Consider the following 241,689-nt stretch of genomic DNA (forward strand, 5'->3'; position numbering starts at 1 on the left):
AGTTTTAATAGTTACATCACATTTGGAAGAGGGTAAAGGTAATTTTTTTATTTTGTCTTGAGAGAGAAAGAAAGCAAAAGGAAGTATTTTTTTTAACTTAAACTTCTTGGGTGCCTTTGCTGAGCTTATTTAAGGCTCCATTTAAGTTGTTCAGTCAATTGATTTGAATGAACCTGCCTCAGTCAACGAATATCACTCTGTAAGTTTTGGAAAGGGTGTCAGCAGAAGCAGGAAGCAATTTCACTAAGCAAGGTTGTGTGTGACAAGGTCAATCTAAAGTACCTCAAGGCCGGATGGACTCTCTTATTGGCTGCTCTCCATATTATATGATGATTTTATCCCATCCTCTTGTGTCTGTGTGTTCAACCAGAATGGGATTTGCTGACTTTTATGGGCAAGTTGGGTCTGTTACATATTTACAGTAAGTGTAATGATTAATTTTTTACTCCCCCCTACATAGTCTTAAGAAGCCCCTGTTCACAAGTCCGCCATTACTCAGGGACAGACTTCTGTCTCTGCACGATCACTTCTCTCAGACTTCTCTCCACTGTCTGTTTTTTCTTTCCTATTTATCATTTATCTGTTTGCCTTTGTCTTCCTTAATCTTTAATTTTGTCTTTTCCAATTTTATTTAATTTTTCTCACAGAATTGATGACTGAAACAAGCCTCATTTGCTGTATTTGCCTGGTGAGTATGAATTTTTTACATTCCAATGTGACTAATTAACTGAAAGTAGTCAAAGAATCTGATTTATTTCATCATTTATCTCTTTATATTAATTCATATGCTATAAAAAAACATATGCAGGATAGTTATAGTCTGCATTTCCACCAATATGTTTTATATTCTGTTTGGATTAAATGTTAACTACACACACTTTGCGATCATCTTGAGCAGAAAGTCATTGAAGGTGCACTCGTTTTCTTTGACAAAAGTCAATCATAGATCGTCCTCTGAGCAATTTTGCCATCTCATTAAGTGCACTAAGGGGCTGCAAGGAAAGACCCAAATAGCTATTCAGGAAATCCATGAAATAAATTAAAATTAAATTAAGCTCTTGATGGAATTATTGTTAATGGGCCGGGAATTTGCTTTCAATATTTCATTTCAGTTTGTTCATTTTAAAACTGTCCATAAAGTATAATATCTGTTTCAATGTTAATCTTAAATTTGGCTGAAAAATAAAAAGTAGCTTTTGTAGATTTGACTCAAAAATGTATATAACTCCTGTCAATAGGGCAGGAGTGAAGCTGAGGACTTACAGTATCAATTCTGTATCAAAAAGTCTTGTTTACAATAAGATATTATTTTTTTAAATTGTATAGTTACAATGGAGACCATCTTTTCTTTCCAGATTTGATGTTCATGCTGAGATTCACAGATTCTCTGATAAACCCTTTCACAGTTGAATTACCGATTATAAAAAATATTGCTCTGTGGGGCAAAGTCAAAGAAGACAATAGGGGTGAAGGTCTCTTTAATCTACCCTTAAATTGCTTTATGGCTTTGTTTTTTTACAGAATGACAGGGTTAAGGGTCAAAGCTCAGAAGGGATAAGTTAAGAGAGGTTCTGGGAAACTAAGGTGAGGAGGTGTACACGAGGAAATGATGCATGTTCAAAGCCATATCAATGCCTTCATGTAAAAGATTAATTTTAATAGACTAAAAGCTCAAATTCATTTCCTTGGATGGCACTCCCTGCTGACCTCTAGCACGCTTAGATTGAGTGAATGACCCTGATTTTATTAGTGTCATAATTGTAAAATGGCAGTTTAAAAGATCAAAGGGTATGGGTGGATGACATCTTACTATCTTTTTATTAGGTGAATGTGGTATAGTCACATGACAGCTAAATAAAAAGAGATGAAGTAAATGATTTGTTTTCATGTAGTTGGTGAGGCAAACCAGAAGAGGGCAGCATTATTTCATGTTCAACTTTTGTCACACTGTCGTCATGAAGTTCCAATATAAAACATTATGAAATTCTTATCTTTGAACCATTGTTGTGTTTTGAGTTTAAGGGTAATGTAACAATAATCCTGTGATTGTGACCTCTGTACCACTTGCAGTATCCTCCATGTATTTGTCTCCCTGACTGGTAGGTGTCAGCAGAAAACTGTACAACCAATAATTTGGTTAAGTGAATCCCAAAAACACCACTTTCTCATGAACTGCACCGACTGTCAGCTGTGCTATTTCTACGGGTCTCACCAGCTGTAACAGCATCTCCATATGGAAAATCTCTGGCTTCCAGTGGAGCTGCTGTTATCTGTGGAGGGACACCTCTTGTCAACGAAAGGCTTCTTGGTTACTCTGTGACTTACAGTTCACACTTAATGTTCACAGTTCACACTTTACTCACAGTTAATGGGCTGTGTACGGTAACAACTTGTATTTTTGTGTTTCTCCATTCTGTGATATTTTTATCCGTATTTCTGTGCAGGCTGCTTTTTTCAATAAACCGAAATAAATCCCTTAAGTCTGATTCTCTTTCTAATTCTTCATTTTGTTGTGCTGTTAGTACAGAAAAAACAAATATAATATTTCTCACTTTAGTGTGTGTTTGTGTCTGTGTGTGAAAAGGAGAAAGAGCCATGTCATTGTCATTTCATTGTCAAATACAGAATAATCAGAAATTTGGCAAACACACAGTATTTTATATTCATGTGAGACAACTCTTACAGTAACTGATCAACATTTACAGGAAGGTTGATGTAATGTGAAACTGAAAATAAGAGTAAGTATCACTGTGTGTGTGTGTGTGTGTGTGTGTGTGTGTGTGTGTGTGTGTGTGTGGATACAGCAAGTTAAAATTCGAACCACATAATTTTGTATTAATGATAAGTCTTGTATTAAAGTTAAGTCTTTCTGCTGTAAATTAAATTAAAGTTATAATTTGATTATCCAATAGTTTTTCAGAAATGAACTTAAAAAGCAACTTGATACGATAGCGGTCCCATAACATACAGGTTTCAATTCCTGTGTACACAGACCTATATGTGAGAGGATGTGGGTAAGAATACATGAAGATAAATACATGATCATTTTGCTCCTATAGTAAGAGGTCAATGCATGTGTGCTATTCTTTTGATACGCAGAAAACAAAAACAAAAAAGTAAAGGCAGTCAGAATATATAGTTTACTGAAGCTCAATCGTAAAATAAAAAATACACATCTCCAATTGATTACAACATAAAATAAAACAAAAAACTAGTTACTGTTTAACATTAAAACAAAGCTAAAAATAAATGTAACATTGAGGCTCCTTTCGTGTGAGGAATGACATTACATACATTACATTAAAGACATTACTGAACAATTGTAAATTTAGATTTTAAAAATATACGGCATATAAAAAGTTTATTCTTCTATAAACTGTATAGCAGCAACTGACAGACTTTTAATTTGAAAGATGTGTGTAACTTTTCCGGTATCCGCGTGTCAGCCTTCTTTGGTGGGGTTCCCCAACTGACAGCCGGTTGCTAAGCTAGTTAGCCAACCAACCAACCGCAAATAGGAGTTTTACATTTGCAGTTGTTCGATATTAAAGCTAGAAGATATTACGCTCTCGAAAGCGAAATATTTGTGGTGGATTGCAGCTGTAGCTGATTTTCGTTAGCCGACGTCAGCTGAAGAGGGAGTCCTCCCTGAATGACTGACTCGCCGTGTGTGGCTAGCTAGCGAAGAGGAGGGTGGGGACAAAAACTTCCAAGACCTCGCCCAGCCGTTGCTTCATTCCAGCCGGCAGCTACTCTCTTGACGGTGTGAGAGATCCACACCTCTAAACTAGATCATTATTCAAAGGGAGACTGACACACCTGTGTCCCCAAATCAGTCACCATGTTCAGAAAAAACTTGAAGAAGGACCCCGAGCTGTTTCAGAACGTGTCGGAGGGGCTGCGGCGACTTTACCGGACCAAACTGTTTCCGCTGGAGGACACGTATCGATTCCACGACTTCCACTCCCCTGCTCTCGAAGATGCCGACTTCGACAACAAGCCCATGGTCCTCTTGGTGGGTCAGTACTCCACCGGGAAGACCACTTTCATCAGGCATCTCATGGAGCAGGACTTTCCCGGAATGCGGATTGGCCCTGAGCCGACCACGGACTCTTTCATCGCGGTGATGCACGGCGAACAGGACGGTGTGATACCGGGTAATGCGCTGGTCGTCGACCCCAAGAAGCCCTTCCGCAAACTGAACGCCTTTGGCAACGCGTTCCTCAACAGGTAAAGCCAGTGCCAAGTCCTCGGACCTCATTAGAAGAGCTTACCCTGAGCAATGTGAAAAATGTATTACCTAGGATTATATTAAGTTAGCCATAAGTGCCCTACAGTTATTCATTAATGTGTGAATGAAATGTATGCCAAATGGATGTCATGCTTGTCTCGAAATATCATTAGGATATACAGCTGAGTGATAAGAAACGTGTTATAACAACACATCACCCTCTGATTTAAATGCCCTCTCTACATGTCCTTGCACGTACCCAACTCTAGGTAAACTCACAGTATGCTTGCACAATACTCCCAGCTGTCTCAGAGCCAAGTGTGTGTGAGAGTTTCTCCCCTTTCATCATGCTGAGAGAATGCGGGTGTTTAGTGTCAATAGGTAGGTGGGAGAGCCACTCTGTATTCTGTAAAGCAAGGTGCTTTCCAATACCTTATCCCATTGAAGTTCCCTTACTCTGGATCAAGTCCTGCCAGTTGACACTGTGCCTTGCCCTTTTTCTGGCACTTTTACCTCAAAGCACCTGGCAGAGTCACTGGCGACTGATCGCTTTGTTCCAACATTAAAACGAGGCCTCTTGACTGTAGAACAGTTGTATGTGATGTAGCTAGGCAACAAGCTGACCTTGTCCTGTCCTCAGATGTCGGTGCCATAATTTTTGTACCCCCTGGTCATATAAGTGTTACTTCATCAGTAGAAGCCGACAGGGCCCACTCCCTGTCTTCACTACCTTTGAGTAGGCCCGGTGAAGTCTTATCACAAAGGGTTAAAGGTTTTGGTGTCTCTTGTAGGTTTGTTTTAATGAGTCAGCAGGTTAAAGTCAAGACGTTCAACTCACAGCTCACTCACAGGAAACTTTCAAAGCACTTCCTAAAGTTTTATGAATCATTCAGAGTCTCTTAGGTGTCATGGAAAAACTCAAGTGAGTCAGGAGTATTGCTCAGGTGGGGCAAACACCTGACAAAAGCAGCAACAGCAAAGACAAGCAGAAGAGAAAGTGAAACAGAGAAGCTGAACTGAGTGAAAACGTGGTTGGTGATGGGGTGCTTGCTTTTAAACTAGGAGAGAGTTAATGAGGACTTTCGTAAGGTTCATATTCACTGAGCATATGAAACGACTTTCTCTGTAACTAAGTCAGCCTGGGAAGTGATTCTGCCCTAGCAAGGTGCTGTTAGTCAGAGCCAGCATGATGACGCCTGGTGAAAGCTAGAACATCTTAATCCAATCTATTGTGTGTGGATTTGTGATGACATCAGATGGCTAACATCCAATTGTTGATGGTGTAACTTCCTGTAGAGGATGTGGGTATATCCCCTCTCTCCCCAGGAGCCAGTGTGGTGTCACCCTGCAGCAATACTAGCCAAGCAGACAGACAAATAACACACAAATTACTTACTTATCCTGGACTTAATCTGATATTAGCTTCAGATTATTAGGTAAACAGTGTGGCCTTATAATAATAACACTCAAGTAGACATTTCCTCGGTTAGGCCTTATTTCCTATCATGCGCTGATATCCCCCTCCCTCAATTACGCTGAGTGTTTGCCTTATCTTTCATGAGTGTAAGTTTTGGCCAAACAGCACAAGTGAAGTCATTAATTTCTTCTTCTTCACTTTAAAAAGGTTGGGGGTATCACACTTCATAGACCACCAGTCACCTCTCTGGAGTTTCTTACAGACTTGAGGGGAAACCAGATAAGATTGTGTAAAAACAAAGGCTATTGTCCATCGTAGCATCATTTGTCAAACTGTTGGACACAAGCTTGCTGCATCATGTGAGTTGTGGTTCTCAAGCTTTTGGAAAGCTCTCATGATTATACATAACAAAATGTGTTTATGACAAAAGCAGGTGCATGACCTGTTTGAACAGCTCAGTGTATGTGTACGCCAGATACGTATTTAATCATTTCTTATGGCACATAGCCCGCAGCAGGCCCACAGTTGATAAAATGTCTGTCTAGAACCAGATCCAGACAAACATTTCGAGCTGGACTGTTTTTGGCTCAAACTGGGCCAGTTTTCAACTTTCCTCTCAGGAGGCCAAAAGTATTTGGAGCGGCTTTTGGTTGGTTGAATGTGTTTTTGCTTATCGGCGGGAGATATCAAGAATCAGATTATTCACTGACAGATTTATAGATGGAGTAGACAACACCATGTCAGAAAAGTGCACAAGGTCCTGTTATGTAGCTCTTTAACCATAGTCATTCAACCTGTGGATTAGCCTTTAACTACCACCCATAGAAATTCACTCTCAGTGTAATCAGTTATTTATGAAGGGAGTAAACAGAAATCAGTCATGGGATCCTCACAACTATAGTTGGCATCGAAAAGTGATGGTCGGTCTCTTCTAGTAGCGTGACACATTTTCCATTACTAAAAGTAACTTAATACTTTCTTTCTCTTCCAGACAAACCTGCATATCTTTGAGCTCTTTTTCTCTGTTAGTTAACAGCCTCAGCAGTCAGAGGGCCACAGTGTGTTTGTGCTCTCTTAAAGCCATTAGTCAGTAAAACCAGAGTCAGCAAAGTGTAAGTTCCGCACTGGCCCACTCTGGCCTGCACTGTCCTGCTCCTGGCCTGTTATTCCAGGACACTGACACTGACACTGCACTTTACTGAGATAGGGACTGACACATCTACAGCCCTACAGGCAGCCCACACAGAACAAACAAATACAGGGGAGCATGGGACAGGTGTGTAGATATATTTAATACATTAATAATTTATTCACACACCCACTCACATACAAGGCAAGAATTTACAGGAAGCAACCACAGAAAAGTGACACATTTGTGACCTCCCAGTCCACATCCCCAGCGCTAGCCCTGTTTCCTCTTCTCTTCGGGAAGTTGAGGTTACGATGGGAAAGAAGGTTATAGGTCAAGAGGTGGGGCAAGAGAGGAAGACCTTCTTCCATGAGCTTGAGTCAGACTTCCAATCACATGAGAGGTCGGATGTGGGATACTAACCCAGGCCTTCGTGCCAGAGCTGCAGCTACACAGAGCGGATGGGTTTCTCACTGTCTCGAGACATAGTCAAACAGCGGAGGATCTCAGATAGCTCTAGGCTCCTGGGGCCCCCTGTGCCTGGTAGGGTCTTCTGTTTCTAAGAATTCAGAAGTCAATGGCGCATTTTTTCCTATGAGCTATGTGTGGAAAATGTAGGGATGGATAGTTAAATGGAAACCTGTGCCAAAATTCCAACTGGATATCCTACACCATCAGAGGGAATGGAAAAATCTGCATGTTTGTTATCGTTGACTGTCACTATTATTGTAATGTAATAGCGTGCATAGGGTCTGTGCAAGGGGCCGCTCTCTCATATTCCTTTGACTTGTTCATTGTCCTTAAATTTTTCCTTTTTCCTCCCTGCGTGTGGTATGGGATCTCTGTTAGGGTTTGTGGTGTGCGTGTGTGTGTGTGTGTGTGTGTGTGTGTGTGTGTGTGTCTGCCCTCAGTGTGGTTACAGCAGGAATGTGAAAGCGTGGTTCTCCCTGTCTTATGACCCGGTGCCTCTGAGCTCATGTTGTGAGTATCGGTTCAGATTGAGTGAAAAGGCAGCAGAGTGAGGAGCAGTACTCTGAGCTTTGGGGTTACTTAACAATCCCCTTCTTTGTCCTGAGTGGGACACCGTGGGTTTATGCAAAACCACTCATCCTCTCACTCTGTATACATCTGTCTGTGTTTGTGTGAGTGTCTGAGCTTTGAGGCGATCATTGTGCAGTGAATTATGTTTCACTGGGAGTGATTCAGGCCTACTATTCATAACTTAAAAAGTATTTCCCTAACATTCCTTCATCAGTGGGGCCCTCCCACAAGTACCCTCATCCCGCACTCACACACATTGTTGGGAAAATCTGACTCATGTAGTCTCACTAAACACTTAACTAATGTTGAAACCATCAGAGAATAGCAGCTATTTAGATGGATCAGTTATTCACATCAGTTTTTCTTATGTGATAGTAAAGTAAATATCTTTTTTCTTCTGTGCAGACAAAAAAAACTTCTGATATAGGGAAGTGGAAGCACCCTGAAGCTAAATGTCTCTTTCCCACCAGTTGCGGCCTTGTGCTTAAGCTGTGTAGGGTATTTCACTAATGTTTGTGCATGATACCCTGAAGGTTGTAACTAAAAGCTCAAGAATAATGTCTGTTTAATGCCAAGCTTATGTATAAACACTGTTGACCGACTGTTTTTTGCGTCACTCCCACCCCCCCCTTGCCCCTATTCCTCATGCTCTTGATCCTCTTTCTCTTTCTTTCTCTTTCTTTCTCTTTTACCCCCCTCTGTTCTCTGTACTTTCCCATCTCTTATCCCCGTATTTTCTTGGCAGGTTCATGTGTGCCCAGATGCCGAACCCCGTCCTGGAGAGCATCAGTATCATCGATACTCCTGGAATCCTGTCCGGGGAGAAGCAGAGGATAAGCAGAGGTCTGTCTGACGTAAACAGTCACACTTTACCCACTCTCACACTCATATACTCACTTGTGCTACTTATGTTTAACAGAGCAACACACTTTATGCTCAGAAACTAAACCGCGATCCCCTTGCACATGCAAAATGAGTCACAAGTTCAAATATGACAGGAAGCATGCTTAACCTACATACACTTCCCTCAGTCTCTCTCTGGTATTTATGTTTGGCATGTGTCTCACTAAGTCAACTCCAGCAGCCCGGCTTGCAGTCAAACCTGTATTTAACTCTTAACGCCCTCAGGCCAGAACCTAGATTAACAGGTCATGTGAATCTGATAGAGGCCTTCTCAGCTTGACAGTAACATGATGGAGGCTCAAAACACTTTCAAGTTCATTTCCTGTTTCTTTACCTGTAGTTTTCTGAAGCACCCCTCTCTTTCACATCCTTCTGCTTTTCTCTCTCTCTCTCTCTCTCGCGCTTATTTCAGTTTAGCCGCTAGCTAGCTTAAGACTAAATTAACATCAGCAAGTGAAAACATTTCCTCTATGTAGCATTTATCACTTTATATCTGAGTCATTTCCCTGTGCTCTGTGGAAATAAATCAATTACATTTTTATCCAGTCAATGTGTTTTTTGCGACCTACAGGGTCACTTCAGATTTGCCTCATATGCAGCTTTGCTTATATTTTTTGATGATCCTACAAAACAGAGCCAGATGATAACAGTGCAGCTGAACATAGCTTCTGTTTTTTCTACCTGATTTGAGCCTCTTTAAGAGGAAGTGCACATACACGCAGAAGAGTTTTTGTGTACTCTAGGGAAAGGATGTGGAGTAAAATGGCAAACATAGCAAGAGTGTTTCCCAAGACCTCCTCCCACCACCACCACCACCACCACCACCACCACCACTGCTTGTGTTGCACAAAGAGTTGATACACATTTAGTAAATTTGCCCACAAGACCGCAGGAAGGAAGAGAGGAAAAAATATTAAAAAATACTACTTATGTTACAGCCAGTCAACAGAAAATGAATCAGCTACTATTTAAGTAATTGACTTATCATTTAAGGCATTTTTCGAGTTGCAAACCTTCATTGGTTGAGCTATTCTTTGGCTCAAGTATTTGCTGCTCTTCCATCTGTTTTAAGTAAGCTTTGATTGTGGGACTGTTGGAAGCACACAAAAGTTTTGACATTTAAAAGATCAGCCGAACAACCAATTAAATCATCAGATTTCCTGATAATGACACTTAGAGTCAGTGGCAGCCGTGATAAGAAAAAGCTGAAGAAATACTTAAAAGGCAAACAAGTAACTGTAAACATTCAAGCATAAAGAGTGCAATATAATAGGGCCCGCACGATTACAGATTAAATACATTTCGAATCGTGTCCCATTTTGCTTCTTTACCTGAATTTGGTGCACAGATACAGTATATTGGTGCATTATTGGTAATTTCAGTCTGTCTTTGGGAGTTGCGTGCTGTCGGGCTGTACAGCGTCACTGTTATGGATGTCTGACATGACGCTGGACAAGGACAAGGAGAAGCGACATTATTCCTCTTGGCCTTCATACGCTCATCATCCTGCACTTTGTGGGGTTTTTTCAGGTGCTTGAACAAGTTAGTTGTGTTGCTTTGAGGCGCAGACACAGGTTTCATGCACTCTTTGCATATTATTTTTTCTTGCCCTAAATCTGAAATACGTTCAAACAACCGATGACGAGTCGTTTCTGGAGACCAGTGTTTCGTCTTCTGTTCCAGACATTTGACTTTTTTGTCCCGACCGGTCTCTGTTGTTTCACTCTAAACTGCCGCTGCACGGCGACACGGTGATCGGGATTAATATTCGATTAATTGTGCAGCTCTACAATATAATAAGAAGCAAATTAAGCGTGTGCGTGAATGGAAAGACCCACTTAATCAACGCATGTCGAGGTGACCCTGTGCAAAAGAGAAGCAGATGAAATCTGATGCCTCATACTTCAGACAGTTTGGTGTCTATGCATACATACTTCTACGTTCTTACTCTCGAAGACACACACACACACACACATTATCCTCTTAACTGTTTCTATATAAACACAGATACAATACTGTACTGCCCAGACAACTCTGTGTCATATATAAACAGGAATTGGATTGTACAGCTGAGGTGTGACGGGCATGTGTGTGTGTGTATGTGTCAGTACTCAGCGCTCTGGCTCCATCCACTACTACACGTCTAAAAGAGCATTTCATTCAGAAGCAATGATATTATGTTGTCCTTTCATGGAGGCCAAGCTTTTTCGTTGCATAATAGTTTGATTGGGAATTAATTTCTGATGTAGTCAGCAAGTATGGCTCAGTACTTCTCCATTTGTGAACTATGAATTGACAAAAACTATGAATTTTGCAGAACTGGTTGCTGTCTCTCCCATCGTCACTGTTGATGATTTGACATGAATACTTGCATGTCCAATTTGGTCGTTCCACCATTCAGCAAATTACAATGACAAAGATAAAATAGAATAGTTTTGTGTTTATGCTGACCGATGAGAAAACTGATACAAGAGACATGTCTGAAGGCTTAAAATGACGCTGCAGCCAGAGATGGTTATTTAGCTTTAGCTGCAAACCACTGACACAGCTTGCCCGACTCTGTCCAAAAGAAAACAAGATTGACTGTTGATAGAAAACGAACAGGTACAATCTCGCCTCTGGTTCTTTGCAGTAAGAAAACAAAAGCAGAAGGCTTAACACAACTGGATAACTTTAGCAAAGCATTATCACAGCAGATTTTAGTCAGTCGTTTTAACATCTGCTTCCTGAGATCACGTGGGAGCATATATGATCACGTGAGATCTAAGTTCCTCCCTATGGCACACGCAGTAGTTTAATATCCCCTAATGAGTGATTCGCCACCGTTCACTAGCTGTTCTCTCTATTGCAAGTCTTATTGCTAGGCTAGGCTAACCAGCGCCTAGCTGTAGCTTCATTTTTGCTACAGCTAAGCTTTCATATTGTCAATCAATTCCTTTAATTATCCCAAATATTAATGTATTATAACCTAATTTTAGATTTCCAAACTCCAAAATAACTCTCGAGCCTGGTCTTCCCACTTCTCTGCTCTCTGTCAATGACTGACACCCAATACTGAGGCCTGTCCAATTTTGTCATGAGTGAGTGGGTTTATCCCTGCATGCCTGCGCATATGGTAGAGACATAGCAGTTGTTTATTCTATGTGCTAAAAGTATGTCTAAGCTTGAGCAGCTGTCTCTCCCTCTGATTCTCCGACATGTGTTTTAAAAACAGACCTAAGAGGGAATGAGCAAATGTCCTCTACTTGCTCCCACGGGGATCTTGGAGTTTAAATATCCCCTTTTTATTCTCTTCTACTTTCACTTGTCGTCATGCACACAAACAGACACAGAATCTTTTGAGCTGTAGGTGATTTCCTGCATTCGTCCTCTAGTACATCTCTTATTACATATCTGTTTTACTTTCACTTTTACTCACCCTCTATCTCTCTCCCCCGTTTGCTTTCTCTTTTTTTTTTTATTACAATTTTCTCCGTCTCCCATTTCATCTTTCTAACTCGCCATCTATAGACTGTATCTCTCTGTCTCTCTTTTGTATACATGTGCTCAGACGCAGACAAAAGCCAGCAATGTTGGAATGCATGTGCAGCAGATCTGGCGCTGATTGTGCGACAGCCGAGATGAGCTTTTAGAGCAACTGCATTCTTCTCTGATCAGATGACACACAGACACTAATCAAAACCATAATTCTCTCTTCCTCACTCCCGTCTTAGCTCCTCGAGGCAAAGGAAAGTTCAGGAAAAAGGCCTGCTTTATGTAATTTGAGTGAGTCCCCTGTTTGTCTAATAACCAAAGGAAGTGAAAAGTACAGCAAGTTTCTGTGGTCCAGCAGTCACAGATATGTGTCTGCAGTTCAAGCTGAAACTGGTTGGCGTTATCGTCGTCACTGACACAACATAGCATTTTATCTGAACATTGTATTTCCTTTCAAGGCATTTTAATGTTTGCTCTCTTAGTTCCTTTTTTATCTTTCACTACCCACAAGCTTGTTGTTTGTCTGGCATTTAACTGATATATTACAGACAACATTTACATTCCCTAGATTGAAAGTTTTTTTCCAAAGGGTTCAAACTGTCTTTACCTTCATATGCCCCTCTGCTGTCTCAGTGAAGCTAGTTAATAGGTAACCAGGGGAGAAAGCCCTGCCTCTTGAAAGCCCTTATCTAAACATTATTGGATCAACATGACTTGGAATATGAACGCGAAACCAACAATTAAACCTGCTCCAACACAACAATTTATTGACCGATTGGAGCCAATGATCACTTTGTCAGGTCGGACTCTTGTGTTTCTCCACACCACTAAGCCGTGTGTACTGTCTGTGAGCACTGTACTTCTGCAAAATGTCACATAAGCTTTCAAGCCAACAGAAGTGGAAAAAAACAACACTTACAGTTAGATATTCGACATCTCAATGGTACTTCATGGCAGAAATTGATCAGACCCTGAACGCAAACAATTCACCATAAGAGCTCAGAAGAAGAAGTGATACTTTATTTATTCCAGAGGGGAAATTCAATGTATTTTTTCACTCTGTTTTTACAAACATGCTACACAACATAGGCCCAAAATACACACATGCACAAACAGGACTTCATGGACTTGCACTAATGGAGAGATGTCAGAGTGAGGGGGATGCAGGGGGGATTCGGTGCCTTGCTCAAGGACACCTAGATAGATCTAGAACTGGCACCTCTCCAGCTACCAGCCCAATTCCACGCTTGGTCCATACCGGGACTTGAACCGTCCCAAGCAAAGTCCCTACAGACTGAGCTACTATCTAGCCCAAGTTAACTCCTTCGAGCCGGATGAGCTTCTTATAAGGATTGACCTTTATCATGACTCTATCAGTAACAGTTTGAAAAAACTAAATCAGCTCTGAATTGTAATCTCATTTAGCTGATTACCAAACCATCAAGGCTGAATATGAGGACTCCATCAAACTCCACAATAAGGGATCTTACATAATACTTATAAGTTCAAAACTGCTGAGTATTGGCCCAAGATATCGGCAAACACCGTGCAATAGTAATAGTTATAGTTAACTGATTAGGAAAGCCATTATTGAAACATTTACTGGCAGAATATTTTGTGAAGAGAACTGCTGAATATATAATTTCAGTATTGGCTTCAAAACGCCACTGGGACTTGAATTACTGGAAAATATTAACATCAAAAGTTTTTTTTGTCCCCAGGTTACGACTTTGCCGCGGTGCTGGAGTGGTTTGCAGAACGAGTGGACCGTATCATCCTCCTGTTCGATGCCCACAAGCTGGACATCTCAGATGAGTTTTCCGAGGTGATCCGAGCTCTGAAGAACCACGAGGACAAAATGCGCGTGGTTCTGAACAAAGCGGACCAGATCAGCACTCAGCAGCTCATGAGGGTTTACGGAGCTCTGATGTGGTCTTTGGGAAAGATCATAAACACGCCCGAGGTAAAATGCACATTTGTTCTTTTGCAATTTAAATGGATGCAATGTTTCTATCTTATTATTCCAGCTATTATTCTCGGTTTGTCATTGTTACAAAAAGAATACGTCTAAATGTAATGAATGTAAAACGCACCCATCACAAACCTCATGTGTAACTTGATATCATGTGACCCAGTTTGTTTTATGATATTTCTCTGGTTAATGTTTGATCCGGGGCTATATTCATAAACCGATCCCAAAGACACCTTTGGATCTTGTGGGGGATTACTCATTGACTTAGAGAGTGCATTTTATTGTGACGCCTCTACAGGATGTGAAACCCAGAAGAGATCTACACTAAAATTTTTATTGTTGCTTCACTGTAAACTTCGGTCCTGCTACACATCCTGCATTTCTATTTTGAGAATTTAAATGTACAAATGTGTTGAAACCTGGCTTGAGTGTGAGCCAGGTTTCAGTGTCGTGTTTGTGACCTGGTAATTTCCCTTTCGTGTGGGTGTGGGCAGTAAAGTGGAACCTGATGGATGGTGGAGATTAGTGGAGGTTAACTTGTGCAAACTTTTTATTCCAGGTGGTGCGCGTGTACATCGGGTCATTCTGGGCCCAGCCCCTGTTAGTCCCCGACAACAGGAAGTTGTTTGAGGCAGAGGAACAGGACCTGTTTTTGGACATCCAATCGTTGCCGCGTAATGCAGCACTACGCAAACTTAATGACCTCATCAAACGAGCACGCCTTGCAAAGGTTAGTATTAACAAGATTATGAGACCATAGCCGTCCTGGCAGCTCCATGAGCTGCTACGAGCAAAATGTAATTCATTTTACACATATTTGGTCAAAAAACTAAGTCAATGACAAATGTACATTTTGGTGTGACATGACTGTCTTAACCACATCTCGTGACATTACATTCAATATTTGTAAGACAGTTCACTCAAACATTCATGGTGAATATTATGGTTGCACTAAAAGAAAAAGTCAAAGGATCACCAAAGTCAGTAAGTCTTTCTCTAGTGACCATGAATGACTGTACAAATGTTCAAGGCAATCCAGCTAATAGTTTTTAGATGTATGTGTCAGACTCACTGACAGACTGTATCTGCCATCGCTTGAGCCACACTGCTAGAGAGGCTAACATAACACCTCATTAGAAGCTGCATAAACAGCTTTTTTTTTGCTCTTACTTCCTCATTCTTACCACTATCTGCTCCTCCAGCCTCACAAGATGGCGATTACACAAACAAGTTATTTTTTAAATGTAACTGTTTCTTAATTAACCCAAAGGCAGAAGTGAGAACAATAGTATGTCATAAGATAATCGCCGTGTTACAAACCTGTTAACTTGTAAATTGCAACAATCATTCTTTGTTCTGCTACCAGAAAATTCCCAACTAAAAAAAATCTCCTCCAGACACCATACACACTTTGATAAGCTCAATGAAATTGAAATCCAACTCCAAAAGTGCAGTTCAGTCATATTCCATTTGTTTTTTTGTGTCCAGGTGCAAGCCTACATCATCAGCTCTCTGAAAAAGGACATGCCGAGTGTGTTTGGAAAAGATTCCAAGAAGAAGGAGCTGATAGCCAACCTTGGAGAGACCTACCACAGGATCGAGAAGGAGCACCAGATCTCACCTGGAGACTTTCCCAACCTCGCCAAGATGCAGGTGAGATAAAACAAAAGATAAATCTAAAGCAACATAATTAATGAAATGAGGTCCCTGGCTCTATTTCTGGCCTGTTATATAAATTGATAAAAACAAACTGGGTTCAAAGTAGAATGACCTTCCAACCTTTACTCTCTTCACATCTTTACCCTTCTTTCCTGCCCTTGCCCTCCAGGATGGGACAGGACGGGGATGAGATTTATTTTTCCTGGTTTGTCAGGAAATCCTGCTTCTTGTATGCTGCTCCCATTGGTAGCCACTGAAGACTGATCTATTTCTATCTCCAATTCCTGTTTTCTCTTAACCTTCCATCCCTTCAGGAGCTGCTGAACGGCCAGGACTTCTCTAAGTTTGCGGCGCTGAAGCCCAAGCTGCTGGAGACGGTGGAGGACATGCTCGCCAACGACATCGCCCGTCTCATGGCCTTGGTGCGGCAGGAAGAGGCCTCCATGCCCAGCCAGACCGTAAAGGGTGGAGCCTTTGAGGGAACCATGAACGGACCCTTCGGTCACGGCTATGGAGAGGGCGCCAGCGAAGGCATCGACGAGCTGGAGTGGGTGGTGGGTCGCGACAAGCCTACATATGATGAGATCTTCTACACCCTCTCACCCATCAATGGCAAAGTGTCGGGAGCAGCAGCCAAGAAGGAGATGCTGAAGTCCAAACTGCCCAACACGGTCCTGGGGAAAATCTGGAAGCTAGCAGACGTGGATAAAGATGGCCTCCTTGACGATGAGGAGTTCGCCCTGGCCAACCACCTGATCAAGGTGAAGCTGGAGGGCCACGAGCTGCCGCCTTCACTGCCCGAACACCTGGTGCCTCCGTCCAAACGCGATATAGTCCTGGAGGCCTAGAGGAGGAGGGGGAGGAACAGCCATGTCAACGCTTTGCACCATGTTTAGGACTCTCCAGACAAAAGTCCAACCACAAGCATGAGCAGCATCATCCTCCATCAAGCTGCGAGTCTTCAGGCGTCCTGGAATGGCGAGGAGTTTTTGCTGTGATCTTTTCACCAGAGAGAGACTGGGGGGTTTCAGAGGGAGGTGAGAGAGAGGGGATAGTGTTTAGATATCTATTAGGAATAAATGGAGGGAAGGGGGGAGGGGGCTGATTTGCAAACAGAAGAAAGGACATTACTGGATCATGAACTGATGGCAGTCGGAGGTCGCATGAGGAGGCTGAAGATGGATTTGTGAATCCTGTGTAAAAGATATCTTATAAGTACACAATCCATATTATTATTATTATTATATGTTGATCCAAAGAAATATAGTTTTTTCCATTTGGAGAGAAAAAGAGGAAATAAATCAAAACAGCTGTTAGAATTGTTTTATCTCTATTTTTGTATTTCCTGACTGTTAACTTTGACTCTTTCCAAATGCTTCCCTTTTTATTATTTTGCCAGATAAATAAAAAGGAAAAGTGTACCATCAGACTCGTGGTTATGTGGACTTTTGTTTTGAGTTCATCACATGCTTGATTTGGAAAAGAAAGCCCCACTGGAAGAGCCAACAATGAAACTTGAATCATAGTGTTGTGTTTTCGATTTGCAGCCTTTAGTAATTGAGGGTCAAGTCAAGGACTGTGAGGTCATCCAGGATGTGTTTTATTTTGAAATGCCCTTATTTGATCGTTTCAATGCAGTGCACTGCCCCCTGTAGGACAGAGAAATGCATTGCCTGCACTGCCAGAGGACATATAAGGCCATTTGACCATGAAACAAGTCGCATATTTTTGAGGGCAAATAAAAAACAGTGGTGAAGGCAAACACTGGTGACATTCTTACGAGTTCTTCAAGAACACATGGAGACAATCTGCAAGGCTAGGAACTGAGCCCTACCAGGCGAGCACAAATCATTAACAGAAAGACTGGAAGCTTTGACTTTATTAAAATCACATTGAGGTCTGACAAAAGTCGGCTGCTCATTACTTGACTTTACATTCACACCCTAAAATGTTGTATAACCTGAAGAAGTCTAACCTGCTCTGAGGTCTGTTTGCATCATTCAAATAGGATATAGTCGTTAGAAACTGAAATGTAAATCAAATGTACCTTGATGTTCGGCAGTGTATTTGAACACAAACAACTCCCACTAGAGCCATGGAGCTAAATAGAGCAGCAACCAGGTGACTGAATTACGTAAACACATTCCCATACTTTATCTTTCCCTGCACGTATGATCATGTATGTTTACATTTTTCCAAACTGTTGCGTTGTTTCACATCCATCAAACACCTCCTGTTTTTTGTAGTTTTTGTGACCCCTCAAATCAAGTCGAGACTACAAATCCTCATCCTCAAAAACACAATGTTACCCTTCTTTTTCATGCTGCACTCAGAGTCTTGTGTCTCTCACGCAGAGACTCACTAGATTATCAGTCATCATCAGGTACACATGATGTTCACGGCTGTTTTTCACCACAGTGGCAGGAGATTCCAGCTCTGATAAAGTCCAGAGGCGCTCTCTTGTGTCTGCACAAGTCATTACAGGTATCATATTCAGGCGTATTTTAACACTTTGTGTGGTTGTTTGTCCTTTGTATTTGTTCTCTAGCTGTTCTCTGCTGCAGCTACAGGACAGGGCTACTGCTCACTCTGAACATTGTGACTCATGTTGCAATGATAAGAAAGTGTTCTTTATATTGAGTATGAACGAGCTGAGCCTTTCATATGTGCAGCTCAAAACGCATAGTGCTGCAAATATAAATAATTAATCATATGTAAACGTTCTTAGCTGGGATAGAATAACAGTGGCTTCGAACCTTTTTCAGTTGTGGCCCCCTGATAAGAAAGCCTTTCTGATCCGTCATTAGAGATTATGTTCTAAGTGTTAAATAACAGTTGAATTATATGCAAGTCAATCAAATCAGATTTTCTTCTTGGATTGTTTCACTTGCAGGATTTTTTAGGGCTCATAAAGTGAGATTATAAAGATCGTTCGCAAAAGAAAAAAAGGGCAGATCAGAGAAAATGATGCGATGTTTGATACAGACCTTTAGTGTTTCACTTGTGCTTTGACCTCCTCTGCGGTTGAAACAGATCATGTACACTCTGCGGTTGCAGCAGGTTCCTCTTGTTCTGGTTTGACAATATAACGACAGAGAGCTGCTAAAATGCTCACACTGGTGTGAAGTAAGGGAGGAGGCACGGCTGGTTGCCCTGTGTTTCTATACACTGTGTTTGGATAGCTGACCTGCTCCCCCACTGTATATCTCTCCTATACACTGTTTCCTTTTTCCTGTCTTCCTCTGTCGGAGCGTCACTATCTTCCCCCTGTTTCTTTTTCCCTTTTCCCTCCGTTTCTTCCACTGTTTACAGAGAGCAGCTCTTTGTTTTTCATGTATTTCCCCCGTCACTCCCTTTCCCTCTGTCGCTCAGCCCCCTTCTCTCAGGGTTTTGGGTCACATTTGTTCTTCTAAAAATAATCCAGCCGCCCCTCTGACACACTGACCCCTGCAGGTAGTTGACTGGGTCGGGCCTATATAACGCAGTCATGTGGTGGGGAGTGCCACTTTGCGGGCAGGTGAGGAATGCGGCACCTCACTGTGTGTGTATGTGTGTACTACACGTATGAGTACACAGAGAAATAACTGGTATATAAGTGTAACACACCCATTGATTTAATGCTAATAATGAGATGATCTTTAACCACGGTGAAAAGCACTGACATGTTGTGAAACACTTTTTGGTGTTTTAACTCAACATGGAGGATTAAACTCTTTTTTTGTCTGCCCAAATTATTTGTTCAAGCTGCGTTCAATGACCTGAAAACATCTGGAGTTCAAACAGACAAACACTGCAGTGAAAAGCACAAACACTTTGACAGGACTATTTTTGTTTTATTTAGGAACAAAACTGACAATGATAATAATAATAATAATAATAATAATAATACATAATATCTACAATAAATCCCAAATATCACACGAAGACAACCAATTAAAAGGACAGGAGTTTATTGTTTGGTAAACTGACATCTCGTTACAGAACAAGAAATCAGAGCAGCATCAAACTGACATCCATGTTTTCAGCGAGTACCTCAAGAGTCAGGAGCACAATTTCACATTTTCACGGGAAGACGAGGATGAAGAGGCAACCAAGGAGAGGAGAGGAGGAAGGGGGGATAAGTGCTAAGAAGGAGTCTGATTACCGGTAAATGACATTTACCCTGTTGGCCTGTATAAGGTGGTGGTGGTTTTACACTGGTGAAAACAGGCCTGTTTGCATTGAGACGAGACATTTCTGAAGGTAACTGACGGGCAAATGTGGAAATGTATGACCTGTGAAGAAATACAACAGGCAAACAACATCACAATTTTAAGGTTTTCTTTAAGATTTAGGAGCAACAGTGATAGATCATAACATGAAGATTAAAAAAGACCTTCAGTTCCTGCTCTCTAACTGGATGAGTCTTGTCCAGCACGGCCCAGATCTGACTAACTGAGGTGGCAGAAGATGTAAAAACGTGGGATGGAGATTTACTGAATCCAAAAGCTTCGTGAGGTAGGCTGCAGTTTTGGGCTTAAATAAACAGGACAAAAACAGTCTGGGCTCGGCTCAGTTTGTCCAGTTTGGTGGTGTGGTGTCACCACCACTGGCCCAGTGGGTTCAGTTCATTTTATCTGCTTCTGGCTCAGCAGGGCGGCCTGGCTGCTGGCTGAGGTGCTCCGAACATCTCTTGCGAGGCGTAGGTGATGTAGAGGAAGCCGTCTGTGTCGCTGTGGCGTGAATAAACCTCCCCCATGCTGGAGGACATGCAGGACATGCTCTTCTCTGCCACCAGCAGGAACAGAGCCTGGGTGGAGTCCAAGGCAATCTTATTCCTGAAAGAAGAGACAGACAGAGAGGTGGGTTAAGGATAGAACACAACAGATCTTACAGCTTGGGGGAGAAAGTGGAACACATGAAGGAGTATTATTTAAAAGGCTTAAAAGCTGGTTGAGAAATTAGTCACAAACTTACCTCAGCAGGCACAGGAACTGACCCAAGGTGAGCTCGAAGGGAACCAGGAACTTTGATTTGTCCAACAGGGGGAGAGTCTTTTCACGCAAGTAACGTTCCACAATAACCTGGACACAGAAACACATGTGGGATCAGCTGCTTGAGCCACCACACAAAGTATAACAACTGTAACACTGGTGATCAAATGCATCAGGCACTTGTGAAAATACCAAACTCACAGGCAATTTGTTGGGGAATTTGGACCGAATGCTGCACACTTCATCTTTTCTTGTTTCTAAAGAGAGATTTTACACACATTTTAACACTTCTAAAACCAGCATACATGCTTTGTTAATGCAAGCAGACGTAGCAATTACAGCTTTTTCAGACTTACCGAGGCATTTCCTTTGCTTGAAGGGCATCATCTCCATGGATTTCTCAAAAGGAGCCATGATTTTCTTGCTCGGGGCGGTTTGCAGAGACCAGCGGTGATGGAGGCGGTGCGGCGGTCTTGCCCGGGCTGACGGAGATGTCCCCTCGGGTGGAAGTAAGCAAACCCCACTGAGCTGCTCTCACCACTGCTGTTTTATAGGGGACGGAGCCGGGAGGAGTCCACATGTGTCACCGACAAACAAAGACACACTCCTCGTCCTGGTGGGCTGTGTGTGTCTGTGTGCTCTTGTCCTCTTTACTGGTTCAAACCAGATTCACATGTACTGGTTATCTCACAGTGTATTGTCACATCTACTTGTGATATTGGTGTTGCTGTCACGTACACATTCACGCAGAGGAGTACAAACATGAGGAGAGGAGTGTAAGGAGGGCAGCTCGATAATGGGTAGAGCATAAACAACACATGATTCAGACCAACAGGAACCAGGAGAAGCCTCCTGTCTTTAAAAACGACAGGAGAACCCAAAACCTCTCAGTGAGACGCCCTGGTGCTGACTTTATCATGAGATTGCTCTGAAATCAACGAAGACACACGTTTTGTTAACTCCTGACCTTTGACCTCACCTGTTGATCGCCGTGCTGATCATGATCAATAGTAACTGTCACTTCAGTGTGTTTCAATACTGGGTTTATTTTAGGCCAAACTGCAGCAGAGGGGATGTTTATATTTTTCTTTTATATGCACACTACACATTTGTTTCTCATTTATTTACTGACTTTGTTGACACATTTGCCGAGTCTAGAAAGGAAAAAGATTTTGAGCCTGAGCCTTAGAAAACACCACCCAGTAAGTATTATTAGTCCCTGATTTCACTGAGGACGTTTGACATGACGCAGGAGTGGGAGCACAGGTGCAAATATTCACTATAATGATGATAGTCATATTAATGTCGGGTGAATTCTATTTAGCTGTTTCAGTGCTTGCTGCTTACTTTACATGATTTACTTACACACTTTAAAAAACAAAGCCATCATTAATGATAGTAGTATTAGTAATATCTATCATAGTAATATAGTTATATAATATAATGTAGTAATTTGATATAATGTAGCAATATATATATATTAGTAATGATATTACTTTTTGTGTTTCAGTCAGTTTAAAGTTGTAGACTTACAAATTCCCTTGTTTTTTTGTTTTTGTTTTTAGCACTTAGTACTTTAAGTCTAATTCAAATTGCAGTTATGGACAGTTTTACTCACGTACACTGCACTTCAGTACAATTTCAAGTACTTCTACTTTTTTAGAAATTTTGTTACTAAATACTTTACTGATTTAGAAAAACAAATGCTTCACTTTGAGCAGCTGCAACAATTAAGAGATGTAAAATGAATGCATCATAATATAACTATGTAAATATAATCCTCTGATCTAATAGGCTATATATCATTCATAATCCTTCATAACGTATGCTTTTACTTTCAGTACCTCGAATATATTTTGATGGCGATAATTTTGTAAATTTACTTCAGCAAAATAATGACAGACTTTTTTCCAGAAAGAGAGTGTTTCTACACTGTAGGATTGCTACTTTTACTTAACTTAACTAACATCAAAAGTACTTCTTCCAGCCCTGGTGGGCAAACTTTATCTGCTGGTAAAGATCATGTGATAAAATCTTTTGATAAAAGCCACTGAATTGACCTTAAGTTGACATTGTCCTGTCAGTCGGGCTCAAATTGGTTGAAAAGTTAAAGTAAAAAAAAACAAACATATTTCCATCTTTCTTTCATGACAACAGTTTTTAGATGGTTGGATTAAAAGTCAGTTGGAGGCTTTTGAACTACATGTTTCAGAGCAGTTTCTATTATACATTATGTTCTGGAGTTTCCATGTTTCCATGGCAAGAAACCCCAGTTTCTTCCTTCTAAAGATATCATGTAATGGTACATACGATCAGTTGCCAGTTTATTAAGTTCACCCATAAGCAGCGTGATACATCAACTCTGCAATAAATCCTGCCTTTAGGAAAGACACCATGTTCACTTTTACTGTTAATCAGAGGTGAAGATAGAGGCCTTAGTCTGCTGTGCTTATAATATGTTGTCATCTCAACAGTCAGTAAACCCAAACTCAGATATGGTAAATGTCCTTTTATTTAAGGAGGCCCTAATGTCAGGCTGTAGCTGTAGCCTGCACAAGCAGAGGCAGCTGCTCTGTTAAGGGTGAAGATCCCCCTCTGCTGGTTGAGAGGTGGCAAGAGGAGCAAAGTGCACTGCACCTGTCACATGCAAAGGAACACAGATAGACAGTATAATTGGCATAACAACATTATAGGTTTTCCAGCTTAATTACAAATAGGACTAGTTGGAAAAACAGAAAAATCCTCCTTTTATTCAGGCATGAATGATATGATTTGAATTTGTTTTTATAACAACATCAAGTTTGTACCTGTCAGAATAGCAGCCAGCTCTCAGCTTCATTTATTTTAAAAAGAATGTGAATCTACATTTCAGAAGGATGGATTCTCTAGGCAAACATTTGCTGTTGGGCCACTATTGACCCACTTCCCCTTCAACCTGCTGTCCCTCTTACACTCTGTAGGCTATGTCCCCCTTTTTCTTTATTTGCCTCGAAACCCAGAGAGACCAAATAATAGGATTCTCCTTTCCTACTTCCTTAACACTTGATGCAAGATTATGCACAATTTGAACACAAAATAAACTACAACAGTATGTGGAAACAATTGACAGTAGCCCCTTGCAAAACATAGACAGGGCAACATAATGATCATATTCCATTTATGAAACAAATAGACCTTTTTTAACAGCAGTGTTAAAAAGTGTTTCTAGTAACATAAATTATTATTTTGGATCAAAGTTTAACATATTTAATTTCACAGTGTACACCTGTGACAAAATGTCATGAAAACTTCTCTAACATAAAGTTTGTTAGGTTCCCCTGGGTGACACTTGAGCCTATGCTGATGCCAACAGGGGTTATAATATACTACAGAGCACGATGAGGCACGATGAGGTCACTTTAAACCCTCACCCCCTCTGTGGGAACGCTGTGGGAATCTATTTGTCCTCTGGCATCCTGTACGGTGAAGTTGGACACATATTTTTTTCCACGCGTCCATTCGAAAAACTTCCCCGACCAATCAGCGTGCAGCTCTGGCGCAGTGGCTCCTCCTCTCTCCAATGCCTGCTCCCACATGTAACGTTATCAGCTTCTCCTCCGTCTGTTGCATTGTCTCATTGGGGACGCAGCGTACGGAGCGCAGCACCATGGTAACTCCGCTGGACCGGGGAGCGTATGAGTGATATAAAACAGGACGGTGTCAACAGGAAATTAAGCCTGGGTTCATATGAGACATGGCTCGTTGATGTCCCTTCAGAGTAGCGGTGGACTCATTAATTCCAGTCTTGTGCCAGTCAGCAGGGCTGCCTGAAGCTTAAGCTGCATGGCACGTTAGAGATGGTGAGGATTATATTTTCATTATAATTAAAGGGGCTACTATAATGGGATCGCTCGCCAGGACCCGTATTGCTCTACGTGGAGCTGGACCTTAGCCCGTTCATTCCTCTTATACATTGTACTGAATCAGAGCGGTGGTCAGCGGTGCGCCCCGGTTCCGCCTGCCGGGCACCCCGACGAGGATGGCCGGCCGCCGCAGCTGCGTGAACTCGCTCTGGTCGGGCACCGAGCGCGTCCGCATCGGAGAGCGCCTCAAAGCCACGCTTGCCGGGGTGCTCGAGCTGGAGGTGCTCAGGTGCAAACACTTGGAGATGGTGGACCGCGCTCTGGAGGACCGAGCCCCCGCTGCCGCCAACGCAGAAGAGGATCCACGGGCGGAGGAGGAGGAGGAGGAGGAAGAGGAGGGGAGCGGAACCCCAGAGAGCGCCGCCTCGGATGCCGAGCATGGCACTGCGACATCCCGCAGGCAACAGGTCAGTCAGTGCGTCTGTCAGCCCGGATCCCTACATGACGAGATTATTAAATATGAATGCGGGGATGATGGTGATCCGCCAACAAGCCAGTCCCTCTGCGGCTCAGTAGACAGATTTTATCGCTGCCTGGCGGCGCATGGCTGTGCCCACAGCTCAACACCCAACTGATTGAGGTGGTGCCAGAGACCATCCATGCATGCAGCCCAGATCAATTTACACAGCAGCAGTGTGTGTGACCGTCACATGGAGCAAAAGTCATTGAGGTCAGGGCACCAGGACCAGCTCCTGTGCGGCTGGCTCGGTGCCCTGCCTCAAGGTTATGGAGCAGGATGTGGTGGGAAACTGGCGCTGAAATCAGGTGGAGGTACTAGCACACAAGGCAGAAACCAGACACTGCTGCGTTTGTTGGCTCTGGTCGGTATAAGGCCATCAGCTGTAAAGGTCACTTTGGCACCCAGTTTGCATTCAAATCACTCTGATAACAGTATGAAGGTAGACTCCATCACGGTCCGTCATCTCCTCCTGAGCTTAAAGTGTAGTTGATCTTTTATTGTAAAATCCAGAGAGCTCTAGTAGAGTCACAGAGGTTGGGATGTGTGATCTCAGGCTACCTCCAAACACACCCACGTATAAAGTAACCCATTTCCCAGCCTTGTCCTGAAATCCATACTGGGGTCCCTTTTGTGTTAGGAATGAGGGGAATGTGGGTTGACATGTAATACAGGAGGACAGGATGTGTACAGGTCCCATCATGAGGCCTGGACATGGAGACTGTAGGCGGCCTGGTCCATTATTACTGAACATGAACTATATTTGAACCTGTGATGTCATAAAGGGTTGGACAAGACAAGCTGTTTGTCTTCTTGGAAGCAGAGAAAATGTTTTTATTTGAACAATTTTAAAAATTGTATTGAATTATAGTAGGAGTCATCAGATTACCTGAAATTAAAAAAAAAAAAAACCTCCTTCCAGCGCTGATGTTTCTTTAAGGCAAAAAACATTGAAATAAATATAACTGACTTTTTCTGTAGACATTTGCTTTAAGAAGATTTACTCTGCTTTGAAAAGAGACACTTTATACTGTGCGTATCACTCTTCGAGCCTGTCTGTACATCTCCAGATTTACAAACAGTGACATGACAGGTTCACGATGTGTTCAGGGTCTGTTGTTGTTGGGAGTTTTTTAACCTCGGAGATGAAATTGGCTTCATTAATAGCATTTTACAGTTATTCTGAGAGAGTAACAGACACCTCATGCAGGCCTCTCTGTACGGAGAGTCATGATACAGATGAGTCTTGCTAGTCAGCCGCCTGCAGCACATTTATCCATGTTCTGAACAGCCAGACCACAGCTGACGTCAACTTTTACACAACGCTGAAGCTATTCGACAAAACTATATAGGCTGCACTGAAGGGAGCCAAACAGCTCTAAATAATAAAGCATTCTGTTTGCATCAGTGCAGGGACAGAAATCACAGCCCCATCTGAGCGAGGGTATCTGCATGAAAGTGCGGCTCATAATTTGCTGCCTTCCTCACCACCGCCCACCTACCAACCTCTCTCTCTGTGTCTCCTCCCCGTGGTGCTGAGACATCCTGTCGAGAGGCCGAGCAGCATTGCTCATTCTCACCTCTGAAGGGAGCTGACAGTGTAGCAGGGCAGGCTGGCACTCTGCCCTCTGCCCGGGCTGGCCTCCGCCTACACTAACAAACAAACATTTGCATTAATGGAGACAAATTGCAGTTGCTGTTGTTTGAAAAAAGTAACCACAGTGCTGCAGCAGCTGGAGGGAGAACGAGGTGGGCAGAGCTGTTGTTTTTCTAACTACTGTAAAGGTTGAGAAGTTGTGCTTACTAGGTTTCATCCCCAAACATGTTATACCTGTTGTAACTGTAGTACATTAGCTATTGCTTTAAACAACACAGGTTCCTCTGCTTTTAAAAATACAACTATTTTGTAAGCCTAGGATTAGATGACTAACAACGTAATGCGCTCTACTTTAACAGCAGCTTTGTGTTTTTTTTAGGATTTAAACTCTTGAAATGTGATTCACCTTTTCTCTCTCTAAAAGCAGAGAGAGGGCAGACGCTCTCTTTGTGCAAATCCATATTTGGCTGGTTGGGATTACATCGTATAGTATAGTGTAATCCTTCATGGAATAATGGACTTTAAGAGTAGTCCTTTTTTTAAATCGTTTTCAGCTGTGTGAACATGTAAGCTTCTGAAAAACAGCTGAAAACAAAGCTTCTTCTGTGTTGTTTGTGGAAAAACAACATTATATTTGCATAAATACGTTTCAATATCATAAATAATTCAGTTCAGGAAATCTTTTTTTCATAAATAGAACCTGCTTTGATTTCTAAATTAAGTTTTCTGCATGTGTTACATAAAGTAGGAGAACGTTCACAGTGTGGCGTTTTCACACTTTGCAGAAACTGTTCTTGCCTTTGGAACAGGTATCAAGGCCAAGAGGGAGAAGTGGGTGAATCACTGATTGTCGCCACTGTTGCCATTCGGTATTCGGCGTCCAAAAATAAAACTCTCTCCTCGCTGAAGAAAGAGCGAGGACACAGAGGACAGGAGTGGGAGAAGACAGGAATCTGTTTCAAAGCTTCCCTTTCTCCAAATATAGGCGATCAGCAACTGTACTCATACTGTATACTACTATATTTCAAGCAAAAGCTGCCCAAATACTCGATGGGTTCAGCTTTTCAAATGTGAAAATGAGCCGCCTTTATTGTGTTAATTGTAAAGTAGGGTTTGGGTTTGCAGCTGTTGGATGGACTTGATGTTTTCAGGACACTGTGATCTGCATTTTCAGTTTTTTGACATCTTATAGACGAGGTTACTAGAGAATAATGAGAGAATAACTGAGAAAATAATCAGCAGCTTAATAAATATTAAAAATAACAGTTAGTTGCAGGCATAGTACACACTTTCTATGTGTCTCTACACCATACCTTTCTAACTGAAGGCAGTCTCACTGTTGGAAAGCATCATCTTACACGGAGAGTCATTACCCTGACTCGTGGAGTGAGACAGCTTTTGTCTCTAGTTTTTACCCTCTGGATCCTTCTGAGTACACCCAGAAAAGAAGTGTGTAAGGCTGATACTTTCGTGTGCTGCTGGGAAATTCACCTGAATGTTTCATATAAGAGAAAAAAAACAGAGCGCATCACTCCCCTCGGTGGTGCAGATGAAGATGCACAGCGTGGGCTCTCTTTAAATTTCAATAGCACATTAGTAATGCATGAAACAATAAACACTGACAGCGGCGTGTTGAACAAGCAAGTACGTCTCACCAAGCGCTCCCTCCGTCCTACACTGTTTGACCAAATTATTCAGCCCCTACATGGCAACCGCTGCAATTTGTCTCGCTGTAATGACATAATGCACTTATTAAGAGGAGGTGTGTTGCTTGTGCAGCTGCGATCACTGTAGCATTTTCATCCAATCGACCCATACATTTCCTCCATGTTGTTCCAGAGGGGCTGAGCTGCGCCCTCACATTAAGGGATATCATATTTCAGAGCTCAGAGCAGACCCCCACCCACTTGTCTGTCAGCCTCCTATGATTTGATCATGCACTGGTCTCTGTGTAACATTATATCCTGTTATGTGAAATGCATTATGTTGGTGGGGGATGATATGGAGCACTAGAGGTTTCGTCTTAGAGAACAGATGAAGGTATATATTAATACCTTTAAATAGATAGCATGAGAGAAGGGAAAACTGAGGTTGAGGCACATAGAAGTGTTGGAGAGTATTGGCAGTGAGTTGGATTTGAAGCAGACAACAGAGCACGCACAGTCACAACCAGACTGGATTGTGTGCGTTCAGGCTGAGGATGAGTTAAATATTTCGCCAGGCCTGTTGTGCTGTTGTGGTTCTGTGTGGGAGGAGAGGCGAGCAAGAGTTAGACAGTGAGCAGCTGTAGCTATGGTGAGTACGGGGCTTGAAGGATATTATAGAAGTAGGAGGGTGGGGGGGGGATTATTTGTCAGGGTGTGGGGGAGGTGGGGGTCCTTTAAGATGCCCTTCTCTCTCACCCGGCAACCGCTCGCCCCCCTCCCTACCTCACTCAGTGACTCACTCCTATTTCCCAGTCTCTATCTATTTTCCCGTCCCTTACACTCGTTTTTTAGTCACCCACTCAGCCACGACTCACTTTAAATTCACTGGAGAGAAAAAAAACAGAGGACAGGAGTGAGTAGAAGCTGCTAATCTCACAGAGCTGAGAGGAGGAGAGGAGATAAGCCTAAAACAGGTCAAAGTCTGTAACTCTTTCTCCCTCTTCTTCTCCTTCCTCCCGTTTTCTCCTCTGTACAGCCCCCCTCCCTTCTTCCCTCCTTCCCTTCTGCCACTCTGGCTGCTCTTTGTTACGTCATCTGTCTTCTCCCATTATCTTCTAAACCCCCTCCTCTGCTGTCGCCCCGGCAGTGAGTCACCTGCATTGTTCCCTCAGTAACAAGAGGATTGATCAGTGCCACTCACAGTGTTTCTGTTGTCTGGGCTCGATCGGTCTAATGCAGGGGCTCCTCTCGGCTGCTGTCCTGGAGGGGTGGGTATAAGGGATTTGGAGCGTAATTGGAGGAGGGGGGTTTCTCTACCAAGCTTTTACTAATCTCGGAAATGGAGGCACTTTGCTAACCTGAGTGCGATTGTTGTTCTTGCTGTTGTGCGTGGGGCCTCATTCCTGACTGTTACAGTAAGCACTGTAACTGTAACATAAAGTAACAACGTGCATCCACCAAAGCACTATGCTTCAGTATGATATCGAGGCACCTTTACTTTACAAGTATAACCACTTTCTTCTTCTACTTCATCATATTTCAGGGGGAAATATATAAATATAACTCCACTACATTTATCGGACACTTTAGTCACAAGCTCCTTCTTAGATTCTGATTTAAAATAATAAAAAACATGATGAAATAAAGACTAAATCATTGGTTTATTAAATAAAATGAGCTATAAATGTCTAAACATGGTTTGTCTTTTTTATCCACATAACAGATGATCTAGAACGATATGTTGTATACGCATAGTCACAGTATTTGTTTCACTCAAAGATATTATACTTTTTTTAATGTTGTTATACTTAACCTGTCATGTTTGTTTTTCCAGGCTCTGTCTCCCTCCGATAACGTGGTTTTGCCCTGTCAGAGCAGCCCTGAGGACTGTGGCAGCAATTCAAGTGATGGGATGGTCCACACCTCTTCTGGCAGGGGGAGTAACTCACGCTGGTCTACTCTGTCCTGGGACACTCCTTCCGACTTACTCTCTCCCCCGACTCCAGAACCCAGTGGTACGGTCCATCTGGACTGTGACTCCCGACCTAGTTCAGGTAACAGCGTGCACACAAACACACCTGAACATCTTTTGTTAAGTAGTGTTGCCCGAAGCAACAACGACCAACACAGCCTGTTCTCCTTCTGATATAACTAGAGCTCAGTTTGTGTAAGAGAAGTCCCACTAAACATTAACCATTCCCTTTTTTTACTTTTGTTTACTTGCACTCTGTGACTTGGCTCTGACTCGTTCATTTCTTCATTTCTCACTCTCACCTTTTCAGCGTGTTGCCAAACTCTTATCTACTCTCATTGAAACTGTGGTCTCTATGTCCCAACACCCAACTCAGACATTCTTCTCCCTGATACGCACTCATGCTTACCCTCTTTAATAGAATTATTTAATTTTGTAGAGGCTATCTGAAGACTTGGCAAGTAATTCAACTAAAAACCTTAAAACAAACCTTAAAAAAAGTTTATCTTATAGCTTAATGTTTTAACCCAGTGACACCTTTCAGTTGGTATTTATGTTAATGAAGTTTGCGTATCTGTAGGTTAAAAACTTAGTCGTTAAAACTAGTTTTTTACTGACCTTACTGATGACCATTTCTCATAAATCCAATCTACACTAACTTCGTTGTTAAGCAAAACATAATATCCTTACTCTGGTGACACCCATGAGTATAGGCATCTCTGTTTACTTGCACGCTCGTGACTTTTATGAAAAAAACTGGTAAACACTGAATTTAATTCCCTCTCTCTTGTCAAGGTTTCTATTCAGTGAGTGGAAGCTCTCTCTCGGACTCCTGCTACTCTGTATCCAGTGAAGCTGCTCAGGGAGGATCAGCACCACCGGTCAGACCCCTGAAGCTTTGGGAGCAGCTTCCTCTGACTTCTGACAACACTGACATCATGTGGTCAGAAGGTGCAGTGCAGCAGCAGCAGCAGCAGCAGCAGCAGCAGCAGCAGCAGCAGCCGGCACTGCAGAACAGCCCGGAAGACATTATAACAGAAGGGACTCCAGTTTCAGGTGGGCTTGTGCACTCGGTAGATCTATGACTATAATTTGCAGCAGTTTGCAGAAGCTGGTTCAAAAAGTCAACAGTTGTGCTTCTTCTCTCTTACAGTCCAAAGTGACCTTGATGCAACTGGCCTGAGCTTTCTGTCCGACCTCTGCTCAGAGATCGGTGACTCCTTGATTTCTTCTCTCCTCCCGCTTCTTGACCCCGCCTCCTCTTCGTCCACCACGTCCTTCAGTCCAAAACCTCAGCTGGATTCTCGGTACTGCACAGACCTGGTATCCCGTCGGACCAAAGAGGTGTACCCTTATCCCAGCCCACTGCATGCTGTTGCGCTCCAGAGTCCCCTCTTTACCTCCCAGAGCCAGGAGCAATCACCGTCTCAAAGCCCTGAAGGGCCCCAACCAGATGACCCACAAGAATCTAACACTAATCCAGCTCTGATTTTCCAGCATCAAAAGCCCCCTGCTTCACCTTCCTTTACACACCTGGAGCAGTACATCTCTCGACTCGCCCGCCAGTACCACAATCGGGTAACCTCCTCCATCTCTGATCTCAATTTAGCTGCAACGCCTGGAACAGTCACTCACAGAGGCCTTTTTACCCCAGGTAAAAGTCATGGTTCCACCCAGTCCCTTTCTGCCTTTGAGAGCCGCAGTACACTTACCGTCACTCCCTGCAAGTCACTGCTTGGAAACTCAGCCAGAGTCAGCCTCAGCACTACTGGTAAAAAAGCCACAAGGAATTCAATCAACCTGGGTAATCTACCTTCAGCAACTGGAGAAGACTTGAACATAAATCTGCACCTTAATCTCAACTTGAATCTGACCCCAGGTTTGAATTCTGCCCAGGGACTGGTGGATAATTCAAAAAATGGCAGTTGTGGAGCTTTGAGGAGTGACTTTACTGCAGCTTCTACATCTTCTGCATCACTCTCCTCTGCTACACCCACACCAGCACTTCGAGCTCGCCCTCGCATTTCGACATGTCCCAGCAGCCTGAGCCACCGCAGTTCCCTGGAGGTCCCTTCAGGGCCTGGACCCAATGCTGCATTTGGGTCATCTGCCTTTTGTCGATCTTTAGACTGGAGCAGCGGTGCTCCCCCTGAGACTGGACCGCCGTTGTTTGGTACAAATTCTGGATCAGCTCCTGGGTCTCAGCGCAGCAGCTTGATCCAAGAGTATGGTTCCAGTCCAAAGCTTAGTGAAGAATCGTCCATGGTGGAGGAGATCTCACGCCTCTCTGGACTGTCTAGGGCTGTTGTGGTCGGACTGATGGAACAAGGTGTGGAGCTGGATATTGACTGCTTCCAAACAGATACTGCAGGCGAGGTGAGGGGTCACAGTAAAACTCACCTGACAGCCCAGACAGATCAGTCACATGACTATGCTAGACTAAACGAGCTAAGTCCCCAGAGACCAATACAGCTCTCTCTTAGTGTCACCCATTCTCCACAGTCCCAGTCCAGCCTCACCCCTCCGCTCTCGCACTCCAGCAGCCCCATACACCCATATCAGTCCATCCATGTTCCCTCTCCCCACTACTCTTCACATTACCATTACCAACAGACCCCTTCCCCATCCGACCTTCCCTCTTCTACAGCCTCCTCCCCTGCTTCCCGCCCCACCCCCAGGGGCCGCTCCCCTCCCCGGCCTCTCCAGCCATCCCCTCTCGGTGCCACCCCGCTCTCCGTTTTCCGTCGGGATGCACCCTTCCAGTGCTCTCTGCCTCGCACCAATACGAGGAGCTCTCCTTTGGAGCATGGTGGTATCCAACATAGAGGTGGATCACTTCGGCAGAGTGGGGGTGGAAGTAGTGGTAGCGGCGGGTGGAGGAGGGCGGAGGGGGATGGACTTTATAGAGGAAAGCATGCCTCTCACAAGTTGGTCAGGGCAGCTACGGTAAGCAGCTATGCCAAGAGAGATGACTACAGCTGTGTTTGGGGTGAGGAGCAGGAGATGGAGCAATCAGCATCCCAGACACCAAGGAGGACCTCCAACAAACTCTGGAGGGGCTTTGAGGAACGCCTCTGGGGAAAAGAGTCTGAAAGCGAAAGGGAGGAAATGGACAGAGCTGAGTATGGCTATGGATGGAGGAACAACAGTGTTGGAAGCTGGAGGAGGGAGCATCGAAAGATGAAGGCTTCATCCAGCAGTAATGACAAGAGGCCAAAAGTAGAAAACTCCCCCATCTTCTCAAAGAAGAGGGGGAAGGAAGATGGGGAAAGACGCAGCACCAGCCTCAGGCTTTCGAGGAGGGCTTTGTTCAGGAGTGAGTCGCAGGGATTGTTGGTGCCTGGTAACAACAGCGAGGAGCCCACAAAGCGGGCACACTGGGTCTCCTCATTAGACTTGGGGCAAGGTGGCATGTACATCAGCAAAGGCGAAGGGGTCCGACTGCGGAGAGCAAAGGAGGAAGACAAACGCCTGTCGTCTACTGCCAGCCTCTTTAACCTCTCGCGTTCTCAAAGCCTGGAAGGCAGTTGCCATTCCATCTCCCCTCTCTCCTCTCCTTCCTTTTCTCCATCCCCTCCTCCACGGATGCCCCTCCAGCGCTCTCGATCACTTAGGGACTTGGGAAGGAGAGTGTTTGGTTCCATGAGATCCCTTAGTCTCAAACGGAAGCCATCCAAGAAGTGACACTTATACAATAAATAGACATGACAGTAAAGGCATTTTCATTGTGTTACATTCAGAACAGTGATGGTGGGTATTATATTTTATGTAAAAAGAAGTGCCATCATTTTTCATTTTCAAGCTTCCACGCTATATGACTTATACAACACAGATGTGTTGGTTATATAATATCAGCCACAAGATATCTGCCAGTCTTTCATTCAACATCAATACAATGGAAGTTCTTCTCAGGCACAAAGCCTGTTGAAACTGTTAATTTGGTTTTGGACCCAAGTCATTTATTCTTGTCATTTTTTTTGTAAATGTTAAAAGATAGCCACTTTCTTTAGCCCCAGAAAATAACATTTTTTTTGTCAAATTTCTCCAAAGTCAGCATCGTCTGAGTGCTTTGTAGCGAAAACAATTGCACTGCATCTCAAAGTCTTGACAGGCAATGCATCATTGTACATAGCACTGTAGGATGCAGCATTGTCCAACAAGAAATAAATGTGAAAAAGAACGTGTGACAGCTTCTATAGGGGTGCAGAATTTCCTTTGGGAGTTGCAAAGTAGGAGCCTTTTAATAACTTTATGGGGATCAGTGGAGTTTTTCATAGTGTGGATGTTGTTTCAAAGGATCTGAATTGTCATTGGAAACAGTATACTGGGATTCTTTATAAAGATATAAAGATATTGAATATGAAGTAATAATACTGGCTATAATTAGCATCATTACATATTGGTTGAATTCTCCTGTAACCATGAGTATGGATGTGTGTGTGTACACTCCCCTTTTGCATGCTGCTCTGTGACTTGTTCAGTGATTATAGCTATTGTGAGAATGTGATGTTCCTCTTCGTTTATTGGCAATATTGCCTCCGAAGTACAATCATATTGGCCAGATAATGACCAAAACAAAGCAAATACTCTTTAACTTGATATAGTGCTCAGGATTTTCAAATAAATATTGAATGATTAAGAAACTGATGAGTTATTTGAGACAAAATGTGGCTTTTCATGGCTAATAATTAATAAAACATATGTATGACTAAACCTGTACTGTGCCTGCAATACCTACATTATATAGTATTTTACAACTAAATGAGTCTGCTAAAAAGACATCCAAGCTGGGAAATTATTTATAAAAAATATTTTACTTGAAAAAAAAAAGAAAAATCACAAAATCAACATTCATAGCACTGACCAGACACCTGCAGTCAAGACGGCTTTATCAAACATTTGAGTAGTTAACGAAGAGTCTCAATTTAGCTTTAAGAAGCATTTCTGTGAAATATCCAAACTCTCGCTCTTTTGGGCTTAAAAACAGCTTTGTTTCCCTGTTGCTAGGAAACTGACTCTCCTGTCCTCTCCTTTCTATTTTCAGCAGCATCATCTTTACTTTCCATTGACCACTCTCCAGTATTCTGTATAATCCACATTTCTCCCTCATAAACATCTATAGAAGACATCATAACATCTGTGATTCAAGATGTGTTAACATTCTTCAGTTGGGGATGAACAGTCTGTCTCAGGATGAGGCATTATTTGGCACGTTGAGTTGGCAGGCTAGTCTCCCTCATCAGTTCTGTGGGTTTGGTTAATCTCTTCTATGGAGCTGCTCTTCAGGCCGGAGGAAAACATGCCTCGATACATGGCCCTCTCTTTTTGTAGTTCTCTATTCAGCTTCTCCTCAGCCCTCTGCAGATGCTTCTTCACATTGGCATCTGTAAAAGAAAAGATATGCTTCCTTTTAACCGACAGGTGGTGAAATATTTGATAGAAGGCAACAATACATTCTGCAGTTATGCTGGCGATAGTTCATGCATGGATATAAATTATCCAGCGGTTCTGTGACTGATTGAAATGTCCTTAAGTGAAAAGCAGCAAAAATTAACAGAAAATAATAAACTGACTGGTGAGTTTGTGCATGAAATGAAAATACAGATTGCAGTTTGGTTTGAATTTGCAGAGCTGTGATCACATACAACACCTTTAATAATGAGCTTTTGAGATGCTGATCTTTTAACCCTTGGGCTAGCTGTTTCATGTGTCCTTATGCTAAGACATGTGAGAGGGGTAGTGGTCTCGTCATCCAAATCATTGAAATAAAGCACAAGAGCAGAGTAATCAATTAATCACGCAGCATTGTAATCTCAGTGACTCATGTAACTACAATTAACCCTTTCCCACCGAAATTAATGCGTTGACGCTGGTCTTTCAGACCCGGGAAGACCTGCTTATAGATGCCAATTGTTTCTTTTCCCATGGCCAGTTGAGTATACCGTCTCTTTTGTGCTGCGTCACCATCTGACCTCACAAATGCGCCCTAAACAGGGTTAGTTAACAGTGAAGATGTTACGGGGGCTAAGTCTTTATTGTATCTATTACTCATTCACTCTGTTTATCAAACTCAGCGCTGACAAATTTGGAATGATGTCCGAGCGCTGCTCGGACGGAGACGGGCTGAATTTGAAGCCGAGATGACAAGGAGTCACAGAAGTTACCAACGGAGCATAGCATCGCGCTGGAAAGGAGTAGGAGATTAGCGTGTCAACATGGGTTTTCTGTTCCCATCAATGACGATCGGAGCCGAGGCGATAATTACCCGGGTCTACTGAAGAGTCATTTGACCCGGGTTCTGAATGCTGATTGTAACCTTTCCCACTAAGCAAAAAAAACAGGTGTTGGCGGGTTTTTTAACCAGTTGAAAAGTGGCTAATGACTACACATTGAGCTTTAAGTGCCACCAAAACACATCTGCAACTTTACTGTTCTTACCACATCCTGTGTGGACACTGACAGAGGACAGATGTTGCTGTTGTGCTGTGTATCTAATAATCTTGTTGTTGAGGATTCTGATGTGCTTGTTCTCTTCTTACCATTAGGCTGCTCTCTGTGGGCCTGGGTGAGGTACTGTTTGGCAGTCTGTGCATCTCCCATCTCCAGAGTGGCTACTCCTGCCCTGTAAAGTGCTTTTACATCACCTGGTCGCCACTGAAGGACCCGTAGGCTGTACTCGTGCACACGAGCATAGTCAACACTCTGTCTCTGCAGCAAACAGGCTGAAAGAGATATATATGTGCATATATAATAAACAACACTTACTCCAGCTGTCAATTTCCTTCATGATACAATCCTTAAACAAGCTCTTATAAAGGAAGTCACCGCTTTTGAGCATCACTGAATTTCAGCAATTTCGGCATGTTTAAATAAAATGATCTCCAAAGGTCGCCACGTGGAACATGATTAATCGGAAGCTACTTTTAAATTAACATTTCAACAGAACCTGAGATATTAGCAAATCAAATTCAGTGATCCCCCCGGGACTTGTTATCTACCAGCTAAGTTGTTGTAGCAGTCCACTTGTGTGTTTCTCAGTACAGCCTCCTGTTCAGGTGTGAGAGCAGGCATCCCAGGTCCAAACCCTTTCACTGATGCCATCACATCAGAGTCGAGGCCTCTGAGGACCAGCAGCGCACGGTGATAACGCCCGATGGCTGAGCGAATGTTCTTCTCCCTATAAAAAGCATTTCCCTCTGTTTTCATCTGGGCTGCTTCCTCTAGTGAAGTCCAAACTGGCTTGGCAGAAGTCCGCCCATGTCCAGAAAAGTTTGGTTCCTCTGCTGCTGCCCTCTGCACATCCATACTCTCCTCTCCTCTTGCAGCCTCCATTTCTGGAGTGGAGCTAGGAAGATGGTGAGATTGAGAAGTGAAGATACATTTATTGTGATTGGCAGCTGCTGGAGAGACGTATATGTCAACTCAATTCCCTAGTAACAAAGAGAACTATGCAGAACTAATCCTTGTGCAATACTGCGCCTTATTATTATGAAACCTATCCAGAGCTATTAAATCATTTTTGCTCAAGCTTAAAAATAATCTACACATAGAAAGGAGGTAGCATTTATTTCTACACTGTAAGGTACACACATTTCAAATGGAGAAAGAAATCAAGTTTATGGGAGATAACTGGGGTTGCTGCATCCCACTCTACTAACGTGTAAATGTTGCTAAGTAGATCATTAATCTCTGTGTCCACCTGCCACACCACTGATTAAGCCTTCGTTAGGAATAAAGTGCTGTTATAATCTGAATACTTGGACTGACCACAGTGAAATACATAAAGCGTCACACCAATGTTTTATTTTCGTTTTGTATATCAGCAACTGCCTCCACTACATGTGAATGCGTTGTTTCATTTCCACTACTGCCACTTTTCCTAGCATTAAGTTGTTTCTGCGTTGCTATTGCTAATAGAAGTTTAGCTTCTGTCCAGAAATTAGAAATTAGAAAATGTCATTAATTTGTAACGGAACATAATCGGACGTTCTGAACTGTTGCCACAGTAACAAACGTTGACTGGTTATTGCGACAGCTAAACGAGCTAGCAAAGTTACCATGCTAACTTCATCTAACGCAACACACACCCGCTAGCTAATTATCATTCACCCAAAACTGATGCTGCTAGACATTTTAAATGTTTAGCACCTTTAAATGTTAAGTAAATATCTAAGCATCATCTCACCTTACACGGCACTTAAAATACAAATCAGCGCAGAACTATTTCTTGCTGTTGACAATCATTCAGCTGCTGTATAGACACTTCTTCGTTTCTTTAGTACGTGGTCGAAACTTCAACTTCATACAGCGTTACTGCCGCAACAAGGCCGAACAGGGAATTACAAGTACATAGCTACTACTAGAGCTAAATTCGCATTTATTATGTAATAATTATAAATACATTCAAATGTATTAGTATTATTATTATTACGACTGATTAGTGGCAATGAGGGGACTGAGTTTTGCCTTCATGTGAGAGGGGCTGTCAAAGAGACTAAAATGAAGAGGGTGGATGTGAGCAAATTTACTGGATTAAGAATTTTGTGCTATCTCCCTGTATCTACAAATTTCAACTTACATAAATGCTTTTACCTCCACTTCAATACAGTTTTTACTATTTATGCGACTACCACTACTACTAGTAAAGAAGAAGTCTTTCGGATGAGAGGCGAAATGTCTTCAAGAACTTTAACCAAGTCCAATTGTCCTTCGGATTAAACTTAAACCTACAATGTCCTTTCAGAGCTTACCATTCAATTGTCCTAAAGATAAGGTTACAAACAACCAAACATTTTAAGCCTGCAGTGCTTGAACGTAAACCTATTCATTGTTCTCTTCTTCATTTATCATCCATCTATTATCTATACCACTTATCCTGTTCATGATTGCTGGGGGATCGTGGGATACACCCTGGACTGAGAGCCAGTCAATAACAGGGCTGCTACAGAGACAGACAACCTTTCACGCTCACACCCACACGACAGGCAATTCAGTCACCAATTAACCTAACTGGACTGTAGGAGGAAGCTAGAGTACTCGGTGGGAACCCACGCATGCACAGGGGAACATGCAAACTCCACACAGAAAGGCTCACTTAGTCTGAATCAGGGTTTGAACCAGGAATCTTCAGCACTAACCACTGCACACCGTGCAGCCCTCTTCATTTATCATGTTCAATGTGTGAACATACTCTCAATAGATGCATTTGCTGTTGGGAGGAGGGTGGCCATTTCAAGTCCAGGTACTGACCAAGCATGGAATTGGGGCTGGTAGCTGGCGAGGTGCCAGTTCCTTTTCCTGGGCACCGTGGAGTATCCTTGAGCAAGTCGCTGAATCACCCGGGGCGCATACATACAAGAAGTAATTTTCTCACAAAAATGTTCTTTCCTCTGCTTCCGGGTTTTTGAGCAGTGTAATTCATTTAAACTGTCAAGTTTTTAAAGTAAATTTATTTCAAATTCCACATTTTCACCAATAACTTTTTCTTATTTCTGTCCGTCTTTCTGTTTACATTCTGTTTAACCCCCTCCCCTTTTTAGGGTGTATTATTTCCACACGCTTTAATCCACAGAAAATACAATTTTAATAACATTTCAATATTATCTCTTTTGAAGTCATTTATGCTCTGCTCCTTTCTTTAAGAATACAATATTTACAACAAGCTTTTGTGGCTAGTGCATTTCAGCTTCCAGGTTGCTAAAACACTTTCAGAAATGTTTATCCCATTGCAAAGATTCCCAGTCTGTGGTATAAAATAGAGACATGTTCATATAGTTCCATAAACACTAATTCAACACTCCTGCTGATTTCTGGCCAATAACACCAATTCAGTCTTATTCTTGTCATCAGATGTCTCCGCATCAGTTTTGATGCCACTATTTCTCATAAATGTGGGTTTCTGTGCTGTCACTTCAAATACGTCCCACCTCTCAGGAATCACTCCTTTATTGAAGAGCAGCGAGGCCAGGTACGAGAACAGTAAAGTGGCAAAGGTGGTGGACAACATGCAGATAGTGCTTACAGGAGCGCGCTGGACATATTTGCCGTCCTCAAGTGTGCAACCTGGGAGACAGAGAACAACGGGCAACCCTATGGACGGCTCGCCGCTCAGCACTCTCAACAACACTCCAAATAGCAAGCCCATGATGGAGCCATAGCCATTACAGATGTTAAAGTAGAGGACGCAGATGAGTTGAGGGATCATGATGATGTAGGCAATGCCTGAGCCCAGGATCCAGAAAACCATGATGCTGTTATTTAAGATGGTAAGTGATGTGCCAGCCAAGCCCGCCAACACCACAGTGATGCGTATCACCCACTGGAGCTCCCTATCAGATGCCTGCAGAGAGAAAACAGACTGGAAGCTGAAACAGGAAACAAAGAACAAGTCTATTCTTCCCCTTTAGTCCCCTCCTACCTTGGTCCTCAGAATGTTCCTATAGATGTTGGATGTGAAGATGGAGGAGACTGCCAGTAAACCTGAGTCAGTAGATGACATCACAGCAGCAGCTATGGCCCCGATACCAATGATGGAGATGTAGGGTGGGGTGAGGTGCTGCAGAGCAATGGGCAGAGCCTGACCAGCCTCTCCACGCTCGTAGGGGGACGGGGAGCCGTACGTGGTCGTGTTCCAGTCTGACACAAAAAATGTGACATTAATCATGATTGTCTCATCACTCTTATGTAATTCAATGGCTGTACCTGTTGATGCTGCGACTGCTCCGATTAACACAGATGGGATTCCAAGTATAAACATGAGTGGAGCTGCAATAAAGCAGATGATCCTGGCTGTGGTGGATGAGGAGGCTGACAGGGTCCTCTGGTGAAAGTCCTGATATCCAATGTTACCAAGAGTCTTAGAAACAATAAAAAACACAACCACTTATTCACTTGCTACACTCAGAACTTCTTGAGTGTCATTTCTCAAAGAATATTTTTTCACATTTCATTTATTTGCTTTTTGATATGAGACAGCTGAAGATAGACAAGAACGGCAGGTGTAAGAGAGAGGGGATGACATGCAACAAATAGTCGGGTTGGGAAATTGAACCTGGGCCACTCTGCTCCCAAGACAGTCTCAAGGACTCAGCCTGTTAATAGCTATAGGTCCCTCTTCTGACCATATGTAGTTGTGTCACTTTACTTCCCTTTTAATGACCACCATTCAAGTAGAACTTGTGGGATTCAACACAATAAACAGCAACGTTTGACTTGATTAAATCTGAATTAATGTCCTTCTTCTTATTACTGTGCACAAAACTGCAATACAATTGAAACAACAGAAAATTACACCTTACCAATATTAAAACCTGATCAATCCATATCCATGCTCTGTCTTTATCCACTGAACCAACCCAGGGGGCCTGGTAGGTAAAGTTGAAAGCAGTCGTAGTTATGTCAGCAGAATGGGGGTTCATCAGGATGAAGGGGACACATAACCACTGCAGAAAAGACCATGAAACACTGACTGTAACATTTCAGAACAAGCATAGTTACCAGATAATTTCAGGTAGTGTGACAGTTGCTATGTTTCCATCTATCGACTTTTGTATGCTGGTGTGATATGCAGTTGTTTAAAGGCCTGGCAGGATAGAAGAATGAACCCCCTTGATGAAACCCCACATGATAATATGAAAGGTGAGATGTTTTGGCTTCGAGAGGTTTCTTTTGAATCGTCTCATTATAAGCTTATGGACAAAAATATTTTGTTATGTAAATGAGGAACTCACCATACAAAAGAACATGAGGGTTAGCTGTATGATGTCTGTATAGGCCACAGAGTACAGGCCCCCCATTAGCGTGTAGATGATGGCTACCGCTGCAGAGATCCAAATGCAGAGAGTGTAGGACAAATCCAGGATTACACTCATTGTTGCACCTATAAAAGTAGCAGAGTCATATTTATGCAAACTGATGAAGAATGGCAACATGTGACTTCATAAAAAAGCTGACATGATTGTCACTTACCTAAACCAATGAGAGTCGACGTAACCCAGAATGTGTCCCCTATCACCAGTATCATGGAAAGAACTCCACTTATTAATTTTCCGTACTTGATCTGGAAGGGGTCCATCATCGTCACATATTTTTTCTCTCTCATTTTCTTGGCAAAGAGGATTCCACCTTAATGATTTCATCACATAAATAAATATGTTAAGTCAATATCTATCACTGAATGAGGTAACACAATGGTGATTGAGCCTATGGCCCACTGATGAAAGCTTTTGCATTTGCAGTATTATTATTATTATTATTATTATTATAGTATTATTATGGACTGGGTGTCTGTGGCGACATTCATGGAAAAAGTCACAAGCGGCACCCAGTTAGTGACGCGTTTCCATCACCTAGCAGTGGTTGGTCTGCCAGAGAGGGTAGGCGGAGCTAAGCGGCTGCTTTTCCGGTCTCTGCAAGTGTTGCGAGTAAACAGTAATCTACTATGGCTGAACAAACAAATAAAAGATCGATGACTACAGATACAACTTCAACAATAAGTGAAAATCCAACGAAAAAGAAACAAATTTGACGCTTAGATGAAGAAAAACAGTCTAAAAAGGAAAGCGACCGTCAGCCAGGAAAAGGAGCCAACAGTGGCTGTCTGGTTAAATTGGACGTATGCCCCCACAATTGCCTTTTATCGCCACTAGGTGCTGCCAAATAGAACGAAACTGAGAACTTCGAGATTATATCTTTAAAACTCAAATCTAAATGTATGGAAATGAATGCATTTGTCACGCCCACTGCTGCCTCCTAGCAGGTCTCTCTCCCTCCCTGTTTCTGTGTGTCTGTCTCTGCTTAATTACAGGAGTGGGTTCAGGTGTGTGGGAGCCAGTGGGCAGCTGCTAATCATCTAATCAACTCTGCTACAAATACCCGGCTTCTTCACCACCACACTGCCAGATCGTAGACTCAGTTTGACAGTCAGTACGCTTCGGCCTTTTGCATTCCTGTGTCACTTACCTTCGCTTCTTCTGCCTACAGTGCCTTGGACCTGCTCCCACCACCAGCCTAATCCTGGAATCCTTTTTGACCCACTCCCTCAGGAAAAGAACCTTGGCTCCCCTTACCTCAGCCCTGCCTTCACATTCGTACCTTTTTTGAGTTTGTAATACACTCTTTTGCTTTGAAACCAGCCTCAGTGTCTGTGTTCTGCTTCTTGGGTTCAAGTTCCTTTTTCCCGCGTATCAGTACGATCTGGCCAGAAAAGGGAACCCAGCTGACACAGGTTTAGAAAATCCATCAGATGTGTTTCTCCTATCAAGCCTTCACAGCGGAGATGAGAAAGGTATTTGATCACCCTGTTCGGGGCAAAGACGCTGCTAAACGCCCGCTCATTCTCCGGCAGGATTCCCAAAGTGTGGCAGAGATGGCAGTGTATTTTCGCACCCTAGCAGCGGAGAGTGGATGGAATGATGAAGCATTGCAGGGGGCTTTTCAAAATGCCTTAAGTGATGTTATCAAGGATGAACTTGTGTCCAGAGATGAACCTGAGTCCCTAGATCAACTTGTTGCCTTGGCCATTAAAATTGATAACCGTCTCCAGGAGTGCCGCAGGGAGAGAGGTTCCAAACTATCTGCTTCCTTACCAGCCCCCCGTCGCCACACTCCTAAGGTAACTCCTGAACATACCTGAGCATTCACGGGAAGCACTGAGGCTGAGCCCGAGCCGATGCAGCTAGGCAGAGCTCGGCTAACACCTGAGGAGAGGACCCGCCGCATCAACAGTAAGTCCTGTCTCTATTGTGGGTTAACTGGCCATTTCATCTCCACATGCCCATCACGCCCAGTAAAAGACCAGGCTCACCAGTAATGGGGGAAATCATGGTGAGCCAAGCAGCTCGTCTTTCTTCCCCTCGTCAGTGGCAGTCCCTATCATTACCACTTTTTGCCCTTGTTGATTGTGGGGCTGATGAAAGTTTCATTGATGCACATGTTGTCCACCAAATGGAGATCCACACTGAACGCTTAAACACACCCCTTAATGCCAAAGCCTTAAATGGACAGCTGGGCTAACAGCTCAGTAGGTATGTGGTATGGACGGACCACAAGAATCTCTCATATATCCAGTCGGCTAAGAGGCTGAACTCCAGACAAGCCAGGTGGGCCCTTTATTTTGGCAGGTTTAACTTCACCTTAACTTATCGCCCTGGTTCTCGTAACACTAAGCTTGATGCTTTATCACACCAGTTCTCAGCAGAAGAAACCAGTTTGCACCCTGAACCCATCTTACCACCTACCTGTTTCATTTCTTCTGTTTCCTGGGAGATTGAATCACTGGTTAAACAGGCCCAGAACCAGCAGGCTGACCCAGGAGGTGGCCTGGATAACTGTCTTTTTGTTCCAGATTCTGTTTAGTTCGAAAGTCCTCCAGTGGTCCCACTCCTCTCGGTTCACCTGTCATCGTGGAATCAACCAGACTTTGGCCTTCATACATCGCCGATTCTGGTGGCCCACCATGGATGTTGACGTACGCTCTTTTATCTCTGCCTGCTCTGTGTGTGCTCAGAATAAGACCTCCTCTAAGCCCAGCTCTGGTCTCCTCCGCCCTTTGCCAGTCCCAGCTCGCCCCTGGTCACACATCTCGGTGGACTTCGTCACTGGTCTTCCCCCCTCTAATGGTAACAGTCATATTCACCATCATTGGCCGTTTTTCTAAGGCTGCTCATTTCCTTGCTCTGCCCAAACTTCCCTCTGCCAAGGAAACTGCTGACCTCCTTGTAGAACATGTCTTCCGTCTCCATGGTTTGCCTTCTGACATTGTTTCTGACAGAGGACCACAATTTACATCTCAAGTTTGGAGAGCCTTCTGTTCTTCCCTGGGAGCCACCACCAGCCTTTCCTCCGGGTACCATCCTCAAACTAACGGTCAGATGGAGAGAGCCAATCAGGAGATGGAGGCTGCCCTCCGTTGCATCACCTCCTCTAATCCATCCTCCTGGAGCCCTCTCCTTCCCTGGGTCGAATATGCTCATAACACCCTGCCAACGCCTCCTCTGGTATGTCACCTTTTTTGTGTTCACTTGGATATCAACCTCCCTTGTTCCCTGCACAGGAAGAGGAACTGGCTGTCCCTTCAGTCCAAGCCCAAATGCGCCGCTGCTTCAGGATGTGGAAGCAGGCCAGGGCTGCTCTCCTCCGTTCCTCTGCCAGGATGCAGAAACGGGCTAATCACCGCCGCACTCCAGCTCCCAGTTACATTCCGGGACAGAAGGTATGGCTCAGTACAAAGAATCTTCCTCTTAGAGTGGAGTCCAAGAAATTGTCTCCTCGTGTCATTGGACCTTTTGAGATTGAATCCTTGATTAACCCTTGTGCTGTTTGCCTGAAGCTCCCTGCCTCTTTTCGCATCCATCCAACTTTTCATGTCTCCCAAGTCAGGCCTGTCTCCTCCAGCCCTTTGTGTCCACCCACACCTCCCCCTCCTCCTCCCCGGGTGTTGGACGGTGGGCCAGTGTACACAGTATCTTATGCACATGAAGCTATCATCACGAGTGAAACCATCACAGCTGAAACCTGTCTACCCAGTTTATACATACATTACATATGTCATATCTAACGTACAGTTAGAGTAACAGGACAACCCCTGACTTAGGAAAGTTTGCAATTTTGATAATTTCAAAACTCACATAAAAAATGTTTTATACGATTTCATGGTCTTACCAATGATGAGAGACAGGGGGGATGTTATTGGCATGACAGCCCAGGCCAGTCCCATGGTTGGATTGTACACAGCTTCGGTCAGACCGACAATGTAGCCCCCGCCAACAAATGTAGCTGTGGGAAGCATAAATATACAGACACACCTATTGTAAACACACAGATATGTTTAACTCCTGTATCCTGTATGCGCAGCAGTTAGCACCGGATATAGTATATATCCGGTGCTAACCCGGAGTATATCATTATATCATTACTGATTGCACACTGCAATGATCTGTTTGGCCTAAAGTCCCATGGAAATAATACAAAATATTTTCTTTATCGACATAATACAAACAATCATTATCTTGTTGTACATTGGAAACAACATGTAAAACTATGTGAAGAAGTATGTACCATGTTTATGCAAGGAGAAATAAAACAATACATACACAATACAACACTGGATGAACTATGGATTTAAAATAAACATATTTTGGTATCAGGTGAAGGATGTTTTTTTCATATTTAGATTTTATTTTATCCTTCTGATTGCAAAATTGCCAGTATATACATTGATTAATGTCAGTAAAAAAATGCAGATACAGTATGTATTGATATAGAGAGATTATGTACTCATGTGTCGAAAGGCAAGCTTTAAAAATGACCAGAAGAAAGATGCCCTGGCCCAATGATCTCTGGGATGGTACAACAAAAAGGTAGTAATGGCTACCAGGCAGTTGTCATGGTTTAGGCGGTGCTTGTCTCTTTTTCTGTTCTCCCCCTCCTTTTTGTCTCCTGTGATTCCCTGTCTGTCTCTCTCTGTGCTGTGTGTGTCTGTGGGCGTGGCTACTCTCCCCTCCTGCTCCACCTGGCTGGCACACCTGTTTATCATCATCTCATCAACACTGCAGTATATGAACTCCAGCTCTCCTTCCACTCATCGCCAGATCGTTCCGTCACCTACGTGGTACCAGCGCTACGGCATACTTATCCTGTAAAGTAAAGTATTTTTGGTCTTGTATTTGTTGCTTGTTCCTGTTTTTTTGACCTTGCTTTTAACCTGTGCTTCAGGTGCAACATCCCGTGTGCTCAGTCTGATCGGTGCTTTTCCAGCCTCCCTGCCTGCCTGCCTGCCCTCAGCCCTCTGTTCTGCTTTTGGGTTCAATTTTAACACAACCCTAACAGCAGTGGGTTTAAAAATGTAGGTGTTGTGCATATTATCTTAATATACTTTATAATATCGTTATGGAACTACTAATCTCTATTTACAGATTCTACATAGTAGAATAGTCTGCATAGGAGAATCTGTGGGCAGGGGCGTGGATTTATCGGGAAGGCAAGTTTTCTGGTTTGAACTACGCTTGTAGTCCGAGTAATATTGACCAATCACGTGTCAGCAGGCTGCGGCGTATGCAGGAAAAACAGTCCGTGAGGAGAACAAAAGCAGGCGGAACGTAATCCGCCATAACGCCAACCCTGCTCCCATCAGTGTGATCTGACCATGAGTTAGCTTCTTATTAATCTCTATAAACAGACATCTACATGTAAATTCAGCTAACAATCCGTTAAAGAGCTAAAATTTAACCTGAGATTAATTCCCTTGACGCTGTGTCACGAAAGCCATTCAGCTTTCTGATTTTCCTCGAATGCATCAGATCGATCCGACCTCCGTTAAACAAATGAGCATTTTAAAAGTTTTTATTTTTACTTCTTACAAATCTGCATAATGATGTTGAAATTTAGGCAAAGGTAAAACCCATAGAACCTAATAAGTAAATCACCAGAAAACGGGTTCTCTTTCTGCAGCACGCGGAAAAGGAAGTCTTGACGGTAAGTCGTTTATCGCTTACCGCCCGGCACGTTTCGTCTCAGATACAGCTTTATTCTACATAATCAAATGTTTTGTAGCCTGCGTCCTGCACTAACCTGTCATGGTGAAGACTCCCACCACCAGGCTGATCCCTCTGTTGCCCAGCAGAGTGATTTCTGTCCGGTCAGCCTGGCTGCTCTCCTGCAACCGTCTCGACTTCATGGAGGCCCAGATTCCAGTGCCCAACACCAGCAGGTAGAAGAGCAACATCACCACCAGTCCTGGGACGTTGAGGCTCATCGTGCCAACAGACTTACAGACTGAATGAGTGTTTAGGCGGTGCCTGTCTCTTTTTCTGTTCTCCCCCTCCTTTTTGTCTCCTGTGATTCCCTGTCTGTCTCTCTCTGTGCTGTGTGTGTCTGTGGGCGTGGCTACTCTCCCCTCCTGCTCCACCTGGCTGGCACACCCGTTTATCATCATCTCATCAACACTGCAGTATATGAACTCCGGCTCTCCTTCCACTCATCACCAGATCGTTCCGTCACCTACGTGGTACCAGCGCTACGGCATACTAATCCTGTTACAAGTATTTTTGGTCTTGTATTTGTTGCTTGTTCCTGTTTTTTTGACCTTGCTTTTAACCTGTGCTTCAGGTGCAACATCCCGTGTGCTCAGTCTGATCGGTGCTTTTCCAGCCTCCCTGCCTGCCTGCCTGCCTGCCCTCAGCCCTGCTCTCACCACAACTCCAGACCTGCCCATCAGCTCTCAACATCTCCTTTAACACCTCCTTCTAACTGGCTTCTGGTCTGTTCTGCTTTTGGGTTCAATTTTAACACAACCCTAACAGCAGTGGGTTTAAAAATGTAGGTGTTGTGCATATTATCTTAATATACTGTATAGTAGCGTTATGAAACTACTAATCTCTATTTACAGATTCTACATAGTAGAATAGTCTGCATAGGAGAATCTGTGGGCAGGGGCGTGGATTTTCGGGAAGGCAAGTTTTCTGGTTTCCGTTTGAACTACGCTTGTAGTTCGAGTAATATTGACTAATCACGTGTCAGCAGGCTGCGGCGTATGCAGGAAAAACAGTCCATGAGGAGAACAAAAGCAGGCGGAACGTAATCCGCCGTTATGCCAACCCTGCTCCCATCAGTGTGATCTGACCATGAGTTAGCTTCTTATTAATCTCTATAAACAGACATCTGCATGTAAGTTCAGCTAACAATCCCTTATAGATGTAAAATTTAACCTGAGATTAATTCCCTTGACGCTGTGTCACCAAAGCCATTCAGTGTTCATATTTCCCAACTTCCTCGAATGCATCAGATCGATCCGACCTCCGTTCAACAAATGAGCATTTTAAAAGCTTGAATTTGTACTTCTTACAAATCTGCATAATGATGTTGAAATTTAGGCAAAGGTAAGACCCATTAATAACAAGTAAATCACAAGAAAACGGGTTCTCTTTCTGCAGCACGCGGAAAAGGAAGTCTTGACTGTAAGTCGTTTATCGCTTACCGCCCGGCACGTTTCGTCTCAGATACAGCTTTATTCCACATAATCAAATGTTTTGTAGCCTGCGTCCTGTACTAACCTGTCATGGTGAAGACTCCCACCACCAGGCTGATCTCTCTGTTGCCCAGCAGAGTGATTTCTTTCCGGTCAGCCTGGCTGCTATCCTGCAACCATCTCGACTTCATGGAGGCCCAGATTCCAGTGCCCAACACCAGCAGGTAGAAGAGCAACATCACCACCAGTCCTGGGACATTGAGGCTCATCGTGCCAACAGACTTACAGACTGAATGGTGCTCTGGGTCTCGTCCCGCCTGTCTTAACGCTCAGACTGCTGTTGAAACAAGAAGGATCAGATTCCAAAGAATTTAGAGGTTGCTTAACACCAGTTAAATTATGGATATTCAACTTGCTTTGCCTGGGGGTGTAACGGTTTCAGTAGAAACAAGAACAAGACTAAACTAGTGGAGCCTCTCCGGAGGACGGGCAGGGAGCCGACCAGGCCGGGCCGCTGATGGGGAACCAGAAGCTAGGGTCGGCCGGACCACTGACAGGGAACCAGGAGCAGGTGCAGGTGTCGGCCGGACCACTGACAGGGAACCAGGAGCAGGTGTCGGCCGGACCACCAACGGGGAACCAGGAGAAGGTGTCGGTCGGACCGCCGACAGGGAACTCGAACCAGGTGCAGGTGTTGGCCGGACCGCCAACGGATAACCAGGGGCAGGTGTCGGCCGGACCGCCGACGAGGAACCAGGGGCAGGTGTCGGCTGAGACTAGTTTCACAATGAACCTGTATTTCTTCTTTCCCCTTACATGCTTCAAGCAGTGACTTCAGCAGTTATTCTGAATTGTAGTAAAACAGGTGCGAGTACTCCCTTTATTCAAATGATGGTGTGTATCAGTGTGGTGTCGGCCGAGACGCTGACGGAGAGCCAGGAGGGGAATCCTCCTGCTGAACCAGAGGAGCCGACTGGCCCCGGGGAGCAGGAGTCGGCAGAGCCTCTGACCAGAACACAGGGACAGGAGTAGGCAGGACCTCCGACTGAAAGGCAGGAGTCGGCAGGGCCTCCAACCGGAAGGCAGGAGCAGGAGTCGGCAGGGCCTCTGACCGGAACACAGGAGCAGGAGTAGGCAGGACCTCCGACTGAAACGCAGGAGTCAGCAGGGCCTCCGACCGGAACACAGGAGCAGGAGTCGGCAGGGCCTCTGACCAGAACAGTGGAGGCTCTGGGGCTCTGGGCTGGGGAGAGGGGTGAGGAAGACGAGAGCCACGATGGCCACATCTTTTCCTGGTGCCTCCACAGGAGCCAGGGAAAATGGCCAAGCGAGTCCCAGTCCAGGGAGACTGCTCAAGATCAAAATCTCCTCTCACCGCTCTAAAACTGTTCTGAAAATACGTAATTTTTAAAAGTAAATCAAAATGTTCAAAGTCCGCTGGATCCATCTTGGGCCAGTTCATTCTGTCACGGTTTCAGTAGAAACAAGAAGGTTGAGGACCCAGATGCAGACTTATATATATATTTATATATAAAACAAGATACAAAACAAAGCAAAAACAAAAGGCTTACTTCCAGGCAACAAAAACGAGGGAGAAACACAAAAAGCCAAGATGAAAATCCACACAGGAAACATGAGGCACAAGGATACTGGATGGTCACGGACATAGACGCAAATGAACTGGCCCAGAAGGGTAGAAACACCGAGACTAAATACACACAGGGTAATCAGGGACAGGTGAGACTAATTAACACAGGTTAACTCAATGAGGGCAGGGCACACAATCTGAAAAGCGGGAAACAGAACAAAGGCGGGAAGTAAAACAAGACATGACATACAAGGGGCGAGAACTACAAAATAAAACAGGAAACACTAGGAACCAAACTCAGGACTGAGAGGACTACAAAGTAAAACAGGAAATTCTCTAAATGAAATCAACTAAACCAAACTAAACCGAGACAGGAACATAATATTTAAATTAAACGACAAGAACTCATGACAACAAGAGACAAAGAGACCAAAGAAAACCGGAAATAATATCAAAACACCAACATGCAAAACAACAACATAACTAAACTAGATTGACTCATGACAGGGGGCCACTTTTGCAAAATGACATAAGGCCAGGGACCAGTTAATAAACAAACAAAAATAATATTCATCAGATAAAATGAATAAACACAAAAAAAATCATAACTCGTTTGGCATTGTCCTGTGTGTCTTCATTTATTTGTGTTATATCAATCTGTTCTTTCTTTTGTTGGTTTGTCTGTTCCACGAACTGTCTACTGTTTATTTACTTTCCATGTACAAGCCCTGATCTTATTACTGCTGCTTGTCCAATCACTACAGTTGTCACGTGTCTGTTTGTAATGTTTGTCATTTCAATACTGCAAAGTTACAAACACATCAGCAATCTGAAAATGTGATCCAATGACTGAACTGTGCAGCTTTACTGCAGGCCTGTTCATGGACAGAGTTTGAAGCAGTCAGGCTGCTCTGCCTTAGGTTCATCAGGGTTAAATCCTGGTTCACTATAGGTTAATCTGCAGTGTCTCATATTAAATACTGGCAACAATAACAAGCAGGTGCACATTCCAGGTGTTGACGTTAGAACAAAAACATCACAATCTGACACATCCTTATGCAAGACTTCTGCTTATGAAAGCAAATTAAAACATTTAAACCATGAGGATGAAATCTAGAAAGTCAAACTGCAAAAGAATCAAGAGTGTCCTATTCTTAATGTGCATGATGCTCTAAATATACTTTCAACAGGTGTGCTCAAACAAATGGGCCTCTTCCATGTTTTACACTGTAAACAAACCATATGCTTACATCAAAATGTAAATATATTTTTAACATCACCTGAGACTAGTTTCACAATTAACCTGTATTTCTTCTTTCCTCTTACATGCTTCAAGCAGTGACTTCAGCAGTAATTCTGAGGTGTAGTAAAACAGGTGCAACTCCCTTTATTCAAATGATGGTGTGTATCAGCCAGTATGCAAATCATTAAATGTTGTAAATGTTTACAGCTACTTGAATAGCTGCCTCCCTGACTTGTGTCAGGGAGGCAGAGGGACAGAGAGGTCTGGAGGAGACGGTCGTTAAAGCGATAATGAGTGTTAACGAGCTAACATTAGCATGGCAAAGCAATAAGTAACCTATTGATACGGAATCTTAATATTCGTATAATAAAAGTGTGCAAGTGGTGGAAAATGTAAATACTTAAACATACTTAGGTAAAGTAGAAGTAATAGTCATGAGTTATTCTTGTTTAGCTTTGTTTTTGACTTGTATTTTGGGGTTCAGATATTATTTCTTGTTTTACCGTGTCACTTTGTCTCCCTGTCATGAGCTCTCATTGTTTAGTTTTGTGTTTAGTGTATTCCATGTTCGGGTCACAATTTAGTCTTGTTAAGTATTTCACTTGTGTCTTTTGGATTAGATCATTTCCTGTTTTACTTTGTCACCTTGTCTCTCGTGTTGGTCCACTTCCTGCCTTTGTGTTTCCCGCTTGTTTGATTATGTGCCCTGCCCTGTGTCTGATTAGCCTCACCTCTTAAGTTTATTTAGTCTTTGTGCTCCCCTGTCTCGTTGCCAGTTCATTGTCGTCCATCCTGTGTGAGTCTATGTCTTTGACCTTCCTGGTGTGATTTTGTTCCTCGTGTCTTCTCTGGATATTCTTCGTGCCTCCCCTGATTTCCTCGTAGCTCCTCGTTCCCTTGGATTACCTGTTCCTGGTTTTGTTTGTAAGTTTTCTTTTGATTTTCCTTTTTGTCTTTTGTTGGAGTTTAGATTTTGTTTGTGCATTTTTGCCTTTTATTTAATTAAATCTGTATATCTATGTCTGCTTCTGGATCCTCACCTTTTTGTTTAATCGGAAACTGTGACAGTAATAATGTAATACTTTACCGTACTCTTATTTGAGGGGGCCGCAAGGACGTTGAACTGTTGGATCATGTGACTGATTGTAGGGGTCCACTCTGGGCCAAAAAATGCAGTGTTGACAGTTTTGCTCTCAAATTCATTTTTTGATTGCAGTGTGGAAACCTATTCTGTTTGATTGTATGATAAAGACACAAAACTAACTCCAAAAGAAAAGAAGGGAAAAGGCGTCTGGTGGAGAGGAAGAGAATGATAGAATGAACAGGAGGAGGAAGTGAGCAATGGCTGGAGAAAGGACCGGAGGGCTGGTGATTCGAAAGTGACACAAAATCAGAACCAAGGAGCATCTTCCATTTTATTTGGGTTTTCATTTGTAGTTTGAATGTTAAACACAGTAGAAATACTGAATAGCATCAAAATATACCAAAAGCACCAAAAGGAAAAGTATTTTCTTGTTGGTTGTTTTTTACATTATTAATCATAATATCCCGAGTGGCTTGCAACTCAAATAACTAAATACATTTAAGATTTCCTTCTGCATTACAGTGAAAAAGAAGTATTTTGGATAAAGGAAATACTTAAAGTCAAGATCTGGCACATTAAAATTGCACAATCATAAACTCTAACATCCACACCTTCCAATGGCCTATAATCATTATACAAAGATTAAATATTCACTCCAAAAAATGGAGACATGATAATATAAGCATGAAGCATTTCTCTTTTAGTCCTGCTGATTTCTCTCCATTAACGTGAATTCAGTCTCATTGTGATCTTCAGTTCTCTCCTCCCCGTCTGTTTTTGTGATGACATTGCTCATTAATTTACATTTCTTTTGTTGTTTCTGTGCTATCACTTCAAATACGTCGCACCTCTCAGGAATCACTCCTTTATTGAAGAGCAGCGAGGCCAGGTACGAGAACAGTAAAGTGGCAATGGTGGTGGACAACATGCAGATAGTGCTTACAGGAGCGCGCTGGACATATTTGCCGTCCTCAAGTGTGCAACCTGGGAGACAGAGAACAACGGGCAACCCTATGGACGGCTCGCCGCTCAGCACTCTCAACAACACTCCAAGTAACAAGCCCATGATGGAGCCATAGCCATTACAGATGTTAAAGTAGAGGACGCAGACAAGTTGAGGGAACATGATGGCGTAGGTTATACCAGACCCCAGGATCCAGAAAACCATGATGCTGTTATTTAAGAAGGTAAGTGATGTGCCAGCCAAGCCCACCAACACCACAGTGATGCGTATCACCCACTGGAGCTCCCTATCAGATGCCTGCAGAGAGAAAACAGACTGGAAGCTGAAACGGGAAACAAAGAACAAGTCTATTCTTCCCCTTTAGTCCCCTCCTACCTTGGTCCTCAGAATGTTCCTATAGATGTTGGATGTGAAGATGGAAGCGGCTGACAACAGAGCTGAGTCCACTGATGACATCACAGCAGCAGCTATGGCCCCGATACCAATGATGGAGATGTAGGGTGGGGTGAGGTGCTGCAGAGCAATGGGTAGAGCCTGACCAGCCACTCCGCGCTCGTAGGGGGACGGGGAGCCGTACATGGTCTTGTTCCAGTCTGACACAAAAAATGTGACATTAATCATGATTGTCTCATCACTCTAATGTAATTCAATGGCTGTACCTGTTGATGCTGCAACTGCTCCGATTAACACAGATGGGACTCCAAGTATAAACACGAGTGGAGCTGCAATAAAGCAGGTGATCCTGGCTGTGGCGGATGAGGAGGCTGACAGGGTCCTCTGGTGAAATTCCTGATATCCCAGGTTACCAAGAGCCTTACAAACAATAAACAAAACAATCAATTATATATTTATTTTCTCAACTCTGTACATCAAAAAAAGAGTTTGTGTGAGTCATCTTGACCAACTTAGAAAGTTTGTTTCACTTTTTTTGCTGTATCGATGATGGGACAGCTGAGCAGAGACAGGAAAGGCAGGAGTGAGAGGAAAAGATGAAAATGGATATCCAAACTATTTATCACAATATAAAAGTTAGGAACCAGGTGGGCGAGAAAGATCTGCCAGCTACTGTTCATGTTCATGTTCATAAAAAGAAAGCAACAGTACAAAATGACTAAATATAGTCCTTACCAATATTAAAAAGTTATCAGTCCACCTCCATGCTCTGTCTTTATCCACTGAACCAACCCAGGGGGCCTGGTAGGTAAAGTTGAAAGCAGTCGTAGTTATGTCAGCAGAATGGGGGTTCGTCAGGATGAAGGGGACACATAACCACTGCAGAAAAGACCATGAAACACTGACTGTAACATTTCAAAACAAGCATAGTTACCAGATAATTTCAGGTAGTGCGACGGTTGTTATGTTTCCAACTATCCACACTGGCATGCTGGTGTGATGAGCAGCCTCTCACACGATAATATAAAGCAGAGATGTTTTGATCTCAGAAACCAAACAGGCTTAAACAAGCTTTCAAATGTTTCATTTGAATTGTCTCATTATCAGGTTTCAGAGGAAGTCACTTTTCATGTTCGTGAGGAACTCACCAAACTACAGAATATGAGGGTTAGCTGTATGATGTCTGTGTAGGCCACAGAGTACAGGCCCCCCAGCAGTGTGTAGACGATGGCTACTGCGGCAGAGATCCAAATGCAAAGAGTGTAGGACAAATCCAGGATCACACTCATTGTTGCACCTAAGAAACAAACACAAACATAAACAAGCATACGACAGGCATGACATCCATCCATCCATTCAGGATTGTGTTGATCATTTTAGCCTCTTTTCATTATTTATTACTAAAACTACTTAACCTTCCTCAGCTGTGTTACAGTATTTCATGATTGAGTTGTCCTTCAAAGCATTTTTTGGGACTCACATTGGGAATGCCTACAGCGTGACCTAGTCAGAGTCAAGGGAGTCTGGTTGGGATCATCTTACCCACCCAGAGAGGCTGGCTGTATGGTCCTGGCCCTTAAGTGGTTCAATCTGAGAAACTTGGGCCTTCCTTAGGGTTCATTTGAGACTGTCCTGAATGGGATAAGGTCCCTTTATCGGATAGCAAATGGTCATTTTTTAAGAAATGGTGCTTAGACTTACAGGAAGCTCCCTGTTACTGATTTGTGGCTATCATCTTGGCTTTCTAGTCTGCTGTTTTTAAACCATTGGACCCATCATTGGACTGTCCCACTGTGTTGGATGCTCTTTGATCCTCACCTTTAGAACCGCTGAAACTGATGGACTTGAAAATTGATGACCTGGTGTTTTCTCTTTTCATGCTTGTCGCCAAGCATGTAGAAATGTACAGGTTACAAGTGACTTTACAACCTAACCTGGACTTTTATTCAGGTATTACTAAATTGTAAGGGTTATGTTCCCCTTTTGACCCTGTGTCCTTCTATCTCCCACCTTTCATTTCAGGTGAGTATCAATGGTTAAATATGTTGTGCCTATATGTTGTAGAAAATGTACAGGTTTTATCTCTAAGCATTTGCAGTCACCGGAGTGGCTGTGTGCACATTGTACCAGGATCCAAACCACCTCAAAGGCCCTTTTAGATGGATCTCCTTTCTGGTCACTTGTGCAGCAGCAAGATGGGCCTCACCACGCACCTCTGCCAGGTTCTGTAGTCATTATTTTCTTTTATCATTTAGTGCTAATGCGTGGGACAAACTGCTTCGCCAAACTACTGTGGCTCGCACAAGTGTGCAACAGGTGAGCTGCAGCACTGCTGGAGAGCTGCTGATGTTACCCCTCTCTCTTTACATTTAGTTTGCAGCTAATTATTTATAGTTTGGACTGAAATCTCGAACAGATACAGAAAGTTTTTAATTGAAACAACATTTATTTTCTTTTATTTAATGTGATATATTCTACCGATATAGAGATTGAAACTGTGATGATTGCTGGTATTATATATATATATGGTAGAATATGGTAGAAAGGATGTATTGCATTATGCAAAATCTGAAATTATGAGACAATTGACATAAGTGTGTCACCTACCCAGGCCAATGAGAGTTCCTCCAACCCAGATTATGTCCGATGTCAGCAGTGCGATAGACAGAACTCCACTTATTACATTTCCATACTTGATCTGGAACGGGTCCATCATTGTCACATATTTTCTGCTTCTCATTTTCTTCGCAAAGAGCAGTCCACCTTAATCATGACATCACACAAAGGGAGACAGATTTGTTTAAATGATTACTCTTTATCTTTGCCCTCCTTTTACATTGTCGGACGTATGATGGATTCACAAAGTCTCAGCCCCGACCAGCACTGACTCAAATGTCACCATTAAAGGCAATTTATCAGATTTTTGCAGAGATCCCTCGAGAGTCACTAAATGCATTAGTTTTTGTCTTACAAGTAACACCTGTACACTCATACTTATGCCACTTATAAAGTGCATATACAGTAGAAGTACAAATTGATTAGAAAGCAAAATATTTTCTACATTTGGATAACTGTAATTTCTTACTAATGGGGTGAAATTAAATATACAATATCATTGTCTTACCAACAATGAAAGCCAGCGCTGATGTTGCTGGCACGACAGCCCAGGTCAGTCAAATGGTTGGATTATACACCGCCTCTGTCAGACCAACGATGAAGCTCCCGCCAACAAATGTAGCTGTGGGAATCATGCATATGTGTACAGCTCACACCCAAACTTACACACACAACTACTCTATATATTAATATCTACTGTATTTTAAAGGGGACATATTTTAGCTATGCAATCAACATTCTCTTATTCTAATATGTTTTTGAATCACGTTGATAAAGTTTGTTTCGTTTTAAACAGTGTATACATATTTTAATTGAATTATTTTTTCAGAGCCTCTCCTTCCTCCTGAAACGAACGAGCCGTTTTGCCATTGAAAGGTTGGACCTTAGCTGACAGTATTTGGAGAGCCACTTCCCCACGTGTGCGATCCCACGTTGGGGAGCGGCTGCACTGCACTGTCACTCCAAAGTTGTAGAAAACATGGCTGCTCTAGGATCGGTTATTCGGCCTTATATGTACAAGCTAGAATGAGTGGGAGGACGATACGCTGGAGCAAGCGCAGCAACCCAGGAGTTCCCAGGAGGTACTGAAATGCTAACTTGGCAGGCTGAGGTGAACGACGATTGGTCGATTTCAGCGAAAGCAAGGTTCTATGTAGAAACCTGCAGCTGTTCTGAACGGCCCATTTCAGAGGCTTTTTAAAAATGTGATTCTGGAAAAACACTTTCACTTTTTCACTGTGAGCAATAATATATGAGAATATCCATTTAAAAGGTATGGCCCCTTTAAGCATCTGTACGATGTGTATCTTTGACCCCAACGCTGCACTAACCCGTCATGGTGAAGACTCCCACCACCGGGCCGATCCCTCTGTTGCCCAGCAAAGTGATTTCTGTCCGGTCGGCCCGGCTGCTCTTCTGCAACCGTCTCGACTTCATGGAGGCCCAGATGCCCGTGCCCAACACCAGTAGGTAGAAGAGGGACATCACCACCAGTCCAGGGACATTGAGGCTCATCGTGCCAACAGACTGACAGACTGAAGGATGTTCCGGGTTTTAACACGAGGATCGCACCGAGAACAAGCAGGACTGGATTACAGTTAAAGAAGTGTTACTGGTGTTCTTTAGTGTGTAAGCAACCACCTTACAGCTGCTACACGGATGAATGGATGAATGAATTTTGTATTAAATGTCCTGTAGCTTTGGAAGATGTCCACTTTTATAGACTGGTGAACAAAATGATGACAGGGGACTTTATAACATGAAATGATATTCACAAGAAGAAAAGGTCATTTTGGAGGTCATTTGTGGTCCTGTTTGACTGTTTTGCATCATACTGTGAGGAATTTCTAATTTTGAGTCAACCTTCATTCATATATATTTGGCATATTTTGACCTATTGTACGTCCAGACATTCTGTTTAATATTTTATATTGTTGGGAAAAGTGCATAGATCCCAACATAGTTTATGTGTAATCTGTGGTTAAGTCCCAATCCCCCTGTATCATGTCTCCTCACGGGCCCTGAACATCGAGTGATAAGGACTGTGGACTCTGTAACACTAAAATGGTAATGATTACAAGAAAGAAATTCTGTTAATTCATCTTTTGTTTGCCCCTTTGGAGGTCATTTGTGGCCCTGTAGGACAGTTTTGCATTATACTGCTGTGAGGCATTTATTAATAATGTTATTGATAATGTAAAGTTTTTTTTCAGTTTGGATACTGCAGCTGCTTTATTATGCTTTGGAAGTACGTTATCATGCATTGATGTTTGTAATCATTTAATTTTACTTTTGGGGAAGAAATCTGGAAACAAAATGAATCTATTGAAATTAAGATACATGGATTTTAAAGCAGTTTTAGGCTCATTTTATCCTGACCTTGAATTCCTCTCTTTTTCTCTCTCCTACACACACTTCAAAATCATTGCTAGGGTCATATGTACTACTACTGGCAGGGAGAAATAAGTACTCACATTATTGACTTAAGTAAAATTATCAATACCCAACCATGAGAAAACACTTAAATACTATTAAAGCATCATAAGTACTCATTGTTACAGTATTATCACTGAAGTATTACCATGTAATTTGCCTTTGGATGTTGTAGCTGGTCAAGCTGAAATTATACTGTTGGATCTTTTAATGTAGCCTATGAATCAATTCACTACATTTGATAGTAAACCTAAAAATCATTTTTGATTTTTTTTTCTCATAATTTGCTTTTTAACTATGGTTGTTAAAAATAGTAAGAGAAAAAAGTACAATTTTCACCTCTGAAGTTTTGTTCAGAAAGTTTAATTAATTAGCGGAATTTGGAAATACTCACAAATACTCACAAGTACTTCACAGGTGTACAACACAACACTGTATGAACTTAGTTTGAAAAAGCCCACCAATCTTACTGAGTTATACACTCAAGTAACCTAACAACTAGTATGTTCCCTTTACATAAATGTTTGCTGTATCACAGCCACATTTATGTTAGCTAATACTAGCTAGCAAGCTAATGTAAATTCTGGGTTGACGGCTAACCTCAGCTGCAAGTATAAAAGTAACTGTGTTAAGTATAACAGAAGACTTATTGAATATCAATCTCTGTTACTTACCAGCCTATGTCTTCTGGACTGTCTTCCCCTTCTTTCCTTCTGCGTCTCTCAGTTTGTGTCATGGTCAATCATAGTCTAATCTTTAACAGAAAGGGTTGAGCTACTGGTATATTATAACAGTTTTGGAATATATAATATGCATATGTCTTGGTTAGGTATAAGTACAAGACAAAAAAAAAGTGTCTTTTCCCCAGTTGAACCCAATTTGTTCTGGCACATCTGTGAATCTTGGAAAACAGAAAACAGAGGTTCTTTGTTCAAGACTTACTGTACTGGAAAAATAAATTATTTAATGTGATTATTGAAACAGACAGTAGCTCAGTCTGTAGGGACTTTGCTTGGGAACTGGAGGGTGGCTGGTTCAAGTTCCAGTATGGACCAAGTATGGAATTGGGGCTGGTAGCTGGAGAGGTGCCAGTTCCTTTCATTTCATTTCGTTCATTTTTCTGATTCTTTCTCCACAAATATTCAAATATGTCATACCAAAGACTCTGACTCTGAAGTGCCCTTCTGCCCAGTGTAAGGTGACTGATGATTACATCTGCAAGGCCTACAACACAGCGGCACGTGCTGGTCGCCTGGGGAACACCCTCTCCCACTTACTTCTTTCCCTCTTGGCCTCACTGCAGGATGCACAGGTGGACGACTCCGTCCGCAACATCTGTGATGCGTCACTACAGGCTTTCACCTACCAGACGAGGGAGCCGGGGGCCCCGGTGCTAGGGACTCGGGGCCGGTCGTCGGCTGCTTTTCCCAGCAGCAGCTCAGTCACTGGGCTGCCTGCTCACCAGACCCCTGGCTAGTTGCCACCTTGATCCGAGGTTATAACAGAATTGCAGTTTCGACGCCGGCCCCCAGCCTTCGGCCGGGTCAACATGACGGTCATCAACGACTCGGCCAAAGCCCAAGCCTTGGCCCAGGCGCCATCACAACGGTGGACCCCCTCCTGCAACCCAGGGGTTTCTACTCGACAAACTTCCTCGTCGGCAAGAAGGACGGCGGGCTCCGTCCCATCCTGGATCTACGCAGACTAAACAGGTATTTGAAGGTTCTACCATTCCATATGTTGACCACAGCAGAAGTGATGCGCGTGATCCGGCAAGGCGAATGGTTCACGTCTATCGACCTGAAAGACGCCTACTTCCATGTGCCCATTGCGGCTCATCATCAGTCCTTCCTGCGGTTTGCCTTTCAGGGCCATCATTATCAGTTCAGGGTGCTCCCTTTTGGGCTGTCCCTGTCTCCCAGGGTCTTTACCAGGTGCACAGCAGTGGCTCTGGCGCCGTTGCAGGCTGGGGGCATGAAAGTGCTGCCCTACCTGGACGACTGGCTGGTGTGCGCGCATTCCCGGGCTCAGGTGGTCCAGGATACAGCCCGCCTCCTGGCGCATGTGGCCGGGCTGGGCCTCACTGTCAACATGGCAAAGAGCTGGCTGGTCCCCGCTCAGCGAGCTCCCTACCTTGGTCTGGTCCTGGACTCTGTGGCCATGAGGGCCTACCTGTCAGAGCGTCGTGTGAACGACATCCTCCAAGTCCTTCCCCTCTTCAGGAGAGGCAAGCGGCTGCCGTTCGTTTTATTTCTTCAGTTGCTGGGCAAGCTGACAGCTGCATCAACTGCCATTCCTTCTGGCCTGTTGTCGTTGCGCCCCCTTCAGATGTGGCTGAACGGCTTTTGCCTAGACCCCAAGCTCCACAAGCACAGAATGATCACAGTGTCGCAGACGTGCATTCGCGCCCTTGCGCCTTGGAGAGACTGGGCGTTCCTGCTGGGGGGCGCGCCTCTGGGTGCTATTCCGACCCCCCATCGGCCGATCATAGGGCACGGTTGTTATGTCCTGTGCGTGCCCTGGCTGCTTACATCGACGCCACTGTGTCTGTAAGGCGGACGGATCAATTGTTTGTGTGTTATGGGGGTCGTAACAGGGGTTCTGCCCTCTCTAGACAACGTCTGTCGCATTGGATTGTGGACAACATGTCCTATGTTTACAGTCCGTTGCCTGCCGGCAATGTAGTTGCTCCCCACCCGTTGAGCGTGGTTCTTCACCCCGGGACTTCTGTTCAGTGAGGTAGGTCTGGGACTCATCTGGGACTCATAGAACCGTAGTTACAACTGTAACTTTTCGTTTAACACACAATATATCCAAACTGTTGCTAGCCAGCTGCCTGCAGATGTAGGAGAGAGTTAATTTTCCTTTAACCTGTCAGCTTGGCGGGTGCTTTGTTGTGACGAGAGGCTCGCTCATAATCAACCTTTTGTTCTGATATCCCTCCATCGATACTGTTAGCGTCAGGCTTTGTTCTGGAGTAAGATCTGGTTATGGTAGTCCTGTTATTAAATGCAGATATCGTACAGCCAGAGCAACAGTCTGAGTGCAGTCTGCTAAAACAATGCGACAAAAATGGTTCAACAGTGAAGCCGGGAAGAAAAAGTAGTATCTTTGAGGAAGGACACTTACTTTTGTTAAAACAAAATATCATGACGTTATTTAGTCTTGAGTCTGTTGAGAGCTCCAGAAAAACAAAGCAAGTTGCTAGAAATTTGGCATAGAGCTATTTACAAGGTCAAGAATTAATTTTGGCAATTATATTTAAGGTATGTTTATCTATGTAATGATTTCTTCTTACAATTACATCTAATTGTAAAGTTTAGAGCATGGTAATAGAAAATAGATTACAATAGTGTCAGGGTGCATTTTACAGAAACTACTTCAATATATAAAATCTACGAATTAAAGTTATTTATCTCTTGCACTATGTTTCCAGCTACACTTATTAACAGTCTCTTGATCTGTGCTATTTGCTTTCACATTTCAGGCTGGGAGAGCAGTATTACAGAGATGCCATGGAGCAGTGTCACAGTTACAATGCTCGTTTGTGTGCTGAGCGCAGCATCCTGATGCCCTTTCTGGACTCTCAGACGGGTGTAGCCCAGTCCAACTGTTACATCTGGATGGAGAAGAGACACCGGAGTGCAGGTATATAAAATCAGTGCTGAATGATTGTTTACTGTTTTCATTGATTGACAATGTCTTTTTCAAATGCTCTGCGAAACTGTAATTAAAAGCTAAGACCATCAACCTCACACATTTTTTGGACCATTGCTCACACCAACACTTGATTCACCTGCTGGTTCATGTGTTTGTAACGTTCTGTGTCTCGTAAGGTGTAGCTCCAGGGCAGCTGTACACCTGCCCCGCACGCCGCTGGAGGAAGAAACTCTTATTTGAGGGGGCCGCAAGGACGTTGAACTGTTGGATCATGTTCATTGGTGTTGACAGTTTTGCTCTCAAATTCATTTTTTGATTGCAGTGTGGAAACCTATTCTGTTTGATTGTATAATAAAGACACAAAACTAACTCCATAAGAAAAGAAGGGAAAAGGCGTCTGATGGAAAGAAAGAGAATGATAGAATGAACAGGAGGACCGAACATGGGGAGCCTGGGAGAAGTTAGCAATGGCTGGAGAAAGGACCGGAGGGCTGGTGATTCAAAAGTGACACAAATACAGAACCAAGGAGCATCTTCCATTTTATTTGGGTTTTCATTTATAGTTTGAATGTTAAACACAGTAGAAATACTGTATAGCATCAAAATATACCTAAAGCACCAAAAGGAAAAGTATTTTCTTGTTGGTTGTTTTTTTACATTATTAATCATAATATCCCGAGTGGCTTGCAACTCAAATAACTAAATACATTTAGGAGTAAAAACAAGATGATCTTCTGCATTACAGTGAAAAAGAAGTATTTTGGATAAAGGAAATACTTAAAGTCAAGATCTGGCACATTAAAATTGCACAATCATAAACTCTAACATCCACACCTTCCAATGGCCTATAATCATTATACAAAGATTAAATATTCACTCAAAAAAATGGAGACATGATAATTTAAGCATGAAGCATTTCTCTTTTAGTCCTGCTGATTTCTCTCCATTAACGTGAATTCAGTCTCATTGTGATCTTCAGTTCTCTCCTCCCCGTCTGTTTTTGTGATGACATTGCTCATTAATTTACATTTCTTTTGTTGTTTCTGTGCTATCACTTCAAATACGTCCCACCTCTCAGGAATCACTCCTTTATTGAAGAGCAGCGAGGCCAGGTACGAGAACAGTAAAGTGGCAAAGGTGGTGGACAACATGCAGATAGTGCTTACAGGAGCGCGCTGGACATATATGCCGTCCTCAAGTGTGCAACCTGGGAGACAGAGAACAACGGGCAACCCTATGGACGGCTCGCCGCTCAGCACTCTCAACAACACTCCAAGTAGCAAGCCCATGATGGAGCCATAGCCGTTACAGATGTTAAAGTAGAGGACGCAGACAAGTTGAGGGAACATGATGGCGTAGGTTATACCTGACCCCAGGATCCAGAAAACCATGATGCTGTTATTTAAGATGGTAAGTGATGTGCCAGCCAAGCCCACCAACACCACAGTGATGCGTATCACCCACTGGAGCTCCCTATCAGATGCCTGCAGAGAGAAAACAGACTGGAAGCTGAAACAGGAAACAAAGAACAAGTCTATTGTTTCCCCTTTAGTCCCCTCCTACCTTGGTCCTCAGAATGTTCCTATAGATGTTGGATGTGAAGATGGAAGCGGCCGACAACAGAGCTGAGTCCACTGATGACATCACAGCAGCAGCTATGGCCCCGATACCAATGATGGAGATGTAGGGTGGGGTGAGGTGCTGCAGAGCAATGGGTAGAGCCTGACCAGCCACTCCGCGCTCGTAGGGGGACGGGGAGCCGTACATGGTCGTGTTCCAGTCTGACACAAAAAATGTGACATTAATCATGATTGTCTCATCACTCTAATGTAATTCAGTGGCTGTACCTGTTGATGCTGCAACTGCTCCGATTAACACAGATGGGACTCCAAGTATAAACACGAGTGGAGCTGCAATAAAGCAGGTGATCCTGGCTGTGGCAGATGAGGAGGCTGACAGGGTCCTCTGGTGAAATTCCTGATATCCCAGGTTACCAAGAGCCTTACAAACAATAAACAAAACAATCAATTATATATTTATTTTCTCAACTCTGTACATCAAAAAAAGAGTTTGTGTGAGTCATCTTGACCAACTTAGAAAGTTTGTTTCACTTTTTTTGCTGTATCGATGATGGGACAGCTGAGCAGAGACAGGAAAGGCAGGAGTGAGAGGAAAAGATGAAAATGGATATCCAAACTATTTATCACAATATAAAAGTTAGGAACCAGGTGGGCGAGAAAGATCTGCCAGCTACTGTTCATGTTCATGTTCATAAAAAGAAAGCAACAGTACAAAATGACTAAATATAGTCCTCACCAATATTAAAAAGTTATCAGTCCACCTCCATGCTCTGTCTTTATCCACTGAACCAACCCAGGGGGCCTGGTAGGTAAAGTTGAAAGCAGTCGTAGTTATGTCAGCAGAATGGGGGTTCGTCAGGATGAAGGGGACACATAACCACTGCAGAAAAGACCATGAAACACTGACTGTAACATTTCAAAACAAGCATAGTTACCAGATCATTTCAGGTAGTGCGACGGTTGTTATGTTTCCAACTATCCACACCGGCATGCTGGTGTGATGAGCAGCCTCTCACATGATAATATAAAGCAGAGATGTTTTGATCTCAGAAACCAAACAGGCTTAAACAAGCTTTCAAATGTTTCATTTGAATTGTCTCATTATCAGGTTTCAGAGGAAGTCACTTTTCATGTTCGTGAGGAACTCACCAAACTACAGAATATGAGGGTTAGCTGTATGATGTCGGTGTAGGCCACAGAGTACAGGCCCCCCAGCAGTGTGTAGACGATGGCTACTGCGGCAGAGATCCAAATGCAAAGAGTGTAGGACAAATCCAGGATCACACTCATTGTTGCACCTAAGAAACAAACACAAACATAAACAAGCATACGACAGGCATGACATCCATCCATCCATTCAGGATTGTGTTGATCATTTTAGCCTCTTTTCATTATTTATTACTAAAACTACTTAACCTTCCTCAGCTGTGTTACAGTATTTCATGATTGAGTTGTCCTTCAAAGCATTTTTTGGGACTCACATTGGGAATGCCTACAGCGTGACCTAGTCAGAGTCAAGGGAGTCTGGTTGGGATCATCTTACCCACCCAGAGAGGCTGGCTGTATGGTCCTGGCCCTTAAGTGGTTCAATCTGAGAAACTTGGGCCTTCCTTAGGGTTCATTTGAGACTGTCCTGAATGGGATAAGGTCCCTTTATCGGATAGCAAATGGTCATTTTTTAAGAAATGGTGCTTAGACTTACAGGAAGCTCCCTGTTACTGATTTGTGGCTATCATCTTGGCTTTCTAGTCTGCTGTTTTTAAACCATTGGACCCATCATTGGACTGTCCCACTGTGTTGGATGCTCTTTGATCCCCACCTTTAGAACCGCTGAAACTGATGGACTTGAAAATGGATGACCTGGTGTTTTCTCTTTTCATGCTTGTCGCCAAGCATGTAGAAATGTACAGGTTACAAGTGACCTTACAACCTAACCTGGACTTTTATTCAGGTATTACTAAATTGTAAGGGTTATGTTCCCCTTTTGACCCTGTGTCCTTCTATCTCCCACCTTTCATTTCAGGTGAGTATCAATGGTTAAATATGTTGTGCCTATATGTTGTAGAAAATGTACAGGTTTTTATCTCTAAGCATTTGCAGTCACCGGAGGGGCTGTGTGCACATTGTACCAGGATCCAAACCACCTCAAAGGCCCTTTTAGAGGGATCTCCTTTCTGGTCACTTGTGCAGCAGCAAGATGGGCCTCACCACGCACCTCTGTCAGGTTCTGTAGTCATTATGTTTCATTTCCTCCCTGAGCTCATTTAGTGCTAATGCCTGGGACAAGTGTGCAACAGGTGAGCTGCAGCACTGCTGGGGAGCTGCTGATGTTACCCCTCTCTCTTTACATTTAGGTTGCAGGTAATTATGGCCATAAATAATAAAATGTTTCATCTTGTTTCAATTAGTTTGGACTGAAATCTCGAACAGATACAGAAAGTTTTTAATCGAAACAACATTTATTTCCTTTTAATGTTTCAGCATTTCACCTGGTTATTTTCTTGGAATAATTATACGGTTCCAAAGCTTGTCATGACTAACATAAAAGGTGTCTTGGTAATGGTAGAAAGGATTTATTGCATTATGCAAAATCTGAAATTATGAGACAATTGACATAAGTGTGTCACCTACCCAGGCCAATGAGAGTTCCTCCAACCCAGATTATGTCCGATGTCAGCAGTGCGATAGACAGAAATCCACTTATTACATTTCCATACTTGATCTGGAACGGGTCCATCATTGTCACATATTTTCTGCTTCTCATTTTCTTCGCAAAGAGCAGTCCACCTTAATCATGACATCACACAAAAGGAGACAGATTTGTTTAAATGATCACTCTTTATCTTTGCCCTCCTTTTACATTGTCGGACGTATGATGGATTCACAAAGTCTCAGCCCCGACCAGCACTGACTCAAATGTCACCATTAAAGGCAATTTATCAGATTTTGCAGAGATCCCTCGAGAGCCACTAAATGCATTAGTTTTTGTCTTACAAGTAACACCTGTACACTCATACTTATGCCACTTATAAAGTGCATGTACAGTAGAAAATATTTTCTACATTTGGATAACTGTAATTTCTTACTAATGGGGTGAAATGAAATATACAATATCATTGTCTTACCAACGATGAAAGACAGCGCTGCTGTTGCTGGCATGACAGCCCAGGTCAGTCCCATGGTTGGATTATACACCGCCTCTGTCAGACCAACGATGAAGCCCCCACCAACAAATGTAGCTGTGGGAATCATGCATATGTGTACAGCTCACACCCAAACTTACACACACAACAACTGTATATATTAATATCTACTGTATTGTAAAGGGGACATATTTTAGCTATGCAATCAATTTTCTCTTATTCTAATATGTTTTTGAATCACGTTGATAAAGTTTGTTTCGTTTTAAACAGTGTATACATATTTTAATTGAATTATTTTTTCGGAGCCTCTCCTTCCTCCTGAAACGAACGAGCCGTTTTGCCATTGAAAGGTTGGACCTTAGCTGACAGTATTTGGAGAGCCACTTCCCCACGTGTGCGATCCCACGTTGGGGAGCGGCTGCACTGCACTGTCACTCCAGAGTTGTAGAAAACATGGCTGCTCTAGGATCAGTTATTCGGCCTTATATGTACAAGCTAGAATCGGACCCTGAAAGGGAGGACGATACACTGGAGCAAGCGCAGCAACCCAGGAGTTCCCAGGAGGGACCGAAATGCTAACTTGGCAGGCTGAGGTTAACGACGATTGGTCGATTTCAGCGAAAGCAAGGTTCTACGTAGAAACCTGCAGCTGTTCTGAACGGCTCATTTCAGAGGCTTTTTAAAAATGTGATTCTGGAAAAACACGGAATTATGCAGTTTTCACTTTTTCACTGTGAGCAATAATATATGAGAATATCCATTTAAAAGGTATAGCCCCTTTAAGCATCTGTATTTATATTCCTTTTAAGGATCTACTGACACATGCATTCCAAGACGCTACAACCTGCCAATCAATCACTTTGTCAAATAGCACAGATTTTACAATGTACATGAACTAGCTAACATTACAGTGGAGTTGAAGGGTGCCAAAATGGCTCTTAATTTCAAAAACAGTTGTCTTTAAAGTTATGTAATTTAATGTGTATCTTTGACCCTAACCCTGCACTAACCCGTCATGGTGAAGACTCCCACCACCAGGCCGATCCCTCTGTTGCCCAGCAAAGTGATTTCTGTCCGGTCGGCCTGGCTGCTCTTCTGCAACCGTCTCGACTTCATGGAGGCCCAGATCCCCGTGCCCAACACCAGCAGGTAGAAGAGGGACATCACCACCAGTCCAGGGACGTTGAGGCTCATCGTGCCAACAGACTGACAGACTGAATGATGTTGCGGGTTTTTTTCTGCCTGTCTTAACACGAGGATCACACCGTGAACAAGGGGGACTGGATTACAGTTAAAGAAGTGTTACTGGCGTTCTTTCTTTGCTGCTACACGGATGAATGATTGAATGGATTTTGTATTAAATGTCCTGTAGCTTTGGAAGATGGCCCTGTAGGACAGTTTTGCATTATACTGCTGTGAGGCATTTATTAATAAAGTCATTGAAAATGTGAAGTTTTTGTTTTGTTCTTTTCAGTTTGGATACTGCAGCTGCTTTATTATGCTTTGAAAGTACGTCATCATCCATTGATGTTTGTAATCATTTAATTTTACTTTTGGGGAAGAAATCTGGAAACAAAATGAATCTATTGAAATGAATATACATGCATTTAATACTATTAAAGCATCATAAGTACTCATTGTTACAGTATTATCACTGAAGTATTACCATGTAATTTGCCTTTGGATGTTGTAGCTGGTCAAGCTGAAGCTATACTGTTGGATCTTTTAATGTAGCCTATGAATCAATTCACTACATTTGATAGTAAACCTAAAAATCATTTTTGATTTGATTGATTTTTTATCTCATAATTTGCTTTTTAACTATGGTTGTTAAATATAGTAAGAGAAAAAAGTACAATTTTCACCTCTGAAATTTTGTTCAGAAAGTTTAATTAATTAGCGGAATTTGGAAATACTCACAAGTACTTCACAGCTGTACAACACAACACTGTATGAACTTAGTTTGAAAAAGCCCACCATTCTTACTGAGTTATACACTCAAGTAAGCTAACAACTAGTATGTTCCCTTTACATAAATGTTTGCTGTATCACAGCCACATTTATGTTAGCTAATACTAGCTAGCAAGCTAATGTAAATTCTGGGTTGACGGCTAACCTCAGCTGCAAGTATAAAAGTAACTGTGTTAAGTATAACAGAAGACTTATTGAATATCAATCTCTGTTACTTACCAGTCTATGTCTTCTGGACTGTCTTCCCCTTCTTTCCTTCTGTCTCTCTCAGTTTGTGTCATGGTCAATCATAGTCTAATCTTTAACAGAAAGGGTTGAGCAACTGGTATTTTATAACAGCTCTGGAATATATAATATGCATATGTCTTGGTTAGGTATAAGTACAAGACAAAAAAAAAAGTGTCTTTTCCCCAGTTGAACCCAATTTGTTCTGGCACATCTGTGAATCTTGGAAAACAGAAAACAGAGGTTCTTTGTTCAAGACTTACTATACTGGAAAAAATACATTATTTAATTTGATTATTGAAACAGACAGCAGCTCAGTCTGTAGGGACTTTGCTTGGGAACTGGAGGGTGGCTGGTTCAAGTTCCAGTATGGACCAAGTATGGAATTGGGGCTGGTAGCTGGAGAGGTTTCAGTTCCTTTCCTAGGCACTGTTGAGGTGTCTTTGAGCAAGGCGCAGAATACCCTACTGCTTGGAGCGCATATCCATGTGCAGCCCCCTCACTATGTCTATAGAATCCTGTTTGTGCATGTGTGTATTTCAGGCCTATGTTTGTGTACCATGTTTCTAATAACAGGGTGAAAACATTGAATTTCCCCTTGGGCTTAATAAAATATACCTTCTTCTTCTGCTATTATTCTGATTTTTTCTCCACAAATATTCAAATATGTCATACCAAAGACTCTGACACGTCTGCCCCTGGGCACAACCATGCCTCTCTGAACCTTTTGGCCCCTGTGCCAGAGAGGCCCTTTCAGTAATCCGGATGTGGTGTAAAAGTTGAGTTTGTTAAAGTAATTTTATCCCATCACGATAGTAATCTTGAACCCTCTTAAACGGCAATTTAGTGTCTGCTGCATTGATCCAACAGGATTGTGTAGCAGCTGTTTGATGTGTACTTCATGTTTTTCACCCTTGGAGGCAGTGACGGGCACTAACGTGTGTGCGCAAGCGCAGTGGCACTTCACACAACCGCAATAAGCAAACATGGCGGCGGCCGTCGACAGTGTTGTGAAAGTGTAAGTTTACCTTTATTAATTGTAAGAGTACATCGAGCAGTAATGCAGAGGTAAATGTATAGTTTATAAATTAAAATATTCTTACTGTGGATCGTATAAAACTGTAAACATAGCCTCCTCAACCTTGAATACAATATTTGTCCCTAGAGAAAAACGTTATCCACTGAGCTATGGTTAGCCTGTTAGCCTGTTAGCTGTGGCAAATACAAATGAGGCGAACCCATTGTGGAGCTCTCTTTTAGCCACTACTTATACTCAACTTAGCTGCACGTGGTTGTGTTCAATGTGGTTTTACACACAATATATCCAAACTGTTGCTAGCCAGCTGCATGCAGATGTAGGAGAGAGTTAATTTTCCTTTAACCTGTCAGCTTGGCGGGTGCTTTGTTGTGACGAGAGGCTCGCTCATAATCAACCTTTTGTTCTGATATCCCTCCATCGATACTGTTAGCGTCAGGCTTTGTTCTGGAGTAAGATCTGGTTATGGTAGTCCTGTTATTAAATGCAGATATCGTACAGCCAGAGCAACAGTCTGAGTGCAGTCTGCTAAAACAATGCGACAAAAATGGTTCAACAGTGAAGCCGGGAAGAAAAAGTAGTATCTTTGAGGAAGGACACTTACTTTTGTTACACAAAAGATGGCTGCCGCATCATAATTGTGATTATATAAAGAAACCCAACGAGAATAACGAATTAAAGTGTTTCAGAGTGGTGTTATATTCAAGCAAAGGGAAATAGCGGTTTGTCCTGTGAAGTCATTTGCAATGATTGCAGCGCACACAATCAACGTGGTTTTGACCACGCGGATATATATTGATTTAGATAAGCTTGTTGCAAATATAATGGCATCTGCATATATAATCAAAGATAAGTTACAAGAAATTTGTTAAAGTAAAACAAAAATATTGAGTTTAAAACTGTTTTGAGGTTGAAGGTAGTTTCACTGTTGCATAGTCTGTTCACTATAAACCACTTATAAGTTTAATTCCAAACTCAAAGATTTCATATATAGTACATATTTACATCAAAATTCTTTTCACATTAACAAGAGCTATTTACAAGGTCAAGAATTAATTTTGGCAATCATATTTAAGGTATCTTTATTTATATATATTTAATGATTTCTTCTTACAATTACATCTAATTGTAAAGTTTAGAGCATGGTAATAGAAAATAGATTACAATAGTGTCAGGGTGCATTTTACAGAAACTACTTCAGTATATAAAATCTACGAATTATAGTTATTTATCTCTTGCACTATGTTTCCGGCTACACTTATTAACAGTCTCTTGATCTGTGCTATTTGCTTTCACATTTCAGGCTGGGAGAGCAGTATTACAGAGATGCCATGGAGCAGTGTCACAGTTACAATGCTCGTTTGTGTGCTGAGCGCAGCATCCTGATGCCCTTTCTGGACTCTCAGACGGGTGTAGCCCAGTCCAACTGTTACATCTGGATGGAGAAGAGACACCGGAGTGCAGGTATATAAAATCAGTGCTGAATGATTGTTCACTGTTTTCATTGATTGACATCGCTACATACATTTTCATGTCTTTATCAAATACTCTGCAAAACTGTAATTAAAAGCTAAGACCATCAACCTCACACATTTTGCTCACACCAACACTTGATTCACCTGCTGGTTCATGTGTTTGTAACGTTCTGTGTCTCATAAGGTGTAGCTCCAGGGCAGCTGTACACCTACCCCGCACGCCGCTGGAGGAAGAAACGGCGTTCTCATCCCCCTGAGGACCCCCGGTTGGCCTTCCCCCCTCTCAAAGCAGGTATATCTTTTAATGGAACAACCTTCTCCCAATTCAAATACAGTCACAAGGTTGTTTCATGTCAATGCTTGCATTACCGTTTTCCTCCCTGTGTGTAGCAGATTTGGATCTGGGGCTGAAGCGTGATACATTGGGAGCGGCGGATGGCAGCAGTCTGGAGGCCCTGCTAAAGGGTGAGCCCCTCGAACGGAGGAGCGGAGTGTCGGACATACGTGGTCCTGAGGATGACGCAGCAACCGTGGAGCCTCCTGCCACCTCAACTACCACCACTTCCTCTGGGCGTGTCCGCAAGGTCCGGCTGAACACTCTTGTTCTCTGCAAGTGCAACTGCAATCTAGAGGATCCCTGTACAACTAAGACATACTTAATGTGAAAAAGCATTAAAAGGCAAATCCTACCGAGCTTAAAACCTGACCTTTTAGAAGATTTATCTATTCGCTTTATACTGATGATGAAAGATTATGTAACTTTCAAACCAATGTCTCTCACTGCCCCCCCTACAACTCTGTTCAAATATCTGTTTCGTCAACACAGTTACACAGCTAAACCTGTAATCTAATGACAGACTGGCTCGATGATTTTTAACCCAAGTGATTAGACTGAGAAAAATAACAGGAACAAGTTACCACAGCAACAATTTGTCAACACATGATATCATTTACATAAAATTTAGCACAGTGAGAAAGCAGAAGTTCATAAATTCAATACAGCACATCTTTGTCAAAACCCCCTCTCTGCAGAGAGTGCTGGACCACGACGACTACTTGGACGACCTGGATGATGAGGACTTTGAGGACGAGACCCCCAAGAGACGAGGCAAGAGCAAATCCAAGGTGAGTGATGCTTCTTTATCTGCAGGCAGTGCCTTTTGTTATACCAGAGGATCAGTCTGAGGGGATGAAAATACTGCTACTCATTAATGTCTTTCTTTGTTTCAAGAATGCACCATTCTGTTCTTGTTTTGAATGTTGTTCTTTATTCAATTTAAAGTGTTTTAACAAATTTAAGAAGAGCTAAATGGTTTCTGTAGGGTCGCAGTGACAAGAATGGCAAGAAAAAACAAGAGGCTGCAGCCGCTGCGCTGGAGGAGAGGGACAAACCGTACGCCTGCGACAGTGAGTAGAAGCTTCCTTTGCATTGTTTGTGTGTCATGCATGTCAGCAAGAGAGGCTTTTGCTTTTTTCCTCTGAAAGACAAAAACAACCCTTCTGCCATGCATGGTGTGATCTGAAAGACCCCATCTGGAACTTAAGTTTGACAGCATAGAAATTGGAAAAGTTGCCAGTCTGAATGCGTTTTTTCGTTTAGTTTTTTTTTTGTTTGTTTTTTCCTGAGATGCGGCTCCGTGTGTGCTCTCTAACTTCTTGCTGGCCATAAAGCTCATTGTGCAAATGCTCACCTCCACTGAATGAGTTTGCTGCTAGCGCGTCAGCCAAATACTATCAATGTGACAATAAATGAATAAAGCCGGTTGTGGAGCGATGTGATGCGTTCTTTTGTGGTTCCACCTTGGGCCTTTTTGGACGGTAGTTAGAAATTGGCCGCCTTCACTATAACACTTTTTTTGACCGTGTGTGTGTGTGTCAGTCTGTGGGAAGCGCTACAAGAATCGTCCTGGCCTGAGCTACCACTATACACACTCTCACCTGGCCGAGGAGGAGGGCGAGGACCGAGAGGAGATCGAGGCACCACCCACTCCTCGCCAGCCTGAGGAGCAGAAGAGTGAGTCACTCTCTAGTGCTGAGAGAGAGACAGAGAGAGAGAGAGGGGAAGGAGGTTTGGTTGCATGCTATGTAGCATGTGTGTGTCTGTAAAAGGGATGTCTCTCTCTCATTCTTTTTTTTTTTTTTTTCTGCTCTTTTCATTTTTTGATTTTCATGATGACTGAATCCCAAATGTGGGATTAGACTCAGTGTTCCTGACATTATTGCACAGTTGGGAATCCTGGCATTTTTTTCAGCATATCATCCATCTTTTTTTTTTTTTCCCACATATCCATCGCATTACTTTTTTTTTTCCTTTATGCACGCGACACCGTGTTAGCAGACGTGTTCAACAAGTGCGTGTTGTCAGTTGTCACTCATTCATTAGTTTGGATCATATTTCAACACATCAGCCAGTTAGTGACATAAAGGGGCGTTGTTGGCTGATGAGACACCAGGTTTGTAAAACTGCTTCAAAGTCTGAATTATCTGATTTATACCTGTTTCATACTACAGTGAGTACTACATTTTACATCTGGAACACTATAGTGGTATTTGACTCATCTTCCTTTGTTTCTAATGTGAACCGAATGGTTTCTTGTTCGTTCGTTCTCCTGCTCAGCAACAAAGAAGGGTCCCAATGGGCTGGCACTGCCCAACGATTACTGTGACTTCTGTCTTGGAGACTCCACCTTAAACCAGAAGACGGGCCAATCAGAAGAGCTGGTGTCCTGCTCAGACTGTGGTCGCTCAGGTATGAAATTTTCACATGTCTTTTATTATTAATTTCACTGATCACTAATCACCCGCTGAGCTTACTTACTGTTGCCATGTCGAGCTAAATGTACTCATACGCAGTTTAGAATAATAACAGGGCGGGATTTTACAACTCAAATTCATTGGAATTTCTGAAAGCCTGAAAAGGTCTTGCCGGCTGAAATTTCAGCTGTCGCTAGGAGATCAACTGTAGGTAGCTTACAAGAAGAAGAATAATTCCTCCAGAGGTGTGCTTAGGTTGACCAACTTTTATAAGGGATCTAACATGTGCACTTGCTACATACATTTCATGCTCAAAGCTGCATTTTCAAAGCAAAGAAAATCTGCTATGCCAGTCGATAAGTAGGACAAAATATGCTAGTAACATAACTTAATGTAAATGTTACATGAGAAAAGGATTTTGCAGTGTGTTATGAAAATGTATGGTTAATTGAGTGACACTGGCTGACGTTAATAGAGTGTAAATGATCTTAAAAACGATTAATTATAGGGCAAAGAAAATCTGCAGGGGATGTGCTAGTTGTGACTTTTATTCAACATAATCTCTGACCCCGCAAAGTAATGTTTGTTGATCACGTGGACTACGATCTTGGAAGTAATGTTTGGTTACTACTGTAGATAGTAAGCTAATAAGTTGTTCTAAATCTTACAGATTATGTGAAAGCAAGCAAATAAGCTATTAAGCCCCTTCCTTACAATTACAGTCCTGGGTTTATAGGTTTGCACCGCATCCAAAGCCTCTCTGATAAAAAGTTATTTGAGTCTAATCGTCATTTATTTAGTAACAAGGTGGTTTTATTTGACAACATTTCTCCATGTCCTCTCCATCCTGCAGGTCACCCAACATGCCTGCAGTTCACACCAGTGATGATGGCTGCAGTGAAGACCTACCGCTGGCAGTGTATTGAGTGCAAGTGCTGCAACGTTTGCGGCACCTCCGAAAATGACGTAAGCCCCTTCACTTCAAAATATGTGTCACCGGTTGTCAAAATAAAGTCGTATCTAGGTCTGTTGTTTCCTGATGAGAAGGAAAGTGTTTTTGTTTTCACAGCAGCTCATGAAACACGGTGATGCTAACGGTCGTTGAAGCATTCGGGTGGTTTTCTTTTTCTGTTCATTCCTGAGTGAGAGTCCTTGGCTTATGATGGCTTTCGTCGGAGTTTAAGCTGACAAAAATGTCTTTTTGTTTGCCGTTTTCCCACTAAAATCAGCCCCCATTGTGTCACACAAATGCACATACAGTCAAAGAATGTCAAACTTGAGGTAAAGCTGGCAACAGGTTGACAACAACTTTGTCACAAGTGATTGAAATCTCAAGGACAACTTTTATTATCTAGAAGTTGTGAGTCATTTGGGCAATTAGCAAAATATCAACATAAAGGACAGAAAACAACAGCTGAACAAATGAAATGGGGAAAAAAGAACACATGAAGCGGGTTTTCTTTGTTTGTTTTTTACACGTTTGATGTGTATTTTTAAAAGAGAAAATTGATTTAGTTATATATTGCAGTAATTCTTCACTGTCAGTATAAGACTGCATTCTCCCATCGGCCTTTAGTCTGACAATGATATAGCCTCTGGGGACAACGGTGAACATGCCGGGCGTATCTGGTTTAGCCAGCGGTTCCAGTCAGGACTTCCTTTTCCGCGTGCTGCATTGTTTACAGAAAAAGAAACCGTTCTTCTTGTGATTTACTTTAATTAACGGGTCTTACCTTTGCTGAAATGTATCTTTTAGCTTAATTTAGCTTCGTCAGGTCTGTCCTCAAGAGGAGAAGAAAACTACTTTTAAAATGCTCGTTTGTTGAACAGAGGTTGGATCGCTCATTTCTGATGCATTTGAGGAAGACAGGAAATCTCAACGCTGAACGACTTTCGTGAAACAGCGTCAAGGGAATTTATCTCCAGTTAAATTTTAGATGGATTGTTAGCTGAACTTACATGCAGATGTCTGTTTATAGAGATTAATAAGAAGCTAAATCGTTGTCAGATAGCTGCTGATTGGAGCCGGGATGTCATTACGGTTTGTCTCCACACAGACTGTTTTTCCTGCATACGCTGCAGCCTGCTGATACGTGATTGGTCAATATTACACGGACTACAAGCATACGACATAAAGAAACCAGAACACTCACCATCCCAAAAAATCCACACCCCTGCCCACAGATTCTACATTTCTTTGTAGAATCTATAAATAGAGATTAAAGAAAATTAAACACAAGTTGGTTGTAATGTCCTGAGTATTTAGGGATTTCACAGTGTTCATAAAATGAGTCAAGCTTTAGCCGGATGTTTCAGGAGGAACTGTGTTTTTTTCTCTTCTTGTCTAATCAGCAGACTGAACATGATGTTTTGTTTTTGTAGGACCAGCTGCTCTTCTGTGATGACTGCGACCGAGGCTACCACATGTACTGTCTAAGTCCCCCCATGACTGAACCACCAGAGGGTAAGCTGATGCTGAATACTTTACTGCAGAGGACAACAGACTTCCTCTGCTTACTTTCTCTGCTATCTTAAGATCCGGGTGTCTGGTGAAATGATAAAGTTGTGCCTTGAAACAATAACTGATGAGTTGGATACAGCCCTAATAATGTTACTTTTCTGTATTAATTTATTATCCCAGATGTTTCCACCACTTTCTACGTGTGGCTATTTCAGTTTAATGAAATGACATTGGGTGATGCTTAGCTGTAGAAATAACAATCTGTGGGTTTGAAGGTCCTCTAAGTTTAAGCATGATGATTACTGATTAGACAGTCCAGTTATATTCCCCGAATAACAGAGGACACAATATAATGCACATACTTATTGAAGTATTTCCTCACAGTGATGCTTGACCAGCTGATTCTGTATTTCGACAACATGCCTCACTGTATTTGTGTGTTCACAGGGAGCTGGAGCTGCCACCTGTGCCTGGCCCTGCTGAAGGATAAAGCATCTATATACCAGCAGAACCAGAACTCTGCCCCCGAGTGACATCATAGCAGCTAGTCCCGCCCCCTCCTTACAAGACACCCCACCCCACCCCCCCTCCTCTCGATGGGAAAGTCAGACCTCCTCTCAGTCCGGAGCTCAAGGCTCTGTGCAGATGTAGCTGAGCCGGACCTCAGATCAGCTTTACAAGTCTTAATATGTTCAGCGTCAGTGGGGGGGATCAAACTATCACTACCAACCTGCCTGTAAAGCCCCTGAGGCTAAACCTCAAACACAAACATTATTGTGCGTATATATACAGTATAGACACACTCTCTCCTGGACTGTTACACACACTAGAAACAGAGACAGAGAGCATGCAGTAACCATAGTAACTGCTGTCTCCATGGGAGCTCCCAAGAGCAAACGGATTAGCATCGCAGCTAATTATCTGCACCCTTTTACACTCAAAGACACCGAGCAGACTGTCGAGACAACACAGATTCTCTTCTGCCAAATTATCTATTTTTACTCCCTGAATGTGGGAGAAAGAAAAAAAATCACCACGTATACGGTTGAAGAATATTATTATTACTATTGTTATTGTTCTGGTTACTAGTGGACTTTTGTAGTGGCATTCGTCTGTGTACTTTTGTCTGATTGGAGCGTTTTATCTTTTAAAGAATTTCCCTGAGGGGAGCTAGTCAGTGCCAAGGTCCACCATCAGATGAAACCCATGGAGCTTATCATAATGTGGCCATCTTTGTTTCATTTCATATCAGTGGGACAAAGACGAGAAAACAAAGTCTTAATTTTTGCCAACAAAAATCTTTAGCTTTCACTTGTTGAGCTGTTAGCACAAAATCTTGCGACATACTTAACGGTTGTACCAAAACCAACATTTTATTTCTGATGCTGTTACTTAAACCAAACACTATACAGCCAAGCATATACTGAAAGTTGCACTCATGAAATTGACATGAGTACAAGTATAAATTCTCCATCACCTATAACGCTCTTAATTTGAAAAGCCTGACTTTAATAAGTCAGATGATGCCTTTCTAATAGAGAAGACTCACTGCTGCAAGTCCAACACGAGAAACTAGTCATCATAAAGGTGCATCCTTTTCTCAAAGAGGTTTCATGCGAGCTTTTATTTTGGCAGTGACATCATCCTTAACAAGTCACTGCTGCTGTCCGACAGATGACACACACAATCATTAACAAACTGTAGCTGCTTTTATCATTTGTCACACTGCAGGTGGAGTTGCATGCAGATTGCACCAGTATGAATGCACACACACTCATATCACAAGTGTTGTTTTTTTTGTTGTTGTTTTATTGTTTGTATTTTTTTTTTTACATTTTATATTACCTGATATTCCATTGGTACTGGGAGTTTTTCTAGTAGAATTTTGTAAAGTCTATGGTATAGCAACACTTCAAGTATATAGCTCCTAATGCATTCTATGTACTGTTTTGACTTTTTCTATTTTTGTTATGACTGTGACATGTTTGAATTTATTTGATTATTCTGATATGTCAGACCTCCATTATGAGTATTTGTAAAATGATGTACTTTGTTGTACTATTTTTATTTTTTCATTTCTTTGGTATCAAAGCCGATTTAGCCTGACTTAAATAAAAATCACTTTGAATTACGTGTCCTGTGTAACTGCTTTAAACATAGTTTCCAGAATGTTTGACAGAAATATACAAAGGAACCGTAAAGTAACTCAAAGCAAAAGTTAAAGGTTGAATCAAACTTTGGATGTTTTTCTATCTCAGCAAAATCACATTTACATGTTGCATTGTAATGACACTTTGGCTAACACCAGCAGGTCACATGTTGTACAACTTGTGCAGTATGTAGATTCTTTGTAAACTAAGTAATATTGTGTACTGTGACAAGAATTGGAATTTGTTTCAAAATGCTGTGGTGGAAAGAAACTGCAGAGTACACTTGATAAAGTACTATACTTAAGTACTTTTTAAAAAAATAATAATTTCAACAGTGGATAGAGTCGGAAATAAAGGAAAAGAGAGTGAGGATAAAATGCTGCAGTTGGACCCGGGGCCGCTGTGCCTCTAAACATGGGACGCACATGAACCGCTGAGCTAAACCGCTGCCACACTGAAGTAAAGTTTTGATGTACTTGAGTATTTCTATTTGATGCTACTTTATACTTCTACTCCGACACATTTCAGATTTTAATAAATAATACTTTTTCTTTATTACATTTAATTGGTAACTCAAGTTTGTCACTTTGCAAATTTTCATTATTAACAATATTCACAGGCAATCCAGCTGTATGAAATAATCTATGTAGCTCTAACCTAACCAGCTGCATCATTAAAATGAGGTGAAGACATTAAAGCATAACTAATCATAATGTAATTATTATGATTCATTCTGAAATGGACCATTCTGCTCAATTACTTTTGGTCATGTTTGTATTTTACGGCTAATACTAAGGCTCTTTAATGTAACTACAATCTAAATGCACTTCCTCTACCTTTAACAGTGTATTTATTCTCTGTGGTATTAGCTACTTTAACTTAAGAAGTCTTGAATATTACACGATTGGTATCATGTCATTGAGTATGTAATGTAGCTTTGGGATTCAATTCAAAACACTTTTACAGCTCCCTTCACCTGACTGGTTCAGGGCTGTGGAGCTGTCCCTGGTGCTGAAGGCTGCAGGTACTGTAACAAACGATGAACTAAAAGGCATTGGAATCTATCTCACTTTGAAGTTACTCTTTCTCTGATTTATTCTTATGTTTGTAACTCTATTGTCTTCTACTATTTATCTTTTGTTCATATGAAAGGTTTCGTGTACAGTATTAAACATGAATGCTGTTTGTTGTCTAGTAAAAGCTTGATGCTGATTTATGTCAGTTGTCTTCCACTGCTGCTTCCCAGGGACAATGGCTCATTTGATGGTAACGTCGTTTTATCTATATGTCTAATTATTCGCAGAGACAAAGGTAAATTGCAATCAGTTCTGACAACCTTCGTCCTGTCTCTGTGTGAGGCTCTACTTACCAACAGCTCAGCTCAGATGAGGGTCAAAAGGTTTTCATGTCAAACAATAACCACAGCGATGTCCCTCAGTGAAGTTGCTGCTTTGCATGCTGGGTTGCGTGAAATCTTTCATCCTCTGAGGACTCAAAAGTAGAGTGTAGAGGAAATAAATCACATTGTCATACAAAAATGTCTTAGAAACAAGTGTTAAATATATTGTAAATGCAACACGTTTTTTTGGCAACGTTTGAATGCATCCTTCTCCAATAGCATGACTCAAGCAAGCGCTGTTAGGACAATCTCAAAATTGAGATTGCACTTGTTTTATTCATTATTTGTTCATATATAACTCTTGTCCCATGTACTAATAAGTGCAAGTGTAAGACATTTCAAAAAGAGCAAAATTAGGGTTTGGATGAGCATTACAGAGATTGTCAGAGGTGAAAAGCACAATAGAAACCTCACAGAACAAAACATTTTATTGCACTCGACAACACACACACTCAAGGACTCTCTCCAAACACATTCGGAAACACCCTGAAGCATACAGTCGCATTTGTTCCATCACAAAAACACCACCTCTGTGCTGCAAAGCTTTAAGGAAAGGGGAGGGTGCTATGTTATGTACAAGGCCAAGACAACAGTGGCTTAGTGCAATTATCTGAAGCGTGATGATCAGCCATGCAATGCTGCTTACAACTGCATGATGAGACATTATACTCGACATAAAAGAGGTGCACACACTGAGAAGCAACTATATAAACTCACACATATTATCATCCGGTCATTGAGGTTACTTTTGGCAGTCATAAAGTATTTATAAGTAAACTAACACACTCTGGGGTTCCTTATACAATATTCTTAGTTTCAGAATACAAATTCAACACTTTATAAACTTTTTGGAGACACAGTGCATCATCAGCTGGGTTTGATTTCACAAAATCTGGGCCGGAGGTGCTTGGTACAAAACTATGTAAAATACTCATTTATCAAAGGTAAACAATGCAGCTTTCAGGATGTGAAATGAAATGAAAAGTCATCTGTCCATACATCTGATCAATAATGGCAGCAGTGAAGGTGGAAGTCAGATGGCTCGTTTGTGCGACTCCGTACGTGGAGATCGTGCGTCCTCTAAAGCCTTTCGAAGCCGATAGAGCAGAGGAGGAAGATGGCGTAGAGCAGAATGAGACAGAATCCCAGCCTGCGGTCCAACTTCCAGCAGTTCAGATGGACGCACAGGACCTGAGGAGGAGTAGGGATGGACAGAGAGAGAGAAAGAGAGCTTCATTTCCTGTTGCTCTGTGATAAATACAATCTCATATTTCCCCGAGTCTGAAAACACAATCAAGCCCTCTCAGGCCTCGACATTAAAAAGATAGCATGGTTGAAAATAACAGGCAGCTTTTGTTGGGGCAGACTTTTCCCATGTCTTAAGAAATAATTAGATTAATCAACTTTATTTGAAAAAAAAAAAAGGTCAGACACGGTTGAGAATAGATATCTACTCACAGTAAGTACGACGGAGGCTAACAGCAGAATCACTGAGTACACCAGGCCTTTGCTGTTGATTGTCACCTGGAGCAGAGATGACAACGTGTTAACCAGGATTCTGTCTTACAAAGTTAGTTAGATAAGAGTTTGATAAGTTAATTCTTCTGTGTTTGGTCAACAACACGACGATATCTCAATGTTTTAACAGTCAGGCATCAAGTAAAATACAGAAGATATCAGACAGAGGAAACAGTTGGTGTTACCACTGATCCATAGCTGACTATAAGAGTCCTCAGAGCCCAGGGGAAGCCCAGACCCAGCAGCACATCGAAGATATTACTGCCGATAGAGTTGGACACGGCCATGTCTCCCATCCCTGCAACACCCAAAACATGCACAAACACAAAGTATAATTCATGGCCGATTATGTCGTGCACGTGATATGAGACATTCTGGTAGCTTGAGTTCACGTCATTATTACACAAACAAGTTTCTTTTGAAAGACTTCTGAACGTTTGCAGAGATATTTTAAATTTGAGCTATTATGGTGTTGTGATGTGGGAACAGCTTGCATACTAACTTTTCTAGCAACATCATATTTGAACAACAACAATGTAACATTCAGTTGTAAATACTGTTTGTTGTATGTTGTGACAATACTGCCTGTTAGCGATGAGGGGTAAACACGTTTGCAAGAAAAATTTGCATTCTATGAATAATCTCATACATATTTTGATATCTCAGTTCTCCCTTTGCCAGAGAAGGTCAGCTGCAGCAGATGAAGGATCTCGATGTTTTTAAAGTAATAATCTCAAAGATTTTCATTTAAATAAACGTCTGTTGAGTCACTATCTATCGCCAAATGAGGTTACACAATAGTGACTGAGCCTATGGCCCGCTGATGAAAGCCTTTGCATTTGCAGTATATAGCATTATTACAGACTGGATGTCTGTGGCGACTGTCGCGGGAAAAAACACAAGCGGCGCCCAGTTAATGACGCGTTTTCCATCACCCAGCAGTGGTTGGTCTGCCAGAGAGGGTAGGCGGAGCTAAGCGGCTGCTTTTCCAGTCTCTGCAAGAGTTGCGAGTAAACAGTAATCTACTAAGGCTGAACAAACGAAGAAAAGATCAATGACTACAGATACAACTTCAAAAAGAAAGAAACAAATTCGACGCTCAGATGAAGGCAAAAAGGAAAGCGACCGTCAGCGAGGAAAATCAAGAGTTACAACCGTAACAAAGCGAATCAACCATGGACGTCTGGTTATATTGAAAAGTTTACTCCTGCAATTACCGTTTATCGCCATTAGGTGGTGCACAAGAGAACAAAACTGAAATCTTCCAGATTATAACTTTAACTACCTACTACTCTACCCTCTGAAGGGAACCGTGAGACTTGGTTATAAGCTTCAGGAAAAGCTTGTATGTAGAACTTTAGTTATGAATAATTCGTCAGACCAGTAACAAGAATCAAATAAGGTAAAAAAAATAGTGCAAATATGGGTTGAGAGAGGTTTAAACACGTGTGCCCACACATATACACACACACACACACACACACACACACACACACACACACACACACACCTTGTCGGGCGACGATGAGGCTGGCCATACAGTCAGGGACACTGGTGCCAGCTGCCAGAAAAGTGATGCCCATGAGGACTTCTGGGATTCCAAGTGTGTAGCTGATTATGGTCACCTGGACAGAAAAAACAGTGGAAGAGCCTGTGTATATACGTGTGCGACTGCGTTTGTGTAGTTAAAAGTGTGCTCTTGCATTAGTGCGTTTCCTACCATCCAGACCATGAGGTAGGAGAAGAGGGCTATCCAGAGCGTGGAGGACAGGAAGGTGAGCAGGTACCAGCGCTCCCACCGCGGCAGGTTACAGTCGGGGATGGTGCAGTGAAGCAGCACACTCAGGGGCCAAGAGAGCAGCCACTTCACACGCACACACCAACCACCTGGGGAAATGCACACAGACACATATACACCCGAGTTTCCCCACAGGGATCATTACAGATTAATCTGAGCTTCTCAATGATTCATGTGGCTCGGCCGGGGTATGTTATCCCTTTTTAATTAGCTGCTCTCGCAATAAATCACTGAAGTTCTCTACATGTAAGTGAAAAGAGCCAGAGAGGAACCAGTTATTATTATAACACGATATTATTATGTTATTACAGTAACATGAATGTTGCTCTGTCTAAATCTTTCTTCTTTACCAGGTTTTAAAACTATATTAAATAATATAAAAACGAATTAGTTTGTAGTGACTCACTTTAGTCTGAATTAAAATTTGATAAGAACCTACGTGTTGCTACGTAAACAGTTTAAAGAGTCAATTATCTTTTAAATGGGACTTTTCCTGGAATACAAAAACCCATAGGGGAAATCAGAAACCTCTTCCATCATTTTGTCATTAAGCTCCAGGTGCCAAAAATGTAACTGAAGGGTCTATGAGCTATCATTGTGGAATCATTGTTTACATCAACTCAAAATCTGCCCAATGTCAGGTTTTGACCAAAATAAGATTTTGACTTCATCTCAATCCAAACATCAGGTGTTTATGTCAATGTTGGGTTTTGACATCAACCTATGTTGTAATATGACTTCATCCCAAAGTTGGAATTTAACATTGACCCAACGTCAAGTTTTGACGTCAGCCCAACGCCGGGTTTTGACATAAACCCAATGTCTGGTTTTTGCATCAGCCCAACATCAGGTTTTGTTGTCAACCCATTTTGATTTGACGTCAGCCCATGTCAGGAAGTGACGTTATTCCAGCGTCAGGATTTGATGTCATCCCAAAGTTTGAATCTGATGTGTACCCATCAGGATTTAACGTCAATGCAACATCAGGTTTTGACGTCAGCCCGTCGTCAGGAATTGACAACAAGCCAACATCAACATTTGAAGTCATCCCAACATTGGAATTTGACTTTTACCCAACTTCAGGTTTTTGCATAAACCCAACGTCAGAGTGATGTCATCCCAATCTTCTTCTTTTTTATCATCTTTGTTGTTTTAAAGGTGCAAACAGGAGTTCCACTTTTAGTTCTGTGGTTGCTGTATGAGTGTCTGCTGGCATTCCCCACTCACCTGGCAGGATGAAGGGTTTGAAAGCAGCCTTCTCATCATCTCCTTCCTCCTGCTCTTCCTCCTCCTCCTCCTCATCTTTAGGCTCTGCTCCCCCATCTGTTTCTCCCACTGTCTCTTTACCCCTCTCCCTCTCTCCCTCCGGCAGCTGCCCGTCTCCCTCTGCCACCGTCCCATTAGCACCCACACCTTCATCCCCCGAAGCTCCCCCCTCCTCTGAGCCACCTCGAGCTCGAATCAGCCTCTGCCTCTGAAGGAGGGGAGGGAGGGAGCGGTGAAGTGAGAGAAAAGAAAGAAGGAAGCAAAATGAGTTTGGAAACACTGCAGCAATTTTATGGAAATGACTTCATCTGACAGGAGAAACGATATGAGGAGTAGCAGGCAGAGTGATCAGGCAGGTGGGCAAATTCTGCAGAGGGGAGTTGGAAAGCATTGATCTGGGGCAGGGAACAGAGCAGGGGCAGCATTGGCAGTCACACTTTGATTTGTAACAGGAAATGGCAGGCACACATGCAGGAGAGCAGAGAGAGCGAGAAAGCAGATTTGGAGATTGAGTCCTTTGTTGCTTTTGTGTCTGGGATAATGTTATGCATGAAGCAGCGGTCTGTTTGTGTGAATGTCTTTGTGGGCTTATCTTTCTGTTCACCTGAGGATGTATCTTACCATTGATAAATCTTTACCAGACTTACCATATCAATACGGCAACTAACATATCATTTACATAAACAGATAACAGGATCAACGCATAGAAGTGAAAGTTTTTTTGTAGCATAAATTGAGCAACTCTACGGAATAGATTCAACTCTTCCCTTTCCAACTATTGCAATAAATGTAAGGTTTCTGAGGGGTCATACTTCCACTGTATTTTCAATTCTCCCTTTATCAAAAAATTCTGGAAAAATTACTTGATGTCCTTTTGTTTGGAGTCAGAAGGTGCATCCTTCTTCAGTGGATCTCTGACAAGCCTCCACAGCTCTCAGTGTGGATAAAAAGTATGATAGACCTCATACCTTTAGGGCCATGACCTACAGGCTCAAGGACAGACCTTAAATGTTCTATAAAACATGGGACCCCTTCTTAAATTATATGAAGTCACAGACTTTGCAAAGAGGCCTCTATGGACTTATATGGAAAGATATCCTTGAAGAGGACCTTAACGAGGTGACAAACTGAAGCACTTCAGTGCCTGAACATCTTGTCATGCACCTATTTTAATTCTTCCCTTTTCTTTTTTTCCTCTCCCTGTATTTTTTTTGTAATCTTTAATTTGTTTTCTCCTCATTTCATGCCGTGTATTTATTTAGTTTCACATCGTGTGGGAGCTTTGGCTATGGGTCCATTAATGTAATAATTTCTTGTTTCCATTTAAAATAAATGGAGCTACGGCTAAGAAGTCTTGTTGGAGGGTTGAAAGAAAATAGCTTCTATCCTTCTGTAGAAGTTCCTGGAAAGTAAAATTAGCAGAAATAATACCATCGATGTGACACATGAGTTACCATTCATTTCCATCATGGTCTGTTTACAGAAAGTTGAACTAAAGGTAAACTGGTTCAGTTGGACAGTAAAAGTCTTCTTAAATTTCAGCTGATGCAGGCTCTGTGATTGGACTGGTTTTAAACAGATCAGTTCTATCAGTTGTATATAATCAATATGATATTGTCTGTTAACAAAAACACTGTGAAACACTTCCTGGAGGGCCAAGCAGAATACGACTTGCAAACCAAAAGGCAGGTAATGCAGTCAGACTGAAGCTGTGTTTCGGGTGCAAATCACATTTCTCTGCATTACATATTTAAAGATATAATCTCGAAGATTTTCATTTAAATAAATGTGTTAAGTCACTATCTATCGCTGAATGAGGTAACACAATGGTGATTGAGCCTATGGCCCCTGATGAAGCCTTTGCATTTGCAGAATATAGTATTATTATGGACTGGGTGTCTGTGGTGACATTCGCAAGAAAAATCACAAGCGGCTTGATTGTTGGACAATACTAGCCTTGCACAGCTAAACCAGAGCAGAAGTAATGTAAACTACTACCAAAAAATGAATGTAAGAGAGATTTGTTCTTCTGTACCTTAGTGTTCAGTTTATATGAATATACAGTATAAGTGGTTACTTATTTAAAGGTAAAGATGAGCGTGTTGATTCTCACTAATAACCAAATACCCACCGACCCAGCCGATAAAACCAGGGGAACTTGACGTTATGTGAAGGTTGGGAGCTGCGTGCAGTGTACCTCGTTGATGACCATGCGTCCTGCCATGCGCAGGCGGGTGAAGGGGGGGAAATGCGGGGTGATGAGAAGGCGGAGGCTTGCCTCTGAGAAGGAGAGTTGGTGGGGGTGCCTGTTCAGCATCTCATCCACCATCACCACCCCTGAATCCTGGCCGGCCACCACACTGGAATCTGTGAAACGTACGGGGAGAGGGGTTGGAGTTTAGCAGGCATCAAAAGTGGAGGAGATGATGATTTAAGATGACAATGAGGACGGCGTGATGAAGAGAGAATAAGGAGGAAAAATCTTGTACATCAAAGTGCTGTGGTTTAATTTTAGCCTGTTTGAAATTCACAGGGGAAGAGAAATGGGTTTGAGATGCAGCCTTAACTGTGTCACTAGGTCTGCCGAAAGCTGCCGAAAGACTGAGGGAACTTTGAGATGAATGTACACATGCACACGTACAAACACGAGCTCCTGCACCTGGCTTCAGCGGCACCATGTCGTTGTCACAGTCTCCGATGTTTCCGACAGCAGTCGTCCGTCGCAGGCTGCTCAGACACGGCTGACCTGCTCTGCTGCAGTGTCTCTCTACCAGGCTGTACAGAGAACTGTTGAACCTACACAGAAAACACACACACATGAAGATCATATGTCTTAAGTGTGGAGAGAGCATGTGGTGGCTTGATACCAACAGGATGAGAATGCAAGAGAAAGAGACTCACTTCATGATGATTATGTAGATTCCATACATAGAGATCAGGATGATGGTCTCCCACCTGAAACATGCACACACAAACACAGACTCATTAATACTGAATAAACTGATCTGACATACAAACAATGTAAGAAAAAGATTCATTTCAGTCTTACCACACGACCTTTTCATCAAAGATCACCTGCAAATAGATGAAAACTTACTTCAATTACAGTCAAATGAACCTAAAACAGATTCATGATAAGCATCGGCTCGTAAAGAAATGCAGTAAAGAAAAGCAATCGCTGCTTGCTCACCAGACAGGACAAACAAATTCATTTTTAAAGTGTAAAATGCTCTTAACACTGAATCTTCTGTTCAAAAAATATTAAGGATAAGCACATTTAATGGATCCCTAATAAAAAAAATCATGTTTATGCAGAAAAAACATATTTAACTGAATCTACATTTAGCCGTACAGTATACAATATACTATACAATATAATATTACTCGAGATTTCTCACCAGGATCAGCACCACTATTGACAGGATGTAGAAAACTGCATCACGAAACAAAGGCCACCAGCTGAGAGAGATGGGCTGAAGAGAGAAAACAAACAGAACATTTTCATTAGCTAAATCAAGCAGTAGTTGTAAGATGTACTCATAAAAAAAAGTTGTGATTTTTCATCCTTTCACGGTCAGGTCTGACCGTGAAAGGATGTGTGTGTGTGTGTGTGTGTACCTGTCCGGAGAAGATGCCACAGATGCCTATGATGACCAGGATGTTAAAGACAGCTGATCCCACGATAGTTCCCACACCTACGTCTCCCTTTGTGATAAACACCCCTAAAAACACCAGACAGGAAATAGTGAGTAAATAAATATAACAAATGAGAAATATCACTCAAGTCTGAACAGAAATATTGCATCTTTGGTTCATTATCACAGGGCTTGACAGACATCTTGTATCTTATGCAACCGCTTGCAAAATATTTACTGCATGTTGCCTTAAGTCACGATGGTAACTTTTCAAAGCCAGCCTTTTTTCCTTCATGTAAAAGATATTTCAGAGGCAATACATGCATAAATGTCTTTAAGCCATATGGATGTAGAAGCAAGTTGTTATTCTCAGAAACAGGACAAGCCTGTTATTATAAGTGCAGAGGCAAATGCAATTAAAAGGAATATATAAATAGTTGTATCCTTATTGATTGTATCCTAGAAAAATCCCCAATAGCCCCAATGGTACCTGTCTTCACTTTAAATCTGGGCCGCAGTTTCCAAATACTGTGAACATCCTGTGAACAATACGTATTATTCTACTCAAATGTGTTTTTTCAACTATACCCACATTTTCTGAAACAGCTTTGTGGAAAAAAGAGCAACATCTAAGAACATCTGTGCTATGACAGGAATTCTTCTGTGAGCTGGCAAAACAATACACACTAAAAAACAAGCCCTAAAACAGTCAGCGCTTCTGCCTACACACTCTTGACTTTCTCTGCCCTAATAAGGTGAAGATGCATATGATTGCAGGTAATCGAAGCCATGATGTAGAAATCATCAGGCTGATTTATTAGAGGAGCACCATACTGACCAATCAGAGAGGTAAAGAGCTCGGGGGCGGAGCTTCCAGCTGCCATGAAGGTTGCCCCGGCAACATCCTGACTGAGTTGAAGGTTCTAAGAACAGAAGAGTTCAAACAGATTGAAAGAAAAGGCTGGAGATGATCTGCATTTTTGTTATTGTAAACAAATCTCAAATCCATGGACTTATTAAACTACTGTATATAGTCTGTGTGTCCAAAGCCTGATACAACGGCGGTTTCTATTATTGCCCAAAAACTAGAATAACAAACTACATAATATGAGTCAATCCAACATGCTGTTACTAACCAGCGGTGTGCAAAAAGTGTTTTCATCCTCCAAATAAGCAGTATTTACTCTTGTTTGAGTGATGTTTGCTAAAAACTTCAGTCCAGCTGTAATGAGATTTTTTTCTTAAAGCTACAGTAACATTATTTCATAAGAATTTGGTTAAAATAACTAATTTTGATCATTGCATTTCACTAACAATATTGCATTGAAATTATGTTGATTGCTTATCTGAGAGCGCCCGCCCCTTTGTATTTGTTATTTGTTCGCTTCCCACATGACTGGCCAATCACAGCAACTCTGTACTAGCGTCATCCAGCTTCTACGTGACTTGTGTCAGTAGCATGCACGCAGAAGTTGTGTCTGTCAGGAGCTATGGCAACTTGCTGTATATTTCCTGTACCTCCTTTGCCATTAACGTCATATACTGCTAAAGAAGCAAAAAGAAGGAAGAGCTTAAAGGATAAAAAAGCTCTAAATAAAAAGAGGGATCAGACGAGTGGGAGTGTAAGGGGCTGAAGAGCGATGCAGAGGTTGCCCTGTTCCTTCTTGACAGGTAACGGTAGCTCTTACGGTAACAGCTAACGGTAGCACCAAGCTCCAACACCTAGGGGTAAAAAGGTGATCAACACAAAGAAGCATAACTATAATGACAATTTTAGTAGTATTTTTTGTCAGCAATTAAGTTTACTTTATGGAATGAACAGCATCTCTCCTTAGAGAGACACACCACACAACGGCTGCGCAGCACATACCAGTTGCGAAATGCACGTGCATGTTTGGTGTAGTGGAGTAATCAACTGGAGGGCAAGAGCTACAGACAGAAAGTTGTGAGATGGACTTATGTATTGTCCATTCCACTTTTTGTAATGAATACAGACAGTAAGAAATATACCTCATAACCTCATTCAAGTTAAAGCTTTAGAGTTAAAGAAAATAAAGATGTCAGCAACTTGTAGAGTCTAAAAAACAAGCTCTTTTATAGCTAAATAACTATACTTTATGTCTCACACTATCTTATTTTTTACCACAATAGATATGTCTTTGGTTCATACCTCTGATACTTTTTCCAGTGAGGGCACAAAGTAAACATCACACACGATGGCCAGTGCATGAAACATGTAGATAGCCTGTGAGAAACAGGAGTACGCGTGTTGACTTGTGAGTTAAATGCAACAATAGGAAGATTTCTTTCATATTCTGGTGTTCAGGCAGAGCGCATACTCACACAGAGAAAGTGAAGGAGCACTGCTCCGTGTCTCCTTTGCTCCAGAGTAAAGACGTCTTCAGGAAAATCCCCGACAGCTGGAGAAGAGATGGGCAGAGAGTAATGAACCTGATGTGTAAAGTGAGGGAATCCCTAAACTAGACTTTATCAACTTAATAGAAAAGTATTCTCATAATCAATTCATGTTTTTAAGTCTTTCTTTTAAACATTCTCTAGTTCCTGCTTCCTAGATTTCAAGATGTGTTGCTTTTCTTTCTCTGTATTTAGAGGAATTGTTGTGACCTTTGACCTCAGAGCGCAGCCTCAGACTGTTCTTAGTCAAAGTTGAAAACTAAATGTGATTTTCCTGATGTTGCTCCTTGACTTTCAAACCTCCATTCACACTATGTGTGTCTGTTTTTGTTGGATGTGTGTCTGTTTCTATCTTCTAGCAACAAGGGCTGAGATTCCTGAGGTTCAAGCAGTGCAACAGTCATGAGACTAAACCCGTTCAGTTGCATAATAATTGAGTTTTTCGCTCATTTCCTTTGAAAATCACTCCTCTTGTGACTTTATGCCAGCTACACACAGGTGTTTATTACTGACATTCTTTTTAGCTCTTATCCTGTGAAGTCAACCTTTAAAGGCATCTAATTTGGCCGAGTTAGACAATGCGTCACAATCACTGTCTTTCTGACTGTAAGGGAGTGTTTTGCTAGACTGCACTGTCTTGCACGTAAGCTCAAACAAATGCCACGACTCACTGCGTCATAAAACAGAAGCTGTTAAGAGGCAGCACACAACAGTAATCTGGAGCGCTGCCTCTCGAGTGACTTCTCCAACAAGGTTTTAAGATTTATTTGTGAGTCAGAATTTATGAAACGTCCACTGTAGATCAAGGTCACAAACAGTGCGAGAGAAAAAAGTGTGACAAAAGTGGATAAGATGCTGCACAGAGGCATGGCTGTGCAGTCAGAGACATCACGTGTAGGTATGGTGTGATATTATGACAACCTGTCACATGATTTGTTTGCACATGGATCCAACTGTGTATTTAACATCAAGAGGAAGATGGTGCTCTTGAAAACAGCAGCGTTGTAATGGTGAGTAAATATCTTTGAGGCCTTGGAGTTAATCAGTGCTGTATTTCCCCAAAGCAACGAGGGTTTAGCTCAATATGCAGCTTAAAATATTATCTGAATTGGCTTCAAAAATCTCTTCATCTCACATCAGACCATCTCTCTTAATCAGCCAAAGAAATCCAAGCACACGCAAGTGATGAGAGGCCGCTAATCAGGAGGTCATTACGACAGGGCAGGCACTTTGAACAGCTTCACGTGCAGACGAAAATCCAGCCACGAATTCAGCATTCAGTTTCCTAGCAACCGGGTCCCCTCAAAGGCCCAGCTGTGTCTAAACATCTTGATGTGCAGAGTTTGAAGAAATGAAGGATGATGTGAAGACGAGAGGCAGATCGATTTGGATTAAACAGGTTAATAGGGAGGTGGGAGCCAAAATCTCCCACTGATTTGGCACACACAAACACACATAAATTAGTGCTATTTTGATCACCCTAATGACGATATTTAAGTCAGTATGCTCTTAAATAACTTAATTGTTTTCATTAAGAGAAGCTGGTTATGCTGTTTACACCCTGTTCATCATAATCCTCTTCCACATCCTACAGCATGGGTGGTGGTCGGGAACTCATGTCACACAAACACATGGTGGTAAAATGTCTCACCAGATGTAGAAATCGTGTCAGTGTGGTTGGCCTCTTTTTCCTGCACAAGCTCTCTCTTAAACAAGGAGATGTCTTCCTCCAATTTGAGCCCGTGTGCACCTAGAAGAGAGGGATTGGCATGTGAATACATACACATATGACAAAATATACGAGTTAGCTGTTGGCTGTATGTGTGTTTGGCATTATCTTGAACAACTTTATGGTATCTCTTTTAACAACTATAGAGATAAAAAATAAAAAATAAAAAACCTAACATTTTCATAATGTAATTTGCATGTTTAAGTAAGACGTAGGCGGATGAGTTTTAATAAATGTATGACGTTTCTTCTTGAGAAGCACCTGTATCGTCATTAAAGTGGAGGATCCAGGCGGCTGCGAGCAGAGCGACTCCGCAGACGCAGAACCGCGGGAGGAGGCGCGTCTGCCTCGGTCTCCTCGGCGCCTTCATCCCGCCAGACGCCGCCGCTCTCCGCTCAGAACATGTCGCCGCTCCGCCTTCACTCCTCCACACCACAGCCGGTCCGGTTCCTGCTCTCAGACTGGATCCAGCTGCCTTACTGCTCCCTTTCTCCGATTTAGCGTCTTTAAGGTATTTTAGTTCTGTGCTATGTCCACAATACAGGAGAATATTAGATAGATCCGGCCTGTCTTAAGCATCCCCATCCAGCAGGCACGTAAACACAATGAATCATAAGACAGAACCTTAATAAAAAAAAAGAATATCCCCGATTCAGACCGTCCTCACATCCCACTAGCCCTAAATGATCCCCTCTTTATTATCTTCCGTCTGGGAGGAGGTGTTTTCCTTGATTCACAGATAAGACCAGCAGGGAGCGCCTTCAGCTGGGTGGGGCGACGGGAGAGACATGGCAACACGGGGAGGCAGATTTACTGCTGAATGTGATTCTGTAATTCAGAAAAATGATCAGCACCATTTATGATGGCAGACTAACTTACTGATGACGACGATAAAAATAGACTATTTTGTTTGCGTGTGTTGTGTACAAGGTAAAAGGGAATGGGCTGCCATTCTAAACTATTTGTTTTTATTGAAGTGCTTCTTAACACAAGACTCACATGGGCATTTGTTAATAACTGTGTTATTGGTTGGGGTAACTGTTCCCTTTTTTATTACTGTTAAAATAAATAATGTAAATTATTGGGGGGGGAATCCAATCTGTTTGTTCTAAACATATACAGTTCTAAAGTTTAGCTAAAGTGATTAAGCTTCAGCTGTCAAGTGAGTTTCTTTCAGACGTTGTAATTTTTGAACAAATTCTCTCTTTGAGCTTCCAACAGGAGGAACAATTTCATTTAAGAAAACCAAAATCCACATACGGGAATGTGAGTATTTTCCTTAAAGTAAGTCCCTTAAATACCTGATAAATATAATAATTTTCATAGATTGACATTGGTGTAATTTACGTTAGATTAGTAGTGCCCCGGAGGGTGAAAGTGCAGCTTGATGTAGGGTAAACAAGTAAAGGTAAATCTTAAATTATGCATGTATCTGTTCTTCCAATTCACACATGACAAGTACTATTACAGATATAATTTTAAGCATTAGAACACAAGAAATGGACCAAATTGACTTGTTATAGCAAGGAAAAGCACAGCTCTCCAAATTCCGAATAAGTGGATAAATGCTAAATTAGTCATATATTAGCCAGAAAATCTAATGTAGTATTTTTGTAAAAACAAAAAATATCCAACACCAAACCCTCAACCTTACCATCTGCTGACTTAAAAATAGATTCAGTAAGAAAACCCCACAATCAACCTGATAAATAGAGTAAACATGTTCATAAGAGGGATGGTTGAGATCAAATAGGAGGTATGGCTAAATAATGCACACTCCAGTAGGGCTGCAACATCAGACATGTACAAGTCCACAAGGTGCTGATGGAAAAACCGTTTCCTGCAAAGCTTCCTGAAGCCAAAAAGGCCAAAACAATGAGAATGAAGACGAAGAGCAGAAACAGTGCCGCTCCCTTGACGGCTGTCTTCAAGATACCTTCACACCTTAGACAAACAGGCAAACAGAGGGTGAACAAGAGTGATACATTAGTAATGTAGGATACATATTTGTTATAGTTAGACCTTTCACACACCCTATAATAAAGTCAGAAACGTTTTATGATGTCAAACTGAACTACCTTTTGGTCAGAATGTCTACAGGGAGACTTTGAAGTTTCAGCAGCTCCTCAGCCTCAGTTTCCTCCTGCAGACAAAGTACCAGACATCACTAAAGCAGCTGCTGTCCGTTAGAGAGGGTTTAAATCTGGGGTGTGAAGTGGCACCCTCTAGTGGTCACTTACGGAAATACAGAAAAATGCCAGCTAAACATACATGTCTAAGATGTGTGAAGTCTGAAATGCTGGTTTGATCTTCAGCTGAAGACACCAGCAGCTTTATTTCCTCTGCAAAGGACAGAGGGGCACTAAGCTGTCCTTCCTTTTCTCTCACCGCATCCTTCAGAGTAGCACTGGTAAGCAACAGCAGACACACAGTACAGTATTAGTGCAAACACACGAGTCAGTGTAGGTCGTGAGATTCTTTAAAAGAAACAGGATTTTGTGTGTCGGGGGTTTACAAGGAGGCCTCTTCCAGTCTGTCCTCCAACTGCATCCTCAGCTCCTGATTTGTCAGCCTGAGATCCTGGAGCAGAGAACCGTGAGCACACAACAAAACACACTTTGACAGCTCTTAATATAAAGTCCTTATCTGACAGTGGTCAAGAGCTGAGAGAATACTGTGCATGTTACCTCACATGTTCAAATTACATTCAACCGTTTCAAATCAACATCTCATGTCATATAAACATTCTTTTTCTTTCTTAGCTGAATAGCAAAAGATGATCTTTACATTCATGATGTTGGAATACTCTTCTTCCGTTTCTTCAGAGTGTTTTAACTGCAAGTTGTTCTATCACAAACAAACACACACATGAAGAGATGTGAGGTTCACATATGAAGGTCAAGGACTGTAAAAAATAAAAACATTTAATAATAACTCCAAAGAGAAACATCAAGATTTGCGACTGCTTGGTCACTCATTGCCTGGTACTGATGCGTCTGTTCCTACCTGTTGGATAAGCTCATCCCTGTGCTGCAGGCCTAACTGAGCCTCTTCTAATCTAAACTGAAGAAACACACAACACAACAAATGTTGTAAAATTACTAACACAAAAGGGGATAAATAATCTAACATCTGAGCTGAATCTATGGCGTTACCTCGAGGCTTTGTAGTTCATCCCTGAACTTACTCAAGCTGATCTTGTCCCTGTCTCTCTCTTGTTTTAGGCTCTTAAGCTGAAAAAGTCAGTTACACATGCAAAGTTTTTTGAAGTGTCTTGACCAATTCTAACTAAAGTGTATGATGACAGACTTAAGCAGTTATGTGAAAAGTGACGGACAGACCAAACAGACCTCTGTAGTTACTTTCTTATTTTGTTCCCTCAGGGCGGTCAATTCCTTCTCCTGCAAACAAACACAACATGAAGGGTCACCTGGAGATATTCAAAGAGGACAACAATTTGCTAATTTAATTGTTTATCTACCAATAATCTAACATGACTTATATCTTGTGACATTACTGTTAAGACAGATGTGAACTGAATGTTTCACTAACTGTTAACTCACTGCTGTCTGGATTGAACTAAACATTCAATCACCCTAACGGGAAATAGGGGTAGTGTACGTTAATTTGAATGTTATTAAGTAAAATAAAAACCGTCAAATTGTAAATAACACAGTAGCATTAGGGAGAAAAAGAATACAAAAGTATGCATACCAGTTTGGTGTTACAATGCTGTATTGTCAATGATTTTGTCTGTTATCATCATGTAGCTAAAACTTTATTCATTGTTTTAGCTGGTAAAATATACAACAGATGCAACATCATATCCAAATGGGCTTAATCTTTTAAGGTTAAACATATTTTTAAAAATACTGAGATACATTGCAATGCAATACCACCTCTGGTTACCCACCAATGCCTGAATCTTTTTTTCACTGCGCCTCATTGCATCAAGGTCGTCATCCAGGAGGGACCTGCAAGGCTCTGCATCAACCTGCTGTGCTTCACTTATGATCTTTTCCAGGCTGCATGCACACAAACACATCTACACTATCCTGACAAGTTACAAACTTAGCACTTATCATAACAGCGATGGTGATGATACATAACAAAAAAACATGCAAAGGAAGAAAGTTGAAGAATTATAAGTTTTTAAATATTCTTTGCTGGAGGTAAGGAAACAACATACTGACTGTGTCAAAGTTAGAAAGGAGATCAAACACAAATATGGATGATTCATATCCTGAAAGGGTGAACAAATGTTAGGTTTGATAAACATGCATGACCGTTACATTTTCACTTGTTGCCTGAGAGCAGCGTTTTCTGAGCGCAGCACTGCCATCTCCTCATCTGCAACATCCAGCCAGAGCCTCATCTTAGTATTCAGGTCCCTCAAGTGGCTCTGACTGTAATCCAGTTCAGCTATTTTCTCAAGCATCTCCTTCTGTGTCCTACATGAACACAAACACATAAGAAAAAGGGTCATATATTGTTAAACACAGTCAGTTTATGTATGTGTGGGTTTGTGGAGCCAACATCACTCACATGTTTTCTTCTGTGACATCCATCCTGCTGGCTTGCTTTCCCCTGGTGATTGTGATAAACAAATAGTCCAACAAAATAACCACAAGTAGCCAAACACAGCATATTTCAATTTTTTTCTTCTAAATTAATATATTTTTAAAAAAGGGGCATTACAATTGTGACCCTGTGAACTGTTGATGGTTTGAGTCACACAATGTACATACTTACTCATTACACTAGACTTACTTATCCAGTTAACTTATAAACTGATACATTTATTCACTTGGTATTACGTTAAACATGTATGATTAATGTGCAAATAGTTGTTTTTTTAAGCCATTTACTTAAAACTTTTTTCACCTCGCATTTAAAAAGACTGAGATGTTCCCAGTTCCCATTATAATTCACAGTTTAATACAGGGTGGAAAAACAGGGAGTGTAATGGTTAACATTAACTCATTTTTTGGGGAAAATCAACATGTTTGAACGTCAGCTTCCTATTTCCATTGCTAAGGATTTGTAACTTATAACTGCCTGGGTACAGGCAGATTTGATGATAACAATTAAACTTTAACTAGCAAACCTTAACATTAGCTAGCTAGCTAAAATGCTTACATTACCAAAAATATGTTTGACACACTACCTACCTATTTAAGTGGAGTTTTTCTCAAAACTAGTTGACACCTTTTAATCTTTTCACTGACTTTAGTTACAGGTGGTGTTTTAGTTTGCTAGCTAGTAGCTAGTAAGCTACCTGGCAAACCAAACGTTCCAATCAGTCCAAGTTGCCAGAAGTTAACAAACTGCAGAAAATGCGAGCGTTTTACACTGATATTTTCATTAAAATTTACCAAAAAAACATTACTTACCAGTCATGTAATCTACACTATGAAGGTTATGGCAACTAAATTGTAGTTTTAGCTGCTAAACCAACCGAAGGAAGCCGGACCGGTTACCATGGAGAAACAGTCACGGTTAGGACATAGCGGCTAAAAAGACAAGAGGACGTGCCGTCGGTTCATGTGGCGCTACTATGACGTCACACACAGAGCAGAAACAAATGTCCCTCGTAAAACTTACAACTATCCATCTTCATCATACTCCAACGTCTATCAGAATTTCTATTTCACTTTTAAATGGACTGTGTACATAGCACATTTCTCTGACTTTGGGTGAAATAATCAGATGTGTGAAAGAGCAGATTTTTTTGTTTTTACTGTCTTTACACTTAGGAAATGCGGGAAACACACAACTTTCAACAATAATTCTATTAACAATATTGAAAGTACAAAAAATACAATTATTACAGTTCATTGTATAAAAGCTCCCATGACACAATTTATTTAAAGACTTTAAAACAACAAAACACTTTAACAAAGCACAAACAAAAAGAAATTAAGCAGAAATATATATATATATATGTGGTGCAAACAATTAACAATGCTTCAAACTATATTTTTGGCTGTCGTGTAAATATATTTGCCACATTTTAAGGCCAGAATCAAAATTGCAAAAGAGAAAAAGAGAGAAAAGGGACTGAGATGAGGTAACTGATGGACTTCAGATTCAGGTGCTGTAAAATATAATTTCAGAGCAGGTTTTGAGTACAAAGTGTGTTCATATCAGAAATTTGACACAAAAAGTATTTGCCACACAGGTAGGACTCAAGGAACATCTCAGATCCCCAAGAGAGGTTGTAAAGCAAGTTTGATAAATGTATTTCTCCAAATGTATTGTACACAAGGTATTGTATAAAACCGTACATTTTCTGTATTCTCACTGCAAAAACAGGATGCTATAAAGATATGTATACAGTATTTACAGCAGTTGATTGAGTCAGAACACATCATGTTGTTACACAGTAGGTTTGGTTTGATTTGTAGTAGTCCCTGACTGAAAGATGGACAACTTAACGTGACCTACTGGAAAGACTGCTGATGTGGTGTCCAGGTAGATTCTAAATTGTGTTTTCACTACATGACTTTACATCAGTCTATAAACTGCAACTCTAAAAGTCAAACCATGTATGATATCTGTTGTGTGTTTTCGCATACACGTTGTCCTGCAGATTTTAAGACATCACTTTGAACCCCCTCGAGACGCAGAGAATGGATAGCACAAGCACATAATGACACTTGTAGATTAGGCACAACTGCAGATATGAGGCTAATGATGGTGTTTTTTATATTCAGGAACAGTGCAAGCCAAATTTGTATCATCTTCACATTTAGCCAAAATAAACAGCATGGGAAATTCCCATTTAAGTAGTCCCTATCACCAATCCCAGTTGGATAAATACCCAGGAGTCATTGTCAATAAATGTGGGTGCTTGTTGACAAGAATTTAAAATGACAAACGTTTCATAATCAATAAAATACATTCACTTTTCAGTGCTGTTTACCTACTATTTCAGTGCTAAATATTCCAGAGGAACACTTTAAACTTCTGTTTGTATATTCCAGGGCCAACCTCAATGACTTTCAATGTATCTTCGACAGTAGACCCATAATTTCCGTGTTACAACACAGGTAAAAGGCTTTGGAGTAGATACTGGTAGACATTTATACCCAATAACATCTTAAATAACCATACACTATTCTTGCATCCCAAGCTACTTCTTCTTGAACTGAGGTGATCTTCCCTGCTGCTACTGCTCCCCATAACATGAACCATCACCACGAATGTAAAGACACATGGCCTTTAAATAAAACAGGTTGTCAGCTGTTACCGGGTGGGGTCCAGGGATCCAGTTACCTGGAAGTTTATTCCATCTCCAGGTAGAGGTGATGGGATGAGTGGGCAGAGCCAGCAGATGTACCAGCGAAGGCCAAAGCAGTGGCGCAGGTTGCCACGAAGTCCCAGGTTGTAGGGTCGGCGGTTCGAGTACCACTCCCTTGTGGTCTGTCCTCGAAACATGAGGAAGAGATGGAAGAAGAAGAAGGCGGACACCAGCAGGAAGCCCACCACGCACGTGTCAGCGATAAAGGCGAAGGCAAAGGCGCGTGCCGAGACCTGGCCTGCAGACAGAAACAACAGCAGTAGATTGAGCCAGTGATACATGTATAAGTGTAACAATAAATAAGGCACAAACCAGATCATACCTGAAACTAGCATGATCCAGGGTATGAGCAGCAGAAGGACGCTGTGCAAAGTCACACCCTCCTTCAATATGACGATAAAGACCTCTGCGTTCATCAAAGTGGCGTACAGGAGTCCAGACCACATGAATAACAAGCAGCTGATGAAGTAGCGGTAGTTACGGAAGCCCACACAGCGGCCAAAAAAGACGCAGTGGTGATCCCGCCTCAGCACACACACATTGCAGTCATAGCAGTGGGAGCAGCGGGGAGGAGTGTGCGTCTCGCAAGTATAACAGTACCTGTGTGAGGAAACAGAAAAAACATTATTTATAGTTGAAGATGCACCTGAACAATCTAAAAAGCACTTTTTGTAAACCTCACTGAAAAAAACACATTGAGAAAAAAGATCTTAGTAACATGCTTCACACAGACTAGAAAATTGTTATATGGATTAGCTGTCAAAGTTGTTAGTTAGAGTTAGAGCCTGACCGACACGACTGAAAATAGACCCTTTCTATCTGGTTTGTGCACCGATTTTTGTCCGGATATGACAAAGTAATGGTACTCAGAGGGTTATTTTCCTTCAAACACATAACTTTGTCAAAGAGCATTTAACATTATAATACATGTTTAACCAATTCTGGTGCAGAGTCTGAGCGTACTCTGCTGGACAACCTATATAATAACACTATATCTGAATCAACAAGAATTTCTTTCTGCGTTATATTTTCTGTTAAAAGTTTTAATATATGCATTGGACAACTTTCAACTTTCTAAAAGCACTCAAATGTTTGTGGACCTCAATAAACAGAGGACGTATGCTATATTTTAGTTACAATCAATTAATTTCCTTGTCTATAACAATCCCCACAGCTGCTCCTTCCTTACCTCCATCCCTGTCCCATGCCTTCTCCTCCCAGAAACACCCCCTTAATGCTGGGGCTGGTTCTGAGGAAGAGCAGGGCGTTCCAGCAGATGTTGATCAGCATGAAGTACTGGGCCAGCAGATGGACGGCTTTCCACCAGGCGGACCACACCGTCTTCTTCTGGTCCGCCTCAAGCGGAGCCTCGACCAGCACCAAGTAGCTCACCTCTCCGGTGATAGAGAAGACCAGGAAAGTGTTGAGGACCACGGGAAGGTGGTGACACAGCCTCTCGACCCTGCAAAACGCTTTACTGGCGAAGCTTGTCATGTTTCCTGCCCGCCGGTCCAGCCCTCTGTAATGACTGAACACTCAAAGGGCGATGAGCTCACTGGAAGGACTGGTTTGACAGATGCACGTTGGTAACCGTTGGTGAGCTTTTTTTAGCCAAAAAACACAAACGTTAGCATACTATTCTTTGTAAAAAAAAAAAGGCATGATGTAACTTATACCTGATGTATCTTCGGGGCACATGTATGTAATGTAAAAGCTGAACTGAATCGTTGTTACTTTCTCTAAACAACTCTCCCTACTGTCGCTACCAGACGAAATCGCGCTACTGCTAATGGGTGTTACATGAAAATACATCCGTAGTTCAACAACACACTTTGGTTCCTAATGTAACCCAGTCCTTTTAAAGATACACCGGCCACTTCTAAAAGCAGCGTAGATTTTATGATTTGTGTTTCTTATTAGTTGGATATTGATAGGTTGGTTATAATTATTTTTATTTTCACATATTTGTGCTTGTGTTGCTCCTTTAAACCACAGCTTTATTCCCCGTTTAATCATTTTACGGCCCCTTGCCTTGATGCCGAAAAAGATATATTGTCCTATATCTTAATTAACTGACCTGTTGTAATTTAATATGCAGGTTGTCTGTCTAAATTATTGCCATTTGTCATTTGAATGTGAATATATACACTTCCTATCCTTAAGAGCCCCAGGATTGTTTACCAGTATGTGTTGTTGGACTTTTTTCTGGATATTGTAAAACACATTCTCAATCCGTTGTACACTGAAAAAAGATGACCTAATTGTATTTTATTTTATAAAGTGAGGATCCTTAGAAGACAGGGGTCTGATGTTTGCTGTATACTAACTTATATCAGAAGTAAAGTAGAAATTTGTTTTGAAAATGTTGCAATAAAGTGCTATGTGTAAAGATACAAGTGCTATATATAAAAATCTGTCACTACTGTTTAACCACATTATCACACCCAAGTGTGGATGGCAGCATGGCTCTGGTCCCTCCCCCTCAAAGCACAGACCTTAATCCCTGATAATCTCTGCGTCCACTGAAAGCCGACAGTCATGGCTGCACAGAGGGAGAATTTACTGTCTCTTGGGAATCTGACCGGCACAAAAAGAAACACTTTCACAAAACAGAGAGAACACACCCTGAAAAAGAGGTAAGATATTTAAATGGTCGCCAGAGTCAGGAAGTGGTGATCATTGTTCTTGGACTTTTTTCTGTAATACAACTTGTTTTGACAGTGATTTTTAAAAGGTGGTATTAAAAGATGAGCCCATAATACATTCTTGGGAATTTTTTCGATTTTTTTTCTATGTAAACAACAGTGAAAGTAAGTTTTTTTACTGTCAACTCTGGAGGTTGTGTGTGAATAAGTGTGTGTGGCATGTGTAACTAACTATAATGCGCTGTATCTCAACAGGCCAGTGCTGTTGCAGGCTGACTTTTCTACTACTCAGAGTCATCATCAGTAAGTACACAAATGAAAGATAGCAAGATGCTTGCACTGTGCGCCTGTAGGTCTAAATGTTTTTAAACTCTGACTTTGTGTGTGTGTATGTTCCCTGCAGCAGGGCGATGCAGCTGCAGCAGCGCTGGCAGGAGCTGAAGGAGAGAGAGCGAAAAGCCAAACAACGCAACAGGCAGCTGCTGCAGCAGTTTGAAGAAGCCCAGGACACACTGAGAGAGATGTTAACCCTCACTGCTACCATGAAAACTATTCGGGTGCACAGACACAAAGAAACACACACACACACACACACACACACACACACACAGTGGGAAATGAAATGGAAGAATTTAGGAAGTAGCTTCGGAAAGGATGCTAACTTCTATGTTGTAACAACGCTTCTCATCTATACTTCCCTCCTATCTCCGTAAAGCTGAACCTTCTTCTTGACCTTTGACCCCCTCCAGACGGAGTATGAACGGTACCTGAAGGAAAACTCCCCTCGCTGGAGGCAGCAACTCAAGGAGCAAACAGAGGCTGCTCAGAAGACGGTACAAGCAATTCAAAGTGTACATTAATAGTGATCGCTGTAACTGCTTCACACTGTTTCTGAACACAGACGTCACATGGTTTCAGTGTGCAAAAAGGGGTCTGAAAAGAAGTTATTCTACATGTACAAGACATTTCTGTTGACCTTTGACCTCATACCATGCAGCTCTGTCAGTATAAAATAAACTACTTTTCTTTAACAGAGGATGGAGGAGTATTTGAGGTCATGTCTAAAGAACACAGCAGGAGTGACAAAGTCCTCATCAGATCGACCTCTGCATTCACAAGGTTTGTCAGTTTCTGATTTGTCCTGTTGTTTTTCTCATATTTTATATTATAAGAATATAAGAAGTCTTTTTATGATCAAGAACGCACACAAACACCTACTTAACAAGTATTTTTGTCCGCAGGCCCTATCACAGAGACACCAAACATTGCTGCACCTCAAAATCACCACAACAAAAACAACCACTTAGACCCCAACCAAGATGGCTCCCCTCACCTCCCCTACATGCTGCCTTCCTGGCAGCCCTACCCTCAATCCATGACTGCTAGGTTCCCCATAAGAGCACCTTATCAGCCTCAGCCTTCCTCATATGCCCCCCAATCTTACCTCCCACATCCTCACCCTTTCCAAATCCCCCACCTCGCTGCCTCCTCACCCGGTCATTATCCCCCAGGCTGGGGTTTCCCGCGGCCGGACTACCCCTGGTCCTGGACTGCTGGTGCAGCTGGACTCCCCTCAGACTCTGAAGCTCTGTGGGGTCACCTCTACATAAAACAGCCTCGTCCTGAGAGGGAGACGCAGGTTGTCGGGGAGGAGGCTGAGACAAGCAGATCATCCAGCTCTCAGAGAGGAGGAGGTGGCGGGAGCAGGAGGAGTCATTTATCTCAGGAGCTGGATGTCAAACCAGGTAGGGAAAGAAGATATAAGTAGTTGGACTTCAGTGTGTTTGTAGGCTTATTTTTGAATGAATGTGTACTTTAAATAACTGTGCCTACAGTTCGTCTGTCGAGCGGCCATGCAGAGAGCAGCGAGAGCGGCAAGGGGTCCAGTCAGGGGAGGAAAAAGAAGAGGGAGAAGAGAGGAAGTTCACAGCGTTCCTCCGCAGACAGAGAAAGACGCAGCTCTCAGGAGTAAGAAATATTTCGGACAGATAACTTTGGATCAGTGACAAAACATTTACAGACCCATCCTACTCCCTTAACCTACATACTGCTCCAACCCGTCAAACTTGCTCTCTCCATACCTGCTTGTTTACTTCATTACATATTCTGCAAACCAGAGAAAACCATTTACCAATTAATACCTATCTCTCTTAGATGTTGAGCTATGATGTCAGTGCTTCCTCATTTTAGAGTGTCTATCTATACAGCACCCTGAGTTTGGAAACCATGCACTCATCTATGATCTGCCTCCAGTTTAAATCCACTGATATGCTACCTCATCTTATTCTGTATATTTTTTCCTTTCAGGTCATCTGGGTCTTCCACTGCCGTCATCTTAGCTGCACCCACAGTGGCCCAAAGCTCAGAGAGCGACACCTCATCAGAGAAAGGCAGTAGTAGAAGCACGAGGAGAAGTGGGGGACTTGCTGTTGGATCGCCGAGCGGTGAGGAGGTGGTGAAAGAGAGCAGCAGGAGAAAGGGAGACGACTCAGGGAGTCACGAAGAAGAGAGTCAGTCTGCTGGTGAGGAGTTGGAGAGTCCTATTGAGGAGTCCAGGAGTGAAAAAGCCGGAAATCCAGAGTCAGGATCCCAACGGGTGGAGGAGGAATCAGGAAGTGTTAGTATAAAGTATGAAAAAGGAAATGTGAATAAAATAGAGAAGGAGGAGAGGGGCAGCTCTGAACAAAGCAGTGTAGGAGAGAAGGATGAGGAGGAGGAAGAGGAGCAGGAGAAAGATCTGGAAGATGGAGATGTTGAAGAAAAAGAGAGAAGTCAGACAGATGAAGAGCAAGAGGAGATTGATAAGGAGGATGTCGAGGCTTCCGATAGAAAGAATACAACTGAGGAGGAAGATGAGACAGGAGCAGAGGAGGAAATGGAGGAGCAGGATTCAGAGGACGACAAAAACAGGGGCGAGGAGCGCAGGAAGCAGGGTTCTGCATCTTCTCAGGAGGAAGAGGTGGGTGAGGATGAAAGCGAAGGAGGTGAGGGAGAAATTGAGGAGGATCTGGGATCGGATGAAGAAGAGAAAGAAGAGAGTGGGGAAGGAGAGGAGCCGAGAAGTGATGAAGCAGGAGAACCAGAGGAGGAAGGAGATTCAGACAGCATCATCGCACCTCAAGAGAACAGGCAAGTTAAAAAGGAGAACATAAAATCTCACTTCCAAACGAGAGCACCTGAGTTTCATACAATCTTGTTTTTCAGAGCTAAAAAGATCTACGTTATCCCTGAGGCAACTGAAGATGATGAAGAGGAGGAGCAGGAGGAGGAGGATGGGAGTAAAAGCGGACCCTCTAATGATGACTCAAATGAGTCCAGTGATGAGGATATTGAGCATCTACTCGCACCTAAAGAACCACAGAAAAAAGAGTGAGTGCTGTTTTTACACGTCTGATGGAAAAGAATGTTCCTGAAATAAGTCTCTCAACTTTTTTTTTCAGAGAAAAGGAGGAGAGCACTGCTGAGAAACCCAAAGGTACAGTATCATCACTTGTAAAATCACTAGATTTGTTTGGACAAAAAAAATTCTTGTCTTTGAAGAAGTTGATTCTGATCTGTTTGATTTTGTTCCAGCAATTTGTGACGAGGTGGAGATTTTTCAAGTGGAGCAGTGCAGATCGACAAAGACGGATCACCAAAGTGACTCTGATGAGTTTGACCACTTCTATGACTAAATGTGTTGTGAACTTATGAAACAGTGGGTGAAACAGTCTGTTAAAGGAAATTCTCCCCTGGAAAGAGCCGCTGTCAGTCAAAGCTGGTGTTCTCTGTAATCAATAGAATCAATAATATTTGAAATTGGCGCCATAGCTGTGGAGACAGTTGCACAAACAGCTCGTGGTTTCGCCCATTCTACATTCCTACAAAACCCAGCGTGCATTGCGCCCCTCCCTCTGAAATGCCCAGGAGTGAAGTACTACTGTTTTCCAGTCAAGGACATCGATCGCTGAAGGTGATGGCTCAGAGCGGTACAGAATCCAAAATATGACAATAATGAAAATATTCAGGTCTGCAGTCTACATTTCAAACCTGATGATTTTGAACGAAACGTGACATCGGAGGCGGGCGTCCTAGATTGAGGAAGTGTAGTTTAGCCAGCTCCCTGGCCTCCGCCAGGTGAGCTGATTTACGTAGTCTGGTGGAGGTTTTCCAGGGCCCATTGGAGAAGCAGATGGCACCCTTTCAAAGGCACAGAGCCTTAATGGCATTAGCTCCCCATAATAGCATGATAAGACTGAGGTTGAAAATCGGCAAATTGGCAGATGATACCGTTAATTGTTTTTTGTAATGAGAGATAGAGTATTGCATATTAGGATCTAAAATTCTAAAAATAAATTTAAAAAAGACGAAAGGAGATTGTACAAGGTCAGACGATAATGTATTGAAAATAGTTCTTTATTGCTGTTGAGTATGAGTGACTGATGTTCATCAGCCATGCGAACACCTGTCACAGTACAGTACACACTCAACATAAAAATAAACAATTGAGAACAACGGTTTTAACAGTACACTGAATTATGTTTCTTTTTTTACATGTTTTACATCGATGCACAGCGTTCAAAGCTGTCTGCAAACTGGTCCGGGTTCCGTCAGCTAATTTCTGTTGTTGAGAATTCAAAGTCTTAATGTTCTTTTAGATTTTTACCACCTGAGCAGCCAAACAGGGGCTCGCTCTTTTCTCGTCGCCTGCTGTCGCGCTGCGCTGTATGAGCAGCCTGCCGTAGGTGCCGCCCACCTGGCCTTTGGTCAGCCGTCCAGGATTGACACACACGCAGCCGACCACATCCTAACCACAGGGGGGGCAAAATATTGTTACATTTCTTTAACACTGTTTCTTATACTCATTGCTAAATTAACCTTTTAAATTCATTTTTTTAAATTATGAAAGTGAACTGATATTGACCGTGCTTCAAATGACCATTTATCCTGTACTGTACATATAAACAGAAAGAGGTGGTGCTGTACCTTCACAAAGTAGCGCAGCTCAGAGGGAATGATCAGCACGTCAGGAGTGAGAGGCATCTGACCGAAGCTCTGGAACTTCTCATAATCCATGTTCACCTCCTCCACAGGCGGGTACAGCGGGTAGTAACTGTAAGGTGAAAACAAACCAGGGGTCATAAATGTTGTGTGATGCTCAAATATAAAGAACAAATCAACTCTTTCAGGACTCCTACCTCCTCTGGGTCAGCATGTGTTTCAGTATGCGTGAAAATCTGTCTGTTCCAGTGCCACTGCAACACAACACATCCTTTATTTAATCTTACATTAAAACATGAATTGATACTATGCACCAGCTGCTTCTGGTATAAACAACAATAAGCTCCAAAGAAGAAGTTTCTGCACACAGTCTTCCTCACCAGCTGATCTCTTCTGCGCCCATGTGGAACAGGATGTCAGTGGACGTCAAGCCAAAGGTCACGCCGTCGATCAGCAGGGTGCAGGGGTCAGGGACCAGAGTGACACGCTGCAGAGGGTAAAGACAAACGTTTTGTAAGATGACTTGATAAAGTCACACAACAGATTTGATCAGAGTTGTGACTGTAACCTGACATTTTTGGATTTGGATAAACAAAGAGACTTTACACTTGAGCTACTCTAAGACTACTGACAGCCCAGATCCAAGTTTAAAACAAGGCCATTATAATGAGGCTTGACATTTATTTGATATATATCCTCAAGTACAGTCTTTGTGTGTCTGACCTGGGCCTGGTCCTTGTTGAGGTTTGGCAGGGTGAAGGGGGGCTGTGGGTAGATGAAATGATGGTGGATGTCTCTCTGGGACGGTACAAACACCAGGTGGCAGCCGACACTAGATTAAAAACAAAAACAAACATTAGGCTTCATACAGGTGAAGGTCTCTGATTAGGGCAGGTTGGTTTTAGGAGGAAAATGCTCTTTGAAGGTGCCCAGTAGCACTAATTGTGGAAAGGCCGTGAGGGCAGATATGAGACATACCTCTTGGTGCCATCCACAATGCTTTCCATACATCTCGAGAAAATGGCCTCAAATGTCTCGGTTACTTTGGCTTTCTATTTTAGGAACAGATTGAGAGAGATGTTCAAATATATAAGGATCAACCAACTCCATTTTGAAGGGCATTAAACAATCAATTAGTATGTTGAACAAAAGAAATTGCCATGCATCCACTGTCGATTTGAATGTTTAAAAACTATTTTAACATGCAAACACAGTAGATCTAGAAACAGAGTGGATTCTAAGATACAAAAAACCAAAACATTCTGATCATGAGGCTGTTAAACTGACCTCAATTTGTTCATGTTTGGAGTCCACAAAAGGCCCGAGCTGCAGAGGGGAAAGGAGGATTAGAAAACATGTATGCAATCCCAGCTGTGACAGAAGATGTGAGCAGTTGAGAAAGACATGTATTTGTCTGAACACTGACTGCAATACACCAAAATGAATTACTAAAAAAAAAAGCTTTACCAGCAGGCAGACATCAGGACGATCCCGGACAATGACATTTATTAGATCCAGCAGAGGGTCAAAGGTCAGACTGTCAGAGGGGGTGTATGGTCCACAGGCTACAAGAACATTTATCGACTCTGTACCAAAATAAGACGACAGTTAGTGAGTTAAAAAAACGTCTCTGCTGATATTGTGTTTGAACGTGTTAAAGATTTACACTTAATTACACTAAATTAATCTCTAGTCAGTAACAACACAGACACAAAAATCATTCCTCACCTTCATCCATCTCCATTTTCACCTCAGAAGTGTAGAAAGGAAGAGGAACTCCCTTAAAAAAGACAATTAACAGAAGAAGCATTTATTAACATTTAGGTACACTGAAACACAAATGTTATGCATCTTTACGTGTCAGCACTTTGAAACACTTGTTCACTCGTAGCTTACCTCATACAGTTTGGAAGCCATCAGTTTTCTTCCTGTTGTGTTCATTCCCTCCATCACCACCACCTGAGGAAATAAGAACAGACGAGGACACGAAACAGATAAAAACAAAAGCTTCCTGAAACAGTTTTAGGCATCGGAAATGTTCAAAAGTTGTCAGAGTTCTCGGTCAGACGCTGGGTGAGACTCCAGCCCAGGTCCTTGGCATGCTCTGTTACTCTTGGTGGCCGTCGTAACCTGCTGCACACACCTCAGTGCACAGGCAAAGAAGAAACCACCTCAATAATACCACTGAGACAACCCACTCTAGTTTAGTGACAACAGCAGAAACAAAGTTCTAGAGAGCTGCCCAGTTTGATTTAAGTCTTAGCAGAGCATTAGAGACATTCGACTCTCTGCTTTCCTTCTGCTCACCTGACCAGGAAACAGGGAGTACTCTTTAAGCTCCGAGAGGTCCACAGGTACTTGCTGACCACCTTGCTCCGGCCCCGCCTCCAACAGAACCGACTGTGCGTTCAGTTTGCCGTTACTGTCACAGCAAACCTGACCCAACACGGTTATACTGTCCTGCAGGTGAAGAGATATAAACACACCAAACTGAGCAACCGTGCAAGTATGTTTGATGGATTGTTGTTTGCTAAACTAGCAGATGTACAGTCACAATTCTTCCCAGAAGTATATGGGCAAGATAAGTATAATAAAGTTATTGTTTAACCTTCAAGGACCAACATACCATGACTGTTATGCTGAGTGTAATCCTGATAGTAACATCAAACTATCACTTAGACTAACTATATAAACCCATGATGTTTCCAAAAACCTGTGTACCTGGGCGGGCAGAGAGATGGGGGAAAACTCTTCGATGCTGAAGTGAGACCGGAGGCCCTCCCCAAGTTCCTCTATCTTCTCGGTCAATACTGGGGGAAACAGAAGCAAAGATTTACAACTGTAAAAATTATTATATATTATCAGGGTTGTGCCATGTGACAGGCGGTCTGAGATGTATGACCATGTGTGCGTTGCTCCACAAAGAGAGGTCCAGGTAAAGACGTCCACAACATAAACAAAACAACTGCAACATGGTAGTTTTAGGAATTCACAGGTAGGCTCATTTACCATTCCTGACATCGCGCAGCCTCTGGAACATGTACTTGTAGCTGCAGCGGAGAGAGTCTTCCGGCCCTTCCAGCAGCTCGACCTGGACATCCGCACCTGGAGTCTTCCTGCCGGCCCAGCGAGTTCCCTGCACAGCCCCGAATGTGGCCACTACCTCCCCTTTGGCTCCTCGCTGGCTGTACTTCTGTGAGGGTGTTGCACTTCCAAAAAAAAGGCAGAGTCAGGTCACAGTGAAACAAATATCTGCTTGGACAAGTTCAGTCGAGTGTTTCAAAAAGTGGTTTGATTTCTCAAAGAGGATGCAATGCCTTCAACTCAAATTGGTATCTGTCACTTGTTTTGAAAAGTATTTCGTAAAACTCACTATAAAAGTAAATGAATGTTTCATTGTGATTAAGAGTAAAGCAGACAACCAGATTAATGAGAAACCGGCACATGGAAATACAAGATATCACCAAATAAGCAGATGTTGTCCACTTAGGCCAATAGCCAGAAAGCACTCTGTGATTCGTCTGAACCAGCTGACTGTCTGTCAGTCTGTGTTGTTTCTCACTACCTGGGAGAGAAGCTGGCAGGAGACAGCAGCAGGCTCGGGCTGGCCAGAAGAGCTGCTGTTCTTTTTGATTGTGGGTGTTCAGGAGTGGTCAGTGCTCGCTTCTGAGAGCCCTAAAAACACACACAGTCCGACCAGAGCACACATATTGATCGTTTAACATCAAAAAGTGTACGTCATTTAAAACACTGAAGAGAGTGACAGCTTACTTTAGCAGGAGTAGAGTAGGCATCCAGTAAATTATCCTCCTCTTCTTCAGCTTTGATTCTGAACAAGTGTCAAGGACTGTAACACGATGGAATAACTGAACACATAGATACATGCAGAACGAGATGTGACTGAGTGGGGTAGTGTAAAGAGATCACTGTAAAGAATACAAGTCCTGTAGTGAGTGGATGTCTCTGGTTCGGTTGTGACTTTCTTCTTTTCTGAAGCTTTGTTTGGATTTGTGCTTTTTGTTCAACACCTGCAAAGAAAAGTAACACACTGTAAATACAAAACTGCTGTCCTGCCTGACAATGAGTTTGGTCTTACTTACATCTAAGACATAAAAAAACATATTTTTGGAAGCTCGGTTTACCTCGTGTTCGAATTGCTCCAGGGTGTCCATGGTTAGTTTTAGTCCATTTTTTGTGCTGCTGTAGGCCACCCACTCTAGCACCATATCATCGGCCTGTATCCTATTACAGATACACTGCTCCACCACTGAAGGACAGAGGAGATATGAGATGTAGGAAGAAGTTTGGGTAAAAACGGAGATGTCACAATAACGTGACTGCAGATACACCGAGGCATCATGATGTGATATTGCAGCAATGACGCAAAATACTGATTATTATGTTTCCTAAAGTGTGTTTTATCACTCTGAATTGAGCATATTTGAAACCAACATTAAATATGATTACAGATACTTTTATGCACCACTGAGACATGATGCAACACATTTTCTTAACATTATTATTTTCTGTATCTTTTCAACACACACAAATTAACATCAATGCCTTGTTGATGTGGCAGATTCGGTCACATGGAGTTACTGAGAAGGCTAATGTTAAGCAGAAAAAGCAGATTAAAGCCCATGTAATAGGTTAGAGGTCATAACCAAAGAAGCTTGTGAAACACAGATACTGTACACACGTTATATGACAATCAAAACTTCTTTGATTAAACTTAACACCACGAAGGACTATAAACTGATATCAATATAGTCGAATTACGTTTACAGCCGGCTAACTGGTTTGGGTGCTTGAAGCTAACACAAATGCCTGAAAAGCATTACTATGTAGCAGATAATAACATTAGCAAGAGTTAGCAACTTACTCTTGTCGAGGACGGAGTCATCTTGGCAGGCTATGTCGAACACCTCCAGCTCTGATAGTAGGGTTTCTCCTGTTACTAGTGCCATTGTTTTAAGCCTGAAGTTCCAATGTATTCAGCTTTTCAATGTTTTGATGAGACGTTGGTTGCTAACGTTAGCTTTGCTCTCACTTCATAGCATCGGCGAAGATCTAAATGTCTTAGAAATGCGACTTCCTAGTACCAGCTGTTACAGGTAAACTGCAATTTAAACGGTAGATATAAGAACTCGGAATAAATCTCATCAACTACAGATGCCCGTTTCATTTTACCGCGAAAAAGTGCTGTCAGTGTTGGCGGCCGGAACTTACATCACATCTGAAAACAATAATAAGCGGAAGTTAGCGGCGCTGCAAAATAAAAGCCTCTATTGCCACCTAGTGGTGATCATGAGTTATGTAGTTTTAGCCCACACACTCCAATAGTATGATACTTTCATTTTTAATAACCTGTCTGGTTGTCCCAGCTTGACTTGTTTCACAACTATAATCAACAGTGAGAGCTACAGAACTATATAATGCAAACTCACTGTGCCATTAAAATGTATATCCGGTCAGAAGAATCTCAGTGTTATTATAACATATTGTTTATTTAGGGGCATATACTGGCAAGAAAATGAAAAATGGACTTTGTCAGTTCAAAAAAACAGTTAACTACAGACTCTTTTGGAACTTTTTCTGTGTTAGATTTCATCATATCTGCTGTAACACAAAAAAACAATAAATACAAACAATGTGTTTTTAAATTAAAAAAATAAATAGATGGGGCGCTGGTTTGGATCGGTTGGTAGAGCGGGCGCCCCATGTATAGAGGCTACAGTCCTCGTCGCACCGATCGCAGGTTCGACTCCCGGTCTGCCGATCCATTTGGTGCATGTCATCCCCTACTCTCTGCTCCCCACATTTCCTGTCTGTCTTCAGCTATCCTATGAATAAAGGCAAAAAGCCAAAAAAATAATCTTTAAAAATAAATAAATAAATAGATGTTTCTATTGCCAGCACATTTGCAACACGCACTACCACCACTCTTTCAATTAAGAAAGAGTGGTGAAAGAACAAAACTCTTTCAAGATGAACAAAGACATTCTCAGATTTCTGTTCTTGTTGGCTCATCACTCTCCAGATGTTCTCCCCTCTGTCAAAATAAATGAGGTGTTATTTAGATCACAGATTAAAGTGAGATGTGTAAAAGCGCTGAAGGGCTGCTATAGTAACAGATTGGTTTCTGAGAAAAACAAACATCCCACTCACCTGATCTGAGTAGCACCCACCCCTGGGGATGAATTTCCATGATGTCACCCTCCTCAGTGATTCACGGAGGGAGGCTGACAAGTCACGAGTGTCACGAACCTGACAAACACATACATAATGGATGCATGTGACCTTAGTCACACCATCAGTGGGTATAGATGTGTATTCCTGGATGCATGTAACAGATGAATTTACGGAACATAATTTGATAATTTTGCCAGTGATGTCTCAGTAATTATAAATTGTAAAATCAAATAACTCTTTCACTTTAGATTAGACCCCTTTTCCACAACCAAAACCTCTTTTTACATCTTTAAAATGTTTTCACTCACCTTCATGAAGTTCAGACAGGCATTTCTAAAGTCCATGTTACTGCTGCAGCTCACAACACTGATGGACGAACTGAGGATCACCTCAGTAGCTAAGCGCAGCTTCTCTCGTTCCTTACATGTCACACAAAACACACAACCACACACTTTACGACTAAAATCAATTACTTATTTTCATTCGTTTTTGTCCTTCCAGTCAAAGGTAAAATTCATTTGACAAAAATAAAAATTGAACATGACATCTACCAGAGCAAAGGTGTTATCAAATGTTGTGTTATGTGAAACCAACTGTACAAAACCCAAAAATGTTACATTCATGAACAAAAGCAGCAAATCCTCAGCTTTGAGAAGCTGCAGCCTATAAATGCTTGACATCTTTGCTTGATAAATTGACATTTGCAATAAACTGATATTTAAAATATTTGTTGACACACCATTATAAAGAAATGTTGAAATTATAAAAAACAAAGAAAACCACATGATCAAAGAGAGATTTCTTTGGAGTTCAGTGTGTATCTAAGACTTGCTTTATTCCTGCGATTTTGAGCTTTCAGCGAGTTCTTCAGCTCAGTCTGCAAGGCTGCTGTGACCGCATGCCTGTTGTTGTTCAGAATATCCTCCAGGTGGTGCTCTATCAGAGCCTCTGTGGCTGTGGGAGAATCAAGGACACGGACAAAAAGTAAGAAACATCATCGTCAGTGGAGTGTTTTTGATTATACATGCAGGCCTTCAATTACCCATAATATCAGAGAGCTGGCAGGTGAAAGGGTCACTGTGCTGCAGGAAGAGGAAAAACAGAAGACTCTGCTGCACTAGGGGAAGATTTGATTCCTGCTCTGGATCTTCAGAGTTTTCTTGTTTTACTGTGTACACAAAGCCACCGCTGTGTACAAGATCTGCTGAGGATGTTAAAGCATTTATTTGGAAAGTAAAAAAATGAGAGGGGAAATGAAAAGAAAGAATGATTATTGGTGATGATATCCACTTTGAACGGTAAACACACTGCAAGTCTGCGCTGGTTGAAAGCACACTTGGGTTGCAACAGTTACAACATGTACGTCACATCGTGTAATGGAGGACGCGCCTTTGGGTGAGGCAAGTGATTGTTTGGTTTTATAAATCTAGCAATAAAGCTTTAGTCAACTTCAAAGATTTAACTGATGTTTACAAAGATTTATCCTGGGCTTACAGTGACATCACTAGCACCTCAGACTAATGCAATCCTCTCTCCTCACTAAGGTGGTGTTTGTGACAGAGGATCTAGCAGCCAAAGCCAAAGACAGGCTGTATTACTGTATTATGGGACATTTAGCCTACATTGTGTATTTCTGTGAATAAGCTGACTGTGATTAACTGTATGTTGACATGCGGTTTTGCTTCTGGTTGTGATTCACTGTGTAGTCTACAAACGCTTATAATGCAAGAGCAGTTTCTGAGAAATCAGCCAATTCTTTGTTTAATCATGAAATGACCGTACGCCACTATGTTGTGTTACAGTGTCCGTGACAGGAAATGGTTACTAGTAGATGATTAAGCTGAGTTTCCCATAAAATATTCTTAAACCTGTTTAAAATAATCCTACTATAGTTATATAAACATTCATGAATGCAAAATCAAATTCAGGGAGACCGATTGTCTGGACATAAGAAGAACATTTGGATTGTTTTATACGAAGACAAACCTCCTGCTTGTCAACAACTTAAACATGAGAAAACACTTACATGCAATTACATCATTGTCATGCATCAGTATTTTCCTGTTGAATTTGGAAATATTTCATGGCCACCCAGATCGTCTTTTTTAAACATTTCAAACCAAACACTTGTGTTGATCCCACCAGCAAGATGTTACCAAGCTAAGGCCAGATTTAAGGCATGATTATATTGTATGGTGGCAACTCAAGTATTTATGCTTGAAGTTAAATATGAATAATTAAAAACACATAATTGTAGTATATAACTTGATGGAAACCAGAGTGTGCGGTGTCAAATTCTAACACAATACAAAATGTTCCCACACCCCGGCTCTCTGCTGTGAGAACAGTTCTGCTCTGTGAATGCAACCCTGCTGTTTGCATCAGGGCTAAATGTTTGCCATCAGCATAAACCACTGGTGCAGATTAGTTGCATATGGATATAATTCACAGGAGATGTCATTTTACTGCTGGAGCCCAGATTTGCCGTGTTGGGAGTCCCATTTCTCTGAATGCTGTCCCTCTAATGTTTGTTACTGTATTCTCTTTGTGTTCCGTTGTTTTTTTTAAAGTTTTAATCGTCTGATTCAAATTACGGGCTTTTTGTGATCCATTAAAGTTTTTTATGGGCAGCTTCAGGACAGGGCTGTGTGTGCATTCACCAATAAATAAACACAGGTGGTTAGAATTAGTGTTTTTCCATTCAGGCCTCATAGTTAGGAAGTTACAAATTCAAGTGTTTCAGAGAGCCTCTTCTTAAGACAGGATTAACTGTCCTTGACCTCAGACCAACTTCAAGATCAACATATATCCCGTCCAAGAAATCAGACCCTTACAGATCCACCAATAAATACCTAAAACGTATCCTGGCCATCAGTGCATGTTGTTTTAATTAGTTGTTTTCTACCTTTGAAGGAGCAGTGAAGGCCCTGCAGGCCCAGTTCCTGATAGTCCAGATGTGCAGGAATTTTCTGGAAGAAGGTGGAGGGGACTGTGACAGGGACATTACTGGGGCTGTATAGCAACACCTGGACACGTGAAGTCAAGGAAGACAAACCCAAGTCAGATGCCTGAACCATCTCCTTACCTTCGTCACTCTTACACTCTTTTCGTCATTACTCAAAGCTCATGACGCAATCAGTAAATCGATATCTGTAAACATGGCAGTAAAGTACAGCCTCTACTTTACTGCTGGCATAGCACCAATCTGCCTCTCGATCTCACAGTCCATCTGAAGCTGCCAGTAAACCTCGTCCTTCCCCCCCACAACTGTCCCATGTCAGTTTGTTTGACCATTTCTGGAACTTTCCAAAACAGACTATCAAACATTCACAAACATTTGAGTTTACAGGCTTTTAACTTCTCTCTTGTTCTCTTTTTTTATTTGTTACACAACTACACACAACAGAACACTTTTTCACGGTAACAACCAAGTACAACACTGTGAATGTCTTCAAGCAGAAACTGTCTTACAATGTGTGCTATAATCTTTCAATTTAAACGACGCCATATCCGCCCCGACAACTTTTCACTGCACATTCCATTGTGGCCGTTTGACACAAGTAATGACATATTTGAAATCTGATGTGGTCAGTTCTGTCTGAGCAAGGCCGGCCCTTACCCTCACAAGTTACCAAGACCCCACAATTTAACTTTTTAACTTCCTCTCTTGGAGGATAAGCTCAGCCCCAGTCCGAAGGGAGCCATCCACAGTTTTCCAGCTGTGTCCCATGACTACAGACTTAAAGGTGTTGACCCTCAGCTCTGCTTTCATACTCAGCTGGAAACCACATCACGGTCTCATGTGAGCTGGACCACGTCCTCTGCAATGCAGAGGCCAAAACAAAAAACATGACAACGCAAATCAGCTTTCTCACACATGGTGTAAAAATGATCCTTCTTTTGATCTATTTTTGACAAACTTTACTGAAGATTCCTTCAGGAAATTCCTGTCAGGTCAAATTAAGACTGAAATTAAACATTCAGGGAAGCAACAGAGAGGCAGCCACAACAGAAACTCCCAACAATCAGCAACATCTTGAGATTCTTTCCACGAAAATCAGCAAAGGATATTTGTATGTGAGTAAGCTGTGTTGACAGATGGGGGTACTGCAGCACGCAAGGACTCATGAGAGTGACAAGCTGGACGCTGAGATCCCCAAACAGGCCCTGATCCATGGCTTCAGGTGGGATACTGAGTGGTATCTGACCTCCACAGACAGGGTGACCTCCCCAACACCAGCATCCTTTCTTCACACACTGAGGAGGCCTTTAAACCAAAGGAGAGAGAATCACTTTTAGTAAACAACAGTGAACGAACCCACCCCCACCCCCAAAACAGAAACATTATTTTAATAAATCATTATGATCATTTTTACCTGTTGGTTTTATTAGTTTTTATATTAGAAGTAAGAAACATTTGTCCACACAAGCATCTAGACAAGTAAATAATATGAAAAACACAATAACTAACTGTGAACTACAAGTGACATCCAACTTCACTGATGATTGGTCAGCCCATGCAACTTTCTTTTTCATCTTCACCCTACAACAAGAAAATATTAGCCCGTCATAGAAACAAACACAGTGGGAGGTTTAACTAAAGTAGCAAGCTATTCTGTGCGTTATAATGTTGTAAGCCTGGACTTAGCCCTTAGCGACGGTGTATTCAACTCTTATATCGCTGCAGTTTTTGTGTGTGATGTAAATCTGTTGTATCATGTTAAAGGAGGAAACTTGCTAGATTTCCCAGAAACGCTTTATCATACCTAAAGTCACGCAGGAGGGTCTGCTGACCGAGTTCAAATTTGAGGTGGATTTTGATCTGTGAAAAAAAAAAACAGTCACACGTTTGCTACCTACTTTGGAAGAGTACTCTAAATACTACACATCAGTGGGAAACAGATCCTACCCCTGCATTAGCCAAACTGAAGGTGTGTAGGAACTCTTCTACACGAGCACACCACTCTGGACTGAAATGACTTGCATCTTTCATCTGTGCAGTGCAAAATATAGAAAGAAATGAATGTCACTCACATACTTACATTTATCATTAATCGCATTAAAATTAAGTATATCAATATCAGTTAGACATTTGGGTATATTTGCTCCTATTTTGAAAACCAGTTACCCTGGTACATTTTTCTGACACACCGTGATGTAACTATTGTGCTTAAAAGTTAAACAGATTCTCTGGTTCCAATCGTGCCTTCATTATATAGGCCAATAAAATGCTAGTGAATGATCACTGTCGTTTGTACCTGGAAAGATAGGAGAAATCTTAAGGAGCCGTACAGTTCAGTGAAGGTACACAGCTCCTCAGGGTCAGGCTGGGGACATGACCACGCACAGGGAAACATACTCTCCTTCAAATCTGTGAGGAATAATGCAGGACGAGGTGGTGTAGTGTAACATGAAGCTGATGATGTATTTATATATCAGTTGTGTGTACATACATACCAGGCTGAAGTGCTTCCATTTTAATTCCTGCACACCAGAGACCAGCAGCTGCAACTGCACCACAAATGTGAACACTAATTTGTGCTTCATGTCATGTCAAGTTTTCTTCCACTCTTCATTTTGTTTTGTACATTTATCAAGTACATGCTGAAATAAGGACACATAAATGTGTACTCTTGCCCCAAAATGGTCATTTAATCATGTATTTTTCTGTATGGTGAGTGTTTTCTCTTTTTGACAGTTTTTTCATTAGATTTCTCTATAATTAAGTGTTTACTATAAATCAGTTTCTTTATATGTAAGAGATTTTTTACAGTAATGTTGTTTTATTTATATGTGGATGGTAAATATTCATGTAAGGTTGCTATTGGACTAATGTTTGAAGTTAGCAATGGTTATATACTGTGACACAGCATTAGACACTGCTATTGCAACAGTTTTCTGTTTTGAAATTTTTTTTAAATCCAGTCCTCGGTGGATTTTAAGTTTGCGGTCGGTTATTAGTAAGAAGTAAGATATGTCTTTATACTGGCAGGAGAATTAATCAGTGACAACTCACTGTATCAGTATTTTAAGTCCCTTTTTCAAATTTGAAATGGTTATTTACCAACATTTTTACACACATTAAAGTAATGATCATATAATGTGTAGCTGTTTGTCAGAATGACTTCCCGTTTATTAAACACTTTTGGTTCTAATAGGAGTAGCTCATCCCGACGAAGCGGCTCAGACTGTAACATGGTAAAGTGTTGAGTCTTACCGGTGCAGTTCAAACTTTGAACAGAAGCTCCCGTGTCAGTCCACAGAAGTACCAAAAGCCCTCCTGTAGCCTTTAAGCCATGCTGTTTGTGCTTTCTCAAACACATAAGCAACCGCAACACCTGAAACAACAACTTTATAAAGCCAATACAGACTCCTAGCTTAGCATGCTAAAGCTAGCATAAAAGTTGTAACATATGCTGATAAGAGTCGAATTTTGTTTGACCACTGTCCATTTTTAGAAAAAGTTAAAAGCAGAGAATAACACTGAAATAATGGTTAAATGCGTATAAACGTTGTCATTCTGGCTAGAAATATCCAAACTGAAACAATTACCTGCTGTATTTCTCTGGCCATCTTCGGAAAATTAACAATTGGACTGGCATGTGCGCGCGCGCTACATTGGCGTTTAGATTGGCACGCGCGCGGTGTATCACTAGGCACAGTTTTCCTGCTAAATAATCAAAACCTTTCTACATCCCATGTCATAGCTGACATCGCTGTAAAGTATGTGTAATCACTGGTAATACCTTACAAGTGGGATGAGGAAAATATACACTTCATACACGCATACATTCATGGGTCACTTTTAAAATGTTTGTAATGTGTATTTTTTAAATTTGTAATCATGTATGAGAATGCAACTTAAGTATGTGCCCTATTTAATGATGATTTGTACTGACCTTTTAGTAGAAAAGCCTAACCAGGGACAGGGGTTGCAAATTAGCCTTTGCTAGAACCCTATATGCAGTACATATGTCTCATGTTACTGTAACCTGTCACAATGTCTTTGATTGTCCCTGACAAATAAACTAATAAATAATTAAATAAAGGTTATCTCTAAATCAATTTGAAATTTGAACAATTTACATTTATTCGACCTTTGTAATTATGCATCTGAAAACAGGCCCATAGCCATGTATTTAGAAATACAGAGATAATGACTCCAGATTCAACAAGTCCAGTTTAATCAAATTGATAACTTGTGTCTTATCAGAAAGTCCTTCTTTATACTTTGATTTATATAATAATTAATTTTTATATAATTTATTTTTAATTCTTCCAATATATTATAGCATTGCCTAATTGCTAAGTGTACTGAATCGATGCTTCACCATATGTATGTAATCACAGAAAATAAACTTATTGTCATGTCTTTAAAGTGTCAGCAGACATGTTCAGATAATACCCACAAACACATGTAAAGCTGAGTAGATAACATAATTCAAGTTTCTTTATTTAAGCATGTTAAAAACAATGATACAGCCTATGAAAACAAAACAATATCACAAGATAAAAAACACAAAAATGTTTCTCTATTTTGTCTGTCTAGATTTCACAATTGTCATTTGTATAAATATAGATGAGGCTTTGTCTTCAACATGACTCAATTTCCCTCTTTGGCAGACCACTCCTTGTATCCTCCTTTATAATTACGTGCACTGAAACAGAAGACAGAGGTACACGTTTTAGAGCAAAAGAAAAAGTAACATTGATATACAGTCAAAGCTCGTTTTGTTGAGGAAATTGTTCTATAGGCATATGACAAATCTTAAAACATTAAAGGCTATCAATGTAGGAATCTAAGGCTACATGTTTTAAGGGCTGTACTTGTGTATTATATATGGTAACCAATAACTTATTTACTTCACGTATCCGAGGTCCTGGGCCTTGTCTGTGGCCCTTCCCCCTCGCATTCCCATCTGGCAGTGAAACACCAGCTCAGGGGCATCCAACGGTGGCTTGGTTACTCCGTACTTGGCCTTGAATTCTTCTGGCTCCATTGCAAAAGCAGCCTCTACTGAATCAACTGAAAGTTCAAACAGAGGACGAGAAGGAGGCAGAAAAATTACTTTATCAAATAAATTATAAATAAACACTTACATCTAATGCAATACATTCAGAACCTGCAAAATAACAGATTTCAATACACTGATGCGTTTACAGCATGTATAACACCATTGAGAACTTAGGTCATAATGTGTTTAATACATGTTAACACTGTGGGAAAAGGGGATCATTTAGTGATCAGTATGTGATGATTCAATTTTGGTTTTATTTTGGCTAGATTTAAATAAATTCAGTAGAAGCTCACCATGGATGTGGATGGACCCTGGAATATGTCCTTTATCCACTTCCTCTTTGGTTCGGACATCCACCAAAAGAAGATTCTGGCTCTTTCCCAGAAGCGCTTTCAGATTCTCATAGGAGATTTCCGCATTGCCTGAAAATGATAAGATAAGGCATGGTTGAATTCTCCCATAAAATTGCACCATTCAGATTTTCAAACACAGGTTGGGCTTCAAGTAATAAAACAGCCTGACACAATATTTTATTACCATTATAGCCTACTAAACATGCCTTTCAAACAAAACCGACTACTGTTGTACACTGAGGTACAAGAGTGGGCATACCTGTGATTATCAGGGACAAACAACAGGGGAAATATGTATCATTTATTAAGCTTTGTGATACAATCCACATTAAACACAATGTTTTCGTTTCTGTTATTATAAAATTCCAGTGTCTCCACGTTTGGCCAAATGCATACAGTTACAGCTGGTGCCACAGCATTATGGGATGTTATGTTATACACACTTTGAATTTGAGGGAAAAGAAAGCACCAGGATTACATCAGAAACTGATGATATTGAATTAAGGGAGGAAATCAGACAGAACTGGTTTCACCTCATTATTTATACATATTTGTGTGTGAAAATGAGAATAGGTTTCATGCTCCCACTCGTCTCTGATGTAACAGGTAACATGATGCAAACACTTACACGCCATATTTGCTTCACAACAGGCTGCCATTCCCTGAGGATACAGGTAGGTGAGGATACTCCACCCTTATTGTCTGCTGAGTCATTCTGAATCATTACGCCATGCATATTAAGAAAGCAAAAATTGAATATTTTGACAAAAGTATGTTTTTCCAACAAAATATGCATTTGTAGGTGAAACTTGTTATACTATTTGAGGTAGTTGGCGTAAACAAATAACTGAGGACCTAGCTTCTGTTACTGCAACTTTACTTGTGTAAGTTGTAGGAAATGTTAAGTGACGCAGTTAACTTGACATGTGTTGTTAGCTAACTATTAAGCCGAGCCTAGAAATTTCCTGAACGTATCGGACGTCATTCATACAATTCGGACAGTTGGCAGTGATCTCAATGATACCTGTTTCATTCAGTGAAGTGATAACAGACTCACCTGTGCTGGCCATCCTGGATGTAAAAAGCTTTAGGCATGAACGGTAGTTCCGTACGTTAAAAACAAGCATCTTCTTCCGCATATCTTTAAAGACAAATTATTGGATGAGATGCAGGCAGAAGGCGGGACTAAGCTTGATGAACTTCAGCCGTTAGCCAATCAAAATCCATATCCTGCTAATGGTATGTTTTGGGGACCTTCAAAATAAAAGTTGAGAATATAAAGTTATAGTTTCTTAAATATCAGATGGAGGATTCAGAACCTATAGTGAAAGTAGTAACTCAATGAAAACAAAATGTATTAAAGCAACATATACTGTATTCAAAAGACCACGCAAAGTATTACTAGCGATATATACTAGTTTAAAAAATGAAAGTACTCAATATTTATATGGCCCCTTTCAGAGTGTCATGTCATTTGATATATTAGTGTTCATAAATATGATATATATTTTTTGTCTGTTTGTAAAATCTTCATATTTAAAGAATAAATGAAAGCTCTAAAGTTTATGGAAAAATAGAACCATATTTCCCTGTAGTGGAGTATAATTCTAATGTAACATGGAATATAAATACTTAAGTAAAGAAAAACTATCTTTATTTTGTTATAAAAATAAAGGTTGTTGTTACTGAATACGTATTAATTTTTTTTATTTTCAAAACTTTTAACAAGAGCACAAAGATGGATAGAGTTGATAAAGAGAGGAGAAATCACCAAATCAGATGCTTAAATAATGAAATAATGAACACAAGAAGTCAGTGAATGGTTTGATAAGGGTTTCTAGGATGGATTATATGCTGTGCCCCCCACAGTCTCCAAATGTCAACCAAAATCATCATCTGTTAGACATTTTTGTGCAGCTGTTGTTCAGTCCCTTGAGTAAGCTAAATTTAACTACTTCCCTCGGAACATAATAGCTGTTTTCATGGCTTGTGGTGGCCCTACAACAAATTAAGACACAATAGGTTGATTTTGTTTTCTTAAATTATCACTCTGCTGCTGTGTGTTCAAGAAATTGATCCTCTGCACAATTGAACCCAGACATTTAACACAGTTTTTATTAAAATAAGTTTTAGTTTATTACAAATGTTCAGGTCAGTATGTAAATCATAAACAAATCATATATTTACAATCAAATCCAGCAATGATACAACAAAAACAGACACTATATTAAATGTACAAAGGTAAATTTGCCAGCAAATAAACCTTGAGTTCATACCACAAAGTAACAGAAGTACCTATTTGTTAGTGTTATTCCATGAATGCCACTCTTCTTGATCCCATTATGTTTAAATAGCCCTTGAAACGGGAGTGTAAACAGCTTCTGAATACTAAAATCAGTCATAAAACCAGCATAGATTTGGTTTTGTTCGTGATTACACCATAATGCTGTTCCTGTCTCGAGGCCCGTTGAGATCCTGTCTCAGCAGGTCTGTTCAGTGTGACTGTGATGGATTGTCTTTGCTTAGGATCACAGGGTTCCCTCTGTGCTGTAAGAAGGGTTTCCTAGTCCATCAGTGGAGTCTCCCTTTGCCTTTTTATGCATGTGATACTTCCAGATGATCACAGCTGCAATAATGAGAATTAAAAGGAGGGCGACTCCTCCTCCTATGACCCCGGCTAACATTTTATATTCCGGAGAATCAGGACGGTTGAATCGCTCACAGGAGAAATCTGAGGGGCTGCTTATTCCTGCGCTGTTCACCGCCTCTACACACACCTTAGTCCCAACCTCCACAGATCTGATCACACCTCTGCGGGAAACTTCCTTAAACTTCAGGGCGTCTCCTTCACTTCCCTCAATCACCACCCTGTACTCAGACACCACAGAAGATGGGGCACACCACAGGACCTCTATCTTCCCACTGTCAGCCCCTGCACTGATTTGCTGCAGCACTTTGATGCGAGGTGCATGAGGAGGCTCATCAGACCTACTGACCCCAGGACAGAGGCACAAAGTCTTCTCCGCAAGACTTTGACATGGATCCTGATTCTCCAAGCAGGGGTCGTACTGGCAGGGCTGCGGCGGTTCGTGCTGGAGGAGGGTGGTCCTCTTGGAGGACACTACATCAGGAGGAGAGCTGATGCTGTCGGTGTAGTCGGCATCTTCATAGTAATCTGGACCGAAGGCGGTAATTTTGATGCGATGATGAGTGACGGGAGGGGAAGCAGAGGCCGCGTGAGTGAAGAGGTGGGAGTGGAGGAGCGGGGAGGTGGTCAGAAAAAGGAGAAGAGCTGTCAGGTTCCTGCACAGTGACGCCATATCTATCGGAAGAAATGACAAATGATAAGAAGCCAGAAATAGATCACAAACACTGTTAATTGTAGGCTTATCCATTCAGCATAAGTCTGGAAATAGGCTCTTCATTGGTCATTGTTTCTCTATTAAACACTATACCAGGAGGCCAATCATAACAAGGAATTACAAGTAGAATAAAGGAACTAAAATCAAGAAGCTGAAGTCATTGTTGTGGTTGATATGTCAAAACACATGAAACAAAATACAGAACTTGGTTACACAAGACACAAGTGTGGCTACAAAACAAGGATTCCACAGTGTTACTGAGGATAAGAGATAATGATAGGATTTTTTAATCTCCCTTTTGACATGTGACAAAAAGGTTTGTTAAGACAAACTTAATTTCTAAGCTTGCTGTCAAGGATGTTGTTTTACTAAAGTTTATGGCTCGGAAATGCCATTGTTTATTACCAAATATTTGCGGTTCTGGTTTCCATCCTCTGCTTTAGATAAATAAATGCTGAGTGCTGCAAGAGAAAATACAACTATTGGGGTGACCCCATCAGCACTTTCATTGTCTCCTGGCACAAAGCCAGATGAGGTCTGTGGGAACCACACAACTGTATCAAAGTACAAATGGTTTCAGTTTATGCTCTCTGGTCAAGTTTACCACAAACATAATACTTTTAAGGTTTCTCATGCTGTTAAATGCTTCTGTCTGGTGTTTGAATCTGGTTTCCCCACATCACCATAGCTATAAACATCAACCTCAAAGTACAGAAAGAAAATTGTTCTACGTTACCTGTTTGTTGGTGATAGAAAATTCAAGTCTTAGTCCCTCTTCTGCTCTTGTTCCCACTCTGTCTGCTGTGAATGTGTGCTCCCTCTGTTCTCACCGTCTTAAGTTGTTTCCCTCAGAGTCTCTCCTCCTCCTCGACACCCCCTCATTTTCTCCCCTCAGTGCCTCTCCCGCCCTTTTCTCTCTTTCATGCCTTTCTCCTCCTTCTGTCTTTTTTCACGTCTCGCCTCCTTTACTTTCTTGGTCTTTTTTTTTTTAAACTTTATTTCTTTGCGTGGAATTTTTTCTGTGAATGTGTCGGGAATGGGTGTAGTGGGGGGAGACGCACAGTGTGCCCGTGTGCTGCTCGGCATTTTAATTTGCTGAGCAGCATCAGCAGGCATGCATGTGCTTGTTGCAGTATGTGTTTGTGTAACCCGAAGGTGTAGCTGCCTGTTTTTGATTACTTCTTTAGGAGCTAAACTTCCTGCACACTCTGCAGGTGTTGTTGTTGAAATAAACAGCACACAAGGTCAAATCAGTGCGTGTTTATGTGTGCCTTTGAGAGCGGGGGGTCAAGAATGCATGCATGTGTGTTTATTATGGACCCCCCCTCCTAACTCTTGTGGCCCCCATTGTGACAGGCTTGAGGGGAACGATAAATTCTTTCTCCATTCTGGTCCTTTTATGGGGTGAAGCTGGCAAAGTAGGCGAGTTCTTTCTTTTTCAAAGTGCCCGTGTTGTTCAGAACAGAGGAAAGTACCATGGAAGAGGCCTCTTCCTTTGTCTAACTTCAAAACTCAAAGAAATTACTCGTCCCGCATCACTAAAACCCTGATGGTTCCTTTTAAATTGGAGTTGAAACAGTGTCTAGTCTATGATGTGCAAATAAAAGTTTCTCACCAACATTAAAATCATAAAGCAAACAACATTAGATTGGGGTTGTGAGAGTGTGAACTTGCATGTACAAATCAACTTTATATGTTCATATGAAGGCGACATGTTTTAATAACATGTTCAAAAGATACAGAAATCGAATTATTAGGAGATAAATAAACACAGAAGAACTTAAACGTACGGCAACATAAATTACACAGCAGGAAGTGGAGTACAGATTTATACTGTTTCTATACAAACTTTTATGTACTTAGTCAGGAAGAAATGAGGTTCAGAGTCATGTAAAGTGTTTGTAGAGTTGTCTCCTTGTATACATATTCGTACAGATTAAGATTGAATGGGTCAGAAAAGCTAAACAACACCAAAACATAGATTTTGACCCACTTAACTTTAGTGTAGCTTTTAAACATACTAATCCATCAACTACCTCAAACGCTAAATGAATGCACAAGTGCAGCGGATGTTTGTTATGTTGCAACAATTACGCTGTGCATTCTTTCTTATTGTGTCTAACCCTATGTGACTGCTTAGAGGGAGTGCTGGTGAGTCATGGGTGAAGAAATTACAAGTCCTCTGTTACAAGGTAATTGTAAAGTTTGTTCTTCATTAGGGAGGATCTGGGCGGACTTTGGAAAAGGACGTGCCCAGGGTGAAAAACTGTTATAAAATTTGTTCAATACGTATTGCTCCTTGTATTCATATACGCAAAGGCTAAGTTGCATCGAAAAGGCAAGATGACGCACACATTTCAGTGGACTAAATGGAGAAGTACACTGGAATTTTTATTTGATCATACTACATAAGGCTGATATCACTCCCCTATTTCCGATGATAGGGGATCATAGTTCCCAGGAATTTCTAAATAGTGTTCATATACCCGTATGTTTTCTGTTGGCGGGTCGGTCCAACATCTGAGACTTCTTCCCAGACTGAAACTATTAAACTGATTACAGTTGGTTTGGTATACACGTTCATTATCCCCTGAGGATGAAGCCCACTAACTTTAGAAATCCCCAGACTTTTCCTTAAACACCCCCATGAGGTCTACTGCTTTGGATTCTTACTGAAATACCTCATCAACTATTGATTTGACTGCTATGAAATTTGGAACCGTTATCCATGGTGCCCTGAGGATGAATCCTAATTGTGTCTGTAATACATTGACTATTAACCTAATGCCACCAGCAGGTCAAAGTTTTTATTCATCAACTATTTCAACATCTACAAAGTGGGACTGATAAAATTCTTGTATGTTGTCAACTATTGGACGAATGACATGTAGTTTTTTTTGTCCTTTTGCCTTTTTCATAGGACAGTAAGGGAAGACAGTCAAGTGGGGAGGAGAGCGGGGACGACATGCACCAAAGGGCAGCGAGTCAGGGTCGAAACAACAGCCGATGTGTCGGGGATTTGTCTCTGCATGGGCTACCTGCTCCACCGATTGAGCTAAACTGCACCTCATGATTGACATATAATTTAAGGCAGAATTGTATCTCCCTTGAGGACAAACAACCCTAAGCAATCTACTGACTTTATATCTAGCTCCATCATTAGCATAAAATGTTTAGTTTGTCCATATTTTGGTTTTAAAATACCTGAAAACTAAAGACATTCCCATTAGCATTAGCTGAGCTTTGTTTCAGTGCTTATTAGCAAAATGTTAGCCAGCTAACACAGCTACTATAAAGAACACAGTGATTTATAAAACATTGTATCAGGTATACGTTAGCATGTTAGCATCCTCATCAAGAGCATGTTGACAAGCTGATGCTAACATGTAGCTCAAAGCAGCTGTGTGCGAGGTACATCTTCATAGAGCTGCTAGCATGGCTGTACTTAAATCTGTTTTTTGCCGTGTTCCATTCCATAAAAGCCTGATAATAAGTGATTGTAGGTCTTAACTATGTATTTATAATAAGTTAAAATGCTACACGCCTTGGTGAAAAATTCTGAGATGCACATGTTCTCCGTCTCTCTTCAGGTCTACCCTCATTTCTGCAGTTTTCCACTTGTAAGCTTCAGGTTGTTTTAACTGCATTAGACAACCATCTCAACACCCCCATCTGCCCCTCCTAACCACAGAGCCGGGAGCTGATAAGTTTCTCCAACCTGCCCGGAACTGGGTGGTACAGGTTGCTGTGACTTATCACAAGTCTGAATGATTCATGTCAACATTCATTCCTGAGCCACACAATCCCTTTCCAGAAACATTGAGGTCCAAGTATTTACTTATTAAAGGCAGACTTTCTCACATTTCCAGCACAGTATTAGCCTAGTTAGACTGTATTTAATTGTCCAAGTGAATGCCGTCATTTTTCTCCATAAAGCTCATTAAGTTGTAAGCTGTGTTCCACTGTGTTGCACTCACACTTAACTGTTGGAGTACCGGGAGATCTAATTAGGTTTTAAAGAAGTGTGTCAGTGTTTTCGTGAATGAGTGGGTGATCACAGAATTTGTCTGTGACCAATAAACATCGTATGTGGTTTCCCTTTAAGATGTTTCAATATTCGGAACGAGCCCAGGGTTACATTCTGTCTGTATTAGTGAGCTCTGATGACTAACTCTCACACTGGTGTAGGATTACATCAGAAAACAAAAGGGTTTATCTCTTGTTCAAATAAGGGAAGATGATGAGAATATTTTTAAATGATGACCACAAATTTTTATGTATTTTTTGGCTCTAAGTATGACATCCTTATCACTTATCATCAGTAAGAAAAACAACAGAACTCTTGGCATATGTGTGTGGCCTATGATTTGCAGAGCTGCTGTGACTAATAGGCCACTCTTTGTTTAGTCGCACTCATGATCATGAACAGGCTGGTAAAGCCCTGATGAATTTCTGCATTCAAGTGAAACCAAGCTCAGACAGGAGGCAGACACATACAGTCACTGCGCTCAGATTGTACCACTGATATTGCTGTTTTGTCTTCTTTGAGTAAAGCTGAAGACAGTGAGCACAGTTCTCTAGTTATCTTCAAAGTGGGCGACATCATCAAGAAGACAGTCTTCACTGTATATAATTTTCCACTGCGAGTGACAGGCTGAGGTTTTATACACACCGAAGTTCCTAGGCCCCCGAGAAACGAAGGCAGCCACTGAGAGTGAGTCATACTGCACTACTTGAGATAATGACTCCCCGCTAGTGCATTTTCTCTCTCCCACCACCGCAGCGTGTTTGAGCATGCCGCTGAGCATGTGCCAGACAACCTGCACGTACCGCCACCAACATCACTTGATTGTAGATACCACAAGTTCTAGAGAAATTCAACAAACGTATATGTCTTAACTCCAACAAATAACAGTCATTTCAGGCCAGAAATTCCTCCTAAAAAAAACTTTAGTTTCACATTGACTCTCTCAGCTAGACTTCATCTTTCAGCGTTACACTTATCATAGTGTTTAAGAAATGTGTGGGCCTCTCACAGATGCGCGTTCCCTCTCCTGCCCACACCTCTCTGAGGAGTTGAAGTATTCCAAATTAAACAGGAAGCACTACCATTGGCTGTATCCCCCTGACCTGTGACCCCCACTTCATTCAAAAGGAATCCCAGGGCAGTCTCAAAACCCGACTCTGTGAAGTTGTGTGAAATGCTATTTTTAGTTAAAAAACACTGTGGAGCCAGAGTGGGCTATGCGATTTATGCTGTTCCTCGAGGGGATAATCTGAAACAGGCCTGTGATGATGAAGCAGCTCCATCGGATGATGATGATGCTTTGCATTCCTACCTCCACTTCAAATTTGTGGGATTTCTAAATGATGTTGAACATGTAGAGTGGGCTGGTAAACAGAGACATCCTTCAGTTCAGTTCAGTTAAAATCCAACCAGCTGAAGTGAACCTCCAGCAGTGTTGAGGGATATTAAGTTTAGTTTAGGTGATGAAAGGTGCTCATTCCTTTTTAATCTATTCAACCACCTTAGACAAGATTCATTTTGACCGCACTATGTGGCTGTCACCACATTCACATGGCCGGCTTTTTTTCCTCTGACACCACACTCATGGTGGCAAGCTTAAATGCAGTTATCGAAAGGCTAATGTTGTACTGCTGTGTTACAGTTTGGAATTTGTATAATGTAGGGAAACTGACAAATCCCTCAGGTTGAGTTAAGTGACCAAAACTACAGTTATGGTTTCATCGTAAACTTGATTACATCCAGGATTAACTAAATGTCCACACTGCAGCTGGTTTCTGGTGGTTAATATCTCACCTGTTCTATGTTTGATGAAGAGATACTCTGAATTGTTTTGTAACTTCTCTATAAGTGTTGTAATTTTGGTGAGTTAAATATTAAATTAGAGTGACTCTTTAAACAGTAACAATTAGTTAAAGTAAAATAGCAGCTGTTGCACCAATGACTGATTAACTGTGGCCCCAACTTGACGAAAAAGAAACTGTATCACTTGAAGCCACTTAACAGGCCTTACTTTCCTGCGGATGTTTTACCTCTCATTGAAGCAAAGGCACAAGTGTTACTAATTACATTAACAATGGTTTGGTTCAATTTAAGTTCCCAAGTAAGCTGTTACAGATGTGACAGCGTAAAACAGTGCCAGCAGGCACAATGCCTCTGAAACTAAAGAAGTTTTTCCTCATTGATGCATTTGATACAATTTTTCAATGAGAAAACCCTATGTAGTACTTAAAAATATGACAATTTTGTGTTATGTAATCTAAAATAGACTATAACAAGCATTGAGAAATCGGCATGTTAAGGTTTTTTTTACAAAGCAACATATTAACAAAAACCGCTTTGAATAAACTGTGCCAAATGTCAAATGTAACCTCCCACCTTTTTTAAAAATCATTTTGATCCTGAACAGACCCTCTTACACAGAGTTGTAGCTCCACTCAGTGGTCAATAGTGGTTTTTCACGTGTGAAAATAAAGCAGAAATCCCACAGAGAGTCTTTGGGAAAAATGTAACTGTGGTTCTTTCCTATTTTAGGCTCTTATTAAAACTAATGGACTTGTAAATCAGCTGACTTGATTTTGTTTTATTCTTCATGCCAGGAAAAAAAAACAGAGGACTAAAATAGTCTTTACATGAAAATAGCAATGTATTGTTAAACTTGTTTTCTCAACTTTAATATCAAAAATTCTTGGCATATCAATGACGATTACTATGTAGTTGCTTTTTTGTTGCTCACTCACTTGAAAACACTAATGAAGTGTGAAATTCTCTGGCTGTAATTATCTGTGCCTGGAGACTCTTTCTCTGTGGTCCCATCGCTCCCTCTTCATGTAGTTGTTCAGTAAGGCAGAGCATCTTTTGTCAGGAAACTGTACGGTTGACCTACATAATTAGAAACACATGATTATCACCCAGCCTAAATTCAGCTTATAAACAGTTGTGCTTTAACAGTCCGTAAGTAAGACATGTTGTGTTATAAAAGGAGGCAGTCTCATTAATGAGTGCTTTTAATTTCTAAACTCATAATACTTTTATCGTTCCATGTGAGGTCATATTTACAAAGCAGGGCCCTTAATTGTAATTCTGTACTGCATCATTACATTGTATTGTAATTAATCATACATCAGTAGATCAGTAAAATGTACTTCATGCAGATTAATACTGATACATACATTTGTGAGCAGCATTCAAAGAGTACTGTGTAAGGGTGGGCTTGATTTTTCTTTCCTTTTATACTACATTTTAGGCAGTTAATATTATACTTACACAAAAATATTTTACTTATCAGATCATATCATATGTCTCACATCTGCAATTAGTTGCTTTGTAGATGAAAAAAACATAGCCTACAAAACATATCAGGTTTTTAAATATGATAAACTAATAGGCTTTAAATTAAACCAGCTTGCAAAAAGTAGCTACAGCAGTAAAATGCTGCTGCTGACACATTCAGCCAGAAGTAATAATAATCCAATTATATGATATGAAGTCGGCCTTTGTCAGCATTATAGCCTTGACCGTATTATACTATCTTATAGGTAGGATTTGAATTCTGGTACTTTTACTTTACTGTAGCAAAAAAAAAATCTAAATATACTTCCTCCACCACTGCTACAGATGTCAAGTAATTACATTAAAAATGTATAAATACATTATAATAAAAAATAACATATTCCCCAAAAATGTAGCAACAGGTACTTTTACTAAGACTTGTAGGCTACTTGAGTAGGCTAAATGTAGCCTGCTTTTCACAAGTTTTGGTTAATAAGCCTACTTAGTTAATTGGACAACCCCGGTTTTAATATACATTTTGAGCCATTAGAGAGTGTACACAGAACTTAGCTGACGTGAGACCAGAAATGATTTATTTAGATTTAGATTAAAATAGCCTCTTTGATTAATGATAGCCATGTTTTCAACGCTAAGTGGATAGGGAGCTCTGACGGCTAAATATGTATCTAAACACCAAACCCTATCCCTTCTTTTTAGACTATATGCTAACTCATTCTCTCAAATCTGCCCTTTCTAACCGTCACCGTCGACGGTTAAGATCAGGGTGTATTCTTGGTATCAGTGCAGTCTGAGCCTCACAGCCTCTAAGTCTTTGTAAAAGTAAGCAAAAGTCTTTCTATGCTCTTTGCCAGGGGAGGTTGAAGCAAAGAATTGTCGTGTCTTTCCGTGAATCCGAAGATACACGGAGTCTAAGCTCGTCCCACAACTGTTGCGTCAGTGTACCGAATCTCCGCCATTGGCTCCAACCGTCCATCCGCCGGGAAAAGGAGGCGGGGGCGAGCCGTTGAATGACGGCCGAAGCTCTGTTGACACTCACGAGTCGGTACAGCTTCTGGGACCCACACGGGCCTTCCTATTTCACATTTACAGCGTGTAAAGATAACAGATGAAAGAGCAGGGCCGCCTAATCGTTTCTCTTATCACCGGCGGATGTTGTGGACCGTACGCGGACTGTATGACAGCACAACACGGGTTCGAGGCGGAGCGGACCTTTTCACAGGTTGATGATCCTTTTTGGCACCGAGCGGGGAAGCCAGCAAAAGTAAATACATGGTCTCAGTCTCTATAGGCTGTTCACAGACACAGCAGCTCACATGTAAAGGAGAAATAGGCGGTGCCTGATTTTTCCTGGAAAAATACAGACCTCCGACCAGAATGACACAATGTGCGTTTGCAGGTTTGGGTTTATTCAGTCAACTTAACGCTCAGACTTGGGCTACAATCCGCGTGTAGGAAGCTTGAGGACCGTCTGTCTCGCACATTTTGACAGGTAGCCAATCAAATCTGCTATTCAAATTGGTCCTCTTATGTCAGTGACCTATATCTCATGCATGTGCGCCAAGTGCCCACAGTAACCTCTCCACCAGAGCAGACAGCATGGGGATCAACGGGTTAGACAATCCAGCACAGCCGTCCAGCGGAGAGTCCCAGACGAAGGAGCCAGCTGCAGATCCTCAGACGGAGCAGAAAGATGCTCCCCAAGAAGCAGACAAGACCAACGAGGACCAGGCGGCTGGAAGCGAGTGTAAAATCGTGCAGGAGGACAGCAGCGTGCAGCTGATTGAGGCCGGGGGCAAGCCACCTCTCTCCCCGGCGTCTGAATCCGACGCGGTCCAGGTGGAGAAGCCCGGTCACGGAGCCGGATTCACCCCACCTGAAGGAGGCTACGGCTGGCTGGTGGTTTTTGCGGCCACCTGGTGCAATGGTTCCATCTTCGGGATCCAGAACTCTTTTGGCATCCTGCATTCGATGCTGGTGAAGGAGCATGCAAACCCTGACGACAAGACGTCCCAGTTCAAAGTGGGTGAGTAAGCAGACTGTCTGCTGAGGGGAGCCTCACAATGAGATGAAACAAAGCATCAACTGGTGGACAGAAGCACTTTGTCCTGGATGATTGCTTTACTAGAATTACTCATATGAAGTTAATATAAAACAGAATGTTAAAACAAATTCTATCTTCCTGTAACACCAGTTTAACAGCAGTTTATGGTCTATAGGTTACTATATAAATGCATCCCTCATATGTGGGTCAGCTGGGAGTTCAAGTGGGTTTATCCTGCTCTTAAAAGCAGCACACTAAACATAGTGTAACATGCCTGGTACCCCTTGTTCCGTTACACCTTTAGAGAACAACATCACTGATGTTCAATGATTAACAGGCGTTTAACTGACCCACCATGTTCTTTCACATCCATTCATGAACACCACTGTTGTTCTAACCTGCAAGCTAGCTGCTGCAAATCCCTTTCAGTTGGTCACAATTGCTCCATTGATAAAGTATTCCTCCTGAACGCTCAAAATTATTCAAAATTACTTCATACCCTTTAATGGCTGTGAAACAGTGAGTGCTTAGAAAGTGTGGCCCAACAAAGTGAGACTTGTTGGCATAATTTCAGTGCCCTCTCAATTCTTCACAGATTGTGAATTATTCAGTATTTCATCTATTATGGCATGGCGTTCCTCTTTTTCCCCCTTTTCCTTGGGACTGAGACATTACTGCCACATATAGCATAAGAAGAATAGACCTTGTGACTAGATTTAAATTAAGTCATTTTTTTTCATTTGTCACAATACAGCTGCTGTTTACGACTTATTCTGGCATACGTGACCAGACTAAAGCCAGTGTTGACCCCTCTGTCGCCACACATGTTTCACTGTAAACCATTATGTTGAGGATTATATCGTTCGCTCTCACTGGTGAATGTTCACACCATTTGTCACAGTGAGCTGGGTGGGTGCCAACTTGATAACGATGCCTTCTAGCAGACAAGGAGATACATCTTAATATAGAAAAAGCTGATGTTACTTTCAAGGAATGAGACAGTTCAGTCTGGTTTTAAGGAGATAAATTGGTCTGTGGATAAAGTTTGACAACAAAGGCTGCAAAGGCTTTCTAAGTCTGCGGCTCATTAGTTAATAGGAAACTTAAAGTGGAAAAGTCCAAAAGGGGAGATTTTGCTTCCAATTAATTGTCAACTAGAAAGGCAGTCGGAGACTGCGGACCTCTAGAAATGCCAAAAGTCCATACCTGTATGATGTGCAAATCTGCAAACACAACCACTATGAATATCTAGATATATATTTATAGCATAAGAACGTTTTCAAATGTTGTTGTACCATCTTTACATTTGACTTAACCAAACGAACAGTTGTGAAAACCAGAAAACTTTCTTATTATCATGTACATATGTACAAATATTTCATGATTAGACTGAAATAGACAATCATGAACATAGCTGCTTGCTATCAAACACATTTATGCTGAAAATTTGATTTTCATGATAATATTTAAATGCTTTTATTAGGACAACCCATGTTACAATTTGGTCTAATTTATTGCTTGTGTATTCAGCTCAAAGTTTAAAAGTTAAATCAAATCTGGGCCACATGTTTGTCTGTTATCTTGTTGACAAACATACGAGACTAGGAAAAAATACCCTCCTTGGTGGAGGTAATGAAGTGTGTAGGGAGTTCATCTCTAGAGGTTTGGTGCCTCGATGGTTTAGCTTTAAGTTTATTCAGGACTTTAACGAGATGTGACTAAATGAGTTATTATGAGTGTTTTTTTAAGTGTAGGCTGTCCAGCCTGTTCTAAACCATGAAAAAACCTTGGCCAGAAGGCCAGATTTTAGTGAAAAAAAAGTTTTTTTTAACTGGGCATGTAACAGGAGTGGGTATTTTTTCTTGACATCCTGTCAAGTTCCACAATCACCAGAAAAGGTTAAGGTCAGGATGTGGGAAGGGATTATGGTGCTAAGTCTGTTCTCTGGAATAAATTCAACCATATTTCACCGGTATGAAAACGTGACAAAGGAAGAGAAAGGCAAAAAAAAAAAGCAGCTCATTTAATGTTTATTTAAGCACAGGTTAGTACCTCTAATGAAGTCTAATAAAGACTGACTGCTAGCTGCTTTTAAGAGTCATTTAAAATTGCTCATATCTTGAATTAAACAGAAGGCACTGGCTGTCGAGGTATTTCTAATCACCCCCACCCTCTCCTCTTTTTTGTGTGGCTTGTTAAGGATTTCATCTCCAGCCGTTCTTTGGATTTGATTCCTGCTTGTTCTCGTATGTGGAAGGATTAAGCTGAGCCCTGACCTTTTCCCCTCAGCAGCAGAACAAAACAACGGGGAACAGCTTAAATACAAAAATCACATTTGTAAAGTCTCATTTTGAACAATGTGAGAGGGCACAGTCTGTAAAAAGCTAAATCCACATGTGGACAATATCTTAAGACTGTACGTCCTAAGAAATAAACTAAAGAAGGGGTGAAAGGAACAGAATGGGATGTGATTAAATCTTGGTTTGGGATTACCATTAGGTCTTTATACTCAGCTTGATTATACTGGGTATTTATTAAGCCTTCAGGGGTAAACAAAAGATTTAAAAAAAACTTTGGAGCATCAATGTGGGGGATCAGCACAGCGTTTTTTTTTTCTTAAAGTAAAAGAAGTTCATGAAGGCGAGGTGAGCTTGTTATGAGTAGCAGATGCTGTTTTGCTCCATTATTACAGGCTGGCACGGTCAGAGGCCCAGTGCAAATACGCTCGTATGACAAGGTGTGAACGAAGTGTAAGAATCCAAAACAAAACAGAAATCTGTGGTGCTTTGATTCTCCGTGGGGAGCGGGCTCCTCGTGAGGTGTTTTGTGTTTGAAAGATGGTTCCAGAAAATGTGGGCGAGAAGTTCAGACTACAGCTCTGCTTTCAAAAAAAAAAAGTACGTAAAGGGGTGGAAGAAAGGGACTGAGTGAGCGAGTGATGAATTTTTCATTGATCCCTGAAATGAATTCCATCTACATGCCACTTGTGTGAAAAAGATCAGTAGGAAGACAGTGAAACCCCAGAGGCTCATTCAGGAACATTGTGTCCTATTTATGTCAAAATGTAGCGATGAAGACATGAAGGAGTAATAATAACTTTTTTTAAAAGAGAATTTTAAGGGCATGTTGAAAGGAAGTAAGGCAAAAGTGATACTGTAACACAGGCTGCATTAGTGATGCTGACACATCAGTAAGGAGAAGTGCTTTTTTTTATTACTTAATCTGGATCCTAAGTGGACGAACTATAAATCTCACAGCAGCAAGAAGGTTTGCCATTACACCTTAAAAAAAGACTGATAATATATAAATGGCATGCATGCTCCAAAAACAGGCTCATGGGCTGAGTCTTGCACTTAGGACATCAGGCTTTTAACGACGTAAGTGGTAAATGGAAATATATCAGAATGCTACAGACACCTCCGTGCCACATTTGTACATTGACACACACAGTTTTAGCCTTTGAGTGATTTTGAAATACAAGTAGATCTAGTCAAGAGATTTGGATGTGGTCTAAAAATGTTTCCAAACTGTGTTCAAATGTCAGCTCGTGTTTGATCACGCCACTGTCCTCTTTTTGTAACCTTGAACTTGTATTTGGCTTGGCAATCCTCAGTATTAGGGGAGAATCAATATCACTTTCTAACTTTTTTTTAGTATTAAGCTACAGATAGACAATGTTAAGCAGGTGTTTATTACTTAAAAACAGCAAGGTGATAAGTGTCAAATCTGCTCATCTGTGGTCAGAATGCTATTTTCATTATATCAGAAATGCTTTGCACACGTCTTTGCGCTTAAAAGTAGAGTGTCAACTCATAAAACGGTGCAGTCTAGCTGGGAATCAAACAGGTGTCTGCGCTGTCACGAGTACTGTCAGCACACAGCTCTGCTCTGTGTAGTGCTTTATCTACGGCGCCAGGGCTCAGCAGCATCTCCAGGGCAGCTTTAACTCCCAGGTTGGCAGATCAGAGCGTACTGTGGCATTTTTGTCATTCCAGAGGGCAGGGGAATGGAGTTGGATCAGAGTCTGTAAAAGGCTCCTCGCACTCATAGGCAGGTACATACAGTACGTTATAAGAACAGAGCACAGGCATGGGTTGTTTTTGTAATACCAATAAAGGAACACATTTCATTTTAAGACAGTTTTATAGCAGGTAGAAAAGGAAATAGTGATAGAAAAAGAAAGCAAACTCCCCCAAGCTGACACGAGGAAGAGGATAAGTGATAAGCGTGATCCTTTTCACAACTAGAAGCAAGTGTTTCTGGGAAATATAGTCTTAACTTTGAGAAACAAAAGCTGTGAGAATCCCATCAACATCAGCTACAGGCTGCTTGTTGTAAGTTAGTATTAAAGATCATGCTATATTCTCTGCATACAATATATATCCATTCATAACCTAAAACTCTGGTGCATTATTAATAGTGTTAAGCGGTTTGCACAGCAGTGAATATTAATAGCTTGGAACATGATATAAAAAGTAAACATCAAAGGACGCTGTGTCGACTTCACACGTCACGGTGGCTCCAGAGACTCCTGCTGTCAAAACACATTTGCAGGCTGCTGGGGTTGACTTGTTTGAAGACACTCCTCACCCATCTGTGAAAGCCGGGCCCCCAAATGACTTGTTTTACAATCCTCTGCAACTATGCAGCCTGACCTGATATAAGGAAGGTAATTATCCAGGTATGCAACTGATGCTAAAATGAGACTTTATGATTGCAGTACCTTTGTCATTGTACAGTAGTAGAGCTACGTCACCTGAAGAATGAGGAACTCTGACAACAAACTGATAACCTTTATTTAACTTTTTCACTTGGCACTATTATTCACTTGATGCGAAGCTATGTGTTCTTGGTACCGTTAGCATCCTGAATGAGCTTGTTTTGCAGTGATTCTCTGATTCACTCATTGACTATATTAACATGCTAGCCATTTCCCTCTGACTTCACGGTCAGGGCAGGAAGCTCAAACGCTATTATAATGTCAGATTGCTGTTATGAAGTTGATCATGTTTAGGGAATCATCAATGAAAATCCGCAAGGAGAAGTGACCATATTTAACGTTAAAACAACACATACCCTTTAGCTACAGCCAACAGCTAACGTTAGCATTCAGCCATATTACCGTTAGCTAGGAAATGGGTGAAAACTTATGTACTGCATTAGCTGTTGTCTAATGGTTTAACTGGCTAACGGCTAACATTGTACCTTATAAATATGTTGTTTGTGCACTATTAAAACTAGGTCCATTTCCATGATACAGTTCAATAGCAACTTGTTTGTTTCAGTTCAGTTGACCGTTTACATGATATAACAACACATTGTCCAGTCCTACCACCTGCTAAGGACATTTAATGAGGCCTTGAAGTAATGGGCTTCCGTACCGTGTCCATAAAACATGTACCACAGCCTTTCCGTTAACGGTAACAAAATACGTATGGCTATTGTTTCTTTAACTGAGAGTACCCGAGACAATTTCACTTGTATTGTTCAGTTGATGGCATACTTCCCCCCCATGTCTAAGGAAAATAGTGTTTGGACAGGGATGTGTTTTTTGATGGTTTTGGCACATTAGGTTTGTGCCAGGAAACACTAAGGAAGGAAATACTAAGTTGGATTTCTTTGAACTTTAAATAGGTGGTGAAGTACAATTCCCCCTTTACCTCAATGTTTCATTGGAAATACAACGCCTGGTATTCTTGGCCAACAACAAAATAGCGTGGCCTTGTTATAAGATGTTTTGCCTCCATACTGTAATAGCGATGCAGATATAAATCCACATACATGGATGGTATGTTGATCTAGTGTATTGGTTTTTTTCTGTCTCTAAGCAACACACTTTGTCCATAGTTCACTGAACAAAGAACAGATATAGAAAACAGTTATCTGTATGCATGCCTCTCACCGTTTATGTTTTTTTTTTTTTACATTTAAAAGCTTCGAATGGCGTTTCCATGATGCAACAAGTTTGTTCCTCCAATGTACAGATGGCGCCTATAGAGTCTCTCTGCCTGTCACATTGCATCCATCGCTTAAAGAGAGGAAAGCTTGTTAAGCCCCCTCAACACAACCACCAGACACACACACACACTGGACACACACAAATCTTTTCAATTTGTGTTCTGTTTTTTTGCTTGGAAGTGTTTGGACCTAATCGTCTATAATGAGTACACTCCACTCAGCCTATTCACAGGCCTTTGCATGTGCCAGGGGCAGGAGGGGGGCAACGGAGGTTTGGACTTGGGGTAGGCCTGAAAAGCGAGGAGAGGGTTCAGGAATGAGACTAGTTTTTGTCGCTTTGTCTGGCCCTGATTGTTGGTTGGACAGTGTTTGCTGTGCACAACATGCTTCTTACACAATACCGTGGTAGTTCCTTCAAGCAGTTTACCCCAGAGACTGCAATCGTCTTCTCCACACTGGTTCAGTCAAGAAAGCCTGTTGATGGAGGTTTGGGAGAAGTAATTGCGTAATTTGTGATAACATAACAAGCATCAGTTTATAGCACTGCTGGCAATCCTGGTGCTCAAGTTATTACATGGCCTCAAAGCCAGATGGGTTGTGCCTCCAGTTTTGCAATTTTCCTGTTTCTATCAGGAGAAGGCTGAGGGTCTGGAGAGTAAAAGTCTAGCCTAGTGTTGAACCTTAGCAATATGTGTCTGTCCTATTTTGTTTCCATAGGTTTTTCCTCATGACACTATCCCCCCTGTGACATACTGTAATATCCCTTGGGGAATGACCTAGAAAAAGATAACAAACCGTCAGTCTTAGTTTAAAGCTGTAATCCTTGATCCTCGGTATCTTGTATTCATCCTTATGTAATTATCAGCTGTCAGGTACATGGTGTTCCCATTAATGTGACATATATGTCCCTGCATTTACTACTGGTAGAACTTGAACTTCACTAGAGTTGTTTAGTCTCTGATACACCCTAAAATATGGTATCAGCTAACGGTGAGTACACCAGTCAATACACCGGTACAATGCCCTTATTTATTAGCCCTCTAAAACGGATTTAAGGTAATTTATTACTGAAAAATATCATATGATAAGAATTCATTGCTAGTGGAGAATGTATTGTTAGTCAAAGCTGGTAAAATGTTAGCAATCAGTGTTTTTTCACCAGTTATATGTGTATTTTTTATCGCACTTGTCAACTCCACTCTCAAGTCTGAAATGGGAACATGGGACGGGAACATCTCTAATCTGAAGTACCGTGCTGTTCTGTTAGGGAAACACTCCTTAGTAGTATCTCACATTTACTACTGCAGTGAAGTAACAAAGCAAGTGTTATCCCATCTGGAGCCAAAAATGGGCAGTGCTTTAGGAGCATATGGGAAAATGCATATGGCAAAAACAACACAGGGAAAGAGTCTGAAGAGTCCAAGGCTCAGAGGACCAGACTGCAGAACCTGAAAACATTTTACGACTCTGTGGGCTTCAGCTGAGAGAGTGTGCAAGATGCAGGCAGAAAACAGAAGACATAGCAGGACAGAACTCCTGATGGGAAACACCACAATGGGTGGTTGAGCATGACAGAGCGGAGATCCTGTGGTCCCTCCAGACAAACCAACTGGACATGGAGGAGAAAGTGGTGCTGGTATTTGAATTAAGTGACAGGAACAGCAATACGAAGTAATATGAGTAGCTAGAGAAATACCAGTAAAGGAAAAAAGGATCCCCGTAGAAGAATTATGCAAAGCTGTGAACATAATTTATACGATTCCCGGCACCAGAGGAGTGAAACTGAACACGACCCATTTCTATTAGGAAGTTAGGAATTTTCAGGCTGCTTGACTTTGAGGGTTATATATATACATCATTAAATTTAAAGGCTGTAGGTTTTGCTTTTGAAAGCATGAACACACAGTTGAGGCTGCAGGCTTCTTTATGGTTCACATCCTTTAAAGGTTCCTCCCATTGAGTTCAGACGCAGCTATAGTCATGGGAGATTTTTAATGACTACCTTAGCCCTCAGTGTAGCTCCAGGCTTAACCTTTCTATACGTACGCAGGTGTCCTGTCATCTACATGGCAAAGTATCCATAACTGGAGAGAATATTGGAGAATACAGCACTCTTTTATGTGATATCTAGTTAGCCGTATGGAAACCTATGCAGAGCAGTCTAATTGGTGTTTTTGTACATACTGGAAAGCCGTATGGTCACTCCTCAGGGCAAGCATAATGCAAGAGCTAAACCAAGTGAATGTCTAGCACAGCATAACAGAAATTGTAGATCAACATTGTAGCTCAATAAGTCATGAGAGTGTTGTGGGATCAGTATATTTAATGCTGCTATAATCAATATTTTGAATCAAATGACTGGGTTATGTGAAAGGGATGGCTTGTAGTGATAAACACAGAATATTTAAACCAAAATCGGGATATCTGAACGGCTCTATGGTGCAATTAGCACCTTGTAGCTCTTCTTTTGGCTAAGGCCCTTAACAGTGAAGTACACCGTCTAGCAGCACTGAGTTTGAAGCTGTCAGAGTGGGTGTTTGCTCTCTGGATCGTTGGTGCAGTATGTAGCCAAAGTAATGCTAAGGTGCTTATTGGAAAGCTAACCCAAACACCTTTGCTTATTAAGTAAAGTGGGTTAATCTGATCTCATGCAACGTTGCCACTGATTACCCTCTCAATGGTGCATTTTTCATGTCAAGTGTTTTAGTTAAAATGGGTTTGCAGGCCGATGTAGAACAACCATTTCAAATGTTGTATAGCGTTCAACCTGTCATACCTGTTGATATCCAATTGAGTATATGCGGTAGGCATGTGCTAAATGCCTTGACATGTCATGTGTAATTATTCTGCAAAGAGCAAGGAATTGTTTTTTGAACATTTCGTACAAAAAGTTCTAAATTAGTCGCAGTTCATGCAGTGCACGTTAAATCCCCTGCTCATGTTCCATTTAGATAAATAAACTATAGGAAGTCTATGCAGCAGTCCCACCCTTTGAAGCATACAAAATTGGACTTTGTATTGTTCACGATGTACCAGAAACTGTACACATTTATAGTACAGAAGGTTTAGGTCAACCTCCACAACAAAGTGTGTTTGTAAAGTCCTGATGAGCTCATGTTTCACGCTGAACTATGCGTGCGTGTACGAGTGTGTATAAGTAGGTAAATCAGTCCATCCACCTGTTTATCAGTCCCTCTGGTCTCGTTCTCATCGGGCTGTTAGATCACTTGGACTGTGACCTGCATCCCAGAAACAGCAGTAGACATTAAAGCTACCTTTGCTCCCCGGGAGACCGGACCCAGACAATTGGTTTGTTTGCACTGCTGGGTACGCAGTGTCTCTGCTGGATCACTCTGACTGGTTAACTCTGGATGGATATTACAACACAGGCCAGAACTGTCCGCTTTGATCCACTTTTTGATCTGTTTAATCACCATGAGAGATCTTATAGAGCGTGTCTGATGTACATGTTGCAAGTAAAGACACAAAGGAGAGATATTTACAAGAAAAAACTAGGGCATGTGAAGTTTTTCAGTTATTCAAAGCTTCTGCAAATATGGCATTTACATGAGCGAGTACAAGATTCAACACATTTACCTTTGACTGTGGCCTTTGATAAGATCACATCTAGCTCATGTGCAAACAGTCAAAGAAAGAGGCCAAACACAATGACTTGGAGACAACATCAGGGACTCAAACATAAAGGCCTTGTTGTTGTTGCCGCCTTGTTTTTATTCTTATTGCCTATTTCTTATCTTATTCTACTTAAGTCTTTTACTTATTTTTATTCTAGTTCTGTTCTGCACCAAACCACCAAAACAAATTCCTTCTATGTGTTAACCTACTTGGCAATAAACCTGATTCTGAAATGTGCTTCTTTTTAATGTTCAGACATTGACTTCCATTTAAAATGTAAATCTCTAAAATAATTTCTCACCTTTTTCCTGAAGCGTTTTTTTCCCATCTAATAATAAGTCTGGCTGTATGTACACTGCAGTTGTTGACTATGTACGTATTAATGAAGCTGCCTCAAGGCAAACTCTCCAGCTGCGAATGCTAGAAAACCTGAAATATTACACAGGACAAAAGGAGTCGGTTTATTGTTTCCATGCAGGAAAGGGAATTCAGTCCTCTACATGATTTCACTCAGCTGTATTGCACAGTACTGTATCCTGTATATCCATTATATGTTGATTTACAGTTCTTTTTCCTCTCCACTTCCTCTGCAGCCTGGGTCGGGGCCCTCGCCATGGGCATGATCTTCTTCTGTTCACCTGTGGTCAGCATGTTCACTGACCGCTTCGGCTGTAGGAAGACAGCGGTCAGCGGGGCGGCGGTGGCTTTCATCGGTCTGCTCAGTACATCCTTTGCAAAGTAAGCTAATGTACATGAGTAATACTCCACTTGTTGTGTGTTTGGTTTACAGAGGTTTACTGTTAGAGCTCTTAATGATGTCTTGAATGAATCCTTGTAATCTTCAAAGTGTCCTCAAGTCATCCTGATTTAGAGACCACATGAGCCATTGACTAGATGTCAACATAAGCCCTTTTGACATTGCGCGCGCTTCAGATACACACACGGCGCTGTTCCGCTCTGCCGGCTCCGCTGTTTACACATACGCCATTTCACCTCTGTTACTACCTCCAATGCCAAAGGAGGTGGGACGACTTTGCCCCACCTATCGCCTCGGTGCGTAACAGAGTCGTAATAATCCCGCCTTGAACTGGCAGTGTAAAAGGGGCTATAGCCTTTAGTCATTCACATGTTGTTAAAAAAGGATTTCAGAAATGCTTTCAGAACACTAGTACATTTGTTTCTCATCGTCGTTTTTTTCCTCAATACATTTTCTGTGACTTACAAACTAACACTTGTTCAAGCCTCACCTCAGCTGCACAATCAGAATCTTTTACAAATTGTATTGGAGTACTCAAATCACAATTGTCAGCAGCATTATTTACACCTCTTTTGGAAATCAGTGGCCATGTTCCACTTTCTTGCATTAGTTTTGAAGATGGCAGTAGCTTTGCATCACAGAGGTCACATAAAGAACAAAATACATGCATGAAAATAAAGCCACACTACCAAATTAATAGACTTTTAGGGAAATTCCTCAACTTTGTACAAACTTTTATGTTCCACAGCCACAATGACATGCCATGTGATGTTTTCTTCACCCTTTATTGCCCCTCAAGCCTTTTACTGAACCAGTCTAATCTTTCTTTATTGCTTGGTTGTATACTACTCTCGTTTCTTTTCTTTCTATTGCAGCTCCCTGAGCCTCCGCTATTTCACATATGGCATTCTGTTCGGCTGTGGCTCCTCCTTCGCCTTCCAGCCCTCGTTGGTCATCCTCGGCCACTACTTCCGCCAGCGCCTCGGCCTGGCTAACGGTGTGGTGACGGCTGGTGCCAGCCTCTTCTCCATGGGCCTCCCGGTGTTCCTCAACAAGGTGGTTGAACCTCTGGGCCTCAGCAGGACCTTCCAGATCCTCAGCCTCTTCATGCTGGTCCAGGCCCTGCTGGCACTGTTGTTCAAACCTTTACTGCCTCCTGGAGGAGGTATGGGACCCCCAGGAATGGGTCCTTGCCCTGCCAAACCCCAAACCCAGCCAGGTGCCACCGCTCAGGGGGGGAGCAGGTGGAGCAGGGTTGTGGGTGAGGTTAGGAAGTACTTTAACCTGCGTGTGTTTCACATCGTGACGTACCGGGTGTGGGCCTTTGGAGTTGCGACAGCTGTCCTGGGCTACTTTGTGCCGTATATCCATCTGGTAAGAACAATAATGGGAATGCATGATCCCGCCTAAATGCACTCATCTCAAGATTGTATACATTTAGTCTTCTGCCCTAGTTTCTTGAAGATAACCAGTGTAGAATGACAGAAGATACTAACCGTTGTGCACAGACCTCTATTCATCTCAGTTGTGCTAAACCATTACTTAATATAGAATACATACCATAACTTATTTTTGGTATGCGACCGAAACTGTAGGAATCCTGACCTCTTTATAGATATTATTGGGTTATACAACAGTTTTATTGTTCTGATAAGTTTGAGTTATGTATCAACGTGTCCGACATCCATGAAATCACTTAATCTTGACAAATAATTGCATAAAGCGTAATGCCGCCGTTCTGTCATAACTAGACAGTCACACTGCCTGAGCGTGCTAGCATGATCGCTACACAAACACCAAGATTAGCTTTGATACAAAAGCTTGGTAGGTTGGTACTGAAGTTATCAGATTCCCAAACATAAACAAAGTCTTGTTCTCAGACTTTGGCTTGTTGAATAAGTGTCAAGTGAAATAGCTCAATTTAGTATGCTGGGCTAGTCTATTTAATCACACTGAACAAAAATATAAACGCAACACTTTTGTTTATGCTCCCATTTTTCATGAGCTGAACTCAAAGACTTTTTCGATGTACACAAAAGGCTTATTTCTCTCAAATATTGTTCACATATTTGTCTAACTCTGTGTTAGTGAGCACTTCTCCTTTGCCGAGATAATCCATCCACCTCACAGGTGTGGCATATCAAGATGCTGATTAGACAGCATGATTATTGCACAGGTGTGCCTTAGGCTGGCCACAATAAAAGGCCGCTCTAAAATGTGCAGTTTTATCACACAGCACAATGCCACAGATGTCGCAAGTTTTGAGGGAGCGTGCAATTGGCATGCTGACTGCAGGAATGTCCACCAGAGCTGTTGCCCGTGAATTGAATGTTCATTTCTCTACCATAAGCCGTCTCCAAAGGCGTTTCAGAGAATTTGGCAGTACATCCAACCGGCCTCACAACCGCAGACCACGTGTAACCACACCAGCCCAGGACCTCCACATCCAGCATCTTCATCTCCAAGATTGTCTGAGGCTGCTGCAACAATCGGTTTGCATGACCAAAGACTTTCTGCACAAGCTGTCAGAAACCGTCTCAGGGAAGCTCATCTGCATGCTCGTTGTCCTCATCGGGGTCTCGACCTGATTGCAGTTCATCGTTGTAACCGACTTGAGTGAGCGAATGCTCACATTCGATGGCGTCTGGCACTTTGGAGAGGTGTTCTCTTCACAGATGAATCCCGGTTTTCACTGTACAGGGCAGATGGCAGACAGCGTGTATGGCGTCGTGTGGGTGAGCGGTTTGCTGATGTCAATGTTGTGAATCGAGTGGCCCATGGTGGCGGTGGGGTTATGGTATGGGCAGGCGTATGTTATGGACAACGAACACAGGTGCATTTTATTGATGGCATTTTGAATGCACAGAGATACCGTGACGAGATCCTGAGGCCCATTGTTGTGCCATTCATCAACGACCATCACCTCATGTTGCAGCATGATAATGCACGGCCCCATGTTGCAAGGATCTGTACACAATTCCTGGAAGCTGAACACATCCCAGTTCTTGCATGGCCAGCATACTCACCGGACATGTCACCCATTGAGCATGTTTGGGATGCTCTGGATCGGCGTATACGACAGTGTGTTCCAGTTCCTGCCAATATCCAGCAGCCAATATCCGACCCCCCCAATACAGTAAAACTGCACATTTTAGAGTGGCCTTTTATTGTGGCCAACCTAAGGCACACCTGTGCAATAATCATGCTATCTAATCAGCATCTTGATATGCCACACCTGTGAGGTGGATGGATTATGTCGGCAAAGAAGTGCTCACTAACACAGACTAGAAAAAGTCTTAGATCTCTGAGTTCAGCTCATGAAAATGGGAGCAAAAACAAAAGTGTTGCGTTTATATTTTTGTTCAGTGTAAATTCCACGTTTATGTGTTGCATATTCTGCGTCATGCACCATTGTGCTTGAAGGAAAAAAATAGCAAGGTAGCAAGCCAGCCTGCATCGCGGCAACAAGTTATATGGCACCTTGCAATATGTTAATGTAAGTTAATAAAGCGATGTTTAAGTTAAAAATCGGATCAGTACTAAGTCTTGGTATCGCTATCATTATGGGTACTGAGAAATTGTGCATCCCTACAGGCAGCTTCTGTCAATCAAACATTGACTGAGAGGAAAAGGAGCATTTCTGATATCTCCCAACATTCCTTGATTTCTTACTTTTTAATGATAAAACAAGAAGTGATGATATGTGTAAAATAACACTCTTATTTACATCAAAATGGATGACTTGAAAAGAAAAAAATAAGTAACTTCCAAGTCAAAATACAGTAACCTTCCTTTCCAAAAGAATCCAAAATTAACGGTCCCTTTGCAAAAATCTGCACATGACCTTTGGCCGACTTTGGTGCGAGATAGTGAGAGATAGTGAAGGATGATGATGAAGTGTAAAGCTGCAGCTCGGAGCTGTGAAGTTGATCTCCCTCCATCCAGATGTCGGATGTTCCAGCTCCGGCCTCCCTCTGTCAGGCCTGTTGTTTCAGGCCCGGGCCCAGATGTAAACACAGCCCCGGCCTTTGTATTGGCTCGACCACCTCAGGAAACCTCTCCTGTATGGGCTCCCTGTATCCCTAAACATGCCTATCCTATGGCCATTGATGAATGTAGAGCCCTTCAAAGCAGAGAAAATATTACACAAGTCCAGGAAAAGGAGAGGGCGGGTTAATGTTTTGGATCTGATTTTTGGGGGTCAGTGCTGAGGGAGTGGGAGGGTCTGACCTATATGCGTTGGGTCTTCCTGTCCTGCTGTTCCAAAGGTCTGTGTATGAAGACAATTTGTTATTGTACGACCTCAGCTTTGGGACAAGTCCTCCACTCCCCAAACACACACCCATTTGCTGAGTTGATTGACATTTAAGGAATGGAGCACAAAAACACGAAGCAAAAGTTCACCAGCAGGTTGTGGGAAATATTTACAAGCATCTGCAGAGTTTTTTATGCAGCGCATTCAGCCATCACTCACGCAGCCAGAGCTCACGCTGCCATGTGTCTGTTTTTCTTTCTGTGTCTCAGATCAACTTTGTGGAGAAGCAGTTCAAGGGGAACAAGAAGGAATGGGTGCTCCTGGTTTGTATCGGAGCTTCATCTGGCGTGGGACGCCTCGCTTTTGGCAAGATTGGAGACCACATTACTGGTCTTAAAAAGATCTACATGCAGGTGAGAACTGTCTAAAGGCATATAATGTGTGCAGTTCACTTTATTTACATTTAATTGTACCATATCATAAGCAGTCAAGAGTAAGTTGTTTTAATAACTTATTCAAATAGCTGTGTAAGCACTGTTCTACATGTCTGTATAATAAATCTTATACTAGCTTAAAAGGTTGCAGTGTGTTAATAGGACAAACATTTCAAAATAAAAGTCTGCAAATCCACTTTAACCTGAAATACAGGACATGGGGTAAACAGTTGACAGTTTCAAGAGGCTTATTTGGCAGTAGGGGCGTAAATAAAGAGTTTCATCATGAAACAATACAACATTATATTTATTTATTGGACAACAATACAATATTTGTGTGTGTAATCAATTTCAGAGGCCTGTGAGCGATATAAAAAGATATAATAGGCTTCCTTAATACAATCAGTAACATTCATATCAACTCAAAAAAACAAAAATAGTATTTCAAATTTTATAATTCAACTCTTTCATACAGTGTCTGGGCTCAGCCTTAGGGGTCCGGGCTCAGCCTTAGAGATAGGGTCAGGAGCTGGGAGATCCGGGGGGAGCTCGGAGTAGAGCCGCTTCTCCTTCGCGTCGAAAGGAGCCAGTTGAGGTGGTTCGGGCATCTGGTTAGGATGCCTCCTGTGCGCCTCCCTTTGGAGGTTTTCTGAGCACGTCCAACTGGGAGGAGACCAGGGGCAGACCCAGAGCTCGCTGGAGGGATTATATATCCCGTCTGGCCTGGGAACGCCTCGGAATCTCCCAGGAGGAACTGGAAATGTTGTTGGGGAGAGGGACGCTTGGGTCACCTTACTGAGTAGGCTGCCACCGCGACCCGGCCCCGGATAAGCGGAAGATAATGGATGGATGGAACTCTTTCATACATTTAATTAAAAATATCTCTTCCTCTTAATAATGAAAAAAAGACTGTGAGTCAATTTTAGAGCCCTATATTATCACACCAGTACTAGAACAAGAAACCAAAAGGGAAACCTGCCGGGATAAGAGTAGGGATGATTATGTCCTAAAATGGAAGGCAGCTCAGAGCGATTCTAAAGGGGGGAATATGAAAAGGCTGGTGTTGTTCCTGCTGAATATGAACGCAATAATCCAATTGCTGCGTTCGCCACAACTGTCAGAGACAATGTCCAAGTCGCAAATCAACTGTGGGATACAGGGTCATGCTGAGACGGATCAATTCTAATTTAAAAAAGGCCTTGTCTTTGTGGTGGTAATACACAGAATACAATATGTGTTCTTCTGGCACTACTCTTGGACATTTAGACTGTGCAGAGAAATGTCTCTCCTGTTTCATAATAATGGAAAACACTGGCTGTGAGGGAGTTTTTCATTAATAGAAAAGTTCTTTGTACAATGTGGTAATTGTGAGGGAGATTTAATATAAAACTTTTTCGCATGTTGCTTCGGCACACAACCCTCCTGCACAGTATTAAACACATAAACCCTGAGCTCAGTGTAATGCAACAAAGCTAAATGTTTAGATTTGAACCCACAGGCAGGCAGACTTCAGCAGCTGCTTACAAAAGCACAAGGCAGACCTTAATTCCTTGATTAGCCCATAAAAGAGATGATAAGATTAGATTGTACAAACAATCCTCAGCTTTATGTTCCTTTAGCTTAGTTATAATCTTCAATACATGATTTGAGTGGGCAGTCAAATTGGCCTCATGCCAACTTAGCTAGCATTTTTATAGAGAACAAAAGCAATTTCTGGGGAAAAACATCGACTGTTATATATTTGGTTGTATCCCAGTTTTTCTGCACTTTTAGCCTGCTGACGTTAAGGCAGGCAAAGGGTTCACTTTGTCACACGAGTCACCCAATGTTCACCATTAAGACCAAAGGCCCGGAGGCCAGTTCGTCATGTACTAGCAAAGACTTTAAGGATGGAAATTACACAGACAACTAAAAAGAGACTTTAAATTCACCCCTAACTAAATGCCACAAGAGCTTCTGTTAGTTTAGTCTTGTTTGTTAATTTAGAGACTTTCAGTAAAGACAGAGAAACAGTGGCTGTGTAGAAGAAGTCTCCAATGTACTGTATATGTGTATATAGCCAATGCTAATCGCTAACTCCAGTGCCTTGATGGTTCAAGCAGCACTAGAGAAATAAATAAATCAAAAGGAAACAGCCTTTGGAGCTCGGCCTATGAAAAAGGCAGCCGTGACATTTAAAAATTGACCATATTCACATTCACACAGCATTCAGCCACTGACTAGATAATATTACCATTACCTAGGAAGTGATCAAAAGCTAATATTACCATCTGTTAGTGTTACAAAATATAATAGGAAAGGCGTAAATTCTTAGTTAGCGTGATGTTATCCACAAACTTCTTTTCGGAGCTGAAATTACGTTAGCTAGGAAACATCCACCGGAGCTTTGGCCCGTGTAAAAGAAAGCCGTGACATTCACATATTCACATTTTCCTCTAATTTGGCATGGTCCGGGTTGTAAGCCATATGAATTATCTATATCTCACAAACCATTATGATTTCAGCTTCTCAATTGATTTGAAATTAAAAAGTCAATGAACAGTGAAAATCCAGTGTAAAATATTGACCATATTTAAAGTTTAAACCACATATTAGCTACAGCAGTCAACAGCTAAGCTTAGCATTCAGCCACTTACTAGATAATATTACCGTTAGCTAGGAAGTGATCGTAAGCTAATATTACCGTTTCTTAGTGTTACAAAATATAATAGGAAAGGCGCAAAATGTATTTACAAATTTTCTTGCTAGCTGACATTATGTTAGCTAGGAAGAAAATTAAGTTAGCTAGGAAGTGGTTACATGCTAGCATTAGCTTTTGTTTAATGGTAGCTAACGGGTTATCAAATATGTTTTTTTACCTTGAAATATGGCTCAATGTCCCTTTTAGGATTTTTAATATCAATTTGTTTTTCAGTTGCTCATTAATCAAGCCGTGAAATGATAGCGATTGTCAATTACCCTGCATTTATTCAACTTACTACTTGTGATAGTCAAATAGCATTTGAGCTAAGCTAGGAAAATGGCTGCTGTGTGAATATATACAAATAGGTGGACTTGAAGGTATAGCATGGAACATTTCCTCATTAAAACATCAGAAATACAAGATGATATGTCAGAGATTTACAGGGCAAGCAGGTAAACTATTGACCCAAGCTAACATTACTTGCAGCTATACATAAAGTAAATAAAACTTTACTGTAATATAAATTATGAATGTGTTCTCACTGTCTGTTTCAGGTTGTGTCCTTCATGGCTCTGGGCGTAATGTCCATAATGATTCCTCAGTGCTCTGTGTTCGAGGGGCTGGTGGTCGTGTGTGTGTTCCTGGGGCTGTGTGACGGCTGCTTCCTCACCATGATGGCTCCCATTGCTTTTGAGCTAGTCGGGCCAATGCAGGCCTCGCAGGCTATAGGCTACCTTCTAGGCCTTATGGCTCTTCCCATGACAGCAGGTCCACCCATCGCTGGTGAGAGGAATGCTTTATTTGTTGTCTTTTACAAAAAATAACCCTTATGATTATTTAATTATAATCCAGGATGAGCTCAGAGTGATTTGGCTCATTACACTGACTGAAGTTGACAGTTACAGTGCACAACAGGTTGATTGATGTTAGGTGATTAAAACAGTCAGACAGCAAACATCTTGGGGGCAGCGCCAGTTCGGGCTGGTGGCCAACTGCAGGCTGTCTCCAGGGATTTGTCTTCAGGAGAAAAAGAACCCACATAACAGACTGTACTGTCTTTGTGTGTCCTCTACCTCCTCCTTCCCTCCTCTGCCATTCTTCTCTCCAGCTCTCTTATAATAGGGATATATAGAAAAGCACTGAAGGTAGAACATTAATTTGATGAGTCAGGCGCCCTGGTGCTCTCTCTTTGCCAACCTCTTTCAGATTTTACACATACCTGGACTGCTTTCAACACAAAACACCCAATTTGTGTCCTTGGCTTAGAAACTTGCAGATTCTGCAGGTTGTTTTTAACAGCTTGAGATATTTCTCCCAACTAAAGTTCCTCAAGCTGTTTACTTCATAAAAAACATATCATTTATAAAGTTCAACACACACACACACACACAGGCGGACAGAGACGTCCTCTGGTATGTCCCTACTGTAAATTCATTGATTGACTTTTCCTTTTAAAATAAACCTAAATCTGTTGCTGTTTTAAAGCTTGTAAAAGGTGCCGATGCCACAATCATTTTGAACCGCTACGTCATTAATAACATCCCTCGTGCACACGCAGCTCACGTGCTGTGAAACCCGAATTGCGAGAGAAAATATTAAACTTTTGTGACATAATAAAACACCCGCCCAATCTGGCAACACTGAGCATCCAGTGCCTGTTGGAGGACACTTTAAGAGACTGACTGTCTGACATAATGATTGTTCTATTTGTGCACACAGAGACAAAATGCATTTAGACGTGACGTACAGTTTGAGTACTGGCATATGGTTTCAATTTTCCTTTCCACTAACCTTAATTACAGATGTAATCTCCTGTAGAGAAACAAATATGTATCATATAATGTAGAATTGTGATGCTTAGTACACATGTACATAATTTCATTTTAAAAAGTCATATGTTGGCTCTACATCTAAAACAAAAGGCAGCTGGGCTCCTCACAGTCTGAATGGGATGATCACTGGCTCAACATGTGTTTTGTACAGTCTGTACAGTTCATGAGCAAGAACGCATATGTTGCAGGCAACAATGTAAGCGCACACCCCTCCCACTCCTCACGCGTCACAAGCTCGGCGGTAGATTAAATATTCAGTTCGTGTGTTGAACTTGTCGACCCTGCTTTGTCACTGTGATACAGTTTGTTTGCTTCAGCTCACTGATAAATATAGGATGTGGCTCTACGTACCACAGACAGGGTGGGGCTTCTGTGCTGTGTGGTATCACAATAGCAGTATCTACTTTATAGGGGTGGGCACCAGGTATTTGGTATAAATTAGTCTGGAACTAAATTATTTTATTGAATTTAAGACCAACTGATGATTTGAGAATCAATTAGAATAAAATTGAGGAGTAGGTACAACATAATTATTTGGGCCATATCTTGTTGCCACTTCTATGGGTAGGTAAAGCACCTTTTTTTGCAGACTAAAGAGTTGACTGTTTCACGTTTTGCTGACACACAATGAAGTTTACTTTTTTACAGCTGCAGCAAAGTAAGTAAGTGATTGATCCACAAGAGGTCAGCAAAAACGGACTGTTCAGCTGCTGTTTGTTGCTCTTGTAAAACAATTTTTGAATATTTACTTTTTTCTTTCTCTCTCGGAGTCGGATGAGAAAATCGAAGCCTCTGTCATGCCTGTGTGTTGACTGAGGAGCTGAAGTGAGGACATTATTAGCCTAGGTTTGCATTAAAGTCTGCAAACAACTAGCCCGTCGATCTCTTAACTTCAAAAATGTTGCACCATTGTGGCTGCTCAGAGACCTCTAAAAGAGCTGCTGCACCAAGTGCTTAGCATAACCCGCTGCACCAAGTGCTTAGCATAACCCGCCACTCCAACTTCCCTAAAACCTCAAATGACCCTTTTTTTTTTACATTTGTTTGCATACTAGCTCATTAAAAAGCTATAATAACTTATTTAGAGCACTTTAGAGATCCAGGTGAAGGTATTTTTGATTATTGGACAGGGCCAGGCCCTATATTTTCCACTGTTTCCAGACTTAAAGCTAAGCTAGGCTAATCACCTTCTGGCTCCAGCTCCATACTTAACGCACAAACGCACTAACTTTCAAGGGAAACACAAATTATTAGCATCTTTCTAAAACAGTGGCCAAAGCCATAAAAAGGCCTAATTAAGGAAAGCCATAAAGGATTTCTTGTTAAATAGATTTTGTGTTAAAGTCCCTCTATTGACGACATAATAACTGTTTCCCTCTACTTCCACTCCCCAGGTCTACTTCATGACTACTTTGGGAACTACACGGTGGCCTTCTCCCTGGCTGGGGTGCCTCCTATAGTTGGAGGCGTGGTTCTGTTTTTCGTTCCACTGATACACCGTAAGCTCCAGCAAGGCCAGGCGGCGTCACCAGAGGAAACGTCCACAACCGCCCACATGTTGCCCACCGCCCAACCAGCAGAGGATCCTAAGAGCTGCTCCAACGGAGTCATCCTGCCTGGCTACACTGATGTAGAGACACACATCTGAGTCGCACTGTACAAAGGTGACATATATTTATCGACACGAAGGATGTGAATATAAAACGGATTTTTTCTTATATTGTATTTTGAATTTCTCCCCCAGGGATTCAGCCCACCAGCACCTTTTCTCATTCTTAGATTGACCTCCTCCCAACCATGAACTTCCTGTTGGCTGACCTTTAACCCTCTAACCCTCCTGGACTCTCATTGCCTGTTTGTTATTTTCATGCGGAGAGAAATCGAAAAAATAAAGGGCGCTCTGGCTGCGAGCCACAGAGAGGAAGAAGAGAAGGCCCTTCAGCGTCGGACGATGGGACACGTGAAAGGAGGATAAGCACAACACAGTCTCACCCAGGATTGTTTCATGAGTGGGGACTCTGTAGTAACCGAATCCTCCAAGAGGAAAGAAATGAAGAGATTTTAACCTTCTGCAGTGGTAGTTTCTGATTTCACAGCTTTTCGTTGCTACCATGGCTTTTTGAAGCAGTCAAATACTATGCTTTATTTTTAGATTCCACACAGACACATTAAGGAAAGAGGCATATAAGATAAGAATTAATGAAGGGATACATTCACACTTTCTTAACGTAGTATCTAATTTCTTTACACAGTGCTTTTTCTTTGGTTTGAGCTGAAAAACAATTTCCTCTTGAGTGATTTTCAGTCTTTTTTTCCTTCTTCTTTTCTGCCGTGACGTCTACAAGCGCAACATTTTTGTAAATGTCACAGGACAGACAATTCTCCTGAGAGATCAGCCACCAGACACGATCACCTCAACTCAACCGCACACTGTAACACACAGTCCTCACACCACCCAGGCTTCAAAAAAACTTTAGCAACCAGCCTGCCTGCACAGGATTCATACGCCATAGACCCTAGAGTGTTAGATTTTTCCACGGTTTTGATATGTAGGTCAGGTTATTGCAGGTTAATGTATGCAGTCAAAGTCAGCAAGGCGGAGTTATGAGAGCTGCCTGAGGTAATGAAACGTAACACTACAGTTGATACCAGGTCTTCTCCTCTCAGCCTGTATAGCCTTAACTTTCAGTGTTTGTGTCCAATAGTCACGCTCTACAGTTTCTACTGGCCTTTAAAGGTGTTAGCAGGGTGCTAGACAAATCCGAGTAAACTGTGTTTGTTACGAATCTCAATCATTTTTTTGTAGCGTGAACACTGTGTCCTCTTTAAATCATTCTATCTTAGAGATTTGAGAGATCGACAGCTGTTGGTAGCGTAGATTTATCGTCAACTTCAGAAAAGGACTTTCTCTATCGTTTATCCTGAGCTTTTCCTCTCTCTGAATGTGTGCGCGGTTGTGTGTGTGTGTGCGGCACCTGCTTTTTTATTAGTAGAGGCAGTCAAGTGATATTAAACGTTACAATCTGTCGATAAGAGGTTACTACTGAAGCTGCCAAACGGCTTGAGCCCTCATCAGGCCATCTCACGGATAATCAAATCAATTTGCTGCTTTAGTTTGCGTCATGAGGGCGTCGCTCGCCGTGTTGGCAGTAATGAAACTAAATCTTCTTTGAGATATTCTTCTTTTTTGCAGTTATTGTTATGTTTTATAGACACTTGGGCCACTATCTTTGCACTCTTAGATTACATGTTCTCTTAAACGTTGAATTTTAATGAACAGATGTGAAGTAGAGCTGCAATAATTGACTGTTGGACTCTGTGGGTAAATGCATAAATGAATAGCAGTGAGGGGGCGATGTTAGAAGGGGAATGCCCTGGTTTTCAGCTGGTATTCCCTCTTTCTGTCTCCCTCTTTGATCTTATTGTCACTAGTCAGTCGGCTTCTGTGTTATAACGCTATCGAGCCTAAAAGCTACACAAACCTCACTGCTGAGTGTAGCTGTTTTGGGGGTATTAGTATAGGAGCAGTTCTGGATAGGAAAAATACACAGATACCTCAGCAATCAAACAATCCTCAGCAATCCAGTTGAACACATTCTTCATCACTACATAGTGTGTCCGTTCTGTGTGCGTGGTGTGTCGGTGTAATCTGAATCAGGTTCCAGAGCCACAAAGCTGCCAAACGCCTGTTTTCAATCGACCTCGCTTCCTCAGAAACCTCATTAGTGTCTGTTTTGGTGCCACAGTTTTTGGAAATGTCAAACTTCCATTCCTCATACTTTCACAGTTGGTGCGTAATCAGTTTAGAGATTTATATTTCATCTTTAATTTGCCTTCACAGCCGTTTGCTCCCATGTCTATATCCACACCATTCCTGCTCTCTCTTACCTCTCGTTGGTCTCTCTTTATCACAGCCTAATCTTCCTATCTGTGATTGGAATGATGCAGTTATAGAAATGTCTAATATCCTTAAATAAAGATAAAAGAGACAGTAAAGTGGAGACCCATACAAAGGTTACAGCACAGGCCTCTAGTTTGACTGAGGTAGTGTTACATTTTATGGGCAGTGGTCATGTACCCGCCATGTAAGCTAGCTTGTATCCTAAATCTTCGTTATTACAGATCAGCCTCCAAACAAACAAACCAAACGAAACATGACGTCCTTAAAAATACCAAAATATCTCTTGTCACTTTCAAAGCAATCTCGCATCCCATCGACTATAGTCTGACAATGATGTGAGGACAACAGTGAACTTCGGCCAGCGGTTAGCGATACACAACTTCCAGTCAAGACTTCCCTTTCCCCGTGCTGCATTGTTTACAGAAAAATCAACAGTTTTTCTTGTGATTTACTTTAATGAACGGGTCTTACCTTTACCGAAATTAAGACATCATGATGCAGATTTATAAAAAAGTAAAAATGAAGCTTTGTCACGTCTGTCCTCAAGAGGAGAAGAAAACTACTTTTAAAATGCTCTTTTGTTAAACGGTAGTCGAATTGGTCATTTCTGACGCGTTCGAGGAAGTCGGGAAATCTGAACGCTGAACGGCTTTCGTGACAAAGCGTCAGGCGAATTTATCTCAAGTTGAATTTTTGATCTAGAACAGATTATTAGCTGAACTTGCTGCAGATATCTGTTTATAGAGATTAATAAGAAGGTAAATCATTGTCAGATGACCTTTGCTTTCCTCACGGACTGTTTTTCCTGATACGTGATTGGACTACAAGCATAGCACAAACAGAAACCAGAAAACTCACCATCCCTAAAATCCAAGTCCCTGCCTAAATAGAGATTACTTTCAAAGTGACATATTTGAAAAGTATTTTGTTTCCAAAGTGATTTAACCGAATCAATATCATCCTGCCTTATGAAAATGTTTTAACTGTGAAAATTATGTTATTTATTTCTTAAATTTTTGAAGGTTGCAGGAGATGCTTTTTATAAACCAGCATTAAAAAAAATCAGTAGTGCTAAAAGCAGATTTGCGGTTATTTAGACAGCGTTCACCCATAATGTAATTATGAGGTGTTTGCAAATATCTTTGCCAATTTGCACTAGTTTGCTGCTGCTGTCGAACTAGAGGCCCAAAGCACTAGTCCCATGATCTGGCAAATGAATGAAAAAGACTACGGAGGGCTTTTCCCTCTGGTAGCCATATTGGAAGCCTGCAGCCTTTTGCCTAGCATAGGCTGCAAAATGCTAGTTGTGATACCAAGCATAAAAAGTATCCTTCTAAAGGAAATGTACTTTTTTTTTATTTGACTGTGAACTGATCTCATTTTTTGTGTGTTGAATTTGTCGTCACCTTGTATTTTTGAAGAGGCATGACTAAAAGAAAAAGACTCTCGAGTCCAACAGTGACCTCAGTTTGAAATAAAAATCTGCCTTACAGTTACTGAACAGCTGTGATACACCACATCCAGATTAGAGACAAAACCTATGTTGTGAATTTTTCAGATCTTAATGTGACTTTTTTTACTCAATATTTTTCTTTTTTGTCAGCAGTGTAGTCATTTTTAATCCTGAATCTATCCTCACAGCCTCCTCCCTTGATTTCTAACTCACCCAGTTTCTGGTCAGAACCAACCTTTGTATCAGTAAATATATCAGCATATGTACTTTATATACTTTGTTATGATTTTTAATCAACCTTAAAATGTTTTTATTGTGTTTGTTTTTACATAATTGATTTTTACTTGTTGGTGTTATTAGTGAAACATTTCAATGACTACTGGAAATGGAAGATCTGTCGAGGGGGTTCAGTGTTCAGATTTGACAAAACACACAAAGCGATGGAGCTGAATGAAGGAAGAATGAAGTGTTACATCTGGATGGTTTCTTTGTCAATCTGAAGCAGTGCTTGGCTCACTGACGTCATTTCTTCTATGCAGCATTGCTCAGCTTGCGGTCCACTTCCTTTGGCCGCTTCACTCCTTACAGTCTGAACATGTGAAACTCTAGACGATGAACGTGAACTCTCACGTTTCCTTCGTCTCCTGTAGTGCTGCAGTAGTTTCAGAAACAGCTAATCCCATATGTTAGCCCCCTTTACCCATTTATAACTACTAACACTACTACATGTTTTTGTCATGTACACATTCTACATGTTACTCATGTTTTTTTTTGTATAATTAGAAAGGTTTAAGCCGTTGTTGGACTTTTACATGAAAACTGAACATTTCTCTCCTGGGTTTGTTTTTCTTCATCTACCGGTGCTTGCCTGTGCCACACAGCGTGCAGGTCAGAGCTACAGAGACGCACAGTTGGAACATAATTAAGGAGCGGCTTACATGACACACAGTGTTACTCATGACAAGACGAGGCTAGCAGACACGTTTGGTCTCTCGTTTGTTACATTATTCCAAAATGAGTGCAAAAACAGGTCAATTTAATACAACATCAACTTGTTTATAATGCCTGAGTATGTTGTATTTACTTCTTTAATCAGTTTTATTCAGCTTTAGCTTGATTTCATTTATCTTTTACTGCTATTATCTATCGTTCAGCCGTCTGATAGCTCAGCCTCTCACTCATTACACTTTCCCTCTGCCTGAAAAACCACCTGACTTGAAGTCAGGCCAAACTCCTGCAACATTGAACCATGTTATTCTCCTCTGCACTGTGCCATTTCTCTGCTCCTCTGACCTCAAGCTGTTTAACTGGCTCGCTTTTTCCTCCGCCATACAAACAATATGTGAAACCAGGCAGCCGAAAGTCTCTACATCGTGAAGCTGAGCCGTGATTTGCAAAAAGTCAACATGCCACTTCCAGCAGAATACTTTCTCATTCATCATTTTAGATCTGTGTATAGACCTCTATATGCTCCACATGTTGTAAATCTCTGTTATTCATGCTTATTTTTGACTGTGGCCATCTTTATTTTCACAGCTATAACTGCTCCAGCTTTTTCTGGTGATAAAATCTTATTTATGTTTCTGTAAGGTCCCAGGGCAGCTCTCGGCCCGGGCCTTCCCACAGCCTTACATGTGAATATAAGAGTAAAACTTTCCTGCTGCAGTTAAACCTCTATGGCCTGTCTTCAGCCTGTCTTCAGCCTGTCCTCCCTACACGAGCTATACATTTTTATATACATGCATATTTCTGTTTTAGTCATTTTACAAAATGTTCTAACCAGGCCAGTGACGCCACAAGATCTGAATTAAGTCATGCTGCTAGAAGAATTAATGTAATATTTGTGTTTTTGTCAAAGTAATTTTGAATCTGTAACAAAAGAGGCACATTTTTTCTATTAAACCAACAATAAAGACGTAATAGAAAACATCCCATGCTGTCATTTCCAGTCGCTCTTTTGTTGCCTCTGTGCTTTCAGTCCCCAACTGCTCCACTTCCACATGAGACGCCCCGGCTCAGGTGTTCTTGACATGCAATCATGTTGAAGATTAACCCCAGACACCTGTGACTGCATGACATGACGACGTGGAGAGTCAAAGGAGAAACAGAATACTCTGCTGCTGTTTAGGGACACGCTGGATGTGTCCTCTAACGTGTGATGTGCTAATTATCACCACAGCAACGCGGCTGAGTTTATTCAGGCATCCAGTCCTCCCCTGACTTCCCCTTTGCACGATTTAACCTCGATCTCTGACAACCAGGCGACCAAACATGGTGAAGATCACACTGCACTGAATCTGTTACAGGCTGCAGAGCTCTTAGTGTACATACAGGGAAGTATTGCGTGCATGTCACAGGGCGAGGAATGAAGAACTTGTTGAACCCGGCCTTGTGCCTTGGGCTGTATGTAAGATGAAGAAGCCTTAATGCATTGAAAATTATCCTTTACTGGGGCATATATGTTATAACAATCATGTGCAGGAAGCAGGAAGTACTTGTACTCTTTGTTGTTCACTTTTCTTTATTCTAAGAAAATTCTGACCTCACCCACTGACATTAAGTAACCTATTGTGGCCTTCGTCTACAGTAATCAGCCTCAGGTCAACATATGTACAATAACATAAGCAGGGGTTCTTAATTAAAGAGTGAAAAGCTGACGTCGATGCTGCAGACCGCAGATCAGAGCTGGCGGAGAACCACCACGCAGCAGCTTGTGTGTATTATCTTGAGATAAATCAATGAATTGCATTGGTACAGATTGTTCAAATGTGGATTGAGGCCTTTTTTTTACTGTATTCGTGGTCATGCATGCTGTGCCACGAGGTGTCTCCATATGGCGCAGACGACTGTTTCAGTGCAAAGACTAATGTAACACAGTAGAGTGTCCAGTAGAGGTCCCCCAACACTCATTTATTTGAGTGAAATATAATCCTCATCAAGTGTTATAGAATCGTCAATTATGGTCCTCTGAGACCATGAAGACAGAGACGTTCAAAGCTAATCATAAGTGTGTTACAGGCCTCCAGGAAACAGAAATAAGACATAATGTTAGCGTTAATTACTCAAAGTGTAGGTTATTTGTTAAGACCTACCTGCCTGCACACCAAGCAGATACAGTAGTGTATGTTCCTGGTACCACAAGCCAAATATATTCCAGATTAATTATACATAATTATATATTTAACTGAACCATAAAGTCGACCTTTAATTACAAAATAAACCCCTTCAGCGTGATGTCAAAGATATTTCACCACTTAAGATGATTGTTTTCAAATATATATATATATATATATCAATTTCATACCAAGTACAAGTCAGTGATTAAGTCACATGATTTACTGTATGATCTTAATTTCTTACTGAATGATATATTAATAATTCATTAAGGCTTCTAGGCTAGGGGGTTCTTGATGATTCTCATGTTCTCTGAGTAAGTATGCAAGCATGCATTTTTTCCCTTGATAGTTTGCAGGTGTTGTCACACTGGAAACTTGTCTGATTCAACCATACAAAGAGTACACACATGCACACACACACGTAGACATGCACTGCTAAGCAAGAAATTCATGAGAGCTTTTAAATATTTACAAGAAAGTTAAATAATGCTCCTTCAAGGAACTCTGACTCAACTTGTAGTTACTGTTACAAAGAAAGGGGATGTCGTTGGAGTAACAAAAGGTTTTACTTCTGATTCTTCTGCAGGAAACATCAGCACGGAGGTAAAAGGTCAAGTTGCTGAAGTTAAACACAGAACATGTTTTTTAACAAATGGTTGACAGTCTTTTGTGTTGCTTTTTATGTACTAAGCTAAGCTATGAACACTAACACACAGATGTCTTCACTTTAAGAGGTTTGTTAATGCCTGTGAGAAAAAACAAAAGAAGAAGAAAAGGGCCGATTTTCTCTTCTTCTGGTTTGTGTTTCGCCAGGCGCCTCTGGGTCTTCAGGGGTTGTATAAGACCAGGGCGAGGAAGTCATGTAAGAGAGGATGATAAAACTGTGTTCATTTTCTCTGTTGTGTCACTCGTTTTGTTTTCTGTCACTTCTTCTTGACTGATTTGCCAACCGAGAAATAGATCCTTTACACCGTTGTGTTAAAGGGACGAGCGGAAATCACTGACCGGGGTTAAATGTGAGTTCATGTCAGAGAGAATGTGAAAGTCCTGATCACAGATTTTTGATTTTCATAATGAGGACATTTTTCTGTGGCATCTGACGGTTGAGCTGTTTTGTATCACTCTGTAGGTCTCATCAAAATACCACAATATTTCTCAAATAAATTAAGGTTGTCTTTGCAAAAAACTATCCCTTATTTTTACATACGATTATGTGCAGAATCCAGGGGATATCTATCAAACTGGGGGCTGTTTTGATAACATATCTAATCGTTTTTTAAATTTCATAAATCGATTTTTTTTAGTGTATTGAAGCGAAAATCAACCAAATTGGTGTTGTGCTTTTCATTGAGGGAATCTTGTTCATCTGTTTTTGTAAAGGAGTTCTTTGAAAATGGTTGATGATGAAAGCTGAGCAATATTAGACCTCTGGTCTGTTGCAGACAAAAAGAAGAAGAAACTAGAGGAAGAATGCTTTTGTGGTTGATCGCAAGATAAGGGCCTGTGCTGGCAGCGCCCACGACCTACATCTCAAAGAGCTTCCAGTGAATGTCTATTTCTGCCTCTGCCTTAAATGTGTATATTTTGCCTACAATGGGCTCTATATTTTGAAAAATGTATTTACTTATTTTTGTTTTATAACTGCTTCCTTTTTTGTTAATATATGTTATTTTATTATATTTTATATGTCCCTTATATCTAATATCAACCCTTTTAATTGGAGCCTCCCAGCATAAGAATTTCACACGACTGTACTTGTATAACCGGAGTGACATTAAACGTCTCGAGTCTTCTCACAGGCGCATACTGTTGCTCGGTAACGAAAGTTCTCTGGCGGCACTTCCGCTTCTCTCGGATGTGACCGTTGAGCTGTGTTTTCAACAGGTTTTCAATTGCTCTGCGTGCGAAATATTTGCTTTTATATAAGTACTTTTCTACAAAGAAAGGAGCAGTATGTTTTACTGCTGACCTTAAACCTGGAGTAAATACTTGTCGTCGTTGGTAACCAATTTGGACAGAAAGTCCGTCCAGAAACAAATATAATTTACTTTTAATTTACGTCCTAACGGTTGCTTCTCCACAGCCAACTCAGCTCTTAGTGTCCCACAAACATCGAGCAATAGTGTAAAAAACAGAATCAGATGTGTTGACTGACAGAAGGTGAATCATTTTGATAAAATGTTCATAGTTCAACCTTTTTGGATATGACACTTTGCTTTTCTTTGATGTAATGATTGGTGTTACAGTGGTTTGGTGGATTCGGATTATTGGTTGGACAAAACAAACAAAAAATTGATTTTATAAGGGCTACTTAAATACCGATTTAAAAACAATGTATCAACTGAAGAAAAGTGTTGAATTAACTGTCACAAGCATGTTTTAACCCTTAGATGCATAAGTGCATGGGTTGTTATTCTTCAAAATCTTCGAAATTAAAAGTTTTTATATTTTCATATTCCAGGTATTCCTCATAAAACATGTTTGTGACATGAGGCCATTTGCATTTTTAATTTTTTTTTCATTAATTTTAGGAAATTGCAGTTTTTGTATCACTACCCCACTTTTCCATAAGCGGGGTCAAAAATTACCCCAAGCATTTCCTTTGGCATCTCCTAGGAACCTTTAATTCTTATCAACTCTGAGTGTCAGTATACATTTACTGTCCCACTTACACATCTGATGTCAGCAGTCTCACCACCCAGGAGGTCATTTTTACACAGCATACATGTAAATATTATCTTCATTTATGAACTTACATTCCACATCCAAGACTTTTCTGTGATAGAGTATAACACTATCACACTAGTGTTAGCTAACTACAAAGTAGGCACTAGTTAGCTAACTACAAAGTAATGTTAGTACTTTGATGTTAGCTAGTTTAGTAAGGTAGCTAACATTTCTGCATTTGTTGTGTAGACAGTGAGACTCTTACTATATTTATAACTTTCTCGTAATAAAAGCTAACCCGTTAGGTAGCCTATTATACGATTAATGATTATTCAATGATGTGTGTGTGTGTGTGTGTGTGTGTGTGCGCGAAGCTACCAATTGCTGTTGGAAATGCAGTACCCCTGTGTGCAATGGTCACAGCCAGAAGCAAGTAGTTTGTGACAGCTGCACACAGTGAGAAGAGAGAAGATGTTTGTGTGTGTGTGTACATATGTGTGGACAGTGTTATGGTCCCCGGACCTACTGAATGTTCTCTGTTCGTCCTCCATAGTCAAACAGAGAGACGGACACACAATATAATGGATTTTGACATTTTTTGATACCTGATTGATTGATTGTTTTGTGATAAAATGTGAATAAAAAGTGATAAATGAACATGTCAAAAATGAAATCACTCTTTTGTTGACCAAAATATAATGAAAATCATCATCTTTAACCAAAATTAAAGACATTTCTGAAGTTTATTGCAAAAACGTATTGATTCTAATTGGGGTCATTTTTGACCCCACTCATGGAAGAGTGTAGGTATTGGTAGGTCATGCATCCAAGGGTTAATGTCACAAATTGAACAAAATGAAACCACAGGCTGCCATTAATGTCTGAAATTAATCTGCTCAACAAAAACCTGATTTATAATTTAAAAAAAGGAGTAAATGAGTAAACATGCTGAAGCTGTGTCCCCCCTCACTGCGTGTATTTGCTGTGTTTTCTTCTTTCACACACTGTGTGATCACACTCTCAGCAGCTGATAGGTAATCAAACCAGGGCAGCAGGCCCTGACCTCCACTCACCTCTGTTTCTTTTGGGTCACATCATGGCTGTTGGCTATTATTCAGTTGCATTCAGGTGTCTGCAGCTGAGATTAAGGATGGTGAGTTATTGTTTTCAGAGAGATAAAGTGTGACAGCCAGGCAGAATGTGCCACTGCCATGCGTCTGCCAGCGCACGTCCTGTCCACTATTGTTATTCTCCAAACGAAACACTCCCCCCCCGCCTGGAAACTTCCTGCACTGATAAAGAGCTGATAACGCTCGGTTGGACCCACGAACATGCTGCTCCTGTTCATGTTTCACACAGTCAGACCAAAAAAGTTCAACAAGTACACACACTTTGTATTTCTTACTGTTTCCCCTCCAGCCACCTCATCATTTCATCCTGAACGTACTTGTTTTTCCGTCGTTCAACACGGCTGCGTTTATTAACTTGTAAGTGAAAAATGTTGGAGCAGAGCGCTTCATTGTTTCTGCAGGGAGGGTCTGCAGGAGGAGGATAAGCCAGAATAACAGTTAAGGAACATTTTGATCTGAGGACAGACGGAGAGAAGAGAGAACAGAGATAATGAGCGGGTAAGAGGGAAGAAAACAAAAGCAAGGAGAGAAAGCTCTGCGTCTTTTCCTGACACGCAAGAGCTAGTACCACCGTAACTTGATAATAGGCTTTGAGAGTGTTTTCTGGGTTTGTATGTAGAAAAAGTTTCCATAACTAACATGTGAAATAAAAGACAGTGACACCTTTCAAGGTTCATCGTTTATATAAACTATATTTAAGCAGAAAAATACATAAATATAACTTTTCCAAACAATATACATCCATCATTCAAACTTTATACATCTATCTGACTCAGTCGGAAATATGTACACAGGCTTGTATAGAAAATGTTTGCTCAGCAGTAGCAAACACTGTGTGGCTCAGCTGTGTTTAAACACTGTGGCCCTGTTTAAACTGATATCTTACAATAATACCTTTGTTAAAAATCTACTTTCCTTTAAGGGTTACATTCAAAATGTATCAGCCTGAAATGACCAAAAAAAGGGTTTAAAATGTAAACAAAGTGGCCACAGAAGACTCTTCTAATAAACACTCTCATTAAATATAAAAACATCACAAGTGCTCTCAATAACAGAATACATTTAAGTTAAAAACTTCAATATGAAACCAGGATACATTATGCTACTAAAATGCTGCTGCGTGGTGTCTGTGAGTGAAGCTTAGAGTGTCACAGTCACTGCTGCGTGTCACAGCCCAGCACCTCAAGGCGCAGGGCGATGTCGTTGATCCAACCCCGCGGATGGATACGGAGGAATTGTCCGAACAGAGGAGGGTCGAACACAGTGAGAGCTTCCTCGTCTGAATCGTTGTTTCCCGGGAAGATCTGAGAAGAAAAGACGGGAGTTCAAACTCTGAAGGCAACAATCCACAGATGAGATACAGGAAGTAGATCCTCTCTTGCCACAAAATGTACAAACCTTTTCTCTTTGGGAGCTCGTCTCTAACACACTGCTCCACGAGCGGCCGTCACGACTAACGGTGACCGAGAACTCCGTCACTATCATCTGGGTCAGCAGTGACCGTGCTCCTTGGGTTACGACCCCTGTGATGCGTTTGACTTTCCCCAAGTCAACCTGCAGCCACTCGTGGGGGTTGTTGTTCTGGGTGGAAGAACAAAGGAAACACTTTTAGATTTCAGAAAATAAACAATATTAATATAGAATATGCAAGAACTATAAATTGACTGTTCAAGCAGCTATAACGGAACACAGGAACCCGACAGAACCAAGACTAACAAGTCTAAAATTCAATGTTTTCACTGTTCAAAAAAACCTTCCTGAACCGAACCACATCACCCATCACCCGTGTAAGTGCAGGAAATTTGATACATAAGAACCTGAAATAATATCACTGTAAGAACAATAGTTATGAGTGCAATAAAAGGAAGGAAGTTTCATGAAACTGGAATAAATTGATACCATCTTGTGAACATAATACAAGTAGCGAAAGCAAAGGAAAAACAAACAAGCACATGTAAGGATGGCCAACGGGAACAGCACATAGCATCTCTCCCACATTCCTCCCAGATGACTCGGAAGCTTGTAAACCAGGAAAATCTCTCTGGCAAAGCCTCTTTTTTCCACTGATATAATGTGGCTGTGCAGGGTGGAACCAAGAGAGCTGCTAATGAGGGGGGTTTCAGTTCTTTGTGTGTCATGTCAAGTTTTTATTGTTAAGGAAAGAGTTGCTCGCCTGCAGGAGAAGCTCCAACAAACAAGGCTTTACTTTTTAAATCTAAAAAATCTAAACGCTCAAGTTTTAATAAACACATCTGCAAGAGAACGTTCTCCTGTTTACACCGAAGTTTGAGAACAATGGGAAAATCCTTGGCCATCCGAGTCCATCTGTTTTCATTGCAGCCCTTTGAGGACACAATGCAAGATAACATTTGGCCCGCAGTGACCGACCTCTGTCCACGGATCACAAGTGCTTCTGTTTGACGTGCGACCTTCAATAACAGCTCCACAGTTAGACAGAAGGAGAAGTCACACCTCTGCAGTTCAGGGTTGTGAAGTGTGAAAACGATAAGCTGAAGAGGACGAGGAGGAGGAACTACAGAGCGACATAATATTCCTGTCGTTGACTGTCTCTGAGTTTCAGGTTTTCTTTTCATGAAACCTGTGTTTATGATAAACCAAAGATGTTGACTTTGTTAAAATAAATATTGCTTATACTGACGATTTAATTCCATGCTTAATATCAAGAAAACACCAGCCTATAGTCTTGATTATGCTGCTTCAGAGGACAGCACTGTTCGTGTGGGTGTGTGAGTCACATGACTTTTTCCATTAACCAAAACCATGATCTTTTTTTAAACCGAACCGAGTAGTTTTGGTGCCAAAAGCAAACCATGGAGTTGTAAAAATTGTGAAATCCTTGCAGCTTGTTTGTGGTTTGGAAATGATCATGGTTTGGGTTAAACAAAAAAGTCATTGTTGACTCTTACACGGAACAACATCAGTGGTTGCAGAAGGCAAAATTTATGACATAAGGTGCTTTTCAACAGCAGGAACTTTCCCCAGGAACCTTTTGAGGAACTCTGTGCACTTTGAACCGGGGCCAAATTGATTTACCACCTGAAAAGTCGCTGTTCGGGGGGGTAGTACTTTCCAAAGGTCCAGGAACTTTCAAGGCAGCACCTGCAGTGCTGATTGTTTCTGATTAATTGAGTACTCACAGTGTTTAAATTCACCATATTTTAAAGACTGCCGCTGCAAGCTCACTGTTATCACCGTGCCTTGAGATGCAGTCAGAGAAGCTCCCAGTCGATCTCTGTAATGTTATTTAAAATCCATCTTCTTGCTTTAAGTCGAACATTTCGGGCATTTTGAATCTGTTTTGCTACGAGCGCTTGTCTCCTTTCCAGTGTTGATTCAAAGAATCCATTTGCAATGCAATAAAGCTCAATGTAAAACAGCAAGTTGAATCTCCTCCATGCTAACAGCCTAACTGTAGTGTGGCACGAATGATGATGATGACACATTTTATGGCGTCATCTTTGTTGTATGGCCTTCATCTTTTTCTTACCGCCACCTACTGGACTGGCGGTGTAGTGCAGTTATTTCTATTGCTTTGCCATACGTCATTGGCCTGATTTGCATAATCTTCTCGGGACTTTAGGCCGCTGTGGAAACGCAGACAACAATGTGCCACAGGAACCATTTAGTTCCTTAAAACTAAAGGTTCCTAAAGAGCCAATCACGGTAGAGCGAGGCGGGGCTTAGCAGACCACTTTTATGGAAAAGTTAGCAGATTTGAAACCTTCCAAACATTGAGGTGGTCCAGCTTGTACAGCCCTGCTGTATGTGTATGTTTGTGGTTACCTTTGGCCTCCAGGCGTTGGCGCCGCCTTCCTGATTGAGTCGGGCGAGATGGGGGCTCCAGCTACGCAGCATAGATGAATAATACGAGGAGGCACGAATGCTTTTGTCAGGGATCTGCCCATTCTTGAGGCCGAGAGGTATAGAGCAGCCTAATCACACACACACACACACACAAACATATACCAGAGTCAATCTCAGCACTAGATAATGCAATTAGCTCAGCATTGAATTCTGCTGCTGTTGCTACAACTCACTGTTGAGATCGCAGCCCAGCAGCTCCAGGCGCAGAGCAGGCCTTTGCTGATAGTCTATCGGATGAATCCTGACGTAGCGAGCCACAAATGGTGGATTGATGCTGTTTTCTTTCACTCTGGGGCTGTGCAAGTCGCCATGAAATCTCTAAAACAGACGCACAAAGAATTCAGCAAACAATTAGGATGATAGTTCTGCAGATTTTAGTACAAATAAACAGTTAAGCATTGCCCAGAACAAACCATAGCAACACATTGTTGTGCCTCTTGGTGCATTAAATATTTATAAAAAGCAACCATTTTTACGCTGACACATTTTTCTTATTGTTGCCTTCCTGACTTCCTTAATAGCTGTCAAACTGATATACAGTGTGTGTGTGTGCCACAGTAGAGGACGTACATGCACATGCTTTGTGCTGTTTCCTCTGTAGGTGGTCCAGGTCTCCGCGTCCAGGCTGTAGGAAATGCTGTAGATTCTGATAAAGTGGTCCCTCAGCTTCGCTCGGACTCCCTGCGTCTTCACAGCATGCAGCAGGGTCGGCTTCTGGAGGTCAACCTGATGCCAAAACCATTACAGTTCAGTTTAACCGTGCTCTACTTCCGTGCTCTACTAGGGCAAAAGATTATACAATGTTCAGTTACCTGTAGCCATGAATTACCGTCCTTGCCCATCCAAGCATTGATGTAGCCAGACTGATCCAGTCTTGCAAGTGAAGGCAGCCAGCTATCTGGAACCGTAAACATGTGTAAACATGGTTATAGTCTTATATAATAACTCCAGGGTTTTTACATTTTAGTGCAAAGTTAAAAAAAACACAGCCTCACCTATGTGATCTGACGCTGTGATCTGGGAGTCCTCGATCCTTCCTGATTTCATCCCCAGAGGCCTGAGACATTCTGCATAATAGCACAAGAGAATTACAGCTCATTAGTGTATGTTTCATTTCCTGGTGTGCATAATTGAAACGTCAAATATATGTACATATATATAGAGAGAGAGAAAGTAGGGGATGACATGCACCAATGATCGGCAGACCGGGAGTCGAACCTGCGATCAGTGCATCGAGGACTGAAGCCTCTGTACATGGGGCGCCTGCTTCAAACTTTTGGATGTTGTGCTGTTTCTAGAAATGATGACGTGCGTGTGACACTTCAGTTTTACATCAGATATTTGGCCTAGCAAAATGGGAAGTCCTCTTATTTAAAAAAGCCCCTTATATTACACAACATCCACTTGAAAATGTGGGAAAACGCCTCTGCCTCATCATGTCATGAAACAATAAAGTGAAAGTAAAGTTACAACATAGTGTAATACAACTGTGTGTAGTTCCCAGTGTTTCGAAATCTCTGTCATTTCTTGATCAAGTCTGTAGTTCCGTGAAGCTGTAACAGTCATTACACATCACAAAATAAATAATTAACCTTAATCTACTTCTAAAATGATGCTTCTGTACTTGGTAAATTCTGAACAATTGTTGGCCCTTTATGAAAAGTCAGGGGAACAACGAAATGACCCACCACACCCACTTACATAAGGCTGAAAGAATCACCTACAGTAATCCCCCTATTACTGCTGCCCTGATTGTCTATTAGATCATACATCAAATGGCTTTATATAAAAATAATACATGTATACAGTGTTAACTTACTTGGATTATTGACCAGTAGTTTAGCTCTCATGCCGGCCAGCTGGTACTCTCCTATAGTGCACTCGACCAGCCACGTTCCAACTGTGGGAGGAAACATCTCCACCGTGCCGAACACTCCTGTTGGACAAAGAGCAATGTTAGCATACATTAAATAGTCAAGATAAGGTTTTTACAGTGCAAGTAATGTAATAAAAAAACTAATATTTGAAATAGAACTAGAATTTAATTGCTGCATATAATAATCTGTTCAGGAAACCCCAAGAAACAGGTGTGATGCTGACATTGCAAAAATGTATGTGAATTAAAGGATGAAAATCTGTTTCTGAATGCATATAAAGTGTATAATATAGACATAAAGTGTAAATAAGTGTGCGCATTTACCAGGGTAGAGGTTGTAGACCCCCATACGGTGTTCCTGGTTGGTGTGAACAGTGAAAGGCAGACCGTGGAAGTGCACAGCGTGGTACTCTCCGTCGCTTCCTACATTCAGCAGGTGCCACCTGGCTTGTACGTTCTGAGTGACCAACAGACCGGGGAGTGTCTCCGCCACATAACCATTTATTGCTATGGACAAAATATAAAGGCATTATGTGTCAGAAATAAAAAAAAGGCTTTTATTAGAACATGACAACTAATGCTGTTGGCTCTACCTGCAAACTTGTTGCTGGTGTGATACCAGGGGTCCTCAGTGTTGACCTGACAGGGTGGAGCACAGTGCTTTTGCAGGTTCTCCTCCAGGTACCAGCTTTTAGTTTCATCGAAGGTGTGGAAGAGAAGAGAGAACTCCTGGATATTTGGCTGCATTCTACGACGAGTCTGGAGGGTGTTGGGCTTACAGATCACCAGTGGACCAATTAGACCTGAATGAAGGTCCTTCTCCTGGAACACAGTATAGAAATATGAGTTTTCTCCTCTTCATATACCTCGAGATTTTCCATCCATTTAAAAAAGATGAAACCTTTTGGATATGAGTTCATAGATATTTAACTTATCAGAAGACAGAGTACTACATTTTTTTCTACACAGATTAATTCCTGCATGCAATCACAGCTGAGTATCCACACACAGAAGCACATATACTGTAAATCCATGGAAGATAACCAAACAGACCTTGTCCACAGTGGAGTAGTAAGCCCCGGCCTTGCAGTCAAATTCACTGTCGGTTGGGCCTTGTTTCTTGGTTATTCTCCAATTGTAGGTCCGAGCCTCCCCAGGAGGCACAGGCTCACCTGGGACCCCAGGTGGAGCCAAGGTGGAGTGGGATTGGGCAATGCCGGCTCCATGGCCGTGGTCATAGACTCCCTGAAGGTGAAAGGAGTAAGGTCGGGATGCCTTGTTCTTAAAGATCACCTTGAAAAAGACAGAGAAGGTAAAGATAAGTCACCAAACACCATTAAAACACTAGACAGTTCTTATTGGATTACGACATCGTTTTTTTCTTTATTTTGCTTGACAGCAGCATTACTCACAGTGAAACGCGCATTAATCTCAGCCCTGATCAAAGGTCCCATGATTCCCAGGTGTTGTTGGAGCTCCCCTCGGCCTATAGGAAGTAGAAACTGTTCGTCCCAGTAGGCTCGAAACACCACCTTCTTATACTCCGGCAGGAACTTCCTCATCCCTCGACGCATCTCTCTAAAGAGAGGAATGAGATGATGATAACATGGGATCTAGAAATAACATTTTTTCTTCCTTAATTGTGCAGGATTTTGTTTTCTTTGACCATCAGCAACAACTGTTTGTACTATGCTTAATAATGTTGACTTTATTAGACAGAAGTTGTTTTGTAGGTGGGTCTAAACAGAAGCCGTATGTGGGGGAATTTGTTTGGATAAAGATGACAGAGACCAAACTATACCATAGCAGTGTAAGTATCGTTTGGCTTAAGGGTGGTGCCAAAGGGAATGAAAGGGTTCCTCGTGGAAATTGGTATGCTAACCTATAATCATGAACGTTAAATGCCATATAAAACCTCGCTGGCATGCGTGTGAGTGCCTGTTTTATGTAAACTAAAGCCCCGTGTCCACATAGCTCCTTTTTCTGGCAGAAAACCACCGGCAGGGCGCTGGGATGAAGCGTTTGTGTGGTGAGAGAAAAAAACACTGCACGCTGGTTTTGTTTCTATGACAACAATAAGTTATCAACAACATTTAGCGTCTGGCCGATCTGCTCCCACAAATGGGCTTTTCGGCCTCTATTGTGATGCTGTTTGTTTGTCATAGCGTACAGCTTCGGTAACAAAACGAGTTGCTCCTCCATGTTTGGTGGTAACCAGGGTGACAAGTGAGGCCCCATCTGATTGGTTGCCTTAAAAAAGCCTGAAAAAGAGATTATCAAATCAAAGCGCTCGGAATTGGCGCAGCAATAAGGCATGGATGAAGCACTTCTGGGTGGTCACAACGCTCTGTCCTCATTGGGAATAATTGAAAGACGCTGGTGCTCAGAAAAAAGCGCTATGTGGACACAGGGCCGTACTGATTTTAGCATGTTAGCTTGTCGATGCTAACATGTCAACGTAAGCAAATGAAGATACCTGAAGTTAAAATGTGATATCATAAAATTTAGCATGCTTAACTTTGGCTAAGAGGAGATAAAGCATAACTTTAGTGACATTTTTGGGACAATTTGCTTTCCTGCTGAGTCAGATTGCGAGAAGTACGGAGCTAGTGCTAGTTACAAAAATCAGAGTTGTACTTTGTACACGTCTGTGTATAAGTTAAATAAACAGGATACAATATGTTAATCAGTGACCTTTAGAAGCACTGGTAGGCAGATTTTTGGACTCAGACCAATGATTTGTTTCTCCCTGCTTCCAGTCTTTGTACTAAGCTAATCATCTGCAGACTGTTGCTCAATAACACACAGAGAAACTCTCTTTGAAAGTCGGACTTCAAATTTTTCTTGAATGATCAAACAGTTCCTTCAAAGTCCTGTGTGTAAACATGGATGGAATATTATTCCTGCCTGTGTTTGATGAGCTGATGTGGTTTTCTGATGCCGTAGTCCCATGTGATCTCTTCTGCAGCGATGTAGTAGGTTTCATATCTGGCCTGTCCGGAGCGCGGGTCAATGTACTCTGTGCCAAATATATCTGACGAGCCATTCACCTACGATGAAATATAGTGTTTAATGTGGGTTAGCAACAAAATATGGAACTGCATACATTTCATAAACAGATATAAGTCATATAGACACAAATAGTACCTCTTGGCCATAGTCGTCATACTCAATGGACAGGTCTGTCTTTGCTGTGTTGTTAGCAGTGTAGTTGTATTCCACATGCTTCAGATCAGCTGTAAGTCGCTCACGTTCAGACTGAATGTGGTTTTGGTTAACCTCTTCTGAATTCGTTATTTCTACAGCTGAGATCTTCATTTTCAGCCGCGGATTGCCATTCAGTAAGATCTCGTTGTTCTCTTCAAGCTCCTCCTTTGTGGCATTAGTTACACTTGATGTTTCACTAATTTCCTCAGTGCTAGTGTTAGTTATATTTTCCAGAGCCTGGTCTACAAGCTCTATCCCAGTACCTCCATCTTCTCCAGAACTGATGTCTCCATCCGTCCAGTTTCCCTCGGCCTGTCGTCTCTGTCTGCCTGCTCCCTCTCCTCCAGGTTCAGTCCCGTTCTGAGGCTCAGCCCACTCTTCCTTTCTTTGTATCTCCTCCAGGATGTCCAGCGGGATTCCTTCGTCTGGCTCTTCCACTGATGTCAGCTGACATCCTGACTGTCCTACAGTCCCCTCAGATTTATCATCAGTGGCATTTTGACTGGAAGTGTTTACTGACTGAGTGTTGTTGTTGCACAGTGGAACCATCACAGTGTGATTATGAGCTCTTCTGCTCCTGGGCTGCAGATCCATCAGATCGATGTACTGAGAGATGTCTTCATCTTCGCCTCGGTCGACTAGTGGGAGGTCTCCGTTGTCGCAGGGAAGGACGGTGTAATGGACACTCATACCTCGGCTCTTTAGGGTGCCATCGAAGGCACTGACTTCCCACTCACCTGAGAGAAGACGTCAGAAAGAATTAACATGATGTCTGCACCTTTTACTTCTATGTAAACCCACACATCAGCTGCTACTTGGGGAATATGACAATATGATATATTTAGTATTGTGATACAAGCTGGCATCTCCTGGGCCAGCAGTGGTATCTCAAGCTTGGCTTTCCACACCGACATTATCCAATTAATGGGATGATTTGTGCCTCCAAAGGGAAAAAAGGTTTATTGATATAAACTTACCCATCACCTCGGGTTCCATTGTAACGGTCACTCCAGTCATGGGGAAGAGGGTGAGGACGGACTGGTGCAGGTCTTGGTACTGAAAGAGGTTTCCCGTGAAGTAAACTGAGAGGAAGGCGCTCTGGGTGCCCACGTTGACCACATGCCAGAAGGTGACGTCAGTCTTACAAATCACAAACTGACGCCCGCTGAACATGATGCCGTTTACACCTGAAGGTACAAGAAAAATCAGTTTGTAAAATGTATGTTTGATGGTTTAATGTACAATGAGCTGGTTTTCTTTAAACAATCACAAACATCACAAGTTTAAGCTTTTTGTTTAGCTGTTCAACCCCCAATTTTACAGTTTAGGTTCGCTCTTGCAGCCTCATTTTAGGCTGTAACGGGCTGTGTAAAAAAACGACGTATGCTGCATGGCGAGGACTAAAAAGCAGACAGACAGCACTAAAGACTAACTCGTAAACATGGTGGAGCATTTCACATCAGTACTCAAATATTTCACACCAAAAATGGCCATAAAAATGAGTTTCTGCAGGTTCATAGAAATCTCACATCATTCATTCTGCCAATATTTCTATAGCTTTGTAAAGAAAACATACAAAGGTAACCTTTGCACTCAACTTACTGTAAATTACATTGGAGTTGTAGAAATCAGGGTCTGTGGTGTTGTAGGAGGTTAGGCTGGAATCCTGCATGTTTTCATTGAAGTACCAACTTCTGTTCTCATCGAACACAGCAAATATCACGCTCCACTCTTTATCTGGGCCAAACTGTATGCAACAACAATTAAAAACAAAGATAGACGAAGGTGAGACAATATTTCAGTTGCCTGAAAAGCAGCGATTTACAAGTGTTCTTCTCACCAGGCGTCCTCTGGTGTCGATGGCTCCTTGCTTGCAGATGAGCAGGGTGCCCACCAGCCCAGAGGCCAAGTCCCTCTCAGGGGAGATGGTGCTCTGATACAGCTGCGTTAGACACTGGGGGTCTCCTTTCAAAGGCCCATCTTCTATTGTCAGCCTCCACACATAGACAAACGTCCCATTGGGGGGCACTCCCATTGAGCGCAGGTCCTTCTCTGCAGCTGTTTGATTGGATTAGATTAGAATGAATATTGATTTCTAGTTTTGCATAGATAGAAATTACTTGTGAGTAAGACTAATATGATCTAATTATGATCTGCTGGTTTTATGATCTGCTTGTTCTCTGCTTTACTTTGTTTGCTTGGCTGTCAAAGCACTTTGTAAACTCTTGTTTTTAAAGGTGCTATATAAATAAAGTTATTATTATTATTATTAATAGAGGCTCTGCAACATTATTTTATTAGAGGTTAACAAAGTTAGCATTTTAAAATTGTCTAAATAACTTCTCAATCGAAAAAACTGTCATGTTCATACAACTTAATAGCGGGAGCAAAAAGGGCCAGAGAAGTCCTGTTGTCTACCATGTGTGATAAATTAAATGAACTTTCACTTTCAATCTGACATGGGCAGGCAGGTATGTTTGAATAATCATAATCTTCTACTACTCTACATGACTATTCTCCAGTGTTCTCACTGTTGAGCAATCCCTTCAAATTGCTGACCAATTAAAAAAAGTCCTGTTGGTACGGTGCCTCTAAGTTAAAGTCGAGCTGAAACGGCATTTCGAAAGTATCTAGCTTCCGTATCGTGACGTATTTCCGAGTGAAACAGGACGTGCAGGCGGGACATATCATAAGAGGGATTTGATTTGATCGTTGAGAAGTGGGCGTAGACAGACGTTCTCCACAGCGCGGTAGCTAGCTAACTGACCGAGCGTTCTTGGTGCTCTGCGGCTAAATGTTGCAGATTGATTGGTTGAAATTGGTTGGTTCTAGCTTACGTAAGCACGCAGGATATTTTTTTTATTTATAGGAAGAAAAAATGATCGGATTTTGATATAAGAATACGAAGATAATAGAATTTTTTTGGCCTATATTGTCAAATAGATGCACAATATTACCGGGGATGTGATCTAAAAGGATTAAAATGACATTTTTCACTGTTGTTTCTTTCATGCTGAATCTTACCATTTGTGGATTTCTGCTGTGGATATATCTTGGTGATGCCATTGGGGTAGATATTGAAAGGGCGATCTGCCAAGTTTTTGAAAGTGATCTGGAGACACAAATCAATGGTGATCAGCACAACACTGATAATGGCTAGATAACATTTAAAAATAACAAAATTGATTATGCATAAATACTTATACTCACATGGATTTGATCGTTGACTTTTCCTTTCAGAAGCGGCCCCAGCAGTGACGGGGCAGAGCTCTTCCTCTTAGTGAAAGATCCGTCTGTGTATTCCACATAAGCCACCTTTTTATACCTGTAGCCCAGGTGATGTGGAGCTGCAGGCAAGTATTCAGACTGCAACTTGCTGATGTATGAAAGAGAAGAGAAAGTTCAGATCAATTTAACGACCCACATGCTTTTATTCCTCTCCTTCCCCTCCCTTCATCTTCCCTACCTGTCTGTGGGTTTGAGGTGAGAAGCGTAGTCCCAGGTCACCTCTTCAACGGCGATGAAATGCTCCCAGGTTCTCGACTGCTCTCCCCTGTTGGTTCTGACTTGCGCTCGTGGTGCCTGATAGCTGATGGTGTTGAACAAACTGTCATCAGCGTAGTCGTCCTTGTAGTCCTCGTCATCCTTGTATTTGGCATTACGCAGCACGGCAGGCTGAACGCATTTCTCCACCGTGAACAAAGCATTCATACCATCTGGGGAGAGAAATAATGTTAAATAAGAATCAAAGTTACCTTTTAAATAGAGTACATTTAATTCATCGGATTAGAAAAAGATTTCGGCCCTTTCTTACCGTGGCGGTGAGCGTTTATCTGACAGTTGATGAGGAAGCGGCCGACAGTCGCAGGTCTCAGTTCTGCGGTGATGAAGGTCATAGGGGTCAACTCCATGGTGGCTTTACGATGGGTCAACACCTAAAAAACACAAAGGCAATAGAATAGATTTGTATAAAGACATGTTGATATTAATAGGTTGTAGCAGAGAATTAACAACAATAATATGCTTTTGAATAATCATCCCTGTAATATAATTATTTGTTTGCTTTGAGTCAGATGAGACGATCGATACCACCTTCACGTATGTGTGCTATCAAACTGGAACCAGGGAGCAATTAGCTTTGTTTGAGAAAGGTTCAAATAGGTTGAATTAGTGAGATGTGGAGGTGCTGGAAGCTATATTCTTTTAATTTTAACAAAGCAAGGCTCTGTTTACACCAGTTATTTTGCTAGGCTAAGCTAATTACCTTGTGGCACCAGCTAATTACTTAACGTACAGATATGAGAGTGGTATAAATCCTCTCATCTACCTCTCAGAAACACAGCACATTTCTTAAAACGCATTTAAGCAAGCTGCATAACTTTAAAAAAGTTTTTCAAAGTAAGGACAAATGTTGTTTAATATTGTTTGACTGTACTTAAAGTAATTAAGATTTTCATTTAAATAAATGTCTGTTAAGTCACTATCTATTGCCGAATGAGGTAACACAATGCTGATTGAGCCTATGGCCCACTGATGAAAGCCTTTGCATTTGCAGTATTATGAACTGGGTGTCTGTGGCAATTTCCACAAGCGGTCTCAAGTTAGTGACGCGTTTTCCATCACCCAGCAGTGGCTGGTCTGCCAGTTAGGCGAAGCTAAGCGGCCGTTTTTCCGATCTCTGCAAGAGTTGCGAGTAAAGAGTGATCTACTATGGCTGAACAAACAAAGAAAAAACCAATGGCTCCAGATACGACTTCAAAAATAAGTGAAAATCCAAAGAAAAAGAAACAAATTCGACGTTCATATGAAGGCAAACAGTCTGAAAAGGAAAGAGACCGTCAGCGAGGAAAATTAGGAGTTACAACCGTGGACGTCACACATGCAACACTGTCTGGGACACATCTGCGAAGTGTGCTCCCGCAATTACCGTTTTTTGCCACAGGTGTCGCCAAAGAGAAGAAACCGAGATCTTCGAGATTATCACTTCATTGTCTTAGCGCTTTAAGTCCAGCCAATAAAATGAATAATCTCGAAGTACCAATTGTTCTTTTTTTTTTGAAAGAGAAATCAGATTTTGACAAGACAAGTGAGGAAATAAACAAGTGAATCCATTTTTTAAATTTTCATTATTCATCCAGTATAATATCACATTTTGGAAATTAGAAAAAAAAAAATCTCCTTTAACCTTTAAATCTGTTTAAGCTGCGAAAATGTGAATTACCTGCAGGGTGTGATCCTGAAACTGAATGGAGTGGATCTCTGGAGCTGTGCCCATCCCAATCAGATGCCAAAACACATGATTATGTCCCTGACACACTTTCAAACCTGCAAACACAAACAGGAGGAGAAAGAAAATGAGGCCATGTCACTGTGTTGACCACATACAGAAGAGTCAGTGACACAGCGAGCACCGTGTTAGCAACACTTAACATAGCAAACTCCTGGTCTACAGCCAGTGTGGACTGGTTCATTACCGGGTAACGTAGAGTTGACATATCCATTGATGGTGTGGTATTCTTTCTTGTTGCCACTCCTCTTGAACTTCTCTCTGCTCCTTCTCTCCCCTACCTCTCCGTACCAGCTCTTTGTCTCATCGAACACTGCAAACAGCAGGACGAATGCCGGATTCTTCCTCTGGCCATCTTCGGTGAAGGCAGCTGGGAAAACACACACAGATGACAAGATAAGAGGTGCTTGCAAAGCTTTTGTGCTGTCTAATATTACAGGAGCTTCAAGAACATCTGCAGCTTTATCATGTACATATTTGATTCCCTATAAATTCTGCAACAATTGTGTCAAAATGAATTGTTCAATAATTTCGTTAACATCCAAATAAAAATGACAATAATGAAATCAGGTGTATTTTGTGGGTTTTTTAATTACTAGCAAATGTTAGGTCAGGTTATACTTTCAAGCTAACCTCAGATGGTAAACATGGCATACATTATACGTGATTAACTTTAGCATGCTAGCCTTGTCGTTAAGATGCTGAAATTAGCATTAGCTTAATGTATCTAAGTACCTAAGTATCCTACAGATCAACCTGCTGCCAGCATGACTGTAACCACATCATTTTTAACTATAAGCTCTTCTAAAGCTGGAAATAATCTCATAATATCACTTGAGCAAGAGAATTTTAAGAAAGAGAAAAGTTAAGCTAGTTTAAGGATAACTAGGCTAACGTTCAACTAGACAAAGGCTAGGCTAACCAGCAGCTAGATGCTTGTTTTAGCTAAGGGCTAGCTGTTATAATTTAACTGTGCACTCAAAAAGGAGACCTCCCAAACGGGTTAGTGTTCATGGTTCAATCTTTTTTTCCCTTGGTTAAATGTTCTGTTTAAGTTTCCCTGGGTCACTGTTGAATTCTCCCACCTATGGCTTATATCTTACTGTTGTTACAGTCCTTGAAACCTGCTCCCTCAAATCTGCGGCAAGACACATTCCTTGACTATAGACATTCATTTCTCCACAGTGGCTGAATTTAGACGCTCCCCCCGCCCAAACATACTTGATTTGCAGATAAGCAGGGCACCGATGAGTCCTGAGTTTGCATCTCGCACCGTGTCCACCTGGGATGAGTAGGAGTAGGTGAGACACTCGGGATCACTTGGGGTTGGACCGTCTTTGGGGTTGATATCCCACATGTACTCATAGTATCCACCAGGAGGGACGGCATCATCCTCCTTCTCCTGTCCCGCTGTGGAGTCGTCATACCCGGCTCCTGGAAAGAAAAGACGAAGCATGACTCCTTAACATGAAGGGTGAGTCAACGCAGGAGAAGGAAAAGTAATTTGGTGTAATCTTCTTGAAGGAGGAAAAGAAGAGTGAATAGTGGAAAATTGAGTAATAGTAAAAGTAAGGCCAAAATGTATGTGGTCTGGCACTGACTCATCATAATGTGTAATGATGTCTTCCCCCTGAATACTACACGTGAATGTGAAAATACTGTCTCATGAGAGCTTATTCTTAGACTTGACAAGTACAGCTTTTCAGATTATGTTGAACCCCCTTATGGGAATCAACGCTGAGGCAGGAAGACATGAGGACATTTACAGGAAGTAACCACTTGGCATTAGGACACAAGCCAACACCTGCTGTGAAGAGTATTAACTTTTAAAAGCAGTAGGGATATCCAAACATTTCCTTTGCAGTCAGGTATTCTCATAACCGCAATAGATTTCTGTGTGTTTAAGGTGGAGAACTGATGTTGTGAGACTGACCGTTTGGCTTGTCATGCTGCGAGGAATCTGCACATTTAAGATAACGATAACTGTTGCTCGCTGTTATTTCTGAAGAATAAGGAGGACACTTTTTTTCTGTGTGATTCCAATTAACTGAACACAATGATTCTGTAGTAATTGGACATTTACACCCTTGCCTTTCCCATAAAATAGCTTCTCTGTGCCTCTCTGTGCCTCTCTGTGCCGCTCTTTGGTCTCAGACTTCATCAAAAAAAGACACGTGAGTAAGGAGATCAGATTTGGATTTTCCTTAACGCTATAAAAATAGGTTTGATTCACTAATCTTACAGACTTTTTATGGTTCACTACTGACTCATTTATGCTGTGACACGGACTTCACATTACCAAGTCATTGTGAGTCAAAATGCTGAGTCAAAAACAAGAACAAGAAGATCAGGATGCTGCTGAGTAATGCTCACTGTTTGACTTAAGGGCTTGAGAGAAAGTTCACGTTTAATACCTTCAGACTGTTTCCAGTAGCTGATCCCCACCGGGCTGATACTGTAGGGCTGAGAGGCCAGGTTTTTGAAGTGGACCAACACCCTGTCACGGACCTTGGCAACAATCACTGGGCCTTGAATACCTGAAATCAAATTGTTTTTGCTGAAAAGTCAGGCAAACACACCGCAATTATTCATTACATTGGTCACTATGAATTGAAATATTATTACTGTACATTGCATGTTCTGCCCGTCTTTTGTATCTTATTTTAGCTTGCTTTCAAAAATACCGTAATACATTAAAAGATTGGTTTATCACAATGTGATAAAATGACATAAACTTATGAAATATTTAGGATAGAATCTCAAGAATATCAAAGGAGACCCACCTGTCCATGCTGGTCTTGGTTTGGGGACAGTGTATGTCGAATCTGTGTACTCTCTGTAAACTGCCTTGATGTATTTTTGAGGAATATCTTTAAATCTCCAGAGGGAAAAAAAAGCAGGGAATAAATTAAACATAATAATATCAATTAAGTAGAAAACAACCATAAAACACCTCTCTTAACATTACCCATGTTCATTCATTGTAAATTTGTCATTGTTTTTAACCACTTTTCAAAGACTCCCCCATCAAAGCTTGTATTAAAAGTTAGCCTTATATTAATTCTTTTAGCTAACTTAACAAAAGTAATTTAACCAGTCTTTGTAAAAGGTCTATGAGGTCTGAATGATATAACAGAGTGGGTTCGCTTAATTAAACAAAGAAATATTTACCTTTGCTCGGTCGCTGGGTCAGCCTCATCCAGGTAGACATAGTCCCAGCCGATTTCCACAGCTGCAACATAATACTCTCTTACAGTAGCGGGGTTTTGTTGAGCTTCTCCCGCGGAGGAAAACACCAGCAGCGGCAGCAGCAGCAGGAGCAGAGTTGCTGTCATCGCGTCGTGCGGGTCAAACACTGCCCCGGCTCTGCTACACCTCCTCTGGGCTGAAATATTTAAAGGAAGGAGGAGGGTGGAGGGTGGACAAGTAACGGGGAAGCTGGAGTCGCGTGGTGAGAGTATGTGGGTGAGATTGCGCGCGCTCTGCTATGATAAAATCAGATTCCATTCAGGGAAATTTGTCTTGGACACGAGCTATTGCTGCAATATACGTTGACGAAATACAATAGAACTAAAAACTGCTGCTCTAACTGTTCTACGTAATTACGTAATAAAAGTGTTGCTTTCCTATTAATCAATGCTCCATAGTCTTTAGCATTAACACACTTTGGGTTGCCAGGTTTGGAAAATTCCTTTGTTTTGTGAGATGGTCAAGCTGGATTATCTGGACCAATCAATCAAATCAATTTATTGTTAACTAGTTAACATTTATAATTGACTATTTAATCGCTTATTTGTAAATGAGAATCGAGTAATGAGAAACAAGTATCAATCCAAGGATTGGCAACAATTGCAACTAAAATGTTACGTAACAGACATGGTAAACACCAGCTAAAGGATTGCTGTTTTTTTTAGGGTTTAAATGGCTTGTAAAACGTAAATAATGAATCCAACATTAATATAACCAAAAGTTACAATTCATAAACCCAATCTCAAGCTGAAACCCTCTGAATTTGAGAGGCTTCTTTTCTTTGGTAGGCATCACTGCCATCCTGTGGCACATAACATGTATTGCAGAAATGTAGGTCTATAAGCTCTTTTAAAATTAAGAGGCAGTGGACAATAAACGGTTTCAGCATTTTAATGCAAACGTAAAAAGTATTTTTTTTTTCAGCCAAGTGAACAAATCTTGACACAAGTATTCTTTCAGAACTCTCGACATGTATAAAACGTATTTAAATAGGCAATAAAAGAAGCAAAACGAACAATAGTAGAACATCACACTTAAAAAATGTAGAGATAGTTTAAGATTAAAGGCTCATTTGCAAAAGGAGCAGGCTGGGGCTCACAACGAAGTTTTTTGAAGCACCATTGGCATTTCAATCAAAATTATTTAATGAAAAATGCCCCAAAACAGAAACAAGTGTGTGCAGCCACAAATGCTTGATAATCAGTGTCACACTGGAAGAAACATTCTTTAAGGGTGGACACCGCAGCTTTTACCATCTTTGCATTTAAATACAAGAAAGACATATGAATCACTGCCAACAGAAACCTGCTGAGATTTCATAACAGCACTGATCATAGCTTGAGTGAGTTGACCTCTATGATCTGCTGCAGGATGTTGTCTACATCGCTCGTCTCCATACTGATGCCAGCCAGGTCCAGCTGGGGCAGGAGGGCCGTGAGAAGCACCACAACGTTGTTACGGATGTCTTGTAGATTCTCCTCTGCCGATCTGATGACATAACAGCTGCATTATTAAAGCTATCAAACATTTCAGTCCCCGGGGAGATTTTTATTCACATGAATATATGGAAAACAATAAGGGCTAAATAAAGGACATGACTCAAATGTTTTTGGAGAGGTGAGAGAAGACAAAACAGACGAGAGTTGACATTCATGCTCAGATTGTTTGGATGGTTTATCTGTCTTTGGTCTCTGCACACTAAAGTAATCCTGCTACAGGAAATGACTTCAACACCAAGACTTCATACCGTGGGTTTAAAAAAACAGACATTTTATATGAAAGCCAGCAGCAGCTTGTCATGCTTGGTAGGTCTAACTCAAGCCACAGTCTGGACTGATGCACATGTTCAGACATTTTTTCACGTGAACTTACCTTGTCTGAACACTGGTTGTTTATTAAAGCTACAGACACTGATTTTTGATTCACTTTTCCATGACCATCATGTTTAAACACAAGCTTTGCCTGAGTACCAAGCAGTTCACTGACTTGAGCTAAGGACAAATACAAAAAGCAATGAAGTAAAAAGTGGTTAAAAAGATCCTTTGATTATACTACAGCTAGTGGGAGCTGTGAACTAAATGTGCATGTTTTTCTTGATTACACACCTGCTGTCCTCACAGGACTCGCTGTCACCGATCCTGCTCTGAGTTTCTGTCCTCTCCTTCCAGGGTCCGTCCTGCTCAGGCTGCTCCTTTGACCCACAAACAGATCTCTGACCCAGGACCATCAGCCCCTGAAGTGCTGAAGTCTGAGCCTGGCTGCTGGATGAAGAAGAGCTCTGAGACGGAGAGAAGAAAAACCCAAAGTCAAAAGTGAGTTCTGTGTGGCTAACAGACAGACTAAATATGATTTGCTTGACAGTTTTCATTGAGTTTTATTATTTAGTATCTTTACAATGAGTTGAATAGATTGGGTATAAATTCTACTGACCTCCGCCGTGTCCGTCTGGCAGCCGACCTCTCTGTGAACTGTGGATGACGGCGGCGTCTCCAGCTCTCCTTTATTCTTCTCCTTGCTGCCATCAGCCTCTGTCATTGTGCCCTGAGTTGTCTTTATGACTTCCAGACCTAAAAGCCTCTGTAGCCTCTGGGCCTCTTTCTCCAACCCGGCCAGCTTCTGCATGTTGGCTTCCCGGTCGGCCCCTTCCGCAGTCTGAGACCTGCTCACTGTTCGACTGAGTGGAGAAACCATCACCGTCTGGGTGGAGGGGAGTGGGTGGGTGCGGGGGAGGCAGGTAGGGGGTCGCTGTGGAGTGTCACCTTGTTTCTCCACTTTGCTGTCCTGCTTTGTCTTCTCAGGTGTTTGCGTTTGCTTCTCAGGATTTATCTTTTCTCCTGTGTTTTCTGAGCCAGCTTGCAGCTCCCTTGGGAGACATGTCTTCTTTTTCACAGAGTAAAATAACGATCCCAGTTTCCTTTTGAGGCTGCAGAGAACAGAAAATAGTCAGTTTGGATGAACGCAGTGTGGAAATTTACATGCAGACACACTAAAGATCCTTGTGACTGGTTATCAATAACATTGCACTGTCAAAGTTCTGACATTCAGCTCTGATTATTCTCCATGTTAGCTTCTAGGTTTCCTGGCTGAAAATGATGAATAGATGGTACCACACCCATGACATGCTGACACTTATCTCATATATTTTTGAAAAATAGTGAAATTACCTCCTCAAGCTGTTTATTGAAATCAGTGATAATGCATTTATAGATGTATATCATAACTGTATAACCGGGAAGTACGACAGTGCTAGGGTATTAAAAGACACTTCTCTATTTAACTGTCAGACCGTACAATTAACAGGATGTTCAACATCATGTGAGTTATATTTACATAATGGTATAATAATAGCCTATCACATGCCGCGATGTTTTTCTTACCTACTGGAGCCCGACATTACAGTTATTTGGTTCTTAGGGTAAGGTTTTGGGAAAGACAGTAAGGGGTTTGAGCCCTTAAAGGGCTTTGAAGGGAGAACTTTAAAATCAGGGCTTATTATGGTCACAAATCCCCCAGAAGTAAAAAAAAACAAACAAACATTGCAGTCAAACAGACATACTGTATTTGTCCAAATATTAGACGACCCCCCTTTTCAAGACTAATTTTTTCGATAAAGACTTTTTTAAGACCAAATTTGTTTTTATAAAGAAAACTATTGTATCTTATCTTTTAAATAAAATCAAACTCCAGCTCCAGTGGTATATATAATGGATGGATTAACTAATGAAGTGAGGTCTGAGCACTCTTCAAACTCCTAGATGACAGCTCTGGTAACGGGCAGACCTTCGCTACGCTTCTCAGTAACATACTCACACACTCTCCTGTCAATCTCTTGGAAGCGGCCGCTTTTGAGGACCACGGTACGACTTTCTCTGTTAGCATCTGTTAGCTAAAACTGTTAGCATTTTTAACGATCTTTTTTTCTTGTCTGCTTGAGAGTTGTTTAATGACTCTGCTGCATTGATAACCATTATCCTAAAACTAGCATCGTAACTCCGCCTCCGTTGTTGGTCAACTTGGCCTTCTTTTGAGCCACTTTGTTCCGGACGATCGCAGTGTCTCTCCGTCTTTCATCCCCCTGACACTGTAGTTGTGAGGGAGGGCTGGCCTCAGTTATGAGGGGTACACTCGCTTTACAGATAAGTAGCGCCATCTACTGTTGTGAGCCTACTGTATATTGGCATTTAAGTCTGGACCCCAAATATAAGACGATCCCACTTTTTCAGATGAATGTCAAGGGAAAAAAACACATCTTATATTCGGACAAATACGGTCCAATATTTTAGACTTTTTTTTAACTGATCCAGCTCCCAGTACAGTACCCTGAACGCACCACTGTGTCATTGAGCCTCTAAATGGTGTTCATTGGGAATTAAAAGTAGGACTTATATTTGACTTTGACTCATAAACTTGCATGCAACATATCCCACCTTAACGTGTTAATGTACTCCTCTTCTCTCTCCATCGCCTCCATGTGTTCCTCTTGTCTTCTCTTGTCACCATGCTCTTGTCCTGGTGTGGCTCGTGTCTTGTTTTTAAGGACCCCGTCTCTTTCAGTGGGCTTCTGAGTGACCTCAGCTGTGACCGGACTCTCTGTCTGTGCATCATCATCATCTGCGTGTGTGTCTGTCGAACAATCTTCCGGGTGATCTGCGTTTGTCTGATCTGACTCTGGTGCGTTTTCCTCTGCGTGGTAGCGGTCTGCTGTTCTGTGGCGACGTGGCGTGGGTGTGGATTGGAAGGTGGGCTGGCTCGGCTCTGATGAACTGCGTGAGAGGATTTGAGGTTTTGCGTCTTCATTTTTGAACGCACACACCTGCAACACAAACAGCCAATGATTTTTACTCTTTATAAGATATACCCAGGTAGCTTTATTAATTTAAAGGTGCAGAAAGTTTCACAAACCTCCAGTGATTTCTCTCGTTTTCTGCTCTTGGGATGCTCTCTACGGGAAAAAACAGAGATTAAAGAGTTGACAGAGACTAAACACATGGTAAGGTTTAACTCTGAGTTTTATTAATCTCTTAATCCTTAATCAATTTGCATTTATGAATAACATGTAACCATGTTTTGAAGAACTGGCTGATTTCAGTGCTGATTACTGTCAGGCAAAGTTGAGCAAAACTACACTTTTCTCTGCTTTTTAAACACACAGTCACATGGACAACCAACGGAAACAAGAGTGTGAAACTAACAAACCACAAAAGAAAAAAAAAAATTGTACGTGGACCCACAAAGACATGTAGGCCTGCCGAAAGAGCAGCGAAGTGAAACAAACAGAATTTTAAATGGTCGAGAGAAATGGGAATTTACTGCTTCTTGTGGCTTTTCTGGTAACTGGGTGTCAACAGCTCCTCACTGTCTTCTGCTTCCTCTGGTGTGGAGCAGCTTCTGTAACACAAAGAGGCCTTGTTTAAACTCAACTACTGTTAAATATAGGCTCCGGGCCTTCCTGACACGCACACACACACACACACACATGCACTCACACATACACCCCCACTTACATGCACTGTATCTGTTACGACCTGTGTGGATGTGAGTCACTTCACTGCTTTAAGTTATGAGGTTTTGCACCACATATCACTTCATTTATATCACCTCATTTTAGTGCATTCAGATGACACAAGTCACAACATGAGTTTAACACGCACTAACTTCTACATCCCTTCACGTAAACAGTGTCCCCAAATCTGCCTGTTACTAAAAATGATAATAATGCATCAAAGCAATTATAATAAAACCCACCTGTATCGTGGATTGGGGTTCTGACTGCAGTCCCAGCTCTCAGGAACCACTTTGTAATGACTTCCAGGGACGCTTCGCCACTTCAGGCACTCCTCACACTGTAACCACACAGGACTCCTGCAAATACAGAAGAACATGTATGAGAACTGTCTGTACACAGAACGTTGTTGTTGAATTAATGTTTAAAGTGCTTGCAAATAATCCTAACAAATCTGAATATACGTGTATGTCTGTTTGAAATCTACATACAGGATTAAACATTTATGTTTTGTAGATCCCCTGAATACTTTGTTTTTCTCTTTTAAAACCAGCAGCGTCTCAATTCTCTGGTTTCAAGCTAACCTATTTTTACTTTCAGGTTTAATTGACAAGTTCCTACATGCATGAGTTTAAACGGACCTGCATCTTCCTATATCATCCTTATCCATATAGACCAGAGTCTATTTTGGTAGCTGAATTTGTTGAAATTGAACTTGTGTTTTTCGCACTTTAGAATTATGATGATAAATTTCATGAACAGTTAGTTCCCACTGAGCAATCTCATTGGACATTCTATAAGTGCTAATACAGAACTGAGAACAACCTCAATGGGACTTTTCACTCTGTGTATCACTCTGCCTCAGCCAAGTGTTCTGAATACTGTTAATTAACATTACAGCAGACCGTGTATGTCTTCATTGATCAAACTGGTACCTCTGAATCACACAGCAGACTCTTTTTCACCGGTTGATGATGAATTAAAACAAACAGATAAATGTACATGATCAAAAACAGCTGATCTGTGGCAACCTGTAGACACAGAGTGCAGGAGGATGTTGGGGTTGCTTTGCAACAAAACTCCAGTTTCAGTTGTGGAGCTAGCAGTTGAGTTGTTGGAGCAAAATATAATCTGCTGTTGATTATTACTTTTTACTACTATTTGCCACTTGTGTAACTGTTGTATAAAAGCAATATCACACTCAAAATCATGATGTTGTACTGAACATTATCACAGCTTTGATTATCTGTTACAACCGAATCACAGCCGTGATGATATTTAGTTGAAAATTCTGTCTCTCGTCTCAGACTGTGTTTGTCTACATTAATACAGCTGGTACCCCCAATCACACAACAGACTCTTATTTCACTGGTTGATGATAAATTAAAACATATAGATAAATGTACATCATACAAAGTAGCTGCTCTGTGGTAACTTGTAGACAAACAAGAGTGCAGCAGAATGTTTGTGTTGCTTAGCAACAAAAGTCCGGTTTCAGTTAAGCTGTGGAACTTGAGTTGGTGGAGAAATAATTATCTGTTGTTGATTGTTACCATTTACGACTACTTGCTCCTTGTGTAACTGTTGCATTGTTGCATAAAAGCAATATCCCTCCCGAGGTGATGTCATATTGCTTGAATAACAAAAGGTTGCTCCTGTCACATTTTTTGGAGCCAAGTTATGAAGACATTTTTTAAGTGTAAAAAAGGATCAACACTCACTCGGCAGCTTCACACTCTTCTTCATCTTCATCTCTGTCTACAGCCTGAAACTCTCGCTCTCTCGCCTTCTTCTCCGTCATCTCTTTCGAGTAGTCGTTGAGTTTCAGGCCCAAAGCACCCAGGGTGAGTCTTGGGAGAGAAAAAAGGAAAGAAAGTGAATATAAGCACAGGGGTAGTAGCTCATAGTAGCATAAAACTTCTTCTGTGTGTCTTATACCTGTACTCTTTGGTGTATTCAAAGTCCTGCTTGTTGTGAGCAGGTTTGAGGAAGTTACACTCGATGACACCGATTACTCCAACTCCTGACCTTTGACCTGAAGTCTGTAGGAGAAAGTGAGATGTAAACGTTGCAGGAGTCCATTAATAATACATTTGGAGATATAGTTAAATCTTTTACTTTACCTTCAGTTGGCAACCAACTTTCTCGTAGGCTTTGATCAGTCTGTTCTTGTGGTACATCATGATGCCATAGTGGTCTCTGTTTTTTGGGTTCAGCCCAAAGGTCACCTTCACCTTCTCTCTCTAACAGACGTCAGTCAAGGTTACTAATATTAGCACAGAACAGTCGCAGGTTTCAGAATGAATTCAGGTACTTTAACAATTTTGCAAGATGAAGATATCAAAGGTGAACAGAAGCAAAAGTAAAATTTAATCTAAATTATATGGTTGATACCAATTAAAGGGGTATTGATGATCAAATAAATATCCCCTGCAGTTATTCAAACTACAATTATATACCAAAGGGGAACATTTGATGAAAATGAATCAAGTAAAAGTAGCCCTGATTTTGCTTTTAGCACCATTCACACACATAGGAAAAAACACATATTGTAGGGATACACTGAAGTGGGGCTTGTACACGTCATGCTCAATGTGCGTCAGCCTCTTTGACACCAGCTTAGCCAAAATCTTCTTCCCCCTCAGTATAATCTGTGTCCTCGGCTTCAGGTACAAGATGCTGAGGTACTCCTGAGACAAACACAGAAACACTTCATGTGTGAAATAAGTAAGAAATCAGACATAAAAAAAAACTCCTTGATTCTGATTGGTTAATTACAGCATTCCGAGGTCTGTTATTTCTCGATAGCAGACTGTTGCTATAAAGAACAGACCATTACTAGAGATGCGGCTCTAATCACACAATTCAGAGGACTAACTGTAATCATATCAATCCGCTGAAAGGAGTCTGGTATATTTGATGTCGGTCTGTTTACAGAGGAAAAAAAAGAAAAGACAAAACAGCGGAGAGAAAGCAATAAAGGTTAAAAGATGCACAAACTGTCGGCTACGACAGAGAGATCTACGGAACTGAAGACGGCACATGAAGTAAACATTAAACAGAACAGAGTGTGGGATACGTCAGTGTTTAAAGACGGTGAACGGAAAGATAATGTCAACAGACTGACAATGACGAGACAGAAAACCTCATTCAGGTGCTGCACTGATCCCTGCGGTCCCGTTCAGCTTGTCCTCGATAACAACCTGCTCACTATACATTATCACTTACTTATTAACATTTTCTATATTTTAGTCTGAAGGTACATTATTAAAAAAAAGTTTTTAAACAGAAGTCAATTATTTTAATCTAAATATGAATCTTATAATGATAATAAGATTGTCTGAATAGAGGTTGGATTTAAGGACCCACTGTGTTCGCATTTTGCTTTAACATGAAACTGGGGCAGTGTAAGAAAACCACAGGCATGTCTCCGGTAGTGACACTCTGGTTTCTACTTTCAGCTGGTACACACCTACAACCAGCCACACACACTTTTGTTCATCTCACACTTGTAAAGGCTTAACCACCACCACTGCATATCTTACCCCGAGTTCTGCTCTAACCTTCATTCGAACCAGTAACCCCAAAACCCTTAGTGTCTCAGCAAGCTCAAATATTGATATATCTGTTTTGGTGATTCCGATTTTTTTTTTTTTAAATTACTTAAAGTTACATCTTGAAGATTTCCCTCTTGTCTCTTTAGTGCCACCTATGGCGATAAGCGGTAACTGCAGGTAGGTCTTATTTCACATTGGTTTACTTGACAGTTTGTCTGAATGTCAGTGTGGTTATGGTTTCTTTGTTCTTCAATTTGCACTGTCTCAGAAGTCTCACCGTCTGTAGCCATTTATGGTAAATGGACTGTACTTATATACATATATATGCTTTTCTAGTCTTTGCGACCACTCAAAGCTGCTTTTACACTACATATCATATTCACCCATTCACACACTGATGGCAGAGGCTGCTACGTAAAGTGCCCAACTGTCAATCAGATATCACATTCATACCCGTTGAATACCCTATGCCACCGGGAGCAATTTGGGGTTCAGTGTCTTGCCCAAGGACACTTCGACATGCAGCCTAAGGGAGCTGGGGATCAAACCTCCAACCTTCCGATTGAAAGCCGACCGACTCTACCAATGAGCCACAGCCGTCCCGGCCGTCATTTCGACATTAAGTCGCACAAGGACACAAAGGACAAGAGTGTGTCCTCATTTAAGGATGGATAGTCACCAAACTCATACGAATTTATATTAAAAAACTTAGATAAAAAAATTCTCCACTTTAATTACTGCAAACATAGAAGACTCTCAGCATAAATGTCATCTTTTACATCTGATGGATATTTTCTACAATACTTGATTTAAAAGACCAGTTGACATAAACGTGTCCTTTTCCCAACTGTTCAAAAGTATTGTGTTGTGTAAAAGTAAGTATTGAAATTACCAAAATTCATTAATAAAACCTCCATTCTTTAAATTTGCAGCGATCACACAGGTCACACGCTTTTTCTCCACTCACCCTGAGGCTGTAGTGCATGTCTGGAATGTTCTGATCGGCTCTCAGGGATCCGCTCCTCCTAAGACCCTTCTTCAGGTCCTCAATCTGAATCTCCGGTAAACGGAAGTCACTCACATCCATCTCAAAGTCGATCTCCGGCTTTCCATCTTTGGCCCTTCAGGATGACATCAAAAGCTGCGCTTGTTAAAACAGGTTAAAACACACTTTAGATTGCTGCTCTCAGACTCACCCAAAAATAAGATCAGACAGACTCACTTGTTTTAAAGTGGGTTTTTCATGTTCAGTCAGCATGATTTCATGTGGTTAATGCAGTACTTAGAATTAGTGATAATGATCAATGTGGAAAGCCTTTTTTGACTCCACCGTACAGAGGAAACACAAGCAAAGAAAGCCTGAGAAACTCCTTTACATGAACTGTTTCTGTTAGCAGAAAATACAAGTTCATAGAACTAAGAGAGCCACGATTTAAGGGTCCTAAATGTTCACAGCTCATCATATGATGATACATTAAAGCTATTTTAATTTGTGTAGTTTTGCATTGATTTTTCTTAAAGCTTGTACAAACAAATATCGCATGTGTGTTGCTGCTTATGCGTATTTGCCTGTCTGTGCTTGAGTCCGTGTTTGCATACTCACCAGGCTCGCATGCTGAACATTAGCCTCATACAAACAGCAACTTTTGGGTGAATATAAACTATAGGAATAGTTCAAAATATGGGGTTATTTGCTTATTGGCTGTGTCACTGAGTTTAATGCGGACCAATACCTTGTCTCCTGTCTGTATTGTAGTAATGAAGCTACACCCAGGAGACGGTTAGCTTAGTAATAAGACTGAAGGCAAGGGAAAGTAGCTAGCCTGGCTCTGTACTAAGGTAACACAATCTGCCAACCAGCATGTGTACAGATAATTAGCAAATTATATTTTGTTGTTCACTCCCTACAAAAACCAAAGAGTAAAATGACAATTTGCGAGACAAAACATGCTAACAAATAAGCTAGCAAAAGTGCTAGAAGCATTTTGACAGAGCTAGGCTAGCTATTTCCCCCTGATTTTAGTCTTTATGCTAAGTTAAGCTAACTGCCTCTTGCTAAGTCACATTTTAAGCGCTGGATACAAAAGTGGCATTCTTTACATCTAACTCTCTGCAAGGAAATAAAAAGCACTGGTGAAAAAATATGTAAAATAAGTACATTTAGGATGAGCAAATGTGTCCCTCTGACCTGCGGATGTTCCAGATTAATATCTTGGTGCCTTTTTTGCAAGGAATGGAGTCAAAGTGAGCGTGTATCTGCTCCTGGGAGGTGAGGATGGAGTTTTGTAGGATGGCAGCCAGGCTGGCCTCTGAGTCCTCCGTCACCACCAGAGACTGTTACACTGAGTTAAGGCTTGGACATAAAGTACAATGCAAGGCGACAAAAATTAAAAATCATTTTTTTCTGCTGTAATTTGCCATGAGCCGGGTTTTGATGATCACGATGCCCCAGCGTTTCATGAAGGATATTGGTTTGCTGGTTGAATGGGACAATGGGGACGATGACGGCCTGGGCCTTGATGTTTTCCAGGTACGTCTGAGACAGCATGCCCACAGTCTGGCAGCCGCCGTTCTTGGTGAAGATGAGCGCGTCCCGGCCCAGACGCATGGAGCCAGACTTGAAGCCGTTCCCGTACACGCCGATAGCCTGCTGACTGGCCTTACCGGAACCCTTTTCTGTAAAACCAAAGCTGGGAAAAAATGGGTGAAGGGGAGAGTTTGTTTGTGCGTATAATAGCGATATAACTTTTGATTATTTTCATAGTAGAATCATCATCAATCAATAGTCACTAAGATTATCAAACGTCCAGCAGAACATGAAAATGCCCGACATTTTCTAGAATCTGTCTGCGTATTGCTTCTTTTAGTTTCAGTCTCTCTGTGTGGGTATGCGTATATGTATTGTATATAGTGTGTGGTAAGATAAAAGAGACCAAGTACAAAATCTAGTCTACACACGCTCTGTGGTTTAAATACAGAGGAAGTTAGCAGTTATCAGAGTGTATGACTGCTTGAAACTTGATGTGTTTTTATTTTCATGTCACGTTAATCTGAATATGCATGTGTGTGTCTTACCTGAGCATCTTGTGCAGTTTGTTGGGGGTCATGCCGCTGCCATTGTCAGTGAAAGTTAGACAATGGTGAGCGCCTTCATCAGCTACATCTATCCAGATCTGTTTGGCCGTCACACCAGGATCGGATGCATTGTCTAAAACATGACAGAAATAGGCGAATTAACAACAGGAAAAGAAAACTTACAATTTACATTTTTAATCATAAAAATATATAGGAAAAAAATTGCCGTCTTTTATTCTGTATACAGAAAATAAAAGTACCTGGAGTTACTAATAAAGTCAATAATGGCTCTGTTATATTTGCATTTCCCAATAAACCATGATGGTGCAAGTCAGCCGGCATGCAAATATCAGGGCTCTGAAAGTAAAGTCGCCTAACAATTCAGCCATCTTGAATTCTAGTCTTTACACCCTCTGTTCTGTCTGTAAATGTTATTATATCTTCTCTGTAAATATTGCTAATTCCTGCAGGGAGTTTAAATTAATTAAGATAAGTATGATTAGATCACTACATTTTTGGCAGAAACAGTCTCTCTAAATCATATTGTAATCATCATAGATGCTAAAACGCACATTTATTTCTAGTTTTAGTTAAGTAGTCTACATTATGCATCTGTTTTTAGACTGCTCTAACCCCTGCACCTCACACTCGAAATAATCAATAAGCTAAATATATATATGCATATATTTGCATATCACATGTCGGGCTCTAGTTATATTTACTATATACTGTAACATATAATGTCAGAAATAGAATTTGCTGCAGGGTTATTATGATCGTCTAGCTCTTCCTGCATTATTAGATAACTTCTTTTGAAGAAACATTATTTGATCAAAACGCTAATGTGTAAATTTCAGGTGCAATGAAATGATCCGAGCACACCTGCATTTAATGAGTTCAGTGGAACACACTCTCACGGTTGCTGTGTTTGATAAATGTCATCAGCCAACAGTCAGCACGTCTGGACCAATCAGAGAGCACAGAGTGGAGGAACGGTAATGTTGACAGCCCAGAAACAGACGCTTTGTATCACGTGGAAGTACAACTCATCAAGCGATTCACCGGACTCTGATCATCCAACAAAACTTGACCAGTGTTTACATTAGTTACATTTCCTGGAAATAACTTCAATATACACCACAATAAGCGTAATTTTCATTACTTAACTCACTTATTACCAAAACAATGCTGTGAAAAGACTGACAGACATTATGTGCAGCATTAAAGCCGTTGAGGGTGTGAAAGAGGAAGTCCATACGGTCCATTTTACCACCAACACAAACTTCAGTTTACAAACAGACAAACTGTCTGGGTGTGACAGAAGGAGAGTGCATGAAATGAAACCATGAAGAGTTGAAACAGAAAGCGCACCGAGGCAGCAGCTGCACGTATAGGACCACTGCATGTGTAATTACAAGTTTTCATATCGTCTCCTACCTATTAACTCTGCCACCGCGCTGAACGGCCAGGTATGACTCGTAGAGTTGCTGTTCAAGAAGGTAGGACTCATCTGGAAAAAAATAGAAGGCAGTGAATTAGTTTCGGTTATGATTCTTCTCTCTCTGCAGCTAAAATAATTCTGCAAGTAAATTTTGTACAGATAAAAATGTGAACAACATACGGAACTGAGGCGAATCCCATGCTCACTTAACCTCGCCATGTTTTACCGCTGACTGTTTTCCTCTCGTGCTGTTGTCCGTTTTCTGCGCACGAGCACGTAAAGCACACACAAGTCATGTCATGCAACGCTTCTGTGTACAACGTAACGTCATACACTTCACAGGAAGTCAACCGACAGACTACAGTGGGTCACGGGAACATTCTAAATGATGAATGAAATTATTTATATTTGAGGATATGATTTATTTAACAACATTTCCCTTTGACGTTGCTCTTTCTTTTTCTCAAACACTCGTTCATTAAACCTGTAAATACATCAAGGTGTTCAAACAGAACGTGACATTCACTGGCCCACATTTTATTGTGAAAGTGTGTCATTAACAAAAACACGCGTGAAAAGTTTCAGAGGATGCGATAGGACAATAAACTGTATAAATAATGGACGTAGTCTCAGTGACGTCACCCATTGGTTTATGAAGAAGCGTTTGGAAGCCCGAATTGCGCCGCCGCTGGGGGTCGCCATATTGGAAATGCCAGAGACGGCTAATCTAGAGACGGGCGAAGAGGCGGAGCGCGACCGAGCGAGCTCTATGGGCGGGCCGCATGAATCAGCCAGCTTCGGCTATGAAGCTAGGCTATATGCTCCTCAGCGTAGCTAACGGTTATTATCCATAGACTGTATAAATCATGAATGAGCTGGTTTGACTTTCCCAGGAGGGGATTCTGTCGGTGACTGACTGCAGGTGTTTAGTTATCAGACTAAAGAAGTAGCGGACTCGCTGCTCGCTTGCCCGGTGAGAGAGCGGCGAGCCTACACGTAACGGGAAACGTAAAAGAACCGATCTCTTCATCACTACGGTCCGCTGTAATCTCTCCGGGGAAACGCCAACAACTCCTGACTCCTATTTACTGACCTACGATTAAATAAATAAACACTGCACAGGCTAACAAGCAGCTAAAGGGAGCACAGTATACCTGCTACTTAGTGCTAAAAAATATTTCAATACAATAACACTAGCATTTAACTCACCGAAAAGCTGGAGCTCAGACTTCTTGCACGGCCATGAAGTTCCATAAATCCCACAGAGAGAGATTATTTGTCCAAACTTTGACTGAAAAAATCCCCAAAAGTCTCCAACAACACAAACAAGTGAAGTTAAGCTCAGTGTCTGTGTTGACGTCTAGCAGACAGCCAGCAGGATCCACCTGTCAATCAAGTGATCCGGCCCCTGTGATTTAAGGCTTAATATAATTAAAACGAGTGTGTTATAAAAAATTCACCCCCCGTACAGTTATCCTGAACAATAAAATTAGCTATTTATAACAAAACCGTTTTTTGTACCAGGCTGTAAACATGTTTATTTCTGCTGTAAAATGGGCATTTTCCCACCTGCTGTAATGTTATTTCTTGTTTTCTGGAGCCAGCCTCAAGTGGCCACTCGACGAACTGCAGTTTTTTGCACTTCCGCATTGGCTTCATTTTTTTCAACACCGGAGGTTGCCGCTTGGATAGGACGTGTGCCTGAGGCTGGAGCTGCTAGTCAACCCCAAACGAACTTGTCACTCATAATTATGGCTTTAAAAAGCAGGAATTTGCACGGAGGCTGATTGTAGAAGTCAATAAAACAGCAAAGCAGACTTTTTAAACCAATTCAACTACTTCTTGTATAGTTTCGCATCTCAAATATAACATACTAATTCAGTTTCAGGCTAACCAGGTGGCTTAGACGTACACATATTATATTTTATGTTTTATTTTACATTATGCTATAAAATATGTCAAGTTGTAGCTTTAAGTAATATACAGTATTTCGGGTTTTGTTTTGTCATTTCATAGCTTGGTAGCCCTGCTTTCCTGTTCCAAACATGTGTCTATTTAAGACCCCAAGTGAGAATCACAGGTCGATGGTTAATGTTAAACAAAGTGTAAAAGTAGCATAAGAAGATAATTCATAAAGTCAGTAAAATCAATTAGTAATGCCACTTATATCTCATTATAGACAATAATTAAGACCAAGGAAGACAAAAATGCTGAATGTACTGAATTGAACAAACGTGTTTTTATTGCTTTTCAATCAAAATATAGAGAAATAATAGGTAGATTACCCAGGTTTGACACTGTTTTTAAGTAAAATAGTACATAACATGTTGAACAACCTGACTAACCAGATTCCATTAGAAAGTTGCAGATTTTTAGGGGCCTCTTTAACCCCGCCCCAACCCCTGGGGTCTGAATGAACACCTGTCCTCTTTTGACATGTCTTGAATCTTAAGACTCAGCTAGCAGATGATGTGATAATTCCAGGAATTGTTTCTGCAAACTGACAAAACTTTGTCCATTTATTTGATAATATTTTTTACTGCATGATGATGAAATTTGTGCCAGGTTCGCAGCATACTCCAGCAAGAGGAAGAGTGAAAATAGGTCCTTAAATGTCTGGCACAATGCAGTTCAGAGCAACAAAGTTATATTCAATATTATAATCTTTTAGTGTTCTATGTTGCTCCATACAAACAAGATGAGACAAAATTCCCATTCTCAAGTTCAAATGGAAAATATTTAAAGATTAAACATTGAATACTGTTGTACAAATATGATGGCACTTTCTTACATCATACCAAAATAGTAATACTGCGATAATTGCTGTAAATGCAATCACTCAATCCCTGGTTGCATAAAATAGTCCCCATCGTTGGTCTCCGCTGTTGGAACGTCCCAGTTTTTCTCTCCATCCACTTACTATTGCAAAATAGTCCTCTTCAGAGAATTCCTGCAGGGGTCGGAGGCAGGTATGTTGAGTGCAAGACAGTACAACCTTTTAATTCTTAAACAAATTCTGTGTGTGTGTGTGTGTGTGTGTGTGTGTTTGCTCATACCTCGATGAATTCATTCTTGATTGCCTCTGCTCTCAGCAGCTCTGTCTTTATCACCTGGATGAACTGGGCTGTCCTGTCCTCTGCCTGAACATGAGAGAAACCAGCTTCCTCAATGAACTACAGGAGAAGAGACAAAGGATGAAGAAGAATGAGCACCACCTGCTGATGGATATTAGTAACACATACACAAAGCACACAGTCACACCATTTGAGCTTTCTGTAGAGGAGAACATTTTGACTCTTATTTCTCCTAAATTTAAAGTATATCATATTTTATCAGTGCAAAAAATTGTCTGTATTTGTTTTTATAAAGTTTCCAGAATGATTACAAAGGTATAAACTACATTTACCATTAACATAATTTTGAAAAAATAAACTATGACATAATATGATCGATTACAATTTTAAAAAGGAACAAATGGCAGCCTGGAATATAAAGCCAGGTGGCTTCTGTTAGATTTTGTGGCTGATATTAATATTTCAGATTTAAAATATAAGATTAAAATTCAACAACATTTGTTTAGCATAAACTCATAGATAAAGAGTTTTGATAAGGGTCATTTGGATGTAAATTGGGACGGAGGCGAGCACTGAGTTGTTTTAGTTGAAATTCTGTCTACTAGCAACCACTGCAACAATCCTAAAGCAGCTTCACGGCAGTTTAACTGATATTTTTAGGCATTTTTTCAGATATGTGACGAAGCAAATTCTTGACAATCATCTTTTATCCACTCTCCACATACCCCTGTTTTTAGCATCCACTTCCCTTTTTTCTTACAGCTGTATTCTTGTTTGAATCGTTACATTTCCCTCTCAACAGTTTAGAGAGAGCGCAGTACCGAGGCTGCCATCAGCGTCGCCATCTTGGATATAGCTTGGTTTATTGCTAACCAAGCTAGTAATTATGGTAGTTTCCTGGGGTTCATATGTTAATTATACAATTATGTAAATCAGTTAATATATTGATCGGCGAGCTGTTTTTAACATGTGTATTTAACATGTTGAGACTTTGTCTCTAGTAGACTCTATATAATTGGCGAATAATGCTGTAGGACCTTGTTCTTTCCTGGCATAAGACAATATGACAGACTAGCTAACGTAACATAGCTTTGCACAGCAGTCAGGACGAATGAGTGGGCCATTTTAAATTTTAAAAAGCTTTTCATCAGTGCTTTCTGGTGGACAAACAATCGTGACATTGGTTATATATTCTGTGAAACATATCTGTAGCATCTCCATGTTTTTCCAACCACCACAAATGCAAAAACCATTATATCAATCAAATGCTAATATCTGTGGATATAGGGTCCTGGTAGATTAATTAGTTTAGCTGATTGTTTAGTTTGTACAACATACATTGATCTCAGTTAAGAGAGGAGGTGCATTGCATCAGATTTAGCTGATTAGCTAATTTCCATCTGCAGTCCCTGGGCAGGTAGACACACAAGCAATACAGAGTACAATTTTCAATTAGGAGATACAGAATATGATAAAGAGATAATAAAATCAGATAGCAGCATCATACCCACGTTAGCCTAAGACCGAGCACCTCCCAATCCTCCCTCCACTCCCACAAATAGCATACTACCATATGTACCCATACCCACCCACTCTCTCTCACACACACGCACACACACCAAATAATTGTCTTCTGTGTACAGTACGCAATCTTGTGACAAATGGATACCTAGACATTATCAATCAAAATGAATGCACACATGATTAGTTTCTCAGAATCAATTTTTTCAATTCAGTTTCATAATTTGTACAGGTTTTCAAATCTGTGAGGAGCTTGTCCAGTCCTTTATGGCCCTAACTGAAAAGGCAGATTGTGCAAAGGCAGTAACTCGTTTTGGAATACAACACTGCCCCCTAGAGGTTGACCTTGTAGCCCTGCTCATCTTGAGGGGTGGAGGTGAATAATTTTAAAAACCAAACGGACAGATGAATACATAATAAAATGTTCAAAGTTTAACATATTATGCCCAAGAAGTAATTGCCACATAGTTTAAAACAATCCGGGGAAATTAAATGTTTTAGCTTTTTACTTTGAATATAAAGTTAATAGGTATCTAGTTAATGTATTGTGTGTTAGAGTGAGAACAGACACAGTGAACCAGGGTCTCTGCAATAGTTTGTGTGCTAATCCTCTTGTTACATATTGGTAAAGAGGACCAAAGAGCAGAACTTCCCATAGGCCAGTGTAGTCCTTTCACAAATGATAATACATAATTAGGCTCGTCTATATGTTTACCTTGCCGTACTGTGAGGGTGTATAGAGGACGTAACCTCTCTGTTTGACGTAGGCCTCGAACACTGGAGTCCAGGGCTTCTCCCCGCAGCAGTAGTCACTGATAAGCAATTTTCCACCTGGTTTTAACCATGACTGGACACAAAGAACAAGGAGTATTAAAGAGTATGTCAGTTAAGGCTTTAAAATCAACAAAAAGGAAAATGTAGACTTAACACTACTGTATTTGAAATTACTCACATGGAAGCGTTTGAAGAGGGCCAGTTTGTCGTCTATGTGCAGGATTGTGTCTCTGCTGTATATCACATCAAAGGAACCTTCTGGAAAGGTCCTTTTAGTGGCATCAGCCACCTCAAACTGGACCTGAGGAAGATCACACAACATTAGCATATTTATATGAAAACATAATTCGGTTGTGTTTTCACAAACAGGATAAAGAAGCATTTAGACATACTGATGGCAGCTTTTCTGTGATTGCCCGATCCATGGCGATGTCCACCATGTTGTCTGACAGGTCCAGGCCAAGCACCTCCACTCCAAAAGTCTGAAATGTCACACACAATCATCACTCATAGTCATTTGATAATGTTAACCATTATGAAATCCCTCTTTTATCTTCATTAGTATGCTAGATTCCTAGGCTCTTACCTTTGCCATGTAGAAGTCTCCACCACCAATGCCACAGCCAACATCGAGAACCTTCTGTCCGGGCTTCAGGTTCAGCATGTCAACAAACTCCTGTTACCAAAAAAAAAAGGTACTTTCTTTAGTTAATTTAAACCCAAAGAGATAAACCTACATAGTAATGTTTTGCAGCATTCAGTATCTCCATTGTTAGGGGCAAATGAAGAACTGACCATATTCATAGCATCCATTTTCCTGTTATGTCGTGATAGCAACACTATTTAGCCACTTCCTAGCTAATATAGGGCCTAACCGTTAGCTAGAAAGTGGCTGAATGCTAACATTACTATTTGATAGTGTTTCACAATATTTTTGCATAAATTCTTATCCAACAGTAGTAAGAGAGGTTAAATGCTAACATTGACCATATTCACAGAGGCCATTCTCATACAATGCTGTTCAGCCACCGAGCTAATATTAATGTTAGCTAGAAAGTGGCCGAATGCCAACATTACTTTTTGATCGTGTTACACAAGGAAAAGCATAAATTCTTAGTGAACAATAACGTTAGTAAGAAAGTGGTTGAATGCTAAAATTAGCCATTGTTTAATTGTACAAAACAGGTTATCAAATATCTTATCTCGTTTTATCTTTAAATATTGCCCTTTATCCTTTGGGATTTTAAAAACCAATTGTCTTTTCACTTGTCAACCAATGTGAAGGTGGTGAAAAGATAACAGGTGCAGCAGAGGCTGATGGGAATGTTAACTAAATATAGAACAAACCGGGATCCCCAAAGTGATTACAGTTAATTCTTGGGATGGCTTTAATTATATCAATCCATTCAATAGTTGATATTGTATCAATACCAAGGTGGTATACCTGACTACATATATTTTATGCTGTTGTTAACCTTGTTTACTTTGCTAGTTGAGTTTTGCACTTTAACAATTGTACTGCTATTGTATCTGTTCTACTGTGACTGTAAGATTTTCTTATTGATTCCTTCCAGCAGAAGTCTTTGTTGTTTTCAAGGCTTTACTTTACCTTGGTGGTGCTGGGCCCGCCTGTACTGACATAGCCAGCACCGAACATCTTCTCATAGCGCAGGATGCCCCGGTTGGTGTACTGCTGGTTATCCAGAAACTGCTGGAAGGTAGTGAATCCGTTCTGTGTGCTGGAGGAGCGGGGAACTTTCTCTAGCAGCCAGCAGATCTGATTTGGATTGTTTTTCATCTGTAAAACAAGGACAACGAGGACATGACAGAAAGAAAGGAGACGAGACAAGGAGCGGAGGGAGAAAAGAGAGGGTTAACTGCACATCCTCAAAGAGGTTACAGTTCTACTCATAATTTCAGGTGAGTTAAATAAATATACCTCAATATAGGCCTGAACTTTCTTTTTCAACACGATGTCGTATCCACAATGTTGGTCCCCCTCTGACCCCTCCACTTGTACTGATGACACCATGTGGCTGTATTGTGCCTCAGTGCGATAGCAGGTGGGGTTAAAATCCCTTTTCGAGTCACCTATGTAGAAAGGTAAGAGTTATTATTCATCCAAACATCCATCCATCGCATTGCTCTATCATATATATGTTCAGAGGCTTGAATTGAATGTGAATCTTTGTGCTTTTAACTGGTTACTTTTGTCAGATTCAGTTTGCATCAATGCTTCAATCAGTACTGTAATGAAAGAGAGATGTTAAGGTTTAATTTTAACTTCTTACCTGACCGGTGGTTGCAGGACTCTCTAAAGAAAAGGAAGCCACCAGGCCTCAGCCAGCCCAGTGTCTTCACTATGAAGGCCTTCAGCTCGTCGTCACTCAGGTACATCAGCAACCAGTTGGAGAAGATGAAGTCAATGCTAAGAGCAACATTAAATGTATATATTAAAATAATTAAAATAATGTATTTCAGAGTGTAAAAGAAATTTTGTCATGCAACAACGAAGTATTTCTTGGCCTTCCCTAGAGATTTGTATATTAGTTAGGGAGTTAGTAAACTATAGTAATCATGACACGCACCTGTTTTTGGGGACATTCATCTTTGTGACGTCAGCTTGTAAAAAGGTTGCGTTGCTGTGGTGACCATTGTCCTGCCTGTTCCTCTCCACGAAGCTGTCCATGAAGTCCACAGCCGTCACATGACCGGCCCTGGTCAGCAGGTGGCTGGTGTAGCGACTGTGGACACACAAGTTGGTATAAATCTACAGTTTTCTTTTATCGGATCACCTGAATTTGAAAATTCAGTCTTGATGCAGTTTATTTTGCAAATCTCCTGAAGCTTGGATCCTAGTGGAGAAATAAAGCCCTGTTTTCCCAGATTCCCAGATTTAGTCTTATAGAGACAGATGTTCCCTCAGTCCTAGATTGGATTCACGAGCATATCATGTATTATCCACAGTGAAAACTCTTCTTCAGATTGCTATAACAGAACTTGACCTGGATTTCTCTCTTTGTAAAGAGTATAATTGGCTCTGGTTTAGTAAGCCAAAAAGTTTTACCCTCCATGCCTGGAAACCTGGAGCCCTAAATGAAATAGAAACTTTGAAAACGCTACTCACACATCTACAACTACAGAGAGTCTAAATGCAGCTGTGTGCTCACCCGATGCCAGCTCCCAGCTCCAGCACTCTGCTGCCTTCCAGGCAGGGCAGCATGGAGAGGATCTCGGGCAGCTCATGCTGAGTCAGCTCCCTTGCTCGAGAGTCCAGCATCATCTCCTCCACTGTGGCGCCTTTAGAGTGCTCCTTCCAAAACTCTGTCATGTTATTACGAGCTGCGAAATGACACCAATATAGCTATTAATACAATATTCGTTATAATAGAGACGTCATTTTCTTAAACTGAGAGCAGGAAACAACAGAGGATTTGCTGGTCATACTTTTCTCTGGAATATGTGGCAAAGTTCAAGGACCCCTGTCTGAATCATCTATCACATAGTTCAGGACAAAAACACATATTCCTCATGTTTATCTTATCAGTTTTATGTGACATGTTAAGAGGCGTACATTGTGCATCTTAGCATGTTTTTTTTTTTGTTTAAAGAGAAACAGATTAAATTTGTGCTGCATTCATTTAATGTAAAAGTTAAAATATAACTTTTGAGCTAATTTTTTTTTAACAAAACCACAGAGACAAACCTGTCTGGGACACAGATTAAGCATTAGTCAGACAATCTTTTAACAACACAGTGTGGCACATTAACAGCGACTGCTTTGTAAAGTTTCCCCAGAAAAGTTTTCTACTTCATTGTCTTGTTTTGTATCTTGTTGTCAGTGTATATGTAGTATTTGCTACTTCACCGACACAGCAGGTTTTACTTGCTTTGCCAAAAGGGAGATTCATGCTTAACAAGGTAAATGTTCAAAACAAACAACTTTCCAGAAAACAAGGAATCCATTGGTCTGTAAAGTGCAACAGAAAATGATGTAATAAGCCTCAGGGCATGATGCAATGATGTGCTGGTGGTTACAAAAAAGTGTGTGTACTTAAAAAACAATATTACAAGCAGTAGCTATAAATCATGATTATAATTAATCAAAGACAAACTTTTCTCCCTCAAACTTACCTTATCTTCAATTGCAATACATGCACAGACATCCCCATAAATCAGGCTCAGCTAACCTGCCAGCAGCACTTAACAATGCTCACTAACCTCTAAAGTCAGATAAAGAGGATTTGTGAGTAAAGTAAATACCCGTTACACACAGAGTACAAGGATGCCCGCAGGTTAACATGGCAGCACACAAAGTTACAGGGACCATTTGACAGCTGTCAGCTCAGTCAAATCACTGACACATTCCAGCAGAGCTTTCACAGCAGGATTACCTCCACAGGCTGAGTGAACAGTTTGCACAAAACAACATGTGGCAGCTCCAACAGAGTCCACAATGCACCAGGCTTTACCCCACAATTCAAGAAAACCACGAAAAAACTCTCTAAACTAAAGAAACAATATGTTCTCTGCTCATACCTTTCTCCATGGTGGTGGTCTTTGGTTGATTTGAACTTATTGTACACTTATTGTACACTGCACATCTACTTTGGTAATTAACTTCTTAATTACAAGACGGGGACTGCAATTAACCCCTCTGACAGAGTGCAGGCTTCCCTCTGTGTGGGGGCTCTTTAAATAAGAGTGCGCGTGGAGTAGATGGTCGCCAGGTAGCAAACAGGTCATGAGGATGCGTCCAATAAGAGGGGAGCGAAAGAGGGGGGAGTGAACATGAATAATCGTTTGGGGACAAGGATCTGTGCACTATCAGAGGCACATTTGAGGGGGGGATTCCCCTGACAGCGTGTATGCACTAACCACCACCATAAACGAATAATGTCAGAGTTTTCAGACGCAGATATGTTAGTGTCAGGGAGGTACACTCACTTCTTTTGGCACAATGGTGGAGTTATGCAGCGTTGTGCAGCGGTGGTCGGTCTCCTAGCGATAGCCTCCCTCACCGGCTCGTCTCTGTTGTGCTGACGAGGAGGAAATGTGTCGTTCAACGCGCTTATTACGCAACATTGCCTCATCATAGTGCAGCTGAAACCTGCGCGATGTTAAGGTGGAGAGCAGTGATGGCGTATCCGGAGTCTCGTGGAACCTAAACTATGAATTTTATTGACATTTTTTATCAGACGAACAACGGCACGAGAGGAATGGTGACGCAAAACGACTTTCTGATTTTACGCGATAACATTTCTCTGTGTGCAACATATACATTAGACTCATGGGTAAAGAAATGATTCATATTCGGGACCCACAGTAATATAAATAAGCTGTTAGGGACACATATGCCAGTTGTATATTTTTAATGTTAACAGTGAATACAGGGAATCTAACAGTCTGTCACACCCTGTGCACCCTTTTCTCTAATGTATGGAGATTGAATCATTTCCTGTTCATGTGCGAGGGAGTGGCTTCAGCGAAGACATAAACAAAAATATGATGCTGAAAAAAAAGTGATTGGCTACACTTTCTCATGAGGCATATGCCTTAAAAGTAACTGAGAGCGTTTTAGTTAGTAAATGCACCATTCATGTTTTTTTATAGATCAGTTATAATCCGTTTATAAGAGCAAACTTGGTAGCCAGGGTAGCCAGGTTGTAAAAAATCATTAGTAAATAAATGGCACTAAGCCCTTTAGTCTGCTGTTCAAATTGTTTTTGCTAACGTAACTAATAACAGTTAACTCAATCAATTCTTTTCAATAAAGTCATTTTAAAAAAAGGGTTAGTAGGTCATCTACAATAATTTACATTCAAATATATAACACTAAATAACTAGGACTACTATAAATGGATTTTGGACAAGACACCCTACATCTAGAAAAAGTCCTGCTAAGGGAGGGATGACGAGAGATTTTCCACAACCTGGCAACCCAAAAGTTGTTCTCAATAATGGCTTATTATCAATTTACAGTATATAGCTCAATTAAGTATTAACTAACATTTGATAACAGAATTATGTACCATGTCAATCCTCATTAGTGAGACTAAAGGTGTTACACTCCACATGGGGAGAAGATGTTGGTTCGGGTTGGAGGTGTTGAAAGTTGTGTACAGTGTGTGTGAACTGACGTCTATTTATCATACGCAACACATTCAGGTTGTAAGCTAGTTCCCTACGGTTTGGGTTGGTCATTTCCTGTAGCGTTGGGATGTTTTTAAACACACTTGTTGTTGGGTCAGTTGCTGTTGAAATTGAGTGCCTTAGATCTTTTCAGTAATGATAAATTATTTTATTTTTTATAATGTGTGTGACTTCTTTTACTTCCCATATGTCCTTTCTCTGTGTGTTTTCGTGGTAGTGAGTTTTTACCCATGTCATGTTGCAAATCTGCCTGACTTTGGCAGCAAACTTCAGTTTGTCATTGTTGTATTCCTGCCAAGTTCAGCTGAAGAAACATCCAAAACAGACCAAACAACCGTACACAGCTTATAAAGTTTGGGTTTGATCTGGTTCCAAGCAAACTTTTGTGTCGTTCGATTTAAGTGGGCCAACCAACGGAGAGCTATGACGCAAGAAAGGGTCTTTTTTTCTTTAGTTCTGACCAAATGACCCAGACTAAAGGAGTGAAAGTGACCTATGATAGTTTAAATTTACCCAGTGGAGTTTTTGACCACTTCTGCTATGAAGCAGAAATGCCCTTAACCGATTTTTTCTATGAGATTCACCTCACCAAACTTTTTTTTTTTTGACCGTTTAAAAACCCCCCAATTTGCATAATAAATAGCGCCTCAAAATTAGAACTGATAAACCTGTCTCTTACAAAGATTACATGTACTATGCTCATGTGGATGTTTATGTGTGATTCATTGCATGGGCTTGACTTTTTGCACAGTTTCAACATAACCACATCCAAAGTTCACTGTTACCAGACCAAACTGGGTGAGGTCAGCAGGTGGCCGTGCTTTTTGAGACTTTTCAGCACAGTGCCTCGGAAAGCCCCTACATTTAATCACAAGGATGGTTTAGGGTTAACCACGATGTTCCCAGAGTGAGAATCTTCCAGAGCAGTGTCAAACCTGTAAATGATTACTCACAGTGATAATAATGACACTGTTGTTGTGAAAGAATAATTTCTTCAACGTAAATATGTCTACACCAGTGATTGTTTGCGGTCTGGTTTACACTGCCTGCACAATGCACTCTTTCAGTACATCCAGATCTCAGACTTTAGATTAAAATGCCAGTGTAGAGCTCCTGCATATCTCACTGGTGTATAATAAACCAAACACTGCAACATGACAATCAGGACTTTGATCTAAGCAATGATAACCTTTTATTACGCTCATCTCCACTGATAAATGTGCCAACAGAAAAATGTAAACACATCTCAAAATGCTCTGATGAAACTAAAGAAGAAGCTGTTATTCAAGGCCAAAACAGGAGCTCTGTGTTTTTTTGAAAGATGACTTTGCATTGTTTATTTTCTTGTACCCACTTTCACGCATCTCTGGCACCCAAAGCAAGAGGAGATTGGAAATTTGGGAGGCCTTTCATGCAGAAAAGAAGCAGCGCTCAGTGGTTCAAATGACAAATGTTCCTGTAAAGGGATGGAGGATTAAAAACATTACTAGACATAACAGAAAAATATCACAATACTTGAAGTAAAGGCCTCACAGTGAATGAATACAAATGTTAAAAAAATAATTAATAAAATATAGCCTACTGTATATCCACAGAGGACAAGTTAAAATCATGAATCAAACCGTCTCCAATGTTAGATAGATTTTTCATGAAAAGCCAGTACTGCGACGAGCCTAAATTCAGTCAGTGAACAAGTTACAACAAATTCTGACGGTGACAAGATTTTAGAGCACATTAAGTATTTTGGTTGCAGCTGCAGACACTAAAGTCAAGTATGTAGCTTTGTTTGGCATAATATGGGACAGGCTGTTGACAGAAGTGGACATCATGAGCGTGGCCTCTTGAACAGTTAGAGAAAACATTTTACATTTCCAACAGTGACTTTTTGGTTCTCATGATTATCCTTTTCACAGTGATAAGTGAGTTGAAAATCTCCAACAAATAAGTATTGTCCACTAGATGTCAGAAAAGGCCCACAAAATATCCACACTGACTGAGTAACACAGCTGCACAGGGGCAGTAGTTGTTGGTTGTAAGGGGGTATTTAAAGGTCATGTATTCTATTACTTTGCAGAAAAGTAAATGAGTGAATGAAAGAGCAAACTCAGACGCAGCTATTGTCTTCTTCTGCTTCAATTTCAGAACAAAAGAGAGCAGGACTGACAGCCAGGGAGGATTCTAAACATCTAAAGTTTGGCAAGCAGTGAAGCACGACACTCATTACATCATTATGTTCAACTTAGCAGAAAAACGACTCATCAAAGCTGGTCAAGAAACAGTCTCTTTGTACTGAACTTCATGTTCAATTCATGCCTGTACACAGCATCGGGAATAATGGAAAAAGAAATGTAGCCGATCTGCTGAGCGACCTCTAGTACTTTACAGAGGAATGTCTTTGAGCCGACATCACATTCAGCTCTCTGCTTTCAGGTCGTTTCTCAAATTTCCTCTTCAAAAGTGGCAAAAGAAATATGATGAAATATACTGCAAACAGCAGGCATCTTAATAATTGTTACATAAAGAAAGAAAAGAATCACTTTCATGCTGATTTACCGACAAAAAAAACCCTAAAATGACGCTTCAAGGATGAGTTTTAAGACGTCTTGCGTTTGGACAGGCTTTACATTTCGTGCATGAAGAAAGGTGTAATGATAATAACATTCCACTGCGATTATCACCTGTAAATATTCATGAGGCCTTTCATGTGGAGACGGTTTGTTTTGTTTTTGTGTGCTGCGCTCCACAATTAGCAGCTTCCCCTGAGACTGAAGAGGATCTCTGTGTCCACTTTACAAACAGGTTCTTACACCAGATGAAGACGGGGAGCGTCGTAGGTGCAGGGAAAAAAATGAGTGCGTCAGTATGATATAGGAGAAAAATAAAGACGTATTGGACGTGCTTGGTCCCAGGGAGAATATAAAGTAATTGCACTTCACTTGAACTTGAGTGCAGATGAAACATCATGGTAGGAAAAACATGTTTGAGCATGAAAGATTCAATGGAAATCTTAGCTCTTCCAGGTTTCCTCACTCCCATGAGGAGGAGGAAGGAAACACCACCTAAGAGAGAGATCAAGATGGATGTGAAATGTATCTACAAATAGATTTTACTACTTGGGAAACATTTCTGAATTATAGAATTTATAGAAATAGCATTACTCTTATTTTTTTATTAATCTTACCCTGTATTATCTCCACCGTGCTGATTGGTCTTCATCCATTCACGCGTCCATCCAGCCGTCCTCTCCACTCTCGGCATGATTCTCACTCAGGGCTGAGCTATCTGTGATATCGACAGATCCATGTGTGAGCGCTTTGTGCCGTCTATCCTCCTTCAAACCCCCGGGTTCTCTCACCTGTCAAGGAAAAATGGAGACATAAAAAAGTCAATATCCTCTTCCAGGAGAATGCCCTCTCAGTGGTGAATCAGTTCACTTCAAGACGAAGGCCAACTTTTTTTCAAAGTGAAAGTGGAAGAACAGATTTTTAGTTTATTTGTAAAACTATGTTTGGGCTTTCTCTTCATCATTGAGGCTCAATGAGGGAGGTCAGTGAGGTCATCCACAGCCACAGGTGGGATCAACAGTTTTGACACACTGACACCATTGAGTTCAGCTGCATGCATGTGCAAAACATTGACATTTGCTATAAAGTAACGAACACTCCAGAAGTTTCGTAGACACGTGCATCAGATCAAAACCTCTGACTCAGACCCAAAAGGCCATGCATGTGGTCAATAACTCTATTTATGATGTTTAAGTATCTTAAGACACATAAGGGTAACTTATTCAGGCAAACACCAACTGTATTATTAACCTAGCCTGGGATAAAACCAACCAATCAGAGGCCGCCAGCATGAACTCCCCACATTCACACAAAATTGGGTCAAGCTCTCTTCCAATCCTGAGCAAGAATATACATAAAGAAATGTAATAACAAACTATATGTATAATGTTTACCAAAGCTGATATTAGGCTGAAACCATAGAATGTATATTAGAAATAGAAGTAGCATTTCATTTCCAAAGTGTAGCCAATGTTGAAGTGCCTTGAACCTGCAATATTCAAGTGGCCAGCAGGGGGCGACTGCACAAAAGAAGTCTAATAGTTATAACCAGGTGGGAAAATCATCTCAGTTGATTTATTACTACAGTACACATTTTCCTTGTGAGTTTATGTTCTTCTACAGCAAGATGTTCTTATGGTAAATAAAACAAAACATTGAGGATAAAGCAGGGTAAAATTGAGGGCGTGGCGACCTGTGATTGACAATTCGTTACCAACCTGTAAACCAGGTTAGAGAGGTAACAATGTATATCCAGCCTGTCATACAAATATGGTCACTTCTGGTTCCAAGAAAACAAAATGCCGATCTCGAGGCTTCAAGTATTTCAGTCTTTGGCTGGATGATGGATGGATAGGGTGCATCTGATTGACATACAGGCCTACAGTGTATGGTGCTGATGCTGTTTGCCTACAGTATATGAATTGTACCTGCTGAAGGTCTGCGGGAAAAACATTGGGAACATTTGATGTCGATGCATTTGTGTGTTGATACTGAGTCTGACAGAAGAAGACCTCATTGCAACTCCTCTGTTAATTTATTAAATGAAGTAAAGATGTAAACCACACTGGTCCTGAAATTCAATAACTACAGTGTTTCAGACTTAAAGCACAAGTTCAGATTTTCAAAAGCTCACATTATCATTCTTCACTGGAGCTCAGAAACCAAACCACTTTCTGGTGAAAGACAAAGTGTGAATTTCGTATTAAAAAGACTTTAGAAGAATCTCAATTGGCTGTCTCAGCCTGCTGAAGCCTTGTATTATCTTTGGCTAAAATAGAAAATGCACTTTTGCACAGAACAAAGACTGTAAGCTGATATGGACAGATGATGATTCTTTTGATGTACGTTCATAAATATTCCCTCACACTTCTGACCTGCTTTTTGTGCTGGCGACGTGTGGATGCAGCGAGGGCACCTGGAAGGTCTCCTCAGATTTTGACATCTGCACAGATTTGCATTGACAGAAGGCGTGTTTCCCCCCCGCTGAATAAACTGCCAGGAACATCCCCCAGAAGGCCGCCATGCTCTGTGAGCACGATTTGATGCATGGAATAGGTCTACCTGTTGTGGCAAATCCTCACCTGACTAATCCGCCGCCGAGGGACTTAAACCGCAGACAGTACGAGGCTGTGACTGGAACATTGTTGGGGAAAGTGACGGGGAACAGCGAACAGGTAATACTTATTCAAACCTCGACAACAACTGTCAAGGTCTCCTTGAAAAAGTTACCACAAAATATTCTTGTGGAGTTTCTGAATGACAGTTTTAAAGACGTACCTGGGAGCTTCCAGGCTTACGGTCCTTGAAGTGATTGACAGGTAAAGGTTAAATATCCTCTCCAGAGTTTTTGTTAATTAGTTAATAAGAAAACTACTGCTTCACTCTTAGAGACACAATAGGAATCCAAAGATGGCGACGGCCATAGTGCCAAACTGGAGGCTTAAAAACTGTATGACATCATGGTGGCGAGGTACACTTCTACCTTAAACAACTACCTGTGGAAGTGTCAAACCGTGCACACACATCACAATGAAAAACAGAATATATTTTGGAGTAGAGGGAAACTTTAAAGTGACAAAACAAAAGACTTGTGACTTTTGCAGCATAAAAATGGGGCCATCTAACAAAAAAAACACAGCGTGGGTATCAGTACAATTTTTATGAGTCTGTATTTATACTGATGCATATTTAATGTGCTTAATGTTTGTGATCATAATTTTATACATTAAACATTTAAAAGGCTCATTTAGTGTGATTTTAACCCAGACAGTATCAACAAGAAATATACCAAACATTATGTATTGTACATACATTTTAAATAGAGATAGACCGATATGGTATTTTCAGGGCCGATACCGATTATTAGTAGTCAAGGAGGCCGATAACTGATATTTGGAGCCGATATTCATTTGCAGTAAAAGTGAAAATATTGACGTCCAAACTTTGAATAATACAAACTCCAACACTTAACTTTGTTTAAATGCCTTTAAGCTTATGTTTATTAAACACACAAACAAAAAGCACAGGGAGTTCCCAGGGTCAGCAGCATCTCTTATAAAGTTAACTGAAAATTTAAATAAATAAATAAATAACTTCCTGAAGTTTTATGAAGTAAATAAAACAAAGTTAAATGAAATTTGCAAAGAAATGAACTTTTTCTCCTCTCCGCCGTGTGTGTGAGCACTCTGCATGCACAGCTTTCACTGCTGATTGGCTGTTACCCGTGCCATGGCTCTGCGTGTAACCAATCAGTGCTGTGGTTGGGACAATGCTGGAGACGGAGTAGTGACTGCAGACAGAGAGGCGCGGCTGCATCAGAGCCAAAATAACCCAGTTTTAAATTGATCTCTTATCGGCCGTCGGATTAAAAAGATTTAAAAATTTAAAAAATGCCGATGCCGATATGCGTCAAAATGCAGATAATCGGTCTATCCCTAATTTTAAATAATACTCTTACATATGTAGATGTTGTTATTCTATTGAAGTTTGGATGTAAACATACTTGGCAATAAACCCCAGTTCATATTCTGAGTCTTGAATGCAGTGAAATTACGCTTTTAATGGACTTTATCTTCATGATATTGAATATTGAACAGTTTGAACACTTTTGTCATCAAAGTTTAACACCATAAAAAACATGCACATTAGGTGGCAGTATGCACCTTGATGTTGCAACCTGCATGCAACCTGCTTGCAAGAGGATGGTAACATCTGCTTCCATCTGTGGACTTAACTCAACAGTTATTTGATCAATTTCCAGCCATGTTTCCAGTTTTGTACAAACCTTTCTGAAGATGTCCCTCTTTCTCTTCCTCATTGCTCTCCTCAGGTGTGATTGTGTCACCACCTGCTTACCCTGAAGAGGTGTTTGTATTTACACCTCTGAAACTCGCCTCGCTTCCACAGGGGAGTTTCACACTGAAATTAAATTCCTGCCGATGAAAACACTTCAGATTATTGACTCAGAGCCAAATTCGTTTGGAGGAAGTGAGTCATCCAAGAGGACTAGAGTGAGGTCCAAACTCAAATTAAAGGTTGAGGAAGAAATCACAAGTCAACACACTGTAAACATGACACAGAGGATACAGTTTTCCCACAGCTGCTGTTTACTTCTAATGCTGTCCGACTCAGCTCACCTTAAGTCCTGGTGACCCAGTCAGCAGCAGCGAAATGATTAAATGTCTTTGCCAGACAAGTGCTTATAAAGCTGCTCTGTAACCACAGTTGAAGACTAATTAAAAGAGCCCGACCTGTTGCGCAACGGGCCTCGTTCTCTCTCTATTAAATACAAAACGACTTCACCGTGACCCATTTAATAAGAAGTCTTTCCTTTCTCTCTGCTTCTATTCAGCAGGTACACAGAATATATGGTATTTTTGTCCTGAAGTGCCTGAAGGCAGCATGCGCCTGAAGCTGCATTAAATGAGCCAATTAGATAAGCGTGTTATTTAAGAATGTCAAGTGGAATTCAGACCGCCCGTCCCCACATCACCAACACCTCCCTGATGGTCCGTTTAAGGGCTGAATTTACCACCTCGTCAGGGCTTAAAGCAGGGCATGATGGGTAACGTGAAGCCAAAGCTTTAGGGAGAAAAAGACCTCAGAGGAAACAGAGATGACCTTTGCCTGCAGGCGTTTATTACAGCAAATGAGATGGGACACTGAAGGGATCACAGCGTGTGAATTGGCGACACTGTGAATAAACAGTCTCTCCATCTTTCCAGACTTTTATCATCCTTTTCTCCAATCTTCGACACTGTCAGGTCTCACCTTTCCTCTTTGTTGTCCTGGACGCTGACTTTACATTTACATTGCGCCACATCGTAAATGTCAACAGCAGCCAAACAGGCGAGAAATAGTGGATAGGTAATAACCTGCTGTAGGACTTTACTCTCTGTAGCAGGCCAGGGCCACCAGGGCAAAAGTAATTACACAATCTGTTTAGGTGTCATCAGCACATAATTTCTGTGCTCGCTCAAACATGAAGGAGACCTTGAGGTGTGTTTGTGAGCGTGTGTGCGTTTATTTGTGTGTAACAGAGTTTTCTGAGTGTGTGTGTGTGTGTGTGTGTGTTTGTGCTCCTCACCAGGTTCTGTAATCTGCTGTCAAGGTGTGGAAACGTAATAAGTAATAATAACGCTCTTCTAACTGTGATTGATTTCAGATGCCCTTCCAAACAATCAGAGTCAACAACAATCTTTATATGAGGGAATGATTGTGGGAAGGATGAGAGATGACAGTTTACTCAAGCCTTTTGTTACAGACTGAGGAAGTCTGTACATAAGTTACACATCACAGAGATGTGGACGTTGCAGGACTAGCTACACAACAACAACAACAACAACAACAAGTCCATATTAAATCAGATCTATCCATCCATCATTTGATCCATTCTGGAGTCATGGGGGCCAAGCTTTTTTTTTTTTTATGGGTGAAAAAAGACTCAGGAACGCTCCTTTCTTCCTAACAAACAGAGGATTGCACATGTTGTTGTTGACAGCAGCTCGCAGGCTGAGCTCCATCGGGGGAACGAGACAGTAAAAAAGTAAACAAACTTGTGCAGTTTACAAGCCATCAGTGTGCTGTCAGCACTGGTTTGTAGAGGTGAAATGTGCAGGTATGTGTGATGTTTAATATTTAATGTGCTGCAGCTGAGCTGCTAATTAGTGATGTAGCCTCCACACTGACATTAACAGTGCACCTTTCCCTTATGGGTGTTTAATTGGTCTCTTATTGAACACGTGAAGGTGCAGAATAACACGTTTAAGGATCAGGATAACATGTTTGTTGTTGGTCAAATCTGTGGGTCTTGTGTTGAGTAGAAGGCTGCTGTCTGGCTCTTTTGATTTAAGTTTGGTTTTACCAATTAATAAGTGTAAAACATGGTGAAAAATGTAATAACAGCATACATGAGTGCAACAGTGAGGCCGAGTCCAAACATGCTATCATGAGGAGTATTTGCCTAAAAACTACTCCCATAAAGATGAATCCTTCTGCATTAAGATAAAGACATACTTTCATGCATTTTCGCCATTGGACAACATTGTATAAGTGCGACATTTAATTGATCAAGTAAAAGTCCACGTTCAAAAACTCTCAGCATCGTCGAGGTGAAAGACTCGATTGATTTCCCTCCTTTGGACGAGCAGTGGACCGTAAGCAATCTCTTCTTTAATGTGAAAATCAATGCTCAGAGTGAGTGTATGAAATCTTGTGTGATTTATTAGACTGCATCTTTTTACTCACATTCTTTCCCAGCAGACTTATGAATTACTGGGTGTTATGAGGATATTTAACCGCTTAAAAACTTTTGTCCAACTTTTGCGTTAACTTCAATGTAGATGCGAAACTTTGGAATCATTACAAACAGAAAAATAGTGGATTTAAATTAAGTGGCGTCTTTCTCTCCGACTCCCTGACGTGCACACTGACACTCTTTAATATCTACAACCATAACTCTAATAGGAATAGACAGCAGCGTGGCTCTGTGGGTATTTGTTATGCAACAGTGCAGAATGGGATTATTGGACCAGAAATTAATTTGGAACTGAAACAGAAACTGCAAACATTTCAATATGACGAACCAAAAGCTGATTTCATGGCATAGCCACTGGACTGCAACGCCTCATTGAGCTCGCACTAAAGAGGCACTGTGGGTCAAACACGGGTCGAGCTTCTACTTATTAAAACAAATTTGTCTGCACACTTCCCTGGTGAAAAAAAAAAAACATTTGCTGCATCAGAAACTACCAGAGCAAATTGATCTTCTTGTGGCCAACAGGTGGTTCGATGAACTCTGATATTTCTACGTACCTTTTTATGATTCACTCTGGATTACAAAAGCAAAGATGTGGCAGGACGGTCTGACATTTAAAAGCTGTTGCGGATTCGTTCGTACCGCAGGAGGTAGAGCTTTTCTTCATTTCCCTAAACTGACACCTGCAGACTCAGGCCGGGGATAACTGCGCGCTAAATCACACAGTGAAGCGGCAAAGAAGCCTCAGCTAGGAGCCACCCTGACAGCATAAATCAGAAACCCCCTGAGTAATTATTTTTATTTCCCCATCAGCTCAGGGATCAGTACCCTTGAGGTGGTTCCTCGCCTGATACCCCGCCACCCCTCCACATCCAGCATCCTTCTTAACCTGACAGTTCAAGCATCTAATCCGAGCGAAGGCCCCCCAAGGTTGGTGGAGATTACTGGTTTCTGTACATCAGAGAACGGATGCGTAAAAGAGATAGAGAGCAGGAGAGAAGGAAAAGATTGGAAATGAGGATGCGAGCAACAAAATCATAAAACAAAACATGGAAAAGCCTCTGCTGGGATAAAACTTCTGCTGACACCGAGGTCAATAAGTCGGCTTAAGCAGGATTTCAGCTGAGCGCTGGGTGATCTTATAGCATTTTAGAAAGTGAAGGAGAACAGCTGCATGGCAAACAGTTTGCGAGTGTGCGCGGGTCCATATTTGCCTTACGGGCTTTTGTGTACCGAAAGCATGTACACTATGCTGTTTGAGCATTTGCGTGGATACACAACCTACAGACCCTAAGATACGGGATGAAGAGATAAAGCAACAGAAAGTCTGTTGAGTTTGTCAGAGATGTTCCCGTCGGCTCAGGGAAGCAGCTCAACAAGCAACATCCTGGCAGCAAACAGAGCGGATAGAAAAGATATCTATGGTCGACACACAGGTTGTTTCACAAGCCTCCATGGCTGCTGCCCAGGTGATAAGTCTCCGCTTCTTAAGATGTGCTTTCTGTCTAAAGCCCAACATGAGTCACAGAAGAGCCATGCGCAGAGTAGAAACATTTCTGTGTGTGCGTCAGTCTGGACTTCTTTCAGATAAACCTTGATTGGACAACACCATGAAAGTACTTATCATCGCTTTGCCACAAACATTACATCTAAAGTTCTCAAGGATTTCTTTCCAATAGACCTTCATCTTTACCTCTGCAGCCCTGTTTGTATGTCTGTGATTAAGCAGGCGAATGAAGCTGGTAAGAGTTTGACATTAATCTCGTCTTGCTCTGCCTCTCTGAAATAGCATCCTTCAATGTGTGAAAGAAAGAAGACGAGTGACAGAAAAAGGGGTTATTTGTGATTATAGAGCCAGCTGTACCTTCTCTTGTGAAAGTGAAGAATGCAGGTGTGCGATGCACTGATGACCTCTTCTGAGCAGGCTGGTGATGACGCAACATACAGTCGATGTTGGAAAGAAGTGACATTGCGAGAACCTTTTGTTCTGCAATATTAATTGCAGATTATACCAGATAAACACAGTGTGTTTTTATGTGCATTGGTATTATCTGGGAGTTTTAAGTCTTTAGAAAAACAAAACCCCCCTGGTACTTTTACCACTCTTTTAAAAAGTAGAGGGTTCAGGAGGAGCGAAACATTTCTTTATAAAGTAATACAAATAGACCTGTGGGCTGCCGCTCGGTTATTTACACAGTATGTCATCAACCATTTCTAACGATGTTCAAATGTATGTTTCATCAGCGTGACCGGCTCAGTGACGGTAACGTTTGGAAACGAAAGCTCACCGTTTCCCATTTTCTGTGGACACACACATCCTCACGTCGTGTGTGCGCTGCGGATGTAGTCGCTAAAAGAAAGGTGTCTGTGAAGGTTCCGAGTCTTTCAAGTCATGGTGATTCTAAGCTTACTAAAGGCAACTGGATTTGGACTAGAACTTAAGAAGCCTTTGGATGAGAGGTGAAACGTCTTCAAGAACTTCAACCAGGTCCAGCTGCCTTGTGGAATAAGCTTAGAGCCGCTAAAAGAAAAGACTCCGCATGCAGCCACAGCGTTAACGAGCACTATGACGAGGTGCCGCGGGTAACAGCAATACACACTGAAGAGCTGCCATGCACAACTAGAAGCCTGCCTCAGTCATCACATCATCTGTGATGGCAGCAACGATTCATGCATGTTTACAATGTTGCATGCATGTTGAGAGTTTACAGGCAGGTGACACAGACTCTGCTGCAGTGGTCAGTTCACTCTGTGCTCTCTCTGGGCTGCACTAATCTGATATCAGACGCTTTTTCTGTAGATTAGTGATGTTAAAGAGAAAATGGCGTAGAGTATTCCTTTTGCAACAAGTAACAATTAAGAAGCAGCTTCACGTGTTGCAGTTAATTTGCATCACGATTGCACGTCCTGCAATGTGACTTTTGCACATGCACACGTCGCTATAGCGATGGTTGAACGATTTATCATGCAGCCCTAACATACGGGCAGTGTAGACAACAGATTCCAGTGACACTGTGCGCCTACTACCACTGCGACACAGCAATTTACCCAAGTTCAAGTTCAACAATGCACAAAATTAGATTTAATTAATAGTAGAAATGTACATTGTTAAAGTAAAACAGGGCAATCAGAGGCAGCCACAGATGATGAGAGAATAACAGAATAAAAATGTAGGATAAAACACCCCTAAAGTTTGAGGAAACAAACTTTTAAGTATTTTGCACTTCTTATGTATGAATTGTTGGTTATATTATGTGTTGGTACCTTACATAACATGGAGCCATATTATAACCCTAAATGTTGCTTTGTCAGACAGAGCTGTGAGGATTTTCTGTGTCACTCTTTCCTCATGTTTCTGCCTCCTCCGGCTTTGAAGCCCTGGAAACATTTAGCGTCAAACTGATTCTTGTCATTACTCCCCATCTGTCTGCTACTTAAATATTCCAGACTATCGCTGACATTTGTAACCATCATCTTCTATGTCCCCTCTTTCCGTGGCACATTTTTCCATATTATTGTATAAAATGTCCTGAGCTGCATTAATCATCGGCGTTAGCTCATCTGCTATGCTGTGCGCGTCTTCTGGCCTGTGGCACATTTCCACGGTCCAGCAGCAGTGGTTAAAAGAAGGCTCTTCCCGGCTAACACGTGCTGTTTAGAGGCAAGCAATGATGGACCTGAGGTATCCACACACTGCTTACCATGTACACACACTAACATACATACACATAAGGTATTACATAGTTTTTGGAGGGAATATTTTAGAGAGAGTCTCACATCATAAATTATGCTCAGACAGTCATGCTCAAGGCTAATGTTGCGTGGTATATGTGTTCACCCAACTCATTTATCATTCAGATCCTTTTTATTTTTAATATTCTTTTATTGTACACAAATGGACCAAGTCTTGGGGGACAGATTTTATCCAGTGTTTGTAAAGTTACACACAATAAGTAACAGGTGAATACAAATCGTTTCCAATATCTTAAAGCATGAGATGAAAGTCATTAGATCGTCTTATCTTGTGTGTCAAGTTTGAAACCTTGGTACACAAGTGGGTTACATTCCACAAGTTCCACTGAGCCGGCCTTTTAATGATCACACACACACACACACACACACACAGGCTGTGTCTCAATCCAGGGGCTGCATCCTTTGAAGGACGCATCTGAAGGCCAGTTGCGTCACAGCAGCGTGTCGATTCCTTCAAATGCGTCCTCCTTTTCCCGGGCCACAAAGGATCCATCGGGTGCATCCTTCATGGCCCAGCGTATCCCAAGATGCATTGCACGCCAATTCAAACAAGAAAGGAGACTCTTACATGCCAGAGGAATAAACTTTTAATGTAAATGTTTTTGGTTTCAACTAAAGCAAATAGCTAAAGATACAAAAAAAATGGGGAGGCCTTGAAACAAATTATCTTTTAAAAATAACAGGTTAAGTTACGTGACTTTAGTTATCATAGCTAGTTAGCCTGCTAGCTACCTGCTGCTAGGCGACGGGAGTGGTGTTTGGTGATGCAAGGTGAAAGGCGACACAGACAGGAAATCCTCCGTACACCAGACCGACTCATTTCAGTTCGGCTTTAGCGGTCTACGAATGACTCATCCTCCTCTGAGCGCGTCCTGCAAAGGATGCCGTCCCTGAATCGAGACTCAGCTGTGGATTTAAGGTCTTTAGTTCCAATCCTCAACCCAGAGAGACCTGGGTGGCTCTTCTGCAAAAGTCAGAGGAAGGACGAAAAAGTCGCACCCCCAAAACTAAGATCATATTTTACATCTTCACATACAAAATTCAACATTTTTGGGGGCCTTTTCTTGAATGATCAAATTTTTTGCATGAGATTCCTCAAGATGCATTTATTATTATTTAATATGTTTAGGTAATGTTTAGGCACTCAATTTGTTTTCTATTCTCCAATATGTGTTCTGCATTTCTCTACATTGTGCTGTTTTATTCCTTTTATTAACCTGGTTATTAAAGTGATCCTTTAAATCAAATATTTCTTTCTCTCTTTGCTTTTCTCTCTTTTATTTCTCAGATCTGGACATGTTCTCTGTATGGGCTCTCTATGTCGGGGGTGGCCAACCCTGCTCCTGGAGAGCTACCTTCCTGAATGTTTTATGTTTCTCCGCACTCTAACACACCTGATTTGAATGATCTGCTCGTTATCAATCAACTGACACTTCTCGGGGGATTGTTAACATCGATTGTAAACATCCCTTTATGAGAAAAAGAAATGTCTTCATATGTGATTTACTGAGAAAAATACGGTACAGGAGATGGGAGTCATTGGAGGTTAAAATCATTCCACCTTTAACTCGAGTTGCCACAGGGAACTCAAAGTAGCAGCTGAGTGCTGGGCCTTAGCTACAAAGGTAAAATTGGACCACGACCTCAAGACATCAGGTTGTGAATCCTTTTACAGCCCTGAATGTGTTGCATTTTTAATGTGATGCACGCAGGTGTTGACATCTGGGAAGGAGGAGGAGAGAAGGTGTTTGTGTTACTGCTTCTGACCTCCAGCAACTTGAAATAGGGCTTTAGCCTCAGGCTACGACGCTGGCTTACGTCTTACACCATTACTGGATTGTTACTTAACTGACACACACAATAACAGCACTAAACAAATATGACTCGCAAAGGAAAGACATAAAAAAGATCCCACCCCAAGCTTGGTTCTCGGCAGTACTGACATCACATAATGCCCTCATGAATGCTAATATGCGACTGGTTAGGAGTTGCATTTCAATAATGTGAATCCACATCTGCAAAGATGATATATATGAGAAAAAACTAAAATACAGCGTACACTTAACTGAAATGTTTTAAATGTAGGACTTTTTAAAGTGGCTAAAGTGCGTGATACTTTGACCCCGTCTGCAGGAGCGCTTAGCTTAGCTTCTGTGTAGGAACGCCGGCTGGTTCTTCCTAACAGGGGCTGTGCCTGTTATCTACTGTACGTAATACACCTTCTATTGATAAGTACCTCACACAACCCCACTTCAATAAACCCGAACTATCCCTTTAAAATGGTAAAGAAAGAAAAAGCTTTCAAGTTTGTATATTTTTGTACTTCAACTTAATTGCATTACGAGCAATTTAAAGATGATTGAGACTGTGGTTTGTTGACTGGTGAGTGAAGAGTCCTTTCAGGTATTTCTAAATGCTGAATATGGAATTATATGCCTTTTAGATATTATCATCAAGTATTCAGAATTGTTTAGGCATCAGTGATGGCATTGGGTGTGGACGATTCAAACAAAGAAAAACTGGGTCTAAAGTTAAGGCAGGGATAAACTCCTTGTGGGTGTCAAATTTTTGGAATGCCAACTAACAAAATGTACAGCTCTGGGAAAAATAAAGAGACCACTTCAAATTTGCCTTAAAACAGCATATCTCCATGTTTGATCACATGAAACAAATCTTGTTTAATGAGGACAAGTAAAAAAAACATTGCTTTGGTGATCACTTTCCTCTCGCAATAAGGCCAGCTGGATGGCAAAATCAGGCCTGGAAGAACGCCAAGAGAGTTTCAAGGAAAAGTTTTCTGTGAGGAGAAAAGAAGTTCAGTTATGGCTTTACTGACAGAGACAGTGAGTGTCAGGTTGCTTTCTTTCTTACAATGTCAAAGACAGTTATAAGAACAAGGTCAAATAGCAGTGAACAAAGCTACAGACTGGTTAAGAGCAAAAAATGACTCTCCAACGAACGACAGCTCCTTTCAATGTATCACAATGATGCTTGGGTGACACGGCTTACAAAGAGAGGAGCAGCTGGGGAGAAGTGCTCGGCCAGGATGGTTTGAAAATAGGCATGTTTGTTAGAGGCATGTCTGTCGCCCAAAGCCAGAACAAGCCCTTCATCCATAAGAAGCAAAGAATGAAGCTGAGGTTTATAAAAGACCACAAAGATGGGACTGTATTCGGACTAGAGTCGGGTCACCTTTTATGATGAATTCAATTCGCAAAATTTGCCCCACATCAAACATCTATTGGTAAGATGGAGACCCAGAGAAACATATAAGCTGTCAGTCTTTGGATGGATCTGTAGTGATGTGGGGATTCTTCAGCAAGGCTGAATCTGGCACATTTGTCAACGTGAAGGAATCATGAATCAAGTCAAGTAAAAGGTTATCCGTCAGGAAAACTTGCTTCCTTCTACTCTGACAATGTTCCCCAACTCTGCGGATTAGTTTACAATCAGGGCAGTGCTCAATGCCACACAGCCAGGCCACTCAAGGTGTGGAGAGAGGACCAACAGATCAGGACCCTTACCTGGCCGGCCCAATCTCAAGGCCTGAACCCAAATGAGAGCCTCAGGAATGTGATCAAGAGGAAGATGTGTGGTCACAAGCCATCAAACAAAGCCAAGCTGCCTGATTTTTTTTTGCACCAGAAGTGGAAAAAAGTTACCCGAGAGCGAGGTGAAAGACTGGAAGAGAACTTTCAAAGATGCATGAAAGGTGTGATTGAGAATCAGGGTTATACCAACACTTCTTGACTTCATTTGTTTCGTGTTGGTCAACAAGAATTGCCGCCTTGAATTGTACACCTCCGTCAATCAGTCAATTACAGGTTCCATCCATCAGTGTTTCCCACAGAATCACGGTGTAGCTTTGGCAAGGAAAGCGTTACATTACAAATAAGTGAAAGACAACATTATCCTACCGTCTGATTCCAGTCAAATGTATTTGAGAGTTAATGTTCCAAACTGTATTTTGTAGCGACAAACATGCACCACTAGATGGCAGTACCTAAATTTGAAGCACCACATTTAAAGCAGCCCTTTATGATGGCTTGGCCTTTTAAATTAAACAAATGAAATGAAGCCTCCAGTGAACAGTGTTGATGGTCTTTTCTCCACCATGTCAACCAGAAGCTTTATTTCCTCACACACAGTCAGCGGTACATATCCCCCCTCTCTTCAGCCTTTATGTATGCGTGATCTTCCCATACCCCTACATGAAATCTGTGTCCTTGGGGAGTCGCCTTTAACCTGACCTCTCTCTCGAAATAGCCTCTGCCTCCTGTGGGAATTGATTGATGCGCACGCAATCCAGCGAGCTGCATGGAAAGCTGTGTGTTGCTCAGCTGTGTGGAAGCTCCACGGAAAAATATACCGTTTGAATTATGCATTTTGTAAATTGTGTTTTGAAGGCTGCATTAGCAAAGACACGCATTTTATTTCTGTCACGTTTCTTTAATGAAGACAGAAGTAAACGTGGCACATAATGTTGTAATCATGCACAAGAATGCAATTAGACATGAACACTGATAGGCATACTAACAAGCTTAGTCACTCACTCATTATCCACTGAGTCGCTCAATTGCAGTCAGTTTGCATGGAATTAAAGAAGAAGCGACTGGAATCAAAGTATTTTTTCAATAGTCAATAGTCACATCAACCATCGACTACAAGAAGTAATGTCCAAGTCAAATGAACGACAACCCTACGGGGGACTGCTGCAGTCTACATGTCAAAGTGTCCTTGGGCAAAACACTGAACCCCAAATTGCTCCCGGTGGCATAACCATCGGTGTGTGAATGTGAGAAGTACTGACAGTTGGGCACTTTACGTAGCTGCCTCTGCCATCAGTGCATGTATGTGTGAGTGAAAGGGTGAATGTGACATATAGTGTAAAAGTGCTTTGAGTGATTGCAAGACTAAAAAAGTGCTGTACAAGTGCAGTCCATCTACCATGTACCTTGCAAACTGGCAGCTGGGCACCAAACTAGGGATAGAGGGCGGGCCGATAATCGACCGATATTCGGCATTTTGACACATATCGGCATTTTTATTTATTAAATTTTTTAATCCGACGGCCGATAAAAGATCAATTTAAAACTGGGTTATTTTGGCTCTGATGCATATGCTTAAAGGCATTTAAACAAAGTTAAGTGTTGGAGTTTTTATTATTCAAAATTTTGACGCCAATATTTTCAAATATATTGCAAATGAATATCGGCTTCAAATATCGGTTATCGGCCTCCTTGACTACTAATAATCGGTATCAGTATCAGCCCTGAAAAAACCATATCGGTCTATCTCTACACCAAACATACCGAAGCAAAAAATGTCCATTTCCAATCCTGTATGCTTTTTTTAACCTCAGATCATGTGTCATTTTTTCTATGTTATAAAGACTTAATATCTTGTAATATACATAATTAAACGTAGAAGGATAGTCTTCTGAACCGGACCTTCCTCACTTGTACTAACCTGATCCAATTTGCCTCAAGGTCAAATGATGACCACATCCAGATGACTAATTAATGCCAGCCACCATTATGAAACAAGAAAAACCAAAGTGATATTGCTCATAGTTAAAATGAGGAGGGCATTTGCTTGGTTAGTTCTCTTGCTTAAACCCTCCCCACACCTGCAACATGAAAACATTATTTAAAAGCTCATTTAGTGTCTTTATGAGACATTAGCATCCAGGTTCCCCTTTGGTATTGGAAGACGTTCAATCAAACCAGCTGTCACGCAGAGAACAGAAATAAAATCCAAATTAATACTGTGCGCATTGGTGTCAAATTGTGATCACTTTGATCACATATCTGATGCACTGTTATTGGTTCTTTTGTTTTCATGTTGCATCAACAGTGTGCATATCTGATGTGAATGCTTCCATGTGTCCAGTCTAAAGAAAGAAGTGAGTCTTTGTTCTGACAGTTTGCAGAGCTGCATGCTGCGTTTTCTTATTTATTTCATCTGCAGCGAAACACTTTGTCTTTCACCTCCTCTGCCAGCTGCTGTGAACAATCACACAGAGCCGGCAACAGACTTCTCAATCAACCATCTGCAGTTTGGTGGGAACAAAGGAGAATATAAGAGCTCCAGAGTGCTGAGCGGAGGGGGAGAGGGTCTGACAAGACAAGCAAACAGTGCAGCAAACTGATGGGAGGCAGCTGGGCTTAACGGCCCAGAGTTTGTAGAACAGAACCAAATGCTCTGCTGAACCCGGGGGCCATGCGAGACAGGCAGGAAGAGAGAATCACAGAGAGCATTACCGAAGACGAGTGGAGGCAAGATCCCATTTTATAGTGTTTGAGCTTTTGATGACTGGTTTTCTTTAAATCATAACATTTAGTTTGAATGAAAATGTCCATGACGAGCAGTTAAAATAACCTTCTACGTCCTTTGTTTCAGCTTTAGTTTTTCCCTAACATTTTCACTGAGTCACTGACTGAGTCACGTCTTGTACTCACACACACTCAGCCTACTCAGCCACTCTACATATTAGATGTTGAAAATATAATTCACACATGACAGCAATTTGATCAGAGAGAATTTATGAGCGACAACCCGGGGTCAAAGCAACGACATGCATCCTCCTCTTCCTCCCTCAGTTTGTGCATGTTAATAGTATGCAACAGGAAACCTTAAGACCACTCAGTGTGCAGTTTAACCAGACCTAGAGCAACGTTAGATACATGACTCACTCAGAGGCGTCATATGGCGACATTTTAAAGTTGGCTGTAGTCAAATGTCAGCATACTGATCTGATGAAAGCAGCCGGCTCTGCACCCCGTGGATGTGTTTGCATGTGGGGAGGACAGCAGAATTAGAACTGGTTTAAAGCCAGCTGACCATATGTGACCTGCTGGCTGTTTCTCTACACACGTACTGATCATTACTCTGAGATATTGTATCATCAGTGTGGTATTTTGTTCCAGGCTTGAGAGGTGACAGGCGCTGTCCAGAAGGAACAGCTTTTTAATCTCTATTTAATTCAGAGTCAAAGAGTCAGAAATACAGCATGCAGGAGGAATCTTCAAGCCCAGGTTCATTATGATCAGAATGAGAGGCTTAGCTATTTATAGGACATCAAAGGTGGATGGGGGGGGGGCTATTGATGTGGATATGTGTGGGGTGCTGCAGCCTGAGGATAACAACATTTCCTGCTGTTCATGGCTTGGAAGAGAAAGAGAGAAAAACAGTGAGGGCATCCTGTGTATGTAAGGAAAGGATAACAGGCTTATTCATTTATGATCATTGATCTCGCTCTGGCTCATAAGGTACAGTATGTACAAATGCTAATATCATGTGGTTTCTTTACTCCAACTGCAACTGAAACTTTGAGCAAGTCGACATATTCTGTAGAGAAAAGTAGCGAGTCAAAGATTGCTTCTGCTGAAACGCCTCTCAGTAAATATGAAACAGACAAATGTAAAAATAGACTGGCGACATTTTCTTATTACAATCCTGTCAAAACATATCAGAGACAGAAAATCCACATTACATTTGACTGTCGCAGCACTGTTCAAGTCCTTGTCCCCTTCTATGACAAATTGGCAAATCCCTCCCTGTCATGGATCAAACAAAGCTCTTCACTAAGTTTAATTTGTGCATTAGTTTCTCATTTTGAAAATGCACACGGTGATATGTAGGTCAGTTGTTCAGACCATGAATATAGGAAGTATAACACATACCAAATGACATCTGCCGTCTTTTCAAGGTGCAATATTTAATGCATAAAGTCAGTCAGGTTGTATTTCCACTACTTGCGTAGCTGCAGACTCGTCAGGGTGCCCATGCTGACCCCTGTCCAACGCCGAAAGCACCTACAATGGGCACATGAGCATCAGAACTGGACCATAAAGCAATGGAAGAAGGTGGCCTGGTCTGATGAATCACGCTCACATCACATCATGTGGATGGCTGGGTGCATGGACCTGGGGAAGACATGGCACCAGGATGCACTATGGGAAGAAGGCGAGCCAGCGGAGGCAATATGATGCTTTGGGCAATGTTCTGCTGGGAAACGTTGGGTCCTGCCATTCATGTGGATGTTACTTTGACACGTACCACCTACGTAAACATTGTTGCAAACCATGGAAGCGGTATTCCCTAATGGCAGTGTTCCTTTCAGCAGGATACTGCGCCCTACCACACTGCAGAAACGGTTCAGGAATGGTTTGAGGACAACGAGTTCAAGGTGTTGACTCGGCCTCCAAATTCCCCAGATCTCAATCCAAGCGAGGATCTGTGGGATGTGCTGGACAAACAAGTCCAATCCATGGACCCTACCTCACACTCTGGGTGCCAGATACCTCAGCACAGAGGTTTAGTGGAGTCCATGCCTCAACGGGTCAGGGCTGTTTTGGCGGCAAATGGGGACCTACACAATATTAGGCAGGTGGTCATAATGTTGTGGCTGGGGAGCCACAAAGCAATATTAGCATTATGGTAATGTGGAGTGTAATTTCTGTCCATCTGACAAATGTTAGTGCAATCCTCACTCTCCCTTTAGCCTCGGCATGTCCTGAGGGACATATTTGGTTCCAGTATTCAGCAGCATGATGCAAACTGTGTCTCTCCACTGTTTGATGCTGAGCAGGTGTTCTGTGGGTTTACCACTGCTTCTTTGTCTAGCTTCCTGCATCTGGAAACAGCACTGATGAGAGCACATCAGCCAAACAGGAACATCGTGGGCTGAAAAACCGAAACAATGAACTAATGCAGTAGAAGGGAGCGGCAGAGTTGAACGACATCTGTTGGTGTCACCGTGAGAAATGCCTTTGACATAACTCTAAATCACTTGATGCATTATGATTGTGAAAATATTGATTCGAGCTACTTTAAAAGAAGTCCTTATTTCATTTGCCGTATGTGATTTTTCACTTGGAGGCTGGATCTTGTTTTTGAGCAGACACCTGCAGCTGTATGGGGAGCTGTTATCATGGGTTTTTAAATCTGGATACTAGGTGCCAGTAAATGACAAACAGGCAAATGCTGATTGATAAAACCACAAGACTGTGTGATAGATTTATTCTGATGCTATCACTGTATCCTCGTAGTGTTTTATTATTCCTCTGCCCCCACACAACATCCTTATTAGTGAACATCTCAAACCACGACAAGGCAGAGACGTGGGTCAAGGACGGTTATTTATATCGCGACCTGCATCCAATTAAATCAACATGTCAGCTCGAAACTGTCTGCAGCTAATGGGCTTCCATCAGCGTGAGAGATGGCTTGATAAATATCAAAGTCAGGGAGAGACGAGCGAGGAGACGGCTTGATATTAATGATAATGCAGATGATCATTTACAGGAGATGGAGATGGATGTTTTGGCGCACTGATAAGACGCACGCGGATCAAAGAGTCAACATGGTTCACTTAACAGAATTATCAAGCTGCGTTTTCTTTTGATTACGATCTCTCCCCAGGGAGTGAGTTATGTTGCAAGATTAATTAATCAATCACAGTGTAGTCACTGTGTTTATGAGCTTGTAGGCCTCACCAGCCTGACAAAAAGGCGCCTGATTATAGTTACACTGCTGTAAAAAGTGCTTCAATAAAGTTCATTTTCCTGCACTAACCTCCAATGTCAGTCCAGATGTACTTTCTGTACCGCTGTGGCTCAAGGGGAATCCATCCTTCAAAAAGAGAAAGTGCTCAAAACGGTCTATGAAGTTCTGACTTTTTCATTTGGTGGTCTGCATAAGCTCTTCAACAAATGTTATTCCCATTTCTGTCCCTGTCTCTTTGCAATTGTGTGTACCTTTTGAAAAACACCGACCTCGCCAATCTTTATCTATCAGCATTAAATTTTAAAATGCGTTGTAAACTGCAATTTCTTTGTAAGAAAGTCCTGAGTGTATCTTTTTAATCCATTAACCTGTGAAAGTGGCTGTAGGGGATGATGAAGAGCTCCTCTGAGACAATCCCTCAGGCTCAACCAAAACCTCTTCTGGATTGTTTCGTCCAAATAGAAACACTCAATCTTCAGGACAGCTTGGTCAAAAGCCATGCAGCACTCTGACTTCAAGTGTGGGTCACCAGTAAGCACTTTAGATCCACTTTTATAGTATAGAGTTGTCAAAGTGATGAGGAACTGATACCTGAACCGTTTTATGTTCTCAAGACATTTTATGTACACCAATAGATCACATAAAAACATCCCCGAGGTTTACAACATCTCTATAAATGTAATGTTTTGGTACTCAGAGAAATGGAGAGAAAAAATGTGATGAAAAGAAAGGTGGAACTGTAACTACATGTTAGAAATGTTGTTTATTTGCGGTGTTGGTGGGAAGGCTTGTGATTGTACACGCAGCTCCACACTATGAAAACTTAGTCATTAGCATAGACTGTATAAAAAGATGGACGACATGACAGCTCCCTAAAAGTGAAGCCAAAACATCTCTATCGCCCCCTGCTGACTAGCTGCAGTATAGGTCATAAAGCCCGCCTCCTCCATGTTAACAGATGGGACATGAGTCAAACTATAAAATCAAATTACACGCCCGATAAATTTTTCTCAAACATGGTTTCTGTCATTATAGTTAGTTCTTATCATGCTGATTTATGTCCAAGTTTATTTTTAATTAGTTATTTGATGCTGTAAAAATTATGATTGACAGCCCTGTTGACAAATTCGGCTCCTGCAGCCGATCAGTTCCGGGTGAGCAGAGCGGAGGACGATCCGCGAGTGGAAACGTAACTAAAACAATCACTACAGTCATTGAAGTTTCCATACCTGTGAACGTTAACCTCAGCCAACACAGAGAAGCTATTCTGCTGTTAAACACGCCGGCGTGCGGGATCCTTGCTGTGTTAAGTGTTTGTTTGGGTTAGCGGAAGTGGCTACCGCCGCTTCACTTGCCGATCTCTACTGCGCAGACTCTGGCTCCGTGTGACGTCACCATCGCAAGATGGCAGCGCCTATCGCAGGGGCTATTTTGGCATCAATTACGTACAATGGGTACAATTGTCCATCTATATCTACAGTCATTGGTCATTAGTTAATGTAGCTAGCCAGCCAACAGTAAGCTTAGCCAGTGCAGGCCAACCTAATGTAGCCATTTTCCTGAGTACTAGAGAATTCAGGATGGCTTTCTTACTGTCCCTATAGGAGAGGAAGTTACTTGAAGGTAAGCAACACTTTCCCAAATCAACAACAGAAGTCAGAGCTGCCAACTTTAGCTAAAACTCTTAATAGCATCCAGGACAAGCTCCTCCACTTAGCACTCCTTTTTTTTAACATAAACAGTAATATGCTAACTCTTGACCTTTGAAATATTACTCAGTAACTACTGCACATTAGGCATAGTAAGCTAATTAACCGGACATGCTAGCATTAACAGACCCATTACACTTTTTTGGGGTTTTGGAAAACAACACTGCCCAAACTGTGGAGTGTGGTGCTAAGCCATGGTTTGATGCTCATGGTTTAGTTAACATCTAAGAGGATAAAGACAGCCTGACACTAAAAACACAAGTATCACCTATTCTGTCCCCACCATACGCAAAGTTTCCTCCCAAAGCTTTTCATCATTATGTCAGTGACCGTAGCTATATCTCCATGAAGCTAACACCCTGTCACCTCCATAGGGAAAGATGAAGAGGTAGAGATTTCTGCTGAGATATCTCTAAAGCACCTGGACATATCGCTCTCTTTCAGGAGGACCATCAAGCCTCCGGGGCTCTCTGAGACACCACCTGGCTGGCTGATTGATTCCATCCTCGGAGATTAATCTAGATATTGACTGTGTGCGGTGTGAGTGTAGGTGTGTGTCTGAGTGTTGGAGTGAGTGAGAGAGAGAGCGAGAGAGAGACAGTGTCTGATAGAGACGGAGCCAGTGGGCTGGGTGATCTACTGCCTGTTTAGATCCTCATTTCCCAGAGTTCATAGCTCTCTTCCATCAACCCGCAGGCAGGGAGCCAAGCCTTTGCTCGCCTCTCCACGGTGGTCTAATTCATCCTCACTTAGAAAAGGTAAAGGCTGCCACTGTCTGCCTCAACAGGTCTGAAGGCAACTCATTTTTATCACTTCACTTTGATCTGCGTTCTCTGCGTTACTCATCTTTGATTTATTATCTTGATTGTGCTGTGTTGATCTGGTGTTTTTATGCACCATGTGCTCAGCCAAAAGGGAAAACGGAGCCTCAGCATCTAAAGCATTTCCTGAAGCAAAGGTTAAATACCTGCAAATGTAGCCAAGGGAACAAAACAACCGTATTACAAGACATTTGCTCCCACCCACACACAAGCAGGCATGAATTCATATAGAAAAGGCACGCAGGATTGTGCACACTTGCTCACACTGTCAGACTCGCCCATTTAAAAGCAGAACAACCTCTAATTCAGGCTGATTTAAACAACTTCCTGAAAAGCAGATGGTGATTAAATAAGGTTTTTTTTGCGTATCACTCCACTCTGGGCAGGTGGGTGCAGCTGGAGCAGGTGTTTGTTGGTGTAACAGGGCCAGGAGCTTGATGCAGATTTGTAGTTCATTACATCCAGCTGTGCATTTGTAGCTCTGACAGACCTTCACTGCTGTAACACACACACAGATGGCCGTCCAGCTGATGACAAATATGGCTGGATTTTGTGACGGGGTAGTAATACTGTGAGGTGAATAGTAATGACACTGTTAATGTTGGGGAGAAAACACAAATGCAACAATGACTGACCACAGTCTAACCTGTTTCCTATATAAGAGGTATTGAAAAGCCAAAGAGGTCATAAAGTATGCTAATGACATAGTGGCTGTTTATTGCACTGCCAATAATTGTTTGCAGAATTTATTGGGTAATTAATGAGTGTACAGGAGATGCTATTAAACCTAATGCTGTGGTGATTGACTCAGTTTCGGAGGGCATTTTACTGATTCATGCACATCTATAGTATTCATGGAGCAGTCAAATTTATTGCTTTGAACCAGCCATTAAAAGTACATAATTTGTACCAACTATGAACCTGCAGCAACAGAAGCAAAAAACAACCAGGGAACAACTGGAAACCAGACAGATTTCCACACAATCACAACTTCTTATCTGGGGCTGGTTTTAAATTCTATACATGCATGTTTGTAAACAACCAAGATGGCTGCTGCTGATGAGAAACATTCTGAAATCGCAATTGAGTCAGTATTAAACAAATGGGATGATTGTTCAAGTTTCTTAAAATGTTAATGGCTTGCTACTCGCCAAATGTCTGTGTATTTTGTTGACCTAGAGGCCATTTGAATTGAATGTTGGAACTTATAACTTAAGCTAGCAGTCCAGCCACATTTGGTTGCTCTGATTGGTTGTAGCCATTAGAGGCAATTTCGTGCCTGCCCATTGATTACACCCTGAGGAAATCAATAATCAACTGAGAGGTTGCAGACGTTTTAGCCTGATGCAATGTTAGAACAGCAACCAAAACTGCAGAGTGCCGCACAGCTTACATGATAGCTTCCTCATTTTTGGATTCTGTGTCAATTCCCTCAACGATCAGATCTGAGGCAGGAAGTAATTTGTTTAACAAATTTAAGTGTCATAGTTAAATTAAGTTGGACTATAGAATCTTAAAATACTGAGTCTTTACACTGAAATTACATTTCACAGTGACGACTTGCTTTTGGAAGTAACATAGATGAGTATAAGTTACTTTGTTTTAAATGTTAATTAATTTTAACACTAACTGTTCCACTGGGGGCAGCCTCACAAGACCTAGAGACTGGGTCTGGGTAGTGAAAAGAGCACACCATTTACAAGAATGAACATGTTGAGATATATTCTTTAAATTGTCTGCGAGTTGTAGAGTTGATGGTACTGTCTTGTTTGGTAGACCTGATTAATCTTACATTAATTGCCTGCTGGTGATAAAAGCGCACATCAGTCTTTCGCTGTTCTCCGGAGAGAGATTATTTGATCTTGCTGTATTTCTTAGGTGAGAGACAGAAGTTTGGCCACAACTCTATACCACTGAGGCACTTAAAGTCGAGGCGCCACACGCCAACACGGTATTCTGTTATCTGTTTAGGATTTAAACTTAGCTGCTACAAATCCCCGTCGGAATCTCCATAACTGTAATAATAATTATAATAATAATAATAATAATAGCAAAATCAAATAATTCACCTGTGAATGGATGTAATGTGCTTCAACAGGCTAAACTCTGGCCACATATTTGGGGAAATGCTCCCCCTCATGTAGACTTTTCATTCCGTGTAATTAGAGAGTTGTTGTTCGCCACATTAGAGGTTTCAGTGACAAATGACTTAACGAGCTACACAGGGAGTCCTAATTATTCTGCAATTAGAAATGTAATTATGGGTTTCTCCGATGGCTTGCCTGCTAGCTGGCTAGCAGTTTGAGGGAGCAGAGACAGAGTGAGCATCGCATTCACCACCAGCAAATCTGTCACACTCGGAAAGGTAGATAGGCCTCACATCACACCCCCACGACTTTCACTTGTGGGCTGTACTGGAGGGAGATGAGGCACTGAAGTTTTTAGCCCAGGAAAAGCGGCAGATACCAGATGCTGTTATTATACTGAAATTCAATAACCTTGTTTTTAGAGAGCTGAGGTCACAGAGTGAGGGTGTAATTATGTCCAACCACAACTCACTGATTGAATACAGAGCAAAGTCTTATTAGTCATATATCTAAATTAATTCTGTCTGCTCCCAAACAGGAAGTTGTTCCAGCCAACCAAAAGACGCATAATGGATTTTGTTATTTACTCATTTTCTTGAAAATAATTTGACTGAGGAAAAAAAACAAGACTTCATTACATTTGCTTAATTAGTTATGCTGAGTTTAAAATTGTTTATTGATTTCCAAATGAATTTTTCTCATAAATATCTGCTTAATTATAACCCAAGTAAATATTTATGCATTATTAAACTATGATGAGTAAAAGTTTGCCTGTAGACAGTTTCAACATTGTGCATGTCAGCTGGCTTGCTGTGCACAGCGCTGAAAGCATCAAGTCATAAGGTGTTGCTGGGTTACGATATCCTCGTGAAGATCTGTGTTTTCAGACTTTGGATACAATTCACTAAAAACTTTAAACTCAAACTTTTCCAGACTCCTCGACTCTTTCTGGACTAATAATTTGTTTTAGCACATTTCCTAGCTTTAGGACATTCGCACAGTTTTGGTCCAAATCATCCAAGGTCATGGGTATGATGTATGTGTGTGATGCAATATTGATCCCTGAGGGAGACAATTCATCTTTCCAGCAGGGGAAGCAGTGTAGGGTCAGGTGCACCAGAGTAACCTTGGAAGTGGTTTGGTTTCACTGCTTTGTTTTAGGTCCTGTCCTGCAGGGCCAATAAAAGAGTCTGTTCAAATAATATTTTTGATACTGCCATTCATTTCAATCTTTCTATCTGTTGATCGATAGATACTTTTAATGTGTTGAATTTAAGAGTTCCCTGGTTCCCTCGCTCCTCATCGAAAAACAAGCCACAAAATCAGTGAGCATATTGTTCATCGTTTCAGGGTCAGTGCCTGTGTTTGCCATGCTCCCAGGCAGTGTTGGGACTCATGCACTACAGTACTATGTTGTCGTAAGGAGGAACTTGTGCCAGTGATGACAGATGAGGGCTAAAAGGGTATAGCCCTACAAACTCCACCCTGAGCCCTGGATGACCTGCCAGCCTGGCAGCCACACTCTGCATTTACTGTTCCAAGACTCAGCCCCTTTGAAAGCTTTGGGCTGCACCACCTACACAGCATGGTTCAGATGCACTGTGAGCACTCTAAAGAACTATTTTTCTAAGACATGCCTCTATAAAAGGGGGGTTATTTAAGATATTCATATGTTCATATGTGCAAGGTTGTAAGATTAGATCAATATCTGAAAGGAAGAGCTCAATATTCTGGGAATTACACTTACTTAGGACACAGCTCACTTAGCTCCTTTAACAACTGTTTCTACAATTGCTAACTCGCTTTTTCTATACAAGTTTCAAAACTCACACAGCAGAAGTCACTGTTGACGACACTGCAGATGACTTTTCAGTGTTTTTACACAAAATGTTTCAATGACCACTACTTCATAATTTCATCTCAATCAAACTCTACCACCACCAACACTTACGTCTTTTGCTCAACTATTTTCAACACTGTGAAATTTACATTCACGTAAATGTTGATAAGTTTGTCTCAGATGGAAAGTGTATTAGATTGCCATACGGCTAATTGTGTAACACAGATAAAATTAAGAAGTACATAAAAAATAGTTGTATGATGATTTATGATTCTACTTTTCAAGAAATGACACACCATGGGTACAAAATAAATGACAATGGCGCCAAGCCCTTATGTCCAACAATAAACTATAAAGCCTACTATACAGTGGAAGGCCCTTTGTGGCTTGTAGCTCATTATTAGTGATAAATATGCAATACAACCACCTTCCACTTTAGCCAACTAAACAGAAAAGAGAAGCTCTTTAAACCATTTAAATGATTAATAAATACATGTATTATAATCTAATATCCTGAAACGTCTTTAAGAATCAGTGAGATAAAACATCAGTAAGGCAGACAACACAGTGACGCATAAATACACTGCGCAGTGCACGTACACAAACAATGCTTTGTTACGTGGTCTCTATTGTAGGGTTGTGTAGGCCCTACCTGTCTGGACAGCATCCTTTGAGTCTTGTGAAGTCCTCCTTAATCTGCATCAGGTTCTATTTAATTGCTGAATAATTTCCAAAGCACAATATAACCAGTCTGCTCGGCCTCTCCGTCCCAATGCGCTCCTCCATGTTTTCAGGCATTTTAAGCTAAATTAGAGCTCCACGGTAACAGCTGTGAGTTAAAAACAGCAAAAAGACCCCCAAAACATCGAAGGTTACATTTATAAACAGAAAATAGACGTTTTAGCATTTTGGCTGACCCAGCATGCACCTGTTGGTCACGCGACCTAGAGGGTGTGTTTGATTTGTATCACTTAGCGTGCTCGCCGGGTGGTGCATTAAATCAGTATGAAATTGGGAGGCAGCTCTTTTTAATCATGCTTGGGTATATTAAAGCTAAGCTTTAAAGCTTAAATGACTCTCGCCTTAATTTTATTGCATTATCTGCTTTTTCTCCGCCTCAGCTGCTGAATTGGCTGAAAATTGAATATTTTATTGTGCAAACAAGCAAGTACAGTAAAGCATGAGGGAATACCAAGGCAACAGAGCAGAGCTAAAGAATCACGACTCCAACACATTTGGGATCAGACTTTTAATTGGACTTAAATTCACATAAATAACATTGGTTCATATATATTTTGTATATTATACAACTTTATATAATATATATTTCCCCCTATGATTTACATTCCTCTCTGGCTAAAAGTATCTCTCATATCTATGGAAACAGAAAGCCTTGCATGAACGCAACGCTGCTCTTTTTGTGCTGTTTATCAAGGTCCAAAAGCCAGAAGGAGAGGAGAGTGTTTCTCATGAGTTGTAAAAAATAATTTCCCAAGTTACACAAACAGAAAAGCCAAAAGAAGAATCTATTGCATTGTCTCTAGGGTATTACACTGCACTACAAGGAGTGGGAAGCTATTGAAAATCATTCACTGTATATATTTACCTGTATTGACTGGTGACACAAAGAAAGAGAGCACTGCAAACTATCTGATATGCATGGCAATGAACATTTCCTGTCTGAGTGTTCTTGTCATGGTTTATTTTTTTTTATGTCAAGAAATAAAAAGAGATAATATGATGCTTGACACATGATAAGAAACCCCATCCTGGTGATAAGGAAAGAGTTACGAACCTGCAGCAAGGTCACGTTATCATGCAGTGACCCAGCAGAGCACACTTGCACAGATGAGTTGAGCTTGTCAGTCTGGATCACAAATCAACACACGGCTGTTTCGAGCCTGTGATCGACATTATTCAACAAGATGGGTGGATATCTGGAAGTCAGGTAACATTCACAAATCTCCCTGACAGAAAGAAAACAAAGCTTAATCACCTCATACTGGAGCTCCTGTTACCTTTGACCTGTGGGTTATGTCTGCAGCCTGTAGCATTCAGGCAATCAGTACCATCAAACAATCTGAGGCTGATGCATCATACTGTCGCCCTATGTTAACATAGCAGATGAAAGGTACACTA

The 241,689-nt window shown here is 41.4% G+C and overlaps 16 protein-coding genes and 1 pseudogene across 19 annotated transcripts; 4 read left to right on the top strand and 13 right to left on the bottom strand.

Moving 5' to 3' along the window:
- The first annotated feature begins 3,487 nt into the window (after positions 1-3,487).
- ehd1a (EH-domain containing 1a) lies at positions 3,488-17,253 on the top strand. Its single transcript, XM_069669769.1, has 6 exons — positions 3,488-4,230; positions 8,564-8,661; positions 13,917-14,158; positions 14,727-14,897; positions 15,656-15,820; positions 16,141-17,253. Exons 1-6 carry the CDS (start codon positions 3,842-3,844, stop codon positions 16,672-16,674), a joined length of 1,599 nt encoding a protein of 532 aa, XP_069525870.1. The 5' UTR covers positions 3,488-3,841; the 3' UTR covers positions 16,675-17,253.
- A 3,200-nt stretch (positions 17,254-20,453) lies between these two features.
- map1lc3cl (microtubule-associated protein 1 light chain 3 gamma, like) lies at positions 20,454-21,213 on the bottom strand. Its single transcript, XM_069670151.1, has 4 exons — positions 21,156-21,213; positions 21,001-21,056; positions 20,783-20,889; positions 20,454-20,643 (listed from the first exon to the last, which is right to left on the bottom strand). The coding sequence occupies exons 1-4, from the start codon at positions 21,211-21,213 to the stop codon at positions 20,454-20,456; spliced, it is 411 nt and encodes a 136-aa protein (XP_069526252.1).
- Positions 21,214-25,056: 3,843 nt separating this feature from the next.
- On the top strand, positions 25,057-35,086 carry LOC138597943 (mucin-12). The gene is made up of 4 exons (XM_069669548.1): positions 25,057-25,108; positions 30,236-30,455; positions 31,169-31,429; positions 31,527-35,086. Exons 2-4 carry the CDS (start codon positions 30,314-30,316, stop codon positions 34,055-34,057), a joined length of 2,934 nt encoding a protein of 977 aa, XP_069525649.1. The 5' UTR covers positions 25,057-25,108; positions 30,236-30,313; the 3' UTR covers positions 34,058-35,086.
- Positions 30,218-48,125, bottom strand: LOC138598176 (high-affinity choline transporter 1-like). The gene is made up of 9 exons (XM_069669890.1): positions 47,942-48,125; positions 46,034-46,147; positions 42,341-42,496; positions 42,103-42,251; positions 41,671-41,814; positions 41,075-41,228; positions 40,791-41,008; positions 40,171-40,712; positions 30,218-30,236 (listed from the first exon to the last, which is right to left on the bottom strand). The coding sequence occupies exons 1-9, from the start codon at positions 48,123-48,125 to the stop codon at positions 30,218-30,220; spliced, it is 1,680 nt and encodes a 559-aa protein (XP_069525991.1).
- Positions 35,169-38,639, bottom strand: ttc9c (tetratricopeptide repeat domain 9C). Its single transcript, XM_069669891.1, has 4 exons — positions 38,559-38,639; positions 37,372-37,718; positions 36,913-37,095; positions 35,169-35,757 (listed from the first exon to the last, which is right to left on the bottom strand). Exons 2-4 carry the CDS (start codon positions 37,703-37,705, stop codon positions 35,600-35,602), a joined length of 675 nt encoding a protein of 224 aa, XP_069525992.1. The 5' UTR covers positions 37,706-37,718; positions 38,559-38,639; the 3' UTR covers positions 35,169-35,599.
- A 2,113-nt stretch (positions 48,126-50,238) lies between the features above and the next one.
- On the bottom strand, positions 50,239-58,740 carry LOC138598543 (high-affinity choline transporter 1-like; annotated as a pseudogene).
- Positions 58,741-64,241: 5,501 nt separating this feature from the next.
- Positions 64,242-69,235, bottom strand: LOC138598544 (high-affinity choline transporter 1-like). Its single transcript, XM_069670339.1, has 8 exons — positions 69,052-69,235; positions 68,024-68,137; positions 67,530-67,685; positions 66,048-66,196; positions 65,635-65,778; positions 65,166-65,319; positions 64,882-65,099; positions 64,242-64,802 (listed from the first exon to the last, which is right to left on the bottom strand). Exons 1-8 carry the CDS (start codon positions 69,233-69,235, stop codon positions 64,242-64,244), a joined length of 1,680 nt encoding a protein of 559 aa, XP_069526440.1.
- A 1,985-nt stretch (positions 69,236-71,220) lies between these two features.
- Positions 71,221-80,082, top strand: dpf2l (D4, zinc and double PHD fingers family 2, like). Of its 3 annotated transcripts, none has more exons than XM_069670399.1 (11): positions 71,221-71,255; positions 72,577-72,737; positions 72,933-73,040; positions 73,139-73,332; positions 73,781-73,873; positions 74,071-74,155; positions 74,628-74,762; positions 75,366-75,497; positions 76,356-76,468; positions 77,885-77,966; positions 78,411-80,082. In XM_069670399.1, exons 1-11 carry the CDS (start codon positions 71,224-71,226, stop codon positions 78,494-78,496), a joined length of 1,221 nt encoding a protein of 406 aa, XP_069526500.1. In that variant the 5' UTR covers positions 71,221-71,223; the 3' UTR covers positions 78,497-80,082. The 3 variants fall into 3 exon arrangements, with proteins under 3 accessions (XP_069526500.1, XP_069526501.1, XP_069526503.1); XM_069670400.1 differs by having other exon boundaries at positions 73,142-73,332; XM_069670402.1 differs by lacking the exon at positions 74,628-74,762.
- A 1,672-nt stretch (positions 80,083-81,754) lies between these two features.
- Positions 81,755-94,571, bottom strand: LOC138597966 (sodium/potassium/calcium exchanger 3-like). Of its 2 annotated transcripts, none has more exons than XM_069669581.1 (17): positions 94,135-94,571; positions 93,796-93,894; positions 92,073-92,149; positions 91,900-91,974; positions 90,568-90,652; positions 89,713-89,816; positions 89,493-89,567; positions 89,144-89,169; positions 88,996-89,049; positions 88,754-88,890; positions 88,373-88,461; positions 86,056-86,302; positions 84,751-84,917; positions 84,541-84,655; positions 83,216-83,328; positions 82,971-83,036; positions 81,755-82,703 (listed from the first exon to the last, which is right to left on the bottom strand). In XM_069669581.1, the coding sequence occupies exons 1-17, from the start codon at positions 94,241-94,243 to the stop codon at positions 82,593-82,595; spliced, it is 1,749 nt and encodes a 582-aa protein (XP_069525682.1). In that variant the 5' UTR covers positions 94,244-94,571; the 3' UTR covers positions 81,755-82,592. The 2 variants fall into 2 exon arrangements, with proteins under 2 accessions (XP_069525682.1, XP_069525681.1); XM_069669580.1 differs by having other exon boundaries at positions 88,736-88,890.
- A 6,520-nt stretch (positions 94,572-101,091) lies between these two features.
- On the bottom strand, positions 101,092-102,670 carry zdhhc24 (zinc finger DHHC-type containing 24). The gene is made up of 3 exons (XM_069670351.1): positions 102,366-102,670; positions 101,499-101,776; positions 101,092-101,414 (listed from the first exon to the last, which is right to left on the bottom strand). Exons 1-3 carry the CDS (start codon positions 102,668-102,670, stop codon positions 101,122-101,124), a joined length of 876 nt encoding a protein of 291 aa, XP_069526452.1. The 3' UTR covers positions 101,092-101,121.
- A 5,532-nt stretch (positions 102,671-108,202) lies between these two features.
- pola2 (polymerase (DNA directed), alpha 2) lies at positions 108,203-113,981 on the bottom strand. Its single transcript, XM_069670150.1, has 18 exons — positions 113,684-113,981; positions 112,944-113,068; positions 112,741-112,829; positions 112,573-112,630; positions 112,367-112,476; positions 111,811-112,010; positions 111,523-111,611; positions 111,109-111,261; positions 110,698-110,760; positions 110,530-110,581; positions 110,269-110,387; positions 110,089-110,127; positions 109,780-109,853; positions 109,525-109,633; positions 109,182-109,288; positions 108,999-109,055; positions 108,787-108,913; positions 108,203-108,607 (listed from the first exon to the last, which is right to left on the bottom strand). The coding sequence occupies exons 1-18, from the start codon at positions 113,766-113,768 to the stop codon at positions 108,455-108,457; spliced, it is 1,809 nt and encodes a 602-aa protein (XP_069526251.1). The 5' UTR covers positions 113,769-113,981; the 3' UTR covers positions 108,203-108,454.
- Positions 113,982-122,417: 8,436 nt separating this feature from the next.
- On the bottom strand, positions 122,418-124,500 carry LOC138598610 (thiosulfate:glutathione sulfurtransferase-like). Its single transcript, XM_069670424.1, has 4 exons — positions 124,422-124,500; positions 123,305-123,433; positions 122,857-123,019; positions 122,418-122,651 (listed from the first exon to the last, which is right to left on the bottom strand). Exons 1-4 carry the CDS (start codon positions 124,489-124,491, stop codon positions 122,597-122,599), a joined length of 417 nt encoding a protein of 138 aa, XP_069526525.1. The 5' UTR covers positions 124,492-124,500; the 3' UTR covers positions 122,418-122,596.
- A 661-nt stretch (positions 124,501-125,161) lies between these two features.
- Positions 125,162-127,597, bottom strand: LOC138598307 (LRRN4 C-terminal-like protein). The gene is made up of 2 exons (XM_069670069.1): positions 127,463-127,597; positions 125,162-126,686 (listed from the first exon to the last, which is right to left on the bottom strand). The coding sequence occupies exon 2, from the start codon at positions 126,682-126,684 to the stop codon at positions 125,893-125,895; it is 792 nt and encodes a 263-aa protein (XP_069526170.1). The 5' UTR covers positions 126,685-126,686; positions 127,463-127,597; the 3' UTR covers positions 125,162-125,892.
- A 7,855-nt stretch (positions 127,598-135,452) lies between these two features.
- Positions 135,453-157,604, top strand: slc16a2 (solute carrier family 16 member 2). Its single transcript, XM_069670556.1, has 7 exons — positions 135,453-136,067; positions 146,273-146,417; positions 147,312-147,810; positions 150,961-151,104; positions 154,363-154,591; positions 157,035-157,304; positions 157,385-157,604. The coding sequence occupies exons 1-6, from the start codon at positions 135,641-135,643 to the stop codon at positions 157,286-157,288; spliced, it is 1,698 nt and encodes a 565-aa protein (XP_069526657.1). The 5' UTR covers positions 135,453-135,640; the 3' UTR covers positions 157,289-157,304; positions 157,385-157,604.
- Positions 157,605-168,590: 10,986 nt separating this feature from the next.
- Positions 168,591-185,510, bottom strand: f8 (coagulation factor VIII, procoagulant component). Its single transcript, XM_069670588.1, has 27 exons — positions 185,334-185,510; positions 184,946-185,040; positions 184,577-184,699; positions 183,384-183,596; positions 182,350-182,532; positions 182,097-182,200; positions 180,690-180,810; positions 180,342-180,591; positions 180,086-180,251; positions 179,900-179,987; positions 178,716-178,933; positions 178,478-178,622; positions 177,853-178,062; positions 176,816-177,612; positions 176,576-176,718; positions 175,081-175,246; positions 174,722-174,961; positions 174,262-174,490; positions 173,993-174,175; positions 173,612-173,728; positions 172,788-172,859; positions 172,605-172,690; positions 172,363-172,518; positions 171,966-172,110; positions 171,712-171,860; positions 169,306-169,488; positions 168,591-169,211 (listed from the first exon to the last, which is right to left on the bottom strand). The coding sequence occupies exons 1-27, from the start codon at positions 185,495-185,497 to the stop codon at positions 169,062-169,064; spliced, it is 4,896 nt and encodes a 1,631-aa protein (XP_069526689.1). The 5' UTR covers positions 185,498-185,510; the 3' UTR covers positions 168,591-169,061.
- Positions 185,511-186,293: 783 nt separating this feature from the next.
- Positions 186,294-199,239, bottom strand: LOC138598120 (MORC family CW-type zinc finger protein 3). The gene is made up of 17 exons (XM_069669820.1): positions 199,168-199,239; positions 198,984-199,056; positions 197,547-197,679; positions 196,941-197,161; positions 196,660-196,807; positions 195,439-195,592; positions 193,476-193,604; positions 193,038-193,157; positions 192,853-192,956; positions 192,636-192,764; positions 191,157-191,273; positions 190,722-190,799; positions 190,314-190,353; positions 189,839-190,224; positions 187,842-188,334; positions 187,517-187,689; positions 186,294-186,899 (listed from the first exon to the last, which is right to left on the bottom strand). The coding sequence occupies exons 1-17, from the start codon at positions 199,204-199,206 to the stop codon at positions 186,743-186,745; spliced, it is 2,694 nt and encodes an 897-aa protein (XP_069525921.1). The 5' UTR covers positions 199,207-199,239; the 3' UTR covers positions 186,294-186,742.
- A 1,990-nt stretch (positions 199,240-201,229) lies between these two features.
- pmt (phosphoethanolamine methyltransferase) lies at positions 201,230-208,659 on the bottom strand. Its single transcript, XM_069670427.1, has 12 exons — positions 208,620-208,659; positions 207,527-207,698; positions 206,945-207,100; positions 206,648-206,784; positions 206,296-206,447; positions 205,966-206,154; positions 204,943-205,032; positions 204,749-204,838; positions 204,535-204,657; positions 204,298-204,429; positions 202,044-202,160; positions 201,230-201,937 (listed from the first exon to the last, which is right to left on the bottom strand). The coding sequence occupies exons 1-12, from the start codon at positions 208,657-208,659 to the stop codon at positions 201,827-201,829; spliced, it is 1,509 nt and encodes a 502-aa protein (XP_069526528.1). The 3' UTR covers positions 201,230-201,826.
- Between the last annotated feature and the right edge of the window lie 33,030 nt (positions 208,660-241,689).

This window comes from Semicossyphus pulcher, unplaced genomic scaffold (assembly GCF_022749685.1).
Source record: "Semicossyphus pulcher isolate SPU_LCO1_2020_fin unplaced genomic scaffold, fSemPul1.0.p SCAF_2, whole genome shotgun sequence".
In the NCBI taxonomy this organism is placed as follows: Eukaryota; Metazoa; Chordata; class Actinopteri; order Labriformes; family Labridae; genus Semicossyphus; species Semicossyphus pulcher.

Bases quoted from the DNA above. Each gene is read 5' to 3' on its own strand.
- ehd1a (XM_069669769.1), top strand. From the start codon at position 3,842: ATGTTCAGAAAAAACTTGAAGAAGGACCCCGAGCTGTTTCAGAACGTG. The intron at 4,231-8,563 runs GTAAAGCCAGTG...TTTTCTTGGCAG, and splicing joins GGCAACGCGTTCCTCAACAG to GTTCATGTGTGCCCAGATGC. The intron at 14,159-14,726 runs GTAAAATGCACA...TTTTTATTCCAG, and splicing joins AGATCATAAACACGCCCGAG to GTGGTGCGCGTGTACATCGG.
- map1lc3cl (XM_069670151.1), bottom strand. From the start codon at position 21,213: ATGGCTCCTTTTGAGAAATCCATGGAGATGATGCCCTTCAAGCAAAGG. The intron at 21,057-21,155 runs GTAAGTCTGAAA...ATCTCTCTTTAG, and splicing joins CAAGCAAAGGAAATGCCTCG to AAACAAGAAAAGATGAAGTG. The intron at 20,890-21,000 runs GTGAGTTTGGTA...TTCTGTGTCCAG, and splicing joins AATTCCCCAACAAATTGCCT to GTTATTGTGGAACGTTACTT.
- LOC138597943 (XM_069669548.1), top strand. From the start codon at position 30,314: ATGGTCCACACCTCTTCTGGCAGGGGGAGTAACTCACGCTGGTCTACT. The intron at 30,456-31,168 runs GTAACAGCGTGC...TCTCTTGTCAAG, and splicing joins TGACTCCCGACCTAGTTCAG to GTTTCTATTCAGTGAGTGGA. The intron at 31,430-31,526 runs GTGGGCTTGTGC...TCTCTCTTACAG, and splicing joins AGAAGGGACTCCAGTTTCAG to TCCAAAGTGACCTTGATGCA.
- ttc9c (XM_069669891.1), bottom strand. From the start codon at position 37,705: ATGGAGGCTGCAAGAGGAGAGGAGAGTATGGATGTGCAGAGGGCAGCA. The intron at 37,096-37,371 runs GTAGATAACAAG...TATCTCTTTCAG, and splicing joins CTGCTACAACAACTTAGCTG to CCTGTTTGCTGCAGAGACAG. The intron at 35,758-36,912 runs GTAAGAAGAGAA...TTTCTTTTACAG, and splicing joins CCACAGAGAGCAGCCTAATG to ATGCCAATGTGAAGAAGCAT.
- LOC138598176 (XM_069669890.1), bottom strand. From the start codon at position 48,125: ATGAGCCTCAACGTCCCAGGACTGGTGGTGATGTTGCTCTTCTACCTG. The intron at 41,229-41,670 runs GTAAGGTGTAAT...ATTGTTTCTAAG, and splicing joins TTGATCAGGTTTTAATATTG to ACTCTTGGTAACATTGGATA. The intron at 40,713-40,790 runs GTAGGAGGGGAC...TTCTCTCTGCAG, and splicing joins GGAACATTCTGAGGACCAAG to GCATCTGATAGGGAGCTCCA.
- LOC138598544 (XM_069670339.1), bottom strand. From the start codon at position 69,235: ATGAGCCTCAACGTCCCTGGACTGGTGGTGATGTCCCTCTTCTACCTG. The intron at 68,138-69,051 runs GTTAGTGCAGGG...TGATTCCCACAG, and splicing joins GGGAGTCTTCACCATGACGG to CTACATTTGTTGGTGGGGGC. The intron at 64,803-64,881 runs GTAGGAGGGGAC...TTCTCTCTGCAG, and splicing joins GGAACATTCTGAGGACCAAG to GCATCTGATAGGGAGCTCCA.
- dpf2l (XM_069670399.1), top strand. From the start codon at position 71,224: ATGGCGGCGGCCGTCGACAGTGTTGTGAAAGT. The intron at 73,333-73,780 runs GTCCGGCTGAAC...CCCTCTCTGCAG, and splicing joins CCTCTGGGCGTGTCCGCAAG to AGAGTGCTGGACCACGACGA. The intron at 77,967-78,410 runs GTAAGCTGATGC...GTGTGTTCACAG, and splicing joins CATGACTGAACCACCAGAGG to GGAGCTGGAGCTGCCACCTG.
- LOC138597966 (XM_069669580.1), bottom strand. From the start codon at position 94,243: ATGAAGGCGCCGAGGAGACCGAGGCAGACGCGCCTCCTCCCGCGGTTC. The intron at 93,895-94,134 runs GTGCTTCTCAAG...CCTCTCTTCTAG, and splicing joins CCACTTTAATGACGATACAG to GTGCACACGGGCTCAAATTG. The intron at 88,891-88,995 runs GTGAGTCTCTTT...TTTTCTGTGTAG, and splicing joins ATCTACATAATCATCATGAA to GTTCAACAGTTCTCTGTACA.
- zdhhc24 (XM_069670351.1), bottom strand. From the start codon at position 102,670: ATGACAAGCTTCGCCAGTAAAGCGTTTTGCAGGGTCGAGAGGCTGTGT. The intron at 101,777-102,365 runs GTAAGGAAGGAG...TTCCTCACACAG, and splicing joins GGCATGGGACAGGGATGGAG to GTACTGTTATACTTGCGAGA. The intron at 101,415-101,498 runs GTATGATCTGGT...TTCTGTCTGCAG, and splicing joins CTGGATCATGCTAGTTTCAG to GCCAGGTCTCGGCACGCGCC.
- pola2 (XM_069670150.1), bottom strand. From the start codon at position 113,768: ATGGCACTAGTAACAGGAGAAACCCTACTATCAGAGCTGGAGGTGTTC. The intron at 113,069-113,683 runs GTAAGTTGCTAA...TCTGTCCTTCAG, and splicing joins TGACTCCGTCCTCGACAAGA to TGGTGGAGCAGTGTATCTGT. The intron at 110,128-110,268 runs GTAAAGCTTTTT...TCCCCTCTGCAG, and splicing joins GTCCTGATGTCTGCCTGCTG to CTCGGGCCTTTTGTGGACTC.
- LOC138598610 (XM_069670424.1), bottom strand. From the start codon at position 124,491: ATGCTTGTTTTTAACGTACGGAACTACCGTTCATGCCTAAAGCTTTTT. The intron at 123,434-124,421 runs GTGAGTCTGTTA...TATCATTTTCAG, and splicing joins ATCCAGGATGGCCAGCACAG to GCAATGCGGAAATCTCCTAT. The intron at 123,020-123,304 runs GTGAGCTTCTAC...TTGAACTTTCAG, and splicing joins AGGGTCCATCCACATCCATG to TTGATTCAGTAGAGGCTGCT.
- LOC138598307 (XM_069670069.1), bottom strand. From the start codon at position 126,684: ATGGCGTCACTGTGCAGGAACCTGACAGCTCTTCTCCTTTTTCTGACC.
- slc16a2 (XM_069670556.1), top strand. From the start codon at position 135,641: ATGGGGATCAACGGGTTAGACAATCCAGCACAGCCGTCCAGCGGAGAG. The intron at 146,418-147,311 runs GTAAGCTAATGT...TTTCTATTGCAG, and splicing joins CTCAGTACATCCTTTGCAAA to CTCCCTGAGCCTCCGCTATT. The intron at 147,811-150,960 runs GTAAGAACAATA...TCTGTGTCTCAG, and splicing joins TTGTGCCGTATATCCATCTG to ATCAACTTTGTGGAGAAGCA.
- f8 (XM_069670588.1), bottom strand. From the start codon at position 185,497: ATGACAGCAACTCTGCTCCTGCTGCTGCTGCCGCTGCTGGTGTTTTCC. The intron at 177,613-177,852 runs GTAAGTTTATAT...GTCTTCTCTCAG, and splicing joins AATGGAACCCGAGGTGATGG to GTGAGTGGGAAGTCAGTGCC. The intron at 169,212-169,305 runs GTTTGTACATTT...TTTTCTTCTCAG, and splicing joins CGAGCTCCCAAAGAGAAAAG to ATCTTCCCGGGAAACAACGA.
- LOC138598120 (XM_069669820.1), bottom strand. From the start codon at position 199,206: ATGGCGAGGTTAAGTGAGCATGGGATTCGCCTCAGTTCC. The intron at 192,957-193,037 runs GTAAAGTAAAAG...TTTCTCCTACAG, and splicing joins AAGTTGGTTGCCAACTGAAG to ACTTCAGGTCAAAGGTCAGG. The intron at 186,900-187,516 runs GTGTGTAATCAA...TTATGTCATCAG, and splicing joins GAGTCCTGTGAGGACAGCAG to ATCGGCAGAGGAGAATCTAC.
- pmt (XM_069670427.1), bottom strand. From the start codon at position 208,659: ATGTTAACCTGCGGGCATCCTTGTACTCTGTGTGTAACGG. The intron at 206,155-206,295 runs GTATATTTATTT...CTTGTTTTACAG, and splicing joins AAGTTCAGGCCTATATTGAG to ATGAAAAACAATCCAAATCA. The intron at 202,161-204,297 runs GTAAACATATAG...CTTCTCCTGTAG, and splicing joins CACCCTCACAGTACGGCAAG to TTCATTGAGGAAGCTGGTTT.